At 46.5% G+C, this 283989-nt stretch overlaps 9 protein-coding genes across 37 annotated transcripts; 4 read left to right on the top strand and 5 right to left on the bottom strand.

The window, feature by feature from the left end:
- Nucleotides 1–23585: 23585 nt before the first annotated feature.
- On the bottom strand, nt 23586–35595 carry UNC5CL (unc-5 family C-terminal like). The gene is made up of 9 exons (XM_059075197.2): nt 35333–35595; nt 31251–31696; nt 30445–30745; nt 29446–29708; nt 28730–28831; nt 28378–28445; nt 27408–27508; nt 27142–27255; nt 23586–25301 (listed from the first exon to the last, which is right to left on the bottom strand). The coding sequence occupies exons 2-9, from the start codon at nt 31633–31635 to the stop codon at nt 25079–25081; spliced, it is 1557 nt and encodes a 518-aa protein (XP_058931180.1). The 5' UTR covers nt 31636–31696; nt 35333–35595; the 3' UTR covers nt 23586–25078.
- A 3228-nt stretch (nt 35596–38823) lies between these two features.
- On the top strand, nt 38824–39921 carry TSPO2 (translocator protein 2). Its single transcript, XM_059075214.2, has 3 exons — nt 38824–38996; nt 39341–39482; nt 39721–39921. The coding sequence occupies exons 1-3, from the start codon at nt 38824–38826 to the stop codon at nt 39919–39921; spliced, it is 516 nt and encodes a 171-aa protein (XP_058931197.1).
- A 9967-nt stretch (nt 39922–49888) lies between these two features.
- APOBEC2 (apolipoprotein B mRNA editing enzyme catalytic subunit 2) lies at nt 49889–59810 on the top strand. The gene is made up of 3 exons (XM_059075213.2): nt 49889–50163; nt 56070–56633; nt 59398–59810. The coding sequence occupies exons 1-2, from the start codon at nt 50033–50035 to the stop codon at nt 56611–56613; spliced, it is 675 nt and encodes a 224-aa protein (XP_058931196.1). The 5' UTR covers nt 49889–50032; the 3' UTR covers nt 56614–56633; nt 59398–59810.
- Nucleotides 59811–61477: 1667 nt separating this feature from the next.
- On the bottom strand, nt 61478–67881 carry OARD1 (O-acyl-ADP-ribose deacylase 1). Of its 6 annotated transcripts, none has more exons than XM_059075220.2 (6): nt 67642–67881; nt 66757–66836; nt 66276–66420; nt 65190–65248; nt 63807–63919; nt 61478–62415 (listed from the first exon to the last, which is right to left on the bottom strand). In XM_059075220.2, exons 2-6 carry the CDS (start codon nt 66793–66795, stop codon nt 62313–62315), a joined length of 459 nt encoding a protein of 152 aa, XP_058931203.1. In that variant the 5' UTR covers nt 66796–66836; nt 67642–67881; the 3' UTR covers nt 61478–62312. The 6 variants fall into 6 exon arrangements, with proteins under 6 accessions (XP_058931203.1, XP_058931201.1, XP_066862281.1 ...); XM_059075218.2 differs by having other exon boundaries at nt 67442–67673; XM_067006180.1 differs by having other exon boundaries at nt 67577–67661.
- NFYA (nuclear transcription factor Y subunit alpha) lies at nt 67200–93350 on the top strand. 22 transcript variants are annotated; one of them, XM_067006174.1, is made up of 11 exons: nt 67200–67281; nt 68097–68202; nt 74508–74655; nt 76210–76293; nt 79014–79160; nt 83063–83194; nt 83409–83514; nt 84698–84846; nt 86840–87013; nt 87797–87898; nt 90745–93350. In XM_067006174.1, exons 3-11 carry the CDS (start codon nt 74581–74583, stop codon nt 90796–90798), a joined length of 1023 nt encoding a protein of 340 aa, XP_066862275.1. In that variant the 5' UTR covers nt 67200–67281; nt 68097–68202; nt 74508–74580; the 3' UTR covers nt 90799–93350. The 22 variants fall into 22 exon arrangements, with proteins under 22 accessions (XP_066862275.1, XP_066862277.1, XP_058931190.1 ...); XM_067006176.1 differs by having other exon boundaries at nt 67218–67281; nt 76207–76290; XM_059075202.2 differs by lacking the exon at nt 67200–67281 and adding an exon at nt 73401–73486 and having other exon boundaries at nt 68074–68202; nt 76207–76293; nt 84680–84846.
- Nucleotides 93351–94355: 1005 nt separating this feature from the next.
- Nucleotides 94356–139883, top strand: LOC131764184 (adenylate cyclase type 10-like). 2 transcript variants are annotated; one of them, XM_067006183.1, is made up of 33 exons: nt 94356–94524; nt 95447–95551; nt 98097–98135; nt 98834–98977; nt 103489–103694; nt 103974–104064; nt 104161–104249; nt 104852–105043; nt 105769–105890; nt 110502–110578; nt 110678–110867; nt 111361–111416; nt 112102–112255; nt 112416–112605; nt 113805–113891; nt 115887–116158; nt 116685–116821; nt 117505–117630; nt 120065–120334; nt 121191–121520; nt 123766–123829; nt 125033–125252; nt 125821–125946; nt 128271–128443; nt 129001–129157; nt 130784–130988; nt 131078–131174; nt 131625–131743; nt 132007–132124; nt 132744–132942; nt 133462–133666; nt 134188–134543; nt 139622–139883. In XM_067006183.1, the coding sequence occupies exons 1-32, from the start codon at nt 94368–94370 to the stop codon at nt 134253–134255; spliced, it is 4785 nt and encodes a 1594-aa protein (XP_066862284.1). In that variant the 5' UTR covers nt 94356–94367; the 3' UTR covers nt 134256–134543; nt 139622–139883. The 2 variants fall into 2 exon arrangements, with proteins under 2 accessions (XP_066862284.1, XP_066862285.1); XM_067006184.1 differs by lacking the exons at nt 130784–130988; nt 131078–131174; nt 131625–131743; ... (1 more) ...; nt 134188–134543; nt 139622–139883 and adding an exon at nt 108968–109012 and having other exon boundaries at nt 103974–104249; nt 132744–132825.
- Nucleotides 139884–140966: 1083 nt separating this feature from the next.
- LOC131763221 (trem-like transcript 1 protein) lies at nt 140967–145675 on the bottom strand. The gene is made up of 6 exons (XM_059075210.2): nt 145590–145675; nt 145071–145403; nt 142906–143023; nt 142432–142517; nt 141879–141931; nt 140967–141519 (listed from the first exon to the last, which is right to left on the bottom strand). The coding sequence occupies exons 1-6, from the start codon at nt 145630–145632 to the stop codon at nt 141205–141207; spliced, it is 948 nt and encodes a 315-aa protein (XP_058931193.1). The 5' UTR covers nt 145633–145675; the 3' UTR covers nt 140967–141204.
- A 4064-nt stretch (nt 145676–149739) lies between these two features.
- On the bottom strand, nt 149740–154532 carry LOC131763220 (triggering receptor expressed on myeloid cells 2-like). Its single transcript, XM_059075209.2, has 5 exons — nt 154327–154532; nt 152501–152851; nt 150984–151074; nt 150095–150288; nt 149740–150011 (listed from the first exon to the last, which is right to left on the bottom strand). The coding sequence occupies exons 1-5, from the start codon at nt 154364–154366 to the stop codon at nt 149995–149997; spliced, it is 693 nt and encodes a 230-aa protein (XP_058931192.2). The 5' UTR covers nt 154367–154532; the 3' UTR covers nt 149740–149994.
- A 16003-nt stretch (nt 154533–170535) lies between these two features.
- LOC131763222 (trem-like transcript 2 protein) lies at nt 170536–179469 on the bottom strand. Of its 2 annotated transcripts, none has more exons than XM_067043137.1 (5): nt 179320–179469; nt 176897–177217; nt 173964–174354; nt 172756–172862; nt 170536–172454 (listed from the first exon to the last, which is right to left on the bottom strand). In XM_067043137.1, the coding sequence occupies exons 1-5, from the start codon at nt 179369–179371 to the stop codon at nt 172360–172362; spliced, it is 966 nt and encodes a 321-aa protein (XP_066899238.1). In that variant the 5' UTR covers nt 179372–179469; the 3' UTR covers nt 170536–172359. The 2 variants fall into 2 exon arrangements, with proteins under 2 accessions (XP_066899238.1, XP_058931195.2); XM_059075212.2 differs by having other exon boundaries at nt 172360–172454; nt 173934–174354; nt 179320–179429.
- Between the last annotated feature and the right edge of the window lie 104520 nt (nt 179470–283989).

Genomic DNA, 283989 nt, shown 5'->3' on the forward strand with positions numbered 1-283989 from the left:
GGGCCAAGGCCCCCAGAGGGGCCAACCAGTGAGCATGGATCTGGCAGATAAACCTTCAAGGCCAGTTAACAACTACTCAGATTGGACACAATGGAAAATTTCCAGACGGCTACTTACAGATATCCTTCAGTTTATGTAAGCGATGCCTTCCTGAAGGTGGTTATTTGAATGAAATTTCATACATAATTCCAAATATAATAAGGTAAGTGGAAAGCACACAGGATGATTGGTTCAGGGGCACAGGTTCTATTCTTTAGTTAATGTCCATCATGATATTACTCGTGGACCTTTAGCCTCTCTAAACCTCAGTTTCCCTATCTGTAAAACAAGGGCGTTAGACCAAGTTTCCTCAAGTTTCCATCAGTGTGAAAATTCTAACGATCATGTCTACCCAGTGATCCAAGTGATTCAATGGAAGATCCATTCCTATAATTAAAATTCAGCTCACTCGGAATCAATAGATAACAAGGAGCAGTTCCTATGCGGCTGCTCCTCATGAGAAGGGACTTCAGATTAACCTGGTGAACCCGTCTCAGTGTATAGATGAAGAAGCCAGAGCCCAGAGAGGAGAAGCAGCTAACCCAAGGTCACACAGCAAGTGAGGGGCAGAGTCAGGCAAGAAGTTAGAACTCTTAGCTCCTTGTATGGTGATTTCAGCATGACTGCAAATATGTTGACCCTCTTTCCCTTGAGAGGTGGGTCTCTATCCCCTACTCTTCATCTGGGTGGGTCCTTGATGCATAGGGTGTATGGAAGTGATGCTATGTGACTTCCAAGGCGAGGGCAAAAAAGGCCATGCAGCTTCTGCCTCGCCCTCAGAGACCATCTACTTGCTCTTAGAGCCCTGAGCCTCCAATCCAGCAATCCTGAGAACTCCATGCTGAAGAGGCCATATGGAGACATTAGCCAGCGCAGCTCAGCCGCCAGACATATGAGTGAAGAGACTAGATTAGAAGTGGTCCAGCCCCCACCCCCAGTTGAAGGTACCCCCAACCATTCAAGTCCTCACCCGAGGCTCCAGACACCATGGAGCAAAGAAGAGCCTCCCCCTGCCCTCTTCTGATTCCTGACCCACAGAATCCAAGAGCACAATAAAACGGTGTTATTTTATACCCTTAAGCTTTGGGGGGGGGGGGGGGGGTTTACATAGCCATAGGTAACTCCAAGAATCAGTCGGCCCTCATGCCTACTAATAACTGAGCCTGGGGCTTCCTGCCCCTGAGTGGCCAATGCCAGGAGTTTGGGAGTTTGGGACTCACAGCACACTTGCTGCAGGTGGAGAGAGGTAGCCCTCGTCTCCTCCCCCTCCCCACCCCCCATCCTGCCTCCAGTGCAGTCACTCGCATGCGCTTTCACCCCACTCCCCAGGCCAAGTTCTCTTCTGTCCTCCAGGAGTCCTTGTTTATGTGGTAAATGTCAGACTGAGCACACTGGATAGTAAGTGATTTATTGATGTCTCTTCACTAGACTGTGAGCTCTACAGGGCGCGGCTGTGTTCTGTGCATTTCTCCAGCCCGTGCCTCGCAAATACTGGGCACGAAATCAATGTGTGTGGAGTGAAACTGGAGAAGACCACGTGATCAGTCACGCTAGGGACCTCCTCCGCCTTGTCCTCCTCCAGGGAGGGCATGGTCGTTTCCTCTCCAGGCAGGCTCCATCTGCTTCACATAAGCCCCAGGAGCAGAAATGGGGAAATGCCTTGCGCTGCAGCAGAGGACAAAGAGAACTCAGCCAGCTGGGACTGGGACCAGGGGAGACATTCCGGAGAGACAGACGTGTGTTTTGTCCGTTGTCGCCTTTAGGAACTTACATGTCCTGAAACCCCGGTTAATTTTCTTGTTCAAACATCGGTTTAACATAGTTGGCTCTGGGAGAGATACTGTCCTTCAGCAGGTTCTGCTATAAACTTTGCAACTCCAAGGTCTGATTCAGTGGCAAGCTGGAAAAGTTCCTGGTTGCTAAGAGACCAGAGAACAAATTACCAGCTCACAAAAGACCCAGCTAAGGCCGGTAAGACAAAACAAAACAAAGTAGGAAATAGACCTCCTCAAATCAAAAATAAGGTAAATATACCGGCTGGGGAAATGTCTGATTGGAAAAGACAATTGTAAATATTCTTCACGCTGAAACATAAGGATGCACTGTCGGTTGTTACGCTCTTTGTGTTTTGTCACTTGAAGGAAACAGCAGGGGAGCCACTTTCCAGTCCTGAAATTCTGAATCTTTGAGTCAGAGGGAAAAACAAACTCTCCCAGCTGATAAGGAGGCAAAGAAAAACATGAATAAGGCTGCCTTTTTCATGAGCTCTCCCGATTAGGTGGGTAAACGGGCTGCCTGTGGCCATGGTCCAGAAACATCTCTGCAAGAAAACAAAACCTTCCACCCAGGAGAGATTTCTGGTCACGGCTGGTGAAGGGCCCCAGAGCCACGACACAGGCTGGCCCCTCGGGAGTAGGACAGACACTTGGGGATTCAATCTGGGCGTACATACAGGGTGAGCGTTAGATAGGACTGGCCCAAAGAACAGTGACAAAACACCAAACGGGTCCCAGCTATTTCTTTCCTTAGGTGCTTTCACAGCTATGAGTTTTAGTCATTGCTTTTCTGACCGGATGATTTAATAAAATATTAAAATTCTTGGTAATGATGATGAAGAGAAAAAAGCATGCTAATCTCTCTCAGTGAATCACAGCTATAGTGGAAATTCAGCTCCTCAGACAGAAAGACTTCCTAAGACTCCATTGCTCTGCTGGACAAATAGTAGGAAAATCCCATAAGTGGAATTACCAGCCTCTTGAGAGAGGAGTTTGAAAATCTTAGGTGACCTCAGAGGAGTCACAGTCATCTAGGTTTTGGAGCTCAGAGAAGACATAAAGTGGGCCAAAAAGGTAGGGGATCAGGGAGATAGAAATTAGGAGACATTTAAGCCAGCCAGTAAATGTATGTCAGGGAGTTCTGGAGAGATATGGCTAATAGCTGTGTGAACAAACCGTTTCTACTTATCAATACTTGTTGGACGACAAAAGGATTTCAGAATATGATGGATCCAACAAGCATGAAATAATCTTTAGGGCGAAAAAATACAATTCCCCACATGGCAGCCTCATTCAGATCTTTTCTGACAATCTTTTTTTTTTTTTTTTGCGGTACGTGGGCCTCTCACTGTCGCGGCCTCTCCCGTTGTGGAGCGCAGGCTCCGGACGCACAGGCTCAGCGGCCATGGCTCACGGGCCCAGCCGCTCCGCGGCATGTGGGATCTTCCCGGACCGGGGCACGAACCCGCGTCCCCTGTATCAGCAGGTGGACTCTCAACCACTGCGCCACCAGGGAAGCCCCCCTGACAATCTTTTTTGTCGGATTTCAAACAGCATGCAACTGCTGTTTTAGGCAGAATTGGTAGCCTCCCATGAAAGACTGTATTATTGTCCCAAATGCTCAGTGCCCCTCCCTGTGGGAGAAATACACACCTTCACTCTGTTGTACATAGATGTGACCATATGACTTGTAGCCCAGGAGATGTGAACAGAAGTCCCATGCGTCAATTTGGGGTAAGTTTTAAGAGCTAGCATGTGGCCATCTGGCTTTGCTTTCCCCTGCTATCATGATGACCATTAATATTCTAGCAAGTGCCTTATCCAACAGCCATGGTCCCCAAGAGGAGAAAACATGGAACAGAGCTGCAACTGGATTGCAGTGGACATGTAGTACTGGTGCGAAATAAGGCTCCATCGTAAGCCGCAGGGTTGTGGTTATTTGTGCTGTGATTCCAGCAAAACTTAGTCTGACTACTGCGTCTCCCATGGGACTAAAATGTGGCAGACTCTTCCTTAACCAGACTTTCTCACTACAGGGATGCAGTCTTACCAGGAGGAGAAAGTCATTGGGAATTCCCCAGTGGTCCAGTGGTTAAGACTCAGCTTTCATTGCCGAGGGCGTGGGTTTGATGCCTGGTCGGGGAACTAAGATCCCGCAAGCCTCGTGGTGTGGCCAAAAAAAAAGTCATTACGCTCCTGACAGCCCACTTAGAGTTCAGACATGGTAACCAGCTGATTCTCTTTTCTAGGGAATCAGGGCTGGAGGCTCTGAGATCCTGCTGCTCAGTGTGACTCAGGAACCACACTGTGCCCAGAAAAACGACACAGTGTCTGGAGCCAAGCGGGAAGAACGTGAACTTCATGTCTCAAAATGCCAGATTGGAGCAGGCTCACTAGTTCCAGTTTCACCCAAAACTAAACAAAACAACAAAATTGGACCTTCTTGTTCGTCTACCTTTAGGACTCTAGAGGTTCCTGATTTTAAAAAAAAAAAGAAAAAAAAGTCTGGCTCCCAAAGTGATCTGAACATACCTGAAGGGTTTATTCAAAGGTGCATCATGCAGCCCTGTCACCTCCACCTCCAGCACCCCCAGAAAAGTTGAGGTGTGCAGGGAGAGTCTCCTGAACTAGGGGCATTTCTAAGAGTAGGGAGTCGTCAGCCTAGTAGTGAGAAAGGCTAGGATGTTTCCCCATCCCTCCCCTCCCCACGAGGCTTCTGTCAGCTTTCAGGAGAGGAAAGGGGTTCCAGGAGAACAGCTCGGAAGCTGGGACGCCTTCAAAGCAGAGAGAGTGAGTCCAACACCGAAGTGGATGCTGGCTGAGCCACAGAAACCAGTAGCCTGACACAGTGTTCCCACTGGGCAGGACTTGGGGAGCATCCTTGTCCTTGCCCTCCAGGCTCTGGAACAGGGAGGCTGGCAGCTGCTTTTTGCCCAGAGAGCTATGAAGGGATTGGGGTGGGGGGTGGGGGGCTGGCCAGAGTGGCCTGAGGTGGCAGAGATGCAGAGAGGACATGGGGGCAGCTCTCCTCTGATCATTTGGTGTGACACCTGGGCCACGTGGCCTCTGCAGAAGGTATCCCTCCTCCGGGAGTGTGATGAGTCCTCCACCCAAAGGGGAAGCCCAGAAGGTGGGGAACAGGGTGGTAAAAAGCAGACTATCCTGCCTCTCCAAGGCAGGTCCCCAGCTCAGGCACTAGCTGAAGGATGCGGAGGGGAGAAGCCTTGAGTTGGGTGTGAGACTGCAGTTTTTATTTAGCCTGGGCTGAAACTTTCAATGCCTGAAAGAAAGTTGAAACAGTCAAAATAAGGCTAGTTATTATAACTGAAGGTGGCCAAAAAGCTGTAGCCTCTGCCTGAGACTATATCAAGGGATGAGGAAGGGAGCTGCAACAGAAAGCTTGAAAACAGGAGGTGGGGAAGAAAAACAAACAAACAAAAACTGAAGCCATTTCCTAATTGTACCTCATTGAGTCAAACTGGTAAAAAATTAGAAAATAAACACCACCAGGAGGGGAAATGCACCTAAGAGAGAAATGTATGCCTTGAGCAACTATTATTGAGGAGAACTGCCATAGGACATGCCATCCTCCATCCCATTAGAGCATGCATTCTCAGGGACAGTAGAACACCCCCAAGGGGGGTGAAAATTGGCTCTTAGAGGAGGAGACCAAAAGAACTTAGATATTTACAAGTTTTTTGATTCTCCAAAAGTCAATTCTACCCAGCAAAATACTATTACTTAGTATTTAATTTGTGTAGGATGGGGAGAAATGAACTGAAATAGGGTGGAATTGTTTCCTTAGTGGAGTAATAGTGAGGAAAAGTTTTTGAAACATTGAATTTGAGAGATAGACCGCATCCCACCCCAATTCAGAGTTGGTGCTTAGACATTTTTCTGACCCCAAGTAGAATTGCTTTCACTGAATTTGCTTTGATACCCTGACTTTTTGAGGTCTTCATCCCCTGCTTCATAAGGTGTTTTTTCGTAAGCACCCAGAGGAGAACTTTCTTTCAGGTCTCATTATAAAGAAAAGCAGTGCTTCTACTGGATAAATGGTTTATATGTCTTTTATGTATAGTAAAAAATCTCAAATTAGATCAAGTTTCCCTGTTTGCTTCAGACACAAGGGAGCTCAGGGGACCTCTTGTAACAACTACAGAATTGGGTGATATGCATGTTTCGGACTTCATCTTAACTGTGCTGTTAGTATTTTTCTACTTTTAATTCTGCCTCAATTCTATCAGCTATGTTTTAACTCTTTTCCACTTCACGTAATTTTATAATCCTCCTGAAATCCTTTGTGGAATAAGTGGGGTATAAATATAGAAAGAGGAATACTTTTTCTGTCTTCTTCCAAAGGGTTTTCTCCACCCACTGGCATTTTTTTCATAACTCAAGGTAGAACTGATGTATTCCAATAAGTTTTATTTTCATCCTAGTTTTCCAGGATATCAAGATCCTCTTGAAAACTGATTCTGTGACCTGATGCATTTGCCAGCCCTCTCAGCTTTGTGTTCTCCACGGTGTCAAGAAGCACACCTTCTATGTTTTCGTCCAAGTCATTGATAACAATGTTGAGTGAACAGAGATAACGCAGATCCCTGTGGAATGCCACTAGAGTCACCTTTTTCCTTTGATATGGTCGAATCAGTGGATACTCCATCACATTCCTGACATCTGTCCACTGGAATAGCCAAGAGACTTGATCAAATGCCTCTCTGGACTCCAAAGAATCTCCGCCCACAACATTCCTCCGACCTGTCACTCTTAATGCCTTCCCACAAAAGGAAATAGATGGGTACTGAACGCCAGGAACTCAACTCTCCTGCAGCTGTGCTATTGCCACCTATGCCTTAGGAATTTGACATTGTATCCCCAAAGTGAGAAGCCTAGGCTGCCAGCAGCACCAGTAAAACAATGCCCCACCCAGAGCTTTGTATTCGTTTCTGAGTGGAAGTCTCATGTAGGTTCTCCTGACTGGTGCAGCCTGAGTTCACATGCTTGGCCCCAGCTACAAGGGATGCTAAACATCCCAGTTCTCTGGGTTCTGCCTTGGGAATTCCAGCAAGCATTAGAACAGTATGCGATAGGTGCCATGTGGTCAGACAACATGACAAATGTCCCTGGAGCCCATATAGTGGAGCACGGCTGTCGCACAGAGCCCAGGCTCCACCCTGCAGATGTCAGGCTCTGCTCCAAGTTCCCAGGAGAGGGAACCTGATTGGCTGAACCGGGCCGACCTTGGATGGGTGCTCTCCCCAGGCTCGGCTAGTCCAGCCAGGGCTGTGGGGTCAGGCAGTGTGTGAAGGTTGTTGGCGCCCCACCCGCGTGCCCTCAGAACCCTTGTCCAGCTCCTGGCATTGCAGCCACCTGAGTCAGCCAGCACCTGAGTCTCTGTCAGGGGCTGATCTCAAGCTGCCTCACGCCTGGGAATTCACATCCTCCTGGGGCATCCCTTCATCACTAAGTGACAATATGAGGGGTAAACATACTGCTGCCTCCTTCCCAATAAAGACAACTCCAAAGTGAGACCTACACTGTCCAAAGTTACCCTTGGGACTTGCTGTATACTGCCTTCTCTTCCCCATCCACGGCCCCACACCCTTACTGATTTTTCCTGGGGACACTCCCTGACACTTTTACACAAACCCTCATCTCAGGGTCTGCTTCTGGGGAACCCAGACTGAGACAAACATGGCTGCCAGAGGCCCACAGTGGTAAGTCAGGCATCACTAAAGAAGGAGCAGTGAGGAAACCTCAAAGCATCCACCTTCCCCCTGGTTTGACCCTTTCCAGACCATCCTGGTCCTGTTCTTTTTTTTTTCTTTTTTTTGGTCCATGCTGCATGGTCTGCAGGATCTTAGTTCCCAACCAGGGATTGAACCTGCACCCTCGGCAGTGAAAGCACGGAGTCCTAACCACGGGACAGCCAGGGAATTCCCCCATCCTGGTCCTAAACGTGGGGATATAACCTCCAAATTTCTTCCCCAACCCTGCCCTAGTCCAGGAGCAGAGCTGGTACTCAAAACCAACTCTCTTGAAGGCACACACACCTTCTCATAACCCTGAGGTGAGAACATCCCAGCCCACGTGCGATGACTTCCAGAATCCACTCTTTTCCGCTTTTTGAATGTCAAGAGCACATAGGCCCATCTCTTGTCTTTGAGCACAAATCTCCTTCTCTATAATTTATCAAAGATTAATGACAGTGGCTCTGAAATTGCTTGTCAAGTCCCTCCAGGACCGCAGGACATAATTCACCAGGCTCAGAGCCCCGAGTTCATCACAGATGCTGTGCCCGGCTTTCCAGCCTCCTCACCTGTCCTTGACTTCAATCCCCCTCTTTGCAATGCTTTTCCCACCCTTTCCGACTGGAAGACCTCTTTCCCCCCTGGAGAAAGAGGAGGTAAAATAGTAATTAAGCAGCACTGCCCTCACTTTGTCTTCAGCCCCAAACATTAAATCATTTTCTCTAAGCAACGCCTGCCCTTCATCTTTGCTTGCTCAACGGAGATAAATAGGATTCTTCACAGAGTTCATAACTCTTAGCTCATTCAAGGCATCAGACTTCCCACCTTGGTTCTTACAGATGGGGATGCACTGCTGGATTCAACCCTCCCCCTGTGTCATCAGGGGACCCTGTGGGCCCTTTTACACAAACCTAACCTCCATGGCCACTTCTGAATCCCAGGCCGACTGTTTTGGGACCCAGCCTGCTGCTTCTTTTGCTGACAGCTGTTCCTCCTTCTTTATTCCTTGTCCTCTCCCTCCTTAAGTGCCTGACTAAAAAGTTCTCAGTCATCTTCCTTGGCCCATACTTCCAATCTTTTTGCTTTTATTCCTGAGGGCAGAGCTCATGAAATTGCCCCCTTCCATCACTTTGAGAGGAGAGCCATGTGACCTGCCCTCAGGAAGCACTCACTTCCTGCAAGGTTGGCCCCCAGGCAATTGTCTTTAGGGTTCTCTGAATGTTTGAGACTCTCTAGCCTGAGTGACGCCCTGGTTCCCAGCTTCTGCCTTATGTGTTCCCCCATTTCCTACTACTATTTTTCGTTCCATTTTTGTACTATTTTCTTTTAACCTAGACCCTAAGAGATTCACCTAGTTCTTTAGCTAAAGTCCCCTTTTCCTCTTCAGCTGGATCATTGTTATTTTAAAACAACCATGCCAGGAAGGGTAAATGAGAATCTAATGAAAATAGTTATCTGCAGGAAGTTGGTAGAAATGTAGTAGAAGTGGTAAGGATGAGACTTCGCCTCATTTACACTTCTTTATGTATTTTTGAGTTTTCAATTATTTAAACGTTTTACGTGTTTCAAAAATAAAATTAAAAATCAACAACTAACTCTATATTAAGTCATATAGGAACAAAACATAATTCAAGTAATTTTGGACACAGTATTCTGACTATACATCCTTAGTGGGATATATTCTAAAGTGAAAAAGAACTACACAGGAGCCTCAAACCTAGGCTGACTTGGTAGGTTTGTTGTTAGTAGTATTTCTGTGGTAGTAATTCTAAAATGACTTTGTGTGTATTTTAGAATAGAGAAAATTAGTAAATAAATATATTGATATTGCTGAGAAGCAGGTTCTCACTGTGAGAGAAAGGAAACATCAATATGGAATGCAGGAAGGGGAGGAAGAGCCTGTGGTGTTGGATTTGATTGGAAATATCAAAGTTAATTCAAGATTTGTTTTAGAAAAAAAGAGTATTTCCTAGCACTGAAAAGGCCTAGATATAACAATACCCCCAACAATAATAAGCACACCAAGTCCCCAGATCTTGGTTTTTAAATACCTTTCTCCATTAAAAGAAACCAGGCAGGGCTCTTTGGAGAAATGACTAATTCAATTCTGCAGCAGAGTACAAGGTGAACCTAGAATATCAGGTTATACTAAAAATCAAGAAAGTGCTTAAATTCTAATTTAAGACATGTCACAGGAACACAGGAGCCAATCTGAAAGGGGCTCCCATTGGCCAAATTTGGGACAATTTGAGCTTTAATGGTTGTAATGAATTATGACACGCTGATTTTTTTTTTAAGTCCTTGAGTTCATGGTGATATTCAAAAGAGTGGAGAAACTCTACAGAAGAAAGTCTGTTAATGAAGTAGAAGGAATAATCAAATTAGGAAAATTACCATTTACCCTATCACAGCGTACTAAGCTACTCCACTAACGGTCATCAGTGTACTATCTTACACTGGGTAAGAGGTTGGTAGGATATTCAGACAATCCAAGTACAAGCCCCGCAGATTAATTATTAATTAGAAAGATACAATGCAGAAATATGATGGACACCACTTGACCAAAGGATCATCTAAGCATGACTAAGAGCAGGACCCACTGACATGAAACGGCTCCTAATGTGCTCCAGGGGGAAGCACACCCTCTCCTTGCAGTGTTCTTACCCAAGTTTTCACCTGAATTCAATTAGAGGCAACAATCAGAGAGACCCATACTGAGGGACACTCCACAATAGAAGTCACGTGGATTCTTCAAAAATGTCAATGTAGGGGCTTCCCTGGTGGCGCAGTGGTTGAGAATCCGCCTGCCGATGCAGGAGACACGGGTTCGTGCCCTGGTCCGGGAAGATCCCACATGCCGCGGAGTAACTAAGCCCGTGAGCCATGGCTGCTAGGCCTGCGCGTCCGGAGCCTGTGCTCCGCAACGGGAGAGGCCACAACAGTGAGAGGCCCGCATACCGCAGAAAAAAAAAAAAAAAAATGTCAATGTCAAGAAGGACCAGAAAGTTGGAGGAAACTATGCTCTATTCAAGAATAATAGGGCTTCCCTGGTGGTGCAGTGGTTGAGAGTCCGCCTGCCAATGCAGGGGACACAGGTTCGTGCCCTGGTCCGGGAAGATCCCACATGCCGCGGAGCGGCTGGGCCCGTGAGCCATGGCCGCTGAGCCTGCGCGTCTGGAGCCTGTGCTCCGCGACGGGAGAAGCCACAACAGAGAGAGGCCCGCATACCGCAAAAAACAAACAAACAAACAAAACAAACAAACAAAAAAGAATAATAAAAAACCATGATCCTTGCTTTGGCAGGAAAAGGCTATAGAGGACACTCTGGGGACAATAGGGGAAACATGAAAATGGATGATATATTAAAGAATGTTATATCAATATTACATTTCTTGGGTGTAATATGGTATTGTGGTTTAGAGTATCTTTAGGAGACATGCTGAAGTATTTAAGAGGAAGTATTATGATGTCTACAACTTATACTCAAACGATTCAGATTTTTTTCAGTACATACATAGGAAGTATATATGTAGATATACGTATATAAAAATATATGTGCATATAAGTGAAAGGTACTCAGTGTTCATTGTACTCATCTTTCAACTTATCTACAGACTTGAAGGTTTTGAAAGTTACAAGTTGAAGTAGGGGTTGCCTGGGTCCCACCTCAAATCGTTTAAATCACAATCTCTAGTTCTGCAGAAGCTTTGGCTGTGCGGCCATGGTTGAGGACCTGCTGACCTACATGATTCATGATGGCATCTTTCACCCCCACCATCTGCCCTCAGCCTCCAAGGACTCTAGAAATAAGGTCACAGGGGCATCTCAGTCTCCAGCTGGCCTCTGCAGCTCTGACTCAGAAGCTCAGTAGGAGGAGGAGAGAGTGAGGAAGTAGAACTTCCTTCAATTTTGTTGAAGTTTCCACTTAACACAGGAACCCTGACCACTTTTAGGCCCTTCTGGTTCCCTCTAGCAGGATGGCCTCTCCCATCTAGGGTGCCCTCCCCAGCACCTCTGCCCTCTGAGGCACTGACTCACGCTGCCCTTCAGCTCTGCCTTTGAGAGCCCCTAGGCCAGAGGCCGTGTCTTCCTACGCTGTGCTCCCATGGCCTTCAGCAAGGGCTTTGCCTCCCGGTTACAGCTTCAGCCAACATCTGCCAGGTGGGCTCACTCACGCTGCGTCCCCCACAGTCACCCTCAGTGGGAGAGATGAAAAAGCACATGATCTCCAAGAAAGGATTTCCCTTTGCCAAGAAAAGCCCAGAGGCAGAAGATCAAAGAAGAAAAGAGAGGAAGGGGGAAGGAAGACAGTCTCACAGAGATCAGGGTCACACTCGCTCACACTGGGCCTTTCTAGGTGCAGGCGCTGCAGTCGTGCTGCACCCACCGTATCTCATGAAATCCACCCAACAGCCCAGCCTCATGAGTCAGGTGCTACTGTTGTCCTCATTTTATGCCATGAAATATGAGGCCGAGAAAGGTTGATTAACTTGTCCGGTGTCACACAGCTTGAACCCTAGTAATCTGGGACCAAAGCCCACAGTCTTAATCACTGTGCTGTACCTTACTGCCTACATGGGGGCTCGAAGGGAAGGGAAAGGAAGCAAGAGCTGATATTTATCAAGCGTCTACAAAGATGTTATCTTGTTGAATTCTCTCTGCAGCTCCGAGAAGTAGATCTTATCTTCTCCTCTAGAGGAAGCTCAGCAAATGGACTCTGAGATAAAGTGATTCTGTTCCATCATGTTGTCCAAGGCTAAAAGGCACACCATCTGCATTGTGTTCTGTGTGACTGGCACCCAGAGTCTGTTGAGACCCAGACCCCACCCCAGAGTTATGCAATATAGGACCCCGAGTGACGTGCCCCGGGTTATACTGCCCGGATGTGATGGCCCCAGGATTTGAAACCGGAGACTCTCAGACCAGAGCCCCTTTCCACTGCACAGCCTCCCCAGGAAAGCCCTGCTGCCCCTCAGCCTCCAAGGAAGCCAGACATCTCCTGGCAAGAAGAAACAGAGCCTCCCTCTGTGCAAGGAGAACAGTGCGTGCCCCCCAGGGTGGTGTCAGAGGCCCGAGCTCTTCTACACAGATCTCTGCTACAGAGGCAGGGGCTTCCTGAACTAATACCTGACTGTGTCAGTAGCCTCTCAGCCAAGCTTCTCACAGTGGCAGCTGCTCAGTGTGATTTAAGAGGACAGAAAACACACACCCACACACTCATACACACACACAATCACAAAACGACCTCTCCCCACCCCACTGGCTCATCTCAGCACCTGAAATTCCCCAGGCTTAGGTCCAGTGGAGGCCTATGTAGTTGTTATTATTTGTATCAATATAAACATGGCCCCTCTGGGAAGCTGGGGGCTGGGACAAAGAAGAGATCAATTGCGCTGGGGAAAGGAGAGGGAGGTGGGAAGCTGAGTCTTGCCAGAGAAGAGGCAGTCTTGGGGAGGGTGGGGTGTCTCTGGAAAAGATGGAAACTAAGCATGGAAGAGGGGAGGATTCAGAAAGGTCATCCTCTGCTCTCCTGAGTTGTGCTTTGGGGCAGTGATTGAGAGTGAAATCAAACAACCAGGGCTCAAACCCCAGCGGTGTCATTGCTAACTATGTGGTCTTGGGAAACGTACTTAATCCCATTCTCTCCATTTAGTTATCCTTAAAACAGGGATAATGACAGTACCATCTTGCAGTGTTATCTGGAGACTTCAACGAGGTCATCCATGTAAGGTGTTTAGCACAGTTCCTAGCCCTGAATTAAGGCACAGTAAATGTTTAATATTATTATTAATATTTAAATTAAGCCTGTAGCCTACCTCCACCACCAGCGTCTCTAGCAGTGAGCTTCCTTTGGAGATGGCCAAGGGTCTTAGGGTTCACTGATGCTCTGGGTGTGATGGCAGAGAAACTGCCATCATGGTGATCTGCTTGTCAACTGCAACTGTAGAAAAATAAGAAGAAATTTCTATAGAGTGATTGTGAAAAGGTCTCAAGATCCATTGTCAAGTGAAAAAAACAAAGCAGAGTATGGAAGAATATGGGGAAAGCGAGAAAAAGTAAAATACTCCCATATCTAGTTAATATGCTTAGAATAACTGGAAGAAAACTCAAGAAATGGTAATATTTTCTCTGAGGAAGCAAACCAAGGGTCCAAAAGACAAGACAGTCACTGAGTTCCCTTTTATACATTTTGAATTTTAAGCTGTTAAAAATATATAGATTTTTGCTTAAGAGCACTGGACTTGGAGTCAGACAGACCTGCATTCAAAACCCAGATCCACTGGTTGTGTGATGCTGGGCAGGTCGCTTCAATCTCTGAGCCTTGGTTTCCCCATATGTAAAGCAAGGGTGAGAATAATACCTATATGGCAGGGTTATTGTTAGCACTCACTGAGAATGTGTTAAAAAAAAAAAAAAAAAAGCAGTGTGGAAGTGGCTACAACAAAGACGGCTTTCAATCATGTACGGTGAATCTGAATATATTTCTTCCTATGTGCCTAGGAGAGCATTGCAGGTGAGGTTAGGGACAGGAGACGGAATAAAAGGGATGTAAAAGTAGGAAGTGTCTCTCCTACAAGTAGTGGAGGATGGCAGGTCCCTTCACGCATGCATCCTGTTCACTGTGCCATGGTTTGCAGTGGGCCGTTCCCAACACCGTCATTGGATCCTCACTAAGGGTCCCGTGACATAAACAAGACAGAGACTCATAGCACCATTTCACAGATGTCACTATCCAAGGAAGCTGCCTAAGGACTTTCACGTTATTAATCAAGCAGACATGGAGGGAGAGGCAGCCTGTCAAAGTGGAGAGTGCATCAGTTCTGGGGAGAAAACAGAACAAGCTCTGGCTGGTCATTGAATCATGCTGAGTCTCGGTTTCTGCGTCCACAGAATGGAGATCATCCCAATACCTACTTTGCAGGATGTTAAATGAATTAGAGCTTTAAGCACCATGACAAGGACGTAGTAGGTGTTCAATCGATGGAAGCTACCATTATTTGTGTGGGATTATTATTTGGGAGGTTAGTGTTCATGGGCACCTGAAATGTGCCTGAACAACTCAAAGAATCTTTGCCTTCGAAGAGCTCACAGTCTAATGAGAGTGAGAGAGAGAGAGAGAGAGAGATCCACATGGGTATAGTAATCTCTCTCCAACCAAGTTCCCCTTAAATAAAATCCTGGTTTGCACATGTGTGTTTCTATATGTGATGTCTCATAAGTGCAATGTAAGTTGCTCCCATTGGCCGTGATTTAAAAATCAGGAGGTGAAGGTAAGGAGGGGGAAAAGGTGGTAAGGCGGATGCAAAGCAGAGGAGAGGTTTTGCAAAGATACTTGGAAAGATAAAGGAAGATGGGGAAGAGTCAAACAGGGTTTTGAGGAGCTTCCCGTATGGGGCATCTGTGAGGAGGGGGTAGAGTGGGATGTGTGACAGTGAGGCTGATGCCAGGGACCCTGGCATAGTGTTGTCACACGCAAGAGTCTTAAGGAGGGCATTTGAGAAGTGTAGCCCCAGTGCGCTGAGTACGTCACATGCAGCTTCTTTTTTTTTTTTTTTTTTTTTTGTCTTATGAAGTAAATTATTCTAGAAGCTGAGTCAACAACTCTGAGTCATAAAATCAAAAGACATTGACACCGGGATACTGATAATAGAAGAACATATACATGTGCTCTGCTGGGAATGATCTCATTTCATCGTTAAGACGATCCAGAGAACAGGTACTATTTTTATCATCCCCATTCTACAGATGGGGAAACAGGCTCAGGAAGACTGAGTTACCACCCCTGCCCGAGATCCCACAGCTGCCCAGTGGAGAAGCCAGGATTCGAAATCACGTCTGTCTGTTGACGAAACTCCTGCTATTCCACACTGCACTGTAGGTTTTGAACACACTTGTTGCTGCTATGAAGCAAAAGGTATTTAGATGTGGCAGTGGTGGTCTAGGAATCTATACATGTGATAAACCAGCATAGAATTATGCCCAAAGACATACCCAAAAAATGCGTACTTGCAAAAACTGGTGAAATCTGGGTAAGGTCTGTTATCTAATACATCTCTGGATTGCACTGTGCCAATGTTAGTTTTCTAATTTTAATGATGCCTGATAATTAGTAACATGCCACCACTGGGGGAGAGTGGGTGATGACTTTATTGGAGTTTTCTGGACTCTTTATGCAACTTCTGAGAAGTCTATAATTTGTTAAAAGTGAAAATCTAAAAAAATATGTATACATATATAGAAACATCCTCTTGAAGATATAGGGCCAGGGGTAGGGGTGGGGAAATTCTAAATAGCTCCTAGCAAGTAAAAAACAGCCCAAGAATATTAAGAGTGCAGTACTGGCCCTCATTCTAAACACAAGTATAAAACATGATAGCTTCCCCTTTACTTAGCAGACTATTTTATTTTAGGGTAATTTTATTTTAGGGTAACCCAAGTTTTCCAGTCTTACCTGTATACCCAGGGACTCGCAAGTACATGTGTTGCCCACGTTTCACTGGTTTTTGCCCCTACTTACTATTACAGAGCTTCTACCCCAAGCCAAACCTCACCCGGTTATTGCTGGGAACCTCTGAGGGTTCTCCCACGAGCCCACTGGTCTTGCACTGTTTTCTGCTTCTCAATCCCATCCCGTCTGCAGCTGTGCCTCATTGGGGCCCCTCTAGCAGGCATGGAGGTCACCAGGGCCTGGGTTCAAGAAGCTACCTCCTGATATCAGCAAGCCCAACTAAGTTCACTGGACTCCCCTTGCCTGAAGGCTCTCAATGTTCCATGTGGTATGAGGACAGATGTCACTCCAGGCCACACTTGGTCACCTGGGCACTAGTGCAGGGCAGCCCAGGTCCAACAGACCCCTTGTGAAAACCGCTCCTGAATTCTCCACTGAGAGACTCAGAGATGAATGCAAAGTTCTGAAACCCAAATAGCGTCATAGGCAGAGCTAACATTTACTACGTTCCAGGCCCCACGCCAAGCATTTCATGTGGGTAAACACATCTAATTCTGACAGATAGGTAGGCTGCTGTAACAAAGAGATCCAACAATAACCCAGTGGCTTAAAAAAGTTAGAGGTTTATTTCTCTTTCACGTAACATCTGAGGGAGTCTTCCTGGTCAGTGGGATGTTCTACTTCAGGCAGAGAGTCCGTGACCCCGGCTCTTTACGTCTTGTTTCTCTGCCATCCCTTAAGACATGGTCCTCATCTGCCCAGTGGAAGCTGGCTCATTGCCAGGTCTGTCTGCAGCCAGTGGGGAGGAGAAAGAGGGCATGGAGGAGGCATGCTGATTGCCCTAAGGCACCGGGCCTGGGAGTCTCATGCCCCAAGCCACTCACATTCTGCTGGTGAGAGCTTTGTCACCCGGCCTCACCTAACTGCAGGGAGGCTGGGAAATGTGTGCCCAGTGCACTTCTTTTATAGTGAAGAAGAGGGAAACGTGTTCTGAGAGACAGCTGTCAGCCTCCACTCAGTTACACTCAGAAATGCTCATATAGATAAATGTTCACTCTAGGTAACAGCTATCCAACCTGACAAACTGATTTTAGCCATCGAGGTAGAGCTGGGTCCCCTTCATATAAAATGTGTGTTTTGCACGTTTTACTAACAGGGATTTAATGCAGATGCAAGACTTAACCCAGAAGTGTAGCTCTAACGGGGGTGGGGATTTGGGCAGACCTTTTTTGAGCAGCATTATAATCCAGGTTTTAGAATGAGGAGGCTTGGGTTTGAGTCCAGAGCCTTCACGTAGGAAAAATCACTAAACCTCTCAGCCTTCAGTTCTCTGTAGAAGACAATCTAGGAAGACAATGGATGTCACATGGCCTATTAAGCTGAGAGTTGCTGTCACATGTCTGGGATTATTTTTGGTCGGAGGGGACCTGTGCCTTCTACCACCAAAGCTGCCTTTGGAAACCCTGTCCAAGTTCTGGGCTTCAGATGGGTAGATTTCCAAAGGTGAGCCTGGAGGAGCATGGCAGGAACACCTCTGCCTCTGTGTGGGTATGTGGGGGTGTGGGTGCGTTTGTGCAGGCGCGTATGTGCACTGCTTCAGCCAGCTGGACAACTAGTCATTTATCCACATGGATGACTTGATTTTTGATTGAGTTTACAAGTACTTATTGAGCACAGTTTCCTGAAAGCCTGCAGTAAATTGGATGCTATACAGGAACCCTATACATTTTTACAACCCCGCACTCTTCAAATATTGGAATAGTACAAAAGATAGCTGAGGAGGAAGGGGAAGAAAGAGCAAACACTAGAGAAGGGAGAGCCTTCTTGCTTCCAAGTGTCAATGAGTGTATGCACAGTGAGATGAACCAACCCATTGTGCAAGTTACTAAAATATATAATCTGTCTAGATGAAGCTGATACTCATTACAACAGCTCACGTTTGGTGAGGGCTTATTGAGTGCCAGGCACAAAGCTAAGTGTTTTCTATATGTTATCTCATTTAACCCTGAAAACCCTGCAGACCGGCACTATTACTGTGGCACTGCTCTCAGTCCCATTTCACAGATGAGGAAATGGAATCAGATAGAGGTTAATCAACTCACTCAAGGTCACACAGCTAGTCAACAGCAGAGTCAGGCCATATTTCCAGTCTTCCAAGACTTGGCCTCAAGGGAATGGAACCACATTATGCTTTGATAAAAATCGAATAACATTAGAAGTTCATTAAGGGAGAGAAACAAAGGCTGAAGTAAAAAGGTCACCTGATCTTCTCCCCAGGGTGGAATGTACCTTAGTCATACCTGACCAACTTGGTCCAGAAAGAAGAGGGTAGTCAGTCATCGGCAGAAAGGACAGCACAGACACACAAAGAAGGAGAGTTTCCAGAAATTGAAACTTCCCAAGGGCTCCGGTTGTGTGCACTGCAAGTGGTCTGCTTCTGCCACCTATAGCCACAGATGACCTCTTCAGCCAGAGCTCAAGAGCCCCAACTTTGGGGAAGCCCCGTGGATGGGCACAAGCAAAGATGTGAAGGTTTTCCTGGTAGATCTCCGAGATGACCAATGCCACTGGGTCCCCTTCTCTGTCACACACTCTCCTCATGTTTTTCTGGGATTCCCAGGGATTTTTCTTTTCAAGATGTCATTTTATACATAGGTAGATTATGGCACAGTCAAATGATTTAAAGAGCTACCGGATACATTTTAGGACCAGAGGAGACCTTAGAGATCACTTAGTAGAGACATCTAGCAGAACCTTCTTGCTAGGATTTATTATTATTATTTGATTACAACATCACCAAAGATCTTACAGTTAATTGCTGGTGCATCTAGCTGTGAGTGTCACTCATAATCTTATTCAAACTCACATTAATATAAAATTGAATTGTTTGAATTTTTCATCAATTTATTCAATCAGTGAATAAGATTGAAGGGAGTTCGGGCTTCTTGTAGGATCAGAGACAGTTGTTCTATTGAGAATGAAATTTGATTAAACATACAGGCAGGTTAATAGTTTTGGAATAAGAAAATGAGGGAGTTGCCTAGGGGCAGGGACAGGATGGCCAGCTCCTCCCTGGATCAAGTGTTCGACTCTTCCTTATTCCCATCTCTACTCTCTACCCAACTAAGGAATTTTTCTACAATCCCATCTTCACCCACTTCAGCACTTCATAAATATTATTCTAATTTTTGGAGTGAATCTTTCCTAGTTGATTTGGAAAACAAATCTATTCCCACCTGAGGGTTGATAGCTAGTATAAAGCATATTCCTGTCCTCAGGCTAATGTTTTTATGACATGACACTAACCAGCTAGTATTGATGATAGCTTTTTGCTGGCCAGGAGCCATAACATCTCTACCAATAAGAAACTAGCATAGATTAGAACAAAGCCAGTGTGAGAAAGATTACCTGAAGATAAGGAAGTAAATGAGGGATTCTAAGCACATAATAAGTAGTCAAAAATGTGCTGAGTAGATGAATAAACATACCTGTGTAAGGCTTTAAAAAGGATGAATAAGGATGACAGTTCTCATAAAAGAATATTCGCAGGCTTTTGAATTTCAAAGACCAATAAATTTATTTGTTTTGGTTTTTAAATTGGGAAGAGCAAAATAAACATAAGATCACTACCTTCTTATTTTGACAAGTAAGGGCATTTTAATAAAACTATCATCTCCATTACTATTCTTTCATAAGCTAATAGGCCCTTTGACACCAGCAAAGAAGAAAGGGTATGATCACAGAACAAAGGACAGTCTTTCCAGAGAAAGACTCATGGGCACATTGGATAGGGGTCTTAGCTGTACATGATAGATTCTCCCTCGAGCTAGTTTAAGCAGAAAGCAATATATTATGGAGTCTAAATAGTTCACAGAATCATTGGAAGGGCTAAAGGAATAGACTTTAAGTAGGACTTCCAGTATTGAGTCCCTAAACCACACCACAGAACCACACCACTGAGAAAGCTGCCACGTCAGGAAGGCGTAGCCACAGCTGCTGGTTCCTGGACAGCTTCCATCCACTCCTCAAAACAGGCACCAGCCCCTTGCCCTTTTCAACTTCCCCCATTATTCAATGCCAAGTCAAAGTCCTACCTGAGTTCAGCTGACTGGCAGACCCTAAACACATCTAGATCCCCATCTGCCAGGGAGTCCGGGAAATGTAGGTTTAGCTTTCAGCCTCTGCAGTACAGGAAGGCAAGTGGGGCTGGAGAAGGCATTGAGTAAATCAGTTCACTACTGCTGGCGAGCTTTTGCTGTGTGCTCATGAAACATGTCCAAGTCTGATCCTGGATTGTGCGGGGATCAGAGGGATGCCCTGAGGGATGTGTGCAGTTGTGCTTTGTTGAGAAGATTCTGCAAGTCAGAGAAAAAGGCCAACAACTGCCGAGGGCATGACTATTTTCATGAAGAGAGCTTGCTCTCTGGAACCACAGCATTAACCACACCTTGGCTATGGTGGACATCGATCATATTCACAGCTGTCCCTCACCTTTTGAGAAGTTTTTTCCATATTTGGGGATATCTGCAGGTAATGAGTCCCATATTCCCAGTATTAAAGTCAGAATTCAGGGCTTCCCTGGTGGCGCAGTGGTTGAGAGTCCACATGCCGATGCAGGGGAAACGGTTCGTGCCCCGGTCCGGGAAGATCCCACATGCCACGGAGCGGCTGGGCCCGTGAGCCATGGCCGCTGAGCCTGCACGTCCGGAGCCTGTGCTCCGCAACGGGAGAGGCCACAAAAGTGAGAGGCCCGCGTACCACACACACACACAAAAAGTCAGAATTCATATTTCCAGACTCCTTTGCAGCTAGGATTCACCATGTGATCTGGGCTCTGACTCTCTGATGTTCTCCACCTCCACTTGAGGTTTGATTCAGAAATGGGTAGTATGAAAAGGTGGGCAGCGCCTGGAGCTTCCATTTCGGCCAACATGGATGACAGCAGAGGCCTCAGCTTTCAGAGGTGGTGGTGAGGTCTGGTTCCCAATTCAGAAGTGGCAGAGGTGGTGGCAGGAGGGGCTGCAGTAAAGTTGAGGTCCTGCTCTCCAGAGCCTGGTAGCAGCAGCCACACTAATACCAGTTTCCCCCCTTGGGCTGATGCTACCACACAGTTTAGGGCATCATTCTGGAAACTTTACCTCAGTCCTGTTTCTCAGCCCTCCAAATGATTCTTTATTCTTCAGGGTAAGATCTCCTGCCTGTAATCCCCAGCAAGAGTGGATTCTGTTGTCAGCAACTGAGAACCCACCTGATGTGCTGGGTGAGCCAGGAACACCTGACTCTAAGTCCATGCCTCAGTACCACACTGCCGTCTAAGCCATTCCTGCAGCACAGAGTGTCTGCCTGGGCCTCATCCCCTATTTCCTTCTTAAGTCAGGTGCAGAGAGCGATGGAAGGCAAGTGCTCTTCTCTGACTCCCACCATCCCAGGAGCTTCTAACAGAACAAGAATGCTCTTTTTCACTGAAGGTTTATAACCAACACTTTGTGCAGGGCAGGTATTAAGCAAATGTTTGATGAATGAATAGGTGAGTATACTATAAAGTTATACCCAGCTGGGTCCATAATCTGGACTTGCACTGTCCATCACGGTACCCACTAACTAGACATGCCTACTGACCACTTAAAATGTGGCTAGTGCCACTAAGGAACTGAATTTTTATTTTATTTCAATTGATTTAAATTTTTTAATTCATACCTCATTTCATTTTTGGAAAACTTTCAGCTTGCTTAACTTGTGTATGTAAATGTACTTTTTCAGCTATAAATTTTATGAAAGCTAAGTACAGATCAAATATTTCCAATGAAAATTTAGCACATTTTTGATACAAACCAAGATGTGCTGTAATTGTAAAATACACACCAGATTCCAAATACTTTATGAAAAAAGAATGTAAAATATGCTATTAATAAGTTTTACATTGATTACATGTGGAAATTATAATATTCTGGATATATTAGGTTAAGCAAAATATATTATTATAACCTGACTTCACCTGTTTCTTTTTACATTTTTTGATGTGACTACTAGAAACTGTAGGCTTCACTGTGTGGCTTTCACTGTATTCTGATGGACAGCTTGGATCTGACATTGGCATGAATGTCACTTGCAGGCAGATGAGGTCCCAAGGACATGTGTTACCTCTGGGCACTGAAGCCTCTAACCTTGCAGACCTGGACACAACCTTTACTGTTCATTCTCCTCCCGGCTCTAAACACAACAGGTGGAAGTTTAGGCATGGGCTTCTGCAACATGCATAAGAGAAGTCACGAATTTGGTGTCTTTGGGGACCAGGGAGGTAACCTACTGGGGAAAGGGCTGGAGGTAAGGCCACAAGCAGTGACCAATTGCTCTATTTAAAGGCAATACACAAAGAAAAATCCCCAAGTGGATGTCCCCTGGATCATCTGTGTGCCATCTCTGCACAGGCCCATAAGATCAAAAGAGGCCCTTGGAGAGCCTTGAACATGGTCCCTTCATCCCAAACTGCAGACTGAAGCCAGAATGGAAGAGCCAGGCTAATTAGCACTAGAGTCATGGCTGACCGCTAAGTGTCCCAATGCCCCTGGAACACGCCATCTCTTGGCTTTAGGTGCTGTCAAATGTGTGCCAATTAGGTTTGATTTGAGAAAGGAAAGATACACCTTACAGGCATCCGGGAGCTTGCCACCTACCTCAAGATATTCAAGACTTCCTTTCCCTGCACTGTGAGCCCATTCTGACGGATTAAGGTGGGGGCCAGAAGGTAGTGCCTCCCATCCTAGAAGCCCCCTTCCTCCACGACTTTTTTTAGGCTGCGTTGGGTCTTCATTGCTGCGTGCGGGCTTTCTCTAGTTGCAGTGAGCAGGGGCTACTCTTCCGTGTGGTGTGCAGGTTTCTCACTGCAGTGGCTTCTCTTGTTGCAGACCACAGGCTCTAGGTGCACGGGTTTCAGAAGTTGTGGCACACGGGCTCAGTAGTTGTGGCGCACAGGCCAGTTGCTCTGTGGCATGTGGGATCTTCCCAGACCGGGGATCGAACCCATGTCCCCTACGTGGGCAGGCAGATTCTTAACCACTGTGCCACCAAGGAAGTCCCTCCTTCATGGCTTTTATTCACAATTCCAAAAGACTTGAAACTCTTAAAGTGATTTGTTCCAGGGTAGGGAGTAACACAAAATAAAGATGACTCTCGCTGGCATGGAAAGCAAAGAAGAGACAATAGGAGAAAAGGGGAAAACTGTACCAGACTCCAGGGGAGAAAGATGCTTTTAGTAGTTCAATCCTGAGCCAAATGAAGAGGGAGGCCAAGGTACCAGCCTGGAGTGGCTGGCAGCCCCTGATGCGGTGGGAGGACTAACAGAGAATGGATGGGGTTAGGGGAAGAGGGGGAGAGTGAGAGGGCCCCACCCTGAAGCCTTGCTTCTATCAGAAAGGGAAGAGAACCTCCCTGATTTACCACGCTGGAAGCACAATCTACAAAATGCTTCTCTCCAGCCGGCCCCCATCAGTACAATTTTACCACATAAAACTATTCATACCCACATTCAAATTCATCAGTCTGAGCAAAATACAGCTAGTAACAAAGAAAGGCAGTTTTCATATTTTATTATACAATGTTGTTCATCATAGAAAAAGCTTTAATATTTTTTAATTAAATACAGAAGAAATTGTTAGTGTTGCCAGAGAAATCATTTGTCTGCCCTTGAAAAAAAATTAACAACACCCGTTTGCAAACAAAAGAATTGCTTAAACTGAGTCAAATCCATCGTTCTCTTTTCAGGACCCAGCCTACCGATTTATTTTCTATACAGTGTCTAACACGCAGTAGGTGCTGAATAAAGAGTTGACTGAATGGGATGTTCTTTAATCCCTATCCTCTATTTCCTGACCCTAAAGTGGACCTTGACTCATGGGGTAAAATCCCCACCCATCCATTCCTAGGGTAGAACCGTGTCTTTCGATAGCCTTTGATACTTAACCGTGGTTTAGAGACACTTACCTGAGGGAACTGACTGAGGATTTCAGAGAAAGAAAGAAACACACAAGGGCAGGTACAGTAAGTAGGTAGAGACAAAAAGATGCTAAGACCAGGAGTAAAAGAGAGACAGATTCAGGAATGGAGCCACTGCAGGGGCCAGCAACAGCAAAATGAAGTCAGAGAGACTTAAAACTCACACAGTTCAAGATAAAGAGATTAAAAGTTTGGACAACAATAATAATCCTGAAGTTTCTTCTCAGCTTTGATGTTTTATGACAGAGATAATGGCACAGAGAAAGGAAGACAAGGCAAGGATGGGAGGAGAAAGAGACAAAGGAAGTCAAAGGAGACAGGTGGACAGCCAGCTATGACTGTCCATCTTTAGATCTGGGCTCCTTGATGACTCAGCACCCCATGCTCACCAGGCTCCTACTGTAAGTCCGGTCACACCCCCGCCTTCCCCCACCTTAAGATCTCACTCTTTGTAAATCGTCTCTCCTACATCGTCCATGATGCTTTCTCACTGCTCCAGCCCATACTCAGCTCCCTCCCTTCCCAACTCCTAATGCAGGTACAATTCATACCACATCCACATCCCCTAACCACAGGGCATGTGCTGCTGGTTTAGCGTTTGCCCTCAGCTCCTTCGAGAGCATCTTGGTTCCCACAGGAGAACTGTGGTTTCCATAAGGCTCCAAACCCGACCTCATACATTCCAGGAGTCCCCATGATACCCAGTCCAGTGCCGGGTATCACTAAGTGCTCAGTGAATACTTGTGGACTAACCAGTCCCCAGGGAGTGCCAACAGGGCAGCCTAACAGTCCATTGGTCTATTAAATAGCTTCCCGGAGGCTGGCCACGCTGGGCCATCTCCTGGGCTCCTGCGCCCCCTGCCGGCCAGGAAGGGAACTGCACGCAGGACGACGTGGGCCGAAAGGGTGGTCCTGACCCGAGGAGGCGTCGGGACTCGCGGTGGCCCCAGGCACCATCCAAGGGTCCTGATGAGGTCGGTGAGCACAGCCAGGAACTGCAGCTGTTTTCTTCCTAGGTGTAGGGGCACATGGCCGTGGACAGAGCTCCACCCTGCCCCATAGGGGGGCTCTCAGAGCTTCTCATCCAGCTCCAGGCCCTGGTTCTCCTGGGCGACCCAGCAGACCCGGGCTGGGCTGCCGCTTTGCGTCTCCTTCAGGTAGTTCTGGATGACGGAGGCGCAGTCCAGCCGCTCCATGATGGTCATGAGGTAGTGCAGCTCCTGCAGGCTGCCGTTCTGCTCCTCAAACAGCTCCAGGATGGCTGCCGCAGGGCTGCGCTGGCAGGACAGGAACCTGGCCGGGAGAGTGCGGGGAGGAGGTGAGGGGTGGGGGGCACTGCAGGGAAATCCACCCCCTCCCCCAGCTCGGGTCCTCATCCTGCTCTTAACTGCCTTCCAGGGCACTCGGGGTGGTGGGAGGGCCCAGGACTTGAAATCTGAGATAGCCCTGGCTCAAAGCCTACTCCCCTCTAGGCCTGTTTCCTCTTCCTACACGAGGGCTTGGGTGAGAGGACCTCTAAGGTCGCTTCCAGCTCTGATGTTCTGTATTTGCCTTCTCAACCCTCCACCCCCAGCCCAAACACACTCTCCCCTACCCCCCGTCCCAGGCCCCATCTTGCCCACCACTAAGGAAACAGTTGCTCCCAGGCATGACCCTCCCCTGCTCAAAAACCTTTCAGAGTCTTTTTCACTTACTAACCAAGCCCCCTCCCCTGACTTTCGGGCTTACCCACCCCTTGGCCTTGCCCTGTTTTTTCTGACCTTTTCTCCCTGTACCCATCGTGAAGCTTCCTTCTCACCTTAAACACACCAGACCCACCACCTCCTCCGCTCCTCCCCCCAGACAGGAAGGTGGATCCCCTACTTCCCCAACACCTGTTTCTGAAGCCCTCACTCCCACCTCCCAGGTGGAGGAGACCATTCTGCATCCCTCAGTTCAGACTTCTGGTCATAGCTCCCACAAGTCTTTATTATTCTTTTTTATTTAATTGAGATATATAGTTGACCCTTGAACACCACCACTTTGAACTATGTGGGTCCACTTATATGCAGATTTTTTCAACAGTAAATACTACAGTGCTACATGGTCCCTGGTTGGTTGAATCTGTGGAGGCACAACCGTGGATATGGAGGGCCGACTATAAGTTATACTACGATTTTCGACTGCATGGAGGGTCACACCTCGAACTCCCACATTGTTCAGGGGTCAACTGTAATTGACATAAGTCTTCATTATTCTTGCTTCAGCCATTTCCTGTCTCTGTTTTCAACTTGCTATGCAATATGGGATACATACAGTAAGGTCAAAGGGGCACTTGCCTTGATTTTTTTTAAGCTCTCTGTATCCCTTACTAGAGGGTGACCTCCTTGGTTCTGGGACCGTGTCTCATTCATCCTGTATCCCAATGCTTAGCATAGTTTTTCCAGGACTTAGAAGGTACTTGATAAAGGTTTAATAAATGGGTGATTTTAAAATCTACCCTAGTTTCCAGATCCAACTCTAGTCCCATCTCCTGGGCGAAGTTTTCCCTGATCACCCGTCATCATCCGGGTGCTGGGGCTTAGCTCAGAATTGGTTTACTGATCTCTCTTGAGACCATGGCTGTGCTGTCCCAACTAGTGCCAGGCACTCAGCTACATGCTTTATACACAGTATCCTATAGTCTGCCGTTCTGCCCCTCGGGGCCCAGCATGTCAAGCACTCAGTATGTACCAATGACTTACATGTCAACCGATCCTTTTTTGAATATTTATTGAACCAATATTTATGTACTGAACACCAGCCATGAGCCAGGCATCATTCTAGGTACCAAGAACACAGTGATAAAATAGAAAGATGTCCAAAGCCTTCCTGTGGAGTCCCTTTCACTTCCCCTGCTCCTCTCCCCTGGCCTTTTCCTCTCTCACCTGCCGTGTCCTCTCCTCTTTGTAGCCATGAGAACGAGGAGTGCTTGGCCCAAACCAATGAGATCATTGTCAATGAAATCAACCCTGTTCTGAGAAATAGGGCGGGGAGTGGCCCCTCCCTGACTTTTAAGTCAGTCTTTTGTGAATGGTCCAGTCTCCAAGGGGTCCTGAGAACACCCACCCCAGTCCACCCTCCCCCGACCCCCTGCAGACCTCATCCCTCTTACCGAATTTTCATACCACAGAGCCCCAGGTGGGAGGCCAGTCGTCGCCAGTCATTGCCAGTGATGCTGTTTGGCTCCAACAACATCTGCAGCCGCTCGAAGAGCTCTGGGGGCAGCCTGAGGCAGAGGGAAAGGGTGTCCTCGGAGGGGAGGATAAAGAGACCCAGCCTGGTTCCACAGACACCTCAATGCCATGCTCGTCCTGCAAGCCCAGGGGCAGGAATCCCAAACATCCCCCCGGGCAGCAGCTCAAGCAACCACCACCTCACCTGTTGCATGGGGGTGGCTGGGTCACAGGGGGTGGTGCTGTCCAGGATTCCTCCTCCGATGCCTGGAATCTGAGGATTTCCATGTACTTGGTCTCCAAGCCCTGAGCCAACAGAGGGGCAGGGAACACACTTAAGGATCATGAGACACCCCTCTGAACAAGAAGCTGGGGCACCCGTCTCCATGCGTGGTGTCTCTCCATCAGCCTGTCACCAGAGACACTTAACCAGGAGACACAGCCCCACCCCAATCAACACCCTCTACCCTCCGCTTCCCCAACCCCACAGCCTTCAGCCTTAAGTTTGCTCAGAGCTCTTTGGGACCTGGGACATGAAGACCAAAGAAGGTACATCCTGAGACTCCAGGAGAAGTCCTGGGTGGGATCAAGGGCAGGGGAGGTCATCTAATAATAGAGAAACTGAACTTGGGCATACGTGCCCCCTTCCTCCATTCCTCCTCTCCTTGGCTCCTCCTCCCCAGGTGATACCCCGAGGGGTATCTGCCTACTCTCCAGTAAGATGCCACATGGTTCCCCAAAGACTCTCTCCAATCCTGATTTCTCCATGTCTTCCCTCTGGAGAGTGGGATCTCTAACTCCCATTCCACCTACTCAAGACCCCCTTCCTGGGTCACTCTCCCCCTGAAGATACACAGCACCATCTCTCAGAGGTAGACAATCTGTCCAGAAAGAAACCACTTCTCTTTGATGCCCAAGTTCCTCCAGGTTGGAAGAAAGGGTTCATGGAGGGTTTGATTCTTTTACCCTCCTGCTAGATTCATCCAGGGATAGACAGGAGAGTCAAAGATGGAGGGTAACTTGGAGGCCAGGCAGTCCCTGCCCCTGGAAGAATGCCCTCTTCACCTGCTTGATTATGTGATTAGAGCCATACTTCCTAGGCACCAGACCCTCGCCCACTTTGCCCAGGACTCTCCCAGGCCCTGCCCTTCCTCTGCCCCTCAGCTCCAACTCACATCCTGGAAGGTGTGCATGGTGACAATGATCTCATTGGTCAGTGCTGAGCAGTCCTCGTTCTCATTGGCTACAAAGAGGAGACGTAGCAGGTGAGAGAGGAAAAGGCCCAGGAGAAAGACAGCAGGAGAGCAAAAGGGACTCCAATGTAAGGTTTTGGAAATCTGAAGCAGCTGTGTAGCCCCCCATCTTTCTCTCTGCAGAGATCTGCTGCGGCCCCTAACCTTTAAGAGAGGGTCTGCAGGCAGGGCCGTGTGAGGAGCTGTAGGGCTCCAGGGTGACCAGCAGGGGAGAGGAGAGGGCAGGAGGTAGACACAGAGGGCTCAGAGGGCTCCCAGAGGGTTCCTGGGCTACCTGCTTTTCTCCGGAAGCAGAAGGAGCGGAAGGGGCACTTTCCATGCCAGATGTGCAGATGGGGAACCAGCTGGCAACTGCTGTCGTCCACGTTCTCCCAACCTGGGGAGGGCGCAGAGAGACAGAGGGCCTCAGGAGGGGAGACATCCACAAGGGGTTTAAGGAGGTCACCCTGTGGCAGGCACTGTGCAGGGCGCTGAGAGGAGGGATGGGGAGGAAGCAAAGGCAGGAGGGTGATGGGAGGCCCCAGGGCCTGGGTGGGGACCCTGGGAGCGGTCTTCCTTCTACCGGAACACAGACTCCTCCCCCCACCTCTCCACCCCCTCCCTCCCATCCACTAGCCCAGGTGCAGCCACGCATGCGCGCCCTGTCCCCGACCCCACAAACACCCTTAGCCCCACTGTCAATTCCCGCAGCCGACCCACAAAAGAACGAAGGAAGAGAAAAAGACTGGGCCTCCCCCTCCGACACAGGCTCCATCCAGGTGGGACAAGAGAAGCCTCCCGCTCCCTCCCCGCCCCTGTGGGTGCAAGGCCTCTCCTCTCACCACCCACCTGACTCAGCTGGCCTCCCGCGGAAGGCCCCCTTGAAGCTGCTGCCTGCCCAGGAATCTCAAAAGGAGACTCAAGGCCCTAGGTTTCCACCACAGGGGAGGCGCAGACCCTTCCCTCCAACGGGCTCCCCGATGCGCTGGCGCCTGGCCCTGTTCCCCTCACCCTCGGAGACGTATTTGAGTTTCAGATACTGGTCCCCTCGGGCCCCGGTGAAGTCGAAGAGCTGGCAGGGCCCACGCAGGCGCCCGCCGTGCGGCTGCTCATTGGTCACAGCCCACCGCAGGGCACAGGGTGTGTTGTTGAGGAAGTAGACGCGCAGCTGCAGGTGAGACTGCCCGGGGGCCAGCGGCGAGCAGAACACGGCCAGCTGCAGCCACTTCCGGGCTTCCCTGTGCACAGCTGCCTCCAGCACACAGGTGTAGAGGCTGCGGGGACAGACGGTGACGGTGCACAGTGGGGCAAGGGAGGGTGGGAGACCAGCCCACCTGCCCCCCGGGCTCCCACCTCACCAGGGGCCTCTGTGCAGGCTCCCAAGGAGGCGAGGAGAACATTCCAGGGCACGTAGGGAAAAACTGGGGTGGAGGGGTCAGCTAGGGGGAAGGAACGTGAGTCATGGCACAGTGACTGTCACTGGGTCCGGAGAAGAGCCAGCATGGGAAAGGAAGACGCTGGGCTCAGGGCCACCATGCATGGCCCTGCTCTGGTCAGTGGGTGGCAAGGAGACTGGGAGGCAGAGGCACCTAAGACCCTAGAGAGACATAGCTAAGGACAGGCGTGCCATGGGCTAGAGTCTGAGAGAACTGGAGGGGCAAAGTGCCCTAGACAGCTTGGGGACAGTCCTGAACTGGGGCACAGGGAAGAGACAGACAATTTTAGAGACAGAGGTGGAGATGGGACAGGCCCCATCTAGACACAGGACTAGGGTTGGGCCAGACCCTTCTAGACAGGCAGAGGGCCCTCGGCGGGACACACGGTCCTGGATGGGGTTGGAGCAAGATAAGCTGCCATAGGCATCAGGACAGAGGGACTGGGGAAGGACAGGGGGATACGGGGTTTGCAGGCCATCTTGGACAGATAAAGGGGCAGTCCCCTACAGAGAGGTGAGGATCAGGCAGACAGAGAAAGGGGGCAGGAAGTACAGGCTGACGGGCTGGTGCCTACCTGAAGTGGGAGAGGTGGATGCGACATTCATCCCGGGAGATGTGGTCTCCCGGCCGCCCCAGCGGCTTCCAGGCCTTGGCGTCCAGCAGGGTCGTGTTGCTGCTGTAGGTACGGGCTTGGCTGGGCTGCTGGGCACAGTGCTTGAAGGTGAGGGTGCAGGGCTTCAGGAAGGAGGCCCCATGGGGGCCACACGCCACCACGGGGCTCACCAGCCCCTGGGCTCGAGACAGCGACGGGGAGTCTGACAGATCCCACACCAGGATCAGTGCCACCCGCTCCTGGCGGCCCACAGACACAGCACCTGGGGAGGGGGAGAGCTGAGATGGGCCCAGCAGCAGAGGAGGCCAGGCCAGAGTGGGAGAGGAGGTGGGGCGGGAGCCCAGGAGCGGGCGTACAGCAGGGCACGTGCAGAGGCAGTGTGGAAGGAGAACAAGGTGATTGTGACTGACTTGGGACGTGACCCTGAGCAAGTCGCCCCCTCCTCCAAGGGCTGCTGCCAGCTCACTCAGGGCCTTGTGTGAATTTGCAAAAGGTGCTCTTCCTCCAGACGTTTTACTTCCCTTTATGGGAGAATCGTCATAACACACTGTTCACTGAAACAAGGCCCTTTACCTCCACCTGCCACAAAACTGTCATAAAAAATATGTAATATATCCATCTTTGGAGTCAAAAACGTCATACTAAACATATAAGCAATTTTCAAAATGGTGAAGATGTCTCTGAATGGTGCTCCCTTGGAGTTGGTGCCCCCGTCCAATGTGCAATGTGAACAGCTGTACGCTGAGAAGGAAGCTGGGTGCTGTTACCTGGTGGGATGAGCAGGGAAATGCCCGTATCCTGGAGCATCAGGCAGCCACCGCGGTGGTCCACCTCTCGAGCCGAAAACACCAACAACTTGTGCATCAGCTGTCGGATGACCGTCTGGCCTTGGGTGGGAGTGTGCAGTTCCTGGTAGAAGGCAGCCATCTCCTGCAGCGAGGCTGGAGGGCCCTCCCTGGAGGACTCACTTTCAGGTAGGGGAGTGGGATGGGACGCTGGCTCCTCTTGGCTCTCCAGCTTCCAGCAGGTGCCCAGCAGCCAGCGAGGACAGCGCCATTGAAGGCACTGGGCCAGAAGGACAGCACTTGCCACTGGAACCCCCACCAGCAGTAGGAAGTGGGCGGGTTGGAAGGAACTCTCATAGGAGCACATCCGCCTGGTCACTTGATGCTGCCAGTTCCCCTGCACCCCTGTGCCAGCCAAGGCCAAGGGCCTGGGGGGGAAAGAGGTCAGTGTCAGGTGAGCCTTTTCAAGGTCATGGAGGCTAAGACGTGACTTCTAAGCGGCTGCAATGAGGGATCAAATTTTCTTCATCCCAGTGCACCCATGCACCCTGGTCAGATCAATTTCTTTAACAGAAATTAAAGAAATTAATTTCTTTATTAATTTCTCTCCCTCTCTCCCTCTCTCTCTTCCTTAAGAAACTGCCATGGCTCCCCATGACCTAGTGCATCAAATTTCTCTCTCATGAGACAGAAAGAGCTTGGGTTTGGAGTTAGAGGATGTGAGTTCAAATGCCAGCTTCGTCACTGCCTGACTGAACTTGTCCTATTGTTTAATGTGCCTCAGTTTCCTCATCTGTCAAAATAGCTCCCTTGATCTACATGGGCTGACATAGGAAAATCTTAAAGTAGAAAAGCAAGTCACAAAGAGCTAGGCATCCTCTGATCTCATTAAGGTAAACAACAAAACTATATACAACTGTAGATACATATTTATGGGTGTATAGATGTAAATGATAGAGAAAGGTCTGGAGCAGTGCTCTGTAATAAAAATATAACGTGAGCCACAGATGTGGCTTTCTTTTTAAACTTTCTAGGGGCCACATTAAAAAAGTAAAAAGAAACAGGAGAAATTAATTTTGAGAATATATTTTATGTTACCCAATATATTCAAAATATTATGTCAACGGGTAATCAATATAAAATTACTGGGATATTTCACATTCTTTTTTCATACTAAGTCTTCGAAATCCCATGTGTATTTTACACTCACAGCACATCGCAATTGGGATTCTCAGGGACTCATACTTCAGGGACTCAGTAGCCACATGTGCTAGTGATTCCTGCCTTGGACATGCAGGTCTGGGAGGACACACCCCAAACTATTCCCATTGGTCATTACTGAAAGAGATGAAATATTGGGGGATTGGAAGGTGTGAAAGAGCACATTCTATTTTCTTAAACTCTTTTTTCTGTACTCTTTGAATTCCCCCACCAAGTGTGTCTGTATATTAACTTTGTAATTCCTTTTAAAAACGAATAAAAATGAAATTTAAAAAAACAGCCTCTCAGAGTGATGGTGAAGATGGCATGAGATCATGTGGAAATCATTCTGTAGATGATAAAACCCTGTCCAAATGTGTTTGTTTATTTATGCCCTGCCTTCTGCCAGAAAGGTTGGAGCGTAGTTCACAGGGATATGTACAATACAAGAGTAACAAAAGTTAAAAGTGGAAGCAAAAAGAGAAAGAAAACCAAAGGTGGGGGCTTCCGGTGAGGCTCACCCGGTTCCCAGCATCAGACTGGGGCCTTCCAGCAACTTTCCGGTGAAGATGTCAGCTCTTCCCCAGGCCCTCCGGAATCCACTGCCTCCCCTCCTACTTTCCCTCTTCCTCCCTTAATTTCCAACATCCCCACCCTCGGCCAAGACCAGGCTCCTCACAGCTCATTAATTTTAGCCTCTGGCCTTTGGTCCTGCTGTTCTCTGTTTCATGCTCTCCTCACCTGCCTCATCTACCTGCCTGGACCCCTCCTGCTCAGGAGTAACTGCCACCCACCGTCCCGGCCCCCCACTCACCAGCCCTTGACAGTCTCGCCCTCTGAAATCTCTCACCGCTGCCTCCCACCATACTAAGTAACTCTTGACCATGTGCTGCCACGTGTGGCTTTCCCACTCAAATGAACGATTTCTGAGCACCAGCTGTGGACCAGGAACTGTGGGAAGTTCAGTCCTGCCAACAATGTCTTGTTCGGCTCTCATGGAGCTTCTGAGGGCATGGGGTTCATTTACTCCGAGGCTGAGCTCTGTGAGACACCATATCCTCCTTCAAAGACCCCAGGGTCCCCATGGTTGATTCACTAGGATCTGCACTAGTGGATCATCCATTCACTTATGCCACCCACCCGGAGCTGAGGCCTTGCCTCAAGCCTCCTGCTCCTTCCTTGCCCAACTTCTTCCTTCCTTCGCAGGACCCATGAAACCTAAGCCCCTTTCCCATCCCCCCAGCCAGTCCCCAACAAGGGTCACAGCTCCTCTGTATCGTCAGGATGGAGCACTGGGGCTGGATCTGTTTCCCCCTTGTCCTCATTGAAAATGTAGACAAGAAGGGAAGGTGTGGCATTGCTCCCTTGGCCTTAACATGCAACCCTGCAGACCGTGCCCCCGGCTGGGGACACAAGTGACCACAAGTGAAGTAAGTGAGCCGGCGATGCCTGAATCTGGTGGGGATGGGGGTCGGAGCCGCAGACTTCCCTTTACATCCCATCCAATCCTTTTGGTCCTTCCATAGTAAAGAAAATTGGAATTATAACTGTAATAATAATAGCTAACGTTCACGGAGATTTGCTGAGCCAGTGTGTTAAAGTGCTCTATGTGACCTAGCTCATTTGATCCTCACAGCAGCTTTATGAGCTAGCTTTTATTTTTATCTCCATTTCCCAGATAAGGAAACCAAGTTTTTTCTCCCCCAGGGAGGACAGAGGGTAGATTATTTAGCTACAACTGAAAGCAGAAGGGAAGGATGAGCAAAGATGACAAGAGCTTCCAGAAACACTCCCTTTCTCTCCCTGCCCCTTCTCTTTCCCCAGGGTCTCTTCGTTTCCACTTCTAGAGGAAATGAAGTTCGAAGAGAAAGAAACAGAAATCAATACAAGGAAAAATGAACATAAGGAACTAAAGGCACATCCTCGGTGCCACAACGAGTGATGCTCCCCCCACCCCCTGCCCACCAAGGCACCAGCAGCAGAGGATGGGCCAGCTATTGGGAAAGAAAGGAGGGGCTTCCCCTATTTCCATACCAGCAACCTTTCCAGGGCTTCCAAAGACCAGAGTCCAAATCCCCTCCACCCCATTGGGTGGAGCAGAAGAGTCCCCTTGCCCAGCCTTCCAACCTGGAGGGCCTCTCACAGGGGCCCATTCATTACCTGGCCAGAAGCAGGTTAACTCCTCCCCCGGCTCAGCCCCACTTCTCCCAGGCTGACAGCTCTCCAGGCTGCGTTGGCCCTCACTCCATTCTCCCCTTTGCCCCAGGAAGGGGAAGGGTCCCAAATCTATTAGCACAGCAAACAGGTAAATACAGACTGAAGCCTCCCAACCCCACGGCTGACCCTTTATTACCCAGGCCTCTGGTTTGTCTTGCCCCAGACCCTTGATCATGCTGGGTAGCACTTCCCCAAGATGAGGGTCTTTTAGGATGCTGCCATCACCTGTCCCTAGGGAGTTGCCTCCTCCAGCACAAGGATCCAGGCTCCTGCTGCAAAGCTCTGCTCATATCCTTTAAGGAAACTCTCCACCCTTCTCCCACGTCACTGGTTCTTATTGTGTCTACTACTTGAAAGATCTCCAGTTACTGAAGTACATAAAAGGTACCAAGATGGATGAGTCCAAACCCAAGTCATGGGCAGCATTCATGAGCATAGTTTATATTTCCATAGTGCCTTCCCTTGGTCCTCACACCCACTGGGCAGTGGTCCTCTCCCAAGCCCCTTCCGCCTCTCCTCCTCCAGCACAGGGTCTCCACACTCCGCCAGGCCCAGCTGAGCTGGCCTGGCTCCTCCCCCTGAGCCCCAGGTGGCCCCATCGCAACACTCACCCCACCCCCAGCTGCCCCAGGGGGTGTTCACATTACCGTGTAGGTGCTCCCAGAGGCTGCCGGCTTGTCCAGGAACGGTTAGTAGTTCCTTCTCTGAGAAACAGAGAGGTCAGCCAGACCCCGTCCCCAAGCCAGCGGACAAGTGGAGGTGGGCGGGGAATCCAGGCAGGAGTGGCCTGGCACTTCCTGCTTCCCGGCAAAGTCCTGCCTCTCAGCTGCCCTAAGGAGGGGTGGGGAGTCTGTCCCTGTCTATTGGCAAAGTCCAGCCAAGGTGAGGGAGGATCGCAGGAGTCAGTGGACTAGGTCTAGTACTAGGTCTAGGACTAGTAGTCTAGGTCTGGAAGGGAGGGGACAGAGGGAGACAACCTGGGTACAGGTGAGACCTCTCTAGAGTGCCCTCTGCTGGTCAGTGGCTGTCCCCCACCAGAGACTATTAAAACGGCACAAGGTAGGAGGAACCCTAACCAGGGCTCCTCAAACTATAATGCGCACGAACCGCCTGAGCGACCTTGTTAGAATGCAGGTTCGGATCCCATTGGTCTGGGGTGGGGCCTAAGGTTCTACATCTTAGAAGCCCCCAGGTGATACCACTGTGGCCTGTCCAGGGGGCTTAGACAATACCTAGTTCTACACCCTTCCTGCACAGATATGATGGTGGAGGCACCGAGTTAATGACCCACAGCTGCTGGGGGCATTGGGGCACAGCCATATCTGCTCCCTACCCAGTGCTCTTCCACTGCCCACAGGGATGCTGCCACCTGGGGAAGAGTTGAACTTCAGGCCGTTTGCCAGCCTGGTCCTTCCTTTGACACTCTGCCACTGGAACGAAAGCTCCCTGTGCAGAGGGATGTTTTTCCAGCCATTTGCTCTGTATCCTCAGCTCTCAGTGCAGCCCGATCCAAAGTAGGTGTTCAATAAAGACTTGAATGAATGAATGGGCCAGCTGAGAGAAAAGGAGAGGCATTTTGGATCCAGACTGCCAACACTGAACCCAGTGACCCACCTGCTGGCTGTGTAATCGTAGGCTAGTTGCTCAACCCCTCTGAGCCTCACTTCCCTTGCCTGTCAAATGCACATAATAATATTTACTTTGCGAAGGATAATGATGGTTATTACTGAGCTAATAAATATAAAATGCACACCACGAAATGGTTACTCAGTAAGTGGTAACTTGTCACTGTGGTCTGGCCTCCTGCAGCGGAGGTCAATCCCCCAGCCCCGAAGTGATCGTCTCCCATGGAAAATAAGTAACTGCTGCTGATTTTGTCTTAGTTAATGATTCTCTAGACTCTTGTCCCGGACTGCAACCCCCTCCCCTGGGCTGCCTTCCCCGGGAGGAGGGGATAAACACCTCCCAGGGGTGCCCAGGTCCCCAAAGTGGAGAGATGGGGCAAAGGAATGGTGGAGAGCAGCCAACCTGGGGAGAGGACCTCGTGTCTAAAGGACAAGCAAGGAAGAGGTGCTCAGAACTTTGATAGGAATGAAGAGCGGACATGTTGGACTTTGCCGGACAAAGCTCTGTCTGAGTCACACGGGAGGCTGGCTGCCTTTTCCTCTGAGTCATGAGGTTCTAGGGGTTTCTGAAACAACTGTCAAGCTCACCTCCAAGCCAACTAGCAGGCAATAACCAGGGGCTGTGTCCATGTCTCATGAGATCATTTCCGAAGCTGGTGCTTGCCTCACTGGGGACAGCCCCAGTTACAGCCCCAGTTCCGGGGAAATCTGAGGGTCCCCACCACCGCCGTGGACACAAAGCTGGTTCATGGGATGCAGCGACTACGGGCATAAGTAGCCTGGCAGCCTGGGGCTCAGCTGTCACAAGAAGTCCGGGTCTCACAGCACCAACGCCTCAACAGTTCCATCAAGGGGACTCCTCCAGAGGCCAGGTCTAGCAGACCAGGGCATCCCCTGCTGAGAGGAACTCTTCCGGGCCATGCAGGCAGCAGCCTGGACTCCCCAGCCAGTGTCACCACCCTTGTCACTGGAGAAGGGCAGGCCAGCTAGGAGCCCCACTCCCCCCTCCTCCCCATCCCCAACCCTCCTCTGCCCTCCACACATCTTACATCCCCGGCACTCAGTCTGCGAGGTAATGCTGCCTGCGGTAAGGAGAACACAGTCCTGGGAATAAATAAAGGGGCGCCAGGAGTGGGGAGGACAGGAAAAAGGGAAGGGGGGGTCCGGGGGGACCTCCAACACTGGATAGAAAACTAGAAAACACAGACATAGAGACACAGGAAGGCAGAAGGTGAAGAAATGGACGGTGAGAAGCAGCGAAAGATAAATCGAAAGGTGCACAGGCAGACAGGATAGTTCTCCCTGTCTCCAGAACCTCCGGGACATGTTCATGGACTCTTGACAGGAAAGGATGGAGTAGGCAGTCACTCCAGACACTGAGAGTAACCACATTTTTCTTCCTTCTAATCCTGTCAATCACGGGGAGGAGGCTGAAATAACACGGGCAAATGAGAAGCATGGTATTGGGTGGGGGCCTTGGTTGGAGGAGGGTCTGTGCATCATCCCACATGTGAAGGACATGCAAAGCAACATGCAAATGAGTATGGCAGTGTTTTAATCAAAGACCAAGCAGTGGTTTCCTTGAGAAGTCAGGCCACACAAAAATCTGGGTGGTTGTGTTTGTGGCCCTGACCCTCTGGAAGCAGAGAGATGGAGGGGGAACCTCCCCCAGCTCCTGAGGGGAAGATGAGAACCTTGGAGAAAGGAAGCTACAGTGTCACTCGGCTGAGTTTGCATTTGGGCGGGAGCTCGGGCAGGGTGGGCCCCTGGGGTTTGCTGGTCTGGTATAGCGAGATAAGCCCGGGGCAGTTGGGCAGGCCGGTTCTGGACTAGAAAAGACCCCCAAGGATCTCCGGCTCCTGCCTTCCAAATGTGGTTCTTCCAGGTTGGTTATGTCAGCTTGGTTGAGTTCAGTCTGAGACACTGTCCCCCTCGAGGACCTGCTATGTACCTGGCCAAGTGCCACCCACTGAGAGAGGCAGAAAAGACGGGCCTACCTGGACCTGAGATCCAGGAGCCAGACACACGTTGGGGGAGAGGAGTCCTTCACTAAGAAGCAGTTATCAATACTAGACAGTACACTCCCAGTGCCAAATAAGCAGTGTGGACAAAGGAAGTCCATGGAGGGTGGAAAAGGGGGAAGGTAGTGTGGGCTCAGAGGAGGAGGATGTGTCTCACCCAGTGGGGTCTCTGTGAAACGTAAATCGAAAGATGCACAGGCAGACGGGCTGGGCAGCCCTGTCTCCAGCACCTCCAGGACATGTTCATGGACACTTGACAGGAAAGGATGGAGTAGGTAGTCACTCCGGACACTGAGAATAACCAACCACATTTTTTTTTCCTTCTAATCCTGTCAATCATGGGGAGGAGGCCCAGGCCAGGCCTATGAGGGGCCCAGGCCAGGGAAGAGCACCAGGTAGGAGGAGACAGACGGGCAGACACGGGGAAAGGACTAGGAGAAGGCTACCATCAGTGTGTTCTCTCCCTCCCCAGACTGTACCTCCTCAAGGAGAATGTGGCCTCAAGGGGCCGCCTTTGTGGCCCTGCCCCTCCTGGGGCCCACCCTGGTCTGGCTGCTCACCCATCATTGGATGTCTGGTTGGTGTGACAGCCTGAGAAAGCTGCCCTGGTGCCCATCCCACAGAGTCTTGTTGCTGGTGTGGACAGCCATCTACTCTATCACGGGGTAAGTGTCTGTTTCTCATGCCCTGGGGTGGGAACAAGTCTCCTACCCCTGAATTGCTGCCGTACACTGACCTCTAAAGGGATGGTACCTCATCTTGCCTCTTCTGGGGTGTCCCCTCTGTGCCTGCCTCGGATTCCAACCCCTCTCTCTTCCTCTACCCTCTCCCAGTAACCCCATCCCTTCCCCCACCTCCCCCCCAGCCCTCAAATGATGCCTAGACCCACTTACCCTGATTTCAGCCCACAAGGATTCCCTCTTGGTAACCAGAAGGCCCTAAGCCAGAGGGCTTTCTCCTTTTACCATAGAACACCCTCCTCTGAGCGTTTCTGCCACCATCTCCACAGATACGCCTCCTACCTGGTGTGGAAGGACCTGGGAGGGGGCTTCGGGCGGCCCCTGGCCCTGCCCCTCGGCCTCTATGCTGTGCAGCTCGCCATCAGCTGGACTGTCTTGATTCTCTTGTTCACAGCCCACACCCCCGGTCTGGTAAGGCGCCGGTGCTCAGCAGTGGAATAGGGTAGGGGAAGATGAGGCCACCAGGCCCCAGAAGCTGATAGCACAGCAGGTCAATCAGGTGTGGGCAGGTAACGGTTGGGCAGACTTCTCTGAGCTTCCGTGGCATGCACAGAGCGCAGGGAACTTGGCTCGCTAGGTCCAGGGTGCTGCAGAAAGGTCGAGGGCCGGTTCCCAGGGCAGCCTGCCTGACCGCCCTGCCCCTGCCCAGGCCCTGCTGCACCTGATGCTGCTCTTCGGGCTGGTGGTGAGCACGGCGCTGATCTGGCACCCCGTCAACAAGCTGGCTGCCCTGCTCCTGCTGCCCTACCTGGCCTGGCTCACCGTGGTTTCTTCCATCACCTACCGCCTGTGGAGGGACAGCCTTTGTCCAGAGCACCAGCCCCAGCCCACGTGGGAGAAGAGTGACTGAGGCAGGGGGCAGGGGAGAGGAGGGAGGGACAGGGCGGGGATAGAGGAGACCTCTGGCAGGGCTGTGGAGCTAGGGTGGGGACAGGGGAAGGGGGGGAGGTGGCAGGGCTCGATGAGTCCCTGAAGGTGACTCGCTCCAATGTGGCCGCCGTCCTAGGTCCCCTGGTGCAACTTTCCATTAGGATTCAGAGACATGGGAAAGGAAGGAAACTTATTTCACACTTAATATAAAATAATACATTTTGTATTAATAAGAATTAATTTAGTAGTATCAATAAATAAACTCCTAACTATCTTTGAGGGTGTGATGTGAAATGTATACTTGAGTGTATGAGGTCCAGGGCTGCAGGGTGGGAATAGATGTGTCTGTACATCTGTGTGCATGTGCACACGTGAATGAAAGTGTAAGCACACGTGTGGGAAGAGTGGGCAAACCATTTCCGCTCACATGCCCTCACAAACCTGACCCCAAAACTTAGGACTTGGATTTTTTTTAACAGATATTTTTTTTTGGGTCCCACTGCAAGGCTTGTGGGATCTTAGTTCCCCAACCAGGGATCGAACCCTAGGCCCCTGGCACAGAAAGTGGCAGGTCCTAACCACTAGACCTCCAGGGAATTCCCAGGACTTAAATTTTTAATTACCTGAAAAGTAAAGTGTTTTTGAAAAGTCACAGAAAGTTAAAACCAAAAAGTAGATACAGTAAAAAAGGATACCAATTACACTTGTCAAGCTATATATTATATTGATTATATATTTTGTATTATGTATCATATATAAATATAAATATATATTATGTATCACATATAAAATATTATATAGTCTACATTATATTAATTTTATTTAATTTATTTATTTTAATTACTATATTATATTAATTTCACTAATAACAGTATCATAGTATATATTATGGTTCTATGATATATTATACATTATATTTGTCATATTAAGACCTTCTGTCAATATCTCTGATAAGATTATAGATCTTTTTTATTTTTGTTTTCATATACTCTTATACTATTAGTTTTTTTACATCAATTAATTATTATTGTAATAAGAAAAAATGTTGAAAAAGGAGAAATGTAAGCCTCGGTGCTGGCTAGTGAATTCAGAAGAAGCGTCTTGTCCAGTCTTCTCTCTTACTTCTCTTTCTAAACTTTCTTATTGGCTTTTTTATTTTCCTCTCTTCCCTCCTCTTGTTTTCCTCTCCTCTGGTCTCAAAGCCCTGATAGTGGCAAGAAATGACTGCCCAGGGCTGGCTCCCCAAATCTTTAAACAAGGCCAGCTGGAAGACCCAGGCGCCTTTCGGAAGGAGCTTTTAAAAATACCAACCAGACTGTCTAGGGAGGGGCTTGGGCATCAGTGTTTCTAAAACTGCCAGGACCCCCTCATGTGCAGCGCACCTGAGAAACACTGCTGAGGCTGTCCCAGAGCCATCTGGGAGCTTATTAAAAATGCCTATTCCTCGGACCCCACCCAAGACCTAGGAATCAGAACTTTGGGGGTAGGCTCCAGGCGTCTTTAGATTTAACAAGCTCCCAGCACTTCAGTCAGCTGCTCGCTGAAATTTGAGAGCTCCAGGCATGGATGGTCTTTCAGGGCCTTTTTTGCTTTGGTTCTGTGAGCTGCGTTCTGGGTCTGGAACCAAGGACCACACAGGGGGACTAGACAGAGGACATCATCATTTGAGAAGGAGATTGGCTGTTCCTGGAGCTCACCAAGTGAGGACAAGCGAGAAGGAATCTGCAATCTCCCCGCCTCCACTAAGGGCGTGTTCTGCCCAGCTGGGCACATCGGTCACCGGCGTTCCTGAAGGGCACGCACAGTGTCCCACCCACCTCTGTGTCCCCAGCCCCAGAGCAGCACAGAGCACAGAGAAGGTGTTCATACATCTTTGTTGATGGGTTGATTGAATAAAGCAACACATGATCCCATTAAAAGACAATGCTGACCAGCACCCCACCAACACCTACACCCCACTCTGGACCAACTGAAAAAGCCTCTCTCTTGGGGGAGGGAAAGGCATTAATAGTTGCTGAAACTTCTCAAGTGGTTCTAACGTGCGGGCAGATTGAGAACAGCTGCCGTGGGGCGTTGCTTCTCCAAGTGCGGCCCAGTGACCTCCTGGGGCCCTTGTTGATGGCCTGGACTCCAGCCTGGCTCCAGACTCACGGAATCAGATCAACCTGAGGAATGTGGGCCATAAGGTACGGTGGTTTGCAGTTCCAGCCTTGGAGACAGACCAACTTGGGCTTGGATATTGACCCTGTCGTTAACTGGTAACCGGGTACAACTTACTTCACTGTCCTTCATTTTCCTCATCTGTAAAATGGGGACCTCAGAGAATTTGGGGTAAGAGTAAATGTGTCTGGCACAGAGGAGGTGCTCAACAAATGTTAGCTGTCCTAGGAGGGGACCCCGGGAGGCCACCTGTTGAATGAGCACCCATGGTTCTGATTCACACTGCAATGGGGACCCACCCTACTCTGAGACCCCGGAAGTACTTCCCAGACTTCCTAAGGGCCGGGAGAGTGAGTGACCTTCTCTGCAGGTCTGTGGGCCAGCCTGACCAGTGTTACACACACAAAATGATGGGCTCTTTATCTTACACATTCACATGGATTTTGACTTCCCCTCAATTGGATTTTTTAAAGCTTTTAGTTCAATTGATAACTCCATTGATCCAGGTAACTGTTTTAAATTTATAAATGTAATCTATAAATACTGATCGAGCACAGGCTCAGGAGCCACACTGCATGGATTCTTATCCTAGCTCCCCACTTAAACAAGCCTACGCCCCAGAAGTATTTGTCATTGTCATTACCATCACCACCTCATGTAGGCATTACAGATACTTGCTACCACATTTTATTCATGTTGCCAACTAATTCTAGAAATTAAACTGGCCCTCCGAGAGGATGCACCATGACTGTCACGTGACTGTGTCCTCCGCAGGGCAAGCTGACACCACACGTCCAGGGGTCCAGATGCCTCTAGTTTTGGATATTGGCCCTAGAAGGAAGCTTGATTTGGGCAGTGTCCCAAGCCCTGGAATAGCATGACCGCTTGGCACGGCTTCCTGGCTTTGTGCAAAAACAACTGGAAAGGGCAGGATCTCCAACCCCAAACTCGTATCCTCTGACCCCAAAGTCATCCTTAAAATCCCCCTCAGCACCAGCTCCTTGGTTCCTGAGTGAGAGCCTCTAATCCTCCAGCCTCCCCACCTGCCTGGCCTCTACCCCGCCTCCCAGTTCTGAGCCCAGTCTGGAGTACACACTACCCTCGGCCCCTCCTCTCTGGTTACCTAGAATTGTGCCCAGATCGAATCGGAGCTGCCTTCTCTCTTTGCCAGACGTGTCCCGGGATTCCACCATCCAAGTCACGTGTGTGTGCTTCTGTGTCCTTGGGCAGTGTTTTTCCATTTGCCTCTGAGTGGGCACCTGGTGTCTGAATATGATTCACTCGGCGGGTAGGGGAGAGACAAGGCCTTCGCCAATGTCTGGAGAGGTGGGGAGCAGCTCCAGGTGAAACAGCAACCCCAGGAGGCAGTGTGATGTCTCATTCTACTGTATCCTGGTTCCCTCTTTTCTCCCCTGATCGCTTCATTCTTCTCCTTTTGCCAATGTCTGCAGAATGGGGATACATAGGGGCAGGAGAGGTGGGCAGAACGGTAGGTGTATGTCCAGTGGATAAACGTTGGTCGGCTGGGCTGGGAGGCAGGCAGAGTGCAGGAAGTGTTTTCTCTGTGCAATCTCCCGTCCCTCCTACCTACAGGCAGGTAGAGGTGATGCCCTAGTGGAGGCGTAAGGCCCCCGAGTACTGTCAGGCCCAGGCCAGGGCTCCAGAGTCTTGCTTCCCTTGTGGTGGCCACCATCCATTCTATCTCCTGGGGTTTCCCTGCACTCCAAGCCCAGTTTCAGAGCCTTCCCAGTGATCTCTTTTCCTGTTGTTCCAGAAAACAAGCACAAGACCCTTTTGTTTTAAAGATTTATTGCTGATCCTCATCAGTGACAAACTAGTTACCTGTCCAAACAAAGCCTGACTCGGGGGGGATCCACTCAGATCTGGACCACCCCTGCCACTTCCATCCTCAAGCAGAGTCCACCGAGGCCCCTTCCCCCTACCTAGATTTCAAGGACCCTTCATAACAGAGGTCCCCTCATCTGGCTTGGGCGTTAAAAGAAGCCCTCTTTGTCACGCCAGGAGCCTCAGTGGTATCTAATCAACCCCGTTTGTCCCTCTAGTGTTTATATCTCTGAGGTCCCCCGGCCTGCCCAGAAATGATCTGCTCAGAGGAGCACCCGAAAAAGCGCCCCCCCACCCCCGCCTTCACCTACTCCAACACATTTCTAAGGGCTGAAAGTCTCCTCTCAAAAGTTGATTGTTGGGGCTTCCCTGATGGCGCAGTGGTTGAGTCCGCCTGCCGATGCAGGGGACACGGGTTCGTGCCCTGGTCCGGGAAGATCCCACATGCCGCGGAGCGGCTGAGCCCGTGAGCCATGGCCACTGGGACTGCACGTCCGGAGCCTGTGCTCCACAACGGGAGAGGCCACAGCAGTGAGAGGCCCGTGTACTGAAAAAAAAAAAAAAAAAAAAAAAAAAAAAAGTTGATTGTTAAGTTTATTGCTTTCTCCCAGTAGGTTCTTCGGCCCTGCAAACACCCTTTCAAAGGAGATCACTATTAGTCACCTTAGTGGGCATGATTCTTATCAGATCGCTCTCCTCAAAGACTCAAAGCACCAGCCGCAGGAGCCGGACAGTGCCAGGAGTGGCCACTGGAATGGAAGACCGCGGTGACCAGGAATAAAGTCCCAGGTGTCACCATTTTCCCCAGGGCGGTGTGTCCTGCATGGCCAGCCAACCATGATGTCCTGCACAGGAGGAGATTGGAAACTCCCGCCTGCCTTGTGACTCTAGAGCCTCCTTCCTTCCTGGCCTCAGACTCTGGAGACCCTTGGCCCCCATCCCACACCCTGCCGAGGCTCTTGGACACCCCTGTGTTTATGTCAACAGAGCGGTTGCTGGCGGGGACAGGCTCCTGCCCTCCAGGGCAGTGCCTGGTGCCCGTGGCCCGTTGTTTGTGTACCTCGTCTTGGTAGTGACCGAGGGGCGGGCACGCCAGGACTGGGTCTCTGGGGCAATGCATTGTTGGGGTCCCAGCTGTCCTTGCACATAAAGCACCCACTCTGTCAACGGGCTCCCAAGGTATCTTCCTTCGCAGAGTGAGAATATAAACCTTCCCCTGGTGAGGCTGCTATTTTCCTCCCGCCCACCACCCCACCCTGGCCTCTCTACTCCCTTCCCAGTGACGGCAGCTCGGCAGCCCACCGAGACCCAAGGAATAGCCGTGCCTGACCCTGTCTCCTCCTCTCAGCCACCTCCTAGAACCTTGGAATCTTTTCTGAAATGACCGTGGGAAATGGGGCAGGGAGAGGCAGGCCGCAGCTTACCCTGGGCCTAACCCAGCTCCTCCCAGACACAGAGAGGGGCTGGGGCCTACAGAGACAGACTGGGAGAATTCCCTTTTGGGTTTCCATCCCCACTCACCCACTGTCTGGTGTCTCTACACCTATACCCCCTTCACACACACACACACACACACACACACACACGCACACACGCACACCTCATATACTAATTGCTTCCAGAGCCCAATCTCCCTGCAAGAACTCCTTCTCCCCCTAGTCCCTTTCTTGCCCCTCCTCCCTCAGAGCCTGGCCTCAGGGGTCCTGGTAGCATTAGGGACTAAATGGTAAAGGAGTTAAGACTCTGGAAGCACAAAGCTCTGCTCTCACTAGCTGTGTGGCTCTGGGGGCAAGGCACTTAACCTCTGTGATCTCAATTTCTTCACCAATAAAATGAGGATAATAATAGTACCTACCCCAACATCCTTATAAGGAGTAAATGAGTTCATTTACGTGACCTGCTTAGAGCCTCGTCAAGCCCCAGGGAGGGCTGGGCCTGTGTCAGCTCTCATGTTACTGAATTCCAGGCGGCATAACCCAGTGGGAAAAGCATGGAACTTGGAGGCTGACAGACTTGGGTTCAAATCCCAGCGCTCCACTGACCCCACTGAAATAAATAGATACCTTATTTCCCAGTTTCCTCTTCTGCAAAAGGGCTGTATTGATAGAAACGTACCCAGCAGTGTTAACACAGGGTGGGGGGGGGGGTGAGGAATGCCTGCACTAAAAAGAGTATAGTGGCAGCTGCAGCAGCAGGAGTCCGGCTCCTGGCACCTGATCCCCCAGATTAGCTACTGCGCTCTGGGGCCAGCAGGGGAAACTGGACTGACTTGGAAAGGAGAGCCACGGACCACGTAGGAATTTGTGCCCCCAAGAGGTACCATAAATAGCCAGAGTGAGTCAGGGGGCCTCCAGGGAAGAAGGGCTGGAAAGGAGCAGTGGAAAAGGAAGCTGTCAGTCATCAGTCCAGGGAGCGTCCAGGGCACTCTCCCAAATGTCAAAGGTAAAAGTGTACGGATGTGGTAAGAGTGAGGGGTCACATCTTCAGAGAGGACCAGCTTGGGGACCATCTCCCAACATCACTCAGAGTCAGAAAATTTCCACACTGTTCAATTCCACCCTGCAGGTCTTCAGGAGCCAGGCCCTTCTTCCTCATTTTCATCCCTTTACCATCCTGGAATAGAGAGCAATAACTCAGCCTGCATCGCAGGTGGGAACACTGAGGCCCACCCAGAGATGCTAAGTGATTTGGCCAAGATCACACAGTGAATCAAGGATTGAGATGTGGATATGAACATGGATTTTTTTTTTTTTTTTTTTTTTTTTTTTTTTTTTTTTACTCCCAATCCAGGATATACACTACAGCCAAAATATAAGAACCTGGGCTTCCCTGGTGGCGCAGTGGTTGAGAATCCGCCTGCCGATGCAGGGGACACGGGTTCGTGCCCCAGTCCGGGAAGATCCCACATGCCGCGGAGCGGCTGGGCCCGTGAGCCATGGCCGCTGAGCCTGTGCGTCCGGAGCCTGTGCTCTGCAACGGGAGAGGCCACAACAGTGAGAGGCCCAAGTACCACAAAAAAAAAAAAAAAAAAAAAAAAAAAAAGAACCTATCCTCAGGGAGGAAGTCTTCCCCACAAGGGAACAGTGAGCTGAAAGGATCCCTTCTCCCCACTTTCCTCCCTGCAAGACATTAAGACATTTGACTCGTCCTTAGTCGATCCAAGCACATCACTGTAGCTGCGACCCGAATGCTTTAAAGATGTATTCATCAAACGAGTTGGGTGCAGCCCTGGAAATAAGAATGTAGGCTCAGAAGACCTGGACTTAAATCTTTGTGTGATCTTATACAAATCACCTTTCTGAGCTGCAGGGCCCTGAGCTGCAAAATGAAGACAATAATACACACCGTGTGAGACTGGCATGAGGACCAAAGGCGATAATGAGAGCCTGAGTGTCTGAATGACCCCAAATGCTATAAAAACTGGGAGCTGCTCCTGGTGAGGCAGCACCTTATTCCTCTCCGGATTCTTGGTGTTTACTACAGTAGTGCCTGGCATGTAGGAGCCCTAGATAAATGTTGATAAAATAAAAGAACGAAGTAAACTCTTTACATTTAATTGTTGTATGTTTGTGTGATGATAATAATAACAATGTGTGTTTGCAATTTATCAGTTATCACTGCCTTTCTTTGTGGACACGGGCACTACTACCGCTACCCTGTGCTTTACATCCCTGGAAAAATGACTGAATTAAAAAAAAATAACTTCTGGATAAGAATGCTTTTAGTAATAAGCCTAATAGGTAGGGTGACCATATAGTTCATCTATACTGGGGCACTTTGGGAGTGAAAGGGAAGGCAGTAGCAATTATGCCTGGACAACAGATATAAACTATGATTATACTGGGCAAACCAAAATGCTTGGACAGCTTACTCATAGGACGCAATGCTGCTCAGAACTCTCCAGAGGGGAGAGCCCCAAGTCCTCCAAATCATCCTGACTCCTATTCTCTACCCCGACCATGGAAGGGGTCCCCTACCTTCTCATTCCCACCACCCACCTGCACCGGGAGCTGTGTTCAGATCAGGTCCCCAGCGTTCTTAGGCGCCTCATTTTCAACATCTAGGTGACTCTGACCCACACTTCTATGGCCCTGAGAATGTCCTAGAATGTTTGCACTGCCCCAGACACGAAAACCCACGGCCCCGGCTAAGCACCCACCATGTCAACTGCAAAAATCATCCAGCCCCTCCCGATGCTCTTCCAGCTCAGGGATTATTCCAGGGGCCCCAGTCACCTCTCATTCGTTTCAATAGGTCCTAAAACCCAGTCCTTCTGCCTCTGCTGTTTCTCACCTTTGCTCTGTCCTCAACAAAGCAGCCTGGGTGATCCTACAAAACTATGTCGGACCATGTGTCCCATCTTTTCAAAGATAATGGCTTCCTAACTCACTCAGAGAAAAAGCCAAGGTCCTTATAACAGTCCCTAAGGCCCCAGCCTACTTAGCCTTTGTTGATCTCTCTGACCTCATCTCCTAGGACTCTCCAGCCATGTGTATGCCCTTACTTCTTCCTCAAACACACCAGGAAAGCTCCCACCTCAGGACCTTTGCACCTGCTTTTCCCCCTCCTTGGAACAATTTCCCCTTAGATAACCCTATGACTGTTTCCTTCACCTTCTTCAGATCTTTTCTCGATTATTTCCTTTTTCAAAGTTCTTCTCTGGCCACCCTATAAAAACATGTCACTCTAGGGGCTTCCCTGGTGGCGCAGTGGTTGAGAATCCGCCTGCCAATGCAGGGAACATGGGTTCGTGCCCCGGTCCGGGAAGATCCCACATGCCGCGGAGTGGCTGGGCCCGTGAGCCATGGCCGCTGAGCCTGTGTGTCCGGAGACTGTGCATCCGGAGCCTGTGCTCCGCAACAGGAGAGGCCACAACAGTGAGAGGCCCGTGTACCACACACACACACACAAAAAAAAAAAAAAAAAAAAAAAAAAATGTCACTCTGTCCCCCTTCCCTGTCTTTTCTCCTTAGCACCACCAAATAGACCATATATATTACTTATCCTGTATATTATTCAACACCCTCAAGCTCCGTGAGGGCAAGTATTTTCATTTGTTTTGTTCTTTGCCATAACCCAGTACCTGAAACAGCCCCTGGCATATAGTAGATGCTCAATAAATATTTGTTAAATGAATAAAGGACCAACTGAGAGGGAACATACATGGCAGTTGGACATTTGGCCTCAGGAGTGAAAAGGCCTGGTTTTAATCCTGGCCCTGCCATTTGGGGGCTTATGACTATAAAAAAGGCCCTTAACCCTTCTGTGCATCTTAGTTTCCTCATGTGTGACATGGGATAATCCACATTGCCTCCCAGGACTATTGAGAGCATTAAGTCCAATTTCACATATAAAACACTGAACTCACTGCCTGGCCTATTTCCAAAACTAAGCTTAGTAAATGGCAATAGTGTTACTTCTGGAGGCTCCCAGTCGACGTGACATTGCTTATGCATCATAACAGGTAAATCAGTTACTCCCTTTGAGTAACAACTCACAGTTTCTTTCCCAGTTTGCACTACTCATCGCCCCCTGTCTCAGGACCCTCTTTCCCTGAACCCAAGTCTCCCCAGATAAGCTGGCCTGGGTCTCTTTGCAAACGCCCCATTCAACACAAGCCTGTCCTGCTTAAACCTCTGAGAAAGTCTGAAAACTCACTATCCCCAGGCGAGCTGGGAGGGAAAGAAAGGTGAGGGGTACATGGTGAGGGGGGCGGAGAAGAAAGAGAATATGAATACATGTGTGCCCTGGTGTGGGGAGGGAGAGCAGGCCAAGCCATCCCCACCTGCCAGCTTCCTGTCTGCTGCTGATAAATAGGGGATACCGATGGCCAGATTTTCCATTCCCCCCATCCCGGCACCCGCCGTCACTCAATTAAAAAAAGAGCGAGAGAGCCTGGGGGAGGGGCCTCTGGTTATAAAGCCTGTGGGCCAGCGGGTGAGCACACCCCTGGACTGACAGATCCTTTTCCTGTCACCCCCAGGCAGATTTAGCTGCTGACAGCTGCTTGGGACTCTGCCGCCAGGCCTTGGCCCAGACCCGCCGCCTCTCCTCTCTCTCAGCGACTCCCAAGCCTCAGCCCCTCCATGGCCCAGAAAGAAGAGAGCGCTGCGGCCGCGGCCCCTACCTCGCAGGATGGCGAGGATCTGGAGAACCTGGAGGACCCCAAGAAGCTGAAGGAACTGGTGGAGCTGCCGCCCTTCGAGATCGTCACAGGGTGAGAGCTGGGTGTGGACCGGGCTCCTCCTCCCTAGAAGAGCACCGGCTAGGGACAGGCTGGGGGGACTTAGGAGGGTAACACTAGGGATTGGGGTCACCATGCTGCAGCCACGAGAGTGCACAGGTGTGCACAGCAGGGGCTGCAGGGGACGCAGCAGCAAATCTCTCTTGGCTTCTCAGACACCTCCAGTCAGGAGAGGTGGGGGGAACTCCGTGGAGGCCAGGGCCCAGAGGAGGAAACTACCCCTGAGGCATCACTTGCCTCTCTGGGTAGAGGTTGTTTAATCCCAGGGAATTTGGTAAAAACATGGGATGCCACAGGTACATTTCAACACGGTCCCAAAATAGCTCCTCCCTCAACATCTCTCTCTGCTTCTCAGTGGGCCTCTCCTCTACCTGTATGTCTCTCACTCTTTTTTAGAGCTTCTCCCTGTAGTAGAAGATCCTAAGACAGGAAAGACAGATCCATCCTTTCCCAAGCTAGAGTGAGAAGCGTTTTTTGTTTTTTTTTTTGCTTGATGAATCATTTCTGAGTCTCCCCAGGGGCTGCCTACATCCGCCCCGCAGGGAAACAGAGAAGTTCCAGGCCGGGCCCAGAACTTCTGGGCAGAGGAGGGGTTCCAACACCCTCAGCCACAGCCTGGAGGAAGCGGGATCTAGAGCAAAGAGTGTTGAGGCTCCAAAGAGGGGGCTGCACACAGGGTCCCCCTGTCTTCTCCAGATTATGCCACTTCCAGGAATGAAACCAAGCTGTCTTCCTCCTCTTCGCTCTCTGTCCCTTTGGCAGAAGATTCTGCTAAGTTCCTAATCAAAGAATAAGAAGGGAGTACGCGGGGCCGCTAGGATTCCTTCACGGGAGTCTCCAACAATGCCCACAGCAGACGAAGGGCCACAGGAAGAGAAACTGCAGGAAGAACGGAGGCCTGATGCCTTCAAGGGGCAGAAGGGGCCCCTTCCAAATTGCCTGGGAGGCAATTTGGACTTGCTGTTTGAAGCTGGGCAAGTGCTTTTCCAGTCCTGGCTGCAGTTTTTTCATTTGTAACGTGAGGAAGTTATGCTAGTTGATTCCCAAGGTCCCTTCCAACTCAGATATTTTCCGATTTCTAAGAGAACCTGAGGGAAATGCATCCTAGTCCCTGAGGCAAGGCTTCAGGAAAGAGCCCCTGAACTTACACTCACCCATGGCCAACCAAATAATGTTACCTTCAACCCAGGATTAAAGGAGCAATGGGGCACAGATTAATACATTCACAGGGAGAGCCTAGGGCCACCAGGACAGGAGAATCCTTGATTCCAGTGGCTCTCTGTGGAAGGAGATCCTTTTTCTAACACCTAAACATGCTGGTCCATGCTGGCCTGGGTCACATACACACACACACACGGGCACATGCACACCCACTCTACGCAGTGTTGTGACCTTGTGATCTCCCCGGCACAGGGGCAGGATTGCTTCAGAACAGAATTAGAGTATGTTTGTTGAGTTGAACATGCTTTGAGGTCTCAGGGTGGTTGGTTTTGAAAGCTTAAATCCTCCGATGTCACTTGCATGTGTCTGGAGCTTTATAATCCCGGCACACTTTCATAGGCCTGAGTGCATTCAAGGCTCGGCACAAGGCCAGGAGAGGAGCTAGATCATTGCCGCTCTACAGATGGGGAAGCTGAGAGTAGGGGAGATCCAGTCACTGCTCCAAGACCACAGAACCAGTAAGTGGCAAGTTTTCTGACTCCACCCTAGCATCCTTTCCACTGGTCTCCCAAACAGAGCGCCACCTCTCTCCATCCTCGAGATGGTGAGGCTCAGAGGCTTCCCTGACCCAAGGCTCAGAAAAAGAGGCACAGTAGGGCAGCTTTCTGGGCGCTCTGAGAGCAGTTCAGGAGGGAGGTGGAGCCCTTCGTGTTTCCCGGCCACAAGGAACAGCTGTGGAGATCTGTCTCCTGGGCCCATCCGAGTAAACAGACAGCTTAAAATAGCCTAGAGGTGTGGCTGTGTCTGTGCGGGGACAGGAAGACGGAAAGGCTTTCCTCTCTTTCGCTCTCCAGGCGCCCTGGCGTCAAAGGACCAGCAGAGCCTAGACTCCCATGGGGGAGAGGCCTAGCCACACTGACCCTTAGAACAGGGCCCCCCGACTAGAACCGCAGATGGCTTTTCAGGAGCAATGCGGAAACGAGTCAACACTCAGTTACCTGTGAGTAGATTTTCCACTCCATGGATTATTTGGGGGCAAATGTTTAAACTTGGACTAGCTTCCACTGCCCTCCAGGTTGCTTCCTTTCACTGTCTAGATTTATGCTTAGGAAATGCAAATTTTTTTAATGTAAAAGTGAGAGTGTGTATATATATATATATATATATATATATATTGCATTGACTCACATCTCCTCTCCCTCCATCAAGCAGACCTTTGTCCCACTTTTTTCTAGATATAAGGATTCTCCACTTCCTGCCTAGAGAATTGCAATGCCCAGAAACCGGGGTCTAAGCAGATGAAGTATGAATGGCCTCGTCTGCAGAAAGTATGAGGAAGTGGTGCCTAAGGAGGTGCTGAAGTTGGCAGGAGGGGGTAGGAATCATGCTGTTGGTTTCTGTGCTTGAAGAAGGGACTGAGTCCAGGTGAAGAAATTTACCATCAGCATCTCTCTCCCGACCACCACTCCAACACACACACACACACACACACACACACACACACACACACACACACACTTTAGCAGTAAAATATCTGCTAGGGTTGACAGCAATGGGCTATAATATAAGTAAATGTGGTACTTGGGCATATCATGCTACTAGAAAATAAAAGATGTTTGTGATTATCTATGAAATCACTGTCACTATTTCCTTCCTTCCACTAGTGGGCATAATAGTGTTATGTGATTCTATAATATAACCCAAGATGGCCATGTTGGCTAGCTCTCTGGAGAAATTTCAGACCTCTACTGCCTCTGTTCTCCTGGTAGCCCTCCAGGGCCGAGCTGTTTCAGTCTGTGGGAAGCCCAAAGAACCTCATTCAACCTTTATGCTCCTTCTAGAAGACCAAGAATCCCACTGGGAAGCCAAGCAAGCTCAGTCTCTGAGCAAGCCCAAGGAAAGACTGGGAGCCAAGACCTTCCGTGACTTTCCCTTGCCCCTTGAATGCACTTTCCTTCCTGAGGTCCCTAGTCCAGAAGGCCCTGCTGAGGGACAGGGTAGACCATGGGGCTGTTGGCCCACGGGGTTGGAAACTGATATTTATAGAGAGGTGAACATTCTTCCTCTCCCTTGGGTTTCCAGTTTCTCTGGGTCCTCTCCTCTTGCCTAAAGAAGAGGAGGATAGGCTGAGAGAAGCATCAGTTGTAGACCATCCAGCCAACCTGCAACTGCACACTGGGCCACAGATGTCCTCTTGGCTGGGCTGTACTTGGCAAAGTTGGAGCAATACTTCAGGGTTTCCAGAAGGAAACCTGAGAGACCAACAGGCAGCTATTGCTGAAGCCCCCAAGCCAACCAAGCAGCCATGAATCCTTCCAAAAGTTTTACCTGAGAATCCATCCTACAGGTAGCTTTGGATTGGACTTGGGGAAGTGGTCTGGCAAAAGGCCTTGACGAAAGGAAATCCAAAAAAGAGGGGATATATGTATACATATAGCTAATTCATGTCGCTGTACAGCAGAAACTAACACAACATTGTAAAGCAACTATACTCCAATTAAAAAACAAACAAACAAAAACAGTTTCAGCAAGAAAGGTAAGCTCTGTGCTTCTTGGGAGAAAAAAAAGTCACTCTAGGAAGGGAAGGGATCATTTAGCAACTGGCTGAGTTCAGGAGTGGTCTGGTGGGGTGAGTTTAATGGGGGAAAGCCCAGTGTAAGTGAATTCCCAGCAGGGATTGAAAGAGGACAGGGGAATCATCAGGCCATCCATCCTCCCCAAATGTTATGTAAATATAAACACATTCAACCAGGGACAGAGGGACTTAGGGAGCTAAAGATAGTATCCGAAGGAATCCCAGGGCTGGGTTCCCAAACACATCCACTCCACAATGGAAACTTAACCTTGACGGCAAGGGACATGGAAAGCTGGCTGGAGAAAAGTTGGTGATGGGGGACAGGAGGACTGCAGGAAAATAGCTCAAGTTTCCTCAGCTCTTTGGCACCTACTACTTACCCCTAAGAAGCCAAGACCCTGGGATACCAGGGATCCCCCTGCAGCCCGGGGAGTTGGGTGACCTCTCTGGGGGAAGGGAAGGGTTGTAGAGAAGCAAGAGCAGAGTTAAGGGTTGCCATACGGTATCTTCTGGGGCAACCACAGAGATTACATTTTTTAAAAGAAAACATTCAGCTCCTCTCCTTCTGCCCTTTTCAATCTTTCCTGTTGCAACCTCTTCACTCTCCTTGGACTTCAAACCTGCACAAACCTTCCCTATTTTATTTTAATTTATTTATTTATTTATTTTGGTGGTACACGGGCCTCTCACTGTTGTGGCCTCTCCTGTTGCGGAGCACAGGCTCCGGACGCGCAGGCTCAGCGGCCATGGCTCACGGGCCCAGCCGCTCCGCGGCATGTGGGATCTTCCCGGACCGGGGCACGAACCCGTGTCCCCTGCATCGGCAGGCGGACTCTCAACCACTGCGCCACCAGGGAAGCCCTTCCCTATTTTAGAAAAACATGCACATACACGGAAAGATGAAAACAATCTTCACCTCTGATGCTTTCTTTAGGCCCTCTCCTTTTTTCTCCCCTTATTACTACTAAACTTTTCAAAACACCTGGCCTTTTTATGCTGCTTTCATTTCCTAATCATCCATCTCCCCTTGGACATATTCATTACCAAGTCTGGTGCTCTAAGACACCAAATGGGCTTTCTAAATTTCAGGCTTTTCCCCAGCTTCACTCTCTCTGCCTAAAGCCACACCGGTACTCCTCCATGGACCTCACTTTCATTATACCTTTCTTTCCTCCAGAACCTGTAACAATTCTCTATTGGCTCCTGAGTCAAGGCTAAACTCTCAGGAACCTTCATCACATGTCCTCCACTCTACCTCTTCATTTTTAGTAGTCCTCTACTGTTCTCAGCTGTCTTATTTACATCTTTTCCTTACAGCTATAATCTAGCTGCTAGATTACAAGCATCTGGAAGGCAGAGGCCAAGTCTTTTATGGTTTTGAAATGTGTCAATACTATATAAGTTAATTCATATCAAGGTACCCTTGGGTAGTCTGGCCTCAAAGATAAACATTCTTGGACACTTACATGACAACCCTTCTTTCACCTGAGGGAAAAGACAGACTTGAGAAAAACAGTCCCTGGGAGAGCCTGGGACTGCATGTTTTAGGCCATCCCGTACCTAAGATGCAATATCTGTGACTGACAAGGAGAGATATGAAAGCATGAAATGTTCTTGCTCTGTCATGAGATATTTTACAGGCTTGTTACTTTGTAAAATTACTATTTGAACACTGCTTTTCAAACCTAGCCACATAGAATCATCTGGAGCACTTTTTTTAAAATGCTGATGCCTGGGCCTCCTCCAAATGTTCTCATTTAATTGGCTTGGCGTGGGGCCTGGGCATGGACATTTGTAACTCCTCGAGCAGATTCTAATGTACAGCCAGGTTAAAGAGTCACTGATTTAGAAATGTGAGCGTGTGTTGTGTGCTGGGAGTGAAGGTGGAGTGTTTGGAGACCTGTGCTAATGAGGTGTCCAGGATGCACAACTCACTCCAAATTCTCTCCTCTCCTTTAGATAAACATTTGAATTCCTTTGTGTCTTTTTGTCACTGCTGTCAGCGTAGGAAAGTCCTGTTTCGGTAATGAGAGTGAATGCGTCTCAGAGGTACTTATCTTGGAGAGCCATCCACTCCATGCTAGTTCTAGAAGAACTCATCATTCTCTCTCCTTCCCTGTGCCTTTGCCTCCTTGACCCACAGGGAGCGGCTGCCTGCCAACTTCTTTAAGTTTCAGTTCCGGAATGTGGAGTACAGCTCCGGGCGAAACAAGACCTTCCTCTGCTATGTGGTTGAAGCGCAGAGCAAGGCAGGCCAAGTGCAGGCCTCGCGGGGATACCTGGAGGACGAGCACGCCGCCGCCCATGCGGAGGAAGCCTTCTTCGACACCATCATGCCAGCCTTCGACCCGGCCCTGCGCTACCTGGTCACCTGGTACGTGTCCTCCAGCCCCTGCGCAGCTTGCGCTGACCGCATCGTCAGGACCCTCAAGAAGACCAAGAACCTGCGCCTGCTCCTCCTGGCGGGGCGGCTCTTCATGTGGGAGGAGCCTGAGATCCAGGCGGCTCTCAGGAAGCTGAAGGAGGCTGGCTGCAAACTGCGCATCATGAAGCCCCAAGACTTCGAGTACGTCTGGCAGAATTTCGTGGAGCAAGAAGAGGGAGAATCCAAGGCCTTTGAGCCCTGGGAGGACATTCAGGAGAACTTCCTGTACTATGACGAGAAGTTGGCTGACATCCTGAAGTAGGCGAGTGGGCTCAGCCTCACGTGAGTCTTTTCACTATTAACTTGCGTAGAGGGTTAGGTGGAATGAGTGGTCTCTTTGATTTTCCTTTGATAGCATTTCATCTCTGTTTTTGGTTGGTTGTGAAAACATTCTTAGAAGATCCCTCCTTCTTTTCTGTCTTCTAAATTCCTCTCCCTAAATCCTTTTCTCTCCTACCCTTTTATATCAAACTAATTTTCCCCGTAACTTGGAGCACGCAAGGGTGACAGGAATCCAGAAGCTTTGATCAGACAGAATGACTTTCATAGTAAGGTTTAGATGGTGCAAGGACCTGTTACTGAACAGCAAAGATATTTCAGTCCCCTAAGCATGTCCCCATGTCCAACTGTTCAGACTTAACTAACTCTGGACACCTTCTAGACGCCCTGCCCCCACCCCATTTGCAATCTTACCATTCCATTTTTCTCTAGTGCAGGTTCTGCATTCCTACAGGGGCTTTTTTTTTTTTTTTTTTTTTCATTTTTGGTACTTTTGAAAGTCCCCAAAAGCATCTGTATTCAACTTTTGGGGGGCCAGAGAAGCTTTCATGTTTTCAGACAAATGGTTCTGCTTTGAGGGAGACCAATAATTGCTGTTTGAATGTACAATGCAAGAACATTTCCCTAATGTTGAGAAGACCTCATCAGAACTCGCAGAAAAATGAAGAATGCGGGAATGAGGATAATATAGCAACAAGTTCTGCTATACAGCAATGTTTAAAGGGTTAAAAATATGTTTGTAAATTAGGCAGCAGCTCAGAAGTAGCCTCCTATAGATGTCAAGATGTGATAGGAGGAGATATGGGAACATATGTATATGTATAACTGATTCACTTTGTTGTAAGGAGAAATTAACACACTATTGTAAAACAGTTATACTCAAAGATGTTTAAAAAAAGATGTGATAGGAGAACTGGAAGTAAAGACTAGCTATTTAAGCAAATAATTAGGACAAGATTAAGGCCAATTTGGCCTCTTGCTGAGGGTAAATTAGACTCTTAGAGAAACAGGCCAATCGCCCTCAGGAAAGAGGGTAAAGGATCCTTTACTACCTCCTTTTGAATTTCATCTGATCTAGTTTGCTCCCATGGAAGTGCAATGACTAAGTCTCTTTACAAGACCTGAGTTACCCGGGCTTTCCTGGTGGTACAGTGGTTGAGAATCTGCCTGCTAATGCAGGGGACACGGGTTCGAGCCCTGGTCTGGGAGGATCCCACATGCCACGGAGCAACTAGGCGCGTGAGCCACAACTTCTGAGCCTGCGCGTCTGGAGCCAAGACCCAACACAGCAAAAATAATTAATAAACTCCTACCCCCAACATCTTCTTTAAAAAAAAAAAAAAGACCTGAGTTACCGATCCAAATTTTCCCATAACAGAGAAAGGGTCATCACCACCCTCTTATCCAACTTTAATTCTGGAACACCTCACATATTAATAAACATGAAAGCAGCATGCTTCCATGAAGACATTAAACTTATTTTTGGTGTCTCTCACTCATACTAGTCTAAAGAGATGTTGCTTCATGGACACGTTTTGGAAACATTAAGTGTTCCAGGGCTTGATGTTGGCAGGTGTTTGCTATTAGACATGCACACAGGGTGCCTGATCATTCTCCAGTTAAGAGTTCACCAATCCATGAAGACACAGTTTTTGGCCATTTCTTACAAAAAGCAGGACCCATTCACTGAATTCAGTGAGACTATGGTCAGGTAATGCCACATGATACTTTGCTCACACAAAATAAGACCACTCTGAGTGGTGGTGAGTAGTAAGACAAACAGATTTCTAAGGATGACCTCTGAAAATACAAAATTAACGTAAATTCCGCGAAGATTTTATTAGTTTAGGGACTGTCACTCGTAATTATAAACCCTACATAGATTCTGTAGAAAGATGACTGGTAGCCTAATTTTAACTCTAGTGTACTTTCTTCTTAAACATCTTTCAAAGTCACAGGCCACTTCTTCCAGCTGCCAAACTAACAAGATCTCAGAGATGGACGTGTGTGTGCGCGTGTGTGTGTGCATGTGTGTGTTGTCCATTAAGTCAAATAACTAAATAGCTAAACTTGCTATAAAAATTAAGCATTTCAAGGAGGACTAAAAAGAGCCTTTAATTTTGGATAACTGAGAGTTATACTTTTGCTAATCTAAATAAACAAGTAAAATAGATAAATCAGTTTGAGGGAAAAGTCCATTTCTAAGTCAAATTATTTTTAAATAAAATATTATTGGACATGTTCCACATTATAAGCCTCCTTCCATTAGTGTACATAACCGTATTATCTGGACCAATTAACATGCTTCCCTGTACTCTATTTTAGTTGCTCATATTCCTGAAGGGAAAGGTTAAAATGTACCAAGTTAAAAAAAAAAAATTGGCATGAAATCAAGTTGTCATCTAAAAGCCCCAAAGAACTCTGCTTAATTAAAATACTCTCAAGAAATGAGCATTTGTTACAGAAAATTTGTCTCATATTTCTTATTCCGTCTTTTTGAAAAATGACAGAAAAGGATTTAACCATATATTTAACTCAAGATAATGTATTTAAAGCAGATCTCTTCTGGGGCTTTCTCTGTACGAACCACACCAAAACATGAATTAAACAAATCCAGTCCTGAGTAAACCGGAAATCACAGGAGACTATGGAGAAATTCAGGCACTTGCTGGGGAGGGCACAAAGAATCCCTAACTCAAAAGGAAAACCCTTCACTGTCTAGGGCCAACAGGGCTCTCAGTAACATGCTTTCTGTTTTCTCACTAAGGTCTGTCTGCTGCCACCAAGAGACAGCAATGACACATGTGGCCATCTGGGACATGCCTGACTTCCCAATACCACTTGGAGCTGGACATTTGACACAAAACCGATCCTACTGCACAACGCCCTCCGAGGACCGAAAATACACTTATGCTGTAAATCATTTAAGCTGTGCCTCCCCCTAAGGCTGCTCTTGGGAAAGAGGAAAGTGAGCTGCAAAGAGAAACAGCAACCATATATGGACACCAGGCATCCGTGGGGCTGAAGGTCCACATTATTCCCTCAGTTGGGCTGCTTAGGTCGAAGAGCCTCAGACCCAAAGTCTGCACAGATCTTTGAAATATGTCCAGAAATGCATCTTAAGTTGGGATCTTTTTTTAAGAAAAACAGCAACGTTAATAAAAGAGGTGGTGTAGTCTTTCTGTGACCAAGTTTCTTGAGGAACTTGGACATTTAGAAGTTATTACGGACAGTGAACAAGTCCCAGGAATAGGGATGTCCCAGGCTATGAACCAAGCCATGACAATATAAAAAGTGGGAGGAAGACTTAAACCAGAACTTGCCTAGGCAACACGGGATGTACTAACTCTCCCATGCAGACTTCACACCTTGGTCTTGACCTTCATGAAATATTTTCTTCTGAGATTAGTTGTAAATGAGTATCTTTTCCCTCCTCTGAAGACAAGTATGGCAGAGGATGAAACAAAAGGCACAAGAAATCTGTTTCTAAGGTATATAAACATCCCAAGTGCCAATTCATAGGCAATTAGCACCTTAATTAAAGGGGAAAGGGCAAGAAGTAGGATTTCAATGTTCAGATACACATAATGTAAGAATAGTCAGTATGTGGTACTTGATGGCAACGGCAGGATGGTGTCAAAAGTCTCATTTCTTAAAAGGCTTGTTTGAGTCCTATGTAGAAGCAAAATTTCACACGTGAATTTCTGGGTGTTTCCCAAACTCTAACTAGGTTTCCAGGAATAATGTGTCCATTCTGATTATCAGGCCATGCCTCCTTTCCCCAGGCTTCAAGTGTGGTTAAGTCATTGGAATTTGACCCCAAGACTATCTGCAAATGACAAAGTACTTTATCACATCCCTGCTGAATTCCACTCACAGCCAGACCTCCCCAAGACCAGGTTTTGTTAAAGAAATATGAACGAGGCTCATACTCCATGAAAAAAATTAACCCTAATCCCTTAAAATGTAGAAGCAGCCTAGAAAATCAATGTTTTGACCCAGTGTTAAGATTTATTTGCATAGTTAGGCAAAATACTTTAATTCCAAGTTTCCTCTTACCACTCCAATCTCATTTTGTTTTGTATAGACATTCCCTTTTTTTCCCCTTCAATTTTACTGTGTGTATGTGGACAAACAAAGCTCCAAGAAAAGTCTTAGTCTAAAAGTTTGACAATGAACTTGGCCCCGGCACTGCCCCTACGCCCAACAACATGGAGAACTTGTCTGTTACACATATACAAAAGTGAAATACTTTTTGAAACTGCCTCATTCAGACTGAGATGCGATAAAAACACGACTTTAAGGTACAAAGATTATATTTAACCAGTGCTTTCCTGGTGTTTTAACAAGCCCCTTCTAAAATCCAGATCTTTTACTCTTGGGGAAGCAGCAAGTCCTATGACAGACCCAGAATTCACTCTAGGGAGAAAAATCAACAGTAGGTCTGTCTCTTTGAACTCAACACCACAGTAAGGGAGCAGAGGTTGAAATACTCTACTAGTTTTCCCCACACCTCTGATACTGAACCACTGGCTAAATCCATGAACCTTATTCTTCCACCATGGAAATCAAGAGTGGACAAAGCACTCTTAGAGCTCTCTTAGCTTAGAAGGGGACTAATATTTACTGTTTTCGATCCCAGGTGGCTACACATCAGAATCCTCTGGAGCTTAAAAACACAAAGAAACCTGGCCACTCTCCCCTGCCCCCCCAACTACCAAATTAGAATTCTTTTTGGAGGCAGTGGACCTTTATTTTTTTTTAAGGACATTCATACGGGTTTTGTTGAGAACTATTGATTTATTCAGTCATTGCTCCACACTAAGAACTTTGCCACACATTTCACATAGTATTTTATTTGTTTTATTATTGAATTCAGACAGGTTCGATCACAGAACCTATGTGGTGGACAAAAGAGAGCAGGAGTTCACCACAGGGAGATTCCAAAAGCCTGCCTCCCCAGTGTGCTGACCCACAGTTCTTGCCCATTCTGATGTCTTATTTCTCACCTTGCTGCTCTTCGTACTGGACCCTCTGTCTGACTCCTCGGATTAAGTTACAGGTGAATCCTCCATTACCCAAGTCCAGAACAACACAGACATGTGCACAGAACCTCACTGCCCGCCCCCCCAAGAATTTATTTATTTTTCCATTCTTGTCACCACAAATTCCTTGTTGTTAACAACATAAAACTCCTTCTTGTAATTTAAACAAAACTGAACCCGTATTTCTCTCCTAGGATGAATTTTATGACATAAGGATAATACCAGGTAAGTGCACAAATGACAAAAAATGCAAAATTAACTGAAATGTTCATCCTTCCTGAAATTTCTCTTCAACAGCAGAGGAGAAGCAATGCTGACACCTAGTGGCAACCCAAACAAATCAAGTAGCATCCCCTAGCAAAACAGGGGTCATAGGCCCAACAGTTGGCTTCCCCACCTAGTATCAGGCCATCTATGCCTTACCTTCCTGGAAAAAAAAAAAAAATTCCCAGCAACACTTCCCAAGCAATCCCTCTTCCAGAGTCCCAGTCCAATCATGAGAATACAGCAACCGAAGTCTGGCCTGTGACACAGACTACTTCACATGAAACTTTCCTCTGACCATTTTAAGGTCAGTTTGCTCAGTCCTAAGGCCCAGATGACACAGAAGGTAGACATATCCAAAATGCTCATCTGTTCAGAGTGTGTACACAGTAATTCTGATGTCTGTTGCCTCAAAGACCTCCTCAATCATCGCAGATACATTTTCCCATTGCAGACGATCAAGACCACATCCAATCCTGAAAAAGACAAAACATCCCCACTGGTTGTGATGAAGGTATCTAGGAAAACCCTCCTTCCCTCTTCCTCTAGGCTGCATCCACCCAAATGGATGCCTAAGATATCATCTGGTCTCACACCTATAGGCAGCCATGGTGGGAGTTGGGAAGTTAACTCCTACTGTGAGTCACCTAAGGCTGTTTCCTAGACAGCCCTAACATCCAATAGCTGTCACTTCTCTTTTGCCTAATGAAGTACCACTTCCCAGTTACTTCAGGCTACCTTTAGAAATGTATAACTGCCATGAGACGGAAGAATTTACTACCCTTCTATTTCTACTGATGAAAACTAGCTGTGGGTGGCTGGCAAAAAGTTGGTGTTTTTAAAATACACTTATGATAATGAAATGTTAAGGAAGATAAAAAGGAGAATGACAAAGGACAGGATCTCTGCACACAGGAAGTCAAGAGGGAATGTTGGGAAATGCCAAGCTGACTGTAATTCAGATCTTTGCAGCACTCTGATGAGAAACCTCAATCAGCCCACAAAACTCTTACTACCTGGCACGTTTCTTCCAAGATGTTACTTAACTGATCCTCAATATCCCTAGGGAGAAAAGAGAGGCTTAAAATTGCTAATTTTCTATAAATGTGGTTAAGTACCTGAAAAAATTGTGATAAAAAAAAGTTTCTGGTACATAAGCGATGAACATATTAAAGACCAGCGTAAGATGAGGGACCATGTAGCCACACCCATAAGTAACTTGGACCTTGGAATAAACCTGCATGCATGCTCAGCACTGACAAAACTAGTCTGACAACAAGAGAAGGGACCCCAAGCGTATTTCCTGAAAAGGAAACAAAGGGGATATTGAACCCCTAACATCAGTCCCTAAGTTCCCAATATCTAGGGTCTAAGACATTACATAAGGGACCTATCCTCTGGCTACTGACCACGCTAAACACAAGCACGCAGTTTAAAAAGCAGTGATAACTTACAACTTTCTTCACATAGAATTAACAGGTTTGGGACACCTGAAGTGGCCCAGAGAGAAATGACAATTGCTCAGTCTTTGTTCTTTAGCTGTACTGTTTCAAAAATAGAGGCCAAGCTTCAGGTAGAGGATGCCCAGAATTCAACAAATGTCTGTGAACAATGGTTCCTCCCTACTAAGTAGGCCGAGGCAGGTCTGTGGTTTAATCATCCTGATTCATTCAGCCCAGGCTAAAAGATCGGCACACCTTAGGCTAAGATCTGACAACTTGTTTACTGATGATTTTTTAATGTTCTGAAATTTTTCCACCTTTAAGTCTGTATTTTAGGTTACATTAAGCTTTTAAGTCACTTGTCTTTGGGTAAGACAGTAAACCCCACTAATCAAGTCTGCATTTAGGGCCCTGGATTTCCTTGCCTTGGCATGGAGAGGTCGGTGACTCCATTCTTCAGACAATGGGACTTCATGGCCTCTAAACTCTTCTGTAAGTTTTCGTAAGTTGGCTTGTGTGAAGCCCTTTTCTTAGTAATCTAAGTACAAAGAACGAATTCAAATTTCCATTAGTCCAAAATGAGAGCCAAAGAAAAGTCATCATAGTCTCCCAACATCCTCACAATTAAAATAATAAGTATATTTTTATAGAATAGTCTAGATGACAAATGTCATACTGTCCCTTCCAGTTACAGGAGCTCCTCAGGAATCCACTACATAGAGCCTGAGAAACCCAGACACTGCCATATAATAATCTTTCCTTTTCCCAAGAAAACCAGATTAGCAGGTGTAGTAGCCTATTGTCTACTGTTTTTAAGCAAAGTAGGTGAAAGTTTCTGTGCCACTTCCAAGAGATAAGCTGCATATCTGTAACAAGGAAGAATCCATAACACCTAAAAATTTCCTGTTAGGCTTATTTATTTAAAAACTGTGCTTGCGGGCTTCCCTGGTGGCGCAATGGTTGAGAGTCCGCCTGCCGATGCAGGGGACACGGGTTCGTGCCCTGGTTCGGGAAGATCCCACATGCCGCGGAACGGCTGGGCCCGTGAGCCATGGCTGCTGAGCCTGTGCGTCTGGAGCCTGTGCTCCGCAACGGGAGAGGCCACAACAGTGAGAGGCCCACCTAGCGCACACACACACACACACAAAAAAAAAAAAAACACCTGTGCTTGCCTTTTATTTCCCTATAAAAGAACAGAGACAAACTGGTAGCATTCCAAACAAGATTGGAAGTCACAGTAGCATTAAGGACATTCAAAGAGGCTAGGACATGTCCCCACTCAGTGTGCTGTCCAAATCAGGCTTGTAGTGACTTGGCTGTAAGTCATCCAGCACCACTGCCAAGAAGCTGCACTCCTTCTGAGGCCAAAGACCATTTGGATAGTGGAAGAATCCCACATTGAGGAAGCAGGCAGGAAAGGAGATGAGTATTACTTGGCACTGCATTTGATAGGGAAGACTGAAAGAAAAACTCCTTTGGACAATCTATCTCTTGAGACTTTATTGTCTCTATCTTACTATGATTAGGAAGGAATTAAACTATGGGAGGCATCCCTAACTTTTGCAAGTCTCATTAACACAGGTCTTTGGTGAATATCACTACTCTTTCCCATGGAGCTGGGATGCAGCCTCATGTTCCTTTCTAATCCAGTGCACCAAAGAGCCACCACTTCTGGATCTGAGTTGGCATGAGGTCAGCTTTTTAACATCTCTGGTTGTCTGGAATGAAACACGGTGATCAACATAGATGCAGTACAGCCCATTGGTTTACCAATCCTTAGAACTTACTGAGAATTGGCCCCATCTTACCAGGTAATATATATATCGCCCATCTCTCTTCAGAACAGCCACTTCTCCAGACTTTTTTTCTAAGAAAAACAGTTATTTAATAGTAAAAAAGAAAAAGAAAACCAAAACACTGATCTCCATTCTAAGATTTTTTTTTTAAATTTTTATAAATTTGAATCTACTTCAGAACTAGAATTTTCAACCCTGAAGACCACTTTGATCCTTACCAGCCTTCCTAAATACTGTATTCCTTAACTTCCAGCTTTCTTATTAATGTTTTCTGAATCATGTTTTCCTCACACCCCATCTTTGGTCCTGCTGCATTTTCAAATATACCCTTACCTGTCCACTTAAAAAACTTTAATGTCTATTGCCATGAGATGTTTTAGAATGTACAGCACTTTTTACTTGTCAAATGTGTTTAATAATAATCCTTTTACATACAAAAACAGCTAATGCGTTAAGCATTAAGGGGAACATAGATGTATTAAAAAGTTCTTAATTATTAAAGAGTTTTCAATCAGGAGAACATGTCATGTTTAGAAATAAATATAATACACAGCAGTAATAAGTTGCTTTCTTAAAGGCTGGGATTAGAATCACCAGTGGAGACTGATTCAGTAAGCCTGGACTGTGGTCTGAGCAACTGTTTCAGAAGCCCACGTGTGATTCTGATACACATCTCTGGTTTAAAATCACTGGTAGAAAGTGATGGGAGGAGTCTGTAAGGAAAAGGTTCTAATCTCTTTGAAGCATAAGCACAATATGGGTAAACAGAGGATCTTGAATGCCAAGCTAAAATCTGTGGACTTTGCTAAGCACTTCAGAGTTATTAAAGGTTTCAGAGAAACGGAGTAATATTATCAAGAAAGATACATAAAAGAGGGGGAAGAAATTTAAAACTTTTACAAGAATTCAGGTTTCGTGTGATAAGGACCCAAACTAGAGGCCATTTTTGTAGAGGAAAAACTTAATCTGCAGAGTTAAAAGGACAGTAATTAGGAACCCCATCTGTGCATGTATATCTTGTTTAATAATTAAGTATAACAGGAGCATCAAAAGAAGCTCTAGCCAGGGCAGATAAGTTCAGCTGTTTTCAAAACTCACGTTGATTTAACAGTTCCTGCACCCCTCCAAATTTCTTCTTGAAGTGGACAGCTATCCCAGCGCCCATTCGACAGTCCTCACTGATACAGTGGGCTAAAGAGTCTGTTTTGGGGCACGCAAAAAGGTCTCCTTTCACATAAGTAATCTAAAATGTGCAAAGAGAAAGAAAAGTTTTATTAGTGACAGAAAAATACTAAGCTATTTCTTTTCCTTTACTGTGCCCACCACCACTTCTCTTCCGTCCCTCCTTCATTTAAAGACAAATCCTCAGAATTTAAGGGGTTATCTAAAGCGAATTAAAGTATGTGCAAAAGAAAGTGATGGGTGGTCTCTGCCTAGGACTGTATCAGCCTTTCTAAAGTAAATCAGCAAGAGAGAGAGAAAGACAATTTAATTATTGGTTTAATTAAAAACTGTTTATGCTTTTGACCTCAATTATTCTGAATTTCGGTTCACCAATAAATTAACAGTTGTTACGCACTCTGCTTCCTTCTGAATCTTCATTAGGGCTGCCAGCCATGATACTGAGTCGCTATTTCCAGAATTTAAGTGTTTCTTCAGCTATAAAAAGGGGAAAGGAAGTAAAAATGCTTAGGCAACCTGAATATATTACTTTCAGACTTCCCAGACCACCCACGTACGAACATTTCCCCCCCACCGTTTATCGCTAAAAGTAATGCAAAACTCTTCTGGGGCAAGAAAAAGAAAGAATGCCTGGTTTCGGAGGCGGACAGGCCCCGCTCGCATTTCGCGCTTTCCTGGAGCGGAAGAAAGGCGGTCCTAGGAACCGCCTCCTCCTTTCCCCGCGCCCGCGCCGAGCAAGGATGATTCAAGACAGTCTCCTTTTCCCTGCAAGATGCAAAAGTATCTCCCCATTGGATTTGGCCCAGAAGCAAAAAGGTGGGACTTGGCCACAGTCCCGTTAAGCCGCAACTAGGGAGTATACAGGCCTGGGGGAGTGTACTGCCGAGGCGGGGGCAGGTGGAGAAGGAAGGCGGCCTCTCAAGTAAGGCTCACCCCCATCTTTTGGGGGAAGCTGGGGAAAGAAGTTTAGAGAGGCCTCCCATTCTCTGTTTCCTACCCTAGGGCGGATCAGCGAGGGCGTGGGGCCTGTCCCTGGGTCCCGTGGTAGGGAGCGGGGAGGTTCGTTCAAAGCCCCAACGTACCGGGGTTACCCTTCACCTGGAAAGGAGTCGGCTGTTAGGAGGTCCCGCCCCGCGGGGAAGAGCTCTGGTAGGTGGGGAGCAGGAGAAGAGCCCAGATGTGGAGCCAATCCCGCCAAAGCTCTTAATTGCACGCACCTAAGATGGCCGCCCACCACCTGGGAGCGGGGCGGAAACAAGCCCCTCTAGCTAGCTAGCCGAACCTGCACTCTTTGGTGATGGCCGCCGAACTTCCGGTGGTAAATTCCCTAGAGTACCCAGCCGCCGTCCGGGCATGCGTAACGAGACAGCGAGTTGGGTAGAACGGCGCTTGCGCATTAGCCCCAGGAGCGTGTCTCCAGGGGCCGCACAGACGGGGGAGGGCAGTTGGCAAAGGAGTTAGTTGGCGCCTGCGTGGTACTATACTCAGGGCGGTGTTTGAAGGTTGAAGGGTTGAAGGGTCTGGCCTGTCTAGAAGGCGCCTGCGTATTCCTTCGGCCGAGGGTGTGATCCAATCAGGAAGGTGGGCGTGGCTTCAGGGGCGCCTGAGCAGTGCTCCTTCAACTGGGGGTGGGGCGAGCCCGAGCTCGGGTTAGGGGGCGTGGTCTCAGAGGCGCCTGCGCGGAGGCAGTTGGAGGGAGGCCCGATTCCCCTTTGTTCGGCTTCGCCATTTTGCTAGGCAGCGGCAGTGGCGGCGGCAGCGGCGGCTGGAGCCTCTGATTGGGTTTCGGGGTCCGGTACTGGAGCCAATCAGCGCGGGCAGCGAACCGGGGGAGCGAGGCACGGTGAGTGTGAGGAGCCAATATCCAGCGGCCCAGAGCCGGCCCCAGCGCCCCGATTGGCGGGTCTCGCTGACCACTCAGGAGAGGCCCAGGCGCCCGTCGAGCCCGGGGAGTCGAGCTGAGCCTAGCCGAGCGGGGCTCCCGACGGCCCAGGCCGGAGCCTGCGAGCGCCCCGGGCACTCCCGGCCGAGGCCTGCAGGGGGCCGCCCCGCGCGGGGATGGCGCCCTCGGGAACAGGCATCTCGGGGTCCAGAGCTTCGCAGGGTGCCAGAGCCAGTTGGGGATGCGATGCGTCCCCGTCCCCCCGACCCTTAGGCACAGCTTCTCAGGCCCCAGGCCGGGGGTGTTGGGTTTGCCTGCCACGAAGGCCCCTACTTTCAGGTATACACACACACGCGGGCCCAGAGCCTTGGCGGTTTCCTCCTGGTCCTTCCGGCCTCACACTTAAGCCCGCCCTTGCACTCAACACGCTCTGGCCCTCGGGACGGGAAGTCTCCCCCCGCGGGGCCCGCGCACCCCACCCCTCCGTGAGCGGGTCTGTCTGTCTGCAGCCGTTCTGGGTCGGGAGGCAGGCCCGGGGAAGACGCGCGCCGCAGCCATCGGGCCCTGCGTGCATCGCGGAGAGGGGGTGGGCCGAGAGGGGTGGCCCCGCCCCGCCGTCCCCGCTGTCCCCCTGATCGGTGGAGGGGATACATTAGTGCACCCACTCCCCGGCCCCGCTGCGCCCCTCCTCCCAGCACGCTCTTTTGGCTCGTCATTTCCTCTCTTCCCCTCCCCGATCGCCGGGCAGAGCTGCACACCTCCGTCTTGGAGCGCAACCAGACGGTCACCCGTCCTTTCCCGGGCTATAAGGCCTGTCCATTCGGTGCCTGGAACCTCACTATAGAAGGTGGCGAGCCCTGTGCATTTCTTTTCCCGGAGGCTGCACAATTTGCTTTCATTAGTGTTATCTGTTGTTGCTCATCTTGTGAATTATCGCTCCCTTGGGAATGCACAATTATTCTAACCTTTCTGTGTCACTTTGAACGTGTCAGGTTTCACTCATTAGCTCAGTCCACAGCCATCTCTTGGTTTGTTTGTTTGTTTTTTCAGTATGTTGATGTTTTCTCAGCAGGTATTTATAGAAAGGTAACAGTTTTGTGGGGTTTTGGTTAGGGTGAAAGGAAATCTCCGTTGACAACCAAGTATCAAACAGTTAGTATGTATGTACCAGGCGTCCATCTGTGTGCTGGGGAGGGAGTGGTTAGAGGTCGATAAGAACCTTCCCAGCCTGGTGGAGATTGACAGGTGAAAAAGTAATATCTCACGGTTAGTGCTGTAACAGGGCCAAGTTCAGTTCTGTGGTGCACTGACGTGTGAGCTACCAACAGCCCCGGTGGAAGGCCAGCATTGCCACACTTTTGATTGGCCTTGAAGGATAATGGGATTTCTTCGGACAAGAAAGAATGGAAGAGCCTTGCTCACAAAGAGAAAAGCAAGTGCAGAGGCACCAAGCTTTGCTGTGTGTTCAAGGGAGAAGAAAGTGTAGGGCAGTGGGCAGTTGCCGTGAGAGTTTAGGCTGGAAAGCCCAGTTGGTAAAAACACTTGTATATCTTGCTAAGGAATTTTTCGGAAGCAGTTATTTTGTGGAAATTCGGATAGGAGAAATCTACAAACACACTTTTTTCTAAGATTGGAAAAATAAGTTTCTGACTTATAGGGTTCTGCTCCACAATAGCAGCTGACTTTGGGGGGAAAAGGAAGATTTTTCTCCTAGGACTTTAAAAGTTTTTACTCATGTGAAGCACCGAGTGCAACAGTCCTTGCCACATAGAGTAGGTCTTTAGTATAATCACAGTTACTAAGGTCATACAACTGGTAGGTTGCAGAAGACTACTCCTGAGGAGTAATGCTCTTTCCACTACTAAAACCTGGGGACAGGTTTTGTTTTCACTTTTTGTAATGAGTTTTTCATTGTTTAAGTCATTGTTTAAGTCATTTATTTAATTCTTAAAATATCTAACAGATGGAGCACTGTGGTTTAGATATTTGTTAGAATGTTTACATTTGCCTTTGGACTGGATGAATACCTTGGTACTTAAAAATGGTTATATCTAGGGCTTCCCTGGTGGCGCAGTGGTTGGGAGTCCGCCTGCCGATGCAGGGGACACGGGTTCGTGCCCTGGTCCGGGAGGATCCCACATGCTGCGGAGCGGCTGGGCCCGTGAGCCGTGGCCGCCGGGCCTGCGCGTCCGGAGCCTGTGCTCCGCAGCGGGAGAGGCCACAGCAGTGAGAGGCCCGCATACCGCAAAAAAAAAAAAAAAAAAAAAAAAAAAAAAAAATGGTTATATCTAGTCACTAAAAAACCAGCAAACATTTTTGCTAGACTTCTTTCTAAACGACAGTTATAGTCTGGTCATTTTTTGCTAAACCCTTCTAGAGACTCCACCTATCTGCAGAAAAATTTAGCCTGGAATGTTGAGATACAGTAATCTGGCCTTAGCTTTCTCTTGACATGTGGCCTTGTATATACTGTTCGTATGGAAATTTTTCTGTCCTTGTTTTTATGCTCTATCCTCATTTGGAGCACTCCATTCCCTCCCACTTCATCACATATATAAATCCTGCTCATGCTTAAGACCAGGTCAGATGCCACATTTTTCTAAAGCCTTCTTATCGATCCCCAGTTGGAAGAACTCTATGTCCTCCAAACTCCCATATTACTTTGTTTTTCTCTTAGGGGTTCAGTACAGATTTTTACTCCTTTACTAAATTTAAAGACTCTTTGAAGTTAAGATCTTAGTCACAGTTTTATTTCTAAAACCTTCAGGAAGGTGTCTGACAGGTGGTACATCATTAGTGGAGATTAAGAAGCAAATTAGGAACTGCAATCCAGAACCTTTTGGATGATGGGAAAGCTGGACAGCCCTTTGTTCTTTAGTCACAGATAAGAACCTGTTTGTTGAGTTGTGAAGTCAATTTAGTGGGCCAATGCTGATAATTTTTTACAATAGAATAGAAAATATCACAGTTTATCTTATGTTATAAAGGTAAGTATTCATGAAACTTTTGTTTTAGTTACTTTTGTAATATGTTGCATGTGCATTTGTGATGTGAAATGTTTTTCTTACTGTGAGTTGTCAAAAAAATTTGAAAGCTGGGCTTCCCTGGTGGCGCAGTGGTTGAGAGTCCGCCTGCCGATGCAGGGGACGCAGGTTCGTGCCCTGTTCCGGGAAGATCCCACATGCTGCGGAGCCTGCGGGTCCGGAGCCTGTGCTCCGCAACGGGAGAGGCCACGGCGGTGAGAGGCCCGCGTACCGCAAAAAAAAAAGTTTGAAAGCTGCCGTTCTAGTTTTTACCTGGTAGTGATTGTCAAATATGATAATTCTACGGGGTTTTTCACTTGCTTATAGTTGAGTTTCTGGAAGTTTTAGCTTTAAAATAAAAATGTGTGGGGGTCTACAATGAATGGATTCCTAAGTAGTTAGCTGCATTTCAGGTTCTGCAGCTTGAAGTGAAGAGGAAGGGAAATTTCTTGCTAACCGAAATAAACATACTCACTTTCTCTCTTTGAGGAAAAAAGCATTCAAACTTTGAGTTAGGAGTGAGAGCTAACAGACTAAAGCTGGCAGGTTTAATTCTGTCAGAATGTGGCCGAAAGGCACTTGAGGAAAGACGACGATGTTTGTTTTGCAGTTCTGCTAACTGAAGCTTACAGTAACGGGAACATGTGGCTTCATAGAAGCCAGTTGCGTCCAGCCTTCACCATTAGCAGTCTCAATATCATGCTCCACGCTGAATCGCTCCCTCGTTAATATGACAGAGAATTGCTGTTAGACTTGAAGCTGCTTCCTTTTGACCCTTCAAAGTATAGTGGATTTAAGTGTTTTTAAATGGAAGCATTTGTATTACCAGGATAAACTAGTTAAGAAGAAAATCTGCATGACGTTTTATTAGTCATTTCCCTGCACTTCCAGTGTGATGTAAACTTCTGGAAATTAGTGGTCAAGGAAATAATCTTACACAGGAAGGGGATTTGGGGTGGGGTGGGTTGTTAAAATATAGAGGACATTTCTTCCTGATCCTTATTTTTTTAATCAACTCCTTTGAGATATAGTTTAGACATAAAGCATAATCATTTTAAGTGTACATTTTGATGTACACTTGATGAATTTTGACAAATTTACACACCTATGCAACCACCAGCACAGTGAAAATATAAAACATTTTATCACCCCAGAAAAGTTCCAAATGCTCTACTCCATTCAACTTCCCACTTTCCCCTCTTCCCCCTTTTCCATTTCCAGGAAACCACTGATCTGCTTTCTCTCTCTAGATTACTTTTACCTTCTCAGGGTTTCATATAAATGAAATCACACCACTGTTTTGTATCATGACCCTTAATTTTTAATTTTATTAGTTTAGAAACAAATGTATTGTGTATATTGCAATTAGAGACAAGATAGAGTTTAGGGAAGACCATTCACTTCCCTGGAAGAGCCACTTAGTCTGGCTGCAAATCTGATTTTCTGTACTGTTCCCAGAATCTCTCAGGAGCCAACTGAGTCACCCAATTCAGAAGAGACATAAAAATCAGAAAGCCAGTTTTTCAATATGCAATGAGAAATAACTATCAAGTTTACTGGTGTTTCTGATCATATCTGCTCCCTGTTGGCTACTGTATATGTAAATCCAAATTATAGCTAGATGTGTGCTTGGTGAGCATTCCATTAGAGCAAGGGTAGTGAGTTGAAGAACCACATTGCCACATACCATCATGCTGTGATGACATAGTCATCCTGTCACTTGTTTATAACTCTTACACTGTTATATACCAATTTGGTTATGAGTAATAGGCTCAATTGATTTTTATTAGAGTTTCCTCCCAACATTTTAGTATAAAAATTTTCAGACATACAGTAAAATTGAAAGTGTTTTACAGTAAACACCTGTATACCCTTCATCTAGAGTCTACTGTTAATGTACTATACTTGTCTTTTTAGAGATACCTATATATATCTATCATCAATATACTTCTTCCTAATATTTGGGCACGCACTTGAATATATTTTGATTTCTTCACATCATATTGAGACACCTTACAATCATGGTGGGTGATTCACATCATCCATCGTGTGTGGATTTGTGGAGAGTGGTGCACTGCTTTGCTGCTGTGATGTGCAGATCATGTAACTCATATAACTTTGTCATTCAAATTTTAGAATTCATGAAGGCCTGGAGAAAAGTTTGGGGAAAGATTTATCTACATTTTGCTTATATACAACTGTACCTCCCCCATGTTTCCAAGGTGAATTACCCTTTGATAATTTATATAATTTTAAATTTTTGAATCAGGCCTTTATTCGGGGTTCTCAAATATCACTTCAGTTTATCAAATTGTGTGCTTATTTCAAAAAGGAGCTTTCAGCTGTTAAAGTGTATGAGAATAGTAAATTTGGGCATTGACTGCATATTTGATATTAAGAGCTTACAGATTTTTTAATGTTTTGAAGTAATTGTAGAGGCACAATGTCATTGTGATAAAATGATAAAGAAAATAATCTACTCTTTGGAGATAGATGCTGAAGTATTTTTGGAGTTTTGGAATAATAAAGTGTCTGGGATTTGCTTCAGAATAATGCAGGGGTAGGTGGAAAGTGGATAAGATAATATGTGGAATAAGATTGACCATGGGTTGAAAATTGTTGAAGTTGGGTAATGGCCATAGGGGTTCATTATAATGTTCTCACTATTTTGGTACATTTTTGAAAATTATCATAGTAAAAGTTAAAATTATACAATAAAGAGTGGGGTATTATTAGGCATTCAGATTCATGACTGAGGAAAACTTAAATTCTTTTCAGAGAAAATCATAGCCTGCTGTTTCTGTAATTCCTTTTTATTCCTTGCTCTGGATTAAAATGCAAACTCCTAAACCTTTGCTGGGTCTTTCTTACTTAACACTACTTAATGGGGATTTTGATAAGCAACGTGTTTGACTTCAGGTCTGGGTAATTACTAAATAATAAACACTGACATTTTAAATTGCTTACCATATGTAGTGTAAATGTGTTACAAATTAAAGAAACTGTTCTCTAAAGTACATATGCAGACTTGGAAATCAGTGTTAAATAGGCTTTGTAACAAAGTGATGTAGTTTAATGAGAATTTAAGGTGCAAGTGTTGCTCTAGTAGTATTGAAAGGAAAGTTTGCTGATGAGAAATGACAAAGAACATTTTTTATGTATGTTAAATAGCGTTATCAAGGTTAAGCATCTGGTGAGGCCTTTATTAACAATCTCACTTCACTTTTCCTACCTTTCTAATAGGAGTGCATCTTGAAGTCTTGCAGGATCTCCAGAGTGAAACTCACTGTGGTCAAGACTCTAACTTGGAGGGACCATGGAACAGTATACAGCAAACAGCAATAGTTCAACAGAGCAGATTGTTGTACAGGCTGGACAGATTCAGCAGCAGGTATGGAAGTAAAACTGCTATAAACATCACAGCAAAAGAGCTGATGATAGCACTGCTCAGTAGCGGAATTGAGAGGTCTCAGATCTTATAAGAGTGGGTCTGGTGACTTGTGCTGAAGTGCTTTTCAAAGATTGGATTTGTTGCAGTTTTTCTCATTTTCTCTGTACAGAAGTCTATATCCAGTCCATAACCACTTAGAATTTGATTTCATGGGAGCCTGGTTTAATAGTAAATTGCCCCCTTTTATCATATTAGAAATCAAACACCTAGTCTGTTTTCAGATGGAATTATAGAGGGGGTTTTTTTGTTCTTCCTGGATTCAATTTGGTTGTTTCTCTTATTGATTAAGGTACCCTGTGGTCTAGTAAGGCTTTGGCCACAATAAACAAACCGATAGCTTCTAAGAAATCCACTGTCCTTTGATTTGATCCATCACAGTGCTTATTTTGAAAAGCTCTAGTTTAACATGAGGATGATATTTAGATAGCCACACTTAAGGATAAGCACATATTAGACAGGCATTCCCTGCTGCTGGTTTATCCTAATTAAGATAGGTTGCCTTCTTGAATTTATATACAGATTACATTTTCTGATGATTTATACCTGGCTTTATTTTAGGAAAACTTCACTTGTTTTTTCTCCCTGGAAGAAAGAAATTTATTATGCATTGATTTAACCTTAGGCCAAGATTGGGAATGTTTTATTTCCAAAATGGAACTTAGATAATATAGAAAATTAGTTAGTAGGGAGGGCAGAGGATGTTTTGATGGTGAGTTGTTCCACCTAATGATCAAAGAAAGGAGCTACTCTTGATTAAAAGAGATTAATTATCGAAATTCCTTTGCTGGCTTTTCCTTCCACGTAACTGCAGCTTCCTTCAACTGCCTTGGTAGAAAAGGGGATTCTACAGAGGACCCTCCATTCATAACAATGCCCTGGTGGGTGAATTCTTGTTCTGTCAGAACTTACTATTAGGAGTAATAAAAATTAGGTTGAATCTGTGAAAACATTGCTTCTAAGGTAGTCCAACAGAGTAGGAGTAATCCTAGTTTGGGGACATAAGAGCAGTGACCTCATGAAGATGATTTTGGCTCAGTGATTACCTCATTCTTTCTGGGGATTGCATTTCAGTTCCAGAAATTCTTCATTGTAGCTTCAAAGCTGCTAAAACCTGATTAACTTTTTTGTTCTTGTGAATTCATTTGAGGAAATAAAAAGAGCTTTAAAATAACTTCACGAAGAAGGATCAAATACCTATTTTTGGAGGGAAGGACTGTGTTAAAAAAAATTTTTGTTAATGATGTCAGCTATATTGATTTTTTTGAGTCATGGAAGTGTGTTTTGAGTTCCACTCTGGGGACAAAGGGCTTATATCTGTTACCTTCAACAAAACAGCTTCAGTATAGGGAGTCTACAGTTTGAAAGTCCTGTATAGGGTGGGGCTATTGAAAGAAGACCCTCCCTCTCCCACAAGAGGTAAGGTGACCTCATGTCTTGAACTATACATTTCCTTCCTGACACATTTCAAGCTCTTCCTGTTCCTGTTCTCAGCAGCAGGGTGGTGTTACTGCTGTCCAGTTGCAGACTGAGGCCCAGGTGGCATCCGCCTCAGGCCAGCAAGTCCAGACCCTCCAGGTAGTGGTGCCCTCTCTAATTCTCTGTAAGCACTGCATGAACTTCTCCTCTCCTCATGTTTGGTGCTGTTTGTGGTAGGATCTCATGGAGAAATGGCAAAGTCAGTTGCATGTCTTTGATGCTGCTAACTTGTCTTTGAGGCTTAGAAGATGCCAGTTTCCTAATGTTTCATGCTAAATCATGTAGTGACCCCAGTATCAACTTTCTGAAAAGTGCCGTTTGGCTAATATTTCTTTGGGAATGTCTGGGAAAGAATCAGTATAAGGGACAGGAAGAAATTCTTACAAGTGGCATTAGAACATATTTAGAGATCAAACTGTAATAAGATTGCATGGTAACTTTTCTTGAGTTTGTATTATGATAGTGGAGAAGAAAATATATACATTTTACTAGGGTCGATTGTGCTTTATTTTTATTAAAAGGACAACTTGGCTGTCCTGTCCTGCAATAATGATTGCACTTGACAAGATTGATCTAATCACTGAATCTTGTTAATCTCTTAACTGCTATCCTTTCATTACCTTTCTTGGGGAAATAATGACTTAGACAAGTCATTATTGTTAGATCTGCAGAGATTGCCCCATAGCTCTTGGACAGAGGTGGGATATGCTTTCTGTAAGTCTTAAGTATTATAGCCACCATAAGAATTCCTACTTAATGCAGTTTCCTAACATTATGTATGACCAACTTAAATATGTAAATTGGGGTTATATTTTGGCCAGTTCCTATATAAAGATAAGTGAAGAAACATAAGTCTTTTCTGAGTTTATAGGTTACTTTAACTAAAATGACCATATTTTTGAGAAATTGACAAGATTTGAGTACCCTGCCTTTTTCCCTCCATTGAATGGAAATGATTCAGAGTAGGAGCTAGAATGTAGAACTAGCATCTCACTATTATTAGTGCTGTTTAGCAAGTATCCTGCAGTGAACTACCCCTTAGTGTAATCATTTCACTTTACCCTTTCAGCCCCACTCCCAAACCTGCCACTCATAGTGTTTGATGATGATGTACAGCCAATTCTGCACATAAATTAAGCTGAAATAAGCTGAGCTTATAGGTACTCCCAAACTATATTCAAATCTCAGTTCAGCAGTTTGTTAACTCATGTTTTTCATGCTTGCTTCATCTTATTGAAATATAAAACAGTATTGTCATTAACCACTTGTGGAATGGGAATGTAACATGCTCTTAACTGTATGGCTTCTTGTCTGATGCATGTATTCTTGTATTCATTCATATGTTGTAAAAACAGTGGGTTCCTTGGAGTCTCAAATGGTTCATCATGTGCATATATAGGGAAAAGTGTGTCAACGAAGGGAAAAGTTAAGATGATGGATAGCCAGAAAATTACTAATAGTTGTGCCTTAAAACTTGTGTTTCCTACTTAGGCAGATTTTATTTAAAGAAATGGAGGTGCTTTATGAAAATAATGGAAACCTTTCCTCTAGGGCTCTCAATATTTTGGAGAATTTTAAATACTTCTTTCAGTTAGTCATGCAATAAATATTCTGGCAAGTCTTTCCTCATAGAGCATATGCAAGCCTTTAAAAAGTAAAGTGGAATTTCTCAATGAACAGTTTAACAAAATACAGGATTTGAATGTTCATGAAGATTATGATATGCTTGGGGGTGGGGGAAGCTTAATATCTAATCTACTAATCTAGGACAGATTGGTCTTTTAACTAATTCCTGTTATTTGAACATACTTTCACTAGCATTAAGAAGGATTATTTCATATATACGGATTTTCTTTTGATCTGTTACAAATAATTCCTCAAAACAAAGATAGAAAGTTTGGACTTTTAGCTATTCTATTGAACTAAAGTGGCTTATTTTTTGGCTTTCAGAATGCAGTTAGCTAGATATTTTTATATTGAGACTCAAGATATTACAGAGCACTTAACAATGCCCTGGCTTCTAGAGTAATCCATTTACTCATTGGAGCTTGAAAGTTGGGAGTTTTTTGGTACACTTGAGTGCTTTGTATAATTTTCATATTTGTTAAAGCTAAAATAACTATGCAGGTATTGCAGGGTCCAGTGTGAGAATTTCCACCACAGAGATTGCAAACTGACCAGCAATATATTTCTAGGAATTTTTGCTAGTAGGCTCCTTAAACAACCACAGGACTAGAATTCTCAGTGAGGTGAAGAGGGTAAAAGGTATATGTTTCATTTATGCTTGACAAACTGTAGGGAGGAAGGGCATTCTATATAAGCTCCCAGAGCTGCTCACTACCTAACCTGGAGTGGTTGCTAGGTACAGTTTGATTTACTCCTTACAAGTTACTTAAAATTTGCAGTCAACCACCATCCCCACCATCAGCCCTCCCTCTCATTGCCTCCTCTCCAGCCTTCACTAGAGACTATTCCTGGATATTGGTCTTAAAACAAAAATAGCCTTGATGATTTGATTAAATAATTCTCATGGGTTTAGCCTGTATTTGATGATAAATGCCTTATATCTATTGAGACTTCCCAAAGACTCTTCCTTATTCTCCATTATATCTGACCTTAAAGTATTCAGGTTGGCATTTAGTCAGATACTATATTTTCAAAAAAGTCTACTTGAGGATGAGGACTTGAGACTTATTTTCTTAGTGTCTCTCCTACCTTCGCCCCCTCTAGCAAGGCAGCAGAGTAGATGCAGTGATTGTCTTTTGGTAAAAACCATTTTGTGTCTTATGTTATTTCATTGTTCTTATTTTACTTTATTTTAGGTCCAGGGGCAGCCATTAATGGTACAAGTCAGTGGAGGCCAGTTAATCACATCAACTGGCCAACCCATCATGGTCCAGGCTGTTCCTGGTGGACAAGGTCAAACCATCATGCAAGTACCTGTATCTGGGACACAGGGTTTGCAGCAGGTGAGTGGTATTTTTTTAAATGTTTAGACAGAATAATAGGATACAGGTTTTAAGAAATATAGGTTGTTGCAAACTGAAAATTGATATTACACTTAATTGTTTCTTACCTTCTGTTCGCATTTAGTCGATTTCCCACCTTTGTAGTGTCAGTGATATAAAGCAGAGCTATACAGAAATTGGACATCTCTGGTAAGGACTAAGATATTAGACGTGATCTCAAATCAATGTAAAGAATATAAAAGGAATCTAGTTTAATAAAAGTAATTCATTGGTGTGATCTCAGTTGGCACTTCTGGGCACTGGGGGAGGGAATTTTATAGTCTTCATTTCCTTCCATGTAATTTATAACTTGAGTTATGTAGCAAGTGATGGAAATATTTCAGTTCAAACCTATCGCACACACCTCAAGCTGTACTTAGAGCAAAATTTATAAACTTAAATATTTTAAAAGAAGTGCAAATAAACAATGGTATTTCTCTTAGAAAATTAGGAAAAGAACAAAATGAGCAAAAGATAGGTTAAAATTAATGAAGTAGAAAACCAACAAATGTAGAAAAGTAAATAAAAGCTGATTCCTTAAACAGACATATAAAGTAGTTAGGTAAATCCACTGGAAAGACTGATTGAGAAACAGAAAACAAAAGTAAACAGGACACACAACTCTGGCATCAAATTTTTAGAGGGATTTTTATCTTGTTGGCAAAAATTTTAAACAGTAATTATATCCAGTGCTAGAATGGGTGTGAAGAAAATGAAACACTCATTATTTTTGGTAATTTTCAAATTCTAAAGTCATTTTGGAAAGGTATCTCACTCTTAAATACATAAGCCTTTTGATCTACCTGTCCTGCTTCTGAGAATCTATCCTATAGGAACACAAGCATCAATATGTAGGGAGAAATGTACAAAGACATTTATTGCAGCATTCTACTAGCAAAAAAAAAAAAAATATATTGTAGCCTGAGTGTCTGTTAATAAGGATAAAGAAATGGTTGAATACATCATACTGTATTCATATGTAGTGTTATGTTCTTGTTAAAAAGGATGAACTGTTGACTTTGGGTGAGGGGTTAATATTGAAGTATTTTAGTGAGAAATAATTTTCAGAGAAGTATATACTTAAGTCATCTCACCTTTGTAATTAATAGCTAAATCCCAATGAGTATATATGTTTATGAACTTTGTACTAAAATTTTCTAAAGCTGTTTATATCTTTAATTTGTTTTAACAGTTACACTATTTCATTAATGTCTTCATTTTTCTGGAGGAATGTAATATAAGTTGAAAAAATTTGGCTATGCTTGATAAATCAAACTTTTAAGTTTTGCATATTCCCTTGTAGTCTTGTGCACACCTTTCAGACATAGTTACACACATGCATATAGTTTTCATTGTTGTGTGTTTGGTGGTTTTGTTTGTTTTTACTTTGCTTTCTTTTCCCCCACATGATTTTCTTATCGTTTTTAATTCCTTCATAATGGTCAATCTGATGAATCAGAATTTCTAATTTGCAAAGTGTATTTAGAGATTTTTGTTTATTTTTCTTTTTCTGCTTTTATAGGTAAGATTACTATAAATGTATTTGAATTTTATAGCTTTATTTTTTCAGTTGAATTTAATCTTACGGTAATTTCTTTGGAGTGGAAGAATTTGTTGGGCAAAGGGTAAGATCATTTTTAAAGCTGTTGGCATATTTTTGCCAAGATAGAGTTTTAGTTAGGATTAAAAATAGTTTCCATGTTTCTCCATGCATAAATGTATGAGCCTCTAAATATATTTGAGTGTGTGTACTTACCTCAGTTTCACACTGCTATTTCATTTCTGTCCTTGCTGTCATCGCCTCATCTCCAGCCCCCCCTTGCCACTCCCTCTTCTCTATTGAATAGAAGTAGTGTGATTCAGTGCTAGGAACATTGTACCACGAGTGCAATGACCTGACTTCATTCATAGGTCTGCCATTAAACAAACTTTCTGATCTTGGCCAAGTCATTTGAGTGTCAGTTTTCTCATTTGAAAATGCAGTTTATATCGGGTGATTGCTAGGGTTCATTTCAGCTCTAAATTCTGTGATTTTTGTGGGATTTGTTTTTGGCCTTTAAGAGACATTGAAATGGTTATTTTATTCCCCTCCCTCCAAGCAGGACTGTAACTAATCAAACCATCTTGGAAAAATTATTTTCTGTTAATGTTATATAATATGGCTCTAGGTAAGATCCCATAGCCTCCCTTAGAATGCTTAAAATTTCAATCCATTTTTATTAGAGGTTGCTTTAGTGTTTTTTGAATAACCGTGTCTTTTAGAAGTGTACTTAACCTTTTTTTGGATTGCATCTCCTGTTTTAGAATTCCAGGAAACCTGTGCTCTTGAGATTAAAATCCCTGGCTTGATATAGACAATGGAACTAAAGCAGAGAGCCAAGAAATAGATGCAAGAATATTTGAAATTGGTATATAACAAAAAATAGTATAAAGTATCATTGAAGAAATGGTTTAAGAATGATATCAAAAAAGAAAATTGATCTCTACCTCATGCTATATCAAAAATACTTGCTAGATAGATTACAAATCTAAATGGAAAAAAAGCATACTTGGAAACTTTTATATTCTCTTTACAGGATGCTGTGGGGTAGAGAAGGATTTCTTAAAGACAAAAAAAATTGATTTGACTACTTTAAAATAAAAACTTGTATACATCAAAATATATCATAAAACAAAGGTAGAAAACAAAATTTGGAGAAGGTATTTTTAACATGTAACTGGGTTCGTATCCAGAATACATTAAAAAACAGTTTTTATGTATTGATATGAAAATAACAATCCAGTAGAAAAATGGGCAAAGAATATGAATAGATAGAAGAGGAAACTCTATTGACCAGTAACACGTATTCCTTGCTATCCAAAACAGGTAGAAAAAGATCCAGATAACCAGATAAATTTCTTTACTTGTTTATTTACCAACACTTTCTAATTTAATTTGTTAAATCTCAGTGTTGACTGCAGGGGTGTCTAATATGATAGTCTCAACCTTTCTGTACAAAATCTTTTAAGGATTTTGTATATGCATATTTATAGAATCCCAGTTGGAAAAATCAGGAATTACTTAATTTTTTTTCAATATGTTATTATCAAAAACTTCAAACAGACAAAAACAAAGAGAATGGTATGGTGAATCCTCATCACCCATTTTAACACACAAACTAGTATTATATTTAAGTAAATCCATTTTCATCTGTATTCCCCTACTCAAGGGTTATTTTGAATATATGTAGTACCTTTCATCTATTAAAAATAGGGTATATTAGGTATATTTAGGGTAATTTTTTAAATTTTATGTATTTATTTATTTTTGTCTGCGTTGGGTCTTCGTTTCTGTGCCAGGGCTTTCTCTAGTTGTGGCAAGCGGGGGCCACTCTTCATCACGGCGCGTGGGCCTCTCACTATCGCGGCCTCTCTTGTTGCAGAGCACAGGCTCCAGACGCACAGGCTCAGTAGGTGTGGCTCATGGGCCTAGCTGCTCCACGGCGTGTGGGATCCTCCCAGACCAGGGCTCGAACCCGTGTCCCCTGCACCAGCAGGCAGACTCTCAACCACTGCGCCACCAGGGAAGCCCCAAGGGTATATTTTTAAATGAACATGCTTTTAGAAATATATACCCATTCCAGCCTATCATCATTCTAAAAACTGACATTGATTCCTTAATGTATCTAGACCGGTCAAAATTCCCCCATTGTTTCATAAATGGAAAACAAGTTATCTCTAATTCATAATAGAGCAAATCAGGACTTCTTTTTTTCCTCTTTAGAGCATTTCCTGCCTTCTAGAGGAATTTGGGTAACTAACACTCCAGAACCATAGGAGGCCAGTGTCAGCAGGATACTAATCTTTTATGTTCTGTTCCACAGATACAGTTGGTCCCACCTGGACAGATCCAGATCCAGGGTGGGCAGGCTGTGCAGGTACAGGGCCAGCAGGGCCAGACCCAGCAGATCATCATCCAGCAGCCCCAGACAGCCGTCACTGCTGGCCAGACGCAGGTAATTCCACTGTCCACTGTGTCAACACAGGAGCACAGCTGCTTTGGGAGTGTTGGACAACTGAGTCAAATATTTCACATGTAGTAGAAATGGGGAAGAAAACCATCCAAAAAATTTCCTTTTCTTAAAAAGGACTACATAGTCCTTTTCATAGTCCTTTTCTTTGTGGTGTCTTTGGAATCTGTTAAATTGTGGCATTATTTATTTCCCACAGACGCAACAGCAGATTGCTGTCCAGGGGCAGCAAGTGGCACAAACTGCCGAAGGGCAGACCATCGTCTATCAGCCAGTTAATGCAGATGGCACCATTCTCCAGCAAGGTATGCGTGCCCATCATTTCTGTGGCAATTTTGGGGGCATCCTTTTTATCTTGAGTAAATGACTGCTTTAGAAATTTTGTGGTGACCTCTATACAACATATTTTTGAAAAACAACAAAATTTCCTCTAAGTCTCCATTGATTGTTAGTTCCTTGTCACCAATATGCAACCAATGTTGATTCCATTTGTAGAACTACAGTGGTTGTTAAAGACAACCACTAGGACCCTAAGGATTATATGAGCTTTTTATTCTTTCTGGGAAGAAATGTTTTCTAAATAGAAAATTAGAAATACGAAGTTTCTTTAGTGGTAGAGACATACATCATAAGTCAAGTTGGCATTTATTGCTATTGCTGCTTTTTTTTTTTTTCTGGGCCACTTCATTATTAATTTATTCCAAAAAGACTTATATGCCCACTGTGTATATGTAGCACATTACTAAAGTAGTTTTCTTCTCAAAGACCCTCTAGTAAGTGAGACATGCATGTGACCAAATAAACACAGTGCATAGCCCTTATTAGAGGTATGTATTCTATGACTAAAGGTTTGACATGTGATTAAAATTTGGCAGTATACAAGATCCAGTGAGTGCAGTAAGTGTGCTCTCCCATCACTTGGGAGAGGGCCTGAACTGGCAGGAGCTCAAAGAATGATGAACAAATCCTCAAGTGCTGCTGTTGATACCTTGGGGGCTTGGAGTACCTGGTTTAATTGGAAGTTTTAGTCCTGCAGCTGTTCGACTCATTGTCAGTTTAGGGTAAACAAATTAAAAGTTTATAAAAATCTTCATCCTGAAGCAGGTTAGTCATATATATAAGAACAGTTGATATAGCTGGAGTCATACTGACCCATAGAAAGGGAAGCCTCCAAACTTTTTGGTCACCCACTGAAAACTGTTATTGGAATACCCAGGGAATTATCCATTTCAAGGGTACTTTTATTCAGAACTGGAACCCAGATAGTTAATAGAATTTCTAAGATTGTGATTACTTGGATTATATACAGCAAACCAGGGAGAGAATGGAGGAGTGCTTTTTCTCCCCTTGTGCTATTGAGTATGTTTTTCCAGGGTGCATAAGTGTGTGCCAGATAGAAGAGGGACTAACTGTGTTCCCTCCTTTCTGTGTACCTGTTTTTTGTTTGTTTTATGTTTTATTTTCTTAAAGTTACAGTCCCTGTTTCAGGCATGATCACCATCCCTGCAGCCAGTTTGGCAGGAGCACAGATTGTTCAGACCGGAGCCAATACCAACACGACCAGCAGTGGGCAAGGGACTGTCACTGTGACACTGCCAGTGGCAGGCAATGTGGTCAATTCAGGAGGGATGGTCATGGTAAGAAAATTGATTTTTCATTTCACTGTTCTCATCTGTAATTTGTTTTTCCATGTATCTTTGTCTTTGAAGATTTCTTCAGCTTGCAATTTGATATCTCTCATAAAGCTTGTTTATAATGCTGACCTCTTAGGATTGCGATTAATCCCTTAAGACACAGAGATCTACTTTTACAATAAACATTACAACAAACCATAATTCATTCTGAGCACCTACTATGTGCCAGAGACTATTCTAGGTGCTAGAGATATAGCAGAAGATAAACAGATGTATTTGCTTCTCTGTAATCTTATTCATAATTCAAATAATGAAGGGAGATACAAACTACTGATCTTCGGGAAGTGGAAAGTATATTGCCCAGAGTGGGTAAAACAAGAAGTAAGTTCAAAATTAGAAAGATTGTAATCAATAGAGAAACCAAAAACTGTGATGTAAATATATTGGGAAGATAGGGAAGGAGAGTTGGGTGGTGTGAGTGAAAGCTAAATCCTCATATATGTCAAAATAAGGTGTCAGTATACAGTACCTAAAATGGATAAATTCAGAATGAGTAGTAGAAACCTGCACAGAAGTAGAGGAACTACCAGAAAAAACAACAACCATTCAAAGTTGTTATAGTTGGGAAGGTAGTGGGGCACAGGAGCCCGTTACTTGTTTCCTCATACATTTAGTACAGTGTTTTGTTTTTGTTTAAGAAAATATGGGTTGAATTATATAGTAAGTTAACAATTTAATTAAATTATTTATATAACTAAAAGGATTTAGTAGCACTTGGTCAATCTGAACCTACCTTCCTTTGTGTTTTCCTTGTGCTCTTTTATTGCCTTACGATTACCATTCATGACCATTAGATGGCAGCAGACATTCCTAGAAAATGGAGCAGTTGTGAGGACAAAAATTAGGACACGGTTGTGTCATTTCTCAGTATGGCTCCTTAGCCCCTATTACAGAATCATCTGGAATGTTTGTTGAGAATGCAGGCCTTCATCATCAAAAAATCTACAAACAATAAATGCTGGAGGGGGTGTGGAGAAAAGGGAACCCTCTTGCACTGTTGGTGGGAATGTAAATTGATACAGCCACTATGGAGAATAGTATGGAGGTTCCTTAAAAAACTAAAAATAGAACTGCCATACCACCCAGCAGTCCCACTACTGGGCATATACCCTGAGAAAACCATAATTCAAAAAAGAGTCATGTACCACAATGTGGATTGCAGCTCTGTTTACGATAGCCAGGACATGGAAGCAACCTAAAATCAACAGATGAATGGATAAAGAAGATGTGGCACATATATACAATGGAATATTACTCAGCCATAAAAGGAAACGAAATTGAGTTATTTGTAGTGAGGTGGATGGACCTACAGTCTGTCATACAGAGTGAAGTAAGTCAGAAAGAGAAAAACAAATACCGTATGCTAATACATATGTATGGAATCTAAGAAAAAAAAAAACAGGTCATGAAGAACCTAGGGGTAAGATGGGAATAAAGACACAGACCTACTAGAGCATAGACTTGAGGATATGGGGAGGGGGAAGGGTAAGCTGTGACAAAGTGAGAGAGTGGCATGGACATATATACACTACCAAACGTAAAACAGATAGCTAGTGGGAAACAGCCACATAGCACAGGGAGATCAGCTTGGTGCTTTGTGACCACCTAGAGGTGTGGGATAGAGAGAGTGGAAGGGAGACGCAAGAGGGAAGAGATATGGGGATATACGTATATGTATAGCTGATTCACTTTGTTATACAGCAGAAACTAACACACCATTGTAAAGCAATTTTACTCCAATAAAGATGTTTAAAAAAATAAAATAAAATGCAGGCCTTTGGTATAAATGTTCTCCAAGAATCTGCATTTAACTAAGTGTCCTATAAAAGCTGTTCTTTGTACCATTCAGAAGAAAACTAACAGGGACCAATAAACTGTTTCCCATGTCCATGCTTCATGTCACTAGTTAATAAGCTCTGATTTTCTTTTCATACAGATGGTACCTGGTGCTGGCTCTGTGCCTGCTATCCAGAGAATCCCTCTCCCTGGGGCAGAGATGCTTGAAGAAGAGCCTCTCTATGTGAATGCCAAACAGTACCACCGTATACTTAAGAGGAGGCAAGCCCGGGCTAAATTAGAGGCAGAAGGGAAAATTCCAAAGGAAAGAAGGGTATGTATAACTTTGGGAAAGATACAGGATGAGAATGGCAGGGTTCTACTTTTGAAATTACCTTTTATGTAGTTTGTTTCCTTGAGTACCTTCCAAACATTCAAGTTAGATAGCTGTTACCTTTTGTAAACGCATTTATTATTGCTCTATGGAGCTGCAACTACAATATTTAAAAAATAACTATGACATAAATAGGGTGTTTTTTTTTTATCTTACGTAAAAGAAGTCCAGAGATAAATTGTCTTGGGCTGTGGTAGCACATTTCTAGTCCTCAAGACCCATTCTCCTCCTTTCTTACTGTCCTGATATTCTTAGTATGCTGTCCATAGTCCAAGATGACTGTCTGGACTCTAGCCTAGGAGCAAAGGGAATAAGAAAGGCATTCTTTCAAGGAAACATTCAAGAAGTTCCATGCATCTCATTAGCCAAAATTTAATTACATGGCCACACTCAACTGCAAATAAGTATAGGAAATGCAGTCTTTTTACTGAGCAGCCAACTAAAATTTGGTTTGTTATTAAAGTGAAAGAGAGGATATATATTGGGAGGTAGGTAGTGATCTCTTATATCTTTGGGGAATCTTTATTTAGTTATTACTCATTTGGCATTTATATTCTTATGATAGTTAGATATGGTTAGCTGCTGTTTGTGTTTTCTCCAGAGATTTCTCCATAATACAAGGTCATAATTGCCCCTGGTAGCTTTGATCACAGCTGTCCTAAACTTTTGACCATTAGACAGCTATGCTAGTTTCAGCTAGTAGTTTTATTTTTCTTATTTTAGAAATACCTGCATGAGTCTCGGCACCGTCATGCCATGGCACGGAAGCGTGGTGAAGGTGGACGATTTTTCTCTCCAAAGGAAAAAGATAGTCCCCATATGCAGGTAAGAAGATTTATACCTTTTATTCTTCTCTTTACTGCCTTGTATTTTCTTGGGTGGAAGCCTTCACATTGTCCTCTTGATATTTTCAAACTAGGGACTTAATCAGTCTCTAAACTGGATACAACATTGTGTGTCTTAGAGCCCTTTTCACTTTAAAAGAATTAAGGTCTTTAGTCAGTGGCCTTTTTCCCTTCCAGTCTTTGCCAGTTATTACTATTAATTCCTTCTTAAAATTCTCACTTTTCTTGATTTTCAAAGAACAAGTTTGTTTCTTAGTGTAGTAGTAGTAGTTGCAGCAGCAGCAGCTAACACTTAACTGCTGTGTGCCAGCCATTATGTTAAGCACTTTTCTTTTGTAAGCATTTTTTCATTGAATCTTTACAACAAGCTCAAGCCCCATGAGGTAAGAACTATAGTTTCCATTTTACATTTGAATCTGAGGTTTAGAGGGGTTAAGTTATTTGCCTAAGGTAAAAAATATTTAATAAAATGGTGCAACTGAAATTCATACCTAGGAAGTGTAATTCCAGAACTTAGTCTGTAACCATATTGGTTCTTATATCTAATTTCACTGATTTTTTTTTTTTTTTTTGGCGGTACGCAGGCCTCTCACTGTTGTGGCCTCTCCCGTTGCGGAGCACAGGCTCCGGACGCGCAGGCTCAGTGGCCACGGCTCACAGGCCCAGCCGCTCTGCGGCATGTGGGATCCTCCCAGACCGGGGCACGAACCCGTGTCCCCTGCATCGGCAGGCGGACTCTTGACCGCTGCGCCACCAGGGAAGCCCTCACTGATTGTATCTTATTGGCATTTCTAGTCAATATGTCCAAAATAGAACTGTTGGTTTTTATTTTATTTTTTTATGCCTAAACCAGACACTCATCTCAACAAGTGACATTCCATTCACCCAGTTATTAAAGCTAGAATTGTCCAATTCTTGAAGTCCTCTTGGTTTTAACTCTAAAATATACTCTGAATCAGCTTACTTTTTTCCCTCATAACTGCTGTCAGCCTGGTCTAACCTGCTCTTCTTTGCTTCAGTTATTACAGCAGCTGCCTAGTCTCCCTTCTTCCCCTCTTGTGCCCCTCTAGTTCACTCTCCACATCTTAGTGTGATCTTTCTAAACATGTATCCTATCATATCACCATCCTGCTTAAATCCCTTCTACTCCCACCCTTTTCCATTTGCACTTAGTCTAAAATACAGAGTTCTTACCATGGCCAGCAAGGCCCTGCATGATCTAGCTCCTGCCCACTTCTGGCTTTATTTCCTCCTGCTGCTTGGTCTTTATGCTCTTGCTATAGTGTTCAGGAACCTTTGTCTTCAAAATAGCTGGTCTGTAAAGCTTTTCACGCCATCCTTTTGCTTGGCTATCTCCTTCTTTTAGGTCTTGGTTTAAATCTGAGAGGCCATATCCAGAGGTCTCTTCTACCCCATTGTTTTCTCACATCTTCCTTTTCTTTTGAGTGCAATATTGATAATAATCATATTGTTTTATTTGTGTGATCGTGCAGTAGTTGTCTCCTTCACTAGACTGTAAGCTGTGTAGAAAGTTGAGGATTGTTGTTCTCTATTGTACTTAGCATGGTGCCCATTTAAGAACAAGCACTCAGTAAATGTTTGTTGAATTAATGGCTTCCTCCCATTTACTGATGCTTTATTCTGTATACCCATCACATCCCACCTGCACTACTGTCAAATCTGTCTTTATAAGATGGTGCTTTCTTAATCATGTCAGTCCCGTGCTCAAGGATGCATGCTAGTTGCTCACTGCTTTCTGCAGCAGATCTCAAACTATTTCTGTAAGTTACTTAGCCTCGCTTTCTTCACCAGTAAAGTGGGATGCTGTTGATACTTTATAGGAATGTTGGGATTTCATGCAGTAAGTTACATTAGGCACCCGTTTAGCACAGTGCTTAGTGCATGGTGAGAGCTCAGGAGAGGCTGGTTATTGTTCATGCTCACTGATCAAGACCCAGCCTCTGGTCCTACCACCTCCAGAAATGTTTCAGCTTTTTCTTGGATCGCACCAGGTGAGGCTTCAGAGTGTTGGTGTGGAGGAACTAAAAGTGGTTACTGTGGAGTGTTGCAAAAACCTTCCAAGGACTGATCCCCTCCCCCCTTTTTTTTTGCCACACTGCACGGCTTACAGGATCTTAGTTCCCCGACCAGGGATTGAACGCAGGCCATGGCAGTGAAAGCACCACATCCTAGCCACTGGACCACCAAGGAACTCCCAAGGACTGATCTTTGTCTTAACACTACAGGGTTTTTGTAAAAGGCAGACAGGCAGAGTTTAATGGAAAGAAGATTAAATCAGAGCCAAGAGATTTAGGAGTTAGTTCTTGCTGGGCTCCTCACTAACTTTTTGACTCTAGTCCAGGCAAGTCACTTTCCCCATCCAGGCTTCAGGTTTATCTACAAAATGAGTGCATTAAAGTAAATAAGTAAATTCCAGCATTCCCTGCTAAGTGCTCAGTATTTAAATATGATGATCAGAAAATATACAACATGACTTGTTTTCTCTGGGTCTTTTTCTTAGCCACCTAAGGACCCTTAATCCTTAAGCATAGAGCACAGCATAGGAGCTTAAAAAGAGAGGTACTCTCAACTCTGGAGTGTTTAGTAATGGAATGCCAGGCCAGACTTGGAATCTTTTTAAGAATAAGGTGTATTATCTCTTCTTTCCTAATGGAGCTGCGTTTCAATCTGTGTGTGCAGACTTAGATACATCACAAGCCTTTGGTTTACTTAAAAGTTTGTGTATTTCCGTTGGTGATAAGTAGTGAGGGCCATGAGTTCCCAGTTCTTTTGCAAAGGACTTTAATTGTTATGCTTTCTTTGTAGGATCCAAATCAAGCAGATGAAGAGGCTATGACACAGATCATCCGAGTGTCCTAACCCCAGGCCATGTGATGGTACCGATTAAGGTCATGTTCCTCGCACTGTTTCCCACTGTTCCAAGGAAACTGATCAACTCTTCCAATGGGACACTGACGATTACATTCTGCCCTTTTCTACAGGACAGAAACCACTTAGTTTTTAATAAGTGGCTCAGTATTATAATTGCAAGGATGTCTGGCAAATTGAAGTTGCAAGCCTTTGTCTCACCCTTTCAGTCAGGACTTATTTCAGACTGTTGGTGACATTGACATTTCATGGATTGGGATGATGCAGGGGACCCATGCCAGCCCAGCAGTACCACACCTAGCACTTAATGTTGACTGGTAATGCCAGCCAGCCATCTCAGCAGAGGAGAACGACCTTCTCAACTTAAACTGCAGTCAGGGAAGCTGCAGCCCACTCCTTCCCATGGATTCCAAACAGCACCCATCCCTCTGATGGGGGATCTCAGGCTGACTAATGGACACTTTGTATTCAGAGATGGTTTCCAGGCAAGGAAGCTTCATCTCATGATATGGAAACAATAAATTCTCTGAGATACATTCATCTAATCTGTGGTAATAATAAGAATCCCTTCTACCCAGATGATAGGTTGGTATTTTTGGACTCCAGCCCAAAAAAAAGCTAACACTGGGGATAGACTGATAAAAGACTCAAGCACTAAAAATATAGCTGAATCTCTTCGCTTTGACAAGTTGTGGTCTGCTTGTCTGTCGACAGGTCATATGGACTATAGTTCTTGCTGTGGTTACATTTAAGACAATTTAGAGTGTAGTGGACCTTGACACTGCCTTTTCTAAGTGGAGAACAAAATTATAGAACTTCTGTGCTGAGGTGCTGAGAACATTTGTAGTAACTCCTTAACAGCAGAACTAGAGATTTTCAATCACAGGCTTTGTGACAGCATTTGGGGAATAGAAAGGTTCGTGTTTGTTTCAGTCTAGAAGGACAAAGGGTAGTATATATACTCTCGTGTCGTCATAGCACGATTCACCAGTGGATGGATGCCTGGGATGGATCATTAAGATGAAGAGAATAATTTACATTTATACTATAACTTTTTAACAAGCACGGAAAGGGAAAAGTCAGATTTGGTCCTTGACAAATTCTGGAAAGCACTGTTCAATCGAGCTATCCTGGACATAGTCCAGGTTGCCTGCTAGAGCTTGAGGTGTATGTTGGCTTCACTCCTGCTCTTTGTGCTGGCCCTGGAGAGCGAACATTCTCATTCTTCCCATGGCAGCTGATTCTTTGGTGCCAGTTTCCGTTTGTTTCCCCTTTTCTCCATAGGCATTGTGTGGAAAGGTTTTCACATTGCATCCATGTTCTGGAGATAAACTGCGGACTGGAAATAGAGATTCCTGCAGGGTCAGGAACAGGGCCACAACTCCCAGAGTGGGTTGTGCCTCAGTAATCTGTTTCTTTTCTAGACACGGAACCCTGGGAGAACTAAGATGATATTTCAGAAGAGTTGCTGTTTTCTTGGAAACAAAGAAGGAAAACATAATCCTTTTGAAGAACATTTGGGTTTGATTTAAATACCAAGAATAGAGATTGGCTCTTTCTTTGATTTCACTCTAGCTGTATTAAGAGGGAAAAGAAATTAAACCCTCTAAAGAAAACATCACAAAGGGAAATCACTGTAATGGTACAAAATAGAGGTACAGAGCTATGCAAAGAAAGCAGGAAGTGAAGTATCTCCCTGTCCCTTGACTCTAGTCATCTATCCTGGCTTGCAGATGTTAGGCGGGGTTGATCTGTGGGCTCACTAGAAACTTCTGGCTCTTTATGTGAGTTTCAGGTGTTAACTTTATTCAGTAAGCCCCAAGTTCTTCAGATGATAGATTACTAAAAACAATGAAGAGTTTATATCCTTTGGCTTGTTTAGGAACCTTCAAGATGCAGAGTTCAGAAAGAAATTCCTCAGACCTAATTTCTAGTACTTAAGCCAACAAGTTCTAAAATGCTATTTATTTGTGTCTGTAAGTTTGTACATAGTAATACCAACCTCATATTGTTGCGGATTTTTTTTTCACGATTTTGAGTTTGGTTTTATTTGAAATGCTTCAGTTGTCATTTTGTCATTGCCATGTCAGGTAGCTCATGGCCCTTTTATTGTGGTCATTTTAGCACATAATAACCCACAAAGTGGGAGTGAGGTTTGGATTTTTTTGTTACTAGAAGTTCTTTTATTCATTTGTCCTTGTGACTGTAGTGATGGCTTCATAGATGCAAAAAGAGTGAATGGATGAGTGAATAATTGGTTTAATGCATAGTTATTTCACTTCTTGAGTGCTTTTTTTTTTTGCAGGATAATTGTAAATATATATTTTAATTGCACTGGTACATTGAACATGTCAGTGTCTATACCACTGGACCAACAGCATTTTTCTGGCTAATGGGTGCCTGATAGTAATGTCTTGGTTTTCCTTTGGGACTCAACTATACAGAAGGTTTTTTCCCTCAGCTGTAGGGGGAGCACAGGTGATTGATCATTGATGTCATTTCAATTGTTATTTTTTAAAATAAATTTATAAAATGCTTTAAAAGTGTCTTGAATTTTGAGGAGTCTACATGCCCTGGGTTCTGGGTTGTGTTTATAATGCTGATATTGTGAACTTTGTAAACACACATGTAAGCTCTGTGGGCAGTGTGTCAAACTTGAGAGTGTCCAGCCTTTCAGCTGTCTCCCCTTGATCTCTTTACCTTCCCTTTTGGCCCTCCCACCCTACTGAGGAAATATTTTCTGTCGCCTGTGGACTGATCATACATTTGGCCTTCCCACTGTAAGTGTTCATGAAAACACGATGAATTAATTCTATGAGTAAAATTAGCCCTTTAGTTACCAACAAAACAGCATTGTTATATGTTTGTAGAACTAAAGATAGTAAAGATGTAATTTTTAGATTTCTTTTATTCATGCAGAAAAACATAGATGCATTTCTCATTGTTAAAAACCCACAACATGCTCGTCCTTTTATTGCTTTGTGTTCACAAATCCGAGCCACAGACCGGCAGCCTCAACTGGGCCATTACCACACGGAAGTGTGAGAAAAAGGGCTCAGGGGGAGTACTCCCATGAGACCAAATGACCTGTCCTGGCAGACAACAGAAGTGGAATAAGTTCCCTAACAAGGAGAAAGACTTCCTGTGTTAAACGGCCTTAGTCTAACGGTGCGAAATTTAAAAACCATCCTGAGTTTGCTTTAGTCAGATGCCAATGGAACTTGTCCTTAGAAACTGATATGAGGAAAAGACCACCCTATTGATATTTATCCCAGGTGATCAGTTTTATCGCAAAAGCAACTTCACGTTTGAAAGAGATTTTTAAAACGTCAGGCTTTGCTCCTTCGAACGCGCCGCCCTGCCCTGCTTCCGCCCCTCCACCCCCGTAATCCAGAGAGAGCGCAAAAGCGATGGAAACAGGTGGGCGGGGCCCCAAGGAAGCCCTCACTGATTGGTTGGCGGGAGGGACTCGTCAGGGCCGTCGTTGCGGATTGGCTACTACGCGGAGGAACGCTGTTTCAGGTCTTTCGGCGAAAAATTTCGCCGCTGCCGCTGCCGCTATGGCGAGCGGCAAGAGGGTGGCGGCGCCGCCTCTGTGGCCAGTAGAGGCCCGGCTGGCGGCGCTGCTTCCAGACCTGCTGGTCTTCAGGAAGCCCCGGGGATCGGAACACGAACTTGCCACGGCTCAGGGCGTCCTCCTTGGCGTCCACGTGACGGGTGAGGGCGAGGGGAGGGGTGCGTCGCTCTCCTGACCTGCCGGAGGGGGCGGCCGTTGGGCCACAGCTGGTAGGGGCCGCGGCGGTTACGGGCCTGGCCCCGGGACGAGCTAAAGGCACGGTTTCATTGCACTCTCGCCGCCTCCGCCGGAACCTGAGGGTCATTTTCCGAGCAGGAGGACGCTTTTTCGGACGACCTGTCGTAGCCCTGGAGTTCACTTCAGCGATGATGAAATTGAGACTCAGAAAGGGGAAAGGACTTTTTCGGTGCCATATGGCAGGCTTTGGACCCAAGTTTTTCCCCAGACCCGAGCATTTTCCAATAAGCATTCTGCTTCATCAAGTGATTTTATTTGTTTAGTTATTTCCTTATTTGGGTCCATAAGTAGGGGCCCGCCATTGTTCTAGGAGTTGAGACCTAGCAGCTCCTATGAGAGTCGTTCATTTAACAGGTATTTGTGGAGTTTATGTGACACGGATATGAAGATGAGTGATTCGGGTGCCTGTCCTCGGAGGAGCTCACCATATGAGTTCTCCATAAAGCTTTCATCCATTCTCCTTGTCAGTGGTTTCTCTATCCCTCACGTGGGTGGGGAGAGGGGAATCCTACAGGTTCCCTTGGCCAGGGAGCCTTAAGAGAGTATGATGGGAAAGCAGTAGCTGGATTCCAATGAAAAGGGCACTTGTGGGTGAATCTTCACCATCTGCAGCTTCTAGAAACATGGGGAGGGTGGCCCTGTGGACTCCCAGAGGCAGCAGCAGCCAGCCTGGCCCTGAGTACTTGCTAAGTAAAACCATGTTAAAGGATAATTACTCATCTTGAAAAGGTCTGCTTCCGTTCCACTGGCCTGATGTGTGGAGGGAATAGAGCCTGTAAGTTTAGGATTTGCAGCTAACATAGTAATTTTTGCTTTGTTGGTCAGGGTTTACAGCATTAATGGACAGGTTCAGCCTGAGCTGCAAGTCGGAACATGACATGGACACACTGGCCCACATCTTCAGTTATTACATTAGTGACATCGTGGAGCGTGAGTGACCATTGTAGGGGAGCAAGGAGGTGTGGTGATGGACTCTTGAGGGTTTGTAACAGAAGGGGGCTCGGGGGCACTTTAAAACATACTAAAGTGACATCCCTTTAGGGTCACTCATCCTTTATTTCTTCAGGTTGCCTCTGACGAGCTAGATCTTTGCCTGTATCTGCCATTCTACCGAGTCACACATCCTGTTGACTCGGTGTTCAGAAAGGGGGGAAAAAAATGCTGGGTTTTACTTTGCATGTTTGTGTTTTATTTCAAAATAAAGTATTCCTCAGGTTGTGTCTTCTAACAATAATATAATGTGTCTCGTGTGTATATCAGATATAATTTACAGAACACCTTCCCACTGTATTACTGCATTTTGATCCTGTGAAGTAGGACTGAGTGTTTTATTTTCTGCCATGTATCAATACTAAGCTTGTGGATATTTGCCTAATCTGAGGGAAAAAAAAACAAAAGCAAAACCTTTTCATTTGTACAGTAAACATGTTTTGAGGACCTACTCTGTGACATAACACTGTAATAGTTGCAGGGAGTGCAAAAATCTATTCTTCTAGGAGTTTTCAGTCTAGTTAGGTCTACCTAACAGAAATTACTCTGGCCCTATACCCTTTAGTACTAATATAACATTCCCTTCTTGTACTGACAGTATCCTGTTATGTCCATATTCTGAGATTTACCAGAATGATTACTTTGTGGCATCTTCTTTAGCCACATAAAGTGGCTATGTGACTCACCCCTTACCCCTGAGGAACAAGTAGAAAAAATCTTTTGGGAATTCCCTGACGTTCCAGTGGTTAGGACTCTGCACTTCCAATGCCAGGGCCGGGGTTTAATCCCTGGGCCGGGGTTCAAACTAAGATCCTGTAAGCCAAGCGGCACTGCCAAAACTTTTTTTTTAATTTAAAAATAAAATTAAAAGTCTTTCAATTGATCTTATCAAGTTTAGATGAAAGAAATAGAAATTATGTAGCATGTGTGTATTATAACACCAGGAGCTTCTGGGTACTAGAAATACATGGAAAAATAAGAAAGACACAGTGTCTGCCCTCATGGAGATTGTATTATTGGGATCTGATGGAGGGTAGGTGGTAAGAATGAAAGCTGGAAGAGGCATTTGGAGGAGCTGTGGAGAGATGATGGAAATTTCATCTAGGTTAGTGATTCTCAACCTTGACAGCACATTAGATAACCACTTAGGAAGCTTTTAAAAATCCTGAGGTCTAGGCTTCACCCCAGTTAAATCAGAATGTCTTGGGTTTGCCCCAGGAATAAGGATGTTTAAAGTTTCATAGTTGATTTCAGTGTGCAGTAAAAGTTGAAACCATTGGTCTAGGTATATGCAATGAAGGGAGCTGTATAGAGATGAAATGAATTGAAATATATTTTGCATTTCAGCAGACAGGATTTTCTAATGTGTTGGATTTCAGTGGGAAGTGGTGAGGAAAGGGACTCTCAAGTTTTTTGCCTTTCATAACTGAATTTATGGTGATGTCACTTATCAAGATGGGAAAGATGGCTTTGAGAGAAAAATCAAGGGTTCTGTTTTAAATATATTGAGTTTAAGATGTTAATAAGTCAGTCAACTGGAGAAATGAAGTTAGTAGGTATGATTGAGCCTGGAGCTCAGAGAATAGATCTGTTAGAGATGAAAAGTGAATTGATGGCATAAAGATATTACTTAAAAGAACTGATTGAGTCCACGTGGGGAGAGTGTAAATGAAGAGAAAGAGCCTAAGACTGAGGCTTAAGGAACTCCAGGGGAGGATTATGATTAGGAAGAAAAAACCTACAAAAGAGACTATAAAGCAGTCAGTCAGGTAGGATTCTGTGGTATTTCTGAAGCCAAAGGGGAGGTAGTGTCTCTAGAAGAAGAGGGCCATTCTAGCTGGGTTGAAAATGAAGTGTCAAATATAGTGATGTCTGAAAAATACTGAATTTAGCAAAATGAATGTTGTGATGATTTTGATCATTTTAGTGAAGTGGTGGAAATGGAAGTCAGATTGGCATAAACTGAGAAGAGAATGGTAGAGGAAAAAAATTAAGCATGAATTTGACAGGAGGAGAAACTTGTATATTATCAGCTCTTTTCAGAATTGTTTTGCTGGGAATGTAACAAAAATTGAGCTAGTAACTAGAGAAGAAGGCAGAGTCAAGACTAGGTGGGTTAATTTTGTTGTGTTTTGTTTTCTTTTAAAAAAAAGATATTAATGGGAACGATGGAGTAGAGAGAAGATAAGGAAAGGAGTGAAGTTCTTGGGAGGGTGAGAGGGACTAGGATGCAGAGCACGAATAGGGGGATGGCTTTGACAATAACAGGAGGACTTTTCTTCCATTTTAGAGAAGATGGATATAGGAACAGACAGATTTGAGGAGAAGCTAGGGGAAAGGAAGATGGAGTCTAAGCCTTGGAGTGAATAAATTGACCAGAAAAGATAAGAGGAAAAACTCTGTAGGCTACTCTTTTCATCATATATTAATCTGGCATGTCTCTGATTTTGACTCATTTTCCTCTCTCTCCCTTACTTGATTTCAGATGTGCTCTGTTTTGGAGGGGATATCCTAAATATCACAGGTATTTTTCTTTTTTTTCTGAATATTTAAAGCACTGTAGGTGGAATTTGGCATGTTTGTTTATTCAGCTTTGTTTGATTATTTAGTATGTGCTGGGCCCTGGGGAAACAAAGATGAGGAAGACACAGTCTCTGCCTCAGATGATCTCCTAGTCTAATGGAAAAGCCTTGTCCATATTAAGCTCCCAAGTACTTTACATTTTGTTCACATTGAATGACAGGAAAATAAGTGCCTATAAAGCATTCATGAGAAAGCTAATGAGAAAGTTGGTCATTAATAGCAGAAGCTAAGTAGGAAAGAAGTCTAGCTTGTCTCCTCTCTGGAAAACTCAGGATCATTAACAGCTATATGCCATAGAGTTGGCCTATCTTTTCATTTAAACTCAAAGAAACCACTTAAAATTCAACTTGAATGTAAACCTACACTTTGTGAACCTCTTAGATCTGTTAGTATACTGATGGAGAGAAGAGTACCAAAAATAGCCCTAGGTTTTAGGAACATTTCAGCTTCTACTTAGTTATGTTTTTATGTGCTGAATAGTTTTAAGGATCTAAGGCCATACTTTAACCTAGCATGATGTATAGGGCCAAAAAAACTTGTCTGACACCTTGCATGATACCTTCTGCATTATTGGGGGCTTTGCTCTGGCAAGTGAATCCAGATGTTTGATCTCTGTCAGCCTATCTTGTGTCTCTACAGGGAATGTGCTCCTGGCACTCTGGACAGTGGAACAGGATCAGCTGAGTGACATCATTACCCTGGTGGCAAAATGCAGTCTGGAGATACAGGAGAAATTTGGGATCTACCATACCAGAGAAGGCCAGGACCTGCAGCTAAAGATAGGTATTAGCTACTAAAAGAGTGATCAGTTGGAAAAAAAAACAAAAAACAAAAACAGTATAAACAATTCAAAAGATAAATGACAACCTGGAAAAAAATATTTGCAACTTATATCAAGTAGACAAAGGGTGAGTTTTCCTAACATAGAAAAAACACCTAGAGGGCTTCCCTGGTGGCGCAGTGGTTGAGAATCTGCCTGCTAATGCAGGGGACAAGGGTTCGAGCCCTGGTCTGGGAAGATCTCACATGCCGCGGAGCAACTAGGCCCGTGAGCCACAATTACTGAGCCTGTGCGTCTGGAGCTTGTGCTCCGCAACAAGAGAGGCCGCGATAGTGAAAGGCCGGCACACCGCGATGAAGAATGGCCCCCGCTTGCCACAACTAGAGAAAGCCCTCCCACAGAAACGAAGATCCAACACAGGAAAAATAAATAAATAAATATTAAAAAAAAAAAAAAAAAAAAAACTAGAAATCAAGAAAAGACTACCATTCTAACAGAAAAATGAGCAAAGAACATGAATAAATAACACATAAGCAAAGAAATCATCCCTTGTAACTTGTGAAAAACTGGCCAACTTCATAATAAGAAAAATGCCAATTGAAAGTACCAATTGAGATCATTTCTTACCTATAGATAGGGAAAAATTCAGATGCTGAACACACTGTTGATAAGGTTGTGAGGAAGAAGCCTTCTCACACAGTGCTGGTGGGAGTCAACAGTGGTACAACTTCCATGGAGGGTGATTCAGGAATCTCTCTACCAAGATTACAAATGCATTTATTCTTCAACCCAACAATCCTAACATTTATCCTTCAACCCCAGCGTTTATCCCATAGGTATACCTGAGTATTTATAAAATATCATATGTATAAGATTATTGATTGCAATATAGATTGTGATAAAATGTTGAAAATTATCTGTAGGAGACTGGTTAAATAAACAATAATAGGTCTACCCAATGAGATTCTCTGCCACTTTAAAAAAAGTTGTTTTGATATAGCAATATCTCCAAAATATAGATGGGAAAAAGCAAGATGCAGAGCACTGTGTTTAGTATGCTACCTTTTGAGTAAGGAGGAAAAATAAGAATTTTTCTTATTTGTTTATATTTGTATAAAGAAACACTGGAAAGATATATAAGAAACTAATAAAAGTTACCTATTGGGGGAAAATAGTGTAAATAGGTATATAGGTGGAATCAATACTTCAATGTATATTCTTTATATAGTTTCGTTTTTTAATTATGTTACTGTATTACATTATCAAAAATATAATGCCATAGAAATTTAAAAGCTGTACACAGAGGCCATAGTTTCAACAGAGTCAGGATTGAAGGCGAAGCTCTATACAAAAAACTGCTTCACAGGAGTCCAGAAACCTCAAGGGGTTTCTGAAGTTAGGGCAAAAGTTGGCTTTAGCTGTTCATTTGTATTTTGAGGAACAGAAGTGAAGAATCATATTGTGAGTTGTATGGCATCTCTCCTATCCTACCATCCTTTTTTTGTTCTTCTGGTTTTTGTTTTGTTGATAGATAATTCATAATTGATACTGTACATAGACATATTTATATACTTTTTTAAAAATTTTATTTATTTATTTGCGGTATGTGGGCCTCTCACTGCTGTGGCCTCTCCCGCTGCGGAGCACAGGCTCCGGACGCGCAGGCTCAGTGGCCATGGCTCACGGGCCCAGCCGCTCCGCTGCATGTGAGATCTTCCCGGACTGGGGCACGAACCCACGTCCCCCGCCTCGGCAGGCGGACTCTAAACCACTGCGCCACCAAGGAAGCCCTATAGACATATTTATATACTTTTGAAACCATCACCACAATCAAGATAATGAACATATTCAACACTCACTAAAGTTTCCTGTGCCCCTTTATAAACTCTCCATCCCACTACTCCCCTCCCCATCCCTAAGCAGCCACAGATCTTTCTATCATTGCTTTTTTCTTTTTTTGGCCAGCTTGTAGGATCTTAGTTCTCTGACTAGGGTTATTTATACACTTTTTGATCTACAATAGGATTATTGTCAATTTTGGGCTATTACAAATAAGGCTGCTATGAACATCTGTATACAATTCTTTGTGTAGACTTATGCATTTATTTCTCTTGGTTAAATACCTAGGAGTGAAAGTGCTGAGTCATAACAGTAGATGCATGTTTAACTTTTTGAGAAATTGCTTATCTTTTTTCCAAAGTGGTTGTACCATTTTACATTTCCACTAGCAATGTGTAAAGGTTCCAATTTCTCCATGTCCTAGTCAACATTTATTATTGTCTGTTTGTAGAACTTCCTTTAACGTTTCTCATAGTGTAGGTTTGCTGGAGATGGGTTAGTTTAGCTTTTGTGTGTCTGAAAAAAAATCTTTATTTCACCTCTGTTTTTGAAAGGTATTTTCCCTGGGTATGGAATTCTAGATTGACAGGAATTTTTTTCCTCTTACATGAAAGCTGTTGTTCTACTGTCTTCTAGCTTGCAATATGTCCAACAGGAAATCTGCTTTCATCTATATTTTTGTTTCTCTGTATATAATGTCCCTCCCCTTCCACCCCAGCTGCTTTTCGATTTTTTCTGTATCACTGGTTTTAGGTAATCGGATTGTGATGTACCTTGGTACAGTTTTCTTCATTTTTCTTACACTTGGGATTCATTGAGATTCTTGGATCTATAGGTTTCTAGTTTTTATAAAATTTAGAAAATGTTCTGCCATTATTTCTTCAAATAATTTTTTCTTTCTTTCTCCTCCGCTGTCTAGTTACACACATATTAGGCTGCTTGAAATTGTCCCATAACTCACTGTTGCTGTGTTCATTGTTTTTCTCTTTTTTCTCCCTGTGTTTCATTTTGGATGATTTCTATTGATATGTTTTCAAGTTTACCGACGTTTTATTTTGAAAAGTCTAATTTGCCTTTGATCTAATATATTTTCTTGTGTATTTTTGTAGTGTATTTTTCATCTCAGCCCTTGTGGTTTTCATCCATATGAAGATACCATATCCTCCATGTCCCTACTTGTTTAGTATCTCTCTAGTTCTTGAACATATGGAATATAGTTATAACTTTTAATGTCCTGTCTATTAATTCTATTATCTGTGTTATGCTACATTGGACTTGATTGATTCATTTTTCTTCTCATTGTGGGTCATATTTTCCTTTTTCTTGGCATACCTGGTAATTTTTGGTGGGTGCCAGGTGTGAATTTAACCTTGTTGAGGGCTGGATTTTTAAATATTTCTGTAAATATTCTTGAACTTTGTTCTGAGATGTGGTTAGCTTAATAGGTTTTGCTTTCAAATTTTGTTGGATAGAATCAGAGCAGTATTTAGTCCAGAGCTAGTTTTGCCCCATTCCTGAGGCAGACCACTTCCGAGTACTGTACCTAATGTCCTGTGAAGTATGAAGTTTAATACTCTGGCTAGTGGAAATGAGAACTATTCCCAGCCCTGTGTGATACTAAGATTGTTCCCTCTAATCTTTTCAGGGGGCTCTTTCCCTAGCCTCAGGTTGTTTCCTCACACTGATGCACTTAAAGACCTGAGGGGGACTCAGTTCTCTGGAGTTCTATGGCGTTTTCTCTCTACACACTCTCCTCTCCAGCACTCACAGTGCCCTGTGAGCTCTAGCTAGCTTGGTCTCCTCAACTCAGGGAATCCTCCGGGCTGCACCTGGGCTTACCCTCCCTGAGATGTGTACTGGAAACTCTCTCTAGGCAGTGAGCTGGGGTATCAGAGGGTTCACCTTGTTTGTTTCTCATCTCTCAAGCATACTGTCCTTAATTACCTAATGTCCAATATCTTGAAAACTGTTGTTTTGTGTGTTTTTCCAGTTCCTTGGTTGTTCCAGGCATTAAAGTAAATTCACTGCCTGTTGCTGCACGTTGGCCAAAAGTATATGTCTCTGCCATTCTTTTAAAACTGCTTTTTCCCTTGTTTTTAGTGTGGATTGGGTGACTTACCTAAGGGCATACTTCTTCTGCTTATAGTAATTTCTTCCCTGGCAAGCAAACCTGTTTTTCAGCTGTTATTAGCAGTAAGAAATCTCCCAGGACAAGAAAAACAGGAGGCAGAAATAAAGGGTATGGCGAAGCCCATGTGTGGTAAAATACTGATTGTCTACTCACTCAGCCCTGGTTACATATGAGGAGAGCTGGTGTGGTCACGGTGGCAGCAGTTTCGGAGCATAATCATTTAGTCTCTGCCATCAGGACCTAGCTGTCCATTAGAAGAGCAATTTAGAGACAAGGCTCTTGGATGCCTAGGATCCAAGAGTTTCTTCCCTCATACAACCCAGGCTTGTCTGAATGTCTGTCTCTAGGTGTGTTTAAGACAGAAGGAAATCTGGGGCAAGGTATTCTTTTTGAGGGGGAGCTCACCTAATATTTCTGCAACTGTGGGTAATAACGAGATATGGCGTGATGCATAAAGCAATGTGAGGATTCCAGACCTTAGCCTTTGCATAGTTTTCTAGCTGAGTTTGTCTGTTTACCACTTGTCTCTTTTTCTCTGGGTAGGTCTATCGGCAGGTCGGATTTCCCAGGTTATTGTTGGAAATGAGCAGCGACAGTACCTCTTGGTGATTGGGCGTGATGTAGATGGTGTCCAGTTAGCTCAGCGGTTGGCTCAGGCAAATGAGATTGTCTTGTCCTGGAACTGCTGGAAGCTCTGTGAGCAGTACATGTTTGAAGTGGAAATCATGAAGGAGGATGAAGCTGTGAAGGTAGGAGGTTGGTCACATCCACTGAACGTCCTGAAAAGGCCTTCCTACTGCATAGGGCAGTGCTCTGGTGGTGCTCAACACCAGACCAAACCAACCACTGGAACTTTATTTTGGAGGGAGGTGAGGGATATTCCCCCAGGAGGACAGACGAGGCAGAACAGTAAGGCTGGAAAGACAAGTGATAAACAAGGGAGATGGCATCCTTAGCCCCTCTATTAAGGAACCAAAGGTAATCCAGTTGGTGGGTGGGCACAGAATTGAGCAGTTTCCTTTCTATAGTTAAGAGATATGCGGATCATTGACCCATTTGATTTTGATGAGCATTTTTACAAGTGCCTCGATTACCTGCCACATTACCGGACAAGTGCTGGTAAGTTATTTTGTCCTTTATTATACCCATGCCCAAAATTTCAAAGATTAATTTTCCACATGGCTGGAGACATTTTGTTTGCTTTCCTTCTCTCAGACATTCTAAGAACTGCCCTGGAGTTGGATCCAGACTCTGCACTTGAGCAAACACTGCGGAAGCACATAATGAAAAACCTTTTGAAGAAGGTTATTTACTAGCTCTTGAGTCATTGTGTGTAGACTGTGTGTGTGTTTGTGTAAACAAGTGTACATGTACAAATGTGGCAACCATTTGATTGATCCAGTTCATCTCCCGCTTCCCATTCTAAATACCAGCAGATTTTCCCATCTGCACCAATTACTGTGATGACATGTCTTATAAGTTTAGATTTCTCAGTCCTAGAAAGTAGAAACCATATTTGGTTTTTGTTTGTCCCTCTAGAAACTAGTACACTGTAAACGGGGTATAGAGTATGTGCTTGGTAAATAAGTGTTGATTGATTGTTTATATGTGAATCCCTTAGTAAGTGATATAATGACTAATAGAATTGGACATATCAAACTGTGTCTTAGAGAGGAAATATAAAAGCTTGGCAAATTTCATTAGTGAATTAGGTTTAAAGTCAAACCATTTTAACTCCAAGTGCACTGGTTGTATATCTTCTATACCTCTTGAACCTGAATTTTAAGTTTTTTGTCTGACATCTATAAGTCATTTTCTCATGTTTACCATGGAATATAGAATTTAAATGCCTAAATGATACTAAAAGTTGAAGATACAGTCAAGGTAACTCACTGTGTCTTTGTAGATTGATGAAGGCCAACCTATGGAGTATATATCCGAATTCCGTACTGTGACTATGGTTTTGGTCAGGCTAGAATTCCACAAGACAGCATGGATGTTGCATTTGTGTCATCTTATCCAGGAGGCTGCCTTATACATCTCCACAGTGATAGAGAAAGGGGGTGGCCAGCTGAGCCGGATCTTTATGTCTGAGACAGTAAGTACAAGGGAGCTTGACATATCAACATTAAAGGTGAGTGAGGAATAATAGTCTTAAGAGAATTATAATAGTCTTATGTTATTATTATAACATCTTATGTTATCTTTCACATAACACAGGCATAAGTAAGACTCTCTGCTTCTTATTTTGTAATAAGCTATGTTACATTAAAACGTCAAGTAATAATATTTAAGGAACGGGATGTTCTAGGTAGTTTAATTTTCAGGGTAACTGAGTGTTATCCTCCATATCTTTTTTATTCTCTTCTTGTTGAAAAATCCTTATGAAAGCATGAAGAATGTTTTTCTGGCTCTATTAGTAAAGTAAGTATAATCAGATCCTTCTGAGGTAATTTAGGAGCTTGAAAAAGAGCAGTATCATACTTGACATTATAGGTAAACAAAATATAGGCAGATGGACTTAGCTCAAGGTAGACACTAGAAATTGAATTTTTGAAAAGTTCTTAACATTGATTTTCCTTGTGTTTTAAATTTCAGTTCTTTAAATAGTTGAATGAAGATTTTTTTTTCTTCTTTTTTTAAAATGTCCATGTTGATGTGGCTTAGAACATCCATTTCATGAATCTTATAGAATCCTACATTCCTAATAGAAAACCAGCCAGGAAGGGGTCTGGCTTCATTTAGGCAAGTTGGTTCAGTTGAGGCGAGCCATATTTCTTCCCCAGGTCAATTTCCCTTTTCTTTCTTTGTCACCTATCTCAGGGCTGCATGTTCCTCTGTGTTTTCGGCCTTCCTGGGGATAAGAAGCCAGATGAATGTGCACATGCCCTGGAGAGCTCCTTCAGCATATTCAGCTTCTGCTGGGAGAATCTTGCTGAGACCAAGTGAGGAGGAAGGTGGGGCAGAGAGGAGCTTCTCAGGCCCAGGGGGCTCTTAAGGCAGGGTAGGAGGCAGTAACAAGTAGCAGGGGTTGAGGGCATCCAGAGTCTGCCTTAAAGGGATGGGGACATGCTGAGGGAGTCAGAAAACAAGATATATTAAGAAATTACTAGGTACAGAACTATGTACTAGATACCCAGGGGAAATGGATATAAGTTTCTGTCCAGTGGGGTGGGAGAGGGGGAGGTATAGAATACGCATAGCAAGATTCAAGCAGCAAGCAAACATGTAAATTAATATGCACATAATAACATCTGTATGTGAAGAGAAGGCTGCCTAGCTATTGGGAGGGGAGGCATGGGAAGAGATGTTGTGGGACAATTGCCTAGATAGGAAGGGACCACAGCTGGTTAATGCTCTCCTTGGCTTTTACTCTTGGTCTTCCCCAGTCCTGTTGATTTTTTTGGAATTCACAGTGAGCTGATCTCCTGCCTTCATATTCACCCCACCCTCCCGCCTACAAAAGCCTAGCCCTAATGAAGTTATAGAAAATTCCATTTTCTGTAGTGCAGCTATGACATGATTGGTTGGAATTTTTCAAATGAGCTTTTTTCTTTTTTCACTAGAAGGCTATGAGGAAAGCGTGTACATGAATAGATTTGAAAAACGGTCATTCCTCATGTCAACACTGAGTCAAAGATTTGTTTGCTTGCCATACTTATTCAAGATGAATACAAATTATATCATATATTTACTTAATGCTTTAACATTTTTAGAATACTTTAGTATATGCTACCAGTGTGAACATTTGTATCTGTTACACATGAGGAAACTAAGACCACAGAAGAGTAGTTAGTAGCATGTAGCAAAGCTGGTAATGAAACCCAGAACTTCTGTCCTCAAATCCTGTGTTATTTTCATTACCTCACAGCTGCCTCTTATAAAATACAAATATTCCCCAAAAGGGATAGCATATATTACTATTGTGATACCATTGTAGAGGCATACTCTTAGGACATTAGTACTGAAAAGGAACTTAGAGATTATCTGATCCAACTCCTTATTTTATAGATAACAAAGATGCTACAGTTGCTTCATAGATACTCAAACTCTTAGTCCAAAGCAGATACGTGGTGGCACTTCTTTCAGGCTCGGTGAGATCTGCAGATATTCCTACAGCCTGCTTTCCAGTCGTATCTCCAGTGTGAGTGTGCTAAGCCATTCCTTTCAGTGCTGGTCTATTCTGTTTTCAAATTTTGCCTTAACCTCTGGTCTTCAAGAGTCCTGCTGTTAGCCCTTACTCCTGAATAAGATAATCATTTCTTGGTCATTAGACGCTGTCTTACAATGCCTTTAAGGATGCCTTCTATGACTCTTAGGTCATAACTTGGTCTTTTCAGTCTTTTTTAGTTGAGAATATAGTAGATGTTAGGTGCTAGCTAGGATCTTAAGAGTTCATTTCATTTGGCCTCCTTAGCTTAAGGAAAGTAAGATCCAGAGGTTACGTTGGAAAGCCAAATAGTTTGACAGTGTTAGATCCTAAAAGCTAGTTTCCAGGTCAGTGTTTTTTTCCTTGAAGATAATGACTAATTTAATAGTTTCCCAACGTGTGTTTGGTAGAACATTAGTCCCTTAAAAAATCCTGAAAAAAATATTTTCATGGCCAAATGTGTTTGGGAATTGATGCAACTATATTTCCTTCTTAAAGATTCACAATATACATTAACATCAAAGTTTCTGAGCAGTCTTACAGTAAAGAAATTTGTTATATTTTGTTTTATTCAACATTTCCCAAATTTACTTGATCACCAAACACCAAGACCTGTAAACACCCAGAAGAATGAATGTTCTAAGGAGCATATTTTGGGAAATGCTGCACTAACCAGATGCTAAAGCTTGCCTTCTTCACCTGTAATTCAAGTTTAGAGACAGAGTCTCAGAGGTGCCCGTGTGGCGTCGGTAGCAGATACTGTTGCTTATGCCTCTGCATCGCATCAGCCTCACCCAGACCCAAAACCACATCCATGTCTCCTTTCTCAATGACCCTGTTCACCTTGGGTCATCTTCTAAGTTCCTCTTTCTAGTCTAGGAAATAACCTTCAGTTTTCAGTTCATTTACAGAAGAAAGATGATTCCCTGTGTCCAGTGATTGATCAGGCTTTTCTGGTTTGTGACTATTTCTCCAGGATATTTTTGAGACCCAGGGAGTGCAGTCTCCATATCTCATCATAACAGTTTTGCAGCACCAGAAAGACTTTACATATATGAGTAAATAATACGTATTTCCTCAGTGAAGAACACTTTTTCAAATATTTTTTGGAAAGGATGAAACATGGACCACCAGGAAGAGCAAGGGGGAATTATAAAGTACAACAGAAAGAAAGAAGAAATAACCAAGTGAAAAAAAGTATTACTTGTTTCATTATCATAGTCTTGCTAACAGCTGAGTTTCTGGCATGCATAAATGCATTCATTCAACAAGCATTCATTGAATAAGCCTCAAGCCAGGCACTGTGCTAGGTGTGGACATAAAGAGAAATAAGACACTACCTCCTCAGCTCTGTAAACAACTAATTTTAATACAGTGAAACTTAAGTGTAGGAATAAAACGCAATAGGAGCTACAGAAAAGTGCTATGGGAAGAAATAGTTCTCCCCAGAGGTACTAGAGAAGTCTGTGTTAGAGATGTGCTATGTCTGTGTTAGAAGTCTGTGCTATAGAGATGATTTTTGAGCCAGTTGTGAAGGAAGGTGTTCAGCAGGTGGAGAAAGTGGGGAAGAGTATTTTAGACAAAGGAAGCATTGTGAAACATTAGCAGATTTTCAGTCATTCTTGGGGTGGTAGCAGAACCAACTGCCTAGTTCTTGAGTGTCTCTGATTCACCCTGGGCAGTGGGCCCAGTGAGTGAATGTAAGAGTCCTCAATCCTGTCCTTAGGGGAAGACAGGAAAATTTTGATGGTCTGGGAGACAAGAATGTTAAGATTGTTGCCACTTTTCGTGCTCTCCTTGAACAACTGAAAATTGTTTATTTGTAAATTTAACTTGAAATTAATTATGCTTCATTGCACCTTCTTTCTCCAGATGTATATCTTGTTATCTGTCACATGAAATTTTCACGTCAGTCAGGTAAATCTGCTTATTCTGTTATGCATGAATTGTTCATTGCCACCTTTGAGCCTTTGCCTCACCTGGAATAGTATATGCCCTTTTTAAAAATAATTTATATTTCTAGTGCTTTTCCATCCATGGCCTAGGTAGGACCACTTTTCCTTCCACCTCTTCCTATTTCAAACACCTGTGTTCTAGCCATCTTGAACTACTTAGTTTTGCACAAATACACCAGGATTGCTAAAACCTGTGCCTTTTCGCACTGGACAGAATGCTGTTGCCTCACTTTGGCAGTACTTTGGCTTTCCATATGTCCTCTCCTTTTTTTTTTTTTTTTTTTTTTTGCGGTATGCGGGCCTCTCACTGTTGTGGCCTCTCCCGTTGCGGAGCACAGGCTCCGGACGCGCAGGCCTAGCGACCATGGCTCACGGGCTTAGTTGCTCCGTGGCATGTGGGATCTTCCCGGACCGGGGCACGAACCCGTGTCTGCTGCATCAGCAGGCGGATTCTCAACCACTGTGCCACCAGGGAAGCCCCTGTCCTCTCCTTTATGAATACTTTATTTCTAATCTCCAGTATCAGTTAATGCATCCCTTTGTTTGCTCTGTTAATTGCTGTATTGATCTCTAATATGTAGTATTTTCTTGCTAACGTATGAATATATCTCTTCACCTCCCTCAATCTCCACCACCAGCCCAGACTGAACTTCTCCAGGACAGGGTATTTTAAACACCTAGCCCAGTACTTGGTACTGCACGTGCTTCTCAGAGCTTATTAAGTGAGTGAATGTATGCATGCATGAATGGATGAATGAAAAACTATTACTCCTTTTAAAAAATTTATTTCAAAGACTAATTTGCTTCAGCAAGCCTTCCATCAGCAACCTGACATTCTGAGTATTCCTTTACTCTCACATTCTGGTGTTATTTGATCCATTAACCCTGTATAGATCTGTTGATCTATTTTTCCTTTTGGGGTTTCATGTGAAGCAGCATGCTGTGGTGGAAATAACATTGGTCCGGGAGTCAGGAGGCCTGGATTCTCATTCTGGCACTAATATTAACTCTTGTATAACTCTGGGAAAGTTAATTAACTCCTTCAGTTTTTTTTTTTCTTTTGTCAAATGGGTTTTAAATATTTGCCCTATGTACCTCACATGTTTGTTGTTAATTATCCCTCAAAGAATCAGATGAAGTAATGAATTTGAAAATACTTCAAAAAGCACATAAAGAGTATCTGACAGATATAAGGTATTTTTAGTGTTTTTACTAATAGTAGCTCCTCAACTAAAATTCCTAGAGTAGGGGGACCATTTTGTTCCTTTGACTATTTCCCTAATATTCAGTACTTTGTACCCACCATGTGATGCAAACTGACAGCAGCCTCTGGCCTTTTGCATTCTGAGCTCTAAAACTAGACTTCTGGATCTAAGGAGTGGCAGATCTAGTGCTGGACTTGGTGGCTTCTGAGTGCATAATTTACCCACTGTTGCTTTTCTGATCCCCAGGCTTGTTTCCATCAGTATCACCAGTGGACCAGCATTCTGTGGCATGGTTGGGGCAGTAGCAAGACACGAATATACAGGTAGAATAGGACATTGGACTATTCGCTCTGTGACTTAGGGGGTGAAGGTAAAGGAGGCGATCTAAAAATTCTCCATCCTTTTCTGTCTCCCTGATACAGTTATTGGCCCAAAAGTAAGCCTTGTGGCAAGAATGATAACTGCCTATCCAGGTTTGGTGTCCTGTGATGAGGTAACATATCTAAGATCTATGCTACCTGCTTACAACTTTAAGAAACTCCCAGACAAAATGATGAAAAACATCTCCAACCCAGGGAAGATGTATGAATACCTTGGCCATAGAAGATGTATGTGAGTGTCATTATGTGATAGTTCAGTCCTATCTCTTTTATAGAATCAGGGCATAGGAATAATCAATGCTTGATTATATGAAATTAGAAAGAAAGATGCTTCTAGTACTGGCCTGATGGAATAAGAGACATAAGAGGAGGGTTTCATATCTGAGATCTTTAGCTTTTATGTTTAGCTCTTAGCTAGTCCTCAGGGAACAACTTCTGTCCTACAGGAAGAGAATAGCAATAGCTCACTAGTCTAGATGTTCTTTTTTCTATGTGTACTTCACAATTTATTTACTTCCCTGAGCCTGGAACAATAAATAGTTTTTCTCCCCTTCCAAAATTTTTTAGTTTTTAAAACTCTTTGATACAGAACTCTGGACCTCTTTTGTTGTCTGAAAGTACTTATTTATAAGGACAACTCATTCTCTATATCTATTTAAAAACATAATATCTGTCTATCCCAATCTATTTTTAATTAACACATTTCCCTTTGTCCTTTTCCCCAGAATGTTTGGGAAGAGACATCTGGCCAGAGAGAGAAATAAAAAGCACTCTTTGCTAGGTAAGTTTTCTTTTTTACCTTAAATCATATTGTTTTCACCTGTAGATGGTTAAATGTGATTTAAAAAGCAAAATTTGAGACTAAATGCTTCTAAGCTTGAATTTAAAAATAGAGAGCAACCTTCTTAGTGAATGTATGTTAATTTTGAAGAGGACTTGCCATTTCTTTTCCATGTTGAATGTTTAAATTTCAGGTTCCAACATTTAATAAAAATCTTTGTAAGGATTCTCATCTTTAGAGGGAAATTCCTCATCCTGAGATAGTGACAGTAGCATGGAGACTGTCCCACCCACACTATATATTCCCTATCTTTATATTTGTTTTATCTAGATCCATTAGTCCGTTATTTTCACATAGCAGTGGCAGACTTTGAACACTAAATTGTTATAATGGAAATATTTACAAAAAGCTAAGAAGATATAGTAGCCCCCATGTCCATGTGGTGCCTAGTTGTTCTAAATGTTATTACGTAGGCTCTGGAGCAGGCCCCCAAGCCCAGCATGCATTTCTTTATAGGCCGGAGTTGATTTTCTGGAAAAAGATGTGAAGGTTTATCAAACAATGGAATTCCGTCAAGGATTCTGGGGAAAAAGCCATTCTGAGAATTGCCTTTACAAATTAATTCAAATAAATAAGTGTCTGCTAAGAAGCACAGGAGTGTTAGGTTCTCCTTGTCTCTTTACAGACCGGGAGAAAGAACTGGAAGCCTTCCGAATGGCACAGCAGGGAAGTTTGCACCAGAAGAAGGGCCAAGCAGTTCTGTATGAAGGTGGAAAAGGCTATGGAAAAAGTCAGCTGTTGGCTGAAATAAACTTCCTGGCCCAGAAAGAAGGGCACAGGTAAAGACTACTGCTTTCTGCCTTAGCGTCCATTTCTCTTGGGGCTTCTTTCCCTTGTTGGTGAGACTCTTGTATCATTAGATTCAGCATCCTTGGGCTGGCGGACTGAGTAACCTTTCTGGATCAGGGGACTTCCAGTGACCATCGTAACATTCACCAGGGTGTTGCCATTGAAGCTGAAGGAAGCAGATTCCAAGCAGTGCTTCTATGCCATCCAGACCCTCATGGCCATCTTCTTTGAGATTGATATGTGCCCAGCCTATTACCGGCAAGAGCGCCTCCACAAACAGCTCCATGGGATGGTGGAAGAATCGCTTCACTGCCTGTTTAATGACCTCTTCTTTGTGAAGGTAACGAAGGCAGTGGCTTTCTGAACTGGATTACTGATATTTTTGGTGGCTAGTTGGACCCAGGATTGTCTTCGAATCTAAAACACACATATACATATACATATACATATACGGCCTGAGAACACACAGTCAGCAGTGGCAGGATTGAGATTTGAAAAGTCTTTGACACCAGACCCAAGGCTTTCTCCTTTTTGAGGAGAGTGGATTCTAGGACTGACTCTGAAACTTGCTAATTGTGTATCTTGGCACAAATCACTTGGCCTCTCTGAGCCTCAATTTTTTTCACCTGTGAAATGACAGTAGTAGTACTTTATATGGTTTTTGCATGGATTTTAGAGGATGTAGTATATAAGAGACTGCATCGTAAATGTGAAAGTACTAAAATCTGTCAAGTGATATTGACCAGATGTGCACATCCAGCAATTATATGCATGTGTTCTTGAGCTGGTTGCAGCATTTTGTTCTTTAACCTTACCTTTCCATTCCTGGGTCACGGAGTATGTCACTTGAACCAGCATCTGAATCTCAAAAGCTTCCAGTGGTCTAGGATTTATGTGGTACCCAATAACGAGTAGGCTAAGAATTCCCTGGTCCACAATTCCATTTATCCATCCTCCATCACTTTTCCTAATCTACCCAGCATGCAGGGCATTGTATCTAATGAAAAATAGAGAAAACAAAAATCTGTCCAGTCCCTCAGCATAGCCCTGTCTTAAGACAGGCCTTGCCTGGGGCCCTGGCCAAAGTGGTCAAGGAGTAGCCTCACTTTGGCTCTCAGGCCCATGGTAGCTCATGTGCCTTAGCCTAGCACTGTGTTGGAGATGTCCATTGCAGTTCTTTCTCACAAGTCTCATGCACACATTCATTCTGGTATACTTGGAATAACTGGGGTACTGGAGTTGTCCAAAGTGACACTGCTAACTCTGACCTGTCAGTTTATTCCTTAGTCATGATCCTTTAAGAGTTTGCCAGAGTCCAGTGTGGAAAGGAGCTATCTCTCTCTAACCACCAGTGGACTTTCAGTCTCACCCTCTGAACTATATATTGGCGTTGGATTGGTATTTGTAATCCTATGCCTAATCCTGTAGAAATCCATTCTCACTCAAAATAGAATAATTTTCTGTTCCCTTTTGAGAACCTGTATATTTTTATTAGATTGTCATTTTGAATGATAATATATGAATAACTTTCCCGGTCAGTTTCCCTTATCCTTCAAAGTTTCGCACATGGATGACCTGACCAGACAAAAGAAGGTTAAAGCATGTTTTTTTCAAGTGCTGCAGAAGGTGAGTACTTTTGCTACATACCATTAACTCTTAATATGTGGAGATGGTTTATGCTCATTTCAATCTGTCCACATCTTACCTTCACTTGGGCATTTCTCGGCCTGCCTATTAATTGATATCTTCATTGTTTCTATCTACCTTTAAACTTGAATCCATCCTACAACACAGCATACAAGGAAAGGTCTTTGCTCTTTCCTGATCCTGTTTCTTAATGAAATTTTAGTAACTTAGAACAGTAGCTTCTGGATGCAGGTTGATAGCTATTTTACCTCCTATTTATTAAATATACAGATACTCAGTCCCCAACCTAGGATTACAGAGTCAAGAATCTGTACAAGGAGATGCTGATGTAGCCAAGCTATCTTGAAGTAACTAGTCAAATTTTAATAACATTCATCCTCTATACCTAGCACTTCCACTCCTGGATATATATCCCAGGGAGTCTGTTCATTGCAGTGTTTGTTTGTGGAGGTTAGGGAGGTGTTGGCATGAATTCATAGATGAACACTATGGAGTGTTTATAGTGCAGAAGTTAGAAGTAAGGCAGTAGATGAAAACATAGCAACATGAAGTAATCTAAAAACAATCCTGAATATTTTATCTTTTCTTATGGCTGAGTAATATTCCATTGTGTATATGTATACACCACGTCTTCTTTATCCATTCATCCATCATCTGGCACTTAGGTTGTTTCCGTATCTTGGCTCTCCTAAGTAACGCTGCATGAACACAGGGGTGTGTATATCTTTTTGAATTAGGGTTTTTATATTCTTCCAATGAATATCCAGTAATGGAATAGCTGGATAAAAAAAAGATGAAATCTTGCCATTTGTGACAACATGGGTGGACCTTGAGGGTACCATGCTAAGTGAAATAAATCCGATGGAGAAAGATAAATACCATATAATTTCACTCATATGTGGAATATTAGTAAATAAATAATCAAACAGGGACTTCCCTGGTGGTCCAGTGGTTAAACCTTCGCCTTCCAATTCAGGGGGTGTAGGTTTCCCTGGTCAGGGAGCTAAGATCCCACATGCCTCATGGCCAAAAAACCAAAACATAAAACAAGTAATATTGTAACAAATTCAATAAAGACTTTAAAAAAAATGGTCCACACCAAAAAAAATTCAAACAAACCAAACAAAAACAAACACATAGTTACAGAGAACTAGGTATTGGTCACCAGAGGGGATGGGGGGTGGGAGGAGGGCAAAATGGGTAAAGGGGGTCAACTGTATGGTGATGGATGGAAACTATACCTTTGGTGGTATAATGTAATATATACAGAAGTTGAAATATAATATTGTACACATAAAAAATATATAATGTTATAAACCAATTTTTTAAATCCTGAGTAAAAAGGGAAATAATGAGACCTGTTATACAGTACCATTTACATAAAAACAATTTACATGACAAAACAACTGCACATTTTATAAGAACATAATACAAACAGAAGGTAATATGATAAACACATTGGCATGGTTACCTGTGGCAGTGAGGAATGGAATGGGAGTAAGGAATGTGGATAAAAGAGAATACATTTTTTTTTAAAGTCTACATGAGTAGGCATTATAATTGGTAGCTTTAGCTAGCACTCCCAAGTAATTCTGATGTGCAGCCTGGTTTGGAAATTACTGGTTTAGAAATACTGTGAATTCCCACACAGTTTGAATCTTTTGCTAAAATGAAATATTTGAAAGCTTCAAGTTTGATTTGGAGAATATTTTGATGCTTATTTCATATTTCAGTTAGAGTATTTTCTTGTTCAAAGAAACTCAGTACATTTCTTTAGGAATTAGATATATAAGCTGTATTTTATATTTATAAAGTAAAATATTACCTGAACTAAGAATACATTTTACTCTGAAAATCCCAGCCTTTGTTGACATTTTATTTAAATTGTTGATGGGAAATTCATGGTAGATTTGAAAATCAGATGCCTTCATTTCTAATCAGAGCTTGTCATTGTTTCTTTACTGTTATTTCCAGGCAATGAGGGAAACACCACTGATTTTCCTCATTGATGAGGCCCAGTATATGGATGCAGCCTCCTGGGAGTTTTTGGGAACTTTGCTCTCCAGTGTGCCCATCATCATGGTGATGACATTGAGCCCTACCTTCACCCTTTGTGGCTGGGCCCAGCACTTCCTGCAGAGCCCTCAGGCTATCTTTGTGCCCATTGCGAAGTTGGCAGCGACCTCACTCTTGAGAATGGCATGTTGGGAACTGGGGGTGGTGAGCATCCCCCAAGAGCTGCAGATGTGAGTGGCTAGGACTAGCTGGGCACTTCATTAAGGGAGGAGCCAGTGCCATAGTATAAGAAAAGGCTCAGGTCTCACACCGGAGTTGGGGGAGAGAATGGCATTAGAAACCATGATGAGGCCCAAAACTGGATGTAAGAGTAGACAGTCTCCTAGTAACCCAGTAAAGGGCTGTGTCTCCCCTGGGCTCTTCACCCAGGTTTTCACAGGACAGTTAAGACTTGGATGGCTTGCTTAATAGGTCCATTATGTGCGGTCAGGCCAACTTCTGCCGGACCCTTTAGCAAAGGGATGTTAGTTCCTTTTAACATCAACAGAAGCAAAGGAGTTGAGAAAAAAGCTACTGCCAAAACCAATCAGAAACTTTTTTTTACATTTCTGTGCTGCTGCTTCCCTCTGTTAGTGTATATCATCAAGAACTGACTTTAACAAAAGAAGAAATATTCCTCAGTATGAAATACCCTTACACTTGGCTCTCTTCAAGTGGGCCTCTTTAGTCAGCAATCCCCTGCTTACCTGTCTACAGCTACCTTCTCCGCAGATGCTTTGGAAACCCCCTTTACTGTGAGGTCTTATGCCAGGACCTTCTCTCTAAGAACATATTGCTCTTTCATGACCTCCAAAAGGAGGAGGAGGAGAACAGCAAGTGGGAGACCCTCTCAGGTAAGCTGAGCTTCCCAGGGTTCTACCCTGATGGCACTGCTGGAGTTCACTCATGAACATGGCATCACCTGGTCCTAATTAGGCATGTGCCTCTTCCCTGCTGCTATCATAAGCAAGATTAGGCCTTCCTGGCTAAGTGTACTGTACAGATAATATGCAGCTGTGTTGAAAACACTAAATACCTGCCTCAGATAAAGTAATTGAGTCAATCTACTTTAGTTCCTTTTTGAGCAGCCAAGGAGGTGGGGATAGGAAAATAGGATTTATAAACATCAGAGAGGATTGATGAACATGACAGTCTAATAGAGAATTGCACATTACTGATGAGAAAGATGACTTGAGGGTTTGAATGGGGGAGGGGAGAAGGGAGGAAGAAAGAGTTAGTTAGTATGTGTAAATCCAGAAAGGCATCCTAGAGCTGTGATGTAATAGAAGAGAGGGCTATTGGAAGATAAACAGGAAGAGTGAGAATGTTAGGTACCGTGTGGTACAGAAAATGTTCGTTCCTAAGAGAAAATGAGAGAAGAACAGGCAGGATGAGTGGGGTAAACCACTTTAAACGTGTATGCTCCATTTATCTTAATCCTTTCAGTTTCTTGACTAAATTTTTGTGTTTTTGTGCCTTTAAAACTACAGTCACTGAGCATGGTGTTTTCCTCAGTCATAGTCTTCTTTGTCTACAGCCAATGCCATGAGATCCACAATGTATAGTATTTCTCCTGCCAGCTCTGAAGACCAGGAACTTTATGTCTGCACAGTCAAGGATGATGTGAACTTGGATACAGTGCTTCTTCCACCGTTACTAAAAGGCAGGTCCCTTGAAGACCTCAAGTGAATCAATTACAGGTGTCATTGCACTTAGTAATTTGGTGGATGATTGAGTATAGATCCCTCATTATCATGCTAGCTTCATTTCTTCAAAAAAGAAACCTGCCTTCCAGAAATATATTCTGGCACTGCCCGAAGAGTTCTTAAAACTTGTAATGCTACTTGAGTAATGTTTTATGTAAGTGAGCCCACTGTTCTCTTTGAGGCTGACTGATAACCTGGGAAAGTTTTCTAGTTGTTTAATAAAAACTATGACCTGAGGTTCCCTTTGTGCATATTCCTGTGCTGGAGGAGACAGTAAGCAAGGGAGATAATGCTGCTGAGATTTAGGAAAATCCATGGTGCCGGTGAAGAGACAGTATTAGGGACATAGCAGGGGTTTAATAAAAAGAGTGCCAAGTAAATTTATAATGACTGATGATATAAAGAATAAAGTCGTCAGAATTGGGTAGGCATAATTAGACAGGCAGTGTTCTTTTCAAAGACGAGGAGGGTTTTTTTAATGTTCTGTTCAAATGTTTGGTGGCCAGGGTACTTTATTAACCCTTCTTGAGGAATGTTATGGTGGATAAGCATGCCTTCAAGTCAAGCATGGTCTTACTGAGAATATAAGACACGCATGTGAAACAGCAGTACAGAACACATTGGAAATTAAGAACCAGGGCTCTGGCATCAGAAAAACCTGGGTACCATTGCTTCCTCCACTTAGTAGCTGTGAAACTTTAGGTAAACTTATCTAACCCTTCATCTTCTCATCACTCAAATGAGGATAATGATAGGCCCTACCTCATGGGGGTAGTTGAAGATTAAATGAAATAAATCATGATATATAATAAATAGTCAATGACTGTTAGCTATTATAAGCTGTTCACTCTGGTGGTTTTAGGTCCACCTGGACAGTTCATATTCCTACAACTGTGATAGGCCACACTTGGCATTGGCTTTACTAACTTAGAAGCGTACAGGTTGGGAAACACAGCACTGTAGCAGAACAGGAGCAAGTGGTTTTCTTCAGTGGGGTTCCTCACAGCAGTTCCCACTACTGTTCTCTGGAGCCTCAAGGAATAGCTTACATGTGATGGGATGAGACCATGATGGGTGGGTGCTTAGATGCCCCATTTCCCAACAAGGAACTGGTATCTCTTATAATAGCCCTATAGGCATAGTTTCTAGGCACTGTGACCTGTTACAAGAATTACTACACTTGGGCTTCCCTGGTGGCGCAGTGGTTGAGAGTCCGCCTGCTGATGCAGGGGACACAGGTTCATGCCCCGGTCTGGGAAGATCCCACGTGCCGCGGAGCGGCTGGGCCCATGAGCCATGGCCGCTGAGCCTGCGCGTCCGGAGCCTGTGCTCCGCAATGGGAGAGGCCACAACAGTGAGAGGCCCACGTAGCACAAAAAAAAAAAAAATTACTACACTCAAGGAACCCCAAAGCTGTGGCTTACCAACCAGGTATTTGTAACTTATTCACAGTTTTCCTAGTCCAAATTCAATTTCCAATCAGGGATCACTCTTTGCATAAGCAGTGTTAACCTGATAACTCAGCTGACATTCTAATTTTATAAGGATCCTAGGAAACAGCTAGAAAGTTAACCCAAGATCAGTATTGGCCACAGGGAAGGAAAAATTTAACTCATAAGCTAAAATGAACAGTCCAGTCAGCAAGGCCTTGGTCTAAATTAAAGGCCAAAGCTACATGGTAAAAAGCCATGTAAGTTATAAAAGTATTTAAGAAGAGGGCTGACATGACTATATTCGTACTTTAGGTGTACAGTTCTACCACTAGTTAATGTGTTATTGAGATAAGAATGAGAGGAAATTGGAGATGTTCAGAACAGGGTAGCACAGTGATCCAGGTGAAAATGACTGCTTATACTAAAATTGTTCAGGAGGAAATATATTCAAGAACATTTAGAAAAAGAATGAGTGGGTGACAAGTTGGTTGTGAGGGAGAGGGAAAAGTTTAGAATTATTCCAAGATTTTGGGCTTGGTGACTTACTGGTTCAGTACCAACTGCTTTAATATATGGGTCAGAATATGGAGAGATTTACTAAAATGCTTGGAGTTAAGAACTTCATACTAATTAGAGTTCTGGGACGAGGAAGCCCAGCCTCCATGTTTAGTTGAAAGTAAGAAGAAAATGGATCTACCAGCAAAAGGTTTTGGTGACCATGAGGAACAGTTTCAGTGTTGTGCTGAAAACCTGATGGTTGGTTGAATAATGAATGGGGAATGGGGACAAAAGAGGACATGGAGATAAGGCTCTTTCAAGAGATTTGGCTGAGTGGAGAACAGATGGGAAAAAAAGCAAGCCCTTTTTTTTTTTTCTTTTTGAATGAATGGATTGTTAACACAGTGTATTCTATGTTTGTAGAAAGCCTGTTCATTGCAGATTTTTTTTTTTTCTTCAGAAATAGCAGTGAACCAACTGGATCAACTGAGCCCAGAGGAACAGTTGCTGGTTAAGTGTGCTGCAGTCATTGGTCACTCCTTCCACATAGATCTGCTACAGCACCTCCTGCCTGGCTGGGGTAAAAATAAGCTACTTCAGGTACTGAGGGCTCTTGTGGATATACATGTGCTCCGCTGGTGCAACAAGAGCCAAGAGCTTCCTGCTGAGCCAATATTAATGGCTTCCTCTATCGAGATTATTGAACAAACCAAAGAGGAGAGAAAGTCAGGTGAGGAAGAGCTGCTCCCTGGTTCTCAGGACTGAATAGAGAGCTTTGGGTGAGGGTATCTGTGTTCAGAAAGAGTATCAATATCATATATAATGGGCTTCAGTCTCTTAAAGCTTATGTCTAAGAGATTGGGGAAATTAATTATTTTAACCATGGAAGAGTCATGGTTATAGTGAATGAATAACCTGTATTTTTCAGAATTGCCTTAATTTCAAGAATTCTAGCTCCATGTTAACCCCATGTGTTAAGTATTTGTATTTTGATTTTTGGTTCAGAAAATATTGCCATGGTCTTTTATTGGCTTCTTGGGATAAATAATAAGAAAATAGGATAAACTGTTTCTAATTTTAGAAATTCACAAGGACGTTAAACACATGTGATATTGAAACAGATATGAACAAAGCAAGATATAAATTAAATAGCTGCAATCTCATATTCTCCACAAAAAAGAATAAAATTGTAACATAGGCTACCCAAAGCATATATAATCCCCAAATAATTTCCCTTTGACTTTGAAATATGTTTGGACCTTATATTTGAACAGAGCCTTTCTGATTATTTGATGTTTATAATAATTTGTAGTAAAAAAGCTCAATTTAGGAGGAAAAACTAAGAAATCTATCCAATGTAGTTCTCTACCACTAGTCATTTCTTCCCTTTTGTACTTTATACTAGATACGGTCAATATCACTCTCAGATTGGTATAAAATTCTGTATACAAAGGAAGCCATAATACCAAATAGGAATTATAAATAAAATTTTCTTATACACTAGCAGCATGTGCTTGGGAGTTTGCTACCTGGTAGCGTAAAAGGACTTTAAGGGAGACTCTCATTTAGATTTTCCTATATTTCAGATGCTGGCTCTCCTCTCAGGCTACAAGAGAAACTAACCCTACCTCAAACCGAGGTGCTAGAATTTGGAGTGCCTCTGTTGCAGGAAGCGGCTTGGGAGCTGTGGCCCAAGGCACAACAGACAGCCCTGCACCTTGAATGTGCCTGGTTTCTTCGAGATTTGGCCTGCCGCTGTGGGAGCTGTCATGGGGGGGACTTTGTCCCCTTCCACCGTTTTGCCATCTGTTCTACTAAGAGCTCCAGTGGGACCTCCCGATTCTGTAGCTACAAAGATACTGGCTCGATACTAACACAAGTGATCACAGACAAATTGCAGCTGCCCTCTCCCCAAGGTAAATCCAGGGGGCAGAAAGAGGACACGTGGGCAGCGCTTCTCTTTATTCGTGTACTTGGAGCTCTTTATTCAAAAGGTGAAATCAGATTGAAAGAGAAAAATAGGTGGAGAGAGCCATTTCTCACTGAAGTACCAGAAATAAGAAAAGTGTGATATCAGAGTTAAAAGGAACTTCAGAGATTATTCTTGGTTTGGTTGGCAATCTTGGGCAAGTTACATAACCTCAGTTAATTGAGGAAAATAACAATACACACTTCATAGTGTTGTTGTGAGGATTAAATGAGTTAAAATATATAATGTGCTTTGGATAGTGCCAGGCACATGGTTAGTGCTCAGTACATTTTAGTTATTGTTTTTATTATTATAATTATTCAGCTCAGTAATTATCCAGCTCAGTATTCATATATGGAGCCCTTAGTGTATCAGATGCTGCAGTTAGGTGTTAATAATACAAAATGAAATTATCAGTTTTTGGGGTGTGATACAGACATATAAATAGAGAATTCCAATATGGCATGATAAAGGTGATGGAAACGGACTACATAGGAGTTGGGATACCTAGAGAAGGGGCCATTAGCCCAGCCTGAGAAGTGAGTAAGATAAGACTCTCCCTTGAGTGAGATTTGAGGGATAAGTAGGAGTTAGCTACTTTAAAGAAGCTTGGATTAGTGGATAGATGTTCCCCAAAGCCTGTAGCCTTCTACCACATCCCAGATAAGAGTTCACCCTCGGGAATTTCCTGTGGTCCACTGGTTAGGACTCCATGATTTCACTGCTGAGGGCCAAGAGTTCACCCTCTTTGTTTTAACATTTTCAGTTAGCTTACCTCGTAGGACATCCCATTTCATTCTCAGTAGCTGTTAGAAAGCTTCTTTCATCAAGGTGAACTCTACCTTCCTGCAACTTTTTCACTCATTTTTCAGAGTTGTGCCTTCTTTCATATTTGAAGACAGCTGTCAAGACCCAGGCAAATCTTCTCTTTTTCTACTTTGATAAAAGAGAAGTTGGTGTTGGTGTTGGCAGGGGAGAGGGATATGGGAGAGATGGTGAATCAGTGGTGGTAAAAGACTAAAATGAAGATGTTGATCTATGATCCTACCTTTTCTGGCCATAACGTTCTTATGACTCTATGAAGGTGGACCAGTGACTTGGAGAAATTGGTCACTGGCTGATGAGCTCTACAGTCATTTGCACTTTTGTACTTTTTGAGGGGAAAGAGGAAAGTGGTAGTGAATGTCCTGGTTGGTATTATGAAGAAATCACACTGTCATTCATATTTCCTATATGGCCTTTTGTTTTTGAGAGGTCACGGTCAGCTGTAGTTTCGACAGCCTGGTCAGTCTAGCTGTGAGAGAGGCCCAAGACCTTTCCAGCACATCCGAACCCCTGAGGAGGCTTCTCAGACCCAGGGCCGTTGTGCATGACCATGTAGAACAGAGGGTATTATTCACACGAGCTATGGTATGATGATACCCTGAGAATTGTGCATTGCAGTAGTGCTGCCAAATTCCAGTTTCCTTAGTTACCTTAGCCTTACTTTACCTTACCTTAGGTGACATCATTAAATAATCAGAGAGCCAGTCCTTTTACTTAACACAAGTCCTCCCTGTAATTATTCTCTTAGACTCCTTTTCAATCCCACCACCTGTGCTCCTGAGCCCAAATAGGTAACATCCCCACATCATTCTCAGTCTTTGCTTTTTGGTCAGAAGACAGCTACAGAGGAAAAGGCAAATCTAGAGGATAAAGGTTATTTAAGGCCAGCTAGGTAAAGCTGAAAATCTCTGCTGGTCTTTGTGACTCTGGTGGGATGTGGCATCTTGTGCCGTCATGATTTTCTTCGCTAGGTCTTAGGATCTGTGGTTCGCTCCCATCTAGTCGTAAATCTGATCTAGATATATTCTTGGATTTCTACTATTAGAATTAGTCATCAAACCAGATGGACACATCTGGTTCATCTTTATTCATTTCTTTTGCAAACAGAATTAGGAATTGGTTTGGGAAGTTTGAGAATGAAAGGAGTTACTATTTGAATCACAAATAGTTGCATTTAAGGAAAAAATTAGCATCCTAATCTTGTGTGTAAGGCTAATTTTAAACCTAAACTTATCATTTTTATAATGGGGGAGACAGTTAGGTCATGAACTAAGCTGCAGTGGAAAGGTAGTCAGGAATTTTAAATATTCTCAGTTAATACAAATATTCTCAGTTAATTAAAGATAATCATCTCTTTCTCCCTACAGACAGTTTTCAGTTCCAGACAAAATCACCCAGAAGTCAGGAGGCCTTCACAAGGGAACACTGCAGGTAGATGGAGATGCTGAGAGTGGGCATGAAGGAGGCCAGGAAGAGAGACACAGATAACCATTAAACTAGGGTTCTCACCTTACCTGCAGACAAGGAAGGCATCTGACCACCCAGGAGTAGTGACTCTTGTACTCAGCCCAAAATTCAAGTTAACAGAGAATCAGAAAGGCAATTTTTGATTGTTTGTAGGGTAATTATTTTTTAGTGATTAAGAAAAACTTTATTTAATAGCTCTCAAATGTACATGTAGCAGGTTTTTTCAGCTATAAATTTGCCTTCACAATTACTTTTGAGCCCAGATGATATTAAAATGATTTTACATTTCATAACTATGTACCTCCTGGCTTTCTAATGCCTGTCTTATCAATTTTACATGTTCCTACCTTGAATTCACCAGCCACTCTCGAGTTTCCTATTATACTTATCCAACCTGATTTCCTTCAGTTTTCAAACAAAAATCTATATTCTACATGAATCATCCCCACATTTATTGTGTCTCTACTCACACAGTTCTCCCTTTTAAAAATACTCAGTGACATCCACATCCTTCCACTTAACAGAATGTTCACCATCCTTCAAAGCCCTCCTCAGTTCCCACTTTTTTCAATCATTCTACCTCAGAGAGATCAGACCTCTTTTGAACTCGTGGTGTCTGTAGAAAGTGCATTGGACTAGTAGTCAGAAAGGTGAACTCTAGTTTTGGTTCTACTCAGTAGCTGTGAGGTCATACATAAGTCACTTAACCTCTCAGTTTCCTCATCTGTAAGAGAGAGGTAATTTTTGCCTACCTGAATGGCAGGGTTATTGTAGGATAAGGTGGTGGTATTGTATAAAATAATATTCAAATATGCCATGATGGAGTTCAAATGTGCTAATAGATAAAGGTATTATTACTTACTGCTTTGTATCATTTTTATGTTTTCATGTAACAGTGTTAGTTTACCCTTCAGGTGTGGTCGTTTCCTTTAGTTTGTGAGGTACTTTGGCTTTAGGTTTTTAAAACTCCCTAATAGGGCTTTGCCATTATAGACCAGGTCCCTGACTTTCAAAACCTTATGGAGCAATAGAGGAGAAAGATAGACATAGAATTAATGAATTATAAAGGAAAGCTTCCTGGACAAAGTGGCTTTGAGACCTGGTAATGCCTCAGCAAGAGTGGCTACTGGGTGGCCACTCTCAGCTCTTCATCTTCTCTCCACAAAGAACAGAGGAAGAGTTCCTGGATCAAGTGAACAGGAAACTGGCTCAGACCAGCCCCGAGAAAGACATGTTGACCACAAAGCCCTGCCACTGTAAGGAAGTCCTGAAGTTAGTGCTGTCACCTCTCACCCAGCACTGCCTGGTCATTGGAGAAACCACTTGTGCGTTTTATTACCTACTGGAGGCTGCCGCTGCCTCCTTGGACCTGTCAGATAATTACATGGTGAGCAAGCTCTGCTCTCTGCCCCTGAGCTGAGCCCTATGACTAGGGGAATTTGATAGGCATTTCTTACCATCAAGTAACTTGCAATGAAAAGTGGAGGAAAGTGGGAAAGAGAAAGGAGCTGTAAGGGGTCCAGGAGAAAATATGAAGTAGGAGTGAAGGAGCATCATGTGCTGCCAGCCCTGCCCCAACTCCTGCACACACAGTCCGGCTCCCCATTTCTTTTTTTTTTTTTTTTTTTTTGCGGTACGCGGGCCTCTCACTGTTGTGGTCTCTCCCGTTGCGGAGCACAGGCTCCAGACGCGCAGGCTCAGCGGCCATGGCTCATGGGCCCAGCCGCTCCGCGGCATGTGGGATCTTCCCGGACCGGGGCACGAGCCCATGTCCCTTGCATTGGCAGGCGGACTCTCAACCACTGCGCCACCAGGGAAGCCCTAGCTCCCCATTTCTAACTAAATCCTGCCCCAGTTCAAATTCATCATAACCTTGATCTAGCCCTCGCCCCAGTCACACGCTTAGCAACATCCAAATCCTAATCCAGTTTCTCCATCCCTTGTCTTGTTTGGAGGCCTTCCTTTATTTGAGGAAGGCAAGCAGCCTTCTGGGCCAACCCTCAGCATTCTCGTTTTTTAAAAAGCACAAGGTGAAGATCTGTCCGTTTGAGGAGGCCACTTTCTGCTGTCTTCGGTCAGAGGTGAGGGCAGGGGGTAACCTTGAAGTTTGGGTTGTTTCTCCTTGAGGAATATCCTGTTATTTCCTTTAAAATCTCTTTTTTTGTGTGCAATTATAAATGTGATTCAAATTCAAAACAGAAATAACATGTAAAAAGTGAAAGAGCACTTACTAATCCCATGTCACCCCCAACATAGTTTATAATTGGTGTGAATTCCACCAGCTATGCACATGTAGTCATATCATTATTGTTTTCCATTATTTTAAAAATAGAATCATAATTCTACATTGTCTTTTTTCTGCATCTGGTTTTTATTCTTAAGAATACAGATTGAACATATTTGTATATTGGCATACATCCAATCATAGTTACAGGTGCCAAGTACTACGTTATATCCATATATCAAATTTACTTAGCCATTTCCTTCTTCATGTACATTTAGGTTGTCTCTAATCTGGAGTTATTATAAACATTTCTACAGTGAATATTTTTGTAAATATCTCTTTATTCCCTTGTGAGAGTGTTTCTGTAAGAGGAATATCCAGGGGTAGAAATGCTAAAGCAGACAATATGAATGATTTTACAATTCATAAATATAATGCCAAATTGTCCACTACAGTATTATATGAATTCAAGTTTTTCTCACTTCTTCACATCCTTACCAACATCAGATATTATAAGTCTTCTTTAAATGTTTATTGGTCATTTATTTCTGTGAATTGCCTGTCATGTCCTTTGCTCACTGGAGTATATATAAACTAATTCAGGGGGATGCAGGGTGAACAAAATGGGTGAAGGTAGTCAAACGGTATAAGTCCTGGGGATGTGATGCACAGCATGTGACGGTAGTTAACAATACTGTATTGTATATTTGAAATTTACTAAGAGAGTAGACCTTAAAAGTTCTCGTCACAAGAAAAAAAATTGTAACTATATGTGGTGATGGGTGTTAATCAAACTTACTGTAGTGATCATTTTCCAGTATATACATATATTGAATCATTATGTTATACACCTAAAACTAATACAATGTTGTATGTCAGTTATCCCTCAATTTAAAAAATCATCACATTGTACACCTTAAAGTTATACAATGTTATATGTCAAATATATCTCAATAAAGCTAGAAGGAAGAAAAGAACATACATTTCAAAGTCTCTCCCCGCAGCCCTACCACTGAACCACTGTGTCCTCTCTTTATGTATTCTACCAGAGGGGCTCAGCATACATAGATGTATATAATCTTTCCCCTTCCTTTGTTATATACAAATAGGAGCTCTCTATACTCCATTCCACATCTTGTTTTAAAATAAATAAATAAATATACCTTGTAGATCATTCTATATCATTTATAACAAATTTCCCCAGGGAATGAGATTTGTATATCAAATAGAAACTCTGGGGAAAGCATGCCATGAGACATTCCATTTTCAAAGGACAAATAGGGGTAAACTTACTTATTCTGGATGAATAACTCATAACAGCAACTTCTCCCAGCCTCATTACTGTTAAATACAACAGAACAAAATGTGTTGGAATGATTATTTATCAATTTATAAATGATGACTTCATAAAACCATGGGGGACGTTTTGTTAGAGAGCGAGCTTTAAAATTAAATAAATAAAAACTAGTTTCAATGTGAACCTTAAGATACTTTGGTTAGGAGAGTAAACCTAATGTGTATAAATGCCTTTGAACACCAAAGGGAATATTAGAGTTATCCAAGGTATTGCATTATTTGTGTTTCAACTAAAAGGTCTTTGGAGCAAAGTTAAATAATTATTTCTTTCCCTTTATAAGAAAGAATTATTGTGCAGTCTTCCTATGATTGTTCAGAAATTACCATAGACTTTATCATTTTCTTGGAGGATTTAGCCATAGAACATGCAGGTATATGATAACCTCAAGGTAGTTCCTCAGATCCTACCCTCAAATGCACTATGGTGGTACAACTTGTTTATGAAGAGGGATACGGGATTTGGTGATATCTCAGATGCTTTCCATGGCATCTGAAGCATCTCAGTCTCTGCCCAAATGATAATCCCAACTGAGTCTAGCAGCATCACTTTCTAAATCACAGCCTTCCTCTACTATTCACAAATGTGTGGTAGATGAGAAAGGAGAGTGCTTTCTCCGTAATTCTGTTTTCTCACTCCTTTACTTGGCTCATGGCCCTACTGGTGCCTGGTAGCGTGGCTAGGCTCTGCTCCAACTCAGCTCACTCTAGCACCTCAAGGGCCCGAAGTACACATTCCAAAATAAAAGCCAGTGTGTTATATCCAGAACCTTGTCCTTAATACTCTTCCCACATTTACATTACTGTTTCTCATTTTACCATCTCCAGGTCTGTTTCAACATGGGACAGATCACCTTGGCCAAAAAATTGGCTAGGCAAGCCCTTCATCTGCTGAAAAGGAATTTCCCTTGGACCTGGCTTGGTGTCATTTTCCAAACATTCCTAGAGAAATGCTGGCGTTCCTGTTCCCTGAGCCAACCCCCAGACAATCCTAGTGAGAAGTGAGAAGCCTAGCCAACTTGTCCTGTTTCCATTTAGGGCCACAGAGAACTAAACTAGGACCCAGCCTGGAAATAGACCCTGCCTATTTGACTATAAAGACTGCTCTTTTTACAGCCAATTCAGTGTAGCTGAATGAGGACTTCTTTTGCTTTTGGAGTATGGTATAATCCTGTCTCTTTCAAATAAAGATACATATATGTGTATTGTGTGTACACATACACATATATGGCAATTTAATATCAATATTATTTCTCTGATATATATACACAATACTAAGTTGCTACCTGATTATTGAGCTATAATAATTTATAGAAAATGTATTCAACCAAAAGAGCAATTCAAAGAATGAAACCTGCTTTAAAAAACCTCTCTGAAAACTTTATTTCTGGTTGAGAGGGATAAATTTTAAAGGCATATTGGGTTAGAAGTAGTGGGATCCCAGGAACCTTTCTGAGTCTGAAAGTCTGGGTGAGTAGCCTCAGATTTCTTGTGGGGGAAGGATAGTGGACACTGGTGAAGAATAAAGGCATGCTAACCACCCTTTGCTTCACACCAGTAAGAAGAAGCTGGCAATCCTGCAGCAGCAGGTGCAATGCCTCTCCCTGCTCTGGCAGCTCTACAACCTGGAGGCCACAGCCAGCAGCCGCAGGTTTGCCTGCCTGGCCACTCTTATGCAGGAGAATTCAGCCAAGGAGTCTGCCAGTGACGCCCAGGTAAGCCAGCCCTTGGTTTACCTCTGTCCTCACTCAGAAACCTAAAATACTAGGGAGAGACCCTGCCAAGTCCCTGGTTAAGTGTGGTTCCACGGTAACCCAGACTTAACGGGACAACACTGATCTTTGTTTGAGCAGGGTTCTCAATTTGCAGTTTATAGATGGGCTTCCAGGTACGAAGCTATCTGTGAACTCTCTGAACTGAATGTTGACTTTTGTGTGTATGTTCAAAAGAGCATTTGGGGAGTGATAGGAAGTAAGGAAGGGATCATAGCTTTCATCAGATTCTCAAAGAAGCCAGTGGTCTAAAAAAAGGATCCCTGGTGGCTCAGTGGTTGAGAGTCCGCCTGCCGATGCAGGGGACACGGGTTCGTGCCCCGGTCCGGGAAGATCCCACATGCCGCGGAGCGGCTGGGCCCGTGAGCCATGGCTGCTGAGCCTGCGCGTCCGGAGCCTGTGCTCCGCAACGGGAGAGGCCACAGCGGTGAGAGGCCCGCGTAACGCCAAAAAAAAAAAAAAAAAAAAAAAAAAAAAAGATCAGAATTGCTGACTTAGTAAAAAAAGAAGAAAGGGAAATATGTCTTCCTAATTTTAGTGTCCATCTGTCTATATCTCTCTTTTATCCATTTGTTCAACAAATATTTGACAAACACCTATTCTGTGCCAGGCACTGATCTTGGTTCCAGGGAAATAGGTAAGTGAAATATGTCGTATGTTAGGTGATAATAAATACAATGAAGAAAAATTACGTGAAGACCAGAGGACATGGAGTTCTGGGAACTGGGTGTGGGGCGGGGTCGGGGGAGGCGTATGCAATTTTAATAAGATGGTAGGGAAAGCCTTACTGAGCAGGTGGCTTGTGGGCAACTATCTGAAGGAGATGAGAAAGTAAGTCACATGGCTATCTGGGAGAAGAGTGGAGAGGAAGAGGCCATAGCGAATGCACAAGGCATGCCCTCTGTGTTTGAGGAACAGTGAGGAGGCCAGTGTGACTAGAGGGGAGGGAGGAGAGGTGGAAGAGCCAGGAGATGAGTCAGAGAGTCTAAGGAGGGGGATGGGAGATGGTGTAGGCCTTGTAGGCCACTGTAGGGGTTTTGGCTTTTACTCTAAAGAAGGTGGGAAGCTGTTAGTGGCTTCTTAGAAGTGGAGTGACCAAGTCCACTTATATTTTAATAAGATTATTCTATTGGAAACCTAACGAACATGGTGTTTCAAGAATGTCATCGATGATGTCAAATGTGCACGGAACTGATAACAGAGATCTAGGCAGCAGTTCTGAAGAGTTCTAAGGGGCAAGAATCAGAGGACTTAATTAGAGAAAACCTAGAAGAGGTGCCATTTGGCCAGCGTTTTGAAGGGGAAAGTCTCGGATTGGGGAGAAGCAGAGGCGCAGATGGAGAAAGTGGTTCGTTTCAAGAACAGGCAGTGAGAATGACCAAATTAGAAGTGTAGGGGTGAGAAGGAGTGTGTTTTCATAGCCGGAGTTGAGGTGAGTGGTGGGGCCCCCAGGAGTGCTGACTGAGTGAGCAGCAAAGCATGCAGGGCTCTTACGCAGGAAAGGGTTGAGATGGAGATGCGGCCTGACTGTACAGTCAGAATATTTACCCCATGTTTGTTGCCCTGCAGGTTGTCTCTACCTACGTGGCTCTCTCCCAGTTCTCCCAGAACATGGGTGACAAGGAGAAGTGGCTGCATTGTGAGCAGATGGCCATTCAGAAAAACAGTCTATGTTGGTTCTCCAGGGAGGGATTGTTGGCCACAGCCCAGCTCATGCAGGCCTTGGCCTACACCAAGCTCTGCCTCGGCCATCTTGACTTCTCCATCAGGCTGGGTAATGGGGCCTGACGCTGGTGGGCCTAGGGCTTTGAGAGAGGCCAGGTTCACCTCTAGACCTCACATGATGCTCTTTCACCTCCTTAGGTTTTCAAGCTCGTGAGATATGCAGACACCTCAAGAAACCAGCTCTGGAGAATCTGGTTCTCTCAGTTCTCTTCAAATCTGCATTTCTGAAGAAGAAGTATTAAGATCATTTTCTGTCCTTTGTATTTGTTGCCTTAGAAGGGAGGGTATGATCTTCCAGAGAAGCTTAGAGTGGAGAGGGAGAAACTGTTCCCTCTCCACAGCCAGGACTGTCTCTTCTCTAGTCACTCCAGGAAGCATTGTCTTAAGTTTGAGGGGTCAGGGGTAGAAATGCAGAGTCTGAGCTACCAGATATTCCTTTTTTCCTCCATTTTTCTGCAGGGAGGTAGGTAATTGATCAAGACCCTGGAAATTGTCTGAGTCATTTTCCCACTTCCTTTGCCTTAGAGACAGGTCTGATCCCAGGCACAGATGCTCTCTATATAAATAGAATTATGGAGAGGAGATTTAGGGGATATTAGGCTGCTTTGAAGGTGTAAGATCCCCTCCTCTCCTATACTGTCCTCCCCATTCTCTAGCTGGTCCCAGTGGCTCTGTCTCTTGGCAGATTTGATCTGTGTGTCCATGTGCTGGAGAGTCAGTGGGCGCTCATTTCCCAGAGTCATGATGTCCTTGGCCTGGCCTGCTTCTATTCTGCTTGCTTAGATCTGCTGCTCTATGGAAAAGGTAAATTTGTGCCAGGCTCTGCTGTACTCCTGAGGGATTCAGACCTCAGGTGGGGCCCTGGGTTTGGAACATAGGCAATCATGAGCCTGTCCCTTAGGCATGGCCTCTGCTCCTGGCCTCTGGTTCCTTAAGGTCTAGGAACCACGTTGTGATTCAGGGATGTCTGCCTTTCAGGTGCTGTCTCCTCCCCTGTACCACACACCTTCTATACCACTTCCTACATGGACAACTTATACTAACCTGGTTACTTTCTCTGTCCACAGGATGGCTGTGTCGGCCCTTTGGGGAATGTCTGCATTTCATTCAACATTATGAGCACAGCTGCATTCTAAATTCTCAGAGCAATGTCATGCTGGGGGTCCACTCCTCTCTGGCCATGTGGTAATGTGGGGTACCAGTGTGTTACTCAGGGCTGTGGGAAAGGGTAGAAATTTGAAGACACCATGAACTCATTTAAACTATTGCCTTTTGCCCTCCCAGGCAGGACTGTTCCACATCTCCAACCCACTTATTTGTTTTTGTGTTTGTTTTTTTATAAATTTATTTATTTTATTTATTTATTTTTGGCTGTGTTGGGTCTTCGTTGCTGTGCGCGGGCTTTCTCTAGTTGCAGCAAGCAGGGGCTACCCTTCATTGCAGTGTGTGGGCTTCTCATTGCAGTGGCTTCTCTCATCCAACCCACTTCTAAAGACCATTCACCTCCCATTTACCCCCCATCTTATTTGTAGGGTTCTTCTTGTCCCTTAACAGGTTTGGGCTTATAGATTAAGGATTTGGTTTAGAGTTACATTTAAGTGCAAGATAACCCATGGCAAGGCTGAATATTATTGGTTTCCTTTTAAGTCTCCTTACGTGTGAGTTAGTAGCCTTGGCCACTTACCAGAATCACAATTCTGACTGTCCAGGAGATCTTAGAGCCCTAAAAAAGTGACAGTTCTATGAAAAAGCCATGGTTGGTAAGCAGGGGAGAGAGCTGAGAGCTGTGAATCTTCCCTTTCAGGTTTGCGCAGGACTCACAGTGGAAGCTATTTGAGCACCACTTCTCCAAGGCTTGCCAGTTGGTGAAAAGAACGAATGCCTCACTATTTGGTTCACATGGCTTTGTCCGATTCCTAGAGTGCCATGTGCTAATGTTACAGAAGATGCCAGAGGGTGTCTTCGCGCATACTCCCTCAGAGAATCCCGGCCAAACCCTCAAGGTACTTGTCTCTGTTACCCTTCAACTAACACCTAAGTTATGGTACTCTTTCTGCCACCTGCATCTCTCCCTTACTCTTCTCCTTGCTGCCTCTGTCTCTTTTTCCCCCTTGAACCCTTTTTTTACTCCACCTAGAAAGTCTTTCCACCTACCTCATGTATCCTTCCAGATATTCTTGCATGGTCAGGACTGGATTCCTTAACTTTCTGGATTTGCACAGCTACTACCCAGTACCATTAAAATGTTAACATTTAGCCCTTCTCAATGGACCACTCTGTCTCAGTCTATAGTTTGACACATCTCCCTGCATCCCTGCCTTCTGAGTTTAAAACATTCCAGTTCCTCTGTATCTCAAAACAGTCTTTCTGGGCCTACTTTACCATCTGGGCCTATTTTACTCTTTTCTGTTACCCCAGCCCTGAGTGAGTATGCTGAGTGGGGACTGCTGTAAGTTCTGATGAGTGGAGTGGAGGAAAGAAGGTACTAATCCCTGAGCTAATGGACCTTCGCTTCCTTTCAGTACTTTAGGGAGTTCTTCTCTCGATGTGTGACCTGCCCTGTCTATCACCAGTGGGTCTCTGAGCTTAAAGCCTCTGTAATGAGATATGGAAAGAGAGAGTCCATGTCCTTGACTAACATCAGACCTTTTGACACCTGCTTGACCAGGATTTGGATAGAGGGAGAATTCCTGGAGGAAAATAACTCCTTTGAAGGAAATTTACAGAGTAAGCATTCCTTCCTGGAACCCTTGTCTGAGAGACATAAAGAACAGTCTCAGGTTCTTACTCACAAGCAGTCAAAGACTGCACCTCCAAATAAGAAGGGACATGCAGATGTTAGGATTAGTCCTTGCTCCAGAGGTAATTGTCCTTCTCTCACAGTGCCAGACCCAGCCTAGACAGAGACCCCTTATATTGTTCAACAGTGTAAGAGCCTCTCTTGGCCCTTTGTTTCAGCATCTATAACCCTTAGGCATAGGAAGTTCCTCCTTGGTCCCAGCTTAAACAAATAGATTGTTCCCTTGGAGTAGCTGGATGGTCACTAAGGGAGAAAGAAGGCCTTAGAAACCACAATGTAATGTCTGTGAAGGTAAATGAGAAGATATGGGCAAGTAAAAGAGAAGAAAGAATATAGTATCTTGCTTTAGGGCCCAGCAAATCTCCTCCTATTCCAGGCCATGAGTTAAACTTGTAATTGCTGAGGAAATTCTTTGTGTTTGTATTACTCTTTATGTTCCTATTTGCAGGATTTGTCAGAGTGGCTGATGTCAAGGAGAATAAAGATGAAGAAGAAATTCAAGAATGTATATGTTAAAACAAACAAAAATCATCTGAAGGGACCATGATTCTTTTATTACATGTAATACAGAGATATGCCCCCAAGTCTCCTTTTTAAGATACTGTATAGTATACATATTAAATATTCTAGCCTTTATCTATATCTTTGTCAAAATAAAAGCCTGTGTTTCTAAAGCATGAAACTTAGATCTTTCTTAACTCTTAACAGTCATTAATGCAACTGTGGCAGAAATTAGAATCAGAGCTAGACCGGAGGCCAGGGAGACTTTGAGAGAGATGAACTGATTCCATCTTATATAATAAGGTAAGACCCATTGACATAATCTCTTCAAGGTTCTTCCATGTTGTAGAATTCCTTTTTGTGGCTGAATAACATTCCTTTTTATGGATATGCCACATTTTGTTTATCCATTTATGAGCTAATGGATATTTGGGTTGTTTCCATTTTTGGTTATTATGAATAATGCTACGATAAACATTTGTGTACAGGTTTTTGTATGAACATATGTTTTCAGTTCTCTTCAGTATATACCTAGGAATGGAATTATTGGGTCATACAGAAACTCTCTGTTTAGCTCTTTAAGGAACTGTCAAATTGTTCTCCAAAGTTGCTGTACCATTTACATTCACACCAGCAATGTGTAAGGATTCCAGTTTTTCACATCTTCACAAACAATTGTTATTATTTGTTGTTTTGATTATAGCCATTCTAGTGATTGTGAAGTGGTATCTCATTGTGGTGTTGATTTGCATTTCCTTAATGACTAATGTTGATCATTTTTTTATGAGCTTATTGGCCACTTGCATATCTTCTTGGAGAAATGTCTATTCAAATCCTCTGTCCATTTGTTGTTGGAATATTTGCCTTTTTGTTGAGCTTGAAGAGTTTCTTATATATTCTGGATACTAGACCCTTATCAGATTTGATTTACAAATATTTTCTCTCATTCTGTAAATTGTCTTTTCACATTCATGATGGTACTGTTTTGCAGCACAAAAGTGTTTTGTTTTGATGAAGTCCAGTTTATCTGTTTTGTTTTCTGGTTGCTTTGCTTTGGTATCATATCTTAGAAACCATTGCCAATCTTAGGCCACAAAGGCGTTTTTTTCTCTGTTCTCTTCTAAGAGTTTTATAGTTTTAGCTTTTATTTAGGTCTTCGATTATTTTGAGTTAATTTTTGCATATAGTGAATGGTAAGTTTCCAAATTCATTCTTTTGCATGTGGATATACACTTTCTCAGCACCACTAATTGAAAAGACTACTCTTTCCCCATTTAAATAACTGAACACTCGTGTTGATTTATGGTTTTATTAGATGTATGGGTTTACTTCTGAACTCTCAGTTTTATTCCATTGGCCTATGTGTCTATCCTTATGCCAATACACACAGTCCTGATTATTGCAGCTTTGTAGTAAGTTTTAAAATCAGGAGGTGTGAGTCTTCCAACTTTATTATTCATTTTCAAGATTGTTTTGGCTATTCTGCGTCCCTTGAATTTCCATATGACTTTTGGATCAGTTTGTCAGTTTCCACAAAAGGGAGAGCTGTAATTTTGATAGAGATTATGTTGAATCTATAAATCAACTTGCAGAGAATTTCTGTCTTAGTAATATTAAGTTTTCTGATCCATGAAAGTGGCATATCTTTTCCATATATGTAGGTCTTCTTTAATTTCTTTCAGTGATGTTTGTAGCTTTTAATGCACAAGTCCTACACCTCTTTTGTTAAGTTTATACCTAAATAATTTTATTATTCTTGGTACTATTATAAATGGAATTGTTTTCTTAATTTCATTTTGGGTTGTTCATTGCTAGGGTATAGAAATAAAACTGATTTTTGCATATTGGTTTTGTATCCTGAAACTTTGCTGAGTTCATTTGTTAGCTCTAAGTTTTTTTGGTTTGTGTGCACTGCTTAGTATTTTCTATATACAAGGTCATGTTATCTGCAAATAGAGATAATTTTACTTCTTCCTTTCCAATCTGGATGCCTTTTATTTCTTTTTCTTGCCTAATTGCACTTGCTAGATCCTACAGTACAATGTTGAATAAAAGTGACAAGAGTGGACATGTTTGTCTTGTTCTCAACTGTAGGGGAAAAGTTTTTAGTTTTTTACCTTTAAGTATGATGTTAGATGTGAATTTTTTATAGATGCTCTTTATCAGGTTGATGAAATCCCATACTATTCCTAGTTTGTTCAGTGTTTTTATCATGATAGAGTGTTGGGTTTTGTCAAATGCTTTTTCTGTCACCCATTGAAGTGATCATGTGGTTTGGGGTTTTTTTTCTCTAAATATGGTGTATCATATTGATTTTCAAATGTAGAACCAACCTTGCATTCCTAGAATAAATCTCGCTTTGTCATGGTGTATAATCCTTTCTGTTTGTTCCTAAGTCCTATTTGCTAGTGTTTTGTTGAAGATTTTTGCATCTACATTCATAAGGAATGTTGATCTGTAGTTTTCTTGTGATCTCTTTGTCTGGTTTTTGTATCAAAGTAAAACTGGCCTCATAGAACGAGTTGGGAAGTATTCCTTCCTCTTCTGTTTTTTGGAAGAGTTTATGAAGGATTGATTTTAAAATTCTTTCAGTGTTTGGTAGAACTCACCAGTGAAGCCATCTGGGCATGGGCTTCTCTTTTGGGAAGTTTTTTGATTACTAATTAAACCTCTTTACTTGGTATACGTCTATTCAAATTTTCTATTTCTTCCTAAGTCAGTGTCAGTAGTTTGTGTCTTTCTAGGAATTTGTCCATTTCATCTAAGTTATCTAATTTATTGGTATACAGTTATTCATAATATTTCTTATAATCCTTTTTATTTCATAAGGTCAGTAGCTCTCCTTCCACTTTCATTCCTGATGTGTAGTACTTTGAGTCGTCTTCTCTTTGTTTCTTGTCCAGTCTAGCTAAGGTTTGTAAATTTTGTTGATCTGGTCAAAGAACAACTCTTGGTTTTGCTGATTTTTTTCTATTGTTTTTCTGTACTCTATTTCATTTATTTCTGCTCTAATTTTTATTATTTCCTTCCTTCTACTTGCTTTGAGTTTAGTTTGCTCTCCTGTTTCTAGTTTCTTCAGGTAGAAAGTTAGGTTGTTAATTGGAGATCTTTCTTCTTTTTTTTTTTAATATAAGGTATTTACTGCTATAAATTTCCCTCTAAGCACTGACTTTGCTGAATCACCTAAGTTTTGGTATGTTGTGTAATTATATTCATTCATTTCAAAGAATTTCTTATTTCTCTTGTGATTTCTTTTTCCTGTTTGTTATTTACTAGTGAGTTGTTTAATTTCCACATATTTGTGAGTTTCCAAATTTTACTTCTGTTATTGACTTCTAATTTCATACCATTATGGTCAGAAAACATACTTTATATGATTTCAGTCCTTTTAAATTTAGTTAGACTTGATTCTGGTCAAATATATGGTCTGTCCTGGAGACTGTTAACATGTATACTTGAGAAGAATGTGCATTCTGCTTTTGTTGGGTGGAGTGTTCTATAGGTATCTGTGAGATGTAGTTGGTTTATAGTGTTGTTCATGTCTACTCTTTCCTTGCTAATCTTCCACCTACTTGTCCTATCATTTTTGAAAGTGGAATATTGAGGTCTACAACCATTACTCTGTTTATTTCTCCCTTCAGTTCCATCAGTTTTTGCTGTATCTTGAAACTCCGTTGTTAGGTATCCATATGTTTATCATCGTTATATCTTCTTAATGGGTTGAGTCTTTTATCATTATATAATGTCCTTTCTTTATCACTAGTAACAATTTTTGTCCTAAAGCCTATTTTGTCTGATATTAGTATAGCTACTCCAGTGCTTTATAGCTAGTTTGCATGATTTATGTTTTTCCATTCTTTTACTTTCAGCCAACTTGTGTTTTTCAATCTAAAGTTTGTCTCCTAGAGACAGCATGTAGTTGGATCATGTGTTTTTTAATCCATTCTGCCAATCTCTGCCTTTTAATTGGAATGTTTAATCTATTTACGTTCAGTATAATTACTGGTAAGGTAAGATTTATGTCTTCCATCTTGTTATTTGTCTTCTACTTGTCTTATGTCTTTTTTTCCTTCTCTATTCCTTCACTGTCTTTTGTTATATTAAATGTTAAGTTTAATTCCCTTGTCATCTCTTTTACTATATAATTTGTGTTATTTTCTTGCTGTAGGGATTACAGTTAGCATTTTAATTTAAAACAATCTAGTTCAGATTAATACCAACTTAATTTCAATAATATACAAAAACTGATTCTATATAGCCCCATTCCCTCCCACCTTCTTCATATTGTTATTGTCATAAAAGTTACATCTTAATAAATGGTGTACCCATCAACACAGGTGTATAATTATTGCTTAATGAAGTTGTCTTTTAAATCAAATAGGGGCAGCGGAAAGCCATTTTTCTTGAGTTAAGTACTCCTTGGATTGATGCAAGCTGTTGTTTAATTTCCAGAGTTCTGAAAAAGTTGATTCTATTTTTGCCAGTTTTCTTATTTCTTTTATGGAGGAGAGAATTTTGAGAGTTCTCTAACCACTTTCTTTTAAAATCACTCTCAATGTACTTTTAATTTGTATTTCCCTTAGATGAAGTTAAACATCTTTATTATGTTTATATTTCTTTTTGTGTGAGCTATAGGTATGTTTCCTGTGACTGTATTCTATTAAGTATTTGTTTTCTAGTTGATTTGTAGGGGTTAGGAAAATGAGCCATCTGCCTTTGTATGAGCTGCAAAATTTTTCTTCATTTTGTGTTTTGACTTTTTTATGGTGTTTTTGTCATAAAGGGAAAAGTATCAGTCTTTTCTTAATTTATCCTAATGTGTCAGTTTTAATGTATCTATGAATTCTTCTATGGCTGCTGAGTTTTGTGTAATACTTTAAAGATTTTTTTCCTCTAAGATTATTTTAACTATTCCCCAATGGCCTTTCAAGTATTTTTTTTAATAAATTTTATCAAAGTATAATTTACATGCAGTAAAGTACACCTATTTAAATGATGAGTTTTGATAAATGTATACACCCATGAAACCAGTACCACAAACATGATAGAGAACATTTAATCACCCCAAAAAGTTCTTTCAGGCCCCTTTACAGTCATTCCCACTCTACCACCACCACCAGCACAAAATAATCTTGCTATTTTTTTCCTTGTGTTTATATCTGTGATGATTTCCCCTTGTCATTTATTTCATCCATCTTCTTGGGTAAAGTTAGCTAACACTTTGTTATTTCATTTTACTTCAAAGAATAAGCTCTTTTATTTATGTTTTAGTTATGTCATTTTTCTCCTTTAAAATTAACTTGCTATTTGAGTAATATGCTTAATTCTTGTTAAGGGTGTGAATTTTCCTCTGAGAACTTCTTTTTTCTTTTTTTTTGCAGTATGCAGGCCTCTCTCACTGTTGTGGCCTCTCCCTTTGCAGAGCACAGGCTCCAGACACGCAGTCTCAACGGCCATGGCTCAAGGGCCTAACTGCTCCGCGGCATGTGGGATCTTCCCGGACCGGGGCACGAACCCATGTCCCCTGCATCACAGGTGGACTCTCAACCACTGCGCCACCAGGGAAGCCCTTTTGTGTTTCTTATAATGAAATTTAGTTTAGTATTTTCATCTTAGAAGTTACTTTTATACCTATGACTCTGGTTGGAAGTCTATGAATACCAACCAAAGCAATGATGGAATTAATATATTTCTCCTTCCCTCTTCTCTTCCAGCCAGTTGATTATCTTAATATTTTCTTTTGTATTGTTAAATATACCTTTACTTCTGTCACATTCTAAAAAGTTCAAACTACATTCAGACCAGGGTAAGTTTCTCCCAGAGGGGTGCTTTTTAGACCTATTCTGCCCTTCCCACACATTCTCCTGCCCTCCCCCCCAAACCCTGCCTTCCCACCAGGCAAGTCCCCAGTCATCTTAGCCAGGGGAAATGTGGGCTTAGTTGATTGACGGGCAGCTCCTGCCTCCCTAAGGGACAGAGTAAATTTAGGTTCTGTCACAGGCTGAGACTCTATCAGAGGAAGCTCAAAACATCCTGCCAGAGCTTCCTGAAAATAGCATCACTAGACTTACACAGTCCCTGCCTGTTCCTTCTCCTCAGATACCTAGACCAAGCTTAGGGCCTTTCCAGATGGTCCAGATGGTGAAAACCTCTTTTTGCTTAGTTCTCCATGATTATATATAAAGACTGGGTTCCTGAGCACCTCATCTTCTCCATTTAAGTCTCTCATCTCAGTATGGGCAAATATTTTCAAACTGAACAGTTGAGAAGAAATCATGGCAGAAACCTTAAAGGGCCTCCTACCCCCAGCCTGGACTAGCTTTCATTTACACTTAACCATGGCCATACCCTTACCATTTATTCCTCCTCCCCTCACCCCCATGCCCTTTTTCCACTGGACTCATCCCAGGCTCAGAGTTCAGGCCAAAGGGAACAGAACTACCAGATGATCACCCAGTTGAGAAAGAGCCAGCTCTGGTAAAACTGATGTCTGCAAAGTTCTTTTATTTCCTGGTGCTTGAAAATCCTTTGTCCTGCCAAGGAATAAGCTTGGTATCTATTTCAGTTTCTGATCTTACTCCTGTTTCTTTTCAACTCCATCTCTCATACCTCATCTGTCCTGAATCTCCTTTAACTAATTATTATCCCCCTTCTCCCACCAGCTCTCAGGCCATGTGAAGTCAAACTTGGGCCCTTTCCTTCCCCCTCAAGCATCAAGAGCTCATATATTATCATTTAGAGTTTATTTAGCCCTGTGGTGTAATGGCAGAGGAACTAGCATGGGGGGCTTCCCCAGACACCTCAGTCGTTCCAAGTATCACCAGGTGAAGAAAGTCAAGATATTAGATCAGATCCTAAAGACCCTAGTTGCTCTGATATCCTAAGAATCTAGGGCACAGGCTGCGTGGATGGCTACACAGAACCCTGGGGTTGATCTCTGTGAGTTTACAAGATGGTGAACAGCTTAGCTGGGTGGAATCTCGCTATTAGGTGGATCCTGGGCTGGCTCGAAGGAGGCTCCTCCACTCTTGTCGCCTCCAGGGAAGACGACTGTGGCGTATGTCACAGGCTTGGAGCAGATCTCAGCCTTAGGAGGCAGAGGGGGCACACAGGATGGGGCTGGGGGTGGGTGTTTCCCTGACAGGGAATCAAGAGGAAGGTTGGTGTAGGTGTTATTGTCAAAGGAAGGTGGCGAATCGAGCCTAACATATGGTACATCCGATGGCAAGTCAACAGCCAGTCCAGAGTCACTGATGTGGTGGACCACTGAGGAGGGGGCCTGTAACAAAAGCAGGCAAATCAGGCAAAGAGAAAATGCCTCCCTCTGCCCCAGTTCCCTTTGATGGGAAGCCTAGGGCCAGACTGGATCTGTCTCTTCAATCCTGAGTATGTCAGTGGGCAAGAAGGCTTCACTTTGAAGATTTTCAAGCCCCACGTTTCTCCACAAATCTGGGAAGGTGGATAGCAAGGTGGGAAGGTGGGAGACCATTGGTGCCAAGTTTACAGCATTTAGGAAGAGGGTTTGGACTTCTACTGGGTCCCAGTCTTTTCTCCACCCCATCATCCTGGTACTTCTCAGTGATTGCGGTAGAGGGAGGATCTGGGGAATTTGGCTGGGGGCCTGCAGAGGTCTCTTACCGAGCCTGAGACTCCACTGCTCTGAAATCGTCCACAGGCAGCAAGCCTGTTCCCTGGCAGGACAGAGGACAGAAGCACAGTCTGCTTCTTGTGCTGACTCAGTGCCCCCCTCACGCCCTTCAGAAACCTTGGCAACCTCTGTCCTAGCCCATACTCACCTTCCCCACTCCCACCAGCAAAGTTTTCTCCTTCCATCTCCCCAGCTTCCACCCCCAGCCAGCCCTAACTCTCCCACCACCCGCTTACTGCTTCCACAGCTCCCCTCAACCTGCCTCAACACTCAATCCATCTCCCGAAATCCCCCACCTCCTCCAGTCACCTGTCCCCAATCCCACTGTCTCACCCTCTCCAATTCCTGTTTCTCCCCAGGCCGCCTCCCACTGAATCTCTTTGCTCTCCTCTACCCCTCAGCCATGGGAATTCTAGGGTCTGGGGACCCTTACTGAAGCCCATCTGTAGGGGGAGCAGACCTAGATTCTCAGCCTTGAATGCAAGACTGGCTGATACAGGACCAGGGGGCCGTTCTGAGATAGGCAGGTGGACAGCTACCTACCTTTCCTTTTGGCCATCACAGCGAACAGCACCACCGCCATCACCAGCAGGCCCAGCAGGAGCACAGCACCCCAAATCAAGGGTCTGCTGAGAGACACAAAGGAGTAGGTGAGCTTAGCCCTGAACCTGGCAGGGAGCTGCTTGCCAGCAATCCTAGAGAAGTGGCACAGAGGTGCAGTTCTTGGTGAGCCATGGTTGGAGAAAGAGATTTTTGGAATGGAATGAGGAGGACAGACTCAGGCAGGGCAGAGAGAGACACTATCAGGGTATCCTGGCTGGAGATCTGGGATGAAGGGGTCAATGCTGAACTGGGATAGGGAGGTATGTCTGTCTGTCTGCCTACCTGCCTGGTCAGAAATTCCCCAGGAGTGGAAAGAATCATAAAGTTTCTTTTCAATTTAGTCTGGGGCTCTAAACAAGCCGTATCTTCACCACCACCCCTTCCCAGCTGCCCAAATACAGTTCTTGTCAGTACCTCTTCTTATCTCGGCTGGGATCCAAAGGGCTGGCACTGCCCACAGGATCTGAGGTGGAGATGTCAGCCAGACTCCTGACCTGATGGGTCTCCTTGTCCTCCTCTTTCAGGCCAGGAGCTGAGTCAGAAGGAAATACTTAATGAGAACATACCCATTGTGGGCATGGTTCAAGGGCCTATTGAGATCTGAGGTACTGGGGGAGTAGAGCTGAGGAAGGAGAAGTCCCAAGTAAGGAACACAAAGAAGGGGTGCTTGAGATATGCCTTAGGGGCCTCTCATTCTGGAGGTTAGGGAATGGCCTCTTTATGTCTTTATCTGGTTGTGAATATGCTTACTTTCCCCTTTACCACCAGCTCCCAACCCTCCCCCACTGCATTTCTTCTCCTTCACCTGCTCCCCCTGTACCCAGGCTGCTCAGACTATGCAGAAACCCTACTGGGTAATCTGTGCCCACCTCCCTACCCAACCTCACTCATGTCATTGGAGACCTTGCTCCTGGCTCTCATCACTTGTTCCCCGAAGGTGCCTCAGCCCAGCCTGCTAGACCTCTCCACATACCTGCAACCCTGTGACCACCCCTGCAGGCTGGCTGAGCCCCACCCCAAGCTCTGCGCTCAGGAGCTAAGGAACTTAGGGTCAGCCCTGATGTGACACAATGCCAGCTGATCCTTGCTGAAAGCCTTGCTTGGACCCTGAGAGTCAGTTTTGTGAGAAGGTTTCTGTCATCCCAACAACATGCTTAACTTCTGTCTGTGGGACTCAGGGTTGGTTTCTCTGGGTCTGAGGATCTGCCTTGGGAACCCGGGCAGTCCTTCTAGACCCTCTGAGAGTTGAGTCTTGCGGTGTTCTTAGAGATTCACCATTCCCACTACCCAACCCACTCCAATCCAGGAACTGGAGACGCTGTGGCCCCAATCTTGCTGCATATGTCCTGATCTCCTGGAGTTTTTTAAATCACCCACATCCTCCCTGGATACTGTGCTCTACCTGCCTGCCTGAACATCCATCCTCTACAGCTGCTGGGGTCCCCAGCACCTGCCCCACTGCAGGTACCTGTCTCCCTACCACCTATTCCCAGTGTATTGTCTTGTCACAACTTGCCATTTAGGGAGTGCTAACCTTGAGTTACTAAACCTTAATGTCAAGGAAGAAGGAGAACAAAGGATGACTAGGGTTAACAGAAGTATATTATAATATAAATAATAATTGTGGACTCGAGGGATTCTAATGACAGCTTAGTCCATCCTCGTAATTAAAAGATGGAGAAAAAACTGAGAGAAGGAAAAATGCCTTTCTTAATTTCATTATTTTGGGCATTTGTCACAAATTACTTGAAAAAGGAAGACCTGAAAATGAAAAAAATGTCAGCATCCATAAGTGCAAGGTAGGACAGTTTCTGCTTCCTCAGGTAGCTGACCATGTTCCCGACAGAACTTTTTTTCTTTTTTTACAATATCCTATTTTTCTGGAAAAAATTTAATACTTTAAAATGTACTTTCAATAAATATTTAGACATGAGAAAGTTATAGGCTGTGAAAATGAAACCTGTGAAAATAGTTTCTATACTGAAAATAGGGTTGAGAATATTGATGATTCTCAACCCTGTAATATTAACTATTGCTTACACTTTTTTCTGTTTTTAAAACTGAATGAGTTGAAGGAATTCAGGCGTTGAATGTACCCTGCATGTAGGTGAGGCACATACTAGATGCTCAGTGAAGACTTATAAAATTAAATAAGATATAAATTCAATAGTTTTTAAGCCATCAGACTTGTTATTACAGCAATAAAAACCTGGAAGATGTAAAACAATTCCAGTTGATATGTCTGAATTAAAACTTTGTTTAAGACATTTCTAAGCAAAATAATAGCATCAAGTACATTGAAAATGCTGGACAAGGAGGCCAAGGCCCTGAGTGGGGAAAGAGAATTTGCCTTCCTGTGGGGAGCCCCACTTGTGCGGGAGGGGAAAGGGGACTGCTGTGTGGATGGTTTATCTCAGACTTCTCACCCAGTTTGGTTTCCGTTCCCTGCAGAGCTGTCAAAAGGATATCTGCTCCCAATTCCTCCCCCTGCAAGGGCCCCTACCCACCAAGGACCAAAGAGCAGCTGGTGGGGCAGGAAGGCAGGTTAGAGCGGTGGTGGCCAGGCTGGGATAACTCACCTGCAGGGAGCACATCCAGACTGATTCTGTGCACAGTCTGGGGCCCTGAGATGCCCTCTACCACGCAGCCATACTCTCCGGCATCCTCCTGCTGTAGGGTAACCATCTCCACCTGAAGCAGGCCACCCCCCAGGTCAGTGAGAAAGACGCGGCTGCTGGCTGGGGCCCTGCGATCCACAGCTGACGACACCAAGGGCTGGCATCCCTCTGGCAGGAACCGGCACCACACCTTTCGAGCCTTGACATCCTGGAGTCGGTAGTGGCACTGCACCAGGATGGAGCTCCCCACAGGCGCCTGCAGCACCTCAGGGAGGCTGCCAGCCAAGCCCTGGCCTAGGGAAGGAAAGTTGCAAGGATGTTGGACAGGGCACCTCCTGGCCCACCCACTGCATAGGGGCACAGGGATCTAGAGGTCCACCTTGTGGGCCTACACGTTATTGTTGCCATGGTAATGCCAGTTGTTCCTGGGCATGGAGCGGGGTATATGGGGCCCAGGGTGCAGCTCCTTCTCAACCTTACCTGCTAGTCCCAGGAACAGCAGCAGGGGCAGGTTGGGGCCCATGGCTGGGCAGGGAGATGTCAGCTCTGGGGCTTGCCGGGGCACTGACACAGCATTCCCCTGGGCGCAGGAAACTTTTGCCTCAGACAGTCACGTGGGGTTCTCAGTGACCATGGGGTGGGAAGCAGGCACTGGTGGGCCCCTCCGTGGGTGGGGAGAAGGAGCTCTTCCAAGCCCTGGTTGGTTCAGTGCTCAGGAACTATCCCTGAGGGTAGGAATGGGCAAGGTAGGGCTAGAAGGCCCAAGGAAAAACAGAAGGCTGGGAGCCTGCCCCCCCACCTATGGAATGAAGAGGGGGAGGAGGATTGTGACAACCAGAGAGCATTGGAGGAAGGGGGAAGGTGATCTTCAGGGTATTCCAAATAGAGAATCCGATGATGCAGAGCTGTGGAGGGAAGTAAAGTGTCCTCCTCATGGCCTGAGGCCATCTTGATTTTAAATTCTGTGTGAGTGCCCCACCCAAGCCCTCAGGAGATCCTCCAGGAAGCCCCACCTTGATGGTGCGCCCTGGGCTGGCCTGTCTTCATTCCCTTAGATGCGCTCCCTAGACACTTTGAGTGTGGACCCCGTGCTCCAGTTCTAGGATTTACGTTATTGCTTTGATTAGTAGCTGGATATTGAGCCTCATGTATTCATCTCGTCTTCATAGCTTTTCTCTCTCACTTTCCATCTTTTTGTTCTGATTCCTAGAAGATATCCTCATCTTTTTCTTCCATCCCTCTCTCCTTGTCCTTCAGATTTTTATCCCTTAGTGCTTTTAATTTACAAGATTTTTTATTCTCCAAGCATTTCTTATTTATAGCATAGTATTTTTGTTTCGTGAATGCATTATCCTCTTTGTTAGGAGACAGTTCTCTGTGAACATTTTCGGGCCTTCCCAGGAAAGGGCACTGACCAAGCTTTGTTCCAGGGCGATTGAAGAGTAAACATGCCTTGGGAGTTAGAGACAGTGTGTCAGCTCCAGAGAGATTTGCTTCCATCCTTCCCCTCCCTCCCTGGAGAAGATTAGTTCATGTTCCAGAGTAAAGACCTCTCTCTCTCTGTCTCTCTCCCTCTCCCTCTCTCCTTCTCTCCCCCTCCCCCTCCCCTCCCCCTCTCCCTCTCTCCCTCCCCCTCCCCCTCTCCCTCTCTCCCTCTCCCTCTCCCTCTCCCTCTCTCCCTCTCTCTCTCTCTCTCCAGAGAGGAAGAAGGGCCAATGTGCCAGATGTTCTATATAAGCTCCAAGTCTCATGATTTAGGGTTCCTGTCCTATGACACAAACCCACTCCCTGCACAGGGAACATCTAGCCCTCATTCACGTCACCTTGTGCAGAACTGGGATTTGGGGATCCTGCATGGAATGTGAGTAATAAAGCTTCTGACACCGGGGGAGCACCAGTGCTCAGACAGCAGCAGTCAAGGTGGGGGTGGCTGGGAGGACACACTGCTCTGACCTAGATGGTCACACCTGGAAAGGGACATGAAAAAGCCACCCTCCCTCCTTCCTCTGTCCTCTTTTCTCTCCTCCTCCCCTCTCTCTGCCTCTCTCCTTCCTCCAGGAGCAAGGGAATTGAGAATGGGAAACTGGGGGCAGGAGCCTGAGAAAGTCAGCTTCTGTGTTAAGCTGAGCCTCATGGACATGGTGATAGGGTGACCAGCTATCCCTGTTTACCTGGCACTGGAGGTCTTTCTGGGAGACAGGACTTTCAGTGCTAACACTGGCAGAGTCTCTGGCTAACTGGACAGATGGGTCTCCCCAGTGAGTGATATAGAAGTATGTATATCTGTCCTGCCAATATGTATCAGGCTTTCTTTGATTTCCTTACAAGAAAATTATTTTCACACTAACAAGCCATGTGGGAGCGTTGTGTGAGGAGGAGACCTCTCTTCAATATTTACTGAGTGCCTAAAACAGATACAGTAGCTGCTGGGTGCCTAGGACAGAGGTGGCCAGGATCCAGAGAGGTGTCCTATCACTGGGCATTAGAGAAGAGGAAGGAAGCCAGTGCTTATCCAGGACCTACTATGTGCCAGACATCTGGCCAGGACTTTAATGTTATTCCTTTCAATCGCATAAAAACCCACCAAAGTAGGGTTGTTTTGGTTTGGTTTGGTGTTGGGTTTTTTGTTTGTTTTTACACGCGAGGACCCTGAGGCTCAGAGGAGTTAAGGAATCTCCTTAAGTTTTCTTAGTAGGAGGGAAACTTGAAATTGGAAAACCCCTTCTGTTCAGTGTGCACTCCAGAGAGTCCAAGGCAGGGGATCCCAATGGCAATCTGAATCCCAGGGTAGATATCCCTGACATCGCAGAGCAGGCAGGAGAAAAGGCTGAGCTCCCAAGAGGAGGAAAGTTCCAGCGGCACTCCACCACCAGGCACATCCTGGAGGCTCCCCTTCCATCTCATCACCCTCGGTGCCCAGACGGGGCGGGAGCAAGTGCAGGGGGTCAGTTTGGGCTCTGCTCAGCCTTGGCTCCTAGACTGTGACTGTGACTGTGTCTGCAGGAAGGAGACGACTGCCCCAGGACCCGATGGGGAAGTTTCATGTGCCGCTGAGTCAGGGACACCGGGGAAACACAGACTGGACCAGAGTCCTGGAACTGGAGACAGAGACAGCGGAGCAGCCTAAGCAGGGAGTGGGTGAGGCAGGGCTGGGGCAGGACTGCAATTAGGGGAGTGATGTGTTAACATGAGGCTGGAACACAGGACTGGATCCAGGGGTTCCTTCCCAGTGATTCAAAACCCCAGGTACTGTGCTCGCTTCGGCAGCACATATACAAAACCCCAGGTACCGGGACTTCCCGGGTGGCGCAGTGGTTGAGAGTCCACCTGCCGATGCAGGGGACACGGGTTCGTGCCCCGGCCTGGAAAGATCCCACATGCCGCGGAGCGGCTGGGCCCATGAGCCATGGCCACTGAGCCTGCGCGTCCGGAGCCTGTGCTCCACAAAGGGAGAGGCCACAACAGTGAGAGGCCCGCATACCGCAAAAAATAAATAAATAAAACCAGTTACCCACACCCAGCTTAGCGGGCAACGCAGCCCCATGTGGCCATGGCCAGAGGGGCTCCTGTGCTTCCACCTCTCTGAGGCCCAGGACAGAGAACCTGAGGAATGTGGCCAACTTGTTTCCTTCTCTTCGGGGCAACCCACCCTCTGGGTAGAGTCTCCATCCCATTCTCCTCACTCCACCTCAGGTGGCATGTGTGTGTTGCAGGGAGAGATAAGGTTCTGTGAGCTGCCTTGACTGTTCCCTGTGCCCCAAATACTCTTCCCCCCTTGCTTCCTCAAAGTGCTTCCTTCCGACTGCCCTTCAGAATTGCATCATCCCCCGTGCCTTCCGCACTCCCTGTACTCCTAACCATCTGACTGACTGACTGACTGTGTTTGTCTGCTCTCTTCCCACTAGAACATGGCTCTGTGTGGGCAGAAATCTTTGCTTGTTTTGTTCACTGTTGTGTCTCCAATGCCTAGACTAGTACCTGGCACAGAAAATATTTATTGAATTAATATACAAATAAATGAGTATGATTGAGCCAGAGGGAAGGACACCTTGAACGCCAAGTGAAAGTAGGATTTCCAGGCTCTATGAGGGACTTTGGGTAAATCGTTTCCCTTTTGAGCCTCAGTTTCCCTTCCACAGGATAAGGGGCTTGCACCAGTAGTCCCCAGCTCTGGTACGCTGCACTCTGCAACCCAATCCCTTGCCATTTCTCCGGAGGCGGAGTAACATGATAAAAGCAGACCTCTAGGTTTGCTAGAGGTTTGAGTCAGCTGGGAATTGGATGGACTTGAGGGGGTGGAGGGAGGAAGGGGGCCTGGGGCAGCGGGCCCAGCAGTAATCCTAGGGAACTGATGGACAGGAGGCAGGAGGAGGAGAGGAGAGGATGCTAGAGAAATTCCACAGGAGGAGGCAGGGCTTGGTAATCAGATCTCTGGGAGGGAGAGAGACGAATAAAAAGATTGGCCAGTTTGGAGCCTGTGGGAATGGAGGGACATGATATCCTAAGACCCTAGGCCCCAAGGAGCCAGACCTTTTATCTTTTCCTCATCTGAGTTCACTCTCCTAGCCCTGTAGCAAAAGAGAAGACCTTCCTGACGCCCTAAACCATCAGTTAAACATGAAGTCTTGGACCATTTGTGAGAGTGTTTAATGTCCAATGTCCAGAAGTTGGTAGATGTGCTTCCCACCTCCCATGCACACACACGCACGCACACGCACACGCACAAATCCCTGCTTCCAGGGGCCAGGAGAAGCAGGGTACAGGCAGAGTGGCCTTTTGCGAAAGCAGAACCAGGAGACTTGATGGCCAAGGGGCGGGTGTGCAGCAGGCTGGGTTGGTCCGTGCAGACCTCTCCCGGGCCTCTCCTCCACTGTGGGTCCTCCTCTCACGTGTCTCTCAGCTCTGCAACAGACAGAGTACTCACTCGGCCCCTCTCAGCCCCACCTCACCAGCCCCCAGCCACCCACCGTGCTCTCCAAGCTCACCTGTCAAGGTTTGGAGCTGGTAACCTGGGTCATGGCCACAGTCCAACCCACTGGCATGGTGTGTCCTCTGTTTCTGCCCATGCCAGGCTGCAGCCCAGAGAACGCTGGCTGCTAGAAGCTTGCTGAGAAAGATGCAGGCCAGGAGGAAAAGGATAGAAATGGGTGGGAAGGGGCTCTCCTCTTCAGAAAGGTTCCTTGGAGAAAAAAAGAGGACATGTGGGAGGCCATGAGGGGACCCACAGACTGGAATCTGCCCTCATAGAAGGAATGGAGAGACACCAGGAGCTCCGGGGGCTGAGGATATCTCCCCATCCAGCACCATCTCTGGATGAGGCTTTGCGGGGCTTGGGGCAGCCTGTAGTCAGGAGACCTGAGTTCCAGGCAGGGATCTGCCTGCTGACTGCTTTTAAACAATTACCTCCCTTGCTGAGCAGTTTTCTGCATGTGCACTTCATGGTTATACTCACAGTGTTTAAACACCAATCAAGAAGCAGTCGGAACTGATTCTGGTCCCATCAGGGAAGCAGGGGTTTGAGGGTACCAGTTTTGTACTAAAATACTAAAACTTTCATTGTTGCTGAATTGTGGAGATGTCTGAGGGCTGTCAGGGGAGGGGGTGGGAGGCCGACCATTCAGGAGTCTTGGAGCAGCAGCTACTTACAAACTCTTAGGGAAGTTTTGCAATATTTTAACAACTGGCACAGTCATACCAATACACACTGGCTGGTTGGAGGGGTGTTTAGACGAGATCATATGCAGACACTTTAGTGTTCTAATTGCCTTGGAATTTGTACTGCTGGCACATGCCACCCCCCAGCTGCCACCCCATGCCTTGGCTCTGCAGGGTGAAGGTCTGCCCAGGGATTTTAGGAAAGACTTGTCACTATACCTGGAGATGCTGTGCTCCACCTGGGCACCCTCAAAGCTCTCGGCCTCCTCAGGGATCCAGAGATCTCTAGGGTCCTGGTAATTAAGGGGGTCTGTGGGAGACAGAGCCTGTGAGCTTCTAGCCCCCCTCCTGATGCCACAGTGAGGAGAACCTCTCTGGGTGGACTGAGGCTCTCTGGGACATGGCCCTGGGTGGATCAAGTTGTTAACCTCTCTGAGCCTCAGTTTTCTCACCTGTAAAGTGGGGCAATTAGGAACACCTTCTTAATAATAGTGTTGCAGGATACAGTGAGAGCATCCTGTGTAGTGCCCATCCCCTCACAGGAGCTCAGCAACTGCAACTCCCACCCTCCCATCACTCAGGGTCTTTAGGAAGATCAAACGAAATAATGGGTGTTTTTGAAAGTCCTGTGTAAACAGTCAAGCTGCCTACACCAGCTATTGTTATTGTTATTGTTGCTGTTATTCTTTTCCTGTTATCCTCTTGGCAGTCAGCTGAGCCTTAGACCCTGATAGGGCTGAAAATTTGTGTGTCCTCACCCCCTACTCTCATGGAGGTAGGGTTTGGGGTCTAAGACAGGCAGTGTCCCCTACCCTCCCCACCTTAGACAAATGTTACTTTCAACCTTCATTTCCATGATAAGGGGCCATGTTGGGGAGAGGAGTTGGACAAGGGGAGAGTCAAAAGGGATACGTAACCTCAGATTTGTTCTCCTTTGGGACACAATCACGTTCTGGAGACACAGACAGAAATCTTTCCTGAAGGGCATCCCCTGTGCAAGCTCAGGGATGAAAAGGACCCCACCACTGCCCATCTCACCTAGTCAAGCCTGAAATAAGGATCCCAAGCAGTTAGCAGCAGGAGGCTGGGGCAACAACTGTCACTCACCCCAAGCACTTTTAACTCTGTCATTTGTGTCTCATGGGAGCCCTGTGGGGTCAGCAGCACAGGCACCACCACCTCCATTTAAAGATGGGGAAATGGAGGCCCAAAGAGGAGAAGCACGTTGCCCATGGTCACAGCAGTGTTCCTTTCTAGGGTTGTTTCTCTGTACCAGGTTGGTGCTTAATCTATGTTGGTAGGTCCATTGGGTGGTTGGGTGAAGGAATAGATGAATATCCTCCTAATCCTTAAGGACCACCTCAGTGCTCACATCCTAACCAGATGCCAGATGGATAAAGCTGTTTGGGGGAAGCAGGAACATAGCTAGCTCATAAGGTGCCTTGTGCAAATTAGAAAACTATACCCCTCCTGCAAGTGATGCAGTCCTCCACCAGGAAGCACAACCTGGAGAGAGACAGCATGGCTGGATTGTGACCCCCTTGTGCAGTTAACAACCTGCACAACCATCCACAGTGGCCCTGAGTTGACCCTGAGTTGTGGGGTGGGGAGGGACAAGATCCACACTGTGGGATTTCCCAGGGTCCCCGAAAGCCCTGAGGGTGGTCCTGTGCTCAGACACTAAAGACGACCCCAGGCCCAAGGGCAGGCCAGGGTGCAGTCAGCTGCCCACTCACCAGCCAGCACCTCCACCAGGACCTTCCTGAGGGTATCGGCCTCGCTACCATGGAGACTCTGGCACTGATAGAGGCCAGCGTCGTGGGCTTGAAGATTCCGCAGCGTAATGGTGAGTGTGCCACCCAGGGCATCGTCCATGATGGCCGTGCTCCCATTGTGCCTCTTCAGGAAGGACAGCAGCCACGAGGGGTGAGTGCTGACCACCTGCTGGCACAGGCCCTCTTCACCCAGCTGGCGGCACCAGGCTTTGCGTCTCCCCCAGTGCTTCAAGGAGTTGTAGGGGCAGGAGACCCTCAGGGACTGGCCTGCCATGCCCTGGAACACCGTGGTGTTGTGGGCTCGGGATAGCTCTGGGGAGGAGACATTCATTCACTTACCAAGCGTTTATTGAACACCTACTATGTTCAATGAACAGAAGAGACAGAAATCCCACGTTTAAGGAACTCGGGTCTTTACACGGGTTGGGAGAAGGTGGCATAACCCAGGTATGTGTTTATAGGAAGCTGGAAACCAGGAAACCCGGGTTCTTGATCTGGCTTTATCACCATTGGACTTGCTGGACATCTTTAGAGAAATAACTGACCCTCTCTGGGCCTATTTCCAGAGACATTTGGTCTTGAAGTTCCCTCCAGTCCTAGTCCACTCATGTTCTTCCTGTCACATGAAATCAAGCCCTCCCCTCTCCCACTCCATCTCAAGAGAGCAGGGCCAGTGGCCCTCTCAGGCCTGGGGCTGGTCCCACATGGGGCTGGGCACCCCCTCCCCAACGCCCACCATCCTTGCTTACTTTGCAGCTGCCCACGCTCATACCAGCACTGCATCCTCCTCTTTCTGACCTTTAGCTTCCAGCTTCCCTATTTCTGTGCCTTTGTTCCCCTTTCAGGAGGGATGCATCTCAGAACTATTTTGGGAGAGACATGAGGCTGCTATTTTAGGGACCCTCCTTGGGGTGGGCTGAGAGTGCCAGTCTATTGCCAGGGCAGGGGCTATAAAAGACTCACCCAGCACCCTCTGCTTCAGCCTCCCCTCTCTTCAACCACATCGTCAACCACATGGTGACAGAAACTTGTAAAAAGGATTGGGGAACTGGTGGCCTGTCTTTTGGAACCAGAGAGACCTGGTGAGCAGTCCCCCCTCCATACTACCCAGTCCATCCCTCTCTGCCTTTGGGCAGGACAACGCATCCCCCTTCCCCTACTCCACCTCCAGCCAAGAAGCTCCAGCTCCATTGGAACAGTCTCTCCTCTCACCCAGGTATGCCTGTTGCTCTGGGGGAGCAAGAGGCACCCTTCCCCAATGAGAAAAGGCCGTCATGTGTGAGAAACTGTGGTGCCAATCCCCCCAGCTCAAACACACAATCTTCAGCCCCTTCACCTCCCATCCAGGGCTGAGGACAAGAGGACCTTCAGAACACGGGAGGGGCACCCCAAATATGCAGATTGCCAGTACCAGGTCCTTTTCTCCCACGCTGCTACTCTTCTGGGGCTAGTTAAGTGGTTCATAATTTTAGGGGCTCTTACCAGTGCCCCCCAAAACTTCCCCCAACTACTAGCTAGTGCCTGAGATGCCACCATCAGAACTCCTTCCCTTTCTAGGTGTCCGAATCCACCAGCCTCTGACACTTCCACGTACATGAAAAATCTGATGCTGGGGAGAGAGGGACATGATGAAGAATATGGGACACAGTGAGAAGAGGGGGGTGCAGGACATGCCAAGAATTTCAGCCATCTTCACACTTTGGCTCAGGGCTCCCTACCCACCCACCCACTTGCCTAATACTCAAGGAAGGAGAGGGAAAGAAGGCAGCGGAGGGAGGGTATCCTACCTGTGACAAAGAGCACGATGAGCAGCCCAAGAGGCTCCATGTCACCCTTCCCTTGTGGAGGACAGACGCAGGGTGCCTTGTGCAAGATCTCTTCTTTCCCTTGAACTGCAGAAAGGAGAGGGTCAGGCTCGTCAGGCGCTGCCCACAGGAACTGGCTCCTGGAGGTTGAGCAAGCATCAGGACTGGGATCTGCATTTATGATTCAAGGAGGGGGAGTGGGGTGAGGGAGGAGAGGAGAGGAGGAGCCACCACTGCAGCCCAGCAGCGGGGTGCTGAGGATCCCAGACCTCCAAGAGGACAGCCCACTGTCCTGCCTGTACCAGCCTTCTCAGTTGTTTAGAAGACTACCCTTTCTCCATTCAATTGCCTTAGTATCTTTATTGAAAATCACTTGACGTGTAGGTCTACTTTTGACTGTCTACTCTGTTCCATTGATCTATGTGTCTATCCTTTTACCAATATCACCCCATCTTGACTACTCTCTGTAGCTTTATAACAAGTCTTGAAATCAGGTGGTGTGAGTAATCCAACTACTTTGTTCCTTTTCAAATGGTTTTAGCTATTCTAGTAACTTTGCTATGTAAATTTTAGACACTGTAAGTCAATTTCTCCCCCCTACACTCTCCCCAAAGGCTGCTAGGCTTTTGATGGGATTACACTGAATCTATAGCTCGATTTCGAGGGAACTAGACATCTTAACACTATTGAGTCTTCCAATCCGTGGACATATTTCTTCTATGGTTTCTCTCACCAATGTTTTATAGTTTTCAGCATACAAATCTTGCACATATTTTGTTAAATTTCTATCTAAGCATTTCATGATTTTGGTGCTATTTTAAATGCTCCTAGCTTTTTGTATCTTAGGCAGAAGCAGAACTGAGAAATCCCATGAATCTTTATCTTACTTTCTGTCCCACTTATGGTCCATTCTGACCTCTTCTTCTCACATCCTTCCTACCTGAGAAAAGGGTATTTTTTATTCTTCTAAGCCTCATAGCAAAGGGCAGGCACCAAGAAATCTTTGCCAGTTCATACATATGAATTCACAGCATGTGCACATCAAACTCTCTCTTCTCTTAGCTTGTGCTAATTTGTAGTTCAATCCCCTAATTCTCATGTCTGAGCATAGGAACGTTTCTGCACCACCCCACGCCCAAGTGCAGGGTCCTTCCTTTCATTTTGCTAAATCTGAGTTCAAAGATAGCTGCCACTTCACACTTGGGCACAGAGATCTTTTCCCTTCTATTACATCATTCCAGCTGAATGCCGTCATTCAGTGATGCATGCATTTATTCAGCTACCGTGTATGTGCTGGAGAACTCAGGTCTCTTGGAGCCTCAGTGTTCCTGGATACAGTGGTGACCGTTGCTGAGGGAAGCCCTAGAACCAGAGGCATGACTGGACACGTGACACACTCCTAATGTCTAACTTTGGCTAAGACTTCACAGCTGCTGGGTAATCCTTTTCAGAATGTCTGGAAGTTTCCTAGTAAACTGCCTATAGCAACTCTTCCAAATCGTCACTATCCTCAAATACACAGCTCTACTCCCCCTCCTTCCCTAGAAATAAATCAAGATCAACATATGTGAACATCCTCACCCTCTTTCAAATTCTCTGTTATCCTCCCATCCCCACTCTCGCCAACCTGGGCGGCCAGAGAAGTACAAGAGTCCATTCAGGACCACGGCCAGCACCCAGACAGGCCCTGGGCTGGGGAAGGGTGTGGCTGTCAACAACTGGCAGGGTAATAAGCCTCTCAAAACTGGAACAACTCAAACTCTATCCAGACACACCATCAGCCCAACCTGGGAAATCCCCCGCCCAGCCCTGCCTGAGAAGTGGGCTTGAGAGAGTGACTTGTGGTACCCACTCCACCCTTAGCTGGGACCACCAACCACAAACATTAGAGCCTACGAGCATCATCTGCTGCTAAGCAGCCACTTAAGATTTCCTTTTCCCACTTCCCTCTCTGGTCCTGTCCTGCTTTTCCTTGACCTCATCTTCCTGGATCCAAACCCCTGCCTTCCAGCCCCAAACTCTCTCTCACTTCTGATCCCTCAGACTTGACGTGCTCCCACCTCTCTCTTTGTATTTGCATTGTCACTCTCTGCCACTTCCAGCTGAGCCCATTCTCCCATTATTAAGATCTCATATTTTCTAAGCTAAAGATCTCAACCCCTGTTCAGGGGCCACAGTGAGGCGGGATGTCCAGCCAAAGGGAAGATCTGGTTGAGAACACCGGAGCTTCGAAGAAGGGACCCAGGCACTGAACCTGGTGAAAGGCGTCATAGGTGTAGCGAATCTCACCTGCCACTTGATTGGATCCGGAGTGATCCAGATCTGGCAGGGGCAGGGGAAGATGTCTAGCCTGAGCATGGGGCAGAGGGTAGGATTGGTAGGCTGAATGGGACAGAAATTGAAACTACAGAATAAGGGTTAAGCACCCAGGCTCTGCGTCTTACGGTGAGTAAGCCCAGCTCTGTTATTTACTAGCTATTGGGCAGGTTTCCTAACTCTCCGGGTGGCTTCACTATCTGGGTATGTAAATGTGAATGGCACATTGTCAAGTGCTCAAAAAAAGGAGCTGGCATTATTTTCCTCCCTCTTCAATATATTTTTTCTCTAAATTCTTTCTTTCTTCCTCCTGTCTATGTCCATCCCAGATTTCCATTTTCCTTTTCAAAGATGACTGCTCTCTCTCTCACTCTCTCTCTCTCTCTCTCTTTCTGTCTCTCTCTCCCCCCGTCCCTGCCTTTGACAATCCCCAAGAACTTGCTTTCTCACCTATGTCCTCTCTCTTCCAGTATCTTTAAGTTCTACCGCCCTCCCACCCCCAGAGCCATTTTTCCTCCATGTTCACATGGGCACAGTCTCACCTGTCCTGAAAACCCCTCGTTTGTCTCTTCTTCCCCTTCAATTGGTGTTCTTTTATTATCTTGTATTTCTTTTTTTTTTTTGAAATTTTGAATTTTATTTTATTTATTTATTTATTTATTTATTTATTTTATTTTATTTTTTCTGCGGTATGCGGGCCTCTCACTGTTGTGTCCTCTCCTGTTGCGGAGCGCAGGCTCAGTTGCCATGGCTCACGGGCCCAGCCGCTGCACGGCACGTGGGATCCTCCCGGACCGGGGCATGAACCCGTGTCCCCTGCATTGGCAGGCGGATTCTCAACCACTGCGCCACCAGGGAAGCCCTATTTTATTTATTTTTATACAGCAGGTTCTTATTAGTCATCCATTTTATACACATCAGTGTATACATGTCAATCTCCCAGTTCATCCCACCACAACCCACCGCCGCTTCCCCCCCTTGGTGTCCATACGTTTGTTCTCTACATCCATGTCTCTATTTCTGCCCTGCAAACCAGTTCATCTGTACCATTTTTCTAGTTTCCACATAGAGGGAATTTGTTTTTCTCTTTCTGACTTACTTCACTCTGTATGACAGTCTCTGGATCCATCCATGTCTCCACAAATGACCCAATTTCGTTCCTTCTTATGGCTGAGTAATATTCCATCATATATATGTACCACATCTTCTTTATCCATTCATCTGTCAATGGGCATTTAGGTGGCTTCCATGACCTGGCTATTGTAAATAGTGCTGCAATGAACACTGAGGTGCATGTGTCTTTTTGAATTATGGTGTTCTCTGGGTATATGCCCAGTAGTGGGATTGCTGGGTCATGTGGTAATTCTATTTTTAGTTTTTTAAGGAACCTCCATACTGTTCTCCATAGTGGCTGTATCAATTCACATTCTCACCAGCAGTGCAAGAGGGTTCCCTTTTCTCCACACCCTCTCCAGCATTTCTTGTTTGTAGATTTTCTGATGATGCCCATTCTAACTTGTGTGAGATGATACCTCATTGTAGTTTTGATTTGCATTTCTCTAATAATTAGTGACGTTGAGCAGCTCTTCATGTGCTTCTTGTCCATCTGTATGTCTTCTTTGGAGAAATGTCTGTTTAGGTCTTCCACCCATTTTTTGATTGGATTGTTTGTTCTTTGATATTGAGCTGCATGAGCTGCTTGTATATTTTGGAGATTAATCCTTTGTCCGTTGCTTCATTTGCAAATATTTTCTCCCACTCTGAGGGTTGTCTTTTTGTCTTGTTTATGGTTTCCTTTGCTGTGCAAAAGCTTTTTTTTTTTTTTTTTCCTGCGGTACGCGGGCCTCTCACTGTTGTGGCCTCTCCCGTTGTGGAGCACAGGCTCCGGACGCACAGGCTCAGCGGCCATGGCTCACGGGCCTACCCTCTCCAAGGCATGTGGGATCTTCCCGGACCGGGGCACGAACCCGTGTCCCCTGCATCGGCAGGCGGACTCTCAAACATTGAGCCACCAGGGAAGTCCCTGTGCAAAAGCTTTTAAGTTTTATTAGGTTCTATTCATTTGTTTTTGTTTTTATTTCCATTACTCTAGGAAGTGGATCAAAAAAGGTCTTGCTGTGATTTATGTCAAAGAGTGTTCTTCCTATGTTTTCCTCTAAGAGTTTTATAGTGTCCATTCTTACATTTAGGTCTCTAATCCATTTTGAGTTTATTTTTGTGTATGGTGTTAAGGAGTGTTCTGATTTCATTCTTTTACATGTAGCTGTCCAGTTTTCCCAGCACCACTTACTGAAGAGACTGTCTTTTCTCCATTGTATATCCTTGCCTCTTTTGTCATAGATTAGTTGACCATAGGTGGATGGGTTTATCTCTGGGCTTTCTGTCCTGTTCCATTGATCTATGTTTCTGTTTTTGTGCCAGTACCATATTGTCTTATTACTATAGTTCTGTAGTATAGTGTATAGTCTGAAGTCAGGGAGTCTGATTCCTCCAGCTCCGTTCTTTTCCCTCAAGACTGCTTTGGCTATTTGGGATCTTTTGTGTCTCCATACAAATTTTAAGACTTTTTGTTCTAGTTCTGTAAAAAATGCCATTGGTAATTTGATAAGGATTGCACTGAATCTATAGATTGCTTTGGGTAGTAGATTCATTTTCACAATATTTATTCTTCCAATCCAAGAACATGGTATATCTCTCCATCTGTTGCTCTCATCTTTAATTTCTTTCATCAGTGTCTTATAGTTTTCTGCATACAGGTCTTTTGTCTCCCTAGGTAGGTTTATTCCTAGGTATTTTATTCTTTTTGTTGCCATGGTAAATGGGAGTGTTTCCTTAATTTCTCTTTCAGATTTTTCATCATTAGTGTATAGGAATGCAAGAGATTTCTGTGCATTAATTTTGTATCCTGCAACTTTACCAGATTCATTGATTAGCTTTAGTAGTTTTCTGGTGGCATCTTTAGGTTTCTCTATGTATAGGATCATGTCATCTGCAAACAGTGACAGTTTTATTTCTTCTTTTCCAATTTGTATTCCTTTTATTTCTTTTTCTTCTCTGATTGCCGTGGCTAAAACTTCCAAAACGATGTTGAATAATAGTGGCAAGAGTGGACATCCTCGTCTTGTTCCTGATCCTAGAGGAAATGCTTTCAGTTTTTCACCATTGAGAATGTTGTTTGCTGTGGGTTTGTCATATATGGCCTTTATTATGTTGAGATAGGTTCCCTCTATGTCCACTTTCTGGAGAGTTTTTCATCATAAATGGGTGTTGAATTTTGTCAAAAGCTTTTTCTGTATCTATTGAGATAATCATATGGTTTTTCTTCTTCAATTTGTTAATATGGTGTATCACATTGATTGATTTGCGTATATTGAAGAATCCTTGCATCTCTGGGATAAATCCCACTTGATCATGGTGTGTGATCCTTTTAATGTGTTGTTGGATTCTGTTTGCTAGTATTTTGTTGAGGATTTTTGCATCTATATTCATCAGTGATATTGGTCTGTAATTTTCTTTTTTTGTAGTATCTTTGTCTGGTTTTGAGATCAGGGTGATGGTAGCCTCTTAGAATGAGTTTGGGAGTGTCCCTTCCTCTGCAATTTTTTGGAAGAGTTTGAGAAGTATCGGTGTTAGCTCTTCTCTAAATGTTTGATAGAATTAACCTGTGAAGCCATCTGGTTCTGGACTTTTGTTTGTTGGAAGATTTTTAATCACAGTTTCAATTTCATTATTTGTGATTGGTCTGTTCATATTTTCTATTTCTTCCTTGTTCAGTCTTGGAGGGTGAGGGTTATACCTTTCTAAGAATTTATCCATTTCTTTGGACAAATTCGTTGTCCATTTTATTGGCATAGAATTCCTTGTAGTAGTCTCTTAGGATGCTTTGTATTTCTGTGGTGTCTGTTGTAACTTCTCCTTTTTCATTTCTAATTTTATTGATTTGAGTCCTCTCCTTCTTTTTATTGATGAGTCTGGCTAAAAGTTTATCAATTTTGTTTATCTTCTCAAAGAACCAGCTTTTAGTTTTATTGATCTTTGCTGTTGTTTTCTTTGTTTCTATGTCATTTATTTCTGCTCTGATCTTTATGATTTCTTTCCTTTTACTAACTTTGGGGTTTGTTTGTTCTTCTTTCTCTAGTTCCTTTAGGTGTACGTTTAGATTGTTTATTTGAGATTTTTCTTATTTCTTAGGTAGGCTTATATTCCCTCCTAGAACTGCTTTTGCTGCATCCCATAGGTTTTGGATCGTCGTGTTTTCATTGTAATTTGTCTCTAGGTATTTTTTGATTTCCTCTTTGATTTCTTCAGTGATCTCTTGGTTATTTAGTAACGTATTGTTTAGCCTCCATGTGTTTGTGTTTTTTACCTTTTTTTCCCTGTAACTGATTTCTAATTTCATAGCGTTGTGGTCAGAAAAGATGCTTGATATGATTTCAATTTTCTTAAATTTACCGAGGCTTGATTTGTGACCCAAGATGTGATCTATCCTGGAGAATATTCCGTGCGCACTTGAGAAGAAAGTGTAATCTGCTGTTTTTGGATGGAATGTCCTATAAATATCAATTAAATCTATCTGGTCTATTGTGTCATTTAAAGCTTGTGTTTCCTTATTAATTTTCTGTCTGGATGATCTGTCCATTGGTGTAAGTGAGGTATTAAAGTCCCCCACTATTATTGTGTTACTGTTGATTTCCTCTTTTATAGCTGTTAGCAGTTGCCTTATGTATTGAGGTGCTCCTATGTTGGGTGCATATATATTTATAATTGTTATATCTTCTTCTTGAATCGATCCCTTGATCATTATGTAGTGTCCTTTCTTGTCTCTTGTAACATTCTTTGTTTTAAAGCCTATTTTATCTGATATGAGTATTGCTACTCCAGCTTTCTTTTGATTTCCATTGGCATGGAATATCTTTTTCCATCCCCTCATTTTCAGTCTGTATGTGTCCCTACATCTAAAGTGGGTCTCTTGTAGACAGCATATATATGGGTCTTGATTTTGTATCCATTCAGCGAGCCTGTGTCTTTTGGTTGGAGCATTTAATACATTCACATTTAAGGTGATTATCAATATGTATGTTCCTATTAATTGTTATGCATTTGTTTTTGTAGGCCCTTTCCTTCTCTGTGTTTCCCACTTAGAGAAGTTCCTTTAGCATTTGTTGTAGAGCTGGTTTGGTGGTGCTGAATTCTCTTAGCTTTTGCTTGTCTGTAAAGCTTTTGATTTCTCTGTCGAATCTGAATGAGATCCTTGCCAGGTAGAATAATCTTTGTTGTAGATTCTTCCCTTTCATCACTTAAAAAATATCATGCCACTCCTTTCTGGCTTGTAGAGTTTCTGCTGAGAAATCAACTGTTAACCTTATGGGAGTTCCCTTGTATGTTATTTGTCATTTTTCCCTTGTTGCTTTTAATAATTTTTCTTTATCTTTAATTTTTGTCAATTTGAATACTATGTGTCTTGGCATGTTTCTCCTTGGGTTTATCCTGCCTGGAACTCTCTGTGCTTCCTGGACTTGGGTGGCTAGTTCCTTTCCCATGTTAGGGAAGTTTTCGTCTATAATCACTTCAATATTTTCTTGGGTCCTTTCTCTCTCTTTTCTCCTTCTGGGACCCCTATAATGCGAATGTAGTTGGGTTTAATGTTGTCCCAGAGGTCTCTTAGGCTGTCTTCAATTCTTTTCATTCTTTTTTCCTTATTCTTTTCCGTGAGAGTGAATTCCACCATTCTGTCTTCCAGGTCATTTATCTGTTCTTCTGCCTCAGTTATTCTGCTATTGATTCCTTCTAGTGTATTCTTCATTTCAGTTATTGTGTTGTTCATCTCTGTTTGTTTGTTCTTTAATTCTTCTAGATGTTTGTTCTTTAACTCTTCTAGGTCTTCGTTAAACATTTCTTGCATCTTCTTGATCTTTGCCTCCATTCTTTTTCCGAGGTCCTGGATCACCTTCACTATTATTATTCTGAATTCTTTTCTGGAAGGTTGCCTATCTCCACTTCATTTAGTTGTTTTTCTGGGGTTTTATTTTGTTCCTTCATCGGGTACAAAGTCCTCTGCCTTTTCATTTTGTCTCTCTTTCTGTGAATGTGGTTTTCCTTCCACAGGCTGCAGAACTGTAGTTCTTCTTGCTTCTCTATCTTGTATTTCTTCTATTTTAAAAAAATTTTAGAGATGGCTTTGCTGTTCATGTTCTTCAACTGTGCCTTTGAATCTGATCCTTAGAAGTCACAAGTGGCCTCCTCCCAGTCCTCCCCTTCTTGGCTTTTCTGCTGCCTTTGACATCCTTGACCACTGTGCTGGTTATTCTCCTCTCCTGCCCCGCTCCACCAACCCGTGTTCTTTCTGCTTAGTCCTGCTCTGTCCCAAGGAGACTGACCCCCTCTGGACTGCATCACCCAGGCTTCCAGCCTACTGGCTTACTGATGGGTCGAGTCAAGGGAAGATATTGGCAAGAGTTTGGAGGCCAGGAGGAGAAACAAGTTGGGATCTTTACTTCCCCCTACTCCCTCCACGTCTGCCATGGTTTAAACAGGGGCTGCTTTCCTCTGTAGCTACAGCTCTTATTGGTGGTCCCTCTTCCATGGCTCTGGCGCTCACTCAGTTCCAATAACACAATTCTTTCTCCCTGCTCTTTCAAGTGTGGGGGTGTTAACAGCTCCCTGTCTTTGGATGCATCACGATCCTTTCCCTTACTGGTTCCCTTATCCTTGCCCGCTCCTCTGTAAAGAACCCTGTTAAAATGATTGATAAGTCAGCCCTTTTGTGTAAGCCATCTGTTGGTGGAAGGGAACTTGGCCTATAAATGCCCCCTCCTTCTTGGCATTCCTTTCCCTCTTATAGAAGGGAATGGGAGAGGCTGGAGCCCTCTTCTCAGGGGCACATTCATTTATTCTACAAATATTTTCCAAGCACCTACCATATGCCAAGCACCACGCCAGGTGCTAGGGAGATGCAATAAACAAGAGGCAGTTCCTCTTTGTTGCTAGATGTGGAAGTGATGTTGATATTGTAAAATCTGTAGTGGCTGGATTCTAGAATGTTAATACCTGTGTTTGGGGAGTGAAAGAAGGCCCTCAAATGAGTCATCAGAGAAAGTCTGGGACATATCTGGCCATCTCATCCAGAAAGGCACACTTGGGCTTCTGGTCCAAGATCGAGTTGAGAAGTCAGAATGCCCATCAGGGTAGAAATCAGGCCAGGCTTTGACCACAGAGATCTGCCAACTGAAATTTGTCTTGCCATAGTTGGATGCATAATGCCTTAAAAATGAAAGAGAATTATTAGAGAATTGCAGCCTTTCTGAAAAGAAAGAAAAAGTTCTGCAGGGAGGGGAAGATTCCCACCTCTAGCACAGACTGGACCCCACACGGTGGCACTGTTTCCTTGGGATGCCCTTGTCTAAGCTAGGTCACAAGTCCTTCCCTCTACACCCAGAGTGTGTTGGGTAGTCAGGGATCAACAAGGAAATAAATCTTGAGACCAATGTGCATCTAGATCAGCCCTTCCTAACATTATCTGGTCATGAGATCCTTTTAAAATTACTCTAAATTTTGAGACATCCACAGGAGTTCTGGAGCAATAAATTGTGCCTTAATTAGAGTAGAAAGCAAAAATAGTCATAAAGACAAATTAGTTGCTGCAAAATTTACTTGTTTCCAAAAAAATTTTTAGCAGAATTTTTAAAGTCTCAATTTAGAAAAATTAGATAATTTTTAAAGACCTAGTATTGAAATTATAAGACTCAAGATTTAACCGTGCTTACTAAGTAGATGACATACAGCAAATGATATCAACAGTTACTTGGTAAATACTTCTTGTGCAGTTGAAACATCGTACCTTCAAGCCACATGGAATTTCCTCCAGGATCAGCTGCCATACTTAGGTGGTGCCCAGCTTTAAAGGGAGATTATGGCTATTACAAGAATAACTATGTAAAATGTATTCAGCATTTATAAAATCTTTTTAAAACTATATTCAATTAATTTTTATCAGAAAAATATATGAATGGGCTTCCCTGGTGGCGCAGTGGTTGAAAGTCCGCCTGCCGATGCAGGGGACACGGGTTCGTGCCCTGGTCCGGGAAGATCCCACATGCTGCGGAGCGGCTGAGCCCGTGAGCCATGGCTGCTGAGCCTGCGCGTCCAGAGTCTGTGCTCTGCAACGGGAGAGACCACAACAGTGAGAGGCCCACGTACCACAAAAAAAAAAAGAAAGAAAGAAAAAAAGAAAAAAGAAAAATATATGAAAATTCACTCTAAAAAGGTAAAAGTTGTCCATAATTCCACCACTTAAAACATACTAACATTTATTGAGTGCTTACTATGTGCTAGGCAAACACATACTTTACATGTGTTACCTTATTACCCATCAGGTAGATAATATTATTGTTCCAGGTAACTGGGATCCAGAAAAGTTAAACAACTTACCCAGGATCACACAGCTCATATAAGGTAGAAGTTAGATTTAGATCCACATAATCTGGCTCCAGAGCCAGACCTCTTCATTTTATTGAGTGGAATTTTCCTTCCCTCCTCTAATCTCATTGCCCAGAGATAATCGTAGTGATATTTTGATGTATATTCACCTATTCTTTTTTCTATGGTCACACAGAGACAGAAGTTCCCCCAAGGAATGACTCAGAACTCTGGGAACTCCAGGCCATGTGGGCAGAAGGGTGATGTCCTGCCACATCATGGGAAAGATTACTTGGACTTGCAGATTCATCACTTCTCCAGGGTGAAGTAAAAGGTCATCGAATCCAGCTGCCAACCAGATGCTAGAGCCCCCTGGGCAAAATCCCAGTGAGTCACGCAGCCTCTGCTGCAATCTCACTGCCTCCTGCTCAGACAGCTCGTTTGGGAATGTTTTTGTTAGACAGGACCTTGCTTGCCCTCAGCCATAATGAGATGTCAGCCTTGCCCATGGGACCTGTGTCATGGCCAGAAATGGAGTGAGGGTTTGGAGAGGAGAAGGGAGGGTGGTCTGAGGTCCAGTGGGAAGGTGTGTGAGGAGGAGGTCTTCCTCCAGGAGGAAGGCGGGGTGAGTGACGCTCACTTGTGCCACCTCCTCTGTCATCATCCACCTGGAAACCATCAGGCGGGGTTAGAGAAGAAATCCGGCCATGGGTGGTAGTAACCACAGAGTGTGCCCTTTCCCTAGACCCCTGCGGCTCCGGGATAGCTCCCCTGCTTGTATTGAAAGATAGAGAAGGGCTGGAATGGGGAGGAGGAGAAAGAAGCAGCCCTGATCACATGCCTGGCACTGGGCCCTCTGAGTCCATGATCTCATTTAATCTTTACAACAACCCTGTAAAATGGTGGTTCCCAACTGGGGGAGGTTGTGTCCCCCAAGACAAACTTGCCAATGTCTGGAGACAGTTTTGGTTGCCACAACTGTGAAGTCTGGGGGTATTTGTGCTATTGCTATCTAACGGGTAGAGGCCAGGGATGCTGCTAAATCTCCTGCAATGTACAGAATGGGCCCTCACAACAAAGAAATGTTCAGAATAATATCCAAATGTCAATAGTGCCAAAGGTAAGAACCCCAGATGAAGGTTGGAATGTTATTGGTCCCATTTTGCAGATGAGAAAACTGAGGCTCAAAGAGGTGAAGTGACCGGAAGCGAACTGTCTGACTCCATTTCATCCCAAGGGCCTGGTTACCTGTGGGAATGTGGTAGCTGGAGGCATTTGGCACAGTCAGCAGCATGTGGGAGGAAATGAAGGGCTGAGAGGACAGGGGTGAGGGGACAGTGCCTGTCAATGACAGGGCTGATGGCACCAGTGGTCCTCCTGGTGCTCCTGCTGGTGAGCAGTGTTGAAGCTGAAGGAGGTGACGGGGAGGGGAGCATTCTTATCTATTTGCCCCACACTCCAGGGCTCCCCAATTCTAGCCCCCAGGCCTGGGTAAGAGGAGGCCACACATGGCCCTGCAGATGAATGGAGGTGTTATGCTCAGTAGTGTTGGATTTCCTTCACTGTGAAGTGCCACAATTTTAGATTAGGCATCACACTGTCACTTGTATATTGGATGTGTTCTATGGTCTCTTCTGTTTTCATTTGAACACGTCATGCACTTTCAATGTTTAATGGCTCCCTCCACCCTCCCAACCTGTGTTGTCTCCCCTGGATAAATTCCTGCTCATCCAACAAGGCCCAGGTGGTGTCACCTCCTCTGGGGAGTCCCCCAGGAGAGTCCAAACCCTGGCTTTCTCCATCAACCTGTTCCTCTCTTCACTGGACCTCCACCCAGCATGCTTCTATGATGTTACCTACCACCCAGCATCATAATCCTTTATTTACTTGTCTGTCTTCCTGGCTGGGTTGTGGGCTCCTGCAGCTGAGGATGGGGTCTCAAGGTTTCTGATTCCCCTCCCGGAGCCTAGCCCCATGCCCTACATGGAGAAGGGAATGAGCCACGGCTTGGGCAGTGAATGACCCAGCTGCTGATCTGGGTCCTCAGGTGTCCAAACGGCTGGACAGGTTCCCATAGGGCAGGAGTCTGGGAAGGTGTCATTCAAGCCCTGACCATTGCAGAGAGTGCAGGGGATGCTTTGCAACTCTGAAGTTTGCAGGAGGAATACTGAGGGCCTTGGGTTAGGGATGACCCCAAAGTTCCCACTCTGACATGTAAGGTCTCTTACTATCAGGGGCAAGTCCAGGCCCTCTGAGGCCTCGGCTGCTACACCTCTCAGCTCCACCCCCAGGGCCTTATGTCTGCCTCATTACCTGGCTGTCTCCTGCCAGTCCACATTTCTTGACTCTCACCCAGTTACCTGTGACCCATCTCGAGCACAGCCCTTTGAGAGAAAGTGGGGGGTCAGGGTCGGGGTAGGGATGCCTGAGAATGGACCAATAAGCCAGTCTTGTTCAAGCCTGAGGAAACTCGGCAATCCTCACACATCAGTGGAGGAGTCCTGTTGGTAGCAACAAAAAAGTTCAGAGAAATGTGTGTGACGGGAAAAAGAAGAACGTACCGAAAGCTATAGCAGGCCTAAGTTCTGGTGCTGGCTCTGCCCCTGACCAACCAAAGACCTCGAGGAAGCGGCCCTAGTTTTCAGCTATGAAACGGTTGAAGGAAGTGATTTTTAGGGTCCTTTCCAGCCCTAACACCTTGTGATTCAGGAAGTCTGAGAGGCACACAAAAGGAGGAAAGGAACTCACCCTGGGATATACCAGACAGATGGTTCTGAGACCAGAGTTCCTGGAAGACTCGTAGATTCCACACCAATAGAACTCCCAGTCCTTTGCCCTGAGTTCAGCCATGGACGAAGCCCAAGCTGAGGTCACCCTGGCTAGAGAATCAAAGTTACTGGGGCGGGGCTTGTCCAGAGCCTGGAACGGTGGTTAATACAGTAGAACTATGTGCTGATATTTCCCTGCGTGGCTTTTCCCTGAGGAGAGAAACCCAGAGCCAGGGGGATTCAGCCCATCCACTGAAGCCTGCCTGGAGAAGAGGGGGAGACCTTGGCCTATAGGTGGGACCCTCAGCTGCAGGTGCTACATCTGAGACTAGATCGAGGCTCCAGGGGACTTTGGCTCTCTTGTGCCCAGCCTCTTCTCCATCAGCTTGTCTCCCTCCCTCTGGGGTGGAGAAAGCCATAAACGCCCAGGAGGAAACCATGGTGAAATTGTAATACAGAAGAACAAATCTGACTCTATATTGGAGCTGTTTCTTTTACTTTCACCTTTGTATTCTATTGCTTTTGCATGGAGTTAAGAATGTTGTCTATAGCCTGAAATATACATAATAGCCCATTCTCAAGTCTCTGACCTTTAAAGGTATAACACTTTTCTATTCATATAGAGATACAAAGTTGCACAACAGAGAATCACATTTGTCTTGTTGGAGATTTACAGGAACATGGTGACCTGACCTGCTTGGACAACTACAAGTACAAAGGATTTTCACATCCCCTCCAGGGTCTGGCTGGCGCCAAGAAGTTTGCAGCCACCAGCCACACCCCCTCCCCTTTTAGTATAAAGCAAGCCTGAATTCCAACTCAGCTTGGATGGTTCTTCGAGACACTAGTCCACCTTCTTCTCTGTCTGCTGGCTTTCCAAATGAAATCGCTATTCCTCGTCCCAACAACTTGTCTCTCCATGGATTGGCTTGTCGTGTGGCAAGAAGTACGAGCTTGGACTTGGTAACAAATTAAGAACCTACCTTTCCTCCTTCTTTCTCCCTTCTCTCCTACCACTTCCTCCCAAGCCTCAACTTTCTCCTCCCCACCGAAGAAAAGCAGGGGCTGAAGGTGAATGACAGAGTTAGGGGACACTTCCAAGGTCCCCAGGGGTCCGAGACTTCCCGCCCAGGCCTGCCTGGAAATTGGGAAGTTCCGTGGGGACTGAGGGAAGAGGGGAAGGGAGATGGAGAGTCATTTCCAGGAATGGAGGTGCAGGGAGGGTCCCTGGCAAGGGTGGGAGAGAACAAAGCTGGGGGCAGGAACATCAGAGGGGAGGGGCAGAGGGAGATGGGTGCAGAAGGAAGGGGAGGGAGAGAGGAGGAGAAAGGATCTCTGCCCCTCGGGTCATCCATATGCCCCAGCTCCCAGCCTGCCGTAGTCACTCCATAGTGTTTGTTGAAAGGCCACACTAATGAAACACATTTTTTAAACTTGTCTTTATATGAGCTACAGAAAAACAACTGTCACAGGCCGTTTATGGTTAATAGAGAAACAACAAAGAAAAGAGACAACCCCGTAAACAAGCAGAGGGGCAGATTGGGCTTGTGGGTAGCAGACTGTGCGGCAGCAATTAGCACCAGGAAGTTTAAGGTGCTCGGGGACCAGGCTGGGGAAGAGTAGGGCAGGGGAAGCAAGACAGGCAGGAGAGGTCAGGCTGCCCTTGGGTCACAGGAAGCTCAGGTCACTTTGAGAACCATTCTGGAGATGGGATACCTTTCAGAACTTGCCAAGGCGGCAGGGGGTGCCGGGGCTTCAGACCCCCCCCGTGTCAATCGGTGGGGGTAGGGGGGCTGCCCTGGGAAGGGTCTGCCCCAGGCATGAGGCTGCCTTCCACCCTCACTACTCCCAGCACAGGGGCATGAAGCCCATCAGCCTGAAGGAGGAGCCAGGCTGCACAGAGCAGCGTGCACCCACGCAGGGTGATGCAGAGTGAAAAGCACATTTGCAGCCATTGGGACTGTGAACCTCAGGCTTGCCTGCTGGCCTCACAGCAAGAACACGTATGTCCTGTGGGATCAGATCAGGGCTCACAGAGGGAACATCCCGTGGGTGCTGGGCTTCCTGTATTTGTTCCTTCCCTTGGCCATGACAGGAAGCCCTTCACAGGTATGTCCCCTGGGCTCAGTCCATTGCTAAGGAAGACTCCTCGTCTCGTCCACCAAAGGCAATAGCAGCCCTGGCCTGATACCCACCCCTGCCCTGCACCTGCCCGCCCTGGATCTGCTGGGGATCTGGATACCCCTGGAGCTCCGGGGAGAAGGGCAAACAGAAGGAGGGTGTAAGGGGCCAGGGTTTGGGTAAAATGTCCTGGAGCCTGGAGGTCCAAAGAGGCCAACCTGGTCCGTAAGAGCTGGGAAGCTGCGGGCGGGGTCTGCACCTCCTTCTCAGCACCCTGTGTCCTTCCTTACCATGGATTCACATGGGAGCAGGCTCCACGTGTGGGAGGTGTGCCTGGTTCCAGAAGCCCCTTATCCTGGGCAAATAAGGATGGTCGGTCCACCTAACAGCTACCTGTTACCTGACATCAAGTAACAAAGGCCTCTGCCTAGGCCCAGACCCACCTCCTGGGACCAGACCATGTCCCCACATACCCTCCCTAGCCCCTTCCCATCAAGTACAAAACAGAGCAATAGGATCCGATGGTTTTAAAAGTAGAATGTGACAAGCATTAGACCCGTAAAAGAACTGGAGGACCAAGCAGCATGAGGCTTTTACTCAGTGTATGAGGTTCGTGTTCATTCATTTTATCCTGAAAACAGTCTTGAGAGGTAGGAATTAGTGTCCCCTTTCACAAGAGAGGAAAAATGAGGCCCAATACGGTTAGTGACTTGCACAGGGTCCCACAGTGACAGGTGGCATCCCTGGGTCCCGGTCCTGAGACTCTGCACCTACCAACATCCTGCTCTTAGCCAGGGCAGGGCCGTCAGCGTGTGGTTTTAGGGAGGAGTAAACCCCGTCCTAGTTACACACCGGGATCAGGAGGACGGTTATCACCGTGTGTGTGTGTGTGTGTGTGTGTGTGTGTGTGTGTGTGTGTGTATGTGTCCTGGCACCAGGTCTGTCAGTTCCTCACTCTGAGTCTCCCCTCTAGTGCCTTCTGCAGGACATAGGAAAGAGGTGCTGCCTCCCTGCTGTCCCCCAGGATTGCCCCCTGCCCCTTCCTCTCTCCCCACTTCCATCCTGGAGTGGCACCTGCACGCTGGCTGCCCACCAAGGCCCCAGCTGTGTCACTCCCCTGACTGTGACATTTGACCTCCAACCTGGGAGGGCTGTGTCCCGAGGCCAAGCGCAGAGAGGCCACATCTACCCCCAGTCTCTCATTCCAGTGGCTCCAGGCTGGTGGATACCCCTCCCTAGGGGAGGAATCCAGTCCATATTCTTCAGCCTTCGCCACAGAAGGAGCCAACTCTGCGGCACGAGCCAGTGAGGCAGGGGCCGACGCCCTCGGCCGTTGGGCCCCTGGCCCAGGTTCCTTGGCTCCATCCTCCCTGCCCCTCCCGGCCCAGGCAGTCCTTCAGGCTGCGTCAGCTCTGAGTTGTCTTTTCTGTGTCACCAGTGGGTCCTCTTTTCCCAGGGGACAATGAGTCCCCAGAGGGAAGGTGACACCCCTTTCTCTGAGCCATGGCCTCCCCTCCAGTGGACCCTCAAGGGCCCCCTGTTGTCTTCAGGAGCTCAGACCCGGAGCCAGGGTATGGGAACTTGGGGAGAGAGCCCTGATCAGCCTCTGCATTGCAAGTCTAGGGACAGGCTGGTCCTGCGGGTACGGGGCTCTCAGCTGCCCGGTCACAGCTTTCCCTGGAGGGGCCAGCCAGCAGGCAGCAGCAGCGGGAGTGTGGGCTCTGTTGGCTCCCAGGACTTGACGGACAAGCAGCCACAGTCAGATCAGGGCCCATCCAGAGGCCCCGTAGAGGACACTTGGCCCAGGGGGTGGGGGGCTTGGACAGCTCTGGGATCCCCAACACCTTTGTTGACCCCCAAATCTTAGTCACTGTTCCTTCTTCTCCTCCAGGGTGGGACCCTTGGGACATGGGCTGTTTCTGGACTCTTTCTTCCCCCAAGGGCATGGGGACGCTTGAAAAGAGCAGAGGGAAACTGAGGACAGAGCCCCGGGTGGGGAGAGGGCAGCCCTAGCTGTCCACCCCTCCCCCCATCAGCTTGATAGTAAGAGGTTCCAAGGCCGATGAGAGCTGAGGTCTCTGTCTGCAAACAGCACACCTGGGGCTTCTCTGCCATCCAGGGCCCAGGAGTCTGTGGCTCTCAGCAGAATCACCTCAGTGGCTCCCCCACACCCCCAGGGACTTCCCGCTTGGTGCCCCCTTCCCCCCGCCAGGTTCCAGGCAGCCCAGGGGACCTGAGAGGATGCAGTGCAGCCTCCGGTTCTGGGAAGGCCTGAGTCCAGCATTGCACAGTCCTCATCCCCAGCCTGGCTCCAATCCAGACAGGTCCCCATCGTCACTCCTCCTCTGGTCTCCCGGGACCCCTCTGGGAGAAGCTCCCCACCCCCACCATACAGTTAAGTGGCTTCAGACCAAGCAGGCTTCCACGGAGGTTCTGGTCTTGTGTCTGGGTCCCTCCAGGATCTGGCAGGATCACGGCACATGCTGTAGCCTGTGAGGATGGGGACAGAGATGAAAAGGGAGGTCCTCCTACTCACCACCCACAGCTCCTGGGCCAGCCCAGCCCCTCTGCCTCCGCCCTCCGCTTCCTGGTGGCTCAGCCCCAGAAGGCTGCGCTGAGCTGTCGCTGCCTGCCCACCCACCTCCCTCACCTGGGTGCTGTACGGTCCTCCTGACTGGACACAGGGGAGGACACACCATCTGGGGACCAAGGGCAGTTGGGCACTTTGGAAAGGGTGTCAAACCCCCAGGTGCTCTGTCCTCGGGGGGCCAGGAGGGTGGGCTCTACTCACTTCCCATGTGTCTCTTCTTCCAGAACCCATAGACCACGATCAGCATCACAGGCAGTAGGAGCAAGGCCAGCACCCCCACGAGCACAGCAGGATAGAAGTCCTGGTGCCTGCGGAGACAGGACAGAGTGCGGAGGAGGTGAGTACCAGGGTGCCCCACCCTGGCCCACGTCTTTCTGCACATCACAGGAGAGGAGTGGGACCCGAGGAAACCTGCCAGTCCCCGCGGGGAGTGATGGCCTCTCTTCCTTGGGGACCCACCTGTGGGAGAAGGAAGTGAGGTGCTCAGAGGTCAGGAGATGAAGTCCCCTGCCCCCAGTGAAGGGAAGCATCTCTCCACTTTAGTACCTCTCCTCCATTATTCCCCCAAATCTGCTGAGGACAAGGGCTCTAAGAGACCCCCATTTTTGACAGAAGAGACCAACATTCTTACTCTCCTCGTGGTGACTGAGGATGGCACTTCCCACCTTTGTCCTCTGGAACAGATGCTATAGGTGCCCTGCCTATATTCCCTTGCTGTATCACTTCCATGTACACCTGTCCTCAGCAGCTCCATTTAAAAATTTGGGGGCCTGAGGGCTTTCTCTTGTCACTGGTGCTCTCCATGCCACACATGGCAGGCAGCCCTCTACCAATAACCAACAGAGTGGGGGTATAAATACCCCAGCTCCCTTGCCCGCCAGGTAGCTGCTAGACACTGGACCCTAGAGTCTCCCCAATGGGATTGAGCTCTTGCTGCCCACAGTGATAACCAGCCTCAGTAAGTTCTCTTATCTGCTGCCTTCCCTTCCCTGTCTCACTTCCCCGTGCTCTTTCCAGTGTTCCAGATACAATGTGAATCCTGGTCTCAGAGTTCACACCTCAGGGAACCCAAATTAAAGTGTCCCCATTTCCCACTTCCTACTCCCCAGGCTGCTCCCCTTGTCTCCCTACCCTCTCCTCTTCATCCACAGCCTCATGCTGACCCAGCCCCTGCCCTCCTTTCCCACTGCCATCATTTCTGTCCCATGTCCATCCCAGCTTCCCTCTCCCACCTCCCATTCAGCAACAGGCCAAACTGAGTTCCTGGTGGGCAAAAGGGGCTGGTCTGCTGCAACATTTCACGTTGGGGTCTGTTCAGGCACCAAGAACTGTTGCCATGTCTGGGAAAATGGCATTCAACCCAGGCCCCCCCCGGGTACCTGCTGGGGGATAATAGGTTGAGGAGAGACCTGCCAGTGGGGCACATTCCCGTGGTGGGCGATCCCATGGTGCACAGGTGCCCAGCCTTAGTGGGAGTGGAGGCTGGGCCAGCAGCGGAGGCTCTGGCATTGCTGGGAGACGCAGTCACTGTCTGGGACCCCATGGTCCTCCTGGGCCCCGTGGTGGAGGGGCTGGTGCCAGTGAAGCCGTAGCCTGTCACAGAGGTCAGTCTGATGCTCCCTGAGGCAGGGAAGGGCAAGAGTCTAGCCAAGGTGAGGAGTCCAGGTGTGAACACCGTCGTGCTGGTGGTGAAAGGGGCATCAGGGCTTGAGGTGAGGGCTGGGCCTGCTGTGACGACAGTTCCACTCTGGAGGATGGTGGGCAGCTTCGTAAGAGGAGTGTTTCTCTTGGTTGTGGAGGCTGAGGGACCAGAGAGGGAGGAAGGTGAGACTGAGTCGGGGGCCTTGGTGCTGGAAGCAGCTCCCGGCAGCCCACATACTTGTCTGGGTAGGACCTGTCCTTGTCTTGCTCCTTGACCTTGGACCTAGGATTCTGCTCTGCTGAGGGACCAGGTGCGTGCTTGTTCAGAGGGTCAGGTCAGGGAGGAGGAAGTAGGCACAGAAAAGAAGGAAGAGTCTTTCACAAAATTTTTAGTGTCCCCTGTCAGGCCACCTGGGCCAAGAGGACACTTCCCTCCCCACCCCCATCTCTCTTGTCACTTCCTGGACCTTCCTCATTCCTGTAAGTCAGAGATTTCTCTGCTCTGATGTTGAGCATGAACTTTCCCAGTTGCTCCATGATTGGCGACTGGGATCCAGAGATGAGGACAAGGAAGCATCAAAGGCCCAGATCCCAAAGAACGCCATGAGCAGCGGGGCCAGGTGCCTTCCTTGGGGGCTTATTAAGAGACACAGGAACTGGTCCTGCCACTTTCATGCATCAGTTCAGGCCTTTATCATCCCATTTTCTGGAAGAAGGTTGGACCTTGGATGGTGGAAGAGGAGGGAGTTGTAGGAGCTGTGAGGGCTCAGTCTAGAAGGCAGTGCTGAGTCTTTCTCATCAGGGAACAGGAAAACAAAGAGAGAGGGATGGTGAGGGGGAGAGGGCTGCTGCTGGCTGCTGCTGCATCCCACTACTATGCATGCAAGGATGCACTCCTGAGAGCCAGATGGTCACCGCGGAAGGCGCCCATTTTTCTGGGCAGGGGAACCAGAACAAGTGGCATTGGTGAGGGTGGGGATGGGAGAAGGGGCTGATCTGGAGCCAGATCTCCCACATCATCCTACTCAGCAGTGTGAAGACCCCCAAAGGACCTTTCAAAGAACTCATACACAGGTGCCTTGGGAGAGCCAGCATTTGGCCACAGAGGATCTAAGAGTGGGCTGAAAAGGAGTGACATCCAACAGAGAGAGGCCTCCTACAAGGGTCAGTGAAGTCACACAGCCGTTTCCCTCTCCTTCATCCCTGCTTCAATATACCAAGGGGTTGGGAGGGGCAGGACCAGGAGGAGGTGATGGAGAGGAGTACCCCTCCCCTACCTCCTGAGATGAAGGAGGGGGAGTTGGACAGCAGCAGTCCCCCTTCTCCACTTCAAGTGCCTGGGGCCATAAACCTGGTTTTCAAGGGGGACTGGAAGAGCATATATTGCTAGAAGATTCGCATTTTTAATTGCCTGTGCATTTTTTATTTCCTAATCATTGAAAAGGTCTGCAAAGTTGGAATCACCCCAAACTGTGGTTAAGAGATGGAAAGTGAGATCTGACATAGCACAACAGAGGGATACACTAAGGGAAAAATAAAACCATTTCATGTTTGTATCCCTACAAATTAAGACTTCAATAAATTGGTTTCGACTACTTCCCTAGTGCTAAATTAGAACCGGAGAGGGAAGGAATGAGATTTGCTCCGTATCTTAGAGACAGCAGTTACCCTAGCTCAGACCCAACAGAAGATGGGGATGCAGTTGGGTTAGGGCAACAGGGAAGGGTGGATAATAAGTTTCACAATCACTGGCTGCTCTTTGCAGGCTCTTTGTCTGACTCCTCACCCTTTCCCATCTTATAAATGTGGAAGGAGCACAGGGCTACATTCTTGGCCCTCCTCTCTTTTTCTACACTCAAGGGAGAGTTTTGATAACCTTAAAGACAAGGCACAATATCACCTCCTCTAAACTCTCCCATAGCTTCCTATTCTACCTAGGATAAAACTCAAAGCCCAAATCATGGACTTTAGGGCTGCTGTTTGCCTGTCCAACCTCATCTTCTATCACTCTGCCACACACTCAATATGGACCAGCTTCTTCTCACCTCAGGGACTTTGCACGTGCAATTCTCCCCACCTGGAAAGCCCTTTGAATCACCCACTTTCAACAGGGCTAGAAAGCTCTCATCACACGCAGGCTCTGCTTGATGTCATCTGCTCAGGGAGGTCTTCTCTGATTCCCCACTAATTCAGTAGCTCCCACCACCACTGAACTTTCTAGTTCATCACATTGTTTTATTTTCTTAAGAACATTTATTGTTATCTGCAACTGTTTATCTGACAATGTACTATTGCCTGTCACCTCCCATAGGCTAGGAATGGGTCCGGTTTTGCTCACCACTGTATCCTCAGAGCCTAGAATAGTGCCTGGCACAGAATCAGGGCTCAGTGAATATATATTGAACAGATGATTGAATAAAACAAGCACAGAGAGCCTTGAGTTCTAATCTCATCTCGTCCACTTGCTAGTTCTGTGACCCTGGACAAAGTCAGAGCCGCAAGGACTTTTTAGACCTCATTTCCTTCATCTGTAAAAGGGTGACAAGAATGCCCATGAAGGTGTCTGTAAAGGAGCTGTGAAAACTCCACTGTACATCATGCCTATTGATGGATTATTATTATTGTTATATTTGATGTCAGTGGAGTACAGGGCGGGAAGGACACCCCCCCAGAATCCCAGTGCCCCAGCAGGCCTGCTCACCTGGAGACACTTCCAGCAGGAAGCCCATCAGAGGGTAGAGGATGCCAGAGCTGTTGCGCATGCACCAGTACCGGCCCGAGTCCTGGCGCCTCAGGGCCGCCATGGTGATACTGACCACCTTGGCCTGGGTATCGTCCTGCAGCAAATAGCGCGGCCCCTGCACCCCAACACGGGTGAACACAGTCTCGCACTTCTTCCTCCTGATTTTGCACCAAACCTTACCCTCTATGTGGTTTTTGCGGCTCTTGTAGAAGCACTGCACAGACAGAGTCTCCCCTTCAAAATGCCGCACTTTGGAGTACACGCTCTCGACAGGGGCACCTGGGGAGACACGACTTGTTGAGAGAGGAGGAAGGAAGCATCTTAAAACTCGAAGCTCATGGTGAAGGGAGAGGAGGTGGATATTGCTCTGCTGTCATGGAACTCAAGAGTGTGAAGAGGAAATACAGCCCAACTCCGATGGAGGGGGACACAGGCTCCTCCCCCGGGGAGCTCTTGGTCTGTTGGAGGAGACACTAGCCCTGCCCTGTAGTTCCCAGACTGATGGGGAAGACAGTAGTCCTGTGACCCTGGGGAGTCCTAAAATGATGAGGAAGATCCAGGGCTAGCCCTCCAAGGACTCCCAGTCTGATGGTGGAGACACAGGCCTAGCCCACAGGGAGCCCCTAGTCTAACGAAGGAAACTCAGCCCTTACACTCAGGGAACTTCAGCAGATGCAGCCGTTTTCTTTGCGGCATTTTCTAGTCTGATGGGAGAGTAATAAGCCCTGTCTTCAGGGTCTTGTGGGAAAGAGTCAGGTCCTGCCCTCAATGAGACAGAGACACAGACACAAACACAAGTCATCATTCTGAAATTCCAGAGCACAACGAACTTAGGTAGATAAGAAAATTCAATCTTTGAAAATATTAAGAATAGTTATTTGTTTCACAAACAGGTTTACTCTAGTCACCTTTTAAATAGCAAGTTGTCTGAGTTCATTCTAGGTGATGTTTAATTTTAAAATATTCCAGTTACCTAAAACCCGTAGATCCGATACGCCCAGACATTTATATACACGCCCAGTGGAGTGTAAACCAAAGAATTCTACAATTATTCACTGTTCATATGTTGCCTTCTACGCCTAGGAAGAAGATGTGGTCAGTGAGCTTCATAACCCGTGGTCTGATGGGGACAGGGTAGAACTAAGGCTGGGGTGGTGAATCAGGGGACAGGGAGAGAGAGAAAGCTGCAGTGAGGGCTCTCCAGCCCTCTACCCACCCTCAGCTTGGCATTTCCTCCTCTAACACCTTCCGAGCCTTCTGCAAACACGCACATAGTTCTCCCCAGTAGGACAGAATGGACAGCATTTTGGAGTCTAAATAAACAGGTTAAAACTCAGGTTCTACCACTGACTAACCATGTGAGCAGATCACTTAATGTCTCTGTTTCTTATCTGTCTCTGGCTGGCTCTGAGAACTGTACCCCACGACAGTGCCTTGAATGTAGTACATGCTCAGTGCACGTCTCCTCCCAAATTCAGGTTGCTCCAGACTTTCCCAATGGAACCCAGAGCTGGGATATCTAGATAGCCAAGGGCCCAGCACCCCAGACATCCACCTTAGTTTCCAACCCAGCTGCCACTAGAGTTGAGGTTTGGAGTAAGGTAACGCCCTCTCTTGTATCCCTTTGTCCCATGCAAGTTAAACAGAATGATCCAACTCAATTATTTGGCAGGTGGCAGGTTTGGGGGACCCAAAACCTGCCCTGGAAAAGCGGGTCTCTCTGGGAGAAGCGTACAGCGACCTTGGTACGGGTCTCCAGGGCACTCTGTTTATGTGTGCCTACCTTCCACCCCTCACACAGGAGGTGCCCAGAACTGAACAGGAAATGGTAACTTGGTTGTCATGGCAGCGAGCAAGACAGGATTGGGTGAGGCCCCCTCAAGGAGCATTTAGTAGCTGTGGGGTGGGAGAGATTGCTTCAGGGATTGCTTCCCTACCCCCACCCCAGGCCAGGGGGTAGGGACGGAGGCTGTGGCATCAACATTCCAAGAAAAAGCAAGTTCAAAGCGCACACACGTAAGGTAATGATTCCCATAGGAACCAAACAGGGCTCTCCCAACAGAGGCCAAGGGACGAGGGCTTGTTGTGTGTGAGGAAGTGGAGTGGCCCTGGTCAGAGGTCCCGAGGAAGACAGGCAGATAAAGGGGCCCATGCAGAGAGGGTCCAGAGCTTTATCTTAGTTTGTGGGGCCTGGGTTAGCTTTGCCCGGGGCCAGATACTAGGAGGGCACCTTCTCACTGGTCTCTGGTGGGGAGCTACGAGCTCAGCCAGACCATCTCATCCTCCTCCAACCCCACAAGATCACTGAGCAAGGCAAAGCAGGAAGGGGGTCCAGGAGCAGACCATTCCCTCCCCCGTAAGCCACCCACCCACCCTCTCACCTGCGACAGGGCCCTGGAGCCACAGCAGCAGCAGCAGGAAGGTGGGAGCCATGGCCCCGTGCAGTGGAGGTGGGTGCAAGTCCAGCAGGGGGCAGGGGTCCAAGGTTAGGGCCCCAGGCCTATGCTGGACATACCACTTGGGGCTGCCAGGGAAGACCTGGGGTTCTAAATATGAAGTTGCCCATTTAGGGAAGTGAGGAAGTTGTGGGACCCACTGTGACCAGCAGACCGCAGGGGCCCGCAGGGCCTGCGAGAGGGCGGTGCTGGTGCAGTTTCCACCCCCTCTTACTCAAAACTTCAGGCAGGTGTGGCTGCTCCACCCGGTCCAGGGCCTCCCAGCCCACGGGGGTGCTCTCGGGGTCAGAAGACTCCTCACCCTCTTTGGATTCCCTCCTGGAATCTGGTCCATTAGGAATAACATCCTCTGAAGCCAGTTATTCATCTAGGGGGCTAGTGTGAGGTTTCTAGAACCACAGGCACAGACTTCCCTGGAATTCTCTGGGCTCAGAGACCCAGAGATCTAGGCTATGGGGCTTGGGTGGGGCATCTCAGACCCAACGTTTTTCACAAACCCACATTCACAGGGAGCTTCTTGTAAACTCCCATTTGTTTATTCATGCACCCATTCGTGCATGTGTGTTCGTTCTGGCACTCTGCCGCCTCTCTCTCTCCCAGGCTCCTGGCTGGTCAGAACAGTCACTCATGCTCACAACTTGCAAATAACCCCTTCCATGCTCAGATGCAACCTTATTTTTGTCATGGTTAGAGTGACAGGAGAAAAGAAGGTGCAAATTGTAAGACTCGGAGCATAAAGTTTGGGTTCAGGGAGGAGCCCCTATGCTATCACGTATGCGTGTGCTCGCGCACACACACACAAAAACATATACACTCACACACTCTCTCATACACACACACACACACACACACACACACACACACTCATGCACTGTCTCATACTTACACAAGCGGCAGCTGCCTCTCCTTTTCAATGCTCACATCTCCATACCTTTATCCCTCTCTCTGCCTCTCCTACCAACATCTCTAATCACCCACCAGCTCTGTCCAGACTCCGGCTCCCTGCTGCAGCCTTCCTAAAGCAGCCCCAATGCTTCCCCTCCCCCACCTCTTCTCCAGAAACCACGCCCCCTGCCCCTTCTTCCCCTGCTCCAGCCCCCAGCCAGCACACAGGCATGCGCACTCAACTTCCTCTCAACCAACCCTATCTCTCCTATACAGCCGCCCAGCTCCAGCTAAAATGACCCAGCATTTGGCCCAAGACCCCACCCTTCACTCAGTCCCCAGGGCTGAGAATCAGAAGGACAGACTTCTGACATCCAGGAGTTGTGCGGTAGGCTCCTATGCGTGTGGGGACCCAGGTGGACCCTCATGGCTATGTGCCCTCCCCCTACTCACCTATGCCGACTTTCTTCTCGTTAGATAGAACTCAGAGTAAAACGTTCTCAAGTTTGCATGGCCACAGTCTTAAACTGAGCTTGAACCCCCAAATCAAGGAAGTTTTATCTTTGCTGATCCCAAATTTTAGTCTCAACATTCATTCATTCACTCATCAGTTTGTTTGTTCTTACAGTCTTATGTGCTGTGCCTGGTGCTGGGCATTTGGGGTATAGAAATGAGATACAGTTGTCACTTCAGACCTCTCAGCCCCCATAAGACATAGTGTGCTTTCCTTATTCACCCATCCTTTTTCATATTCCCCCCCCCCGGTTTAACACTACTCCTCAGACCCCTGAGTTCAGAGGCTGTCTCTCCTCCCAACACACATGGTATCTTCCTTCCTTTCTTTCCTCCATCAGAACAGTAAATGGCTTCGGGACTCGGAGAAAATCTCATTTATCTCTTGTGGGGACTTCATGTGCTTGGAATAAATGCTTCTATTAAATCCCTGCTGTGTCCCTAGCCCTGAGTGAGGCCTTGTGAAAAGTGCAATCACTGATAGCTGTGTTGATAACGATATAAAAACCCAAATGCTCTCATTCCATTGCCAGAGAGGTATAAACTGAATCCAATGTTTCCAAGGAAAATTTGGAAGGATTTATCAAAATCTCTAAAAATGTGTATACATTAATTAGGCTTTTATGTACAAAATCATTTAATCATTTAACATAGCAGGATATTTTTGTGTCTTTCTATTTTGGATTTAAAAAATTAAGGTCTAATTTACATAGAGTAAAATTCACCCTTTTCAGTAGAAAGTTCTGGGAGTTTGTTACAAGTTCCATGGGAACTTGTAACCACCACCGTAATCAAGATACAGAAGTGTTTCATTACCCGCCAAAGTTTCCTCCTGTCCTTTTTTAGTCCTCCCCTTGCTCCACCCTCAGCTCCTAGGAAACTGGTCTGGTTTTTTTTTTTTTTCCCTCTATAGTTTTGCCCTTTCCAGAATTTTATAAAAATGGACTGGTACAGTGTGTAACATATTTTTTTATTGAAGTATAGTTGATTTACAATATTGTGTTAATTTCTGCTGTACAGCAAAGTGATTCAGTTATACATATATACATTTTTTATATTCTTTTCCATTATGGTTTATTACAGGATATTGAATATAGTTCCCTGTGCTGTACAGTAAGACCTTGTTGTTTATCCATTCTATATATAATAGCTTACATCTGCTAATCCCAAACTCCCAATCCATCCCTCCCCCAACCCCCTCTCCCTTGGCAACCACAAGTCTGTTCTCTGTCTGAGAGTCTATATCTGTTTGGTTGATAAGTTCATTTGTGTCATATTTTAGATTCCACATATAAGTGATATATGGTATTTGTCTTTCTGACTTACTTCACTTAGTATGATCATCTCTAGTTCCATCCATGTTGCTGCAAATGGCATTATTTCATTCTTTTTTATGGCTGAGTAATATTCTATTGTATATATGTACCACACCTTCTTTATCCATTCATCTGTCAGTGGACATTTAGGTTGTTTCCATGTCCTGGCTATTGTAAAGAGTACTGCTATGAACATAGGGGTGCATGTATCTTTTTGAATTATAGTTTTGTCCAGATATATGCCCAGGAGTGGGATTGCTGGATCGTGTAGCAACTGTATTTTTAGTTTTCTGAGGACCCTCCATACTGTTTTACATAATGGCTGCACCAACTTACATTCCCACCAACAGTGTAGGAGGGTTCCCTTTTCTCCAGCCAAGCATATTAAGTTGGCTTCTTTCACTTAGTATGACACATTTGAGATGTTGTGTGTTGAGTATATCAGTACTTTGTTTCTTTTTACTTCAAGGCAGGACCCCATTGTGTGGATGTATCACAATTGTTTATACATATCCCTCCCAGTTCAGGGACAATCAGATTTAGTTTCCAGTTTGGGGCTATTCCAAATAAGTCAGAAAGAGAAAAATAAATATCGTATATTAACGCATATATGTGGAATCTAGAAAAATGGTACAGATGAACTGGTTTGCAAGGCAGAGGTAGAGACACAAATGGAGAGAACAAACGTATGGACACCAAGGGGGGAGAGCAGGGGGGTGGGGGTGGGATGAATTCGGAGACTGGGATTGACACTAATATGTATAAATAAACTGATAAGAACCTGCTGTATAATAAATAAATAAATATATTTTGTTTAAACTACTACAAATATTTATACACAGGTTTTTGTGTGAACATAGGTTTACATTTCACTTGGGTAACTACCTAGAGTGAAATTGCTGAGTTGTATGGTAAGATTATGTTTAATTTTAAAGAAACTGACTAATTATTTTTCAAAGTGGCTGCACCGTTTTGCATTTGCATTGATCTTCCTGTTGCTCCCTATCCTTCCTAGCAGTTTATTGTTGTCGGGTATTTTTTCTCCCCTTCTAATAGTGTGTAGTAGTATTCATTGTGATTTTATTTTGCATTTCTCTAATAACTAATGATACTGAATATATTTTATTGTATCTATTTGCTATCAACATATCTTCTTTGAGATGGGTCTCTTCAGATTTTTTTCAGTTTTTATTTGTTTGTTTTCTTCTCAATGAGTTTGAGGGCTCTTTAGTCTAACATGGCTTTTTAAAATATATTTATTTATTTTATTTATTTATTTTTGGCTGCACTGGGTCTTCGTTGCTGCGCGCAGGTTTTCTCTAGTTGTGGTGCACGGGCTTCTCATTGCGGTGCCTTCTCTTGTACAGCGTGGGCTCTAGGAACACGGGCTTCAGTAGTTATGGCACATGGGCTTAGTAGTTGTGGCTCGCGGGCTCTAGAGCACCGGCTCAGTAGTTGTGGCACACAGGCTTAGTTGCTCTGCGGCACGTGGGATCTTCCCGGACCAGGGATCGAACCCGTGTCCCCTGAATTGGCGGGCGGATTCTTAACCACTGCACCACCAGGGAAGTCCCCACAAACATTTTATATCAGTCTTAATGAGATATAATTCACATAATATAAAATTGACCCATTTAAAGTATACACTTCGGTGGTTTTTAGTATATTCACTGAGTTGTACAACCATCACCACAGTCCAGTTTTAGAACATTTCATCACCCAGAATGAAGCCCCACGCCCATTAGCAGTCACATCCTGTATTAGTTTCCTATTACTGCAAATGTGGTGGCTTAATGTATTCTCTCACAGTTCTGGAGGCTGTGATACTTCAGTGATACTGAAGTCAGTATCACTGATCCAAGATCAAGGTATTAGCAAGGCTGTGATCCCTTCAGAGACTCTAGGGAAGAATCTAGTCCTTGCTTCCTCCAGCTTCCAGTGGGTGCCAATATTCGTTGGCTTGTGACTGTATCACTCCAGACTTCAAAGCCAGCATCTTCAAATCTCTCTGTTCCATCTCCACATCACCTCCTCTTCTGTGTGTGTTCAAACCTCCCTCTGTCTCCCTGTTATAAGGATACATGTGATTGCATTTAGTGCCAGCCACATAATCCAGGATAATCTCCCCATCTCAAAATCCTTAACTTACCACATCTGCAAAGACCCTTGGTTTGCCATATGAGGTAACATTCACAGGTTCTGGGTATTAGGATGTGGATATCCTTGGGAAGGCCATTTTCCAGCTTATCACTCTCCCTTTTCCTGCCTGTCCCCACACTGCAGCCCCAGGTGACCACTACTTTCTATCTTTATAGATTTGCCTATTCTGGACAATTCAAGAAAACAAAATCATACAGTATTGGTGCTTTGTGATCGACCCCTTTAGGGTAGTGTTTTTGAGATTTGGCCATGTTGTAGCAGTACTTTCTGCGACGTTATATCAGTACTTCATTCCTTTAAATAGCTGAATAATATTCCATTGTATGGATATACATTTTGTTTATCCACTCATCAGTCAATAGACATTTTATTTGTTGAAATTAACAATATGATCCTAAAATTTATACAGAGATGCGAAGGTTATGGAATAGCCAAAACAATCTTGAAAAAGAAAAACAAGTTGAAATACTTACATTAGCTGATGTAAATATTTGCTACAGTAATCAAGACAGCGTGGTATTCGTGTAAGGACAAATAGATCAATAGAATAAAATAGAGCATCCAGAAATAGGCCTGCATATACAGTAAATCAATGTTTGCTAAAGGTAAATTAAATGAGAAAAAAAGTCTTTTTAAAAAATTGATGCTTAAACAACTGGATCAAGGACAAAAGTGAACCTCAAGTCTTGCCTCATATAATATGTGAAAATTAGTTCAAAATGGGCCATAAACCTAAATGTAAAAACTATAAAGCTTCTAGAATGTTATTCTAGAAGAAAATAAGAGGCTGTTCCTCTTTTAAAAAAATTTTAAAAAGAAAACAGCCTCACATTAGAGAGTATCTTCATGACTTTGGGCTAGTCAAATGTTTTCTAGATAGGACACAAAAAACACTAACCACAAAATTTCAAATTTTGATTAGCTAGACTTAATGAGAAATTAAAATTTTGCCCATCAAACACATATTTAAGGAAACAAAAAGGCAAGCTATGGATTGGGAGAAAGAACTTGAATCCAGCATATATAAATAACTTTGCTGTATACCTGAAACTAACACAACATTGTAAATCAACTATACTTCCAAAAAAATATGCTTTTAAAGAAAAAAGCTGGGCCCTCCCTGGCTGTCCAGAGGTTAAGACTCCACGCTTCCACTGCAGGGAGTGCAGGTTCAATCCCTGGTCCAGGAGCTAAGATCTCACATGCCACGTGGTGTGATCAAAATACTTTAAAAAAGAAAAAAGCCTCACTTGCTCCCTGTGGCCCAACTCCTCCCCATCTCCACAGCTCACACCTTCTACCCCATCACACTCCTTCATTGTTGCTGGGGCAGCCTGAGGATGCCCAAAATGAAACCGTGGTGAAATTAGAGGCTGTTCCTCTTTTCTTTCACTTTGTGCTCTGCCTATGAGTGGTCAGGGGGCCCTTGGTGGCCTGAGCTGGGTCCTGAGTCCCTCTGGTCCCCGGGGCAATACAGGGACCCCCAGTTCCTGGCATGGGGGAGATCAATGATGTGTTTCCACCCTGGGAGGCTTGGGGGGGCAAAGTTTTAATTCGAGGAACTGTAAAGATGGTTCCTCGAAATGATTGAATAAATAAATAAATGGGGGAGAACAGACAAATCTCCCATGCAGAAGAATTCCAAATAATTTATGCAGATACTCTTCCCTCAAGGAGGGAAAGCATAACTCCCCACGCCCTAAGTGTGGGCCATCCATAGTGTCCAAAGAGGGCAGCATGGAGAAGGGGGGAAGAGTAACTTTATGGTGGACAAGACTGACAGTCACCACCTCAGCCTGGTGATCAAGGTTAAGATCAACAGTGATAATCACACTGATAGCATGAAACCTTGATACGATGTGATGAGAACGGCATTTTGCCCCTGCAGTCTTCCTCCCCCAAACCCCTAACCCCATGAGAAAAAACATCAAACAACTCTCAAATGAAAGACTTTATGAAATACCTGACCAGTACTCCTCAAAACTGTCAAAACCACCAAAAGTAAGGAAATTTTAAGAATGGTCACAGCCAAGAAGAATCTAAGGAGACATGCAGACTCAATGTGATGAGGTGTCCTGGGTGGGACCCTGGAACAGAAAAAAGACATTAGGTAAAAGCTAAGGAAATATGAATGAAGTGCAAACTTTAGTCAATAATAATATATCATTATTGGTTCAGTAATTATGACAAATGTACCATATTAACGTAAGATATTAGCAATAAGGGAAACTGGGTGTGGGATATATGGGAACTCTGTGTAATACCCTCATTTTTCTGAAACCTAAAACTACTCTAAAACAAAAAATTTCACTTAAAAAGGGAGAGAGACTATTTGTACAAAATATTTATAAGTACTTGATAACTAACAAAGAAAACATTTTTAAAACACTTAGTTTGATTAGGCTTAAAGAATACCGATTAGGGTCATTTTAAGTGACTAGTTTACCTGAGGTGGGTTTGCAGCACTGCACACCGATCAGGCATACATTCCAGTGGGTGTTGAATTCACTGTTTTTCCCAGTTGGTTATAACCCAGCTCTCCCTGGGTGTGTTTGGTATTCACAGTGTCCTGTTCAGGTAACATAATTATCTCAGCTCCCTGAAATGAGAAGCCTCCCTGCCCTGGTCCTGCTGTGGAGCTGGGCCTCCAGGAGCCCCAGGGAGAAGGGTGACAACAGGAGAGAGGAGATGGGAAGCTGGAGTTTCTGAGGAAAGTAATGAGGATGCCCAGAGGCCAGTGGTCACTAGGCAGCCCAGAGAAGAGGGGACAAAGTGGGGAGGGGTCTACAGCTACTTGTCCGTGACTGTGTCTTGCTTACTGATCTCACGAGAGTGCTCAGCTGCCCTGCATTAACTGGACTTCTCTGCTCAGTTAGAGGCCTGCGTCTGCGTTAAGATCCCATTATCTGTGCCCACCCTGTCTCTAGCCCCCGGGGTGTCCAGTCCCCTTATGGTCCCACTCCATGCTGGTCGTGCCTCAGGCTGCTGGAGCCTTTCTCCAGCCCCTGGAATGCCTCTGGGGGCTACTCCCCAACTAGCCTCACTTGTGTTGGGCCACAAGGGGGCCCTCTTGCAAGAAGCTGGTGCAGAGGACTCCAGCCTGCAGCCACCATCCGACCCTGCCCTGAGCACGTAGCGTCTGGCTGCACTCTGGCCCTGATTCTGTGCTGTGTTCTGTCACCACCGTGTTGTGGACATTCTTCCATCCTCTCTAGACAGCCTGCGAGTTCCCCGAGGGCCAAGGGGGCTTAACTTAACCGCGTGAGCCCTGCTTTGCTCAACCCTGCATCGCTGTTCACGCATGTGCCTTGATCGCATGCAGAGGGGACCCCAGAGCGGGTCTCCAGCCTTTTTTCTCGTGGAGGTTGAGCTGAAGAGCAGGCCAGTGACTTGCCCACGTTTCACAGACTTCACAGACAGATATCAAAGCCGAGCTGGGCATTTGGACCCTGTCCTCCAACACCCGGCCCCCCAGCGCTTTGCCCACTGCCAAGCAGGCCCCATGCACCCTGGCTTCCGGCAGTGTATCCCCCTCATCCATCCAAATGGGCCGCACTTGCACTTGCTTTGTGCGAGGACAAGAAGGCTTTGGAGGAGACTTGGGGGGAATTGGGCAAAAGGATTGAAGCACCAAAATAATATCAACCCTTTCTCTGAGGAAGGAAATTAAAAAATTAGAAGTGTGATTCTCTAAGAGGAGAATCTGCTTTAGTTAAATGGAAACGCTAAAGCAAACTACCCAGGTGTGAAAGTACAGTGTGCTATAAAAAGTTTTAATCTGTATTAATGAGACACTAAATTTATAACAAGGAACTGAAAGCTTTGTTAGCCAGCCAGTTATGTTGAAACAGAAATACAGAAAGCAGTGCTGTCTGACACAATTTCCTGCAGTAATGGAGATGTTCTGTACCTGCCCATCCAGCACAGTAGCCACTCACCACGTGTGGCTGTTCAGCTCTGACATGAGGCAAGTGCAACTGAGGAACTGAATTCTTATTTTTCGTTTAATTTTAAATAACTTAAATGCAAATAGGCACATGAGGTTAATGGCTAGAGTGCTAGCACAGCTCGACATGACGGAGGTGGACTTTAACAAGACCCTGCCACCAGCTTAAGGGGCAGATTTCTTTGTTGTGTCCTGTTTGCATCAAAACTGTAAAGCTAATAGAAGATAATGTGTGAGAATATCTTCATACATTGTCTAAAAGGCAATCTTCAGAATATTATTGTGCTTCAGATTGGGAAGGACATCTTAAATAAAATCCCAAAGCATAAGTCATAAGGGGGAAATGGATGGATTTAATTACATTGTCCAATGCTGGCTTCCCAAATATCCCCAGTACAACGCGTTGATAAGAGAAAGCTGAACTTATTGCTCACGGAGGTCAAGGAGAACTCAGCCTCCACAGAGCTCTGAGAGCGTCTTAGATAAGGCAAGGTCCGAAGGTACTGGGAAGTTTGGTTCAAGGCAAGTCTTTCTTTCTTTTTTTTTTTTTTTTTCTTGTAGTACGCAGGCCTCTCACTGTTGTGGCCTCTCCCGTTCACGGGCCCAGCCGCTCCGCGGCATGTGGGATCTTCCCAAACCGGGGCACTAACCCGTGTCCCCTGCATCGGCAGGCGGATTCTCAACCACTGCTCCACCAGGGAAGCCCGGCAAGTCTTTCAAAGACGGGGCTGGATTAAGATTGAGGAAGGATCACAATATAATAGCCCCAATTGGTAGAAACAGCAACCCCTACCCCAAAAGACCTGCACTTGGTTCCTAAAGTACTCATTTCCTAGCTTCCCTGGTGGCGGAGTGGTTGGGAGTCCACCTGCCGATGCAGGGGGCGTGGGTTCGTGCCCCGGTCCGGGAGGATCCACGTGCCGCGGAGCATCTGGGCCCGTGAGCCACGGCCGCTGAGCCTGTGCGTCCGGAGCCTGTGCTCCGCAACGGGAGAGGCCACAGCAGTGAGAGGCCCGTAAAAAAATTTGTAAAGTACTCATTTCTGATTTTATGAAGTTCTGAAAACTCTCAATTTACAGGATGCTAAAGTGGAACTATTTTTACTTTTGTGACTGCCGTGTAAGCTGAATTTTCCAAATGTCACTGCACAATGAGTGATCATGTCACTATCCCAGGAATAGAATAAAGTAGATTGATGGCAAATAGGATTCATTTTTTAGAAAACACTGAAGTTTCCAAGAAAAGTACCATAAATTTTGGAATTTATTCTCTGGGTCTGTATCTTTTTATGGCTTGAGGGTGATATATAGCATATAATAATATCCAAAATAATATAATTTCTGGATAATGCTATATAAGCATATAGCATTATTATATGCTATATATAGCATATATAATATTCTATATATAGCATATTATATATGTTATATATAATTATAGCATATTATAATATCCAAAATAATATCCAAAATAAATAAAATATTATTCTTGGTGAATAGGAACTTGCTGTTATAACAGAACTCTATAATAGATAAAAGGATGTATTTGCCATAACACAACAAAGAGTGGGTGTTTGTTTTCCACTCAATTTGTCTTTCATTGACAGCAAGAAAGAAAATCTTTAAAATTTGAACTATTTTCATCTCAGTTTTCACTGAGATTGTTTGGGCAGATGCTGTGGAATTAACTTCCATTCCCACCTCCTTCTCGTGGGCCTCTTTATTATGAAAGGTCTGCACAATCATTTCTCAGGTCTTCTGGCAGCTAGGGCTCCAGAGATAATTTAGGCTTTACCAATCAAAGGCATTCGTATGAAACAAATTTGGAACCGAGTTAAGTAGGAAAAAAAGCATCCATTTTGGTGGTATAGAGTGTGGCGGATGTAGGGTGGGTCTGGAGAAACTATGCCAGTAGCTTCCTAATTTGCAAAGTTTACTGATTCTTCAGAGTCCTGACTATGAGAAGAGCAGTGGCCCCTTAATCTCCCCACCCTGTAGTGTGGCTTTGACAGTCATTCCCAGAAGCTCAGAGTAGGATCTGATTCCGTAAACCATTTAATATTATATTTTAAAAGGATCCCTTTCTACTTAACATAGGTACATTGGATTTTGTTGTCTGCAACTGAACCTTGACTAATGCAAGTCCCAAGGAAATAGATGCCACATTCCAGAGTGAGCTGGGAGACCAGTGTAACACACGCAAAAAGGTATCTAAACCTTACCCACATCAAGGATATAAAGTTGTGGGGATTTTAAAGATTAGGAGAGGATTTTTGGAGACAGTTTTGGTGTCCTGTGACCCTGGGGGCAGAAGGGAGTGGACACCTGCCCCTTACCACAAGCTTAGGGAGAGGGGCTTCAGGGTCACAACTTGGAGAGCTTGTTAAGTGTCCCCTGGAGTTTGGGGGACAGAGCAGATTGGAGTCTGACTCAAACCTGAGAACTATAATGGGGAGAGACCGCCAATGGCTAGCTGTCCCCACGGAAGAGTGAAGAAAAGATGGGTGTATGGGGATCCACCACGGCTCCATGAGTTTGCTGGGGTGAATGAAATGGGTACGTCCCATGGACCAGATGTGGGCTGCACATTTGTGAAACCACCAGCATAGGTTCCATAGATCTGGTCCAAAAAGGCTGCCTGAAGTTGGAGAGACCTCAGTGGAGGAAGGAAGCTAGAGGTTGACAGATGTAGGGGAGGAAAAATCATTTTCCCTCTACCCTTCTGAGTTCTGGGCTGAGATCCCTGTAATAAAAGATTAATAAGAGAAAAACAAACAGAAGCTTTTAAACGTGTATACCTCATGTATATGTGGGAAATACCCAGGGTAAAATGAGGAGCTCCCCAAGGTAGTTTAGAACTCTGGCTTAAATACCATCTTCAGATACAGACAAAAGAAAAGCATGGGGAGTCTACCTGGACGGGTCCACTGGCACTAATCGCTTTCTCCTCTCAACCCTCAATACCACTGATCACCCTACAGCTGGGTACATCACCATCATCCACTATAATTTTTACTAGGCACCTACTGTGCTATCAATCCTGAGCCAGTAGTTTACATCAGCCTGCTTTTAAACTCTCGGGACACCCTCTGAAGTAGGTACCATTTACAAATGAATACTTCTGAGTAGGTACTCTTTACAAATGACGAAAATGAAGTTCAAAGAGGAGAGAGGACTTCCTAAGGTCACGTATGTAGAAAATGGCAGAGATAGGATTTGAACCCAGCTCTGTCTGCCCTTACCTTCTTTCCACATCCCCTCTCTGTGGCTTGCTAGAGTGACTTCCACCATAGTTTTGCCTTCATGTTGTTGCTTGACCCTTTTGTCGTTATTTGCCTTTTCCTCTATTAATGCTCCTATGCCTTAGTGCCTGATTCCTTTAGGGGGAGACTTCCTTACACTTCTCTACATCTCCCAGGGTATCAGCACAGCGATGAGAGGTTGTTTGTTTGACTTCACATAACTTTCTCAACCTCAAGATGCTCTAGAAGAACCTCCACCTTCTATTTCATCATCCAATCCCTGATGGGACAGGGTCAACCAGCACAGCCTGCCTTCATGACCTTCCTTTTTTGCTTTCCTGTCTCTAACACGTACATACCTTGATCTCATTCCAGTCCCTCCTTAAGAAAGGAGAGAAAACCCCTCTTAGTAGGTACCTCCCCTTGGCCGTCTACACCCCTCTCCCTGCCTCTCCTTACCTGAGACCTAGGGCAGCAGCAGCAGTAGCCATGGCCACCCCCAGAGCCCTTCCCCTCCACTCCATCCTGCTCCCTGGACCCACTGTGTGCCAGTTGCTTCTGTGCCTTTTCCATTTAGTGGAGGATGCTGCCCCACTTGGGTGTTTTCCATCTTCCCTGAGAGGCTCGGTTGTCAGTTTGCAGTTGAGAAACCCCGAGGAAAATGTGATGAGAGGGGGCAGCTCAGGAAAATGCAGAAGAAGAAGGAGAAAAGAGAGATCACTGCCCTTGTGCCATCTTCCTTCCTGCTTTCATTTTGTCACAGCCCAATTGGGCAACACTCAGTAGCTCCCCCTTCTCCACCAGAGCAAGTCTAGACCACTGATCACTACATTCCACAACCCCTCCTACCATTATCCCTGCCTGCCTGACACTGCGCATCCAGATTGGACTTGCCTTTTGAGGCCCGAGTCAAGCCTTCCTGATGACCCATCATCTTTCATGTCATGCCACACCACAATTCCCAAGGATGGGCATGCGGCTAAATCACTCGGGAAGCTTAGCAAACATACACGTGCCTGGGCTCCACCCCAGACATACTGATTGGATAAGCCTGGAGAGAGCCCAGGAACCTGCACTTTAACAAGCAGCCCAGAAGCAAGTGGTTCAAACAGAGGATACCTGTAAAAGCTCTGTATGACTCAGGTGGGCCCCAAAGCTTTCCTCAGGTGCTCTCCCTGTGTCTGAGGCGTGTGCTTCCCTGAGCTCCTAGTCTAGGCATGAGCTTGGAGACCACAATTATAACAGCACTAGGAGTGACCTCCATGGATTGCAGTTCTACTGTGTGCCAGGTGCGTTACTCCGGTTATCTCATTTAATTCTGTCAGCTTTGGGATTGTGTAATGAATATTTGTCATCTTTTGGCTCTCCGGCACCCGATACCTTTCCCCTTTGGGGGATATGCCCCAATGTGTGGGTCTCACGAGGACACAGAGCTCTACTTCCCCTTCTGTTGAGCATGGAGGCAGATATCTCTCCTGCCCCTTCTCCCTGGCACCTATGGTACAGACATGTGACTTGACCTAAGTATGGCCAAATGCATGATTCTGCCCAGGATTCTGGATCCTAGGGGTATTGATACAAGATGCAGGGCCAGTTGTAAGTGAGTGACTGAGAGGCAATTTAAGCTCTGAGAGTCCAGGAATAGTATGGTGGCAAGTACTTGGTGGCTTCAAGTGTACAGGGGCAGTGACAACGGCAACACCACTGGACTGTCTCAAGTCATAACTTGGTTTCTGCCATTTTCTAAAACGGGTCCTTCAGCCTTCTCATCGACTCTGTGAGCTACCAATATCTTTCTAAATTCCTTTGCTAGCCAGGATTGGATTCAGTTGGTAACCTCAAGAATCATGACTCGTATTGGTTATTATGCCCTTTGAGGCAGTGAGGAATATCTCCAGGCTGAGGCCTAGCAAGATTAACTGAGTTACTCAGGATCAGACATATGTCAAGGATGTGGCAGAGCTGGGATTCAGACCTGGGTCCTGTTTAATTCCAAGGCCTGTGTAATTAACCACATAACACTGTTGTGTAGGTCAAGGTCCCAGCAAGAAAGAGGTGGCTCACAGAAACAGGTGACTGAGAAGTGTTTAATGCAAGTGTGGGTAGAATTCGGGGAAACCACTATGGGAGGCTGCAGTACCCTGGGGCTGGAGCAGTGGTGAGTGACTACTTGCCGTGGCCTAAAATCAAGGGACCGGAGCAGTTGCCCAAACTTGAAGATAAGAGCTGTTTGATGCAAGGCTTGAAGGGGCCTTGAGGGCCCCGCGTGCCTCTCCACGGAGAAGGAACCCAGAGGATAAAAACTGACCTCTTTCTCTTTCCATCTCCTGCCCTTCTTTTTTTTTTTTTTTTTGTGGTACGCGGGCCTCTCACTGCTGTGGCCTCTCCCGTTGCGGAGCACAGGCTCACGTGGGATCCTCTCGGACCAGGGCACGAACCGGCGTCCCCTGCATCGGCAGGCGGACTCTCAACCACTGCGCCACCAGGGAAACCCCCCCTGCCCTTCTTTCTTGCTGCCTACTGGCCAAACCCAACCAGAAGCTGGTGGGAAAGGGAGCCTGGTCAGTTCCCAGGAACAGACCAGGGAGGAAAAGGATGGATAGTGGGCCTGATGGTGCCAACGGGAGAGCGTCCGGTACAACCATTTGCCTTCCAAGTTAGTGTATGTAATTCCTCAGGCGAGTTTAATGTATTGAACTGAAGAATTATTTCATCTATAATTAAATTAATCACACAAGCACCAAATCATGCAGTTGGTTAACTCAGGATGAAAATATAAATGTGTCGTGGTGTTTGGAAAGGGACACGATGACTCCTTAGAACCCTATCTCCCAAACAAGCTTGAGAACCACCAAGAGACAGCCCGCGCTATGATTCAGTGGGCCTGGGGGGGACCCCAGGCATCTGCATTTTAAACAAATGCTTCAGGAGTATCTGATGCGGGTGGCCTAAGGACTACAGTTTGAGAGAGACTGCCCTAAAATGCTCTGCCTCTCCTAGAGAGCTTTTTTTTTTTTTTTTTTTTTTTGCGGTATGCAGGCCTCTCACTGTTGTGGCCTCTCCCATTGCGGAGCACAGGCTCCGGACGCGCAGGCCTAGCGGCCATGGCTCTCGGGCTTAGTTGCTCCGCAGCATGTGGGATGTTCCCGGACCAGGGCACGAACCCGTGTCTCCTGCATCGGCAGGCGAATTCTCAACCACTGCGCCACCAGGGAAGCCCTCCTAGAGAGCATTTAACGGTGGTTCCTCCCTTGCCCTGGCCTTTTTTGTCAACTTCACAAACAGGGGAAGCACTGGAACTGCTAAAATGCAGGTCCCAAACAAGCCACCTCAGAAAGCAAACACTGCATACCATGCACTTACAGCCTCCGTGTGGCTGGGTTCTCTTGGCCAGGAAAATATCAATAGATATGCTGAGCTGAACAGCTTCTGGATCCAGTGCTTCTCAGAAGACTCTCACCACGGTACCAGGATGACATGAATTCCCTTCATCACCTTCTAATGGACTCAACTGGATGATCAGAGATAATCTGTCTGGGGTCAGTGCCATCCTCTTGGAGGGTTCAGTCGCCAGGTTGGTGAGGACATCCTCATATGATGGCAGTGGGGTCAGGGAAGGGAAGACTGCACCTTAGCTCTCAGGGAACTTATTTCACAGGAGTAGGGGAAGGGTGACCTCATGGTAAGAATGTGTTTTCCTAACACAAGATGGATTGTGGGTGGTAAAGTGTGTTTTCTCCTGGGGAATTTAGGATGACATTGGCCTTGGCTGTTCCTGAATGGGAATGGAAGGACTTATCATCTCTTCTCCACTAATGAGGCCTTCCCCTTTAGAGTCAGAAGAGGTAGAAAATCAGAAGCTAGTGATTTAAATCTGTTGGTGGCCCTGGACACCTATTTCATGGAAGAGCTTAGGAGTGAAAGGGGAGTTACAGGAACAGAGAGAGAGGAGGAGGAAGGCAAGGGGCGGAACTAGCAGTGCACATGGGGGACAGCCTCCAGGAGCCTAAGGTGAGAGCCAGTCACCCACCATCCCTGCCCCTCGTGTGGTAAAGGAAGAAGCATTTAGATAGAGCAGACTCCCGGTTATTCCATTCTCTATGGCTTTGAGGTGTTTGGTCTTCAGTAAAGGAGCTCTAGGTTTTGTTCCTGCCGGTAAGAGGAGACTTACTTCTCATGTGGTCTCCTTCCAGCCACATACTTCTCTGCCTTCATGGGGCTGTTCTGAGGATCCAGTGACAAAATGCATCCGTGATGACACAATAAATGCATGTATCCTCTTTTCCGTCCTATTCCTTGGATCCTAGCATATCCTCCCAGTGTTCTACTTTCCCAGATACGGAATCCTCACCGTGGCATCTCATCTTCTCTTCGTTACGTGGTTTTCTACAGTCTTTTCTGGGAGTGTTGGAAAGGGCCATAAATTAAGGGGAGAAATGTAAACATCTGATTGGAGAGGAGAGGACGGCCCTAGCAGTCGAGCCAACAGGATGCTCTCTAGTGGGAAATCTGTCCAATTTGGGCTAAAATATTGTGGTCCAGGGCAAGGACCAGGGCAGAGTTAGCAGCTGTGCCCTCTGTGCCTCCCGACCCCCATAAGACATTGACAGTGAAAAGCATTGGGCAGTGTATTTAATGCACACCCTGAGCTGCTGGTGGAATGGCACGTTTGGGGCCGTAGCTTCTCTTGTGAGGGGGCAAAGCACACACCCAAGGTTATCAGTGAAATGAGGGGAGTTAGCAGGGCCAAGAACGTGGGATCCTGAGCCTTAGAAAGTACCCGTGCTACAGCTTCAACTCATGTCATTGACCCCCTACCCCATCTCCTGCCCCTCACACTCCTCTTTGGACACAACTGCCAGATGGACATGGATGGAGGTCAGAGTTCATTCTCGTGGGTTCCAGCACCTAGGATGCAAATGACCTCTCTGTGACAGCAAACAGAGCAATGAAGACCAGGCTCTTACTCAGGAGTCCACGTGCCATGGGAATGACAATGCTGGTCCCAGGGGCCCTGGGGAAGAGAGGAGATTCAGTGCTGCTGTTGGCACAGATGCTCCTGCACACTTGAGTGTTTGCAAAAGTCCTTCACGCCCCTTAGTTCATCTGCTGTCATCCTTCCTTTCCCCGTACTAACTGGGCCTGTCCTGTGCATTTAGCTTGCTCCATTGCTTAAAACTACTGATTAGAAATATACTTAGTAGAGAGCATAGGGTCCATGTCCAGAGAGGCATCAGGGAGAAAGGGCAGGCTGATGAGGCTCCTTCCTGCTGTGATGCAGCAGAGAGCGAGGGCTCCCAAAGCAAGGAAACCTGGTTTCCATTCTCAGCATCAGGACCTACTTCCTGGGAGAGTCACCTCACCTCTTTGGCCTCAGTTTCCTCATCTATAAACTGAGAAAAATCCAGTCCTCATCAAAATCCCATCATGGGGCTTCCCTGGTGGTGCAGTGGTTGAGAGTCCGCCTGCCGATGTAGGGGACATGGGTTCGTGCCCCGGTCCGGGAAGATCCCACATGCCGCGGAGCAGCTAGGCCCGTGAGCCATGCCCGCTGACGCTGCGCGTCCGGAGCCTGTGCTCTGCAACGGGAGGCCACAACAGTGAGAGGCCCGCGTACTGGAAAAAAAAAAAAAAAAGAAAGAAAGAAAGAAAGAGATGCAAATGAGTGAGGAAACTTGGCCTATCTAGACTCAGCAGATGTGGAAATAGGTTCGAGCACAATTAATCTATAGAGACACAGGGTCAAAAAGAGAAATCGGCAGGGCAACAAATAGAAGTCCAGATATAGATCTAAGGATATCTAAGAATTTAACATCTAAGGAAATCGGTAGCCCAGTAGGTAAGCAAGAATTGTCTAGTAAATAGTCTTGTGGTATCTGGATAACAAGATGAAGAAAAAGGCATTTGTTCTATAATTTATACCATAAAGTAAAATAACACCCCCCCCCTCCATGGATTAAGATTAAAATAAAGTGGAAAAAATAGAGAAGTAACCAGGAAATAGAATCAAGCACAATTAAGGAATAAAAGCAATAATTCAAAAATCAACACATTTGCCTATGCAAAACTTAAAACTGAATGTGCAAACCAGCAAAGGGAGAAATGACAGAATGGCGATAGAAAGCAGCAAAGGTCCTTTTGTGCTAAAATCCACCCCCAGCCTGTGGCGCTGCCTTGCATCTCCGGGAACTAGATGTCTGAGGCAGCCCAGCCAAGTTCAGCTGCTGGCAGCACTGGCTGGGGACTGAGGCAGGGCCTGGAAGGCAGCGCCTCTCTGGACCCTCAAGCTTGCAGCTATGCCCTCTGCGTTGCAAGCCTGTGCCCGGTTCCAGCCCTACTGCCCAAAGGTCCCAGCCCCGCTAACTCCAACCTCTCCAAGTCTCTCCTGCCGGTGCCCTGCCTTATCCCCTCCCAGCCCTTGAACATTTTCTTGCACGGAGCTCCTAGAACGTGTCCACTCTGGAGGGCCAGAACTGCATCCCTTTCTGAGGTTGCACGCAGGTGGCCAGACACCCCCACTCCATCCCACCTCTACCCCAGCCACAGTGCCTGGGAATTCCTGTGCCACTGGGATGGCCCCTCACTGAGTTCTGAGAGTACAAACACTCCAGCTCCCCAGCCCTCCCCATACAGACAACTCCCGTAGTCCCCAGAACCCCCTGCAGGACTGAACAAAGGTTCTTCCTGTGTGAATCGCCTTGGTTATGACACACTTTGCTAGGTTTCCTTCCCTCCCCAGTCCCACTTCCCTAATGGCTTTACCTGGGATCACTTCCTAAACTATTTGCATAAGATTTTCCCCATGGCCTGCCTCAACAGAACCCTCCTAAGACAAGGAGACAGTGGCTTCCTCAGGGGCATCACACCCTCCATCCCCTGACTGGTGTCTCAGCTCTTCCATCACCTGGACAAACGGCTCCCACCACTAAATTCTCTCTTTTTCAAACAGCTCAGTGGCTTCTGCTTCCCTGACTGGACTCTGACTCATAGAATGGTTCCTGTTAGTTAACAGATGAATAGATGAAGGAGATGCAGCCTTTAGTAGGAATGTGGACGAAGGTTTGCGCTCTCAATTTACATGCTGGAAGATTAGTGAAAAAAGGAAAACGACTCTCACTAGATCATTTATTTTAAAGATTTAATGAGCACCTTCTAGGTAGCAGGCACTTAGGCACAACATAAGGGGGAAAGGGTGTTGCCTCTACGCTATGGAGCTCAGAGTCCACAGTAATAGAGAGATTAAAGCAGGTCCCAGCTCACATCTATTTTGACAGGTATATTTTTTAAATACCAAATCCCTGTAGACAAGCCTGCAGTGATGCTGCTTCCCTTATGCATTAGGGATCCCACTGCAAATTGTTTCCAATCTTTGGAAAACCATTTGGCAATATGTATACAGAACAATATAAATGTTCAAATTCTCTTAAGGGAATTTCTTTTGAATAAACAATTTAAAAGAAGAAAAAGAGGGGACTTCTCTGGTGGTCCAGTGGGTAAGACTCCGAGCTCCCAATGCAGGGGACCCAGGTTCGACCCCTGGTCAGGGAACTAGATCCTGCATGCATGCCGCAACAAAGAGTTTGCATACTGCAACTGAGAAGTCCTCATGCCACAACTAAAGATCCCACATGCTGCAACTAAAGATCCCGCATGTCGCAACGAAGACACGGTGCAGCCAAAATAAATAAATAAATATTTTTTAAAAGAAAAAAGAAAGAGACATCTGCAAATATATGTTCATCTCAGTTATCAATGCTACAAAAAATGAAAATAATCTCAATGTCTAAAAACAGGCAAATGATTATATATGGCTTTCTATTGATTAAAAATGTATGCTGAAATTCTAATTACAAAGACTAGGTAGCAACATTGGAGAACAGTTTTAGCAGAGAAAAATAATGAAAATGTGTATAATTAGAATTATTGCTGTGTTAAAGTATGTATAAGCATGAATAAAAACTAGAAGAGAAGACAGAGGAAAAAAAGACATGATCAATTAATGGGAATATGGAAGAATATTTCTTTCTCTGTTTATTCAATATTTAATGATAAATATGTTCTAACGTAAATCAACTTTTAAAAATAAACTGTATAGAGGGGTGTGCATGCAAAGGTAGTGATTCTTAGCTTTGCCTGCACATTTAAAAAGTCTCCTGAAGATCTCAGAAAAAATACTGAGACCGGCCCCACCTCCAGAAATTCTAATTCTGTTGGTCTGAAGTAGGTCACATGCATCAGTATTTTTTAAAATAATAATAATAATACAGGGCTTCCCTGGTGGCGCAGTGGTTGAGAGTCCGCCTGCCGATGCAGGGGATACGGGTTCATGCCCCGGTCCGGGAGGATCCCACATGCCGCGGAGCGGCTGGGCCCGTGAGCCGTGGCCACTGAGCCTGCGCTCCGCAAAGGGAGAGGCCACAATAATGAGAGGCCCGCGTACCACAAAAAAAAAAAATAAAATACAAAGCCAAAGCTAACAGTCCAGGAAATCTTAACATGTAGCAGCTACTCAGAGCTGTTTGGCTAGATTGTCACTTCCAGCTCTGGTTTTCCTAGCTCCACCCCACCCTACTGCAGAGACAAGGAAACTGAAGCCAGAGAGGATTCCTGACTGGCCCAGAGTTACACTTTCAGTCGGTCTGACTGACATTAGAATCCAGGATCTCTTTTTCCACTACACCATCAGGGGTTGGCTGAGCCACTGGAATTCAGCAAAGATGCCATTTTCCTCTCTTACTCCTCTGGTGTGCAAGAAGCAAAACAGAGGGGAACCATGGGGACAGTGGCAGCCTCACCACTACCTCCTCACTCCAGCACCACCTCCTTCCTCCCCTGGGAAGGTCCACCCAACTGAGGTGACTCAAGTTCACCCCTGCCTTGCACCCTTCCCATCCCTCACTCTCAGCACATGGACTGCAAATCAAAGGGCTTGGTGTCCAAATCAGGGGCCCAGAGACCTGGAAACCATAGCTGGTGACATCTGTCACATTTGGGGGGGGGGACTTTGAGGCCAGGAGAGTAGACACTGGTAGCTGACATGGGGCGGGGTTGGGTCACAGTCCTGGGGCTGGGATGGAACTTGCTCCAGTACTTGGTGGTGATAGGAGGAAGGGTGGGAATCTGAGCCAGGTTCTGGGTAGGATTCTCACCTGAGGCAGGGGTACCTGAAGGATCTGTAAGAAGGCACATTGGGTGGTTGGACAGATGGATGGACGAGTGGTAAGGTAAATGGAACTCGGGAGGGAAATGAACAGGGCTATTCATGAAGCAAGGTTTCCTTTTGCTGAAATTAAAGAAATAGTGTGGCATCTGTCTGGGTCAGAGACAGTAAAAAGGAAAGAAGGAAGAGAGGGAGAGAAGGAGAGAGGGAAGAAGGGAAGAAGAGTGGGAAAGAGGGAGGGAGGGGGATAGGGAACAAGAAAGGAATTTCCAGGCTATTCATGTCCTTAGAAATGCACTTGCCTACTGTTCTTCACCAATCCATATGCCTCCACCTTCTTCAAGAATAATTTCCTGATGACCTTATACCATTCTCTCTGCCTTGCACTCACCTGTACCTGTGGCATATTGCTTTACAAGTTATCTTTATTAATATATTGCATATGTATCTTGTCTTCCTTAGGCTTAGAATTCCACAGGTGCTAGGAATTTGAACTGCCTCCCTCTAATCTGCTTTCCTTAATTCAACCAATCAACATCTACGGAGGCCCTACTGTGTGCCAGGCACTTCATTAGTTGCTAGGGATATAGAGCCGAACAAGACACAGGTCTTGCCCTCAAGGTTCTCAGATATGAATAGGGGAGACAGATAAGGAAACTGGCCACGACTTAAAGCAGTGAAATAGTGCTGTCTGTGAAAGGGGGCACAAAGTGAGCTCCAGAGCTTTGCTACCCAAAACGGGAGCCATGGACAGCAGCAGCAGCATTGTCTGCAAAGAGATCGGAAATGCAGAATCTAGGTCCCACCCAAGACCTATTGCATCGGGGTCTGCATTTGAAATAAGATCCCCAGGTGATTCATGCCCACAGTAAGGTCTGGGGAGCACTGCTTTGGAGGCACACAGGAGGGCCCTCAAATGCATTCTTAGGAGGGGGAGGGGGCTCACAGAGGCTTCCCAAGGAATTGACTTCTACATGAAGACCTGAAGAATGAGACTATATTGTCCCAAGTCGACCACTCACCTTTCACCCACCTCCTACAACAGCACAGCACATTAGGCTCTACTCCCCAAGAGGAATCCCATACAAAGAAGCCCCTTCTTACTGTTGGACCAAATGTCTCTCAAGGACCTCAAATGAGAGACAAGGAGCTTCTGGGGGAGCACAGGCTTCTAGAAATCCTGAGCCACAGCCCCGTTGGTGCTACCTCCACTGCTCCACCCCCACCCATCCTGGCTCTCCTCACCCTCAACCCCCCACCCCCAGGTTACTCACTCTTGGTCCACCAGGTGGACAGGGTAGAACAGGATGATGGGGTCCTTGGGAGGCTGGTAGCTCACACATCGGTACAGTACTGTGTCCTCCACTTGAAGGTTGGTCATTCAGACGTGCGGCATGCTCTCACTGGGGACGTCTTTTAGGAAGTACCTCCCCACCTGGACTTGACTGAACTCCCCCGAGACTCTCTCTGTGATTGCCAGCGTCTGGACCTCCCCTTTATCTTTCAGACTCTGCCAAGCCTTCTGGTTTTTGGAATCCGTGTCGTGGGTGATAGGACAGTCCACTTTCAAGGTCTGCACCTCTGCTAGAGTGCACTTTTCCTCGGGTAGTTCAGATGCAGCTTGGATTTCTGTAAGCAGAGCATTAGAGTTAGACTCTGTGAGGAATAGCTTTTCTCTCTTTGGAAAAAAGAAAGAGGAGCCACCTCTTTTACTTGTTCAATCACCCAATTTTCAGACAAGATCCTCAAGGTGTCCCGAGAAGATGCAACTTTCCCTGCAAGTTAGCACTAGACCCCAGATCTTATCACTGTGAGTAGTTTTATGGAGTTTTTTTTTTTTTTACTACAAGAGCTAGACTGCGTATGGTTTGTGCAAATCAACTTCTATAAATGATTGTTTTTGAGAGGAAGAAATTGCCTGAATAAAGACAGAGCTTGGGATGCATGCTAAGACCATGAGTAACGGGGCATGATGGGAGGGAAAGATTATAGAGAAGGATGTGCAGGTTGCAGAGTGGACGTGAAGACATGCTACTAGCAGAGAGTGATTCCACTGAACAGCTAGAGGAACTTCATCTAAGTCAGGGGAGACAGATCAGTTCAAGAGACTATTGGAAAAACGGTGAGGAAGTCATCTCAAGGACATGGTGGACATTGATGTCTCCCTGTGTGGTTCTCCTCTCTCCCTTCCTTGGGTAGCAGAGCACCTCTTTCTTAGGGTGCTCATCTTTCTCATCCTATGTAGCTTTACTGATGGGGCTGACCCTATTCTCCAGGATGGACACACAGACACAGGTTTAGCCAATCAAAGAAGCTCATCATCCTGGCCATGCTGATTGGCCTAGAAATGGGCACATGACTGAGGCTGGGCCAATCAGAATCCTCCCTGAGACTGCTGCAGCTATTGAGGAAAAAGCCCTTTCTGGCTGTGTTGATTGGTCAGTGGGACGTGAAACTTCAATTGCTACATTTCCACTGTGAGGAAATAGTCTGCTTGAGAATGAGGCCAAGCAGAGGCAAAGAAAGAAAGGGAAAAAGAGAGAGGAAAAGACAGAGAGAGACCTGGCAACATTATCTGAGGCAGGAACTCAGCTGTGCTCCAAACCGGCACCCCTCATACTTCCCAGTTGCCTGAGCCAAGAAATCCCCCTCCTATTTTTACTTTAATTGGGTTTATGTTGCTTACATCCAAAAGAGTTCTAAATATTATAGGATGTCAAGGAGTCACAGCAGTGGTCCTCTACTGGGGACAATTTTCCCCCTGGGGACATTGGGCAATGCTTGGAGACATTTTCTGTTGTTATAACTGGGAGCAGGGGGCTGCTAATGGCATCGAATGGGTAGAGGCCAGGGATGCTGGTAAACATCCTCCAATGCACAGGACGGCCGCCATGACAAAAATTTATCCCACCCAAAATGTCAATAGTGCCGAGGCTGAGAACCCTTGGATTACAGACACAAAAGTTTTAATCACACTCTTGGATATTGAACCTAGAATTGGAATGACTTTCTGGTCTGGTCCAATGGAGCCTTGCTGATGGGAGGGCCAAGTAGAATGGAAGTAAGAAGATCCAGGTCTGTGTTTTCAGCGGGACACAGCAGGGCTCTATAACTTTACTGAGAGAATACAGTATATCCACCCAGGCCTGGGATACCTTCCTCCATGGAATACCAAATAATGTGCTAGACAGTAATGCTGGGTCAAACTACCTACCACTACCAAGGTCAGGCTACCACTACCTACAACTATTGCTGCTATTATTAACCTGAATATTTGTGTCTCCCCCAAAATTCATATGTTGAAATCCTAACCTCCAAGGTGATGGTATTAGGAGGTGGGGGTCTTTGGGAGATGAATAGGTCATGAGGGCTCTGCCCTCAGGAATGGGATTAGTGCCTTTTTTTTTTTTTGACTGCTCATGAATTTTATTTATTTTTCATACAGCTGGTTGTTATTAGTATTAATTATCCATTTTATACATATTAGTGTATACATGTCAATCCCAATCTCCCAATTCATCACACCACCACCACCAGCCCCCTCTGCTTTCCCTGCTTGATGTCCATACGTTTGTTCTCTACATCTGTGTCTCAGTTTCTGCCCTGCAAACCGGTTCATCTGTACCATCTTTCTAGGTTCCACGTATATGCATTAATATATGATATTTGTTTTTCTCTTTCTGACTTAACTTCACTCTGTATGACAGTCTCTAGATTCATCCACATCTCTACAAATGACCCAATTTCGTTTCTTTTTATGGCTGAGAAATATTTCATTGTACATATGTGCCACATCTTCTTTATCCATTCATCTGTCAATGGACATTTAGGTTGCTTCCATGACCTGGGTATTGTAAATAGTGCCACAATGAACATTGGGGTGCATGTGTCTTTTTGAATTACGGTTTTCTCAGGGTATATGCCCAGTAGTGGGAGTGCTGGGTCATATGGTAATTCTATTTTTAGTTTTTTAAGGAACCTCCATACTGTTCTCCATAGTGGCTGTATCAATTTACATTCCCACCAACAGTGCAGGAGGGTTCCCTCTTCACCACACCCTTTCCAGCCTTTATTATTTCTAGATATTTTGATAATGGCCATTCTGACCAGCATGAGGTGATACCTCATTGTAGTTTTGATTTACATTTCTCTAATAATTAGTGATGTTGAGCAGCTTTTCATGTGCCTTTTGGCCATCTGTATGTCTTCCTTGGTGAAATGTCTATTTAGGTCTTCTGCCCATTTTTCAACTGGACTGTTTGTTTTTTTGATATTGAGCTCCATGCGGCTGTTTGTATATTTTGGAGATAATCCTTTTTCTGTTGTTTCATTTGCAAATATTTTCTCCCATTCTGAGGGTTGTCTTTTTGTCTTGTTTGTAGTTATCTTTGCTTTGCAAAAGCATTTAAGTTTCATTAGGTCTCATTTGTTTATTTTTGAGCAGGGGAAGGAGGGGGGAATTCAGGATGTGAAGTTCATTCACTCCCTGTTCCATGCCTTCTCCTCCACCAGACCCTCCTCCTGGCCCAGGTCCCTTTTCATTCCTTGAAGTCTCTCCTTCACACTGGAGTCTGTCATCTTCCTCAGAAGCAGCGTTGTCCCAGATAAAATATGGAAAGTTCTGAGCCATTTCCTGGGGCCTGGAGCTGGTGACTAACCTGGAACAATGACCTGGAACCACTTCTTTACCCCGGATTTTGTTCTTATCTTCACCTTCCTGGGAAGAGAACTGGTATTTCACAACTATCTGGCCCTGCACTGCCCACACCACCCAGGAGCCTAGGAAACAAGCCCTCAGCTCAGGCTAACTAATGATTTCATGTGTCTTTGCATTACAGGTTTATTTACACCATAGGTGGTAGGAGTGCATAGTTGAGTAATTTGAGTTCAGATTGTTAGGGAAATCTACATTTTCCCTTTCGAGAGGTTATGCAGGAGCGAGGAAGATAAAAAGAGAGAGCAAAACGGAATTTGAATTTTATGAAAACAAGGTAGTTAAAAAAGGGACCATAGGAGAAAGAGTTAGAAACAAACTTTCAGCTTAGAGTTTCCAAAGCCTGGTCACCTGAGTATCTAACTCTGGAATTCCTACACTTTTTTTTTTTTTTTTTTTTTTACTGTTAAGAGGATTAAGATTTTTTTTTAAATTTTTTTTAACATCTTTATTTGAGTATAACTGTTTTACAATAGTGTGTTAGTTTCTCTTTTACAACAAAGTGAATCAGTTATACATATACATATGTTCCCATAACTCTTCCCTCTTTTGTCACCCTCCCTCCCACCCTCCCTATCCCACCCCTCTAGGTGGTCACAAAGCACCGAGCTGATCTCCCTGTGCTATGCGGCTGCTTCCCACTAGCTATCTATTTTACCACTGGTCTAATCTGATTTCCACAAAATCTTTGTGAAGCAGTTGTCACCATCTCCTTTCACGGTGAGGAAACTGAGGCACGAGGAGTCTCGTTGATTCTCTTAAGGTTTCCCAGTGAATTAGTGGCATCACCAGGGCCCAGGCTTCCGAGCTCAGAGCTCCTTCTGATGCCGGTACCTCCCCGGGCCGGACAGGGAGCTCAGCTGGGCTGGTCTGCAGCAGAGCAGGGGAGCGCCAGGGAGCCTGGGGTGCGCTTGGCGTGATGGACGGGCTGCCCTGCCCCCCGCTGGCCAAAGCGCGCTACGACAGCCATCGTGTGTGTGTGTGTGTGTGTGTGTGTGTGTGTGTGTGTGTGTGTGTGAACAGCGCCGTAGCTTCCCACCGATCCCTCCTTTCCCTCCTCTCAGCAGGGTCCCAAGATCACCTTCTCCCCACACCCTACTCTCTGTGGCCCTCCGTCCTTCCCACTTGCTCTTCGCTGTGTGACAAGGGGTCCTCCCTTCGCCACAGAGAGTGAGCGCTTGGAAGGTGGAGTCATCATTTCTCTGAGCTGTGGTCTCCCCACCAGCGTCGATGGGGTGAGCATCCTTCATGCAGAGCCGAGGTCTCAGAGCCCCCATGGGTGCAGACTCTGCTGAACATCTGGGCCTTTGTTGGAAGCTCATTGGGATCTCCCGGAATGGAAGCTGCAGAGAGAGAACACCCCAAATCAGTCTTTGTCCCTAGTCCTGAGATCCGTCTCCTCTTCACAGGTGCAGCTCCCCCAGAAGGAGCTGGGGGCAGGTGGCTCTGTGGGAACTGGGCTCTGGGAGGTGCCTGGGAAATGGGGCACTCAGGGTCACTGGCAGGAGTGGCATAGTCTGTGGCCCTGTTAGAGGAAACAGCCCAGGATGGCCCCCATACCCACTCTGTTGACCTAGGGAGTACCTGTAACTTCCTCCAGCCCCACGACTCAGGACATGAGAGGAATCTGGGAGAAGCTGAGACCACAGCAGTCCCAGGGGGGCTGAGGAAAGGCGGCTCCACCTCTGCCACTCCTTCCTCTTAGTAAGGCTGCAGGGACAGAGGGGACTCAATTTCCCTGTCTGTAAAATAAGAATATTACACTTTCTCTCCCATCAAGTCCGTGAGGTCCATAGCTCTGGCTAGACTTCCAGTGGCCTTCCCTTAGCTGTTTTTTTTTCTGGAGTCTTCCTGCCTGGGGCCCTCTGCTCTGGTCTGCCACAGAGGAGTGTGCTCAGGACCAGATCTTCTGAACTTCTTTCTCAATACCTCTCCACCATCAAACACACACACACACACACACACACACACACACACACACACACACACACACGATCAGACTGAGTCAGGGCTCTTTCCACTCCTGCATGCTCCTTCTTAAGCTCACCATTACTTCTGTGACCTCCAGAGACCAGGTACAGGAGGTACAACCCACGCTGCAGGGAGGCAGTCCAGTTGGGTGACTCTTGCTGTCAACCAGGTGCAAGGAGATTAGACCTGAGCAAGGCAGCAAGGATTCCAGAAACTGGGAAGACTGGAAAAAGGATTCTAGAAACTGAAAAAGATTTCCTTAAGGAAACTGAGTATTTGAAAGCAATTTTGAAGTTCGACACAAAAATTGGGACAGACCTGAAGCTCTAACACAATTGATTCAAATTGCATATTTATCAAAGTTTTCCAATATTCTACGACAGAGGAACATACAAGTACTTGAAGGGGTTTTTTTCTTTAATTAGAGAATTTTTTTAAAAATTTTTCCATCTTGACCATTGCAAGGGTTTAAACCATTTGCATGGGGAACCCTGAGCAGTCATTTAAAAAACCAAAATTGCCCATGACTTTGACTCCAACAAGCACGTGAGTTCCTTGTCTGTGAAACCGCCAAGACAAGCCTGACACAGGCAGAAGAAGGGACTGTCACTCTGGCATGGTTAGCTTAACACCAGGTCAGGCTTTCACTCCTCACTCTTCCCTCTTTCTCTCTCTCACGCTGCCATCTGCTGAGGGGCACTGTCCCCTCTGGTCCCAGATTGTGGACCTTGTGCCCCCCATGCCCCCGCTGTCACCTCCTCTCACTCAGGATACCTGGACAGCACAGGACGCACCTGAGGACTCGGGACAAGGCCAGGCTCAAGTCAGAGGCTCTTCAGGGCACTTGGCAAGATTCCCCAGGGTCTGGCAGGGCCTAGTGACACTCCATCTGCTTCACTGTGGGGATCCTGGCTGCAGATTTCTCTTCCTCCGCCAGGCAGAATCCAGCAGACCACTGTAGGGGAGGAAGAATTTTCCTCTACCCTTCTAGGTTCTTTTTGGCTGATCTAATAATTAAATTGACAGAAGCCAGATCAACAGGAGAAAACAACCAAATTTGATTTCATATGTATGGGAACTCCAAAGACATGAGGTTCAAAGAAGTGACCAAAGCAGGCAGCTTTTATACCTTTTAGACAAAGAAACAATTACTTGTGAAGGTTTGACAAAACAAAGGGGTTTGGGCTTGAGTTCGCAAATAATGAAGAAGTAACAAAGTTTGTTTCTACAGCTTTCTCAGCCTTGAGCTCCCTGTCTCTGGCAATAAGCATGCTTCCTATCCTCCTGCTACAGGGAGGGTACCTTCACATGGGAGATTAATTTCCTGCTTTCAGGGAGACAAAGGCCAGTCAGAGTGGTCTTGTACCAGCTGTTTGCCAAGTAACTTTCATTCAAAATGATCATACCAAAGTGGCATATTTTGGGGTGGCCTGCCCTGAACCCCATCACTACTGACCATGCCCTTCACCAGCCCCTCTTCTGGTCATCAAGGGCTCCAGTCCCCATGACACTTCCAAGTTTGTCTAAAGCCCCTCTCTGCTGGCTATCTCCTGAGCACTGTGTTCTCACAGGTTCTCCTGTGTTTTTGTTCAATTTATACCTTCCTCTTAGAACAAGCCCCTCACCTCGGCGGGGTGTCCTGCCCTGGGGCTGTCACCACCCACCCCCCCTGCACTGGCCTCCGGGAATACAGACTCCTAGGTCCTCTGCAAATGCCCATTTTCCCCATCCCCCCTCCTTTACCATTTAAAATATAACACAACATAACATTTAAAATATTATCTTCATTACACACAGCAACATATGAAATTGTGTACATAAAGATTCTTTTTTTTTTTTTTTTTGGCTGCATTGGGTCTTCGTTGCCGCGCGTGGGCTTTCTCTAGTTGCAGCAAGCGGGGGCTACTCTTTGTTCCAGTGCGCGGGCTTCTCATTGCAGTGGCTTCTCTTGTTGCAGAGCACAGGCTCTAGGCGTGCGGGTTGCAGTTGTTGCAGCACACGGTCTCTGTAGTTGTGGCTCACAGGCTCTAGAGCGCAGACTCTAGAGTGCAGGCTCAGTAGTTGTGGTGCACGGGCTCACTTGCTCCGTGGCATGTGGCATCTTCCTGGACCAGGGATCAAACCTATGTCCCCTGCATTGGCAGGTGGATCCTCAACCACTGCACCACCAGGGAAGTCCCTATGTACATAAAGATTCTTTCTTAAAAACAAGCACCACAGTAGTAAACAGGTAAAGTTCCCTACTCCACTCTTTCCCCCCAACATTAACCAAGCTCCTTCCCTCAAAAGGTAACCCCATTGTTTGATGAATGTGTAGCTTTCCAGACAATTTCTGGGTTTCTACAGCTATAGGCTTGCATGTGCAAATAAATGTACAGTCTGAGTTGATTCTACTTTACAGATATGGGATTATACTATCCGTGCCATTCTGCAACAACCATTAAATCCAACATGAGGTTTGGAGATGGAGCTATGTTCACATCTAAGATGAACCCCATTCTTTGTGAACTGCTCCATGGTACCAAATGGAAGAGGTGCACCACAGGTTATCTTATTACTGCCCCATGGGGCTGCTGTGACTTTGTTAAATTAACAATTGTTAAGGATGCTGGATAGTGAGTTAATGTTCAACAAAAGGCCAAAAGGGAAATTGAAATAGAGAAGTTATCACCCACAGGTGCCTTGAGGGAGAAACAAAAGACCTGTATGCAGAAAACTATAAGACACTGATGAAAGAAATTAAAGATGATACAAACAGATGGAGAGATATAGCATGTTCTTGGATTTTAAGAATCAACATTGTGAAAATGACTATACTACCCAAAGCAATCTACAGATTCAGTGCAATCCCTATCAAACTACCAATGGCATTTTTCACAGAACTAGAACAAAAAATTTTTACAATTTGTATGGAAAAACAAAAGACCCCGAATAGCCAAAGCAATCTTGAGAAAGAAAAACGGAGCTGGAGGAATCAGGCTCCCTGACTTCAGATTATACTACAAAGCTACAGTAATCAAGACAGTATGGTACTGGCACAAAAACAGAAATATACATCAATGGAACAGGATAGAAAGCCCAGAGATAAACCCACACACATATGGTCACCTTATCTTTGATAAAGGAGGCAAGAGTATACAATGGAGAAACGACAGTCTCTTCAATAAGTGGTGCTGGGAAAACTGGACAGCTACATGTAAAAGAATGAAATTAGAACACTCCCTAACACCCTACACAAAAATAAACTAAAAATGGATTAAAGACTTAAATGAAGGCCAGACACTATAAAACTCTTAGAGGAAAACATAGGCAGAACACTCTATGACATAAATCACAGCAAGATTCTTTTTGACCCACCTCCTAGAAAAATGCAAAAGAAAACAAAAATAAACAAATGGGACCTAATGAAACTTAAAAGCTTTTGCACAGCAAAGGAAACCATAAACAAGACAAAAAGACAACCCTCAGAATGGGAGAAAATATTTGCAAATGAAGCAACTGACAAAGGATTAATCTCCAAAATATACAAGCAGCTCATGCAGCTCAATATCAAAAAAAAAAAAAAAATCCAAAATTGTGCGAAAGACCTAAATAGACATTTCTCCAAAGAAGATATATAGATTGCCAACAAACACATGAAAGGATGCTCAACATCGCTAATCATTAGAGAAATGCAAATCAAAACTACAATGAAGTATCACCTCACACTGGTCAGAATGGCCATCCTCAAAAAATCTACAAACAAACAATAAATGCTGGAGGAGGTGTGGAGAAAAGGGAACCCTCTTGCACCATTGGTGTGAATGGATTAATACAGCCACTATGGAGAACAGCATGGAGGTTCCTTAAAAAACTAAAAATAGAACTACCATATGACCCAGCAATCCCACTACTGGGCATGTACACTGAGAAAACCATAATTCAAAAAGAGTCATGTACCACAATGTTCATTGCAGCACTATTTACAATAGCCAGGACATGGAATCAACCCAAGTGTCCATTGACAGATGAATGGATAAAGAAGATGTGGCACATATGTACAATGGAATATTACTCAGCCACAAAAAAGAGAAAAACAAATATGCTAACACATATATATGGACTCTAAGGGGAAAAAATGTCATGAAGAGATTAGTGGTAGGACAGGAATAAAACACAGACTTACTAGAGCATGGACTTGAGGATATGGGGAGGGGGAAGGGTGGGCTGTGATGAAGTGGGAGAGTGGCAGGGACATATATACACTACCAAATGTAAATTAGATAGCTAGTGGGAAGTTGCCACATAGCACAGGGAGATCACCTCTGTGCTTTGTGACCACCTAGAGGGGTGGGGTAGGGAGGGTGGGAGAGAGGGTGATGCAAGAGGGAAGAGATATGGGAACATATGTATATGCATAACTGATTCACTTTGTTGTAAAGGAAAAACTAACACACTATTGTAAAACAGTTATACTCCAATAAAGATGTTTAAAAAAAAAAAAAGAAGAAGCCCACAAAACGCTAGAGTTTATATGCATTCAAGAGCTTTTTAATTCAATATTCTTTTTTTAATGTAGTATGTTTTGAACTTGTGTTTTTATATTTCGCATGTAAATGTCATTTGTTTTATGATGTATTTGCTTCATTACAACTCAACAGATAACTCACTGGGTTTTCATACTTCACCATCAATTGTAATTACAAAACTCATGCTCTATGAGTGCCATAGTTTCCTACAGCTGCCACAACAAAGTGCCACAAACATAGTGGCTTAAAATGACACACATTTGGACTTCCCTGGTGGTGCAGTGGTAAAGAATCCTCTTGCCAATGCAGGTTCGAGCCCTGGGCTGGGAACATCCGACATGCTGTGGAGCAACTAAGCCCGTGCACCACAACTACTGAGCCTGCACTCTAGAGCCCGAGAGCCACAACTACTGAAGCCCGTGCGTCTAGAGCCCATGCTCCACAACAAGAGAAGCCACCGCAACGAGAAGCCCGTGCACCGCAACAAGGAATAGCCCCCGCTCGCCACAACTAGAGAAAGACCACGCACAGCAATGAAGACCCAATGCAACCAAACAATAAATTAATTTTTTTTAATGACACACATTTATGATCTGACAGTTCTGTAGGTCGTAAGTTCAGTATGGGTCTCACTGGACTAATATCAAAGAATCAGTCGGCTGTGTCCCTTCCTGAAGGCTCTTAGAGAAAATTCTTTGATTGCTCATTCGGGTCTTGGGCAGAGTTCAGTCCCTTGTAGCTAGGGGACTGAGGTGCTGTTTTCTTCCTGGCTTCTAGAGTCTGCTTCATTCCTTGGCTCATGGCTTCCTTCCTCCATCTTCAAAGCCAAAGGTCCTTCTCACACAGGTCACTAACTATGGCTGCGAAACATTCTCAGCTTTTAAATACAAATGATTAGATTGGGCCCACCCAGATAATCTCTCCCTCTCAAGGTCTTTAACCTTAACCACATCTGAAGAGTCCCTTTTGCCAGGTAAGGTAACATAGTGAATCAGCTATACATTTGCGTATATCCCCATATCTCTTCCCTCTTGCGTCTCCCTCCCACCCTCCCTATCCCACCCCTCTAGGTGGTCACAAAGCACCGAGCTGATCTCCCTGTGCTATGTGGCTGCTTCCCACTAGCTATCTATTTTACATTAGGTAGTGTATATATAAGTCCATGCGGCTCTCTCACTTCGTCCCAGCTTACCCTTCCCCCTCCCCATGTCCTCAAGTCCATTCTCTACGTCTGCATCTTTACTCCTGTCCTGCTCCTAGGTTCTTCATAACCATTATTTTTTTTTAGATTCCATATATATGTGTTAGCATATGGTATTTGTTTTTCTCTTTCTGACTTATTTCACTCTGTATGACAGACTCTTGGTCCTTCCACCTCACTACAAATAACTCAATTCCGTTTCTTTTTATGGCTGAGTTATATTCCATTGTATATATGTGCCACATCTTCTTTATCCATTCATCTGTCGATGGACACTTAGTTGCTTCCATGTCCTGGCTATTGTAAATAGAGCTGCAATGAACATTTTGGTACATGAGTCTTTTTGAATTATGGTTTTCTCAGGGTATATGCCCAGTAGTGGGATTGCTGGGTCATATGGTAGTTCTATTTTTAGTTTTTTAAGGAACCTCCATGCTGTTCTCCATAGTGGCTGTATCAATTTACATTCCCACCAACAGTGCAAGAGGGTTCCCTTTTCTCCACACCTCCTCCAGCATTTATTGTTTGTAGATTTTTTGATGATGGCCATTCTGACTGGTGTGAGGTGATACCTCATTGTAGTTTTGATTTGCGTTTCTCTAATGATTAGTGATGTTGAGCATTCTTTCATGTGTTTGTTGGCAATCTGTATATCTTCACAAAGGCCTTTTTAAATGTTATGCTCCCTCGTGCCTTTCAGTCCAAGTTGGCAGTGTTCTGTGAATGTTATTCTCCTAAAAGAAAGTGTGGGTCTCCTGTGTATCTTACTGGGATTCACTCAATTAGACAAAAGCCACCCCTGCAAATCTCTTCAAGATAAGATCTCTTCTGTACCTTGGGCTTCTGCTGCTGAGGAATAGTGCTTTTCTTTATTTAATTGAAGTATAGTTGATAAACGATATTATATAAGTTACAGGTGTACAATATAGTGATTCACAATATTTAAAGGTTATACTCCATTTATAGTTATTATAAAATATTGGTTATATTCCCTATGTTGTGCAATATCCTTGTAGCTTATTTTGTACAGAATAATTTGTACCTCTTACTCCCCTACCCCTATGTTGCCCCTCCTCCCTTGCCTCTCCCCTCTGGTAACCACTAGTTTGTTCTCTATATCTGTGACTTTGCTTTTTTGGTCATATTCACTAGTTTGTTGTGCTTTTCAGATTCCACATATAAGTGATGTTATACAGTATTTGTCTTTCTCTGTCTGACTTATTTCACTTAGCATAATGCCCTCCAAGTCCATCCATGTTGCAAATGGTAAAATTCATTCTCTTTTATGGCTGAGTAGTATCCCATTGTATGTATGTGTATATATATGTATATATCTGTCCATTTGGTTTTTTGTTTTTTGGGGGTTTTTTTGCGGTACGCGGGCCTCTCACTGTTGTGGCCTCTCCCGTTGCGGAGCACAGCCTCCGGACGCGCAGGCTCAGCAGCCATGGCTCACAGGCCCAGCCACTCTGCAGCATGTGGGATCTTCCCGGACTGGGACACGAACCCGTGTCCCCTGCATTGGCAGGCAGACTCTCAAACACTGCGCCACCAGGGAAGCCCTGTCCGTTTGTTGATGGACACTTAGTTTGCTTCCATATCTTGGCAATTCTAAATACTGCTGCTATGAGCATTGGGGTGCATGTATCTTTTCGAATTAGTGTTTTTGTTTTTTTCAGATATATACCCAGGAGTGGAATTGCTGGGTCATAGGGCAGTTTTATTTTTAGTTTTTTAGAAACCTCCATACTGTCTTTAAGCTTCTTAGAAGACCTCATGTTTGATTGAAAGAATCTGTGAGGCACATGCCCTTAAACTCATTAAGGGCCTTCGGTCTGAGGCACTATCTTTGATCTTTCTGAGGTCTTCACAAAGGATTTTACAATCATACCCTTGGTTTCATCTTTAGATCATATTTTCCTGAGAGTGCTCTGGATTTGATTTTAGCAACATTTACTGTCTGGAGAGGCTGAGAATTTTCAAAGCCATCAAATCCTAGCTCCTTCACATTTAATAGCCCTGCCTGTAGTTTCTCTCTCTCCTCTCACATTTCATAATAAGCCGCAAGAAAAACGAGGCAGTGCCCTCATCACTTTGCCTGGAGATCTCAGCTATACCACCCAGTTCATTAGGTACATTTTCCACTTTCCACATTACTGCAGGTGGCAGTGCTGCGAAACTTTTTGCCACCACATGACAGGGACCCCTTTCCTCCTCACCTACTGGCTAAGTGAACCTGGTCTACGTTCTTATGGTCTCTACCTCCAATCTCCTCATTGCTTAAAAACAGAACTGAAAATATCCATATCGCCAAGCTATTTGGATTACTAAGTAGGATCATCTATTCATGAAGCATCAGAACAAATGAGGAGCTTTAGAGGGAGTGAGGTATAGTAGAGAGAGGACTGGCCTGTGATACAGCAGAGACAAAAGAGCTGATCTCAGCTGGAGGGACAGATAATGTGTGGGCAGACAGTGAACTTGCAGACCTACAGGAAGTCAGCTCCTCTTCTCTGTGGATAGCAGAGGGGACATGGGAAAGAATCAGGGTGAGAAACTGACGAACCTGGGCCCAAAGCACACGCATCCTCACTTATACCCCTTTCTGGTCAGCAGCAGCCAGGGGGGCAGCCTTCCTCCTCACCAGGAGGCTGGGGCCACCAACCTGATCTACGACTGGATGGGGACGGGGTTGCCTCTGCGTCTGTGTGCCATTCTGCAGCAGCCCATGACCCCCTCCTGGCTTCCTGTTATGACTGCAAGGGGAGCCGCAATGGAAAATCCTGACGGAACTCAGGAGTCTCGGACGCCAATAAAGCCACCTGCCACTTTCAGCAGGTCACTGACCTTCTCTGGACCTGTTTCCTCACCCATAGGGAGATGCATATTACCTCCACACTGTTGTGAGGATTAAGATAAACAAGTGCAAATGAACAAGGCTTGTAGATTATAAAATTATGTGAATGTATATTTTTTCCTACATTTCCTTCAAGCTCTAAAACTCTGCGCTGTATTCCCACCTTTGATCTCTAGGGGGCCACCTTCTCCACTTTGCCCTCTTTTTCCATCATCACCTTTTCAGATCCTCAGATCTCTTGTGGGCCAACCAGAAGCCTGGGAGCCCCTTGGGTGCTGTTGGAAGCAGGGAAGTGCTCTGCACATAAGCCCAGTGAGTGGAGGGGTCCAGGGTGAACAAGGCTTGGAATTAAGACCCGGGTTAGTTTCTCCCTGTGTGGGCTTGGGTAAGTCACTGCCCCTCTCTGAACCTCTGTTTCTTTCTCTAGAAAATGGAAGGGATGAAGATGAGTCAGAATAGCCATGACTTGGGCTTCCCTGGTGGCGCAGTGGTTGAGAATCCGCCTGCCGATGCAGGGGTCACGGGTTCGTGCCCTGGTCCGGGAAGATCCCACATGCCGCGGAGCAACTAAGCCCGTGAGCCATGGCCGCTAGGCCAAAAGAATAGCCATGACTTCACATGAGCTCTGTTAAAACAAGACAACAGACCCAAAATGGAGTCACTTATGCTAAGCCCCACGTCACCAAACCAAAACTTAGTCTATGGTTTCAGCTCTCCCAGAAATGAAATCTTAAGCCAGTCAATCAGGAATCACCTGATCACCCCTAGTTAAGCTATCTGCCTGATAGACCCCTGCCATCCCCTAAAGGAAAGCAACTTTGCAATAACCAACCTGCTTTTTTGCCAGTGTAACTTCCTTGTTTCCACTCCCCTATAAGTCTTTCATTTTATGAAAAGCTCAGAGCTCTTCTTTATCTGCTAGATTGGATGCTGCCCAATTCAAATTTGTTTTTGTTCAAATAAACTCTTAAACATTGTAATATGTCTCTTTTTTTCTTTTAACAGTTTCCTGGAGAGGGTACATAGTCCCAGGAAGGTGCCAAAGCCCCTATTCCATTGACACTCACCTCTAAGAGTCTGGCAATATGCTGGTGTCCTTGGGCTCCCAGGTTTGGGGTCTTTTCCTCAGAAACCCCGGTCTTCCACTTCCTCTTTCCAGTCTTCTGCCTTCTTTCTGGGCTTCTCTGGGGACCAGGTTCTTCTCCAGGTCCAAGGCAGGGGATTCTGGAGAAGCCAGAGGTCTCAGGCAGATGGGTTCCTGCTCAAAGTTAAAGTGCTGAATTTACTGGGGAAATCTGAATATGGACTAGTGAACGCAGGCTATTAAGAAATGATTTTTAATAGCATTGGCTGTGATAATATTAATTTCCTATGTAGCAAGAAACTCTTTTTTTAGAGATGCCTACTGAATTATTTAAAGGTGAAATGTCAGGATATCTGCAATTTATTTTTAAATACTTCCTCATAAAAAATACAGTGAGTTAAAAATAAAGAAACGGAGTGGCATATCTGGGCCCTGACCTCCGATGACAGTGCCAACGGCAGGCACATCGTGCTCCTCTCTGGAAATAAGACAAATGGTCCCCCCTTCCTGTGGGGAGGTTACAAAAATGCACCTCTCTGGGCCTGCTGATTAGAAAACTGCATCCCCTTCTTAGGGGGTTACTCAGGCAGCACCTCGTGGGATTCCAGCCTCGTCTGTGCCCCCTGGACAGGCCCGATGACTGGCACAGCTGGGCAGTCCCACCTGGTATCAACAGATGATGACAGCAAATGCAACCACCATCACAGCCACAGTCCTAGCAACGTGCCCCGTTTCAGTGAAGCCCTGAACTCGGCACTGGTCGGAGGCTGTCTGCAATGGCCACACCTCGAACTGCACCTACCACACCTCGAATTGCACCTACATCACTAGGTTTTTTGGTTCTTTTCTCTTTTCTTTGTAAATTACATATAAACACCAATGTTTTCCTGATTCTAAAAATCCTCAGGTTCATTAAAGGAAAGTAGGTTAGATTCTTTCGTCTACTTATTTTTTCAAGCAGCATTTCACCAACCTCATGTCCTCTGGCGGGGGAGCTGAGGTTCCTCCTGAGCCAGCCCCAGCCCCCCTGGGGATCCCTGCTCAGCACAACCCCTTCCTTTGCTCCCAGCTCTTTTCTCCCCCCCTAGTATCCACAAAACCTCCCAGGGTGGAAACACATCATTGACCCACCAGTTAGACCTGAGCGTGAGGCCTCTGAGGTCCAATGGGCTTAGGACAGTGATCAGGACCCAAATGACGCTCTGACCTTGTCAACTGTCTTTAGCCCAACTTTCGGGGGGATGGGGGGGATAAAACCAGAACCCAGGAAATGAGAGACACCGTGTAGAAAGTGCCGGGGGTGGGGGAGAGTGGACAGCCTTGAGATGACCACAGTGTCCTCTGGGGACTTCTCAACTCCTCCCCTGCCTGCCCACCACCCGCCCCCCGCCCCACCTGAATGGGGGGAGGGGGTAGCTGGGCAAGGAGAGCCAAGAGCACAACAGTTTCCTGTGGCTGCCGTGGGGTAGGGTAGGGCGGGCAGAGCTGAGGTCTCTAAGGGCCCAGAGATGTTCCGTGCACCTGGGGGACAGGGGCTTCTCCTGGCTCCGCTTCCGTTCTCCCCTGTTCCCTTATAGCCCATCACCCCAGGCCTCCCGCTTTCGTAAGGAGGCCTTTATCCTTCTCAATTCTTTCTTCTCAAAGGTCCTGGGGGAGCCCTGATGAATCAGGTCCCTTACCCAGGGACCACATCATTCCTCAGACCCTCCAAGCCCACCCAAGGGCTCAAGGCAGGACGCGGATTGGCTGGGAGGACCCCTTCTGCTAACACCACCTCCACCTGGCCTGCACGTGCCCTTGACTTCAGATGAGGGGTTGAGGAGGAGGATGGGAGAGATGGTAGGAGATGGAAGGGGTGAGCCAAAGAGATGAGGCCCTGCGGCCAGAGGGCCAGCCAGGAGGTGTGTTTCCGTGTGGCACATGGGAGGCCACTCCCCTCCCCCAATCTGAGGGCCCTCTGGACCTGAGGCCATGTAGCTATCCCAGTCTCCTGGGGAGAGACACCCAAGCCCGAGGGAATGGGAAGGGTTTCTCTGGGCAGGGCCATGCCTACCCCAGGAAGAAGGGCTGTTGAACTTAAAGAAAAACACACAACATAAGAGTTGTGAGCTTAAGTTTTATTCAGGGACACTTACCGAGGACTGTAGCCCGAGGGACAGCTGCTCAGTAGCCCTGAGGAAACTGCTCCGAGGAGGTAGAGGAGAAGCCAGTTTATATGTGATTTTTTTTGGCCAGGGAATATGTGCAGTCAAGCTTACATCTTGGTAAAAGATCACTGCTTATCACAAAGAACAGATATTTTGAGTTAATGATTTTAGTGCTTTCCTGTGAATGGGAAGGTGCAAGAATCTGGGGTCATTGGGATTCTTCCTGGGATATGCGTCTAACTCTCTAGGTCCCGTTTATCCAAAGCTCATTATGCCTTATGCTGTTTTTCACCCCAATGCCTCTCAGGGTACAGTCATGGGTAACTGCAGTGGGTTATGACTTAACCCTTGTAGAACTGGATGGTGAGCAAAGTTCTTTGTTCTTTGTTCATGGGGTAAAGGAGGGAGTCTCAGCAAATCACAGTGACCTGCCAGTCACTGGACCCAGGTATAAAGCAAGACTCTGTCCTCCCCACACTCAGCCCAGGTCTGGCTTCACTGTCACCCTAACTGGGCTCCAAGAGGCGAGCTCAGGCACACTGGTGGGAAACACAGGGCTCCCTGCAGCTGCCAAAGTTTCATAATCACCCACGGTGTCCCTAGTGAAGTCCTTCCCTGAGGAAATGGATCTCCACTTGCATCAGGCCTCCAGGAGAAATGCCCCTCACCCTTTCCACAGAGGACTGGCCCCTCCAGGCAAACAGCTCCCCACACAGAAGCCAGGAAGGAAAAGCCTTATAGATTTTCTACTTAGAAAACCAATTCTTACGTATGACAAAAGATGCTATAAATACTGTCTTTTAAAAGTGACAGGATAGAAAAATAATATATGTTATACAAACAATAAATATCCAGGGACTTCCCTGGTGGTCCAGTGGGTAAGACTCTGCACTCCCAACGCAGGAGGCCCGGGTTTGATCCCTGGTCGGAGAACTAGATCCCACATGCCTGCTGCAGTTAAGAGTCTGCATGCCGCAACTAAAAGATCCCGTATGCCACATCGAAGACCTGGCACAGCCTAAAATAAATAAATAAATAAATCTTTAAAAAAACAAAACCAAAAAATATCCAGAATATATAAGGAGCTCATAAAATCAGTAAGTAAAGGGTGTGAAAGAGAAAAACCACAGACCCAAAATGGCACCACTTGTGCTAAAGCCCATGACAACTAACCTAGACTTAGTACCTGACCTAATTGCAGTCTCAGCCTCCCCCAGGAACAATCAGTCAACCAGTCTGGAATGTTCTGGTCAGCACTAAAGAGCTAATCCCTCAGAGGAAGAAGAGGCCGTCTGCATGATAAAACCCCTTCTCCCCTCCCCCCAAAGAAGATGTCCAGGACTTAAGATAATACTTTATTTTCTCTTGCTAACAGCTCCCTTGCCCCCCACCCTTCTTCCTATAACAACCTTCGATTCTGCACAACTCCTTGGAGTGCCCTTCTAGATGGAGTGCTGACAGTTCATGAGTCCCTGAATAAAGCCAATTAGATCTGCAAATTTACTGGTCTGAATTACTTTATAAGTAGGGCAACAACTCTACAGAAGAAACAGAAGAGGACAGAAATTGCAATCCAAAAAAACACCCATGGAAACGTTATACAGAAGATAGGATCAATTTTATTAGTAAATAGGAAAATGCAAATTAAAACAACTGAGAGAGGGGATCATTTTTCCACCCACTAAATTAATACGAATTTGAAAGGTTGGTCATTTCCGGTGGTGATAAGGTCGTGAGAAAATGGGCAGTCTCAAAAGCTGCTGGCGGACGTATAAATTAGCGCATCCTTTTAGGAAATCAATTTGTCCAGATTTATCAACTATTAAACAGGCATCCCCTTCCTGCAAACAATTGAATCATTCCTGGGGTCTACATGAGAGAACATAGCCACACGTGCACAGCGAGGTAAATAAAAGGCTATGTGTCGCAACATTTTACATAATAATGAAACTGAGAAATAAATCAACTGACCGTGACAAGGAAAGGAACTAAGTAAGTGATGTTTCCTCACTAGTACAGGGCACTGTGCCGCAGGTTGGAAAGAATGAGGCAGATCTGTGTGTACTGATGTACATAGATCAGCTCACCAAAACATTCAGGTGCAAAAACATGTCAAGCTGCTGAGTGACACATATAGCCATAGTACCTCATTAATATGAGTTAAAATGAAGATAAATCTATATCTATAGATACAGTGTGTGTGTGTGTGTGTGTGTGTGTGTGTGTGTGTGTGTGTAAAAACAGGGGAGAGTGTGTAAGGATTGCCTCATGATGCTAACAGGAGTTAAGTCTGGGTAGGGGTGGGGGTGTGTGTGAAGGGGGACTTTCACATTTTACCCTGTGTTCTGCATTGTTTGAATATTTTTACAATAAAATGCACTTGGGTAAAATAAGATGGCAATATTTTCATGACTGTAGAAGTGAGTGGATTGTGAGGACGTCAGAGGGCCCAGCAGCCTTGCTCCCTCCACCCCTTCCCCTGCCCCAGGACAGCAGTGGAAGGCTGTGTGTGTCTGGTCCTGACTTAGTCTCCTGGTGGCAGGAAGTCTCAGTGTCCTCTCTGGAGGCTCATCTCCCATGTGGTGTGTTCTCATTGGCAACCTAACACTTCAATTACACATATGTTCTGTCCCCACTCCATCATCCAGTGAGCTTAGCACGGCCAACTGACGCCCTGCTCTGCACCCACCCCTGACTTATCACTCACTACTCAACCCAGCAAGTAGATTGACTTTACATTCATTAAAAAAAACAAAAATACAAAAAACAGACATGATGCTCTTAGTGCCCTTATGCATGACTGCCAAAACCTGGAAACAACCCAACTGGCAAATGGCTAAACAAACTGTGGTCCCTCCATACAAGGGACTACTGCTCAGCAATGCAAGGGGACAAACTATCAATACACACAAATCAATTGTATTTCTATATACTAGCAATAAACACGTGGAAATCGGTTTTTTTAAATACAACACCATTTACAATCACTCACTAAAAATAAAATACTTAGATATAAATCTAACAAAACACGTGCAGAAATTGTATGCTGAAAGCTACAAAACACTAATGAAAGAAATCAAAGATCTAAATAAACGGAGTGTTCATGGATTGGAAGATTTAACATAATAATCAGTTTCCCCAAAATTGATACACAAGTTTAATGAAATTCCTATCAAAATCACAGCCAGATTTTTTTTGGCTGGGAAAGGAAAGGCAAAGGAACTAGAAGAACAAAAACAATTCTGAAAAAGAATAGAGAGGAAGGAATCATTATATATATATATATATATATATATATATATATATATATATATATATATATAGTAATCAAAGCTGTGCAATATTGGTATATTGGTGGAGGGGATCAATGGAACAGAATAGAGAACCTAGAAATAACATCACACAAGCCAACTGATTTTTGACAAACATGCAAAAGCAATTCCATGAAGGAAGTATAGTCTTTTCAACAGATGATGCTGGAGCATTGGATATCCATAAGAAAAAAAAAAAAAGGATTTGATTTAAACCTCACATCTGATACAAAAGTTGACTCAAAATGAAGCACAGATTTAAATGTAAGACATAAAACTATAAAAGTTCAGAAGGTAACCTAGGAGAAAATCTTTGGGACCTGGAGCTTAGTGAAGAGCTCTTAGACATGATACCAAAAGCATAATTCACTACATAAAAGAAAAAAATTGATAAAAGGACTTCATCAAAACTGAAAACTTTTGCTCTGCAAAAGCCTCTGTTAAGAGAATGTGAAGAAAGCTAGAGCTGGCAGTTTCTTTAGAAAGGTCAACATACACTTGCCATAAGAAACAATTATGGTAAGAAATCATAAGCAATTGCACTCTTGGGCATTTATCCGAGAGAAATAAAAATTTATGTCCACATAAAAACCTGTACGTGACTGTTCAGAGCAGTTTTATTTGTAAAAACCCCAAACTGAAAACAACCAGATGTTCTTCAATGGATGAACAATTAAACAAACTGTTTACGTGTAGCTCCATGGAGTACTACTCATGAGTAAAAAGGAATGAACTGTTGATAAATGCCACAAGTTGGATGGATCTCAATATTTTTTTCTGAGTGAAAAAAAGTCTTAAAAAGTCACATACTGGGCTTCCCTGGTGGCGCAGTGGTTGAGAGTCTGCCTGCCGATGCAGGGTACAAGGGTTCGTGCCCTGGTCCGGGAGGATCCCACATGCCGCGGAGCGGCTGGGCCCGTGAGCCATGGCCGCCGAGCCTGCATGTCCGGAGCCTGCGCTCCGCAACGGGAGAGGCCACAACAGTGAGAGGCCCGCGTACCACAAAAAAAAAAAAAAAAAAAAAAAAAGGTCACATACTGTGTGATTCCATTTATATAACATTCTCGAAATGACAAAATTACAGAGATAGAAAACACATCAGTTGTCAGTGCTTAAGAATGTTGAGAGAGGGAGAAGTGAGTGTGGCTATAAAGGGGTAGCGTGGCAGGGATTTTTGTGGTTCTGGAATAGTTCTGCCTCTTGATTGCAGTGATGGTTACAAGAATCTACATGTGCTCTAGAACGGTACTCAGGACCTCTCTGTACTATCTTTGAACTTCCTTTGAATCTACAATTATTTAAAAGTTAAAAGCTGGTGTGACCACCTAGAAGGGTAGGATAGGGAGGGTGGGAGGGAGACGCAAGAGGGAGGGGATATGGGGATATATGTGCACATATAGCTGCTTCATTTTGTTATACAACAGAAACTAACACAACATTGTAAAGCAATTATACCCCAATAAAGATGTTAAAAAAAAAAAAGTTAAAAGCTGGGACTTAGCTAGCGGTCCAGTGCTTAAGAGTCCCCACTTCCACTGCAGGGAGCACAGATTCAATCCCTGGTCAGGAATCTAAGATCCCGCTTGCCGCACAGCGTGCCGCCCCTTAAAAAAAAAAAAAAAAATTGTTTTAATAAATAAATAGTTAAAAGCTAAAAAAATTAATAATAATAAAGATTGTAGGAGTCATTTGGGGTCTGTCTTCTCTGTTAAACTGTGAGCCCTGGGAGGGTAGTGCACCGTAGCCTCTTCTTAGACGTTTGTTGGCGGTAATAATCCTGGTGTTATGTGGACACAGCTCGGGGCAAACTAACCTTCCCAGAAATTTCACATCTCTCTCCCAGCATACCTTTGGCTTCTGGGAAGGAGCCTTTGTTTGTCCAGGCAAGGAAGGTGAGAAGACGGGAAGGTTGTTCCTCTGGGTGGGCAGGAGGCTGGAGGCGGCAGCCATATCCTAGTCCACCAGGGGGCAGCAGAGGATGGAGAACGGCGCCCACGTCCTCGCTGGAGCTGCAGCCTCTCTCTGCCCAGGCGTGCTCTCCCCGCCGGTTGCAGGTGCAAAACCAGCCTGAGGAGTCCCAGGGCCTGATAAGAGGGACCCCCCCAATGCCAATCAGAGATCTCCCGACCTTGGGACTCAAGATAGAAAAGGAGCACTGAGCGGGCTCAGTGTGGTCACCCTCTGCCTTCCCTTCCATCGTGCTATCTAAGGTTCAAGAACTCCCCAATCAGTGCACCTTGCTCTTCCCCGTGAGGGACAAGGGTGCTCGACCAGCCTGAAACTCAGAGAGGGGACAGAGACCCTGACCACCACCCAGTCATGCAGCAGGCAAGACAGAGTTGTGCAGCTGTGCCTGAACTGATCTCAACCTGCAGACTATGGACCCATCTGAAATGGGCTCGGAGGGAGAAGGTGAAAAGACCTTGGGACATTCCCAGGGACGGATCTGGAAGCTCAGTGCACCTGCTAAAGACATCTAGCTGATTCTTCAAGGCCAAAGAGAGGGAGAGCTTCCTAGGATGGAGGCCAATATTTGCCTCTTCTCACACACCCTATGTGCACCAAGAGACAGTGCAAAAGTCAGTAAATCACTCTGCCATTTACTAGCTATATATTCTCAGACAAAGCACACTGCCTCTCTTGGCCTCAATTTCCTTGACTGTAGAGTGAGGGAAATGCTAGCTCTCTCCCGGGGTTACTCTGATGGTTAGAGTAAGCGAAGCGCCTTGCACAACACCTGGCACCTGGTAGGCCATCAGTAAGCCTGTTCCGGCGCCCCCTGCGGTCTCTGGTTACTGTTCTGCACCCTATACCGACGCCGGCTGCAGTATCCCTGTTGGCCACCCGGAGGCGGTGTGGGACCACGGTGCTGGCTGTGCGCAAAGGCAGACTCACTCGCTCTGGGAGAAAGATTTCTGCAGCCGGAGCCGCGGAATTGGAGCGTGGCGGAGAGACCGGATCTTACCTTCTCGCAGCAGAGTGGCCCTCGCAGTCTCCACAGCCCGGAAAACGCCCAGGGTAGGCAGAGCAGAGGCCACAGGTGGGGTGGGGAGTCAGGAATCCTCAAGCTGGAGGCCCGGGAGTCCTCGCCCACAGCCCAGATTCCCGGGCTGGCAGATTTAGAGACCCTACCCACTGCCCCATTCTGGATACTTTCCTAAAAGTATGGGTGGGAAAAAAAAAAAAAGAAGAAGAAAAAAAAAGTATGGGTGGGAGGAACGGAGTACCGTTCAAGATGTCTCCTGGGCTCCTTCTGGGACAGTCTTGCCTAGGCATGCATCTCTGACATGTTGGACTGAGACAAAGCTGGAGGTCTGGGTTAAGAAACTCACAAACCTGGAAACCATGGACAAGGTAGTTAAATTCTGTCTTTGTTTATCATTTTATAAAACACAAGTTGTGTCAGTCCTTTTTTAAAAAACTCCTCAAGTGGCTTCCCAATCACACCAAGTATATATAATCCCAAACTCCCCTCCAAGACCTACAAAGCCAGGCCTGACCTTCCATCTCACCGCCCTCCTCTCCCCTCCCTGTCAGGCTGCACCCCAGGCACTTTCCAACTCTCCATCTCTGCACTGGCAGGTCCCTCTGCATGGACCCTCTCCCTCCAGAAGTCTGCATGGCTCATTTCCTGACTTCATTTAGGTCTCTGTCTTCTCCCCAGAGAGGCCCTCTCTAACCCACCTTAATCTTTCCTTCACAGCACACAGGGCTACCCAGCCTAATACCCAGTCGTATTATGTGTCTGAGCTTTTTTACTGTCTTTCTGTCCCAGGAGAATGCAAGTGCCTGGAGGGCCAGGCTCTTGGCATTCTGTTTCTCTGTCACTTAGTAGGAGCTCACTAAATATTTGTTGAATGAATGCATGACTTAATGAATTAATCTACAAAACGTGGAGGCTCAGGAAGAATCATGATGGTTAACAGATCTAAGTAAATTTAATTCAATATATATTATTGTGTGCCGATTTTGTGCCTACCGTACAGGCTTTAGGCATCATTATTGTTATTTTCATAAAAAGAATGCAGTGGGAAATAAATCTGATGCAGGCCCAAAGCTCCGACTGTGGGTGCCGTCCAGTCCATCCTCCTTCTTGCTCTCTTCGCGTTCTTGGAGCGGCGGGTACCCACTGTGCCAGCGGAGAGCAAAGCGCCCCGGGCTCCACAGAGGCGCTTCGGGCTGCGGTCCTTCTGCACCGTGCCCTGCCCCACTTTCAGCCCTCTGGGCCTGGAGCTCGAAGAAAGAAGGGAGAGCTAACCCCCTCTCCCTCTCCCCCATACCGGACTGCCCCACACTGATCCCCCTTTCCCTGAGAGCCAGGTTGCCCGGGACTTGTGCCTCGGTTCCGGCCCAGGACAGACCGAGCCTCCGGAGACTCCCGGGTGGGGTCACAGGACAGCGCGCAGGGAAACACCGGCCTCCTGGAGCATCGCGCTCCCCCAGCGGCTGGTGGAAAGCGGAGAGCCAGAGGGGCTGGAGTACGGTGGTAGTGAGTGTCAGCGAGACCGGGGAGGCGGGCTGCGTGGAGAAAGGACGCGGGGCCGGAGTCGCGCGGCACGAGGACAGCGGAGAGAAGCCCGCTCCGGAACGTTGGATTCCGATCCCCGCAGGGCGTCCCCGGGAGCCCCGGAGGTTGTGCGCGGGAGTAACAAGTGTGCAATTGCGAGTGCAATTGGCGTGTGCGCGGGAGCACTGATCTGCTCCTGAGGAGGCTGGGCGTAAGGCGCTTCACCGTCCACACAAAGAGCGCTTAGATGAGGACCGTTTAAATTAGGGGGTTGGGGGAGAAAGAGAGAAAGGCGTTGGGAGCCTGGTGAGGAGGATGCGGGGGTTAAAGGCACGATCTCGCCTGAGTCTGGGGCGCCGCTGCTCGGCGAAGGGACCCGCCGGGGCGGGAAGCGCGGGAAGCGCGGGGAGGGCGAGCGCCGGGGCCCGCTTCTTGCCCATTCTCCGCAGAACTTTCCCCCCAACCCCGCGCTTCCCCCGCTCAGCCTCTCTCGGGGCGGTCTCCAGGGACTGTCTCTCACATCCATTCTCCTTTCCTCCTTGATTTATGCTGCAGAGTGGAACGACCTTCCCTGACCTCATTTTCATGACGGCGCGAGCACACCCGGAGCCGGCTACGCACATTCCGGAGCAGGCGCGCGCCGACACACACACACACACACACACACACACACACACACACACACACACACACGAGCCCCGGGCTGCTGGACCCTGTCCATCTCTGAGTTTACACCAGCTCCGCCACTGTTCTGGGCACTGCCGGGGCTGTGGACGCTCAAAGCATAGATCCTCATTAGCATCTGTCTTGGAATATCATTTGCATTTTATTCATTTCATGTCAAAACGCTCAGAACTCTCCCTAGCCCGCACCTCTCCCGGAGCTTGAGAGCCGTGGGCCTCCAGCTCGAGCCTCTTCCCGGTGGGCCGCACATTTGCTGGCGGCCCCCACCCCACTCACCCTCGCGTGGCCAGAGAACCAACAACCATCCGCAGCCCCGACGAGAGGGGCTAACGTCTCCTGAGCTCCTGGCAAGTTCCAGGCCCAGCGCTAAGGGTTTATGTGAAGGAGCTCATTTAGTCCTTACAACAACGCAAAGAGCTAAGCACTACGTTATACCCATTTGAAAACTGAGGAAACTGAGGCACAAAGACGGCTTGCTCAAGGTCACGGAGGTAAAAAATGGAGGCAGCGGAATTGAAATCCAAGGCGGCTGGACGCCCAAGCCGGAAAGCTTAACCACTTCGCCGCCCTGCCTCGAGCAAGGTCAAAGTTAAGGTAACTGCGACAGGAGAAAGTAGGTTTTCCTACATGGAAGAAAGTCGTTCTCTGCTCTACCGCGACCCTTCCCCCAATCCGGCCGCGAGGGGACCCGGGCGCATTCCCCGGGCGGGGGCTCACAGCGCCCCCCTCGTCGGGCCGCCTGCGGTCCTGACCCCCTTCCCAGCGAGGGCTCGGCCGGGTCCGGCCGCCGTGCTTTCGGGGTCGTCTGTCGGCGCTGGCTAGTTAAGAAAAATAAACAACGTTCCAAATGGAGGCGATTCCTTTCAACCCAAGCTCCGCCGCCTGCCAGAGAAATGCAAACAGCGGGGGACGGCCCGAGTCCGCCCGGGCCCCCGCGCCCGAGCTGCGGGTGGGAGGGCCGGGCCGCGTAACCCGAGACGCAGCGCCGGCTCCCCGCGCGCTGCCCTCCGCCTGCCCCTTCGCCCCTGACCCCGCCGGCGGCGCGCCCGGCCCGCGCCCGCCTTCCCCGGCGCCCCCCACCGGGCCAGGACCCCGGCCCGCAGTCCTCGGCGCCCCGAACTAGCCCCCGCCCCAAGAGCCATCGGCTCGTTCCCCAGTGCCGACCCGCCACCCGGAGAAGCCCAGCCGAGTCCCCCGCCTTCGCGGCCACATGGCTCCCGTCAGCCACGCTCCCCTGTGGCGGCCGCGCGCCAGGCCTCTGTCGTATAGGATCATTGAACACCAAGAAAAAGATGGGCAGGGGTGTCAGAAACCCGCCTAGCAAAGTATTCACTAGTGAGTGGAGCAGGTTTGGGGGGCTGCTTCCAGATACGTCCCCTCTCCATCCTACGGTGCGCGGCGGGAGAAGCTAGGGGCGCCACAGCAGGGTAAGGCCTCCCCGGGCCCGACAGAGCCGAAGGGGCACCATAAGCTGGGGCGGGTGCTCAGCCCGAACCAACCAGGTGAGCATCGCTTCTCTCTTTCTCGGGGGCCTGGTTCTCCCCAAGTCCATCGCGGCCAGGGAAATCTGCGTCCTGGGCCGCCAGGGGGAGCCGTCTGGCGAGTGAGGGTGACCCCACTCGCGTACAAACCGCACTTTAAGGATACGCAGCCAGGTGTGCTGTCCACGCAGGACACGACAGTGCCAACCTCATTTTTACTGCCGCGCAAATGACTCTAGGGAGTCGCTGTGGCTGATGTGCGACAAGGCGTCGCGAACAGTTCTCGGGGCCGGGCGCGAGGATAGGAGGGAATCCTGGGACTCCGGCCCCACGGCCTCACCAACTCGAGAAGGGGTCGCGGCGCCTCTGGGCCTACCGGCCCCGCCCATCAGCGTGGCCCAGGGATTCGCCGGAGCCTCATCCTTTGCGGCCACATGGCCGGCGTCCCCCACCCCCCCGCCACTCTTCGAGGGGCCTGGAGTGTTGGGGAGAGGTGGTGGCGCACCCGCTTCCTCCGAATAGCGCAAAACTGGGCGGCGCCAAGATCGGCGGGAAATACCGAGGGTAAATCTCCCGTCTGCTTTGAGAGAGTCGCGGACAAGCGAAGACAGGGACCCCACGGGCTTCCGGTCCCCTTTAGCCCTGGCTCCTTTTCTCGGGGCAGGCGTGTCAGTCTGTCGGCCTGTCTTTAGTGCGTCCCTGCGTTCGGTTTCCGGCTCCAACTATTGGTTGGGTTGGGAGCGGAGAACTCTCCTGGGAGCCGTGTTCACCCACGTGCGCACTTGCTCGCACAGACACTCGCCCACATGTCCAAGTCGGGGCCCCGGGTCGCTCGGCGCCGCTGTGCCGCTGAGCTCGTTGGCTGCCGCTGCTCAAACACCTCTCGCGCTTCTGGCATTGACTCTCCCCCGGTCTCTTGACCCGAACTGCAATCAATACTCTCTAACTGTGCTGGGCCGGTCGTTTGCCTCCTCCCCACACACCCGGCACACACGTATACACCGAATTAGATATTTTCTTTCTCGCACTTTCTTGAAGGGGCGAGATGTGAAACCGAGAAAATCTCTTTCTTCAAGGATTTCCTATCTGGGCTTCAAATGAGTATTTTTCTCCCGTTATAGTAAAGGGGAGGAAAAAAGTTTGTTTAGAGTGTAGGAAAAAGGAAAAGGTAGGCATGAACAGCACCACTGCCATCTCTCCCCAGTTTCCTAATTCGGTTCCTTTCTGCCAGCTGAAACTGAGCAATTCTACCAGGAAGGAATCTGTTCCTTTGGGGTCCTTCAGAAAGGGCTACTTTGGAGACGGGCGATAGATAAATCTGAGCTTCCTGAATTACCACCACGACCAGCACCCCGCCCAATCATTGCTGCACCAGAACCCTACAGTGTAAACATGACCTTAAAGAGCCCACTAAGGGAGCGGGTTTGACAGCCCAGCTCGCAGTTCCAGGGGGCAGCGTTTGACAGGTCAGCCCTCGTTCTCCTTTCCCCTCCCCCTAGTCCGGTCTTCCTCTTCCACCACGCCCCCCTCCCCGATCCTCGCGTGGGACTCAGAGCCGATCCTGGGGTGAAGACGCGGCTGACAGTTAAATTGTAATGTAGGCCAAGGGGGGAAAAGGGACCGTGTCTCTTTAACGGGCCCTGCAGACAAAGCGTCTCCCCTCGGAGCGAGGCGAGTCGGGCGCAGCCGCGCGCAGACCTGTCAGTGCGTCTCCCGCGTTTGGGAGAGAGTTTGCAAAGTCATAATTATATCTCTTAACCTGTCTTGCTCTCTGCAGAAGAAGGTCCCATTATATTGAAATGAGATTATTAGCCATCAAATACTTTCTTTCTCGGGAGTTTTTTTTTTTAATTCAAATACCTTAACGACTTGGCAATTGCATTTTGATCAGATTTAGTTGGCGTGCCAGCCCGGCGCGGGAGCCAGGGCGGGAAGGCAGATGGGGAGGGAAGAGGGGGTGGCAAAAGAGTTTGCAAAGAGAAGCAACCCCTCTCTTTTATCCTTCCCTTAGGTCTCATCTACCTGGTGGGGACCTCTGGATCTGGGAAGGAGGTGTGAGATAAGAGAAGTTGGGGCAAGGTAGGCGGACATCTTCTATTCCCTCCGGACGGTTGGCTTAAACCACTTTAATGAAAATGGAAAGTGAATTTCAGGCGGGGCGGATGTGGACCGTGGGGCGGGGACCTGGATGCGGAATTGTGAGGGCTGCAGGAATAGGGGTGGGTTTGGGGCACCAGGTAAGGGCTGAGGCTGCAGCTGGTGGTCTCGTGGGCTTAGCCGTTTCTGCTGGAAGTTGGCTCAAGGCTCTGGCCAGGTTCCTAATGGATGGAACTTCATTCAGTACGTAATAAGTGGGGTTTTGCTCTATGTCCAAAGTCTGTCTGGCTTTGCCGAAGACTGTGAGCCCCTTGAGGGGGAAGTCCATCTTGTTTCCAGACCTTGGAACCCCTGTCCCTACTGCCAGCAGAGCCCTCCCCGACCCCATCCTCTCCCTGGACTGGGGAGGGGAGAGGGGAGAGGGGAGGAGGCTGTGAGGTGGAAGATTTTCCAGGCTCTAATTGTAAAGCCCCTCACTTTGACTTCCCCTGGTGGGAGGAGCAGCCAGGCTTGTGTTTTCCTTGTCTTTGGCCCAGACTCAAAGAAAATGTAGGGAGCAAGACAAGTCCCCAGTCCCACGTCCCCCCCCCCTCATGCATCACATATAATCCTGGTGGGTCCAATCCAACATCTAGTTCCACCCCATCACCTTCCAGATGAGCAGTCTCTTCAAATACTCAGATAGCAAAATGAGGATCTAGAATCCAGAAACTTGGCTTCTGGACCAGGCTAGAACCACACCACCTTGGACCAGTCAACCCTTGTCTCTGAGCCTCAGTTTTTCCCTGTGCATAATGAAAGCCTTGGACTTGAGATCTATATGGTCCTTTTAAATCTCTGACATAATTTTCCTATAAAGAAAGTTCTTAGTACAGGCGTAGTCATCTGGAAGGTTCCAGGGGGGTCATACCACTCCTCTCCTCCCATCTCTTCAGAAAAACACCCGGGGTGGGGGAAGGATTCATCAATTATGCTTTAAAAGCCTCCAAATATAAAAACTTTGAGAACCTTTCAGTATCTACTAAAGCTGAAGCATGATGCATACCTATGGCCCAGCACTGCCATAGGTAAGCGTTGTCCCAATAGAAATTCATAGTATGTTCGCCAAACGACATGTACACTAATGTCACATAGCGCTCTTCACAATAGCTCCAAACCGGAAACTACCAAATGTCCATTAACAGTAAACAAACAAAAAAACAGTAAACAAACTGTGGTATAGTCACACAATGGAACACTCTACAGAAAAGAGAAAGAATGAACTATTGCTACATACAACACCATGGATGATTCTCACAGTGCTGGGCAAAACAAACCAGACACAAAGGAATACATGGTTCCACTTATTAAAAGTACGAAAAGAGGGGCTTCCCTGGTGGCGCAGTGGTTGAGAGTCCGCCTGCCAATGCAGGGGACACGGGTTCGTGCCCCGGTCCGGGAAGATCCCACATGCCGCAGAGCGGCTGGGCCCGTGAGCCATGGCCGCTGAGCCTGTGCATCCGGAGCCTGCGCTCCGCAATGGGAGAGGCCACAGCAGTGAGAGGCCCGCGTACCACAAAAAAAAAAAAAAAAAAAAAAAAAAAAAAAAAGTACGAAAAGAGGCAAAATGAACCTTTGTTATTAGAAGGCAAGATGGTAAATACTTCAAGAGAGGATGCATGGAAGGGAGTATGAGAGAGGAGTCTGGGCTGATGATGCTCTGCTTCTTGATATGGTTACACAATGTGTTTAATTTGTGAAAATTCATTGAGATGTGCATCTCTTTTCAATGCATTTTGTGAATATATTTATTTAAGCCAAAAATTGAAAATTTCTTCTTCCCAATCCTCAGTCTCATCCACAAACTCATGCCTTTTTTTAAAAATTGGAATACAGTTGCTTTACAATGTTGTGTTAGTTTCTGCTGTCCAACAAAGTGAAACAGCTATACGTATACATATATCACCTCTTTTTTGGATATCCTTCCCATTTAGGTCACCCCAGAGCATTGAGTAGAGTTCCCTGTGTTATATAGTAGGTTGTCATTAGTTATCTATTTTATACATAGTAGTGTATATATGTCAATCCCAATCTCCCAGTTTATCCCACCCCCCTTTCCCCCCTTGGTGTCTATACGTTTGTTCTCTACATCTGTGTCTCTATCACATACTCATGCCTTCTAATGCGTCAAACTCCATACTGGCAGGAAATCAATGACTAAAGTTGTATTTGGCCCTCCTGCCCTGTGCTGAGCACAGCAGAAAATCCACAAATGTATTTTAGTCCCTACCCTCAAAGCGTTTGCTGTTGGGTTTGGAGGCAGATGAACACATAGGAAACAAATGAGGAAACATCCAGTGGCATAAAGTGAGTGGTTTATGATCGTTGTGAGTCAGAATTTGAATCCCAGATCCACCACTTACCAGCTGTGTGACCTTGGACAAGTGACTTCACCTCTCTGGGCTCCAGTATCCGAAATGTGGAGCGAACCATACATGTATCTACTCATGGGTCTGTTGTGAGGATTCCATCAGATAGTCTGTGCAACAGCATGGGATAAGTGCTCCATAGATGTTAGACACAATTCTCACCTGGGGTGGTGGCAGCTCTGGCTTGGGCTGCCCAGAGTTCCAAGAAGAGGGTGATGAGTTTAAGTTGGGGGAGGCAGGAAAGGCCTACTGAGTAAGAGACAGTTTGAACTGGGAGAGGCTGATGAAAGGGGGGCTTTACAAAGATCACCTGGGGCAGTGGTTCTCAACAAGGGCCACTGGCATTGTCTGGAGACATTTTTAGTTGTCACAGCTCACAGTGAGGTGGAGGGGGCAGCGCTCCTAGCATCTAGAAGGTAGAGGTCGGAGATACTGCTAAATATCCTCCCATACACAGGACAGCCCTCACAACAAAGAATGATCTGGTCCAAAATGTCAATGGCGCCAAATGTCAATGGCCTCACAGCAAAGAATGATCTGGTCCAAAATGTCAATGGCACCAAGGTTGAGAAACCTTGATCTGGAGGATAGAGAGGATTTGGTGGCAATGGGAAAGCAGTCCAGCAGAGAAAAGGAAGTCCTGATGCGAACTGCGGCCAGGCAGCATTGGGGAATGTCCAGAGGTGCCCTTGTTCCAATCGTCATCCCTCAAGCTGCAAGTTCTTGTCCACCTCCCTGATTTCAGAACTTGCTGAGGGTTTAGAAGGCTCATCCTGGATCTGGTTTCTTAGCTGCTCTTAGGAGAGACTTGGAGAAAGCAGAGCAGATTCTCAGGAGATTTGTGAGGCCACAGTATCACGTCTCATTGGAACCACAATTGGAGGAAACTCCTAAGGTCTCAGGGGTCAGAGGGGGAGGGACTTGTCCACCATCATGTAGTGCAGCTGGGGATGCTGGGACTTGATCCTCGAACTCTATTCTTGATGTACAACAAGTTAAGGGAGAAGGGATTGCAGAAATTGATTAAATAATCTAGAAGCAGAAAATATGAACTTTTTAAAAGCCAGAAGGAGAGCTGGGACTGAACTTTGGCAATGCCCAAGAGAATTATGTGATTCTCTAAGGACAAATATAATTCTGGGCTCTAAAACCATGCTTTATAGCCATAGGGTTCCAGAAAAGAGGAAATAGACATCGGTTAATCAAAAATTTTCTTTCCTGAAGCAATTTCCATATTCCAGGCATTGTTCTCAACACCAGGGATACAGCACTGAATACGAGCAGCAAAGCAAAACTTCATGGGCCAGATGTATGGGATGGGGCTGGGGTGGGCAGGATAATAAGTAAAACAATATATAATGTAATGTTAGGTATTTAATTGAGTACCTACTATGGGTTGGGTGTTCTTCATAAATATTCTCAATTTCACAAGAAGTTTTTGGGATTTTTTTTGCCACACCCACAGGCATGTGAGATCTTAGTTCCCCAACCAGGGATCAAACCCGTGCCCCCTGCAGTGGAAGCACGGAGTCTTAACTACTGGACTGCAAGAAGTCCCACAAGAAGCTTCAAGATAGGAATTCCTTCCCCCAGTTTAAGATGGAGAAACTGTGTCTCAGAGAAAGTCAGTGATTTCCTCAGAGTAGAATGACTAATAAGTAGAAGACTCAGGATTTGAAACCAGGTGACCAACCCATGATAAAAATAACAACACTTAGTAAATTTATAGGGAACTTCCTTAGTCTGATAAAGACTGTCTACAAGCAAAACCTTACGGCAATCATCGTGTTTAATGATGAAATAGTGAAAGTTTCCTCCTTTGGATCAGTATAAGATACAGATGTCCATTCACAACAATGTTCTATTCAACATTGTATTAGACGTCCTAGCCAAGACGAGACAAGAAAAAGAAATAAAAGACTTAGAACTGAAAAGGGAAAGTTGAAACATTATTATTCATAGATGACATGTCATACATAGAAAATCCAAAAGACTCTGTCTGCAAACTATGAGAATTAATATGTGTACTTAGCCATCACTGAATACAAGTGATACACTTAGATAAATCTATACCAGCAACAAAAAATAGAAAATAATATTATAAAAGGAATACAATTGGCAGGTAAATAGCTAAAGAGTATGAGGGGGTTTTTTAATATTTATTTTTATTTATTTATTTGGCTGAGCTGGGTCTTAGTTGCAGCACGTGGGATCTTCATTGCAGCATGTGGGATCTTCATTGCAGCATGTGGGATCTAATTCCCTGACCAGGGACTGAACCCAGGCTGCCTGCATTGGGAGCACAGAGTCTTAACCCGTGGACCACCAGGGAAGTCCTGAGGTTTCTTTTTGAAGTGATAAAATGTTTTAAAGTTGATTGTGATGGTTATACATATTTATGAATATACTAAATATCATTGAATTGTACACTTTAAATGGGTGAATGCAGTATGTGAACTGTATCTCAATAAAGCTATGCTTAAAAAAAATTAAGAGTAGGTATTACAGAGGCTCCCCTTCCTATACTACCCACCACCAATATTTAGAAAAATTTCATATAAAGAATAAAATTTTCAACAGCAACAAAAACCATCCAATGCCTAGGAATAAATCTAATGAAAAATGTATAAGACCTCTACACTGAAACTATAAGACATTATTGAGAGAATTTAAAGACCTAAAATAAATGGAGAGATATACCCTGTTCATGAATGTGCAGATTCAGAATTTAATGATATCAGTTCTCACCAACAGATCTATAGATTCAATACAGTTCCAACCAAAATCCCATCATCAGGTTTATGGAAATTGAACTCAGGTGGACCTGACTCCATGGCCCACTGGAACTGGACACTATAGAAGAAAATCCAAGGGTCACAGTGTCCCACATATGCAGGGTTACAGGCAGCCATAACTGAAAGACCATCAAGACCCTCAATCATAAGATCAGGACCCTGGAAAACCCAGTTGGGAGTAGAATGAGAAGATAAAATATATTCTCAGTTAAAACAGATCCTTGCCATGCTTTCAGTAGACACAAGAGAAAGACCATAAGTGATTAAATGTAATTTTATTTAAACCAGAATGGTAGAGAGGACTGGGGTTTGTCACCCTCCACAAGTGACATGACTGGGGATATGGCTTCCTGGCTTGGGAAGTGGCTCCCTCCCAGTGGGATATAGGTGTGCAGGGGCTCCTCTGGCCAGCACTTGGAGAATGGGTTAAGAAATCCCTGAGGCCACATGCCCATGGGTACCAGCCTGCGCGGCGGCGGCGTGGCACTGCAGGAAGCTCTTGACCTGTCCCCAGAGAGCAGGTGGGACTTAGCCTTGGCCTTGGGCTTTGGAGAGCTCCGAGAGAGTTGAGATTTGAATGAGACAATCCCCGGAGAAGACAGCTGCTTCCTTCCTGATGACGAGTTGGGGAGCGCCTGAGAGGCTAGGTGGGAGACTGGAGGGGGCCGGGGGTGTAACACGGCCTTGGTCTTCAGGCTGCACCCACAGAGGCAGGGCTCAGAGGCGTGGGGCACAGAGAGGCAGAGCCTATTCCCTGATGAGTGACAAGGCAGAGCCCCCAGGCTGCCCTCTGCCTCCCATCTCGACTCCTTGGGGTGCCAGGCTTTCCTAAAAGGGGGAAATTGCAGATCAGTTGAAAAGAGACTCAGAAGAATGTTTTTTTGTTTTAAATGCAGGCACAGTGCTTCCCTACCTCAATACAATACTCACTCTGCCTCTTTCTGAAGAAAGCTCTCTTCCTCCGGGATTGAGGACTTGACAGATTCTACAGCAGAGTATCTCTTCATTCTCTCTGAAAAGAGAGTGGAATTGAGAGCTGGCAGGGAGCGAACTGAGGGCTCAGAAGATCAGTGAGCCAGAGGAACTTTCAGAGGAGGGATACGGGGGGCAAAGGGCAAGGAGAAGCAGCGTGGTGCCTTCAGGCTGGAGGATTAGAACACCCCCAAACCCTCTGTCCCAACACACACCTCTAGTAGGGGAATCAGTCAGACTCACTGTTATATAGTCTGGAACTGAAAAGTGAGAGGCGAAGAGAGGAAAGAGGTAACTGGCGAGAGAGGGGGAATTCTCTTTTCCCACCTACTGAAGTGTCTTTTTGACTCCACAGAAGTCTACTTGGTATGCATCACTGAGGGCCCCTGTCCCTACTATGATGTCACAGAAGGGTTCCAGCTGGTAAAGAGCTGTGGACCCCAGGTTCTCCCTGGAGCCTGGAAGGTTCTGCCTCTTCCCCTGCTGGTACACTAGGAGCATCCTTTCCAGAAACACTCACATGCATTACCGTGTGCCCGCGCCATGGGACCTGACCCGAAGAACGTGCCAGTCTCCCTGATCTCCTGGGACTTGCAGTCTAGCTGGAGAGAAGCTCAGCCAAGTGTGTTGGCACCAAGAGCTAATAAGGTCCATTTCTGCGGGCTGGGGAGTCCAGAAATCTTCCTGCTGGAGGAGAAAGTGTGGAGCTGGGCTTAAGGATGGGTGAGATTCGGGTGGAGGAACCCAGAAAAGGTAACTGGGACAACTGCAAAGCAGGGTCAGGAGCCAAAAGACCAGCTCGGCTGGGGCAGCGGATTCACATTCGTGGGAAGCAGGCAATAGGAGGGGAGGAAAAACAGTGTGGAACCCTACTGGGGAGGATCTTGAGTGCCAAGGTGAGGATTTGGGGCTTACTGAGGGTAATGGAAAGCCCCAGGGAAATGAGGTGAGCTAGAGGCAGGGTTCTCACAGGAAACAGATGGCACACTCACGTTTGGAGAATTGAAAGAAAGTTTGATAAAGTGTGTACTTGTTTACTAGGGCTTCTGTAATGAATTACCACAAACTGGATGCTAAAACAACAGAAATTTCCTTCTCTCCCAGTTTTGGAAGCCAGAAGTCTGACATCAAGGTGTCAGCGACATTAGTTCTTTCTAGAGACTCAGAGAGAACTGTCACTTGCCTCTCCCAGCTTCTGGTGGTTGCAGGCAATCCCTGGCGCTCCTTGGCTTGGAGTTGCATCACTCCAAAAGCTCTGCCTCCGTCATCACATGGGCTTCTTCCCTAGTTGTCTTCACATGGCCTCTTATAAGGAAGGATACCACTCCTTGGAGTTAGGGCCCACCCCAAATCAGTATGATCTTAACTAATTACATCTACAAAGACCCTCTTTCCAGACAAGGTCACATTCTGAGATTCTAGGTAGATATGAATTTGGGAGGTGGGGGGAGACACAATTCAACTCAGCACAGAGGGACTATTACTTACAAAGGTATAGATAGGTGTAGGGAAACCCCAAGGGATAGTGCAGCATCCAGGGCTATAAAAGCAGAGAGCTGTAAGCACCTCTTAAAGGCAAGAGGAAGGAAAGTCGGACAAAGAAGGCCACTTTGAGGAGAGCTGTGACCTTTGGTGGAAAAGGCAGCAGGGCAACACGTACTCTGTCCTCTGCCGCCTCCATCACACCTTCAGTTGTGCTTCCCACCCAACAGGAAGCCAGAGGCAAGGGGGCCATTGAGGCAGCCCATACAGATCACCCCCCGCCAAGGTGGCTGAGAAGGGGTTCTGGAGAGGCAGACGGAAGTTAGCCAGGAGGCCACAGAACACCAGCAAGGCACTGACAGTCAGCAAGACTGAGAGGAGACAGATGAAGGCCCTGAAAGAGGTAAAAATCTGTACAGAGACTGTGGAGTGAGGGTGTCTCCCCAGCCCTCGTGTCTGGTGTTCTTTAGACCTCATTCGTATGGGTGAGCTCTGGGTACCCATTTGTATCAGGACAGGGAGTCAGTCTTGGGGTAGAAGGATGGACCCCAGATCCTGGAAAAGAAGTATGATGGGGGCACTTAAGGCATCTGAGTCCACACACTGGCCCAGGGTCAAACTTAGGCCTGGCTACGTTCGTTGGCAGACTCCAAGGTTTTGAAACTTGAATTTGAACACCTTCAGGTAGGACCTTCACGCTCAGATTTACCCTCAGCCTCAACCATTCCCCATTGTTCTGTCCAGGGCCCACCTTACTGCTGTCCATTACCTGCCCAGCCCCAGGAGGCATTTGAGTGCCCAGCCTCTACTTGAGGACCAAGAGTGGAGAATAGGGGCTTCCCTGGTGGCGCAGTGGTTGAGAGTCCGCCTGCTGATGCAGGGGACCCGGGTTCGTGCCCCGGTCCGGGAAGATCCCACATGCCGTGGAGCGGCTGGGCCCGTGAGCCATGGCCGCTGAGCCTGTGCGTCCGGAGCCTGTGCTCCACAGCAGGAGAGGCCACAACAGTGAGAGGCCCGCGTACCACAAAAAAAAAAAAAAAAAAGAGTGGAGAATAGGAAACGGACCAGCCATTTAGGGTGAGGTTCCCATCCCTGTGCAACTCCTCCCCCACCAGGCAAAGATACCCGGAGGAGGGGAAAGGCCAGGTGAGAGAGTACAGCCCAGGTGACGGGCTGGGGAAAAGGTCTCTTTAAATAGAAGTGTCACCCAGGAAGGCCCTGGAGCCGTTTGGGTACAGGCAAAAGCTAGGGGTATTTTTTCCCCAACCCTCTCCAAGTTTATATATCAGATCAACTACCACTTGGAAATATGGGAATAGCTTAAATTTTTGTTTCTGAAGGTCTGGGTTTCTACACTTCCTGTCTGGCAAGGAGCTTGCACAAATTCTCTGATACCGAGCCTTGGTTTCCCTTCTATAAATAATGATGCACATCTTATAGCTTTGCTATAAGGATGAGATGAGAAAATTATCTTTGCTGGCTATAAAATCAAGGGCAATGGTAGTTATTGTCTACTTGCTACCTGCAATTCCTCCTCTCCCATCCTCCAGTTCACATCAATCATTCCACCAAAACTGGGTGAGTCAAGGTCACCAGTCACCTCCTCATGGCGAAGTTCAATGACCAGTTCTCAGTCCTCATTGTTATCAGTGTAACTGGAGCATCTTGGGTTTTCTATCTTCTTGAAATACTTTCACCACATTTGTTCTAGAACGTCATGCTCTCCTGCTCGACCTCCTGCCTCCCTGGCCGTGTCTTCAGTCTCTTGCAGGATCATCTTCCTCTTCCTGACCTCCGTTAGAGTCAGTTTCCCAGGGCTCCATCCTTGGGAGTCCCCTGCCCACAACCTACACACATACCCTTGGTGATTGTAGTAGTTTCCTGGAGCTGCAGTAACAAAGGACCTTAAACCAGGCGGCTTTAAACAACAGAGATGTATTTTCTCACAATTCTGGAGGCTAAAAGTCTGAAATCCAGGCACCACACTCCCTCCAAAGGCTCTAGGGAAGACTCTTCCCTAGCCTCTCCTACTTTCTGGTGGTTGCATGCAGTCCTTGGCTTTCACAGCAAAATTCCACTCTCTGCCTCCATCTTCACATGGAGTCTTCCCTCTATGTGTGTCTGTATCCAAATTTTCCCCTTCTTAAAAGGACGCCATCCTAATCCAGAATGACCTCATCTTAAATTGATTAAATCTTCAAAACCCTATTTCCAAATAAGATCACACCCACAGTTCGTGGTGGACATAAATGGGGTGAGGGATGCCATTCCAGTCAGTACAGTGATCTCACAGGGTCTCATGGTTTTGAATACCATCTATACGTGACTGACTCCCAAATACATATCTCCAGCCCACAGTTGGTTCCTGCTTTTCCTGCCTCATGTCTCCTGCCCTCTTCACACCTCTGCTCACATGCCCAGCCATCACTTCGGACGTACCACGCTCTGAACGAACTGTGCTCTGCAACCCTGGTCCCCCCCTTTCTCTGTAAGTGGACATTTAACAACCGGTTGCCCAGGCCAAAAACTCTGGAGGTATCCCTAACTCCCCTCTTGCTCTACCCATCAAATGCGGCTCACCAGCAAATTACATTGGCTCTAATTTCAAACTACATCCAAAATCCAGTCACATCTCATGGCCTCCACCCCTACCATCCTAGTCCAAGCCACCATCAATTGTCATCAACTTCTGACCTCATCTTCCATCACTCTCCTCATTGCAATGTCTCCCACCAGCTGACAATCTGAATTTACTCTCGCAAGGATATGACTGCTTCTGCTGTCACGTGTAAGGGACATGCGAAGTCATGTCATTCGGCCCTAGCCTTAGGAGAGTTCTCAACAGTCACATAACTTCTCTCAAGGGTTTCTTCTCCTGATGTCATTTGTGATCTTGGAATTGCTTTATCTGTTCATTATCGGTGGACACTTATCGAGTACCTCCTGTGTGTCAGATGCCTTCCTAGGATCTAGGAAAATAAAAGTACATAAGAAATGGTCTCTACTCTGCGTGTTCCTAATCAAGTAGGAAATGGACAGGTAAACATATGATCTATGCACAGGGGACATATCTTTTTGAGCCCCAAGGAAGAGGATGCCTAAATTAGCCCCTTGGGATATCAGAGAAGATGGCTCCAACCCCACACAGTAACATGCCATCAGGTTCCGCCTCCTTCCCTCCTGCCACGCCATAGTCACCCAGAGCTTCTTTCAACCCAGATACACCTCTGCTGAGATTCTGCTACCTTTGTGCATTTTACCCAGTGGTGAGGATTACTGCATGTTTCTTGAAATGTATCCATTCCAAAAAAAATTTTTTTATTCAACAAATACTTAGTGAGTGAGGTCCTGGGGATAAAACAGTGAACAAGCAAAAGTCCTGCCTTTTGGGGAATTATGTTCTATTTGGAAAGACATGTCATTAACAGATAAGCAAATATGACTTTAGCATGGCCAATGATGAAGAAAATTAAAGCCAGGTAAGGGGAGAGAGGATGAAAAAAAGTGCTTTTTTTTTTTTGGCCACGCGGCTTGTGGGATCTTTGACCAGGGATTGAACTCGCACCCTCAGCAGTGAGAGTGCACAGTCCTAACCACTGGACCGCCAGAGAATTCCTGAGAAGTACGTTTTAGCTGGAGTCATCTGTGAAGCCTCAGAGAAGGTGACATTTGAGTGGGGACCTGCATTAGGGGAGAGGGTACAGTTTCCTGGGAGAACGATTTTCCAGACAGAATGAATAGCAAGGAGGCCAGTGGGGGGGTGGAGGGGGTAATTGGTGTGACAAGATCAGAGGGTGAGAAGGCTTTGAGAGCCCGAAGGAGGACTCGCACTGTATTTTTTTCTTTCTTTTTTTTTTTTTTTTTTTTTTTTTTTTTTTGCGGTACGCGGGCCTCTCATTGTTGTGGCCTCTTGGGCCCAGTCGCTCCGCGGCATGTGGGATCTTCCCGGACCGGGGCACAAACCCTCATCCCCTGAATCGGCAGGTGGACTCTCAACCACTGCGCCACCAGGGAAGCCCCGCACTGTATTTTATTTTAGTTTTTAAAATAAATTTATTTATTTATTTTTGGCTGTGTTGAGTCTTTGTTTCTGTGAGAGGGCTTTCTCCAGTTGTGGTGAGTGGGGTCCACTCTTCATCGCGGTGTGCGGGCCTCTCACTGTTGTGGCCTCTCCCATTGCGGAGCACAGGCTCCAGACGCGCAGGCTCAGTAGTTGTGGCTCACTGGCTTAGTTGCTCCGTGGCATGTGAGATCTTCCCGGAGCAGGGCTCCAACCCGTATCCCCTGCATTGGCAGGCGGATTCTTAACCACTGGGCCACCAGGGAAGCCCCCCGCACTGTATTTTAAGTGTGAACAGATTTGAACAAGGGAGTGGCCTGATGCAGCCTATCTTTTTAATTTTTTAATTTTTTGTGTGTGGTATGCGGGCCTCTCCCTGTTTTGGCCTCTCCCACTGCGGAGCACAGGCTCTGGAAGCACAGGCTCAGCGGCCATGGCTCACGGGCCCAGCCGCTCCGCAGCATGTGGGATCCTCCCGGACTGGGGCACAAATTCGTGTCCCCTGCATCGGCAGGCAGACTCTCAACCACTGCGCCACCAGGGAAGCCCTTTTTTTTTTTGGATGTGGACCACTTTTAAAGTCTTTATTGAATTTGTTACAATATTGCTTCTGTTTTATGTTTTGGTTTTTTGGCCCCGAGGCATGTGGGATCCTAGCTCTCTGACCAGGGATTGAACCCTCTCCCCCTGCGTTGGAAGGCTGGACCGCCAGGGAAGTCCCCAGCCTGTCTCTTAAAGAGGTCTCTTTGCACTGTAGGGAGGTAAAAATAGAAACTGAGACCAGTTATTAAGCCCTACGGTGGTCTACTCGTGCTCACGGTGGCTTAGATACAACACTGGGGGATTTGGACTTCATCCTGAAGGTTTGGGGGCCACCGAAGTCTTTTAAGCAGGAGCATGTCATGACTCAGTTTCTGTTTCAGAACAGTCACTCGGGCAGCATGGAAGGTGGACTAGGAGATCAACAGTGGGCAGGACTGGCTACATAGTTTGCAGGGCCCAGTGCAAAATGAAAATAAGTTCAAATTTCAAGATGGCGACAGAAGAGCATGAAACCAAGTACAGGGCCCTTCTAAGCATGGGGCCTGTGGGAACTCATCCATGAAGCCTGCTGTGACCTTGGAGGCATGGAGGGATTCCAGGTTTTCCCCCTTCTGCTCTTGACTGTCACCCAAAATATAAAAGAAAGCAAGAAACAGAAACACAACTCCATCATCAATAGACTTAGGAGACATCTAAATCCCTGAAGCACAACAAGAAACAAAGCAAATGGCAGAATGGCACAGGACCGAGCAAAGAGGAGGAAAGTCTAACTGAGTGTCTGCAGGAGGTACCAAGAAGAGGAAAACCGGGATTCCCTGGTGGCACAGTGGTTGAGAGTCTGCCTGCCGATGCAGGGGACGTGGGTTCGTGCCCCAGTCCGGGAAGATCCCACATGCTGCGGAGCTGCTGAGCCCGTGAGCCATGACCGCTGAGCCTGCGCGTCCGGAGCCTGTGCTCCGCAACGGGAGAGGCCACAACAGTGAGAGGACCGCGTACCGAAAAAAAAAAAAAAAAAAAAAGAAGAAGAAGAAGAGGAAAACTTATGGGTTACAGAAAACCTAGGAAAGATTCAGAAATGGCAGACACCAGATACAGCAGAAAACCAAAGTGAGGCAGAGGGCTAGACATGGGGATTATTTGAAACCCTGTGTAAAGGAGTAAGTGAGACCACTCCAGGGAACTCCCAAACCCTGCAGGAACAAACCTGACGTTTGTTCTGGAGTCAGGGAGTTATGAAATAAGTAAAGCAGGGAGACTCCAAAAATGGGAACATCAGAAGACCCAAGAAAATCAAACCAGAGTCTGCCTGGTAAAGAGCTCCCTAGACACTTCCCCACTGAACTCCGGATACCAGTGGCTGGGCTCCCACACAGGAGATGGAAGAAGCCTTCTCCAGTGAAACCAAATGACCCCACAGAAAAGACCAACAAATACTGGATTTGGAACTCCCAATAAAAACAGCCACCTGTCCACCTGATCAAGACATGCTGGTCCACAAGCCCACTGTGCTTCCAACAGAAACATCCAAGATTAATCAAATATTTGAGAAACATCCAAGATTAATCAAGTATTTGAGAAAACATTAAAGAAAAAAAAGGGAGGGAGAAAGGAATTCATAAAGAAAAGAGGGAATTGTAGAAAGCAGAACAATTCAAAGAAATTATAATTTATAGCCTCAGAAAAATAACAGAAGATATTATTGATACATCCATGAGGGCTTCCCTGGTGGTGCAGTGGTTGAGAATCTGCCTGCCGATGCAGGGGACACGGGTTTGTGACCCGGTCGGTCGGGGAGGATCCCACGTACCGCGGAGCGGCTGGGCCCTTGAGCCACGGCCGCTGAGCCTGTGCGTCCGGAGCCTGTGCTTCGCAACGGGAGAGGCCACAACAGTGAGAGGCCCGCGTACCACAAAAAAAAAAAAAAAAAAAAAAAAAAAAAAGGATATATCCATGAGACAAAAACAGGATGCAGTATTTAAAAAAAAAAAAGAACAAATTAAAAACGGCAGTCAAAATGTAAAAGTCGGTAGTAGGGTTGATGATAAAGTCAATGAAATCTCCTCAAAAGTAGAACAAAAAGATAAAGTAAAGGATAATAACAGAAAATAGATAAGAAAATTCAAGGATTAGTCCAGAGGATCAAAATTTACTATTAGGAGAAATATAATGAAAGAACTAAAAGGAAGAGGAAATTGTAGCAGTTTGTATTTTCTAAAGATGGCTGCAATATTTCCTATCCTACACACTTTTCTAGAACTTTGCCCCCGTCAAGAGGTGGTGTCTAACTCTCTTACCCTTGAATCTTGAAAGGTTTTTGTGACTGTATTTGCCAGTATAATATAGTGGAGGGTAGCCTATGTGAATTCTAAAGCTAGGTCATCAAAGGCAATTCTCCTCCTGCTTTGCTGGAAGAATTGCCCTGGAGCCCTGAGCCACCATGCCGTCCTATTGCCCCAAGGCACAATGCTGCGAGGAAGCCCAAGCAAGGCCATGTGGAGAGATCACACAGGCTACCCTGAGAAGAGAGAGAGGAGCCCAGTAAGGCTGCAGATGCTTCAGTCCCCAGTGTTCCAGCTCCAGCTACCATCTGACTATAATCTCATGAGAGACAACTACCTAGCTGAGCTTTTCCCAGATCTATCAGAGGTTATAAAACGATTGTTGTGGCTTTAGGTCACTAAGTTTGGGGAATGATTTGTTACAAGGCTATAGCTAACTAGAACACTGACTAAGAGATAATGAAATTTCCCAGATTGAAAGATACAAGTTGACACATTTAAAAAGGCCTGCTGGGCTTCCCTGGTGGCGCAGTGGTTGAGAATCTGCCTGCCAATGCAGGCAACACGGGTTCGTGCCCCGGTCCGGGAAGATCCCACATGCCGTGGAGCGGCTGGGCCCGTGAGCCATGGCTGCTGCGCCTGCGCGTCCGGAGCCTGTGCTCCGCAATGGGAGAGGCCACAACAGTGAGAGGCCCGCGTACCATTAAAAAAAAAAAAAAAAAAAAAAAGGCCTGCTGAGGGGACTTCCCCTGGCGGTCCAGTGGTTAAGACTCCATGCTTCCACTGCAGGGGGCATGGGTTTGATCCCTGGTTGGGGAACTAAGATCCCGCATGCTGTGCAGTGCAGCCAAAAAACTTTTTTAAATAATAAAATAATTTTAAAAATAAAAAAACCCACTGAGGGCCTGGCAAAATTAATGGAGCCACTCTAGGGCACAAGTGAAATTTCAGAACAAAAAGATTAAGTAAAAAATATTTTTTTAACAGTAGGAGTGAGTGTTACACCAAGCAGAGAAATGACACAGAAGAACAAATATCCATATGGCACTGAACTGCTCAAAAATAACAACAAAAGCTACAATGGACCGATGTCTTTGCTTGAGGTAGGATGTGCTCTGGTAATAACAAATCCCAAATTAACACAGCAGTTTATTTTTTGCTCACATAATAGTTCTGGATAGATGTTCAGTTAATAGGCAGGCTTTCTTTCATGGGACCCAAGCTCCTTCCACATTGTGGCTCAGCCATACCACAGGCTCCCTCCGAAACATTTTGTGCCCTGGTCCCCTTTGGCTGTCTGGTGAAGCCTGTGGCCCCATCCTCAGAATATTTTTAAATCTGTAACACAAAACTCACAGTAGTAAAAAGCAAACAAATTATATGGACATATAGCTATCAAAATATAAAAAGACAATCTGTAATATAATAATTAATACATGTGCTTCCATATTAATTCAATAGCTAACAAGACAGTACAATTAAAGCATAGGTGATTTAAAGTTGCATTTATTTTTTAAAAAACGTTATCAATGGGCAGGCTGACGACATTTGTGGCCTGCATACCTCTCAATATTAAGGAAAGTGAAGAATTCTTATTTGAATCATCCAGTTTTGCAAACCTTTAAAAAAAACAGCCAAAACCACTCACCTACCTTCACATATTCACTGACCGACAATGGCAGGCAGGGACTAGCGGAAAGCTGCACAGATCTCTGCTTTACCAGTGAGAATATGTGGCTTCCCCATTCGGTGGCTGAATGCCTCCTCTACTCAGCACCGGCCATTTGTGTTACATGACTGTCTGTCAACAGGAAGGCTGCAATTATGTGCAATCTAGTGGCAGGTCTAATAAGCACCGTGATTTCCTAGTAGTGATGACTGTAATGATATTTTGAGATATCTGCAACAACTGTAATGTGATATGAAATTATCTGTGATTTCTACTGGTGACAAAATCACAGGTACTGATAATACTACTGTAGTTTGTCATCTGCATTCGTCATAGAAAGAAATGCTAAATTTCTTTAAAGGAAAAGTTAAGGAAAATGAAGATATACTCTCCCCATCCAAGTTCATAGAACCCCCTGACCTTTGGGTCCATGAACCCCAGGTTACAACACTTGCTCTGGAGCTCTCTTGTCTGCAGCCAGCTGTTAGAAAGGGAAGAGCATGCGAAGCTACACAGGTTAAGTCTGCACAGGCCAAGCCTGAAACTGGCACACGTCATTTCCATTCATATTCCACTGGAGAGAATTTAGTTACATGGCTACACCTCCCAACAAGGGATACTGGGAAATATAAGCCCATCTGTGTACCCAGAAAGAAGAGAACAGATCTGGGTGCCCAGCTAGCAGTCTCTTCCATAGTCAGTGGCATATGTGGCCTTCTTGCCTCTCATAGGACACACTCAGTCCCCTTCCAAGGGAGTCAAAGCAGAGCCCCATCCAGCCTCTGAATTCTGCTTCATGTCCAGGTCCTCGAGGTGATGTGCAGTCTTTTCTAACAAGTCTGATGGAATTTCTCTTGGTCCAAAGAGTTAGGAACTGTGCTCCACCCTCCAACCCTGCACACACCCAATATATAGGATAATTGCATCTAAGATTGGGAAACACAGACCGTCCCTGGTCCATAACAATGGTGCACCCTGCTGGGATCCCCAGCCTTGCCAACGGAGGTGATTACTTCGTGGGTGCCTGTACCTTCTCTCTTGGAGGCACTGTCCGTCGTCTCCATAGCCCCTGATCGTCCCTCTGGGAAATTCTCTGTTATCTCCTGTGTCCACACCTGAAGTGGGTATTGGGAGGATTCCCTTTTTGGGGGTCCCACTGCTTTCACAGCCCACTTGTTGCTCATGGAAACTTGGGAGTCCAATGTTGTTGTAAAGTTTTTTTAGGCTATGTTTATGGTTTCCTTCAGAATGTAATTTCTTCCTTCAAATAGATTTCTGATCTATTTGCTTCCCATTGGTTACATATGCTGCAACCACATCCAAAGCTTCCTAGACATGGTTCTTAAATCTATTTGTTTGTTTTTTGCTTCTTTGTCCTTATGCCAATTTAGCTGTCAAATTAATACCATCTACTGTAAAGCCATGTGTAGCAAGAGGCTTATTAGAGAGACAATGTCCTTAACTTTATCCTGCTGCAGGGATGAGTTCCCTTGTTTGTTTGTTTTTTATAAATTTATTTATTTTATTTTATTTTTGGCTGCGTTGGGTCTTTGCTGCTGCACGCAGGCTTTCTCTAGTTGCGGCGAGCAGGGGCTACTCTTTGTTGCAGGTGCGGTCTTCTCATTGTGGTGGCTTCTCTTGTTGCGGAGCACAGGCTCTAGGCGTGCGGGCTTCAGTAGTTGCAGCACACGGGCTCAGTAGTTGTGGCTCACGGGCTCTAGAGTACAGTCTCAGTAGTTGTGGCACACAGGCTTAGTTGCTCCGTGGCATGTGGGATCTTCCCGGACCAGGGCTCAAACCCGTGTCCTCTGCATTGGCAGGCGGATTCTTAACCACTGCGCCACCAGGGAAGCCCGAGTTCCTTTGTTTAACTGAGATGACTTCATGGTCTTTGTGACTTAAAGATTTATTTAGTCTTATCAACTCCTTTGTTAGGTCCAGAAACTGTTTCTTCAAACTTTAGTCTCTACTTGCTTTCCTGAGCTCATCTTTGCCTGGTGACAACCTAAGTGAAGTAAGTAACTGACAACAAAGCCTGTCTGTTTTTCTAACCTGTTCCACTGTAAGTACAGTCTCAGTCAGTAGGATATTAAATTATCTCTGGTATCAGTTTTACCAAATGCTTTTGTCCCAGCATAAGCCATATCTCCTTCTCTCCATCCCGTTATATCTGTTTCCTCACCACCTACCCCTAGACAAAGCCACTATTTTCGTTTTTAGGATGGCATCACCCCACTCCTAGAATCAATTTCTGTACTAATTAGAGTAGGTTAGACTGCTAAGGACTAACCTTAGCAGGTTAGACCAAATAGACCTTAAAATTTCACTGGCTTAATAGGTGTTTATTTTTAACACACTAGATATTTATTTTTAGCTCACATAACATACCTGGGTGCATTGTTCAGGGCAGGACAGTTATCTAGGTGGTTATTCAGGAACTGACATTCCTTTCAACTCATGGCTTTGCAAACCCATAGCATTTCATTTTCATCACCTCCATCCATCTTGCCAGGAAGGAGAAAAGCATGGAAGAGCATACATAGGAGGGTTTGAATGAGCCAGGCCTGGAATTTTAATTTCCATTAAAGGGAACTTAATCTCACGACCAAACTTTATTGCAAAGGAAGCTAGAAAATGCACTCAAACTGCGTGCCCAAGATTTTGGTGGATAGCTAGTAGTCTGTGCCATGGTTATTTTCACCCTAGGCTTCTATACCCAGCCAATTTACCGATCATGTATGTGGATGGCAAAAAGACATTTCCAAACACCCAAAATCTAAAAAATACATCTTCCAATGACCCTTTGTCAGAAAGCTACTGGAAAATGTGCTCCACCAAAAAGAGAAATTAAACCAAAAAAGAAAATAACATGGAATCCAGAATACAGGGAAGAACAATTGTATAGATCTGGAGAGCCTTCAGTCCATATTACAGCAGAAGTTTGAAGGGCTCCAGGAGATCTCTCTCCAAGAAAAAAGAAGAATGGGATGATAAATTACAGCGTGACAGAGAAGAAAAATGTAATAGGGTATATCTTATACAAAGTTGTTGAAAATTGAGATGTGATTAGTAGGATTTGGAGAAGGGGTATCAGTGAGCTAAACTCATAAGGTATATATTAGTCAGGATGGATGAAGTTATTCTATAGTAACAACTCCAAAATCTAAATGACATAACATAATAAAAGTTTATGTCAGGGGGCTTCCCTAGTGGCGCAGTGGTTGAGAGTCCGTCTGCCGATGCGGGGGACGCGGGTTCGTGCCCCGGTCCGGGAAGATCCCACATGCCGCACAGCGGCTGGACCCGTGAGCCATGGCCACTGAGCCTGCGCGTCCGGAGCCTGTGCTCCGCAATGGGAGAGGCCTCTCCACAGTGAGAGGACCGCGTACCACACACAAAAAAAAGTTTATGTCTTTCTCACATTATTCTCACGTGGGTTGTCAGGGGTTCTGCTCCATATGGTCATTCAGAGACTCATTGAGTGGCTCTACCAATTTGTAGCCACCCCATTTGGAATACACGGCATCCTCAGTCCCATGGCAGGGCAGAGACTAAAGAAGCACATTTGAGCGTTTCCTGTCTCGTAAGTGATACTTATCACTTCCTCTTACACTCTCATTGGCCAGAAACAATCACGTGTCCCTCTCTCACCAGAAGGAGTGTCAGAAGTGCACTCTTCCACGAGCTCTGAAGGGGAGGAGGACTGGTAACATTCACCAGGTGAAGTTTACAAAACAATCTAAAATGAATGAATCAAGAGACAGCATCGTAGGCATGTTACTTTAAAATATAGAAGTAAATACCAGAACATGTTGAAAAGCTAAAAGAAAAAACGAAAAGGTTTGCGGATAGTGCCTCTAGTGAGCCTGGCAAGTAACCAGCATGGGGAGTGGAGCACAGGAGACCGCTGGGTTGTGTGGTGAGCTTTTCAGCATTGTTTGACTTTTTAAACTATCCACATGTACTGTTTTTGTTAAACTGTATATAACTTATTTTTTTTAAGTTGCTTGAACAATTATGACAGAAGCCAGGGAGACTGTCACAAGCATGCCCTCAGGAACCATATCTGGAATGATAACTGAGGTCAGTGTTAGACAACTGGTCAGCGGTTTGCGGAATCCCCATCCTCCCTGATCACTCCAAGGATACCGACGTGCCTTGGTCGAGCTCTTTCCCTGGGTCTCTCCCAGGAGACTTGAATTTGCTTAGAGAGCCCAAGTGCTGCCTCACAGCCTCTTAGCCCTTCTCAAGCTTCAGCTCTCTCTTACTACTCTTTACCTTCCTCGATTCAAAGATTCTTCTCCTTGTGAAGGTGAGTGCAAAATACAGGTTGAAAGCTCTCACTCTTGCACTTATCTATTAGCAAAACCCCATTGGTCCAAGGCTTTTCAACTCGTCCTGACACTTTCTTCTCTTTAACTTTCTTTTTGAAAACTTTTAAGTTAGGGCTCTAACCTACGAGGAGTTTCTATTAACCCCTTTTTGTTCTTGTTACATGCTCTTCTTACCATCTTTGTAAATGTCCTGTTCACACCAGAGCATCCCCAGCGACCCCCCAAGCCAGTCCTTTGGATGTCTCCTTGTTTCCCTCCACACAATGTCCAGAGAGAACATCAGTGAAGTGCATTTGATCATGGCATCCTTCATAACTCCCCTTTGTCTTAGCAAAATATCCTGGCCCTTTCCAATCTGTCCCCACCCCCCTTTCCACCCTCATCCTTCCCCGCCCCCACGTTCAGGTGCTTCCGCCACACCCACTCTACTTGCTGTTTCCAGAACCTGCCAGGATCTTGGGCCTCCATCTTGGTCCCTGCCAGTCTCCTTTACTAGAATGTCCTTCCCCTGCTGGGTGCAGCTCTCCCAGATTCCTAGCAGCAATAGAGGAAGGGAAAGAGGCCCATTAGAATGGGTGGTGTGAGTTCAACACCCACTTAGTAATGCTAACATTGGGAAAGTCACTCAACTTCTCAGAGCCTCAGTTTCTCAGCTGGTATTCAGGCTTGTCTGGATTATCTTTAACATCTCCTTCTGGTCTAATACTAGCCACCTCCCCTTCCTCGCCATGAAAATTATACTGAATTGTAATTTAGTCTTTAAGAGCACAAATTCTGGAGTTAGAGACAACCAGCCTGGGTTCAAATCCCAGCTCTACCACTTACTAGCTGTGTGACCTTGAATAAGTTCCAAAACCTCTCTGTGCCTCATTTTCTCACTATTCAATGGTAGACAGTAATAGTAGTGGTTTCATAGGGTTGTTGTGAGAATTAAATGATGCATGTGTTACACATATTCATATGTTGTGATATATATGAAGTGCTCTGTCACAGCTCTAAAAAGCACGTAATTATTATCATTAGTTTCCTCCACCAAACTGAGCGATTTGAGGAACAGGGCTATATCCCCTTTCTCTGTAAATACCCAATGCCTAGAATTTTGCCCAGCATGTATAAAAAGCTCAGTCATTTTTTCCCCAATGAAAGAGAGAATTGGGATAAACTGTCATTGCATCATTTGAGTTAGGTTTCAAGAGCTTTGCCTAACCTCCTCAAGCTGTCTTCCCTTTCAGAAAACCATTCCACCAAATTATGTCTGGCCTTTCACTCAACATTTGGAAGACTTGAAGGTGGGGGTGGGGGAGTAATTGGGAGGAATGGAGCTTATTTTAAGCTTTCACGGGCCAGTTCCTATCTCTGAGACCTCTGGAGGTGTAAAAGTCTATGAATTAAAGGGATTTTAAAAAATACATCCCTGGAGAGCTGGGAGTGGTTGAACATTTAGCACACCCAGGGGCTCCCAGGAGGCCACCCCTCTTTGGGGAGACCCAGCCAGCACTGGCCCTTCCTGAAATGTACAAAAGGCAAGTGACTTCTTCACTCCAGGCTGCTACCCAGAGATGGAGGACACTGGAAAGGGAGAGGTGGGGAGAAGAGTCCCTGAACTCTCCCTGGGAGCCTCAAAAGCATCACGCATGCAAGAGGTACTAAAAGCTGCAGCTGCTAAAGGCCGTACCAGTCCAGGTCTGAACCAAAGAAATGAGTGACAAGGGGAAAGAGCAGAGCTGGGGAATTGATCAGGGAGGGCCCAGGAAGGCAGGGGGAGGGGACAGGTCTCCAGAAAGGCTGGTGGGGAGGTGAGTAATCCAACCTGAGCCGGGTACCTCTGCGCATCGTCTCTATTGCAGGTTATTTAATAAAGAGCCGCCAAAGTGACTGCAATTTCATCGCTAGTGTACCCACGCCTCACAGTTCTGTGTCTTAACCTCATTGCTGGGGCTCCCGAGGCCCCCTACCCAACCCCCACCTCCCCAGCCCAATGTCCCTCTGCAGCCACTGGGGCGGAGCATCTCATTTTGCTAGAATGTGATCCATTTATCAAAGGACAGGATTAGCCCCCCTCCTCCACATTCGGAAGGCAGAGCCTTCCTCTTTCTAATTTCAACTTGGCAACAGCTTAGGTTATTAACCTACTGAAACATCCTCCAGGGTCTACCTCTCACACCACGCTGCTTCCCCCCATGTTTTCCCAGCATTCACTCTCTGATTCTCTTTTTCTCCAGGGCTGTGAAACTTTTAACTTTTTCCATCTTCGGATCTGTATATGTGGATGAAAGACATCCCTCTCCCGACTCCTTTCTGTTGCTGGATAGGGGTGCAGGGCATCAATGATGAGTGGAAGGGCTGAGAGAATGCTCCCTAGGACAAAGGGGAAGCCTTGGGATGAGACATGGGGAAGTGAAGGGAGCTTTGAACTTAGGAGTCAGAAAACCTGGGCTCAGGACCTAATTCTGTTATTCACTCAACCCTTGTCACTTCTCCCACATTCTATTGGTTATGCAAATCACTAAGACCAACCCAGATTCAAGGAAAGAGATTAGACTCTACCTTTGAATGGGAGGGTTGCAAAGAGCCTGTGGCCATCTTTAATCTACCACAGCATAAAAGAGAGACTGTGGTGTAGCAGAATGAGAAGCTTCAAATCCAAACCCTACCTCTACTTCTTACTACATGTGTGCTTTCAGCAAGTCATTTCATGTACTTGAACCTCCTTTTCTTTTTGTCTTAAACAACAAGAAGAAATAAGGAAGGAGAGAGAGAGAAAGAAGGAACAGAAGGAGGGAGGGAGGGAGGAAGGAAGAAAAAAAAGGAGTGGCAATAACATTTATCCTGCCTACTTAGAGTTTTCATTGAGCAAGTAAGATCATTTTAATGTACCTACACATAATTTAATGCCATCTAGATTCAAGGCTTTGTTGCAATTGTTTTTCATGTATGCGCTTTAACTAGGGTGACCACATAATTCATAGTTCAAAGCAGAACACTTTGCAGAGTAAAAGGGAGTGCTATTAATAGTTGTGTAACAGGTGGGAATCAGGACTGAACTCAGCCACCAGCTTGCATGGTCACCTCGCTGTCATAAATAGGCCAGTTTTCAGAGAAGAAACTGAGTATTGTGAACTGGGCCAACTTACCCAGCGGTGAGCAGTTAGTGGGGGGAAAATAAGGAAACATTCTGGGAAGAATTTAGGAAGTCAGAGGTCTAGTTGAGAATCTTTAATGGAATAAGGCAGACTGTAAATAGTAAATGAAAGGAAAGAAATTTTTCTTGCCTCTGGTTCAAGCCATTTCTCCATTCCCAATGGAGAATAGTCAAGTTGTCTATTCAGATTCCCCATTCAACTCCCAGTTGCTGTTCATGCCTCCAGTCTCACCTCTATCCAGTCCTTTCTCCACAATGTTCCCCTCCCCCAGAGAATTCTATCAAGAATGCACATTTCTTGCATCATTCCCTGGCATAAACCCTTGGATGGCTTTTCATCCCCTACAGAAGATCCTTCAACTCCAAGCATGGGACAAGCTCACCATGGTCTGGCCCTTCTCCTACCTGTCTCCCCAGCCTCCTCCCCTGTGTGCTCTGACCTCACACTTTATTTACATTCTAGAAATTCCAAAAATGGTTTATCTCCTGACACGTGATACTGGACTTTATACTGTGATGCCTCTCTCTGCCATCCTTTCAGCCTGGAATGTTCTATCCCATTTACTTTGTCTCTGCAGCCACCCAGGGGTCATCTCCTCAAAGAGGCCTTTTGAGATGCCCAAGGACAGGGACAGTGCTATCCCCAGCGATCATCAAGCATCCCGGGAACACCCCTGGCCTTGGGATACTGGAATGGTTAAGGGCACAGATGTGGAGCCCAGACTGCCTGAGTTCAAACCCCAGTTGATCTTGAGCAAGTTACTTAATCAATCTGTGCCTCAGTTTCCCCATCTGTAAAATGGATTTAATGAGACTCAACTCTTGAGTTTAACTGTGTTGATGTAATACATATATCACTTAATACAGTACCTGGCACATAGAAAGTACTCAATAAATGGCAGTTATCCTCCTCTGACTCGGCCTGCATCTGGCACCCAAGGGCAAAGACAGGGTCTAATTCACATCCCTATCCCTGAAGGATCCTAATAAATGTTGGTTGGAATGAACCAAGTTTGGGAGCTTTTGGAGAACTTCAGGGAGACTCTCTGCTCCAGGGGGAAAGGTTAGAAGTCAGAGGGTAGCAAGAAAAAAGGAAGACTAGGAGAAGAAGAAAACGTTGTTGGGGGTGGACTAATATAATAGGAAGACATTGAAACTTCAGTCTCAGCTCCAGCCTCCCTGGCTCTGCTGCCCTTGTCAGTTCTCTGTCTGTTTCTCCTTCTCCCTGCCCTGTTCCTTAGGTGGCTCCCTCCTGAGATGCGAGGGGCAGCCTCTGACCCCCAACCTCCAGAACCACACATGTGCCTAACCACACGAGGAGACAAACAAAATTTATTTTAATAAAACTTCTATTTGTTTTCTCACTCCATGTCAGAGGGTTGGAGGTTTTTCCTCAAATTTCAATTTTCCTTTCTCTGAACTCACGTTTCTAAATACACCCAAATGAAGATTTTATGAGCAAACCAAGTTATACATAAAGCATTTTTACATTCCTAAACTGACAAAGTGATTTAACTTTGTTAAGGGCACTTAAAGTCAAAGTATTACATATGCTTCAAAATTTCCTCAAATTTCCACTAAAAAAAAAAAAAAAAAAAAAAAAAAAAAAGACTCTGAATGGCTCCAGAATTCCCAGACATTTTCCTGCTCTGGGCTGACCCTTAAGTAGTAAGTTGTGTCCATAAAGCAGCCTTTCCCATGAAGAGCCCTTGAGCTGAGAATACTAAAGTGTCACTGTGTCCTTGGTGTCCAGACACCAGTAGCTCCACCACCCTCCCCTCTCCCCACCCTGTGCTGACCTTCACGAGGAGAAGAGGGCATAAACAGCTGGAGCTACCTCTGTAGTCAAGCTCCCAGAGGCCAAACATCTGGGCAGCTGCCCAGGGCTCCAGCTCCTCCAGCCCTTCTCCATTCTGGTGACAGAAATGCCCCTCTCTCTCCCCAGGCCTCTTGGCAAATGCCTAACTGCCTTCATTAGAAATTACACCCCGTAAAGTGCTTCTTTGGGTCCAGGAAGAATAGGAGAGAAGCCAGTCACCCCACCAGGATCCTATCCTAACAGCTCTTGAATCCCAGAGGTAGATCCAGGATGAGAGGGTGATTGCTGGTCTTTGTCTCACACTAGATAACAGGAGATGGTCAGAACTCTGCCAGCAGGAGTTCAGGCTTAAAGTTCCTAAAATTCAGTTAGTGAGTGAAATGAAAACAAAGAGCTTAGAGATAGATGTTTACGTAGTAGGCACCCACTGTGATCTTGGCATTAGAGGCAGTTTGACCTGAAGGCTCAGGCTCTAGACTCGTCCAGTCCCAGATTTGAATCCGGCCTCTCCTACTTACTGGCAGGGTCCTCGGGTAAATTTCCTACCCTCTCTAAGCCTCAGCATCCTCATCTGTAAAATGGGCATAATAACGATAGTGCCCACATCATGGGTTTAATTTGAGGATTGAATACAAAAGGGCATATAGCAAGTGCTCAATAAATATTGCAATCACTATTGTTGTTCCCAAGGTTTGTGATCCCTTGGAATAGTGAGAAGATCAATCTCTAAGCCAGCACCTGCCTTACCACCACATAACTGATCTCTATCACGAGGCAGGTGTCTGCTTCACTCCACCGGACAAATGCCTCAAGAAACTCATTCAGGCCTTCCAGCTAGCCACCGCCAGCCCCGTCCAGGATCCCAAGTCTCACCAGTTACCTGTGTCTCCCTGTCTCCTCATCTCATCCCACCCCAGCTCAGAGAGAGAGAGAATTCTGGCCAGGACCCCAGAGACCTATCTGCAACTCCCCACCTCCAAGAAAGGGGGCTCCAACAAGGCAGAGCAGTAATGAGATGGAAGATAGGGCTAATCCTGAGCCAAAGGAGGGTCTAATTCGTGCTGTAAAAATCTGTCAGCTGCTAGCTAACAGTTCTGACCCTGAGCCTGGGGGGAGGGGAAGGCCTCAGCTCGCAGGAGCATTTGGACCTGTACCTAAGGGTGTTGTTTTTCTCCCTTTTCCTTGTTTTTTCGTTTTTGGAATGTGAATATAAAGTTTATGGAGGGGCCTGGTCTCCGTTCACACCGGGTGCTAATAGCCCACAGCTGAAGGCAAAGATGAAGAGGAAAATGGGGACGTGGAGCCCCCAGAAGGCGAGGGGAACCAGGAGGGCCTGGTGGAGGGGCCCAGGAGGCGGTGGAAGGATATTTAATATTGAATTTTCTTTTCTTTCTTTTTCTTTTTCTTTTTTTTTTTTAATGTGGAAACTTTTAGACACAAACCGGCCCTGTGTTTAAGTCATTAAAACATCTTTAAGCATTTTCTGGTTTGAGTTTGCTCCACAGCCGTCCCAGTTCCTGGAATGTATTTTATTTTTCTTTTAAGTCGGTGAAAGCAGAGGAAAGGGGTGGGGTGGAGTGGCGGCGGGGGGGGGGGGAGTGCATTTCCAACAGATTTTTCTTTTTCTTGTTCCTAGGGTGGGAAAGAGGGCGGAGACAGAGAGAACAGGGCTCCCTGTGTCTGATCGTTAATCCCCAGGAACCCCGCTTGGCCTTTTAAAGCCGATGCACTTGCTGACACGATATACAGATTAACACTTCCGGTCCTTGTCAGGGGCGTCGCCCGCCGTCGCGGAGGCCCGGGGAATCGCCACGCGCTGGGTTTAATGTCGCCCGGCTTTGGGAGAGGGCGCGCTGTGGTCGGAGCGTCCCATCCGGCACAGGGGCTCGGACTCCTTTCCTCCCGGCGGCGCACGGCGGGATCTCACCCGCTTCCTCCTGGCACCCAGGCCCGGCCTCCTGGGCCGGGCGCCACACGAGGCGGGGACAGTGACTAATGCGGCGGCCCGACGGAACGCGCATGTGGCGGCGAGGGCCCGAGGGGACGCCGCCACGCCCCGGCTGCCCTGACCTCGGGGCAAAGCCCTGAATGCTCTAGCGCCAACGACTCGCCTCTGGCGGCTCCAAGTTGAAGGCCTAGAATCGGGATCCCTGGGCCGCCGGGTCTGAGCCGGACTCAGGAGAGCGGCCCCGGATACCCGCGCGGAAACTGCGCTTTCAGCCCAGACGCCCAGGCCAGGAGAGCCGCTGGGACTTCAGTGGGGTCCCCAGGCCACGTCTCGAAAAGTAGCAGTTACCCTGGCGCTACTCCATCCTCATGACTGGGCAGAGGATGGCCAGCCCAAGGACGGAACCCTGCACGAGCACGCAGGAGGTGCCCTTGATGTGCCGAGTTGGAGCTCTCCCATCAGTGGCGCCCTGCCCCTGCTGAATCCTCTGTTTTTCCGTTTGAACAGTGGGGAAGTCCAAACACCTTTGGGGGAGGGAGGAATGCTCAGTTTTCCAAAAAGGGTTCTTTTTCACAAGATCGGAAAATAGGATGGATGTGCCTCTAAGAGACTGGGCTGGCAGTCCCTAGGGGGTGCGGGACGAAGAGTGAGACCTCACAGTGTAGAGTGAAGTGTAGAGTGAAGCTGAGCGCCCCCTCCACCGTGCTCGGTGGGTTCCCTGAGTGGGGCGGCAGGGACCTGGTGGACGCTTCCCTCAGGACCCAGCGCACCTGGCCCACTGCGCGCCCTCAGCCCTCCCGGGAAGGGCAGTTCCAGCCAACCCCCGTGAGCCCCGCGCTGCCCATTATGGGGACCCTGGAGGCACGAATGCTTCTGCCTTCCAGAGGCAGGTCTGTGCTGCGAACGGGCGGGCCCTGGCAGTAATTTGGCTCTCAAAATTGGTGCCTCAGAAACAGCTGAGAGCTGGCAAGCTCGGTGCCCCCTGGGGTCAGCGTCTGTCAGTCCGCATTAAGAAATGCAAAGCCGAGGCTGCCCGCACAGCCGCCATCGCCTCTCGGCCTGGTGCGTAATTGGTGTCAACTGTTTGATTGTGATAATTGCCCCTGTCTGGGGAAGTGGCTTCCAGGCCCCGGTGGGACAGAGCCCGGTTTGCTGCTGGCCTCTGAGCGCCTCCCGGACCCCTGGCTCTTCTGCCTACTGTTCCTAAAGACCTGCAGGCCTGGCACGCCTGTGGGACTCCCCATCCCTCCTTCCCTTTTCCTGAGAGGGAGGAGTAGGGAGGAGCAAGGTCTGTCCCCCTCCCCCCCCCCCAACACAAACAGCAACTCCTCCTGGAACGATCAGGAACAGGCAGACTTAAGCCTGCAAGATTCACCCCAAGTCCCACCCCATAATGGTCACAGTAACAACTACCTTCCTAGCCATTATCTTGGTTGACCCTGACCAAAGCCTGCTTTAGAGACGAGAAAACTGAGACTCAGGGGCCGGTCTGTGCCTTACACGATATTTGGCAGCATCCCTAGCCTCGACTCACTAGGTGTTGGCATCACACACACACTCCTCTTCCCAGCTGTGATAACCACAGATGCCTCCAGAAATTGTCACATGTCCCCAAGGAGGAGGGAGACAAACCATCCCCAGTTGAGAACCACTGGTTCCAGTTGGACCCCCATGGTGTCAGGAACCAGGTGTCAGACTCACCTGGTTCAACTCATTCAAAGGAAAATGTCCATATCATCTGACACGGTAGGAAAAAGACCTGAGGCCTAGGTTTGTCCAAACTGCAGAAAAGACTAAGGAACAGTTCCTACTCTCAAAGCTTACCTTGGTAGTTAAATACACAGTTTGCTGTCAGACTGCCTAGGTTTAAATCTCAACTGCATTTAGTAAGTGAATATCTGTGCCTCGGTTTCCCCATCTGTAAAATGGAGGCAATAATCGTAACTACCTCATAACAGGCTTATGACGAGGATTTAATAGCTAATGTTTGAAATTATTTAGAAGAGGCCTGGAGCACAGTAAGCACTCAATAAGTGTTTGATAAATAAAATAAAATAGAAATAAAGCCCTTCTGTCTGTGTGGGGGGTGGGGGGGTGGTGGGAGGGATTGTCTGGTGTCTACACGTGAGTGCAATGCAGGGCAGAATCAGGTAAGGGTTGACCAGAGGCAGGAGTGGTGGAGGAAGCAAGACTGACTGGGAGAGAGAGGTGGCCTTGGGGCGGGAGGCTGAGTCTTCAGAGAGAAGGAAAAGATTTGGGCCTGGGATGGCACTAGGAGCTCCGTCCTGACCAGTCACCAAGACAAAGCATGTTTTACCTGGATGAGCAGGGAAGGTGTCGCTCCTGAGGGCAGTCTGCTTTAAAGCCTAAATGGAAGGAATTCCCACTGGTGGTCCAGTGGTTAGGACTCCAAGCTTTCACTGCTGAGGGCTCCAGTTCGATCTCTGGTCGGGGAACTAAGATCCCGCAAGCCGTGCAGCACAGCCAAAAATTTTTTTTTAAATGAAAAATTTTAAAAAAAGCCTAAATGAAGAGCATCCTCCTCCAGGAAGTCTCCTCTGACCCCCTCGGCCTTTCAAAATGACCCCCTGTCCTCTGAGTGTCTGCAACATTGCTGGCTCTACTCATTGGATGTGTAATCAAATAAAGCTTTGTATTGTCCATTGCATAAAGGGTAAGAGCATGGGCTTTGGAGTTTGAATTCATCTCTGATGCTTGCCAGCTATGTAAACTGAAGTATGCAATCCCTGAGGAAAAGCCTCAGTTTCCTCATCAATAAAATGGGCTTAATAAAACCTACCTCCCAAGATGATTGTGAGGATCGAATGAGCTAATGGATGTGACATACTAAACATAAAGCTTAGACCACGGTATGGGTCCTGTGAAATTTGCTAGGTTCTTTACTTTTTAAAAATAACAACGATGATGGTGATTAACATGTATTGCTATTTGCCTCTGTTTTTTTTTTTTTTTTTTTTTTTTTGCGGTATGTGGGCCTCTCACTGTTGTGGCCTCTCCCATTGCGGAGCACAGGCTCCAGACGCGCAGGCCCAGCGGCCATGGCTCACAGGCCTAGCCGCTCTGCGGCATGTGGGATCTTCCCGGACCAGGGCACGAACCCGTGTTTCCTGCATCGGCAGGCGGATTCTCAACCACTGCGCCACCAGGGAAGCCCTGCCTCTGTTTTCTTAACTTGCCCTGATTGGGAAGGGTTTGGAGCCAAGGTTTCTGGAATAAGGGGCTTGAATGTTCAAAGCCCAGTGGAGAACTGAGGTTGGGGGCTGAGGGAACAGTCTGCCTCAGGTGCAGACAAAGAAAAGGTTCATTGTGTGTAGAGAACCTTAAAACAATAATAAAATCGACTAAAAGTCGGTCTGCTTTTTTCTTATCACCAAGCGCCAGCAATTCTGTGTCAGTGATAAAATATTGCTCCCTTGGAAAAAAAAAAAATCTTCTGTTGTGCTATGTTCTAAGCAATTACTGTGGTTACTGTTGAGTTTCAATCATATAGACATGAACTTCAAATGAGTGCATCTCTGTTACTTATTCTTTCATAAAGATTGTACAGAGTAGCTCCTTTGAAAAACTCTCCTGCATACAGTCATCCTGGAGCACACAGAACTCACTACACTCTTCACTTCCAGAGTAAGTTTGTAACAATTCAGGGTCATTAGCCTGGCTTCAGTCACTGTTGTCTCAGTTCCCAGAGTTCTACACACCCCTGCGTTTAAACAGTAGATTCAAAAATAAACCATGATGTGCAGTGATTACAAAGTCACAGACTTGGTCCTGTCATTCTCTATGCAAATCATTCTCTGCAACTTTGAAGCGTCACTCTTTGGGGAGCTTTTCTTCAAGTGTTTCCTTCTCGCCCCTCCCCCCCAAAAAAGCCATTAATATAATCTTAAAGTATTAATCACTTTCATCTTTTCTGTAGTATAATATTCATGTTATTTATTACTTATTGTTTGGTAGGGTTATATACGGTTTAATGAAAGAACATTTTCACTGTCTGATATTTTCCAACCATTATTATTATTTATTATGACAATAATTTTGTCACATGTGGGGATATTTAAAAGATTCACTTGGGATGTCTAATAATTAGGTATTCCACTGGTCTGGAAAGGGCACCTCATGAGGCCACCACTGGCCAGACCCTCATGGCTGCCCACCAGGCTCTGGGACCCCTCCTCACCCAGGGGGCTGGCAGACAGCCCATTGGGCAGCGTGGACTGTGTTTCTCTCCCACCTGCCTTCCCAAGGCTCCTCCTGTGCTATGTCCCTCCCACAGCAGCCCCACCCCGCCCCCGCCCCCTTCCCCCCTGCCCTGTCCCCTCAGCCCAGAAGTCTCAGCTGTGAGTGAGTAGAGAAGCTCCCAGAGGAACTGATGTGAGACCTGAAGGGCAGGCACGCTTTAACACAGGCCACAGCCTCCGCCAGGAACCAAAACAACACTGTGTACGGGTCCTCAGCATGTTGGGGAAAGTGAAACCCAAAGAGAGGTGGTCTCCAGGCTGAGGTCACCCAGCTTGCCAGTGGGTCAGGGGAGAGCTAGGACTCAGCATTCCTGGCCTCCAGGCTGGCGCCCTTCCATGACACCACCCAGCCTTAGCCCAGCTGGGATGGGCTAAGGGGGACTTTAGTCATCAGACACAGGCCTCAGTGGATGCTCTTTCTGGCCAAGAGGGCCATCCTGGGCCCTCTACTGAGTCCAGACTAGCCAGCCCCTCACCCCCAGCCTGCCTTTTCCCTCCCTTAGTGTGAGCGGAGAGCAGAGTCAGGTGTGTGATGGAATTCTCTAGATCCAGGTCCATGTGACCTGCAACCCGGAGGCATTGGTCTTTCCCCAAGGAGCTGGGATTGGCCTCAACACAGACCTCTGGACCCTTGGCCTAGACTGAGGAGGGGCGGAGTCGGGGGGGGGGGGGAGGAAGGACCATGTGACCCGCACAGTGAGGATGCCCCTCCTTTTCAGGAAAAGGCAAACCTGGGGTCCCTTCAAGCCCAAGATGCTAAGCATCTGTAAGTTCTACTTCCAAGAAGCCCCCTTCCCTCCTCCCACTGGTTCTGCTGCTGCTGCTGCTGCTGCTGCTGCTGCTGAGACGGCTGCTGCTCCCATTTCAACCAGCACCAGATCCATTAATAGCATCAATTTTATTTGCACCAGCCTTGGCTCCCTCCCCACTCCCCAGGGGCACTCGATCCAGAATGCCAGGCCCTGCTTCCTTTTCTCCTGGAACACGCTGACTCCCTCCCTTGGGCGCCCAGGGAGTTGGCAGGATAATAACCTACGAGAGGAAAACTCTTCTCCCTGCCTTTCTAATCTTCAGCGTTCACCAAATTAGAAAAGGCATCACAAGCCCATCGGACCAACTGCCGTAGGAGTGTCATGCCATTAACCCCAGGCCGCCTACTGCTGGTGTTGGCAACTGGAGGAGGATGTTTCAGGCCCCCTAACTCTTTCCAGCCCCGTCTCGAAACAGGAGCAGAACCCACCCTCCCCTCTACTTGCCCATCCCCCACCCCCACCTCCACCACTACCCCACCCTCCTCATTCTTCCCATATCCCCCACCTCTACCCCCACCTTCATTATCCTCATCCGCATCCCACCCCTGTCAGTTGGCATGGATTTCTAGGATGGCCAGCGAGACCTCTGGACTCCAGTCCAAGCCCTTTTTTCACGTATGAGAAGACTGAGACCCAGGGAGGGGAGGGCTGCCATCCTACTCTTCCTTTAGGATGTAGCTCAGCTGGCTCTTCACTTGTCCATCCAGCAAAGACTGACAGCTCTTACTCTACGCCAGGCCCCATTCTAGGCACTGGGGACACAGCAGTGGGAAAAACAAAGTCCTCCCGCCGTGGAGCTCACCATCTACTTCTGCCAGGAGGCTGGCCCTCATCCCTGAGGTTGATCCACTTGTCCTCCACATGGGACAACTTGTCAGCCTCCGCACGAGGCCAAGCTCATCCTGGCAACAGGACCATGTCCTGTTCAACTCTGCATCCTTAGCGCTCCCAGGCATCTTGACTGAACTGTCATGACTAACACTTATATAGCACTTACTATGTGCCAGGCACTGAGAGCTAAGTGCTATCATTACTCCCATTTTAGAAAAGGAAACTGAGTCCCGGACTCATCCAAGGTATCCAACTAGCAAGCAATTCAAACCCAGGCATTCTGGCTCCAGACCCCAAACTCCTAATGCCTTGCTCTGAAGGAATGACAGAATGCCACAAACGACGGGCATGCCAGACCTCTCTGGTCCCTTGTTTCCATGCCTGGGGGTAAGAAATTTCTTCCTTACACCTGACACCAATCTCTGCAACTGCAAACACCACTGGTGCTTTGTTTTGCAACCTCCACGGACGTGGGGCGTGCAGACAGCTCCTGCTCTCAGTAAGATCACCTCACTAAGCACAGGAGCCAGGCTGAAACCAGGCCGGGGACCCCAGTGGCCCTCAGATGCTCACTTCCCTCTCCCTGCCTCGGAGACCTGCCATCCCAAATCCTATCCATGCCACCTCGTCCAGAAAGCCTTCCTGTGTCTGCAGCAGCAGCCGGAGCAGGAAGGGGTCTAAGCCAGCCTGTGTGCCACCTGGTGTGGCTCTGCCTGGTTGTTCTCTCCAATAGCCTAGGGCTGAGCCCATAGTATATGCTAAGTGAATGTTGGTTGGTTGGTTGGTTGACTGACTGTTTCTCCTTGGGCGGGGTGGTGCAAGGCCAGGGCTGAATCCTAGCCCCAGCCCTGCTATAATGCACTGTGAGACCCGGGGCAAATTACCCCCTTTCAGAGCCTCAGTCTCTTCCTGTACTTAGAGGGGTTGAGTAATTTAGACGATCTCTGGGTTACTTTCCTCTGTAAAATTCTAGGTTCGACTGTAAACACTCCCTTTACGGGTCAGCATCAAGCAGAATCTCCTTCCCGGATCCTGAGTAAGACCTGTGGGCTGAGACAGGTGATCACATGAGGAGTGTCTGCAAAAGAGCCTAGAGAGGAGGCGTCATCTTCTGGGAGGGACAGAGCAACCTCTGGGAAGGATCTTTCCATAGAATCGGGGAGGCAGGAACGAGGAATGAGAATAACACTGCACCCCTGCCCTATGCCAGGCCCTGCTGTGGGTACCCTACATGTTTTCTTGTATTCAGTGCTCACAGCCTCCCCGAAGGGAGTGTCTCATGCCCATTTTACAGATGAGGAAATTGAGGCTCCTCTCCAAGGTCACATAGCATGTGTATACTTGAGGGAGTGGTGGGGCAGGTCTGTCTGACTTCAAAGATTGGGCTCTGCCCATGGCACAGAGCTGCATCCTCCAGCCACCCCGGTCTGCATGTGCCTGAACCGTGTCCTGTCCCCATGCTCACACTATGTCTGGAGAGCCACAGCTGAGTGTGTGCGTGTGTGTGTGTGAGAGAGAGAGAGAGAGAGAACACAAGTGAGCTGGGGGAAGATTGGAGTCCCAAAGGGGGTTAAAAGAGAAAGAAAGGAACAGTTGAAAGAACAGAGGGAGGGAGTTAATACGCAGAGTAATGAGGGTGACAGCAATAACAATAATAATAACAAGGATAGCACAAACCTTGCCTTTTTTTCCCCCACGGCGTATGTGAGCTGGAGAAGGGCTGAGGGGATTAATCTCTTAAAAAATAAGAGCCATGTGAGGAGACAGGCAGTGATTAAGGTTTTAACTGATCAGTCTGCATCTGACAGTGAACCAGCTATTATCTTAACGGAATCAAACGAACATTCAAAGCCGTGCTCAGCCCCAAACATGAAAGGAGATGTCATCTGCTGGCAGCTGGCAAGCCGCAGGGGGAGCCGAAGGGGAGAGAGGAATGGAGGGAGAGGAGAAGAGAGAGGGAGGGAGAGAAAGAAGAGTGTCACAGGGAGGGAGAAGGGAAGATGGAGAGAAAGAGGAGTGAAGGGGCCGGAGGGCTTTGGCAGTGCCCCGTCGGCTGCCCCCCTTCCTCCCCATCTCTCCGCAGGAGAACCGGGTCCCTGTCCTAAAGCACAGGTGTCACCGCCCTGCTCAGAAGCCCTCGGTGCTCCCCGCTTCCCAAGGGAATGAAGATGGGCTGGGAGGAAGCAGAGGCCAGGGGATGGGCTGCCAGGCTCTGGCTGGAATCTTGTTTCCTGGAGAGCGGATACCAGGACTCCCGCCCTCTCCCCAGTCCCACAGTTCCAGCATATTGAAGGCTCAGTACATTTTCCCTAAATAAATAAAAGAAAAGGGACAAGAAAAAAGAAACAAGACCAAAAAGGGAGAAAATGGCTTTGCTAGGAACTCTGGCTCATTTTCTAATTTCATTTTCCCAACAACTCAGCAATAAACGTTACAATCTGGACGAAGAAATCCAGAGGCCAGAGAGGTGAAGCCTCTTCTTGCTGCAGACCCCACAGCTTGAAAGAGGCAGAGCTGGGATGTAAACCCAGGCCTCTCTAGCGTTTTTTCACCGGGAAGGGAGATAGAAGAGCAGAGAACCAAACCGGGAAGCACCAGGACAAACCAGAGAAAGGAGCGATGAGGGGGACCTCCGTTCTGGCACATCATGCCTGGAGAGTAAGCAAAAGATGTTCGCTTCCCATCCCACTGTCCCAAAGCAAGGGTGCTGGACAAGGAGGACTTCAGAATCGGCTGGCCCCTGGGCCCCCGGGCCTGGACCGGTGCCTTGTGCATCATTGGTGCTTGTTAAGAGTTTGTTGGGGGAGAGGCGGAGGGAAGGGTGGGGCCACAAGGCAAGCTGGGCAGAGACAAGACGGGGAGAATGACCTGGTCTCTTACCCTAGCCCACTGCTGGTCAGGCTCTGACACCCCCGCCCCCCAGGAGAGGCCTGAGCAAAGGAAGGGGGCATCCCCAGCTCCTCGCCACGCGCGCCACCAGATGGAGGGAATACTGCCTACGGCTGTGCATGGGTGTGCGAGCCGGGGGAGAGAGAAAGAAAAAACACTGGAAAAGGAAAGCTTTAGAGAGAGAGAGAAAGGGAAAATATCAGAAAAATCGACACACACAGGGGCCCTGTGCGTGGGACAATTTATTTGCTCGTGTGGAGCTGATCCGCTAACCCCACTTCTCTTCTGGCCTTACTGACTCTCTCACCCACTTGAGGAGACATCTGTTTCCCAGAGAAAATAGACATATGGTCCTCCCTCTTCCTTCTTTGTCATACACTCGCAGTCTCTCTCACACACAGGCACACACAACAAATACACACACTCTCACACACAGAGACAACAAATACACACTCTCTTACACACACACAATCTCACACACGCGCGCGCAGCCAGTGCTGGGTTCCCCCTCCCAGAATTGCTCCTTTTGGTCCAAGTCCACACTGTGAGGCCAGATGGGGTCCAGTCGTTTCTCTGGGGGTGGAGCTGGCCCTGTGCTTCCCCCTTCCTGAATGCAGCCTTCAAGCCTGGCCCGGAAGGGAGGAAGCCAGGGCAGAAGCCAGCAGCCGGGAGTGGTGGGTGAATGGGCTGGAGGCAGGGGCTCCCCAGAACTGCAGTGACTCCCTCTCCAGGCGTCCAGTCCCTCCCTTTCCCTCCACCTCCACCCAAGTCCAGGACATGCCCATTTCATGCCTGAATTGTGGCCATGGTCTCCTAAGCCATCTCTCCGTCTTTAATCCACCTGCACACCACTGCTGGGGGACCCTTTCACACACAGCCCAGATGGCAGCCCTCCCTGGTTAGAAGGCTGCAAGGATCAAGTCCAGCCTACCCTAGCTGGGCTTGAAGGCTCCCACGGTCTGCCCTTTGCACTCCTCTCTGCCTGGGCTCCTGCTGCCCAAGCCCCCCACTCCCCTCCCCAGCCGCAAACGTCTCCACCCGTGCAGAGTCCCTCTCTCCCCATCCCTGAGCACGACACAGGCATAGTCCCGCTTTACACATGCAGTCACTGTTTGCATCCACCTGGAGACCTCTGTCCCTTCTCGCCACCAAGCCAAAGTCTCCTCTCGTGAGGGATGATGAGATTAACTCAAATTGCTGAGCACCTATCCCATGTCAGACACTGCTGCCCTTTATAGGAAATAAATCAGTTACTCCTCACTGGAGCCCTAGAAGATAGATCCATGGTACAGAAAGGAAACTGCCACAGAGAGAGGCTAAGCATCTTGCAAGATCACAGAGACACATCCAGAAAGTGGCAGAGCTAAGATTTGAAAGCAGGGAGCTTGGCTGAGTCTGTGCTGAACCACTGGACTGCCCTCCCCTCCAGGGGCTTCCCTCCCTCCTTGAAGCCTTGACTGGCCACCCAGCCCCCATGTCCAGTCTCTTTGTCCTCCAACTTCCTCAAGTATGTTATCTGTACCTCTCCTGAATTACACAATGCCTTGAATTAATACTTTGATCTCGGCGTGTGTTAATTTTATCTCATGAACTAGATTATTGATTATCAGGAGTATAAACTGTTGTTGCCATTACTCTTATAGATCTCCCCCACCCTCACCAGTTACCTAGCACGGTGCTAGGCATGTGGGTGAGAAATAAAAATAGCACCAGCTAACATGTAGTGCGGCCTTACTCTGTGCCAGGCACTGTTCTAAGTACTTTCCACAGATTCCATGTATTTATCCTTCACAGATGAGAACACAGATGGAAAATTGGGAAGGTTCAGTAATTTTCTTGCTCAAGGTCACACAGATGGCGGTGGGTTAAAGAGGACTGAAAATTCTTTGTCATTCCTCCACTAAGAGGTGGAGTTTCTTTCTTTTCCCCCTGAATTTAGCCAAGAGGGTGTGGCAGAAGTGAGGTCATTCCACTTCTGAGACTTAGTCTTAAGAAGGCCTGGAATCTTCCACTTGTGTGCTTCAGGGAGCTCTGAGCTGCTGTGTAAGAAGTCTGGTTGTCCAGCTGGAGAGCTCATGTGGAGAGGCGAGGTCCTGAGGGTCCACGGAGAGCAAGGAGCCCAGCCATCCCTTGGTTAGTGACTGAAAGCAACAGGTTCTTATGGACCGGGTGTCTGGACACAGCCCTGGGCTAATTGCACTCTGGGAGTATAGAGCAGGGAGGTGGGGGTGAGAAGGCAGGGCTCTGGACACCACCTCCAACCTCCCAACACACACACACACAGACACACACACAGACACACACACATACACACACACCCGCAACACTCATTGATCTCTACAGAACTTCCACAGAAGCCTTTCTGTGAAAAATGCATTCTGGCTTAAAAGCCACTGGACCAGATAATCTCCAAAGCCCCTTCTAGCCCCTACATTCCAGGATTCCATGACTGAATGATGGGAATGAATCGATGGGTGGATGGTCAAACCGTCGTGTTCCATCTCTGGATGAATGATGTGGAGGTACCCAGAGAGGGGATGAATCCCTGACACACTGAGTGACTTGGAATGCAGGGGAGCTCTGGAGCTTAGTGAAAGAAAGGTAGGGAGGAAGGTGCTAGAGATGCCTGCAGGGGTGAGAAGGGATGGAGAAAGGTGAGCCTGGGGGCTGTGGATAGGGCTGGGGAGGCAGCCCAGCGTGTCTGGCACTCACCATAAAGAGGCAGTGTGGTATCAAGGGTTACGCGCACGGACTCTGGAACCAGCAGGCCTAGGTTTGAATTCCAGCTCTGCCCTTTACTGGGTGTTGACCTGTGACACTGTGGGGGTTTTTTTGTTGTTGTTTTTTGTTTTTGTTTTTGTTTTGCGGTACGCGGGCCTCTCACTGTTGTGGCCTCTCCCGCTGCGGAGCACAGGCTCCGGACGCGCAGGTTCAGCGGCCATGGCTCACGGGCCCAGCCGCTCCGCGGCATGTGGGATCTTCCCGGACCGGGGCCCGAACCCGTGTCCCCTGCATCGGCAGGCGGGCTCTCAACCACTGCGCCACCAGGGAACTCCATGACACTGCTTTTAACTGCTCTAAGCCTCAACTTTCTCATCTGGAGAAATTACATAAAATATAAATTATATAGTACCTGTCTCATAGAGCTGGCCTGGGGTAAATGAGATGATGCAGGTAAAAAGCATAATCCGATGCTTGGCACTTAGCACTTGCTATACAGCAGCTGTGGCTTCTTTTTAGGAGACCCGGAGTGGCTGGCATTAGCTGAAGCCCCAGTAGCATAGCTAACAACCCCAGGAGACCCAGAAAGGTGCCCTTCCCATTCCCTCAGGTAGAGGTACACATGGAATGTGTGTCTGGGGAAGGGACGTGAGAGGAGTAAAGCAGCATCTGAGGCTGACGGGGCTCGGGGTGTCATGCAGAGAGAGAGAGCAGGGACAGGCTCCCAGACACTTCCAGGCCTGCCAGGAGCTGGGGGCCAAGCAATGACCAGCAGAAGAGAGGGTGTTAGGACTGGGACAGGGCTTCCAAGTTAATGGGGATGTTAGTGAGGTCACATGGTGGAGCGGGCCACTTGAAAAGGCTCGGGGTGAAGCTAGGAGGCTCAGGTGCCATCCTGCCCTAAGATCTACCACGAGAGTCATCCCTCTGGCTCGTGAGGGTCCCCGGTGTAAGGCAAATAGACCCTAGTAAGGATGTGGCAGCTCATGGAAAGAGGGGCCAGGCCCCCGCATGACACAGGACAGAGTCTCCGGTTAGAGAGACAGTGTTCCCTGATGGCCAAAAGCACAGACTCTGGAGCCAGGCAAGTGGGGTTCAAAGCCTGATTCTGCCACTAAGTAGTTGCATGAACTTGGACAAGTTACCTAGCCTCTCTGTACTAAGTGCTGTGGCCGTAGTCATGGTTCCTGATTCCGTGGTACTTGTGCTCCCGCTGGGGAGACAGATGCTCAGAAACAGGTAGGTGGCAGGGGACACACACATTCACCAGGGTGGTGGGTCAATGCCGTGAGCTGGAGCGAAGGGAGATGTCAGTGTGTGTTCTCCGTGGGGTCTTCACAGACCATGAAATGCCAGTTGGGTTTGCAGAGTTTAAGGGGAAGACATTCAGGGAGAGGAGAGCCTGGAGGCAGGGATGCCAAGGGTCTGTCGTCCCACCCCCGGAGCAGGAGGAGGGCTCATGGGGTAGGGGTTAAGGCTAGAGGAGCGCTACGGAGCCAAACGCCTTGAGTGGAGATGGAGAAGTTTGAAGCTCCCAGCTACATCCACTCCCTCTGGGCTGAGGCAGGGGTAGGGGCCATAAGGATGAGTCAGGAGGTCTCACAGGTACCTCTGCCAAGGCTGTGTCCATGCCTCTCTAGCCTTCACCTTCTGCTCCAGCCTCCCTGGGTCCCCAGGGTCAGGCCATTACAGGGTGAAGTTTATCATGGGCAGGTGTGCTCCAAGACGGTATATTATCCAGGATTATGAACTGTAACAGGATAATCTCTCTAATGTAATTCAAGCTCTCGACATGGCTTATGGCTCCTTAATGTACCTCAGACTGAAGAATTACAGGAACATTCTCCCCCAAGCTCCCCATGTCCCCTCCCTCCCTCTTCTGTCAACCCCTAAATGATTTAGGCAATTGCCTGAAGCCAGATCTTGGCATTTAGTCATAATTCAGTGCAGTTCAGTAAACATGATGGGCAAGGAGCTTTTCCTGCCTGCCTTCTTCCATGAAGGCCTCTCTTTCCTCATCCCCCAAATCCACCCCCTCCCAGGGACAGGCTGGATGCAGGATAATCCAGGACCCTCAGCTCCCTGGGACTCACCCCAAGATACCCTGTGGGCACCAAGGCTTAAGCTGCCAGGCTTGGGATCAGGGTCCCCAGTCATCCAGCATGGGACTACCCTGGACTTTACACCCTCCAGACTAAGAAGATAACCCCAGAGACACAGAATAATGGGTCCAGGAATCTAAGGATGCTCTAGTCCTGTGACTCAACTCTGTAAACTTATGCCCTCAGGGAAACATTCAAATCTTCTGTAAGCCACACCACAGAATGTTGTATCAAGTTTTATTTTCTATAGTTTTGCCCCTTCTTGGAAAAAAACTTTCCCCGGAGAGCTGTGGCCCCCATAACTGGAAATCACTCATCTAACACAACCCCTTTCATTGCACAGGTGATGATCTTGTAACTCAGATGGGTCTTTCCTAATAATAGATTATGTTTATTGAGCACTTACTATATGCCAGGCAATTTCCTAAGTACTCCACGTGATTCATTCATTTAATGCTTCCAACAATCTTTGGGTAGGAACTATTATTCCCCATTTCACTGATAAGAAAACAAGCTCAGAGAGGTGAAGTCGAGGCCAGAGATCTATTAAGTGGGGAACCTGGGACGAGAACCCAGGCAGCCTGGCTCCAGAGCCTCCATTCCCAACCACTGCTCTACACTATGCAGGGTCATACAGCACTTGAACCCAGGAGCCAGTGTGCTCCACGCCCGATCCCAGGATTTTCTCTATCCACTAAACACCTTGCTGACGTAGCAATGGGACACAGCAACAGGGTCTCCTGGATCCTAGTACATTTTCACAGTGGCCCTCGAGCCCACATTTGCTTTCCGATCCCTGGGGCGATCAGAAACCCAGGCCTCCCCTCAGCCAGCCAATGAGCCAAATGAAGCTATTTTGAAAGCGCCCCAGCTCAACGCAGGCAGGCAGCCCCTCTCCTGCTGCTGCATTCTTTATGCCCATCCCCCACCTCACCCCTTACCTTAAACATAAAGCCAGAGGCCCATCCAGGCTGCCAGGATCCAAGGAAGCCAGCAGAAATCTCCTCTGTGGTAGGAGAGGCCTGCAGGTTGGGAAGCATTCCTCCTGAAATCAGCTCAATAATAATGATGCCATCTCACGGGAAAGTGATGGCATCTATCAGTGCCTTCTGTATGCACCACATTGGTCCTTCCCTAATGTTCTTCTTGACCTTGGCAAATCACTTGGTCCTTTGTTGACTCATTGTTCTCATCTCTAAAGTGGGCTAATAACAGCAGCAAGCAGCAACACACACACACACACACACACACACGCACACGCACACGCACACACACACACACCCTGGAGGTTGAGTTGGTCATTTAGATGTGGAGTTAATTGTGTCCCCATCCTTATCCCTACACCCATAGCCCAATCCAGGTGAGTTATCTATCTCTGATCTCTGGATCTAGACTATATTAACTCTGAGGTTATACCAGCCACTCCGGCTGCAGAGTCTTTGGCATTTGGCAATCTTTGCCCTGGGAGAGACTGCTACATAGCCTAAGGCCCTCAGGGGGGATGCTGCCAGATGTAGAGGGAATTTGCAATGTTCACTGTTCATGAGTTGTATAAATGCATGTGGTACTTGGTGTAATGGAATGAAGCCAGCACAGGAGTGTATGGACACCTGAGTCATGGTCCTGCCTCTAACTTCCCTTTCCCCAAACCTCAGTTCCGTCATCTGTAAAATGGGGTGTGGGAGGAGGTCCCAGGCCCCTTCCAGTCTAACATTCTGTTTCAGGATTTACTTCCTTTGCACGTTTGCCCTGTTCCTTTCCCATGTCGTCAGGTTCTTCCTCTTCTGGACTCTTCCTGCTCCCTTTTTGTGGTTAGTCTGGCCCCATCTCTTCTTGCTCAGAGACCTGTTCTGTTATTCCAGGAAGTGCCACGAGGGGGAGACCTCCTTTGGAAGTCCTGGGGTCAGGAAGGAAGCCAACTCAAGTGCAAGGCTAGGAGGGAGTCAGCCAGTCCCAAGGGGCTCCAAGATCCAGACTGAAATGGAAAGTTGGGAGACCAACGGAGGGGGCTCTAAGCTACAAAGACCATACTCCAAGCTCTTGAAGGACTGAGACCTTGTTTTGTGTTAGTTCTGGTCCCTCTGTCATACACTTTTAAGTGCATATGGTGAGATTATCTCATTGGATCCTCAGTGTAATCCATGAGTCATGTGATGCAGGTGGAATTATCTATTGCCTCCACAGTTGGGAGCACTAAAGCTCAGAGAGGTTCCAGGCTCACCAAGGGTCACACAGCCAACCTGGACCAGAGCTGTTGATGGCCCTAGTGTCCTGACCGCTGGCAGGTCTCACTCTGCATGTCCCTGCCTCCTATAGGGTCTTGCCCCAGGCTGGACACATGGGGTACCTTTAGGGATGCTTCTTGAATGAATGAGTGGGCCCTCTGGACTAGGTTGCAACCTCCGTAGCATAAGCCTCCTCTGCCTTGCACTGGTGGCACAGGCACAGAGCAAGTTGACAGCTAGGTTCCCCTTTCTCCCCCTCACTCTCACCTTCCCAAATCATAGTGTCCTTACCACATCACTTCCATGATCCGGAAGTGCTGGCACTACCCTCACGGCCTCGACAAAAGCCCTGCTCTCCTTTCTTTATCTTTCAAATCTTGCTCAGGTGTGTTGCCTCCTCCAGAAGGCCTCCTTCGACATCCCCTCCACCTGGGAGGAAGAGTTGGGATCATTTCCCTGCCTGCCCCCCAAATAAGTTTCCTGATTATAACACATCAATCATTGTTTAAAAATTATTAGATACTGGGACTTCCCTGGTGGTGCAGTGGTTGAGGGTCCGCCTGCCAATGCAGGGGACATGGGTTCGAGCCCTGGTCCGGGAAGATCCCACATGCCGTGGAGCAACTAAGCTCATGCACCACAACTACTGAGCCTGAGCTCTAGAGTCCGCGTGCCACAACTAGAGAAAACCCACGCAGCAGTGAAGACTAAACACAGCCAAACATAAATAAATAAATTTTTATATATTAAAAAAATTATTAGATACTAGTCTGAGCTTCCCCAGAGAGAGGACTGAGTCTTATTCATCTTGGACTCCCCACTACCTATCAGAAGCTCAGCTCAGCCATCAAAGACTAATCTTGGGTACTGCTCCCTTCTCCCCTCTACAGCAGTGCCTCTGCCCTGGGCACCCTCGTATAAAGGCATTTGAGGGCTTCCCTGGTGGCTCAGTGGTTGAGAGTCCCCCTGCTGATGCAAGGGATACAGGTTCGTGCCCCGGTCCGGGAAGATACCACATGCTGCAGAGCGGCTGGGCCCGTGAGCCATGGCCGCTGAGCCTGCGCATCCGGAGCCTGTGCTCCTGGACATATTTTGAAGGCAAAGTAAACAAGATTCCCTAAAGCATTTGGATGAATGATGACAGAAAAAGAGAGGGGTTGAGAATAACTCTTAAGATTTTCTTTCTGAGCAACTGGAAAGATGAAGTTGCCCTTTTCGGAGATGGAGAAAACAGAAAGGAGCAGGTCTGGGGGGAGAAGATCAGAATTTCAAAGTTGGACAAGTTTTGTTTGAGATGCCCACGTTCAGGTGGAGACAGGAAACAGGACTGCCAGGTCGGCAGATCAGGAGAGAGGTTATGAGAGAGCTAAGAGAACAAAAACAAAATCTCAAGCCTCCCGACTTTCCACAGTACAGAAAGGACTCTCCCATGGCTAGGAGAAGTTAAATACCTGCTCTCAAAACCGAGGGCGCAAAGAGAGGAAATACGGTAACCCTGAGCGCACGCCCCCAGCCCCAGCCGTGCCAAGGCACCAAGCAAGAGCAGGTCGAGGAGAGGGGGCTGGCTATCCTGGGGCACTTGGGCGAGACCCGAGGGAGCCAGGGCTCCGCACACACGCCTCAGGGGCGGGGCGGGGGCTGCTCGGACTCGGGGGCGGATCTTCACCGAGGTCTGGGTTTCTTCTCCCGGCAACGGTCTTGACTCGTTTCCTTGAGTCACCGTCAGATATTTATTTAACCTCGTAGTTCAGCCTCCCTGGGGCCGGCAGGAGGGATGGAGGCAGGGCGGGAGAGGCTGGCGGAGATGGGGAGCGAGATGGGAAACATTTTCTTCCCTCTGCACAGGCCGCGGCTGCCTCGTTCACTCGTGGGGTCCCACCTTGGGTCCCCAGACCTCCGGGGGGGTCTGCCAGCCCCTTGGAGTTAAGGGAATTCAGGAATCACGCTAGTCCACCCCTATCGATTTAAGAACGGAGGAAACCTGGGGAGGGGTAGTAACTAGTCCAAGGTCCTACAGTGAGTCCGAGGTCGTGCCAGGCTGCCAGTCTCTGGGGTCTCCCATTCCTTGTCCTGTCCTTCAAACGAGCACCCGAGGCCCCACGGTGCCAGGGGAGCCGCCAGATCTGAGTTCTGACCAGCCTCCTGACTTTGGGCAAAACACTTCCCCTTCAGCTTGTCTCCGCTTCTCGGTCTGTAAATAGGGAATCATCACTCTTACACCCCCTTCCTTGACCTGTCGAGGGACAAATAATGTTTTTAAAATACCAGCTGCCAATTGCCGAGCGAGGCTGGCACTGTCCTGGGCGTCTCGACAGGGCCTACTCATCTCCAGCTCTGCACACCCCGCCACTGGTCTAGCCAGTGACGATGAGGGTCTAGAGAGAGGGGCGCGGGGAGGCCCGAACCCAGCTCTCAGGCCAGAAAGGAGACCCCCCCCCCAACAAGCCACGGCGCCCAACACTGGCCTAGGGATCAGTGCTGGGGGCACTAGGGGAGGGGAAGCTGGAGGCTGAGACGGAGCGGAAGTCCCCGCTCGGAGGCCCCACTTCCCCTCCCCCCGACCGGCCCCGGGGCAGGTGAAGAGGGGACCGGGCTCCGCTCCAGGTGGCGGGGCAGCGACGGGGGTGGGGAAAGGCAACAATAGCACTTTTATTTGGGACTGTTTGGTTCTGAGCGGGTGGGCGGAGGAGGAGGAGGCCGACGGGACTGCGGGGGAGAGGGGTGGTGAGCGGCATCTGGCGACACACCTGCTCCTTCTTAACCCTTGCGTGCTGGGGCCGGGCGCTCCGCGGGGAAGGCGGGCGGACGACGGGGGACGAGCCCCAGGCAGGGAGTGCGCGGCTGCCAGGACGGCCAGCCTCCCGGGGTCCCGGGCCAGGCCCTGCGCGCTCGGGGCGCGCAGGGACGGGGACCCCTGCAGGGACAGCGGGGAGGTCTCGGTGCCCTGGACTGTGCCATCGACCGGCATTGGCCTCGCGCGCAGCCCGCGGCTCCGGCGTCGGCCTCCAGCGCGCCAGCACGCCTCGGGCGGGATCGGGAAGGCGAGGGGTGGCTCCAGGGCCTCGGCGCGGATTCCCCGCCACCCTCGGGCCGTTCCGGGAAGCCGGCCTTCCGGAGGCGGCGCGGCGGCCACGGCCGTGCCAAGGGCGCGGGGCTCGGGCCAGGCCCAGCGGGCGGCTGCCGGGCGGGGGAGCGTAGCGCTCGGCGCGCCCTCTGGCGCTAAACGCTTCCTGGCGCGGCGCTGCAGGTGAGCTGGGCGCCTGGCGCTCCCCACCCGCCGGAGCCCGGGCTGTCGAGCCCCGCGCTGCACCTGCCCGCCCGCGGACCCCGGCCCGCCCGCGGACCCCCACCCCACCTCCCAGCCCCGGGCTGGCGCGCTCGCTCGCCGCACAATCGGAGCCTGTTTGTGGGCGGAGGAGCCGCGCCGGGTGCGGCGGCCCCGCGCCAGCCCACTGATCCCATAAAATATTATTTGTGTTTAAAAATTCCAGTAATTGGCTATGCAGCCGCTTTTTCCGAGCCTTGTGCCAAGCTCAGTAAAATCGCAGTCCGGCTACGGTTATTTTCATCATGCAAATTCCCATTTCTGTAAACAGGGTTAAATCCTCTGGAAGAGGCTGGCTGGAACCAGAGAGGAAAAGCAGAGTGTTGTGTTCCCGATCCTGGGAGTTGGTCAAACTAGGTCTCCATTCCTGTGGTGACCTGGTAATTGGGGAGAGTTATTCAGATAATCCTCCCCAATCTCTTTGCTTTGAGTACCAGTGACTAGACTCTATTGGTTAAAATCCCTGGTTTCCTTAACTTCCCCTTCCCCTTTCCTATCTGAATAACTTAACATCAAATCAGGGGATCGTAATTCTTTTCTCCTTTTTTTAAATCACAGGAGCAAACTGAGGCTCAGAGAGGGGAAGGGGCTTGCCCAACGTCACACAGCAGGTTTGTGCAAGAGCCCAGGCTAGCACATAGATTGCCTGTCTGACTGCCCAGCCATCAGGACCCCTGTAGTACTGGGAAGAGGAGGAGGCCGGTGCAGGTGCCCAGGGCAGCCAGCATACAGAGTCCCAGGGCCTGGCTCTGGGATGCTGACTCTGGGTACAATAACTCCCTCCCTCTCCAAACATACACACTTCCTATCCCTCAGGAGCCCGGAGCTGCCTGGAGGGGAGGAGGGGGAGGTAGTCCCTGCTAGGGCCTTGGAAACCCTGAGTAATGGACAGGGGAGCCTCTGCCCTGCCCCACCCAGTGATGGCTGCTGTCTGCAGTAGGGAGAACCACACACGTGGGAAGAATGGATTTCTTAAACAGATGCTGAAAGGGAGCCCAGATTCTGAAGCTGGAAGGAGAATTGGGGCTCAGAAAAGAGTAAATAGTAGTATATTATTGGTAATATAATATTGTATTATATATAGTATTGTTATATTGTATTGACACTTAGTATGTGCCAGGCACTACTGCAGTTTGTCTCATGTCCCCACAACAAGTCTAGCAGGTGGGTATCAATATTATACCAACTTTCCAGATGAAGATACTGAGGCTCTGAGAGATTAAGTCACTTGCCCAAGGTTGCCAGTAAGGAAAGCCCTTTTTCTGGGGATTTTTGTGAATGGAGGACATCTGGGTTTCCTTCACCAACCCCAAGGTTTTCATACCGGCCCAGTCTCCTCCTGCCTCCCTCCATTTACCCCTGCAAGCCTTTGTGCAGGCCACCTCCTTACCCTGAATGTTCCTCCTCCCTCCTATTCTCAGTATTCTCCATCGCCTCCCCTTCTTCAAACCCTAGGCCCCTCAGCCCCAGAGGCTGAGGAATATCTGCATAGATAAACTCTATGCAATGCTGCTCTTAGACCAGCAACTCAGGCAGGTTAAAGGAAATCAGGTTATGAAGCTCTTTGCATAAAGACAACAAAATTTCTTTTCCCAAGAAAACTGGCTGTGTGCTTTAGTAGTGACCCCTCCATACACACACACACACACACACACACACACACACACACACACCAAAAACAGGAGTCTCGGTTGCGGTTCAAAAGAAGGAAAATATTTTTGGTCGTTTGGGATTATTTTGCAGCAGAATGGGCAGCCTTGTCAGGCACTGAGCCTCCTGTCCCTACAAATGTCTCAGCAGAGGCTGGAGGTCTCCAGCCCAAAGGTGGTGCCAAAGAAATTCCTGAATCCTCTTTGGCTTGTTTGCTAGGAAATCAATCCAAACCTAGGATTCCAGCTACATTACTGTACAAATACAGGTCCTACTTGCAATCAGACTGAATTCAGAGTTAGTGTGTAAGTTTCTCTTCGATCTCTGAGTTGAAATACCATCAATGTGGCCGATATCAATGGGAGAAGGGAGAAGGAACCTCAGGTGGGAGGACAGCTTTTGGGGGTGAGAAGGGATACATTGTGGTGGCAGTCCTTGAGAAGTCCATTGTGTTGGGGAGGGGGTCCTTGAGAAGATGGGGCATCCTTGAAAGAGAAAATGGAAAACAGTGTCTAGTGGATTCTAGGGGAGGGAAGGGGTAAAGCAGCAGAAGGCTCTAGCATGAGGAAGTATAAGAGAAAGCCAGTACCTAGAGTCCCCAGAGCCTAGCGGGGGTCCCTGGAGGGCTCCCTCTCCCTGGGAGCTCATCACAGCCCTCTAGATTTCCTACCTTCAGCCTTGCTTCCTGCTCAAGTGGGCCCTTGAGTGTGTTATGTTCAGGTGAGGGTCCTTCCTCCTCCCAGCTCTGTGAGGCCTGGACATGGGCTTTGGGGCCCAGGGGTGTATGAAGGATGCCCCTTCCTGCCCACACCTCTGCCTAACTCCGGGTCCTAACACCCTTCTTCCCAGAGCTCATCACAAGAATTAAGATGTGGGATGACTGCCTCATCCCTCAGGGCAGGAAAGATGTCCCTCAATGAGCTGAGGGCCATCTGAGGGGCCGTCTGTGGCACAGGATCTGGGAGAGATTGGGGTACAGTGGACTTCCAGAAAGTCTGCCCAGGTTCAGGCTTGGTGAAGCCATGACAGCTTCTTGGGGCGTATTACCCACAAATGTGTTGTCACAATGGGATTTGGAGGCATGGCTGGCACCTTTGAGCTCATTTCTTTTGGGACCTTGGAACACTGAGAAGGGGGTACCTCTTCCCTCCCAGGCCCCTCTCCCACCCCAGAGAGGGTAGGATGGAGTGGGGTGGGTTCCATAACCTAGATGTGGATGCTCCTTATTGCTACTGGGGTTAAAGACCTAATTTTAATGTTTTACGTGATATTGGTATTAACATTATTTTGTGGAGAGTCCATATCTTTTTTTGATACATAAGAAATATTTATGGCTGAAGTGGTATGTCTGTGATTTGCCTCAGACATAATATGGGGAGAGATGGGACAAAATTGGGCATGAATTGCTTGTTGTTGAGGCAGAGTGATGGGATACAGAGGGGCTCTTATACTATTCTGTCTACTTTAATGTATGTTTGAAACATCTGGAGTAAACGTTTAAAAATAGTAAAACAATGGGCTTCCCTGGTGGCGCAGTGGTTGAGAATCCGCCTGACGATGCAGGGGACACGGGTTTGTGCCCCGTTCCGGGAAGATCCCACATGCCGCGGAGCGGCTGGGCCCGTGAGCCATGGCCGCTGAGCCTGTGCGTCCGGAGCCTGTGCTCCGCAACGGGAGAGGCCGTACCACAAAAAAAAAAAAAAAAAAAAAAAAAAAAAAAAAAAATAGTAAAACAAAACTCAGCCCCAGTCACCCCGTCTGGAAGCTGTTCTTTTGGTACACGGGCCTCTCACTGTTGTGGCCTCTCCCATTGCGGAGCACAGGCTCCGGACGCGCAGGTTCAGTGCCAGCCACTCCGTGGCATGTGGGATCTTCCCGGACCGGGGCGCGAACCCGCGTCCCCTGCATCGGCAGGCGGACTCCCAACCACTGCGCCACCAGGGAAGACCTGGAAGCTGTCCTTGATTGCTTTCACATGGCCTGGTATCTGCTCCCGCTCTGTAGGTGTCTTGGGCCTCTGTTCACAGCCAGCCTGTGGAGACATCCTCGGAGTGGTCACCACTGCAGCATCCTTCCTGAGAGGGTGCTCGGCCTCAGAGAGGGAAGAGCTGCCCCCATCCTCCGTGCCTATGTGCTATTCTTACCCTGGGTTTACGGATGAGAAAACATAGGTTAAGAGAACTTTCCCTCCCGATCCATTTCCCCAGCTGTTCACCTCCCATCCACACGGACATCTCAGATGTAATAGAACCAAAACAGAGCTCTGGTGTGCCTCCCCACACCTCCTCCCCCAAGCTTTCCCACTCAGAAAATGGTGCTCACATCTCCCAGTCAGCCCAAAGCTCAGCCGTCCTCCTTGATTTCTCCCTTCTCCTCACCCTCAGCCCTCCTCTCCAACCCATCAGCCAGTCCTGCAGGGTCAAATCCCGTCCTTTGTCGCCACTTTCACTGCTACCAACGAGGCCAGTCCATCTTCCCTCCAGCCTGACGTCTGCTCAGCCTCACTGACCTCCTGCTCCCACCCTTATCCTCACCCACCCCTTCTCAGAGCAGCACCCCTCCTCAGAGGAGCATTAATCCAATGGTGTCACCCTTCTCTTTCCAACGACCCCCAACTGCACATACAAGGAAATTGCAATACCTCACCATGGCCAACAGCATCCTACATACATAGTGTGGCCTTTCAACGGCCTCTCCCCTGCGTCTCTTCTCATTCCCTGCTCTCTTCCCTGCTCCCATGTCCTCTGCACCATCTGTCCCTCTGCCTGCTATGCTTTCCTCAGTTCCTTCTCATGTAGGATGCTACAGGTTCAACTTCCATGCTATGCTTTTGGGTGACCACATGTCCTAGCCCTTTGTAAATTTTCTTGCAATTCTTTTGCAATTGTTTTATGCGTCCATTGATTTTCTTTTTTATTTTAAATTTATTTATTTATGGCTGAGTTGGGTCTTTGATGCTGCACGCGGGCTTTCTCTAGTTGCAGTGAGCAGGGGCCACTCTTCGTTGCAGTGCGCAGGCTTCTCATTGCAGTGACTTCTCTTGTTGCGGGGCACGGGCTCTAGGTGTGCGGGCTCCAGTAGTTGTGGCACGCGGCTCGGTAGTTGTGGCTCTTGGGCTCTACAGCGCAGGCTCAGTAGTTGTGGCGCACGAGCTTAGTTGCTCTGTGGCATGTGGGATCTTCCCAGCCCAGGACTCGAACCTGTGTCCCCTGCATTGGTAGGTGGATTCTTAACCATTGCTCCACCAGGGAAGCCCTGATTTTCTTTTTGTCTGTGTCACTCCACTAAAACGTAAGCACTATGAGGGCAGGAAACGTTGACGATCTCCTCAGCACAATTGGTCCAGCATTGGCCTTGGCACACGAAAGGTGTTCAGAAGTTCTGCACTGGATCAATAAATGAATCGTCCTCTACCCTCCATTATTCCTAAACGGCCAAGGCAACCACAGGAACTCGGTAAAGATGTCGTAGGCCATTTAGTTACCATCTTGATCCATCCCTGAACCTTTCCAGGCTTTCTGAGAGGCCTCAGCGCCAGGGCTTTCTTTGAGCCTGCTCTAGGCTACCTGCCATCCGGCCACCTCGGCCTTCTCTCCCGCTTCTGCCCTCCCCAGGCACACCCTCACCCCCATGCACAGACACACACTCACTCACCAACAAGCCTGGAATAAAGCTTCATTTCTTTTTTTTTTTTTTTTTTTTTTTTTGCCGTACGCGGGCCTCTCACTGTTGTGGCCTCTCCCGCTGCGGAGCACACAGGCTCCGGACGCACAGGCTCAGCGGCCATGGCTCACGGGCCCAGCCGCTCCGCGGCATGTGGGATCTTCCCGGACCGGGGCACGAACCCGTGTCCCGTGCATCGGCAGGCGGACTCTCAACCACTGCGCCACCAGGAAAGCCCAAAGCTTCATTTCTAAAACACCTACTACAGGCCAGGTGCAGCTAGTCCTCCCAACCAGCTCCAGAGGACAGATTAAAAAATGATTAGAATCTTTTTCAAAGGAAAAGACATGGCCCAAAGAGGCTAAATCATTTGCCCAAGACCATACTAGTGAGCGGTAAAAGATGGATTTAAATCCAGGACAATCTGATTTACTTCAACGGTGTCGGTGTCCGGCCCCGCTAGCAAGTAGGGCTGTGAGAAGGGTTTAAGCCCTCCCTGTAGCCTGCTCAGGCCTCCCTCGACTCCCCGTCTTGCCCTTCAGCCCCGGGCTTCCACCAGGAGAAGAAGGTAAGAATTCAGGACCCCCAAAGTTAGAAATCCTGGGAGGGTAAGGGCAGGGTGACGGTTTGGGGGCATGTGAGGTTTGGTCTTGGGTAGGAACAGAGCTCTGGCTTCAGGGGGACATGTGAAAGGAGGGGTGGTAAGTAAAAGGGAAAGACGGGGCTTCCCTGGTGGCACAGTGGTTGAGAGTCCGCCTGCCGATGCAGGGGACGCGGGTTCGTGCCCCGGTCCGGGAAGATCCCACATGCCGTGGAGCAGCTGGGCCCGTGAGCCGTGGCCGCTGAGCCTGCGCGTCCGGAGTCTGTGCTCTGCAACGGGAGGG

This window comes from Kogia breviceps, chromosome 10 (assembly GCF_026419965.1).
Source record: "Kogia breviceps isolate mKogBre1 chromosome 10, mKogBre1 haplotype 1, whole genome shotgun sequence".
Taxonomy (NCBI): Eukaryota; Metazoa; Chordata; class Mammalia; order Artiodactyla; family Physeteridae; genus Kogia; species Kogia breviceps.

Excerpts from the sequence above, each read along its gene's own strand:
- UNC5CL (XM_059075197.2), bottom strand. The coding sequence starts at position 31,635 with ATGTGCTCCTATGAGAGTTCCTTCCAACCCGCCCACTTCCTACTGCTG. Across the intron at positions 27,256-27,407 it reads CAGCCACCCCCATGCAACAG|GCTGCCCCCAGAGCTCTTCG; the intron begins GTGAGGTGGTGG and ends CCTCTGCCTCAG. Across the intron at positions 25,302-27,141 it reads CTCTGTGGTATGAAAATTCG|GTTCCTGTCCTGCCAGCGCA; the intron begins GTAAGAGGGATG and ends TCTCCCGGCCAG.
- TSPO2 (XM_059075214.2), top strand. The coding sequence starts at position 38,824 with ATGTGGCCTCAAGGGGCCGCCTTTGTGGCCCTGCCCCTCCTGGGGCCC. Across the intron at positions 38,997-39,340 it reads GCCATCTACTCTATCACGGG|ATACGCCTCCTACCTGGTGT; the intron begins GTAAGTGTCTGT and ends CCATCTCCACAG. Across the intron at positions 39,483-39,720 it reads CAGCCCACACCCCCGGTCTG|GCCCTGCTGCACCTGATGCT; the intron begins GTAAGGCGCCGG and ends GCCCCTGCCCAG.
- APOBEC2 (XM_059075213.2), top strand. The coding sequence starts at position 50,033 with ATGGCCCAGAAAGAAGAGAGCGCTGCGGCCGCGGCCCCTACCTCGCAG. Across the intron at positions 50,164-56,069 it reads CCCTTCGAGATCGTCACAGG|GGAGCGGCTGCCTGCCAACT; the intron begins GTGAGAGCTGGG and ends CTTGACCCACAG.
- OARD1 (XM_059075220.2), bottom strand. The coding sequence starts at position 66,795 with ATGGCTGGCAGCCCTAATGAAGATTCAGAAGGAAGCAGA. Across the intron at positions 63,920-65,189 it reads GGCGATATATATATTACCTG|ATTACTAAGAAAAGGGCTTC; the intron begins GTAAGATGGGGC and ends CTTTGTACTTAG. Across the intron at positions 62,416-63,806 it reads ACCGACCTCTCCATGCCAAG|GATTGGATGTGGTCTTGATC; the intron begins GCAAGGAAATCC and ends TGTCTTTTTCAG.
- NFYA (XM_059075203.2), top strand. The coding sequence starts at position 74,581 with ATGGAACAGTATACAGCAAACAGCAATAGTTCAACAGAGCAGATTGTT. Across the intron at positions 87,014-87,796 it reads AAATTCCAAAGGAAAGAAGG|AAATACCTGCATGAGTCTCG; the intron begins GTATGTATAACT and ends TTCTTATTTTAG. Across the intron at positions 87,899-90,744 it reads AAGATAGTCCCCATATGCAG|GATCCAAATCAAGCAGATGA; the intron begins GTAAGAAGATTT and ends CTTTCTTTGTAG.
- LOC131764184 (XM_067006183.1), top strand. The coding sequence starts at position 94,368 with ATGGCGAGCGGCAAGAGGGTGGCGGCGCCGCCTCTGTGGCCAGTAGAG. Across the intron at positions 112,256-112,415 it reads GCCCAGAAAGAAGGGCACAG|GGTGTTGCCATTGAAGCTGA; the intron begins GTAAAGACTACT and ends AACATTCACCAG. Across the intron at positions 125,253-125,820 it reads ACCTGTCAGATAATTACATG|GCCTTCCTTTATTTGAGGAA; the intron begins GTGAGCAAGCTC and ends TCTTGTTTGGAG.
- LOC131763221 (XM_059075210.2), bottom strand. The coding sequence starts at position 145,632 with ATGGGCCCCAACCTGCCCCTGCTGCTGTTCCTGGGACTAGCAG. Across the intron at positions 143,024-145,070 it reads TCTGGATGTGCTCCCTGCAG|CTCCTGGCCTGAAAGAGGAG; the intron begins GTGAGTTATCCC and ends CTTCTGACTCAG. Across the intron at positions 142,518-142,905 it reads CCCAGCCGAGATAAGAAGAG|CAGACCCTTGATTTGGGGTG; the intron begins GTACTGACAAGA and ends TGTGTCTCTCAG.
- LOC131763220 (XM_059075209.2), bottom strand. The coding sequence starts at position 154,366 with ATGGAGCCTCTTGGGCTGCTCATCGTGCTCTTTGTCACAG. Across the intron at positions 152,852-154,326 it reads CATCGTGCTCTTTGTCACAG|AGCTATCCCGAGCCCACAAC; the intron begins GTAGGATACCCT and ends TCTCCTCCCCAG. Across the intron at positions 150,289-150,983 it reads GTGGAGCACAGCATCTCCAG|GAACCTTTCTGAAGAGGAGA; the intron begins GTATAGTGACAA and ends TTTTTCTCCAAG.
- LOC131763222 (XM_059075212.2), bottom strand. The coding sequence starts at position 179,371 with ATGGCTCCCACCTTCCTGCTGCTGCTGCTGTGGCTCCAGGGCCCTGTC. Across the intron at positions 174,355-176,896 it reads CCTGCTGGAAGTGTCTCCAG|CCTCCACAACCAAGAGAAAC; the intron begins GTGAGCAGGCCT and ends CTGGTCCCTCAG. Across the intron at positions 172,455-172,755 it reads GAAGAAGAGACACATGGGAA|GCTACAGCATGTGCCGTGAT; the intron begins GTGAGTAGAGCC and ends CCATCCTCACAG.